The sequence below is a fragment of the Balaenoptera borealis genome, assembly GCF_965194805.1.
Source record: "Balaenoptera borealis genome assembly, chromosome: 20".
Classification (NCBI taxonomy): domain Eukaryota; kingdom Metazoa; phylum Chordata; class Mammalia; order Artiodactyla; family Balaenopteridae; genus Balaenoptera; species Balaenoptera borealis.
Genome location: NC_138879.1, coordinates 39,683,204 through 39,965,121, shown reverse-complemented (window position 1 = coordinate 39,965,121; position 281,918 = coordinate 39,683,204). Strand labels below are relative to the sequence as shown.

General features: G+C 40.8%; 6 protein-coding genes and 1 pseudogene across 49 annotated transcripts in view; 4 read left to right on the top strand and 3 right to left on the bottom strand.

Moving 5' to 3' along the window:
• The first annotated feature begins 25,410 nt into the window (after positions 1–25,410).
• LOC309619117 (tumor-associated calcium signal transducer 2 pseudogene) lies at positions 25,411–36,710 on the top strand (annotated as a pseudogene). The gene has a single exon. The product of its transcript is annotated as a tumor-associated calcium signal transducer 2 pseudogene (transcript).
• Positions 36,711–38,571: 1,861 nt separating this feature from the next.
• DDX52 (DExD-box helicase 52) lies at positions 38,572–61,116 on the top strand. Of its 2 annotated transcripts, XM_082373949.1 has the most exons (15): positions 38,572–38,726; positions 39,796–39,994; positions 44,096–44,223; positions 45,216–45,401; positions 47,073–47,216; positions 47,894–48,005; positions 48,825–48,897; positions 49,393–49,596; positions 51,834–51,924; positions 54,240–54,362; positions 54,496–54,646; positions 54,821–54,896; positions 57,071–57,142; positions 57,797–57,889; positions 60,562–61,116. In XM_082373949.1, the coding sequence occupies exons 1-15, from the start codon at positions 38,640–38,642 to the stop codon at positions 60,617–60,619; spliced, it is 1,797 nt and encodes a 598-aa protein (XP_082230075.1). In that variant the 5' UTR covers positions 38,572–38,639; the 3' UTR covers positions 60,620–61,116. The 2 variants fall into 2 exon arrangements, with proteins under 2 accessions (XP_082230075.1, XP_082230076.1); XM_082373950.1 differs by lacking the exon at positions 57,071–57,142.
• Positions 61,117–63,525: 2,409 nt separating this feature from the next.
• SYNRG (synergin gamma) lies at positions 63,526–156,293 on the top strand. 27 transcript variants are annotated; one of them, XM_082373905.1, is made up of 24 exons: positions 63,526–63,675; positions 70,114–70,154; positions 74,205–74,323; positions 91,037–91,167; positions 91,846–91,951; positions 92,463–92,574; positions 96,102–96,311; positions 97,272–97,505; positions 98,457–98,534; positions 100,682–100,878; positions 101,506–101,754; positions 103,045–103,175; positions 115,332–115,450; positions 115,586–115,648; positions 120,774–121,721; positions 130,292–130,885; positions 132,227–132,390; positions 133,184–133,237; positions 133,733–133,829; positions 138,097–138,245; positions 153,669–153,752; positions 154,089–154,199; positions 154,557–154,592; positions 155,608–156,293. In XM_082373905.1, exons 1-24 carry the CDS (start codon positions 63,599–63,601, stop codon positions 155,737–155,739), a joined length of 4,236 nt encoding a protein of 1,411 aa, XP_082230031.1. In that variant the 5' UTR covers positions 63,526–63,598; the 3' UTR covers positions 155,740–156,293. The 27 variants fall into 27 exon arrangements, with proteins under 27 accessions (XP_082230031.1, XP_082230046.1, XP_082230045.1 ...); XM_082373920.1 differs by having other exon boundaries at positions 74,202–74,323; positions 130,430–130,885; XM_082373919.1 differs by having other exon boundaries at positions 74,202–74,323; positions 130,427–130,885.
• Positions 156,294–160,199: 3,906 nt separating this feature from the next.
• DUSP14 (dual specificity phosphatase 14) lies at positions 160,200–187,694 on the bottom strand. 7 transcript variants are annotated; one of them, XM_082373997.1, is made up of 3 exons: positions 187,539–187,694; positions 162,590–162,672; positions 160,200–161,576 (listed from the first exon to the last, which is right to left on the bottom strand). In XM_082373997.1, the coding sequence occupies exon 3, from the start codon at positions 161,422–161,424 to the stop codon at positions 160,828–160,830; it is 597 nt and encodes a 198-aa protein (XP_082230123.1). In that variant the 5' UTR covers positions 161,425–161,576; positions 162,590–162,672; positions 187,539–187,694; the 3' UTR covers positions 160,200–160,827. The 7 variants fall into 7 exon arrangements, with proteins under 7 accessions (XP_082230123.1, XP_082230119.1, XP_082230120.1 ...); XM_082373993.1 differs by having other exon boundaries at positions 160,200–161,520; XM_082373994.1 differs by lacking the exon at positions 187,539–187,694 and adding an exon at positions 186,983–187,486 and having other exon boundaries at positions 160,200–161,520.
• A 10,472-nt stretch (positions 187,695–198,166) lies between these two features.
• On the bottom strand, positions 198,167–243,389 carry TADA2A (transcriptional adaptor 2A). 7 transcript variants are annotated; one of them, XM_082373979.1, is made up of 16 exons: positions 243,269–243,389; positions 241,524–241,651; positions 232,824–232,930; positions 231,379–231,438; positions 222,570–222,661; positions 220,255–220,412; positions 219,202–219,290; positions 217,549–217,621; positions 211,627–211,690; positions 210,243–210,286; positions 207,109–207,219; positions 205,526–205,597; positions 203,364–203,496; positions 202,747–202,790; positions 200,535–200,608; positions 198,167–199,009 (listed from the first exon to the last, which is right to left on the bottom strand). In XM_082373979.1, exons 2-16 carry the CDS (start codon positions 241,546–241,548, stop codon positions 198,824–198,826), a joined length of 1,332 nt encoding a protein of 443 aa, XP_082230105.1. In that variant the 5' UTR covers positions 241,549–241,651; positions 243,269–243,389; the 3' UTR covers positions 198,167–198,823. The 7 variants fall into 7 exon arrangements, with proteins under 7 accessions (XP_082230105.1, XP_082230106.1, XP_082230108.1 ...); XM_082373980.1 differs by having other exon boundaries at positions 219,202–219,284; XM_082373982.1 differs by lacking the exon at positions 243,269–243,389 and adding an exon at positions 233,754–233,862.
• A 76-nt stretch (positions 243,390–243,465) lies between these two features.
• Positions 243,466–281,918, top strand: part of ACACA (acetyl-CoA carboxylase alpha) — a 203,418-nt gene continuing 164,965 nt past the window's right edge. The window contains exons 1-3 of one of the 4 annotated variants that reach the window (XM_082373893.1): positions 266,802–266,824; positions 278,723–278,761; positions 278,811–278,931. Coding sequence is in view for 2 of the 4 variants with exons in the window: in XM_082373891.1 (XP_082230017.1) it covers positions 243,940–243,977 (38 nt within the window). In the remaining 2 variants the exon portion in view is untranslated. Of the gene's footprint in view, positions 243,978–266,801; positions 266,825–278,722; positions 278,932–281,918 lie in introns of those variants that run through there. The other 3 variants (XM_082373891.1, XM_082373890.1, XM_082373892.1) reach the window with 3 other exon arrangements.
• LOC309619139 (uncharacterized protein C17orf78 homolog) lies at positions 255,649–278,421 on the bottom strand. Its single transcript, XM_082374020.1, is given in 13 exon segments — positions 255,649–255,857; positions 258,534–258,648; positions 259,248–259,372; positions 260,331–260,339; positions 260,342–260,497; positions 263,542–263,631; positions 263,634–263,660; positions 263,663–263,749; positions 263,752–263,798; positions 265,560–265,651; positions 265,653–265,690; positions 266,618–266,824; positions 278,289–278,421. Coding segments are annotated over 12 exon segments (924 nt in total). The 5' UTR covers positions 266,676–266,824; positions 278,289–278,421; the 3' UTR covers positions 255,649–255,777.

Sequence of the window (281,918 nt, the reverse complement as noted above, 5' to 3'; positions counted from 1 at the left end):
GTGCTGGGAGGTGATGACAGATGACAAGGACCTTGTCACCATCGTAAGGGCTGCTATAAGCTACTGGAAGGACTTTTATTCTGAGGGAGCTAGGGGCCATCAGAAAGTTGTGAGCAGAGCAGGGGCAAGATCTGGCTTACGCTTTAACAGAATCCCTCTGACTGCTGAGTTGTAGGGAGGCGCCAAAAGTGACGGCAAAGAGACCATCAGGAAGCCGTTGCATCATCAGAGCCTGAGACCAGGGGGTGGTGGTGGTGGTGAGGAGAGGCTGTCTGATCGTGGATGTGGTTTTAAAGGGAGAGGATTTGAAGGCACCAGGGTTTCCTGATAGTTTAGATGCGACATCAAAGAGGATTCCAAGGTCTGAGGCCTGCACAAATCAGGAAATAGAAATTGATGTTATAGAAAATGGAAAACAATATTACCTGGGCAAAGACTCTATCTCAGGCATCTTGTAAAGTGGTACTTTAGGAAGCATCTGGGTAGTATGTCATGCTGCGATGTCTGCTGTTATCATGTCCCTGATATGATGTCAGGACTCTCCAGGTGGCAGTAACCTGACGTTTGATCATTCATCCAACAAATGTTTATTGAGTGCTTACTATGTGCTACATACACTTCCAGGTATGGAAAGAAAAGCAGTTTAAAAAATGTTACTCTTCCCATGGAGCTTACATTCAGCTGGGAGGGAGCCAACAATAATGAAATAAACAAATATACAGTATGCCAGGTACTGATTGACAGGTAATGGAAAGAAACACAAAGCCAAGAGAGGGGATGGGAGCTGGGAAGGAGGGGGATTCATTTTTGTAGGGGGATCCCCTTGCTTTCCAAGGTGGGATTTCTTGGGGGCATCCTGACTAAAAAGAGAATGCATTTCCTTTTTTTTTTTAAATTGAAGTATAGTTGACTTACAATGTTGTGTTAATTTCTACTGTACAGTGAAGTGATTCAGTTATACTTATGTATACATTCTTTTTTTGTATTCTTTTCCATTACGGTTTATCATCAGATACTGAGTATTGTTCTCTGTGCTATGCAGTCGGGCCTTGTTGTTTATCCGTTCTATATATAAAAGCTTACATCTGCTAACCCCAATCTCCTACTCCATCCCTCCCCCAGCCCCCTCCCCCTTGACAACCAGAAGTCTATTCTCTATGTCCGTGAGTCTGTTTCTGTTTCGTAGATAGGTTCATTTGTGTCATATTTTAGATTCCACATATAAGTGTACCATATGGTATTTGTCTTTCTCTTTCTGACTTACTTCACTTAGTATGATAATCTCTAGTTGCATCCATGTTGCTGCAAATGGCATTATTTCATTCTTTTTATGGCTGAGTAGTATTCCATTGTATATATGTACCACATCTTCTTTATCCATTTGTCTGTCAATGGACATTTAGGTTGTTTCCATGTCTTGGCTACTGTGAATAGTGCTGCTATGAACATAGGGGTGCATGTATCTTTTTGGATTAGAGTTTTGTCTGGATATATGCTCCGGAGTGGGATTGCTGGATCATATGGTAATTCTATTTTTAATTTTAAAAGAGAGTGTATTTCTGAATCACCTACACTCGTGGTCAAAGACTTGTTCTCCCTGCTGCCTCCTTCTGTAGAAGACTGTATTAGTTTCCCATGGCTGCTATAACAAATTTCCACAAGCTCAGTGGCTTAAAACACCAGAAATATATACTCTCACAGTTCTGGGGGCCAGAAGTCCAAAGTCAGTATCACTGAGCCCAAGCCAGGGGTCAGCAGGGCCACACTCCCTCCGCAGGTTATAGGGGAGAATCTGTTCCTTGCATCCTCCAGCTCCTGGTGGCTTCCAGGTTCCCTAGCTTGTGGCCACATCACTCCAATCCCTGCCTCCCTGGTGTCATTGCCTTCTCTCCTGTGTCAAATCTCCCTCTTCTTCCTCCTCATAAGGATCCATGTCATTGCATTTAGGGCCCACCCAGATTATCCAGGATATTCTTCCTTCATCACATCTGCAAAGTCTCTTTCCTTTTAACGTAATGGTTGACAGCTTCCAAGGATTCAGACCTGCTATCTTTGGGGGTCGTTATGCAGCCTAATACAGACTTTACCACAAACCCAGAAAAGAGAACTGAAGGTGATAGTTTCTTTGGCGTAACTTTTTCAATGATAATTCATGATTATTTTTGTAAAATAGGTTGTCTTGCCCAGGAAACACAGATGATAATGAGAAAGATGCTTGTTTCTTCATCTTTATGAAATCTACTTTCTATGGGAGCCACACTTTGGAAAAGCTTGAATCAATAAGTAAATGGAAAACTTAAACGTGGTGCTCACGTTTGTATCATGGAAGCAAAACAACAGGCTGCCACTGTAGTGACGGTTAACCATTCATCCACCCCTTTGTTCACCTGGTAAATATTTACTGCTGCCATACAGAGTCATGGTGAGGAGCTCAGGCTGGGGGAGTCAGGCAAATCGAAGTTCAAATCCTGGCTCTACCACTTACTAGCTGTGTGATCTTGGGAAGGCTACTTAACCTCTCTGAGCCTGTTTCCTTCTCTGAAAATGGGGCTGTTGTAGGGATTAAATGAGATACAAGGTGGATCAAGTCCTTCACCAGGTACATGAGAAAGTGTGCACTAAATATTAGTTATTTGCATCCAGTTTTTTCGTACTATGTGAGAGAGAACATGATGGCCCCCATCCCCGCCATCACTGAGTGCCTGCCCTCAACTGGAGTGTAAGTTCTATGAGAGCAGGGACCTGGGAGTTTTATTCACTGTTTTGTCCCCAGCATCTAGTACCTGGTACATATTAGGCACTCAGTAAATATTTTTTGAGTGAATGCATATGTGTATGTGTGTCATGGAGTTTACTAGTTTTACATCTGGAAAATGACCCCAGTGTGCACCTGCTACCACCACCCTCAGCATCTCTGTCTGGGGCCTCCCAAGCTTCAAAGGAAGGAGCAAGTCACTGTTACATCTGCTATAAATGGGGATAAGGAGAAAGGAAAGAGATGAAAATGGAGGTCCTAGGTATCGCCTTATGGCTAGTGCAGTACTAGGGTTAGTTAGACCAGCTTGGAACCCATTCTGGCTTCTGAGCTGGCACTCAGAAAGGAAAACCAACAACAAAAAACAAACTGCTTCTGTCTATCTGTGAATCTGATCTTTATACCCTGTCTGCAAATATTCCTATCACCCATAGAAACATAACCAGATTGCAGACTTCTCCAGGACAGGAGCCCTGGGTTATGTCTGTCTTTACTGGCCTAACCTAGAGCTTCATCCCTTTGACTATATCCATTGTGCATTTTCCATATGCAAAGCATCTAGGTGTGGTAGAGAGACACATAATAGATGCCCATTCACTCATTTATTCAACAAACCTCTTTTGCACACTGACTTGAGCCAGGCACAGGGGTGGGTGCTGGGGATTCCAAGATGCCTTGAAGGAGTTCCCAGCCTGGCCGGGGAGACAGAAAATTTTGCAAGTTATTGCAATGAATGTGCTGTGTTGGTGTTAGAAGGTAGAGTGGTAGGCCAGTGGAGGGAATTCTGTCTTGGTGGAAATCAGAGAAGTTTCCTCAGAGGACACTTGAACTGCATCACAAAGAATGAATGTCAGGGGACTTCTCTGGTGGCGCAGTGGTTAAGAATCCACCTACCAATGCAGGGGACACGGGTTCGAGCCCTGGTCCGGGAAGATCCCACATGCCGTGGAGCAACTAAGCCCGTGCGCCACAACTACTGAGCCTGCGCTCTAGAGCCCGCGAGCCACAACTACTGAGCCCACATGCCACAACTACTAAAGCCCGCGTGCCTAGAGCCCGTGCTCCACAACAAGAGAAGCCACTGCAAGGAGAAGCCCGCGCACCGCAATGAAGAGTAGCTCCCGCTCGACACAACTAGAGAAAGCCCGCACGCAGCAGCGAAGACCCAACGCAGCCAAAAAAAAAATAAAATAATATAAATTAAAGAGAAAAAAAAGAATGAATGTCAGTTCACCAGGCAGATGGGGGAGGGGTGGGGAGAAGACATGCCAGGCTGAGGACCCACAAAATGCAAAGTGAATGTTCAAAGCAGTTCCAATGTAGTTTCAGCCCAAATCCTCTGTCTTCTGCATCCCTGAGACCCCCTGCCTGACCTTCTCTTGCCCTGGCTCTGCAAATCGTGATCTGACACAGTGAAATATGTTCTCCAGGCTGCAGGGTCCTCAGGTCAAGGTAATGGGTCACTAGCCAGCCAGTGCCTCTGAGGAGTGAACCAGGGCCTGAGAATCAAATAGGTGAGCCCCCCATTTCAGGTGAGCAGAGGTAAGGCATGGCGTAAGGCATGTGATGTTTACGTTCAGAAACTGCAAAGCCACTAGCTTGCAGAGTGTCATTACGTCCGCAGGTGGAGGGTAATTTTCCTGTTACTCAAGGACTCCTGATCAGGCTCTGATTGGTCTCTGGGGAATTGTTTTATGACCCAGAGCCAGGCAGCAGATAGATAGGAGATGTGGTTTGCTGGGCAGAAATTTACAAGGCAGGAAATTGCTTCACTGGACACAACCATTCATAAGAAACACCTCTGGGAAAAGGAGCCCAGGCTCCCGGCAGGTCTGCCCCCTGGCCGATGTTTACATCAGCAACAACCCGTGTTCCTGGTTACACAATGTGGCAGCGTCACTTTGAGTGGGGGAATCTTTGCCCCTTGGAAGAATAAACACATTCCTCACTCGCAGGGGAATTAGCAGACCTCACAAGACTTTTCAGTGGCTCTCCTGGAGGTCTTAATGTCATAAGAAGGTGACTCTACACATGATTAGCTCTACAACCTAACTTACTCCAGATTCGGTTGCGGTTTCTTTTACATGGCAGTACAGGCTAAGATGAAGATACTCCAGCACTGAAGGATGGAAATGGTGATAATCCAGGCAGTTGCCAAAGCCACGCTAGGTTTCTTAGGAACAATCCAGGGGTTTAGGGGTCATTGGTCAGTCTTTGGGGAGGAGGGGACAGGGCTGTGGGTTGTTTAGATACATTCCAAAGCCCACGTTTCCATTGTCCCTCCAGCTCTTAGCTGAGTTCTAGAGTCCAGATCTTTCAGAACGACAGCTATCAGATCTGCACAGGTCATGGGGAGAAAAGATAAAGGGCTGTGGCCAGAGTCTCCAGAACCATGGGGGTCTGTCTGGCAAGTTACTAGAGGCTCCAGCCCAGCACTGTTCAGTAGAATCAAGAGCCACGCCTGGGCCCTACGCCCCCGGACCCCGCCGCCCCCCGTAAACCCCATCACAGTCCTGGCCCGGCCAGGGGACCTTCCACAGGCTGCTTCCCCTCTCCAAGGTCTCGGGTTCTGCATCTGTGACCTGGGGGAGAGCCTGGTGCCACTTCACGTTGCTGCTCGAATGTGAGGATTATATGAAACCATGAATTTCCTCACTCTCAGGCATGTTTGCACACTTAGGTTTTGGTGCATTGTCTCTGGGGCAGTTGGGCAGGTCGGGGGACTCGGAGGGGAATTTCATTCTATGTGTTTTTAACCTTCCTATGAGGAGTTGCAGGCAATTCGCCATGACCCCGACTTAGTTCCGGACCTACTCACTGTGTCCTTGTGCTATTGGGCATGACATCCAAGGCAGGAGGGGTCAATGGCCGAAGGCCCTGGGCTTGCCCCATCTGAGCTCGTTCTATTTGCTTCCTGGAGACCATTTCTTTAATTTTGTCTCCCCCTAGCAAGTTCTAAGGCGGCCCAGACCATGTTACTCTTGTTCACCACTGTACCTCCAGTACCTCGTGTAGTGCCTGGTGCACAGTAGATTCTCTATAAAGACTCGTTGAATGAATAAGCAAGTGCATGAGTGAATAACTCAATTGGTGGCACTTCTTTTAAAAGTTGGAATCCATTGATAGAGTGAATCCATAACAAACCTACTATGGACTTCAGATCACCTAACTTCTGCGTCATCACGTAAGCAGGCAGCCTTAATTCCTAGTTTCCTTGTACAGGTTGGAGCAGTTGTGTCAGGGAAAGCAAAGCCTACCAAGGCCATTGCAAGGACAATCCCTAGCCGAGGACCCTTTAGATAATTGATTCATTAAGTATCCATTTTAGTAGTTATTTTCAACCCACCTCAGGATCTCATACTTATTGCCCTGCTCATTCTCTGTGAAAGAGGCTGCAAAAAGATTTAGAGCCATTGGCCCTAGACATTTGAAGAAGAGGGTTACTGGCCACCTGATCTCCAAATTCTGCTAGAGGCACCAGGATGAACCCAGAGGTGAAGGGATGATCCCACAGGGTCAGACTGGAGGAACGTGTGGACAGGGCAGCATAGGACAGACCTAGAGGAGTGTTTGGGGATCAAGGTCATGGGCCATGCAAGCATGTTATAGGCCCACTTTGGGTTGGAACATGTGTATGGGCCTGATGTCCTAAAAGGCATGCTTCTTCTCAAAGCGGGGCATAGGGCAATGAGTCAGGGGGTCCAAGAAGCCACAGGAAAGATAGTTCATCTTCCTGGAGCATCCATTTTATTCAGAGACAAGTAATTTTAACTGCATTTTTATATCAAAGCAAATTGATAGGTCGTGGTAGAAAATACAAATTTTACATGCATTTTTAAGATCAAATATGGGTCTTCAAAGAAATGTCCTGTTTGCAGTGATCTAAAACCCCAGACTCCTTGAGAAATGTGAAATTCACTCTTCTCTGCCACTAACGGTACTTGAGTAGAACAGTTTCAGAAGCACTGGCTTAAAAGAGTCAAGCAGAAAATGCCACCCACTGGCGGTGCCTCTACTGTCCAAGCACGCTGCTAGACCCCAGTCCATGCAATGAAGGTCCCCTTGATGAGACAATGGCATTGGTACAGCAATGGCCCCTCACATTATCTGGACCCCCTGGGACCCCAAGAGATCAACTTGCTGTCCTTCTTCTCCCAGGTTCTCGGAGATATAAGAGGAGGAGTTACAACCCTGCTGTTATTTTCTCTGTTCCTGGTGGCCAGCACAGATGTGCTGAGCTGTGTTGGGATGGCCTGAACTCCAGACAGGTGCCTCCATCTCCTTCCTTCCTTCCTCCTGAGGGCGGTGGCAGCTCTGGCCTCAAATCCCTGGGGAGCCCAAACCAAACAGCACGGGCACAGCTAACAAGTGTGGCTCCGCTTGGAGTCCCCATGGGGACACGTTTCACTTCCGTGGTTCCCAGGACTAAATGGTTGAGAAATCCTTCCCAAGTAGAGACACTACTTTTTTATTCACATTTTTGAGACAAAGTCACGGAAATCACATAGGGAAAAGCTAGACGTGCAGATAATTGGTAAGTGGTTAGCTCCACTCTGGAACATACAGAGGTCCACAGTGAATGGGTATCTGGGTCTGGGGGTATCCACAGTAAGTTTACTTTTTGGGAAACTTTGGTTGCCAGATTCCATGGGGTCTCCAGCCCCAGCTCCTTCCTCTGACCTCCTGGCAAGTGAAGCTTCTCTGGGTCTCTCTGACTCTAGCATAAACCCCTGTGAGTGGGAATGGTGTCTCATTCATCTTTGTACCCACTACTGCTTAGCGGAGTCGCTGCACAGAAGACGCCCTCAATAGATAGATATTTGCTGGTGATGAGTATGACAGCATTAGGCTAAGTCATTTACCAAATATTTATGTTCTGTGCAGTCTGCTGGGCATAGGGATTCAACGATGAATAAGAAAAAATCTCTTCCCTCAAGGGGCTCATGGCTTAGCAGGGAAGGCTAATAGGGACCATGACCAGTGCACGACAGAGTAGCGAGCAAACTGAGTGGCATCAGCCTGCGCCCACACACACACCGCATCCCCAGACAATGGGGGTGCTGCCTGCGCTCTAGCCAGTGGCCTCAGCAGCTAGAGGACTTCTTTTTTTTAATATACATTTATTTATTTTTATTTATTTTTGGCTGCGTTGGGTCTTCGTTGCTGCGCGCAGGCTTTCTCTAGTTGCGGCGAGCGGGGGCTACTATTCGTTGCGATGCGCGGGCTTCTCGTTGCGGTGGCTTCTCTTGTTGCGGAGCACAGGCTCTAGCTGTGTGAGCTTCAGTAGTTGGGGTGCACGGGCTTCAGTAGTTGTGGCTCGCGGGCTCTAGAGCGCAGGCTCAGTAGTTGTGGCACACGGGCTTAGTTGCTCCGCGGCATGTGGGACCTTCCCAGGCCAGGGCTCGAACCCGTGTCCCCTGCAGTGGCAGGCAGATTCCCAACCACGGCACCACCAGGGAAGTCCCTGAAGTGAGGACTTCTAAATCCACTGAGGTGGGCTCGGCCTCCTGCAGCTAAAGTCGTGGGGGACCAGAAGGAAGGTCACATCCGAAGGTGGGCTTTTACAATCACAAGAATGCCCAGAGAGGGCTGGGCTAGAGGTGACCTCTCCATCACCCTGTAGGAAAGTGAGGCCAGGCTAACACCTGTTGAGACAGGTAACTCCCATTTGCCCATTGTCCCATGTTTGCAGAGGAGGAGCAGGGGGCTCCGGGGAGTGAGAGGGGATGGGTCACAATCAGGTGAGCCTCCTTTGGATGGCACCACAAGCATTAGCACGGAGATAGGGTGGCCGTCCTGGAAGGATTTATAACTCCAGATTTCAAGGTCTTATCGTAAACAAGCTCTTTCTCAATCTCAACATGTGTGTGGGGGGGGGGGGTTGGGGGGGAGGCGGGTAGGGACGGACCAGATGGAGCGGTGTTGGAGGTGAGACTCTAGCAGAAATGTGTTCCTTTGCTTGTAGCAGAAGAGGGACATTTAGGAGGGACAGAAGGAGACAGAAATGGAGCTGTTCGTGGCTAATCGTATATAGGACCTTGAACTGGTTAATAATAATGGTTACTTCCTTGTCTCATTCCCTGTGGCCCAGGCCTGAAAGGTTACAAACATGCTTTGGGAACCCTAAGGCAAGCCCTGAGAGCCAGCCCAGTGGGAGCATTGTGTTACCCAGGTTTCTAGAGACTTCTCCCCCCGACCTCCCACCAGGGTTGTCACCCAGTGCATTTTATTGCTTGCAGGAGGGGCTGGGGGGCAGAGCTTCTGAGGCAGGAACACAGCAGCGCTGCCCGTGGGGGAAGGCAAACTGCCCCCTGCGCTGCTTTGGGGATGGGGGAGAAAGGGTGAGGCACCATGCGGAGACCCAGGGAAGCAGTTGATGGAGGATGAGAAGGGAGGAGGAGATTGATCCTCAGGTGGGACCCTCAGGCCTGTGGCTACTGAAGGCACCAGGGCTGCCTTTGTCACCTCTTTCTTCCTGTCTCCCCTTGCCTTTCATTCTTACCTGATGCCACCTGAAAAGAAACAGCGCCCGAGGGAAAAAGCACACTCTGCCAGCCGCCCTGGGCCACACCCCCGTGGCCCACCCTGAATGGAGGGGGCTAGGTGTTTCCTTCCGTCACAGGCTCAGCAGGAGTTGAAAGCTGTCCCTGGGAGGACCCCCGGGGAATGCCTCCCTCCTCCTGCTTCTCCCGAGAGACATCAAACACCCCAGGCCTGGGTGGCCGGGCGGAGTTAACAAACACAGCCAGGCTCGGGGGCGGCTCGCAGCCCTCTCCTTCAGGCTCCCCACTCCAGCCTGAGCAAATCCCCCCCTGGGACTTCAAAGCCAGCTGCTTGTTTGCCCGGCCACAGGGCAGCAACAATGCTTTCCCTTTTGACCTACGAAAGCATCGCTGCTGAAGGACGGCTGGCCTGGGTGCCGACCTGGAACACGGAACCCTGCTTAGAGGCTGTGAGGTGGGCACTCCTGCCAGTCCGAGACCAGGGAATAGGAACTGTGTCCCCAGGCCCCTGGGCGAACCTCTGGAAAGACTGCCCCAGCCGGGACTCAGTTCAGAGAAGGCAGGCTCCACCCTCCCACAGCAGGGCGTAACTGGTCACATCAATGCACCGGGGGATGGAGACCACAAGCCCGTGAACTTGCTGCTCCCCCGAAGGACACCCTTGTTTCCAGGGCCTGCTCATCACGAATGTGGTGGTGTGGTGTGTGTGCTTGTCTGGGCCAGGTGTGTGTGTGTGCCCACACGCAAGCGTGTGCACAGGAATGTACATGTCTCAGTGATCCCAGACGCCACCCACGGTTTTCTAGGAACCATGCCCTTGACTCATATTCTGAAAACAAATTCTTTTTTTTTTTTAAGATTTTTTAAATTATTTATTTATTTATTTATTTAATTTATTTCTTTTTGGCTGCGTTTTGTCTTCATTGCTACGCGGGCTTTCTCTAGTTAGGGCGAGCGGGGGCTTCTCTTCGTTGTGGTGTGTGGGCTTCTCATTGCGGTGGCTTCTCTTCTTGCGGAGCATGGGCTCTAGGCATGCGGGCTTCAGTAGTTGTGGCTCGCGGGCTCAGTAGTTGTGGCTCACGGGCCCTAGAGCGCAGGCTCAGTAGTTGTGGCGCATGGGCTTAGTTGCTCCGCAGCATGTGGGATCTTCCCAGACCAGGGATCAAACCCGTGTCCCCTGAATTAACAGGCAGATTCTTAACCACTGTGCCACCAGGGAAGCCCTGAAAACAAATTCTTATGCTTGATCTAAAAGCAAGAGCAGAAATGGTGTATGAGAAGCAGTAAATTTTTAATAGCAAAAATTATAAAACTTTATTCAAAAATATATTTTATTGAAGTATAGTTGATTTACAATGTTGTACAGAATTGTGATTCAATGAAAGGTATACAGCAAAGTGAATCAGTTATACATATCTATATATATTTATATCTATATCTATATATATATATATATTCTTTCTCAGATTCTTGTCCCTTATAGATTTTTACAAAATACTGAGTATAGTTCCCTGTACTATACAGTAGGTCCTTGTTGTTTATCTATCTTATACATAGTAGTGTGTGTATGTTAATCCCAACCTCCTAATTTATCCCTCCCCCGCCCTTTCCTTATGGTAACCATGAGTTTGTCTTCTATGTCTGTGGGTCTATGAGAAGCAGTAAATTGATTCAACCCATCAGCTCCAAAGGTGGAGAAACCTATCTTAGGACTTATTTACTTACTTAGGCTTTATTTACCCTTCGGCTTACTTCCACCAGGTCAATGGTGAAACACTCCCATTTTCCAGGGACCCTCACTTTGAGGCCTGAAAAGTGATCCCAGATTGTAGCATCCAGCACCCAGCTGGACCTTTAACAGGATTTTTTTGGTAATAATTATGATGATGATGACTTTTCCCTGAAGAATGGTCCCCACATATTGTCCATCCCAGGCACAAGAGCGTATTGAGAGTGTGCAGGCTCTTTCTGAAGATACGGCCCCATGATAGAGGCGGTATAGGGTTGGGGGACATGTGTGGACACTAAACACACCCAGAGGGAATTCCCTGACAGTCCAGTGGTTAGGACTCTGCACTTCCATTGCAGGGGGCATGGGTTCGATCCCCGATCAGGCAACTAAGATCCTGCAAGCTGCACATCACGGCCTAAATAAAATAAATAGATAGATAGATAGATAGATAGATAGATAGAGGCACCCAGAGCAGGGCTCACATCCTAATGCTGCCACTTACTCCCTATGTGAACATTATTTAACACTCTGAACCTATGTTTCTTTGTCTGTAAAGGGGCTAAAGCCTACTGGAAGATTCTACCCTAAGAACCTTCTTAGTGATTATAATAAGAGGAAATCGTTTGCCAAAGAATAGCTTTGGGGCAGAAACGCAGGCTTGGGGCTGCAGATCTCACACACATGATATCCACTGCAGCTCCCTTCACGGTTTAGAGGAGCAGCATCCATGGTGGTTTAGAGCCCAGACACTAGGGTTTGACCGCCTGGAGTCTGATCCCACCTGCCACTTTTAGCTGTGTGACCTTGAGCAAGCACATCTCTGTGCCTCAGTGTCCTCATCTGTAAAACAAGGATAACAGTCTCTACCACAAAGAACCGTTGTTAAGGCAAAATGAGTTAACATATAGAAAGTGCTTAGAAGAATGGGTGGCATATAGTAAGTGCCATTGAATGTTTTCAGTTTTTATTATTGCACTGTCAATGCTGCAGTCACACAACGCTGCCCTTGTAAATACAGTCCAGGCAAAATTACAAATATTTGGTGAAGATGAGGGATATGTATTGGGGTGGGAGAAGGTTTACTAGTTTCTAAGTATGGATTTGTGAGCAGAAGAAGGGCAAGGGAGATTTGTATAGCTAGGATTTCAGTCTCAAAGACATACCCTGAGATTCTTTTTTGATAGTCACATAGAGGGGTAGATGGTAACCCCACTAAACCAGGTGATATAAAGCTGAGCAGAGCACTCTAACTCCTGCTTCCCCTTCCCTTCCTGTGGTTCTTCCATCATTTCTTAAGAAGGTTTTAAAAAAATCATGAGATTTCTGGTTTTGTGTAAGAAATTGAATTGTAACTCTATAATCAAAAATGTCAAAGTACCAATGCTCTGAAATTTGAATTTTATCCTGTCCTGGGACAGCAGTCCCAAGTGACTTCACCCACCCCTGACCAACCAGGTGTTTCCTGGTAGTCTGTTGGCAGACTCCAAGCTGCAGGTGATGCCTTATTTGTCTCCATAACAGAGTAGATTTCTGTCCTGGTTGCCTCCCCACAGACTTGGCTCTGACCTAGACCTAGAGAGCTCCAAAGTGCTCAGGAGAGGGTATAGGAGATGGAAGGAAAAAAAAAACCTAGCATGGCTGCTAGCCTAAATGATTAGTAATTCAGGACAACTGCTCCTTGCATTTTCCAAGTCCAGACCTCACACTATACGGAGAGCAAGGTTTAGCACGTTTATAGATGGTTGATTATGAAGTAGGAACACAAATGTTTAAATTTAGTGATATATATATAAATTTAGTGAGATATATAATATATTATATATATATATATATATATATATAAATTCCTGCCTTCAAGACTCTTTTCTTCTCTTTTTTTTTTAAATTTATTTATTTATTTATTTATTTTTGGCTGTGTTGGGTCTTCGTTGCTGTGCACAGGCTTTCTCTAGTTGCGGCGAGCGGGGGCTATTCTTTGTTGAGGTGAGTGGGCTTGTCATTGCAGTGGCTTCTCTTGTTGCAGAGCACGACCTCTAGGCACGCAGTCTTCAGTAGCTGTGGCACGCAGGTTCAGCAGTTGTGGCTCACGGGCTCTAGAACACAGGCTCAGTAGTTGTGGCGCATGGGCTTAGTTGCTCCGTGGCATGTGGGATCTTCCCGGACCAGGGCTCGAACCTGTGTCCCCTGCATTGGCAGGCAGATTCTTAACCACTGCACCACCAGGGAAGTCCCTTTTCTCTCTTTTAACATACAAATAACACATTTTCAGTAATGTAGTTCAGATGAAAAATGTGTGGGCTTAGCTAACCCTAAACTTAAGTCAGCCATGTGCCATAGTTGCTAAAAAGACAAAATTCTAGACTGCATCAGTGGTGTGTCTGATAACTGTCCAGATCATGGAACATGAGAGTCCCACTTTGTTTGCAGTCAGACCCCACCCTAAAGTCTGAGCATCGCTTTTCAAAAGGGACGTGGATCAATTAGAAAGCATTGAGAGGAGAATAATCAGGATAGTGAAAAGTCTGGAAACTATCTCATTCAGACAATAGCAAATATCCTAGAAATGAATAGTCTCAAAGGGAAGACCTAAGGAGAACAGATACATGGACAGGTGTTATGGACAGAAGAAAACACACTGCTCTCTGGACCAGTGGGCAGATTGTGGATCCATGTGAGAATTATTCAACTGTTTGACAGTGAGGTGAACCCACCCTGGCAGTTGGTAAAGGCTGGAGGATGATCTCTCAGGGATGTAGTATAGGCATGACTCATTAAAGAGGGGATTGGATAAGACAAGAAACCATTCAACTCTAAAAATCTATGAATCTGTAAAAACTGTAAGTAGGCCAAGTCTTCTGTTTAGGCAAAACAGAATATCTGCTTAAAACTCCCACTATTAGAGTCATTTAATTGAATAAAGGCATTGTTTGCTCTGGAATATCTCTTTTTAAATGCAATATATTATCTGAGAAAGGTGACACATTAGCACAAATAGATAGCTAGAAGGAAAATCATGGAAATAGCATTCAACTGGGAATCAGATTTGGTGTTGAATCTCCCACTCATTAACTGTGTGGTCTTAAGCAAGTTATTTACCTCATTGAGTTGCTGTTTCTTCATCTATTAAAAGAGAATAAAAATACCTATTCTCAAACACCAAAGACATTTTGCTGGTACAGATCTAGTAGGTACAACATAGCTCTAGAGCCAATAGTTCTGGTGACATATCACAGTTCAGGTGGTATGTTACTTTGACTAACAGCTATCAGTTTTTACCACTTTCATTCAGTATTTTACTGGATATCCCAGACAAAACATTAAGGCAAAAACAAACAAACAAAAAGTATAAGGATTGGAAGGGAAAAAAATTAATTTGCTGCTATTTGTTGACAATATGATTGTCTTCATAGAGAATCCAAGAGAATTTGTAGATAAATTATCAGAATTATTAAAAGAATTGTGCAAGGTTGCTGAATTCAGGATCAGCATACCAAAAAAATCAAAAGCATTCCTATATACCTGAAAAAACTAATCAAAAAATGTAATCTTTAGGAGTTTCTGTCACCATATCCACAAAAACTAAAAGGTATTAGTAGCGGATCTAATAAAAGAAGTGTTGATCCATATGGAGAAAAATAAAACCTTATTGACTGACAGAAGGCCTAAATAAATAGAGCAATATACCATATTCATGGATGGGAAAAACCCAATATTATTTATTTATTTAGAAGAGACACTCTCTCTCTCTTTATTAAAAAAAATATTTATTTATTTATTTATTTAATTTATTTATTTGGTTACACCAGGTCTTAGTTGCAGCAGGCAGGCTCCTTAGTTGCGGCTTGCTGGCTCCTCAGTTGCAGCACGTGGGCTCCTTCATTGCGGCTTGTGGGTTCCTTAGCTGTGGCTTGCCAGCTCCTTAGTTGCTGCAGGCTCCTTAGTTGTGGCATGCTAACTCTTAGTTGCAGCATGCATGTGGGATCTAGTTCCCTGACCAGGGATCGAAGCCAGGCCCCCTGTATTGGGAGCACAGAGTCTTAACCACTGTGCCACCAGGGAAGTCCCCCAATATTATTTTTTGATCCCAAATTACTCTATAGATTCAATGCAATTCCAATAAAAATACCAACTTGGCTGTATCTGTGTATAGGAAACTTACAAAGCTAATCTTAAAATATGAGAGACAAGAGGCAAGAATAGTTAAGTCAATCTGGAAGAAGAAGGAGGAGGCATTTGCTTTACCACATGTAAAAAACTTTTAATAAAGCTATAATAACTTAAATGGTATGATTTTGACACACAGAGAGATAAATAGCTCCAATGGAATGGAATAGAGAGCTCAGAAATAGATCCATGAATATGAGAATTTGCTATATTATAGAAATGGCATCACAGGTCACTGGGAAAAGGATGGACAATTCAATAAATGGTGCCAGAGCAATTGATTATCAAAATGGAAAAATAAAATAAAATTAGCTTCCTACCTCACACTATGTATAAAGAGCAACTTAAAGCCTTTGATGTAAAAAGACAAAATTTTAAAGCTTTTAGAAGAAAATATTGGAGAATAGTTTTGTGCCCTTGGGGTAGGGCAGGATTTCTTAGGTAAGACCCCCAAAGCACAATACTATAAAGGATAAATTTGACTATATTAAAATGAAGATTTAATACATTAAATAGGTTTAATGTATTAATTATATTGAAATGGAAAAAACACTACAAACAAAGAAGTCAAACCACAGAGGGGAAGAAAATCTTTACAATGAATGCTACTAACAAAGGATGAGTTCCAGATTATATAAGGAATTCTAACAAATCAATAAGAAAGAGACCAAAAACCTAAGAGAAAAATGTTCAAAGAATATGAACAGGTCACAGAAATGGAAACCCAATGGGTAAAAAATATATGCAAAGGTACTAGACCTCACTAATATTTTGAGAAATGTAACTTAAAATCACAACAAGAGAGACTTTTGTCATCACTAAGATGATAGTAAAGATTCTTTTTACAAAAGGCATAAACTCACAAGGATAAAGAGAAAGGAAAAGGAGACTACAACAAATTTTGGAAATTTTGGAAGCTGGAAAACAAATAATTGAGACATAACTGACTCAGTAAACCTAAGAAAGCTGAATCCCAATCCAGAAGTGGAGAAAGCTGGGAAGTTACCCATGTTATTCTACCAAGTACTTCAAACAATGAGGATGAGTGAAGATGGAGTGAAATATATCTAGATCAGATGGAAATCTTTAAAAAGCCAATAGGTTCCCAGATTTTTTCCCCTTGCTTGATGCAGCCAGGACTTTGAAGAGAATAAAAGAGAGAGTCTCTGGAAAAGAAAACAACAGACAAAGCTGAGGGCAGATTATTATATGGAGAACAAGAGGATTAAGTGCATGTTCATATACCAAATGCTGATGAAGTGAAGGAAGCATTTACCCTCCAGGAAGGAGATTGGGCAATGCTTCCCTAGGGATTCTGACTAGCCCAAGAGAAAAAGCTTAACACTTCTGACATCAGGGGTTCACCCAAGGAAATGGCACAGCCAGGTAAATCTACAGTGAGCCCCATAACTGGCAAGCCCTACTCTCAAGTTCAGAGCTTTCAATCAGTTTTTAAGTTGCCCATGTTTCAACATTAGAGAGCATCCAAGAATCACCAGACTCCTAAGGAAGACCTCTAACATGTACAATAGAGACCAAAACTAACAGGAAAAAGCAACCTGGAGAAAACAGATTCTATTCAGGAAAAGGAAGCTAAAAGCAAATAAACAAACAAAATATAAACAAATGAAAAAGACTGTAATGATTATTCTTAAGAGGTAAGTGTAGATAGTACATCCATAAAACAAGAGCAGGAAACTGTAAAAGGAACATTCAGACAATTTAAAAAAACAAAAAATTAGAAATTTAAAATATATACAATAACATCAGTGGAAAACTTAATGAATGAGTTGGAAAATAAAGTTGAGAAAATTCCCAGAAAGTTGACTAAAAAGACAAGAAAAAAAAACATAGAAGAGAAAATAAAATAAGAGGACCAATCCAGGAGGTCTAATATCTGAGTAACAGGAGTTCCAGAAAGAGAGAACAGAGAAAACAAAAAAGAGGAAATTCTCAGATAAACAATCCAAGAAAAATTTCTTAGAAGTAAAACATGACTTTCCAGATGGAAAGGGCCCACCAAGTATCTAGCATATTAATGAAAACAGATCCATCCACACAGACATATTATCAAACACATAAAAACACAGAATGGATTCAAACTTCAGAAAAGTGGTTACTTCTGAAGGATGAGAGGTGAAGAATAGGAGTGGGGAGGGATGCAGAGTGGGTTGCAACCAAATCTGTAAACTTTATTCAAAAAAAACACCTGAATATGGCAAAATGTTAACATTTATTAAATATAAGTGGTGATATATGAATATCTGTAATAATCTCTGGACTGTTCTGTATATATTTTATAATTAAAATATAAATGCAATGGGGCTCAGGAAAATATATAAGAATAATCATAAAGGCCTTATTCACAACAGCTAAAAACTGGAAAAAAAATCAAATGTCCATCACAGGAAAATGGATAAGTCATGGTATATTCGTACAATGGAGTGGTATTCAATAAAAAAAAGGAATGAATTACTGATACATGAACAATGTGAATGAATCTCAAAAACATGTTTAACAAAAGGAGGCAGATACAAAAATGTGTGGCATCTGGAAACAGGCAAAATGAAACTAGGGTGATAGAAGGCACAATTGCCTAGCAAGGAGAAGAGGAAGACTGGGGGGTTGAATGGAAAGGAGCAAGAGGGAACTTTCTAGGGTGATATAACTGTTCCTTACCTAGTTTTGAGTGGAGGTTACATAAGTATATACAATTATCAAAACTCACTGAACTGAACATTAAGATCTGCATTTTATTGTCTGTAAATTATACTTCAATAATGAATCAGTTAATCAATCAATCAATCAATCAATTGGAAAGAACAGGTGGCAAAAGGGAACTTCAAAATTATGTTTTGGATAGAAGCTCATATCACTCTGTGACCCCGTGGCATCCATAATGTAAATCCCCACTCTGGGGTGGGAGAGCCAATGTTCATAGATGATCTAGGTCTCTTTCGTATTTTCATCTTTTTATCTGCTCCAGAGTCCACGTGCAGTGGTACCAGAGTGATGGTCTGCTTCAGAACTCTGGGCAGAGCTAGGCAAACTGATTCTATTAAACTACACAAAAGTTAGAAAGAAAATTCACAGAATTCAGACCTCATCTTGGCCGACCTCCATCTGATCCATGAATGTCCCTCCCAACATCCCTGACAAAGGGTAAGCCAGTCTAATGCTTGACCCTCTGCAGAGACAAAGAGCTCCCTCCTTCCCAATAATAATAATAATAACAAAACTGACCTTTACTGAGTGCTAACTGCACTGCACTGTTCTAAGGCCTTTGCATGTATTGACCCAAATCAGCTCCTTCCAAATTTGGCCAGCCCTTCAGAAGAAGGTTCAGACAGGACTCCAAAATGTCCCTCCGGTCCTCACAGGTCTCTTAACTAAGGGGGAATGAGAATTTTCATCTTGGAACGGGTTGCCCATGGAGATTATAAGAGAAGAAAGAGTCAGTATTCATTGTGTTATGTGTTTATCACCATAAACACAGTCTATGCTGGGCTCTGAAGAAATAGCAATAGTAATAGTTAACATTTATTGAAGCATATGCTCACTTTACATGCATTTACCTCACTTAATCCACATAACAACCCTGTTTTTCTACAGATGAGCAACTTGCTGCTTTGAAAGATTAAGTAATAATCCTAAGGTCCCAGAGCTAGTAGCCAGCGTTCTAGCTCAGGCTGTCTGACCCAGAGGCTGAGCTGTTAACCAGTCTGCACAAGTTTTCAAAGTTAATACGTTTCTGAGAAGAGTGTCATGGAAAAATCTCTGGACCAGGAGGGAGAAGACCTGAGCTCTACTCCCTCCTCTACTCCTTTCCCTGTGAGTTTGAGCAAATTGCTTTCCTCATTTCCATAAGTCTGAAACAAGATGAAGCTAGATGATCCCTAAAGCCCAGGCCTAACTCTAATCATTTATGATCCGAGCTAAAGGTGTCTATAATCCTTTCCCATCTTATGAATGTGCCCAGCATAACATTTCCTGGGGCATCCAATTAACATACGGAGATAGTGATGATGGAGAAGAAGAAGAAGAAGAAGGAGGAGGAGGAGAAGGAGAAGGAGGAGAAGGAGAAGAAAAGAAGAAGAAGGAAGAGGAGAAGAAGAAGGAGAAAAGGAAGAATGAGAATGAGAAGGAAAAGAAGAATGAGAAGGTAAAGGAAGGAGAAGAAGAAGAAAAAGAAGAAGAGGAGGAAGAAGAAATGCATGAATGAATGAATGAGTGAAGTGGAATCTTCAGCATTTTCCTTTGCAGAAGGCTGTCCCTGGTCAGCTATTCCTAGAAAAGGAAAGAAGGTTCTTGTCTCACTTGCTTTTCACCAGTTGGCCTCAAATCTCGGGGCATAACAAAATAAAGCCAGCTCCAACCCCAGCGCTTTCCCTCAAGGCCCAGCTGTAGGCTAGAAGCAGAAAGTGAATATGTGAAGAGTGGCCAATTAGTTCCCTGAGTGCCCTCCTGACCTCTGACCCCTGCTGGGCCACCCCATCCATTAGCTGTCCTCTTCCCCCTCCACCCTCCTCTCTCTCAGTTTGAATCGCTGTCCCGCCATTCTCTTTCAGCAAAGAAACATGCTCAGGCATTCAGCCAGCCGCTGCCACTTTCTGTTCTTTTGTCTCCTCCCTCTGTTGCCCTTGTTGCTAACCTGGTCACCACTACTTGACCCTACAGCTGGGCTCTCTCCCCTTCCTGGGGTGGGGAGGGGCAGTAACCGGAGGCAGGGCTTGCCGGGGAAGAGGAAGGGGAGCTCTTGCTTTTCCTTTCACTTGGGTTTCATTCCACAAACTTGAATTTTAGTCCTACTCCTCAACGCAAGAAAGTCCCTGTAATGCTTTCTCTGGGCTGATGATTTCTTTCAAAGGCAAGAATTTTGAAAAGTCCATGTGGGCGAAGGCAGTAGTATGTTCCTTTGAGATGCTGGCTATTCCTCTATGAGGTTGGAAAATGTATATATATATATATTCCATTGATGGGGAGGGGAAAGGCTAGTTCAAGATTATGGATGTGTGAGTACATATCTGTGAAAAAATACAAACCAATCATCAAAAGAGGAAAACAAACTACTTTATTGCACTTGGAAAAAATCTGCCAAGTGTTGATTACATCCGCTAACTCTTTAGAATTCTAGCTCAGAGAGCAAAGGAGCTGGTGAGTGAGTTTATTAGAAAAAGGTAAGCACTTGGGATTCAGAGCCATTAAATCCAGGTCCTGCCACTTGCCAGTTGCACACATCATCTCATTTAATCTTCATAATAAGCGTGAAGTAGGTATTATTAGCAATTATCATCTCCATTTTACAAATAGAGAAATGAAGGCTAAGAGAAATCAAATTATTTGTTCAGGATTGTATACATGATAAATGGCAGAAAAGGAATGTGAATGAGGTCTATATGACTCCAGAGTTTTTAAAAGCTGTGCCGTATTTCCTCCAAGTTATAATGTACCTAAGTTATTAAATCTTAATGAGCTTCGGTTTCCTCACCTGTAAAACAATCATCTGTAAAGCACCTAATAGTAATGACTAACAACTCCTGAATGCTTTCTATATGCCAGGCATTTTCTAAATGCCAACATACCTTATCTCACTTAATTCTCACAAAGTCCTAATGAATAGCAACTATTTTTATCCCCATTTTACAAGAGAAACTGAGGCTTAGCGGTGTGAAGAGACTAACCCAGATCACACACGGCTATTAAGTAGAGGAGCTAGGATTCTGATTTGAGCCTGTTCAGCTCCAGAGCCCACGTTCTTTCCACTTTCCACTCTGGGACAGCTGCTTCAAAAGGGCCTACTGAGAAAGATACGGTGTATACACAAGAGGGCTCCAGGAATGTAGGGAAAGCTGAGGGTGACAGGGACAGCTTTATGGAGAATGTACAGGAGATTCACTCGATGGAAATTCACTTTAATGGCAGAAAGGCTCAGAAATACACCTGTTTCGTAAAGTGAAGTACATACCTAATTATGTACCAGTGTTTATGCTGAAGAAGAGAGCAGAGTCCTTGTCATAACCATGTCCAATAAATAGTAAGGCAGGTGCTGTGTCTTACTCATCTTGGTCCTACTTCCCCCCTCCCGCCCCCTCCCACTTCAACAGCATCTAGAATGGTGCCTTGCACCTAGTAGGCACTCACTTGATAGATATTTACTAAATGAATAAGTGAATGATACCTCAGGAAGGATTTGGTTAGGGGTAAACAGCTTTCCTGGTCTGGGGCTGCTGCAGCCCTGCAGCTGGAAGACCCTATTCTCTCTCATCTTTCTCCCTGTAGCTCCCTGGCAAGCCCAAAGGCTGCATGATAGGGGGCCCACTGTACCAGAGATGATTTATGGTTCTTTGTTATACAGACCCTTTCACATTCCTCCCCCATCTTCTTTTTGCAGTCAATTAATCATGATATTTAAATCAAACTTTGGGTAGTGAACTATGGCTCACAGTCTTGAAGACAATTGTTCAGGACACGCAGACAACAGACCTAGTATTGAGATCTATAAAAAAGACCACCTCTCCACTGGGATTATCTTAGAGTCCCCTGCTTTTCCCCAGGACCCAAGGAAATGCCTTTATTTCTACCTTAAAGAATGCCAGGTACTCAGCCTGAATAGTGAAAAGGAAGGGAGCGACAGGCAGCTAACTGGCTATGGGAGGCATTGCTTGGGAATTTCTCCATAATTAAAATAGTAGAGTCCCCAGGAAAGGTATTTCAGTCTGGGCTGCAGGATACCTTTGCAGAGATAGCTAAGGTATCTTCCTCAGTGCTCCGGGAACCCCAGCTTTGTTGAGTCAATCTGCCGTTAAAATGATGATGGCAAAGTGAAGTGAAACTTTCTTGGTTCTTCATGCTATTACTATAAGCTGAAGTTACACTAATCAAAATAAACCCTTTATCGTGGCCATTAGAGTAAAACAGGAGTAAGCATTTCCTTCCATCTGTCATTAAGTCTATTTTCATCACATCACTCGGGATACTCTGGCATTATCTTGACTATGTCAATATAGTCAATAGAATTGAGACAAATTCTTGGGCAACAATCACATACACTCTCATACAAAATCTTGTACAAATGGGCACTTTTGATTTTATTTATTGATTGTTATATATCATCACCTTATTGTGAACAGAACTATGGCCGTTAGGTACTAACATGCCATACATGATTTTTTAACATGATTTTTTACAACCCAGATGAGTAGGTGATGCCTTCTCATTTCTTACTGCATGATGCTAAATAAACTCACTGCTTCTCTCTGTGCTTCATTTTCCCTCTGTTGACAATTAGGAGATGAATATTTTGCTGCCTATCCTCCTAAAAGACAGAAAACTCAAAATGCAATGTAAACAACAGAGAGATATTTCATAAACTAATGTGTTCCAAAACAGTTTGGCATACGTTTTAATTTCAGTGAACCACATCATACTTTAGATGTACCAAGGAATCTTGAATAATACTCTTTTGTAAAATAATCAAGCCCCTTGTACACTGGTTTAAAACATTCAAGTTTTCAAGTAATACATTTGCTTAAAAGAGAGGTTCAATTAAACTTGCCAAGTTCCTTGAGTTCACTCTATGCACTTGGTGGTATAAAATATTTTTATTACATATATTATCAGCCGAAACATTTATTGTGTACTGTCCTTGCTTCCCACTCCTTAAATGCCAGCATTTACCTTTGACCTATATGATGTGAACATTTTATTGTTCATTCCAGATGATTCTGTTTCTGTTTTGTTATCTGCAAAATAGAAGTCTATGCTGTATAATCTATAAAAATATTGAATCACTATGTTGTACACCTGAAACTACTAAAATATTGTAAGTCAACTATACTTGAATAAAATTTTTAAAAAAGTAATCTATCCCAAAGCAATCCGGTAAAACAAAAGACATGCATTGAAAAGATACATGGAGAACAAGATTTTTTAATATTAACTCTTTCTACACTTTGTTAATGTTCACACTATTCTGATTTTGATTCTGCCCTGAGAATTTTGTCCCCCAGACTGGATAATAATTCTGTATTAGCTCTACAGTTCTCAAAGTGTGCCCCAAGGCACCACAAGGTGCCACAGCAGCAAGCCTATGAGGGAACACAGACTATTTTTTAAAGTTTCAAGAGCAACACAGTGACACTCAACATCTGTCAGAATTCATGTGAACTTCTAGTACACAGTAGATCATGGTTTCAGCATTAGACCATCATCCTTTTGATGTTATGTCTTTGAGAAGCTGGGTTTTCTGCAGTTGTGATGAAAAGCAAGTACTGCATGAATATTGGTGTGGAACAGAAAATGAGTGTGGCCGTGTCTGATCTGAGCTCATGGTTTGAGAAGTACAGACTTCAATAGGTTCATCCATCCCATTAGCAAGGAATCGTGATTATTTAACAATAAAATAAGAATATATTTTCTCTTTCAATTCATATGTATTCTTCAATGGCTACTAAATTGTGAAATCATAAATAGATGTTAAGAGATTTGGCTCGGGGCTTCCCTGGTGGCACAGTGGTTGAGAATCTGCCTGCCAATTCAGGGGACACGGGTTCGAGCCCTGGTCTGGGAAGATCCCACATGCCGCGGAGCAAGTAGGCCCGTGAGCCACAACTACTGAGCCTGCGCGTCTGGAGCCTGTGCTCCGCAACAAGAGAGGCCGCGACAGTGAGAGGCCCGCGCACCGCGATGAAGAGTGGCCCCCGCTTGCCGCAACTAGAGAAAGCCCTCGCACAGAAACGAAGACCCAACACAGCCAAAAATAAATAAATTAATTAATTAAAAAAAAAAAACTTAACTGTAGTAACATTTTTTTAAAAAAAGAGATTTGGCTCTAACAACTCAGTAAATTGAATTATTACGTATTTCTTTTGGCCTGAGTTGCCATGAAAAAACTACTGAGACACTAAGAGCACAGTTAATCAAGAAAGTTTGAGAACCTTGGTTTTTTCAATTGTAAACTGAGTCTAATAATAGCATCTACTGCCCAGGGTTGCAGTGAGATTAAATGGGTTAATATATGAACGATATTTAGAATAGTATCTGGCAAGTCATTGCAGTAGTAGTATTTGTTACCTAGGGACAGTTTTCAATCTTTCTATGTGATAGAAAAAACAAAACAGTTTTGGAGTATGTCTCTGTATCAGTAACATCAAAGATTTATAACTGCCGTCATAATCAGAAATTTCTATTAAATTTACTATCTGGGAAGAGAACAGAAATTACTCCATTTAAAAGTTTTTTAATTTCTTTGATTTTTAGGTCTCCTGGCATTTAAATTTTCATCCAATTATGTTTTTTTACCAACTAGAAACAGAATTTGTCTCTGCTACATACTAGAGAGCCTTTTATTTTATTTATTTATTCTTTTGAATGTCACATTGATTTTCATTTCAGTTAATTACCTATGTTTTAGTGTGCTTTTCTTTTTATATATAGAGTATTTTGAGTGAGTAATAGTCTTTAAATGGTTATAGAACTCTCTTGCTTAGTTTTAAGTACAGAAAAGCTTCATTTTTAATGCTATATATTTTTTATTTTATTTTATTTTTATTGAAGCATAGTTGATTTCCAGTGCTGTGTTAGCTTCAGGTATACAACAAAATGATTCAGTTATACATGCATAGTTTAATTGCTATCAAAAACCTTTTTTCAACAGGTTTACATCTTTTCAAAAAGAATTTTTGAAAAAATTTTGTTCAAGGAAACATCTAATAAGGTTTTTGCCCTCCTGCCACCTCCTACTCCCCAACAATGACTTTCCATAAACCATTTTGCCAAGGAGGCCGGCAGAATTAACTTGCTATACATTGATTACAGCCTTTGTTTTGCTATAGCCTAGCAAACTCCTCAGAAATGCTTTAATACGCTTTTCTTTTTAACTTTTTATTTTTATGTAATCTCAGACTTACAGAAAAGTTGTAAAAATAGTACCAAACATTCCTGTATACATCTCACCAAGATTTCCCAAATATCAATATTTTACCACATTTGCTTTATCATTTACTTTGATCATTTTGTTAACATGGCGCCTGCCAATTTCTCCACTATAAATTTACTACTTTTCTCTTTGTAATTAGTAATATCTTGTGAGAGGACTTCCCTGGTGGTCCAGTGGTTAAGACTCCACGCTCCCAATGTACGGGGCACGGGTTCGATCCCTGACTCGGGAACTAAGATCCCACACACCGTGGAGCAACTGAGCCCGCGCGCCTCAACAAAGAGCCCGCACGCTGCTACGAAAGATTAAGACCTGATGCAGCCATAAATAAATAAATAATTGATTAAAATAATAATAATAATATCTTGTGAGAACATACTTTGCAGCTATGTAAATATCCTGTTCCTCATCCAAATTTCACCTACTCATTCTACCATCCATTGATGATTCAATTATTACTATGATGGTTGCCAAATAGTGATTTTTCTAATTCCATCATTCCTTCCAAATTTATTAGCTGACATTCTACTGAGACTCACTTTCCCTTCCCCCACATTATTTACTCTTTCTTTTATTTATATGCCTATGTGTTCTTATTTTATTCAGTGGGTTGTAATACATGACTATCAGTATTTATTTTTATGTTTAATTGTCCCAGATTTGGCTGGCACTAGTCCCTTCAATACAGCTCTTTTTGTCATTCTGACCTGTCCTACCATTCTTTGAGCATTTCCTAATTTACTAACTTAATACGATGTTCAAGGTTCATCTTGTTCTTTCCCAGCTCTAGCTCTAGAATCCGCCAATCCTCCAAGGGGCCCTGGTTCCATTTAGCAGCAAACAGAGTTTAGAAACCAAATTGCTCCTGGGGTGTCATTGCTTCTGGGCTTTCTCAGTGGACAGGGCTGTCATGTCCAATTCTAATCCAATACTATAGAATTCATTCTACTCTTCTCTCTTTCCATATTTGTAACTCTCTTTTCTCTCAGTGAGAAAATTGAATCTCATTGTTTATATTTATACATTTACTTCTTCACCCAATCTCAGATTACACAGAAAGTCGTTTTAGAATTGCTACCAAAACAAAATGAAACCCAACCACTGCAAAAAACCAAACCAATTTCATTTTAACATTCATTTACAGTTCAGTTTTTCTTTAGTCTGAGAGTATATAGCAAAAAATATTGTATTCTAAAGTTACTTGATTTGAGTTAGTCTTCCCTCCCACACAAAAACATGTGCTTTTCAATGTGTTTATATTATTCATTTAAAACCATTAGGTTCACTTGTTTGTGTTCCATTTTTAGGCTTTCCCCCTATGTGTGTGTGTGTGTGTGTGTGTGTGTGTGTGTGTGTGTGTGTGTGTTTTACTTAATATATGAATTATTAACATGGATCCAAAAGACAGAACTATATAAAAAGGAGAATTCAAGAGAAATGTCACTTTCCACCTTCTACTTACCCTTTCAACTCATCCCCAACTACCTCCTGTAAGTAACAGTAATCTCATTAATTTCTGGTTTATCCTTCCTGGTTTGCTTTTTGGTCAAAATGCAGGCACTTGTGTATTTTCTCACTTCCCTTTTTTTCTTACACAAAAAGTAGCATACTATAGACACTCTTTTGTACTTTGCTTTTTTTCACTAAACAGTATATCCTAGAAATTATTCTTTATCAGTTTGCAAACATCTTCTTCGTTCTTTTTTACAGATGTGTAGTGCTCGATTATGTGCTTGTACCATAGTTTATTCAACCTCTCTCCTCTACATGGGCATTTAGGTTGTGTCCCTTATTTTGCAAATACAAACAGTGCTGCAATAATTAACCTCGTGCATATGTACTTTCATATTGTTGGAGGTGTATATTTAGGGTAACTTCTTAGAAGTAGAATTACTGGGCCCAAAGTAGACACTTTTGAAGTTTTTTAGATGCCTAATAAGGTTTTAATATAGAGATTTAAAATAGATCTGTGATAATATTTATTACATATTTGTTTACATAGGTGTTTTGTTTTAGATTTTGAGTTACCAGACTTTCATATCTTAACAAATGTGTTCTGGTAATTATAAGCAATTGAATAACAAAATTCTTCCTAAATAGTTTTAGATTTTGCATGTATTTATTTAATTAGATTTTAGCTCTGAGAGTAATGATGTGCAAAAATAATGGGGTGGGGGAGGAATCCCTTAGATCTGAAAAACAATACTTATATAAGGATGGATCACATTCTGCCTGTGGGAATGATCAGGGACATAATATTTTTACATCTCTAAGGAGGAGGTATTTCCTCCCAGCAGAGTTGATGATCTGAAGTCACTGGAAACATGATGAATAGTAAAAGGAGCTGGTCTGCTGGTGCTACAGGGCTGGTTAATTATACTGTAAATCATGCAAACACCGACATGTTGAACAAAAAAGCTTCTCTAGACATCTTTTCCTTCTCACTAAAAGAACAGTTCTTTAAAGAAATAGACAGATTGGTAATTCTCTTAGACTGAGGATGTACAAAAATGCTGACATTTAGCCCTAGAGAGACAGAGAAGCTATTTATGGCTTTGAAGTCTGTAAGGCATTTAAAAAATGCTTTGTAAATATGCTTTGACACTCTTGATTAAGCATTGGAGGAGTAAGGACAACTAACTCCCATCTCTACCGTCTATGATCAGTATAATAACATTATTCTGGAGTTTTATTATTTGTGTCTTTCATTTGGGAGTCTTCCTTTATATAGAGTCCAGGATTCATCAATAATTCTCTACCCCTTAGAAAGGTAACTATTTCATTTGGAAACCTTTGTGGGATTTGGGCTTTCACAGATGGAGATCAAAGATAGAAATTAGTCCTCTGCTCCACTGCTGACCAATCCTGCCAACAGATCCTCCCTGGCCCCTTGTTTTTTCCACTGTAAAAGGAAAAGAATCTCTCTGTGGCACAGATATTGATATTTTACCACATTTGCTTTCTCATTTATACTTTACTGTATTAACATAGCATCTGCAAGATTCCTCCACTGGAAATTTGCTATTTTTCTCTTTGTAATTAATAAATACCTTGTGGGACATACTTTGTGAATATGTAAATATCCTGTTTCTTATAGGTGGTGAAGAGTTTCAGGAAGAGGCCTCAAATTCACAATAGGGGTCCTCACTAGATCTCCCTAAATACAGTATTATTTAAACCACCTCAATCCAAACAGCCTATACCCAAAGAAAACCACAAAGTTTCATTTGTTACTGCTTTAATTTTGGCATCAATAATACGAGGCCATGCAGCCTTGCTTAAAGACCTCAAATTTTGGAATCATACGGATTGAGTTCAAAATACAGCATGGATACTTACCACCTGGATGACTTGAGAGGCAAGTGACTGAATGTCTTTGGCTTCAGTTTCTTCCTCAGAAAAACGAGAATAATTATCAATTGCACGGAGTTGGTATGAGAGTTCAGTGAGCTCATATAATATGAAAGGCATCCTGAACTGTATGTGGCACACGGTAGGTACCAATAAATGGTAGCTATTAATAAATAATAATGAGGATATTATTTTGGTTAGTTTTGAACCCCGGTGAAATTTCTTTTTTTGGATGGAGACCTGCTGCCATATTATATACCCTATACTGTTGATCCAGCCTTAGGTCAGAGCGGATTTAAAAACAAAAAGGACATCCTTCCCTGTAAATTCTCCCCAGGTAGTTTAATTGTGTGGTCTATGGACCCAGAGTTTATGCCAACTCTTTACTTCAGAGTGGACTGTCCACTTAAGAGTTTAGTAAGATGATTCCAGAGCCTTTTATTCCGACAAGACTGGAGTGCCACCCTGAGGTCAGCTTTGGTCCTGGCGATGTTTACTTGAATTCTGTCCTGATTACAAGCATATTTGAGTGGTTACATTTATATTGCATTAAACTTCCATTAAAGCCTGAAAAGAACATGTTATACTTTGGACTCTTAACATTTTGTACATTGGACTCTTGATGGCAAAACAGAAATATACAAAAAGTGTAAGAATCTGGATTTCTTAAGTACTTGATTTGGATTTCTAAAGTACAAGAGTATGGGTAAGGCTTGAGAATTTGATATTGAAAACTTAGCCCCAGGGAAAGTGAGATTTCTGTCTGCGTGAATGGCTGCTGTGTTTGTTATCTATAGCCAATCACTCTCTCAGCTTACTTTTAATTAAGACCCTGAAGCTGTGATCTAGAAGTTTCTAGCTCCTTTTGCAAAGAAATAATTCCTATTTCCAAATGACCATTAGAAACTCCACTCAGGTGTTCCACAGAAATCTCAAACTCAGACCCTCTCAAAATTAAACTTTATTATGTTGTTCTCACACTATCCTAGCCCTCCAATATTCCCCATCCCCATAAACAGAGCCCCCCTCACCCAGTCACCAAAGTTTGAGACCTGGGAGCTACCTCAGGCTTCTCTCTCTCCGTCTTCCTACATCTAATCACTAAGGGAGTGCTATCAATGTCACCACCTTAATGTCCTTTAGATCTGCTCCTTTCTCCTCTTCCCTTTTGCTACTGCCTTCTTCCCTCACTAAACTACTACCGTGATATTCTTCTGGTTTCCCTGACTCCAGGCTTCCCTCCCTTCCATGTTGCTGCTAGAGTGATCTTTTAAAATTAAAAAGCTGTTTATATCACTAACTTGGCATCCTTTAATGGCTCTCAGTGCCTACAAGATCAAGTCCAAGCTCTTTGGCGTACCCATAAGGTGTACAGGAGCTAGTCCTTACCCACCTGATTCCACCTCTTGCTGCATCATCCACTTCAGGTTTTGTTGAACCACTAGTAGATCCCCAAACACAACAGGCATTTTCTTTTTTTTTTTTTTTCTTTATTTTTTGGCTGTGCTGGGTCTTCGTTGCTATGGGTGGGTTTTCTCTAGTTGAGGTGAGCGGGGGCTACTCTTTGTTGAGGTGCACAGACTTCTCATTGCAGTGGCTTCTCTTGTTGCGGAGCACGGGCTCTAGGCGTGCAGGCTTCAGTAGTTGTGGCATGTGGGCTCAGTAGTTGTGGCTCGCAGGCTCTAGAGCACAGGCTCAGTAGTTGTGGCACACGGGTTTAGTTGCACCGTGGCATGTGGGATCTTCCCAGTGGACCAGGGCTCGAACCCATGTCCCCTGCATTGGCTGGCAGATTCTTAACCACTGCGCCACCAGGAAGTCCCACAACAGGCATTTTCATACCCTCTTACATTTGTTGCTGTTCCCTTTATTTAAAAGAGCCTTGCCCGTCTTGTCTAATTTGCCAACATCTTTTTTTAAGGGTTTGCAAGCTTTATTTCCTCTACAAACCTTTCCTAACTTCCTACAAAGCCCATCCCATCCTGCCACCATTGAGCAAACACTCCCTTACCTCCTATAACTTATACAGTGCTTAGGGAATTTTCTTGCTCTGTTTGAAAACAGAATCTAACAGACTTTAGTCACTATCCTTAGCAGACTTTAAGCTACTTGAGAGCAAGGACTGTATCTATCTCTGCATCTCTAGGTCCAAGTCCATGCCGATCACACTGTGAAAACAATGCCAAAGTTTGTTGAATGAGAAGCAGGGAGTGGAGGAGAAAAAGATTTTCAAAAACATACTTTTAGGGCATGAAGTGATCACTTATGGATCCATAACAAGATATCCCAACCAGCTCCCACTGCAGCGTTATACAAAATGTGTGTTCTCACTTGCTACAGTTGAGAAACCATGTGTGTCTACCAGTCAGACCATACTGGTTTTTGGAGAAATTCCACTTATACAAAATCATGATTCAATTTCCTCACCACTTTTATTGATGATGGTTTTTAATTGTTTTGCTTTGTTTTTTTTCCCAAGAGGAAATGGTCTCTTAATGAGTCAGCTGGACATTGTCAAGGTAGAAAATGATATCAGTCTGACAGTTTCATTTGACTTTATTCACTCATTCAGCCAAAATTTATTACAAAGCACCAAGCAAAAGATATAGGTCCTTTCCTAAATCCACAAGGTTGGCAGTTTCAGGAATCTTTGTCTATTTTATTTCACTTCATTAATTCAACAAGATTTATTGACCACTTAACTATGAAACAGTATCCATGCTAGGCCAACATAATATGAAATAAATGAGATACAGGCCCAGCCCTCAAAAAGCTTAAAGTCTGGTATGTGACAGATGTGGAAAACAAAATTACAATGCAACAGGAAAAGAGCTAAAATAGAGGCATTTACAAAGTGGCATGAAAACTCAAAGAAAGAAGAGGGACTATGTCAAGGAGGGGACATTCAGGGTAAGCTTAGAGGAGAGAACATATAAACTGAATTTTTTAAAAAAATAAATTTATTTATTTTTGGCTGCATTGGGTCTTCGTTGCTGCACGCGGCTTTCTTTAGTTGCGTCGAGCAAGGACTGCTCTTCCTTGCGGTGCACGGGCTTCTCATTGCAGTGGCTTCTCTTGTTGCGGAGCACAGGCTCTAGGCACGCGGGCTTCAGTAGTTGTGGCACGCAGGCTCAGTAGTTGTGGCTCGCGGGCTCTAGAGCACAGGCTCAGTAGTTGTGGCTCACGGGCTTAGTTGCTCCGTGGCATGTGGGATCTTCCCAGACCAGGGCTCGAACCCGTGTCCCCTGCATTGGCAGGCGGGTTCTCAACCACTGCGCCACCAGAGAAGCCCCTGAATTTTTTTTTTTTTATTGAGGTATAGTTGATTTACAATGTTTCAGGTGTACAGTAAAGTGATTCAGTTATACATATATATATTCTCTTTCAGATTCATTTCCTTTATAAGTTATTACAAGATATCAAATATAGTTCCCTGTGCTCTACAGTAGGTCCTTGTTGTTTACCTATTTTATATATAGTACTGTGTATCTGTTAATCCCAAATTCCCAATTTATCCCTGCCCCCCCTTACCCTTTTGGTAACCATAAGTCATATAAACTGAATTTCAAAGAATATACGGCATTTGCTAGAGAGGAAAAAGAGAGAGGACATTCCAAGAAGAAAGAAAAACATGTACAAAGGTTCAGCGTTAGAAGAAGCAAAGGCAAAATCAGATGATAAAATTAAAGCTTACAGAGGATAAGTAACTTGCCTAAGATCACACAACTGGTAAGTAAAAGGGTTGGGGGCAGTTGAACTCAAGCTGGAGTTATTTACGGGAGCGTGTCATGTGTCCTGAGAGAGTTGAGAATCACTGCTAAGGGTCTGGCGTAAAAGTCACAGGAGCTCGGACTACACTCAGTAGACAGTGGAAAATCATGAGAAATTTTAAAGCAGAGAAGCAACGTAGTCTCATTTGGGCTTCAGAAAGATAATTCTAGCAGTGATTCTTAATCCTGAGTGCAATCAGATTCACTTGAGAAGCTTTCAAAAATTACAGGCCAGAGAGCTCCTGCAGAACAATGAAACCAGGATTTCTGGGGGTTGGACCAAGTTTTCTTTTGTTTTCTAAGATTCTCAGAGGATTCTAAAGTGCTGTTAAGGTCAAGAACTATTGCTCTAGGAGAATGGACTGCAAGAAAGAAAAGGACTAATATTTATTAAGCACCTACTGTGTTTGAGATTTTGTTCCAAAAGCTTTATACAGTAACACACACATATATATAATACATATTTCTAATATGGATAAATGTAGATAGATAGATAGATAGATAGAATCCTAAGCCAATTCCCACCATTTTGATCTCTGTGTGGGGAACCAGTGTTACTCCTAGCCTTCAAAGTAGGATTATAGGATATTATAATCCTATAATCCCCATTTTTCCAGTGAGGAAATTGAGGCACATAACAGTGAAATAACCTGCCTACGATGGTCAAATTATTAAATGATACAACTGGATTCACACATAAGTCTTTCTGACACCCAAAACCCATGCTTTTTCCATTATACACCATTGCCCTATGAGCCCAGCTTAATGCTGATAGCAGTCCTGCTGTAGGTATCATGATCCTCATTTTACAAATGAGGAAATTAGACCAAGAGAGGTTAATCTGACCAGGTCACGGCTGACAGGTGGAGAGGCTGGGAGGAATTTAAACTCAGACTTGTTTTACTCTAACTATATGCTTATGAAAGTAAAATATAGCACATATTCAACACTCCATACAATTCTTTCCTCTGAAAGAGGGGAAGCAAGTTGGATTATTAATCTAACCCAGAGTATTATTCTGAATAAGACAGCCATTCCAAGGGATTTTCCCTTTCCTTCTTGGGTTTCAGGAGGTCAAATCTCTGTTGAACTATCAATCCCAGGGGACCTTTTTGAGGCGGGAGAGGGAACACAAGGAGTTCTGCCATAATCCTCTATCATATTTACCTGAAGATACTTTAACCCCGGCTAAATGCAGCAATACAACTTCTTCACACCCTTATCTAAGCAGCTGAATCATGCTGATTAGTCTCTTTTTTAATTCATTGTTTCCAACTCAAATGAGCATTCACTGCCCATCGGTATTATTGCTTTTTCCCAGTAAGTTCATTTTCCCACTCTTTGAGGATATTTCATATAATTTCTTCCCTCCTCAGCCCTCCAATACTCCCTGACAAAATCTCATCCCACGCCCATCCCATTATTCTCCCTTCTCTGTTACATCAACAATTTCCATCTTTTCACTGGACCATTCCTGGCAATTTACAAATATCCCCTAGCACCCATCCTTAAAAACATCAAAAACAAAAAGCAAAACCCCAGGCGCCTGGAGACCTTCTCAGACAGCGGAGCCCGAGCTCGGCGGAGTCCCCAGCGCTCGCCAACCCGCGCCCCGTCCGCACTCCTCCGCCCCACCATGGCCCGGGGTCCGGGCCTCGCTCTGCTTTCGCCGTCGCTGCTGCCGCCGCTCCTGCTACTGGCGGCGGTGATCGGCCACGCGGCTGTGCAGGACAACTGCACGTGCCCCACCAGCAAGATGACCGTGTGCGACCGGAGCGGCCCCGGTGGCCGCTGCCAGTGCCGCGTGCTCGGCTCGGGCCTGGAGGTCGACTGCTCCACGCTCACATCCAAGTGCCTGCTGCTCAAGGCGCGCGTGAGCGCCCGGAAAAGCGTCCGCGCCCCGGTGCGGCCGAGCGAGCACGCGCTCCTGGACAACGACGGCCTGTACGACCCGGAGTGCGACCAGCAGAGCCGCTTCAAGGCGCGCTAGTGCAACCAGACGTCCGTGCGTGGTGTGTGAACTCGGTGGGCATGCACCGACAAGGGCGACCTGAGCCTGCGCTGCGACGAGCTGGTGCGCACCCACCCCATCCTCATAGACCTGCGCCACCGCCCGGCCGCCCGCGCCTTCAACCCCTCGGACCTGGAGGCCGAGCTGCGGCGGCTTTTCCGGGAGCGCGAGCCGCTGCACCCCAAGTTCGTGGCGGCCGTGCACTACGAGCACCCCACCATCCAGATCGAGCTGCAGCAGAACACGTCGCAGAAGGTCGCCGGCGACGTGGACATCGCCGACGCCGCCTACTACTTCGAGAGGGACGTCAAGAGCCAGTCGCTCTTCACCGGCCACCGCGGCCTCGACGTGCGCGTGCGCGGAGAGCCCCTGCTGCTGGAGCGGACGCTCATCTACTACCTGGATGAGAAGTCCCCCCAGTTCTCCATGAAGCGCCTCACCAGCGGCCTCATCGCCGTCATCGTGGTGGTCGTGGTGGCCCTGGTCGCCGGCGTGACCGTCCTGGTGATCACCAACCGGAGGAAGTTGGGGAAGTACAAGAAGGTGGAGATGAGGAACTGGGGGAGATGAGAAAGGAACAGAGCTTGTAGATACCCGCGGGGCTGGGGTGGGGTGGGGATCAGCTTTCAGCAAGGTCCCAGACCCAAGTGAGTCACGCTTCTTGATTCTTGGCCCCAACGAGGCATTCCTCCTCCCAAATTCCTGCCTCCCCCCCCCCCCCCCCCGCCGCCACCAAATTTAATAGATCCTGTTCTCAGGGTCACCTCTCTTTCTGACTTCTGTCCTGAAGGAAGCATTTCTAAAATTCCTCCCCTTTCGGTCCAACCAGAAACCTGACTCGAGAGTTAAGGGAAGTTTGGCATAGGGTTATGTATAAGAATCAAGTGTCTGTATGACAACCCAGCATCGTTTACAAGTGCCGCAATCATTGCTGAAGGCTTAAATGCGTTTAGATGGGAAACAGCGCTTTTACTGTCTTCAGTTTAGGTTATGGATTAGCTCCACTTGTATCGTGGCCTTCCTGATGAGGAGTTCGCTACTTGGGCCCGGTAGTATCCTCATTTACCATCGTTTGTATTGATATTACCGACCACACATGCTTGTCATCGGGAAAGAAGCCTGTTTCAGCTGCCTGAACACATTTTAGATGTCTTTGTTTGAGGGCAGACTTTGGCCCAGAAACTCAGCATCTATTCTTCAACTTGCCCTTATTACAGCTGATACTAGCAATATTTCTTTTGTAAAATGTTTGTACATAGGTTGTCTTTGATACTGCTGTTGTGATTTTAAAAAAACAGAATGTAATAAAATATGAAAAAGGCACAAACCAAAAGATGGAGTTTGTGAAAACTTGCTCCAGGTTTATATCAAAAAAAAAAAAACACAAAACCCACCTTTGAACCCACATCTGCCTGTAGTTACTACTCTACTTCTCTGCTTTCCTTCTCAGTTAAACCTTTGGAAAGAGTTGGATTCAGGGACTTCCCTGGTGGCACAGTGGTTGAGAATCCGCCTGCCAATGCAGGGGACACGGGTTTGAGCCCTGGTCCGGGAAGATCCCACATGCCGTGGAGTGGAGCAACTAAGCCCGTGCGCCACAACTACTGAGCCTGCACTCTAGAGCCCACGAGCCGCAACTACTGAAGCCCGCGCGCCTAGAGCCCAAGCTCTGCAACAAGAGAAGCCACCGCAATGAGAAGCACGTGCACCACAACAAAGAGCGTGCAGCAACAAAGACCCAACACAGCCAAAAATAAATAAATTTATTAAAAAAAAAAAAAAGAGTTGGCTTCATCACAGTCTCCCTTTCTCCACCTCTACCACTCAATCATCTCCAGCCACCATGCCACTGAAACTGATATTAGGTCACTAGTGACCTCCATGTTGCCAAATTCAGTGATCTTTTTTCTTCGTGCTCAGCCTCTCAACAGCCTTTGAAACATCTGATCACTACCTTCTTTTTGAAACTTTCCTCTGGCTGCCAGGACACCACATTCCTCATCTTCCTACCTCACTGATTGCTTCTTCTCAAACCTTTGTTTTATAGTTATATCCTCCTCTACCCAATCTCTAAATGCCAGTGTACTCTAAAGGTGAGTTCTGGGTCCCCTTCTCTTCCCTAGTCACACAATGTCTCTAAGTGATCACATTTATGACCGTGCTTTTAGATATGGGTTTGTCACCACTTACATAGGGATTGGGTTCTAAAGTCAGCTCATAAAGAAAAAAAAAACTCATGAAGTGTAATTACTCTTGGAAACTCCTTAAATCACCTATAAACTACAGAAGTTGTGGTTTCATACATGTTGATTTTACACATGATTGTGGCCGTATTTATGTGCCAAACTGAAGACCAACACTCCATTTCCTAAAAAACTCAGTTGATTTTTTTCCCTTGCCATGTTGAGATAAATTGTTTTTATTGAGCAATAGATGAAAAAGTACTTGGGGCTTTCATTTAGGAGCCACATTTCATGAAAACTACTTGTTTTTAAAGAGCAGACACAATTGGAACAGCAAGCTGCTCCCACAATGAGAGAATTGGGGACTGACTCCATCTGAGGGTACAGCAGACTCACATCTCTCATCTCATCCTCACTCCACACTTGCTTTACTTGAGTGTAAAGGAATCACACAGTTTAAAGTACTTCTCACACTCTCTGGCTGAATATGTATAACTCAATTTTAATAAGTTAAATGCTTGTTTGGTATGATTCCATTGTACCATTTATATGTTGATGACTCCTAAATTTATTTTTCTAGCCCTGACCTTTTCCCCTGAGCTTCAGATTCATGGAATCAACTACCCACCTCAACATCTCCACTTAAGGTCAACGAGGCATCTTAACATGCCCAAAACATAAAAACTGATTCCACCCCCCATGCCTCATCCTCACACACAAAAAAGCTGTTCTCCTTTCAGTCTTTCCTAGCTCAGTAAATGGCATGCCACCTACCCCAGATTTCAAACAAAAAACCTAGGAGTATTTCCTCCCTTTCCTTCACCTCCACATGAAATTCATCAGGTGAATTTAGACCTACCTCCAAAATATACCCCAAATCTATCCATTTAACTCCATCAGCACAGATACCACCCTAATCCCAGCCACTATCATCATTTCTACTTTGACTGACCTGTTTCCACTCTTACCCTTTCTATGGTCCAACCTCCAAATAGCCAGAGTAATCTTTTACAAAGCATTCACTCATTCATTCATCAAATATTTACTGAGAGCACACAGGAACTGGGGATACAGCAGTGAAGCAAATTAGATCTCTGTGCTCCTGGACTTCATTCTAGAAGGGGGAGGCAACTCATAAGTAAATAATTTTGTACAGTACAAATACAATGAAGAAAATAAATACAAAATGTAATTAACTAAGTCATGTTGCACTCTCAGTAAAAAAATTTGAATAGCTTCCTAGCATGCTTAGATTAAAATCCAAGTTCCTTACCATGACCTTGTTATAAAAGTCTATGAGATCGGGGCTTCCCTGGTGGCGCAGTGGTTGAGAATCTGCCTGCCAATGCAGGGGACCCGGGTTCAAGCCCTGGTCTGGGAAGATCCCACATGCCGCGGAGCAACTCGGCCCGTGAGCCACAATTACTGAGCCTGCGCGTCTGGAGCCTGTGCTCCGCAACAAGAGAGGCCATGATAGTGAAAGGCCCGCGCACCGTGATGAAGAGTGGCCCCCACTTGCCACAACTAGAGAAAGCCATCGCACAGAAACGAAGACCCAACACAGCCAAAAATAAATAAATAAATAAATAATTAAAAAAAAAAAAAAAGTCTATGAGATCTGATTTTCATTTGTCCCTTCAACCCAATCTGTACCACTCTTCCTCACTGCAACTTGGCTCCAGTCACCCTGGCCTTCTTTCTATTTTCTCAATGTTCCAAACCTTTTTCCTTCTTCAGGCCATGTTTCCTGTGTCTGGAATGCTGTTTCCCATATCTGGGAAAGGCTGCCTCCTCTTAGATCAAATATCACTTCATCAGAATGAACCTGACTAATCTACCTAAAAGTGGCTCCTCTCCCCTTTCTCTATCAATTACACTGTTTCGTTTCATAGCACTTTTCTCTTTCAGGAATTATTCTGCTTATTTATTTGTTAACATCTTCCATCTCCACTAAAATATAAGTTTCCCGAGGTGAGATTCCTGGGGTGTTGTTTACCAAACTATCCCTAAAAGTGTAGAACAGTGCCCGGCTTAAGAGGATCTTGATAAATACTTTTTTAAAGAACAAATAAAAAACAACGGACTGTACGACGATAAAAACTCCCAAACTCTCACAGCCGCCAGGCTCCGCCCCCCGGAGCCACTTCCGCTCAAGGTCCAGCCCCAGACCTTCCGGGGGGGGGGGGAGTCCTCTGCGCAGGCGCCATGCGACCGCGGAGCTTTCTGGGAAAAGATGGATGCTCATGACCTGTTTCGCCGGCTCGGCGCGGGGGCCAAATTCGACGTGAGACGCTTCTCGGCGGACGCTGCCCGATTCAAGGTACTGTGTGCAAGGCGTCAAAAGCCCGAGTAACTGAAAAGGGGCAGGTGCCGGAGAAGGAACTGGCTGCTGGGGGAGCCGGCACTCGGAGACCCCGTGGCCTGGCTGTGGGGCATTTTCCCTCCCTTGGCGTTCAGCTTACTGCAGCTTTCTGAATGAACTCTTTTTCCCATCGTTCTGTAGACTTTGTTGGGTCTAGCAAGGAAACGTTTCCTCCCGGCCTCCTGAGTTTATTCAAAGCACAGTTAGAATCCTACTTTCAGAAGTTATCTTTTCTCCGAAACTGTTGGAGAAGAATTTGAAAAACAGTAACAACCCCAAACGGAGAGAACAGATGATTTCACTGTAGTCTCTCCAGGTTTGTCCTGGCATGCGTGTGCCTTTAGTGGGCATGTTTTTTTTTTATTCCCGCAACTTCATGGCGTGTTAAGTAACCAATGAGAAGAGCGATTTAGAAATGGGAGATCTTACATAGGGAAGTAGTGAGTGGTAAATCGGGAGTAGTTAGGGCCCAATTGTGGAAAATCTTGAATATCAAAATTTCTTGGTTATTGGGACTAGGGACATTTGGGTGTGTGTGCAACACGTGTGTTTCTTCTTTCTCTGTCTGACGGCATAGCGTAGTTGTTAAGTGTTTGAACTCTGGAACCAGATTATTCAGGTTCAAATCCTGGGTCTGCCAGTTACTAGTTTTGAGACCTTGGTCAAGTTACTTAACCTCTTAATGCCTCGATTTTCTCATCTGTGATATTGCTATTTACCTCGTTAGGGTTGTTGAAGGAAGAAGGAATTTAATGTATCTAAACATGCTTAGAAATCTGCCTGACAGCATGTAAGTATTATGCTTATAAGTGTTAGTTGCTATTATGATTATTATTATTTTATAAGGTCAGAAAAGGTATCATCTTGGATTCCATTTGCCCAAACACACACTTAGCTCAAACAAATATTTGGTGAAAGATAAAAAAGATGGGGAGTCATTGTACCCACACCCTTACTGCCAACACTGCTAGGGTGAAAACAGTGCCAGTCTGTCTATAGATTTCATTTGAAATTTTCTGGGTTTTAGATAGGAAAAAGGAAATATGACTTTGATTCTTCGGAGGTGCTACAGGGACTGGACTTTTTTGGAAACAAGAAGTCTGTTCCAGGTGAGTGTGAAGCATCAAGAACTCATCAGGAGCTACAAGATGAAGAGAAAAATGAAGAGAGCCTAACTGAAAGGAAGAGGGAGCAGAACAAGAAAAAGAGGAAGAAGATGACTTCAGGTTAGTGCTTGATGTATGTTTTTTTTCTTTTTTTTGTCAATTACAAAAATTATGCAAGCTTATGATTATACCTCAGACAGTATACAGCTATTTGTCAGTTGATGGCATTCAGGTTGTTTCCAGGTATTTGTGATTACAAATATTGCTACAATAAGATACCTGTACATATATCTTTTTGTACAGGTGCTGTATTTCTGTAATTAGCATCCTAAACGTGAATTCACTAGGTGAAAGGGCATGCACACTTCTTTCTTTGAACAGATGCAAAATGACTTCCCACAGCCATGTCAATGCTGGATACTGTTGGTCTTAACTTTTTTAGCCAATCTCACGAGTGAAACTTTTTTAATTTGTATTTTCTTTTTTTTTTTTTTAATTTATTTAATTTATTTATTTTTGACTGCATTGAATCTTTGTTGCTGAGCACAGGCTTTCTCTAGTTGCGGCGAGCAGGGGCTGCTCTTCGTTGCAGTGCGTAAGCTTCTCATTGGGTAGCTTCTCTTGTTGCAGAGCACGGACTCTAGGCTCGTGGGCTTCAGTAGTTGTGGCTCGCAGGCTCTAGAGCGCAGGCTCAGTAGTTGTGGTGCATGAGCATGAGTTGCTCCACAGCATGTGGGATCTTCCCAGACCAGGGCTCGAACTTGTGTCCCCTGCATTGGCAGGCGGATTCTTAACCGTTGCGCCACCAGGGAAGCCCTGTATTTTCTGTATTTTCTTGATAACTGGTGAGGTTGAACATCTTTTCATAGGCTTTGTTGGATATTTACATTTCAAGTTTTGTGACTTTTTTGTTTTTACACTTTGCCTGTTTTTCACAAGGTTTTTTTCTGTACTCAACAATAGGGGTATTTACCTTTTTTCTTTGTCTATTACATCTATTAAGTTTCCTAGCCATTTTACCTTTTTAATAAACTAAATACACATGGTTTTAAAAAGTTATACAATGGTGAAAAGTAAATTTTCTTTCCACTATTTTGTCTCTAGTCCCCTATTTCTCCAGAGGCAACCACTGTTAATCAGTTTCTTAGGTATTTTCCTAGAGATATTCTATTCACATGTATTTATACCTCGCTTAAAAAACGTGAATGATAGTGTGCTCTGTATGCTGTTCTGTTCTGAACCTTCCCTACCCCTACTCCTTTTATAAAAAACAATATATCTTGGAGATTGTTTGGAATGAGTAGGAAGTGCACTGCCTTGTTCATTTTAACATAGCATAGAATCCCATTGTACATTCTGTAACTGATTTAACAAGTTCCTATGTGATGGGCATTTAGTTTGTTTCCTCACTTTTGCTGTTACAGTTTGCAATAAATGTTTTACTTTGTGTGTATGTGTGGGTATATCTGTCTGATAAATTCTTAGAAGTGGAATTTCATAGTTAACAAGTCATGTTACTTTCCTGGCTACAAGGAAGTTTAATAAAGCCTTACACCGAGATGAATTGAAAAAAGACCTGACACCAGCTTAGGTTGCCCTGTTTTCCTGGGCAACCAGAAACACCCAGATCTATGTCCTATAACCATTTAGCAACAGGTGTGGATAGACATATATATAGTTTTAATTGGAAAATTCAAGATCTTGTGGATGAGTAATGATTCAGATCTATTAATGCCAACTGTCTCATAAAAGGGAGCAAAATTTTATTTTTTTAAAAAGTCTTTCCAAAAAAAGAAGTCATTCCAATTGGTGATGCCCACCAGCGATGTACGAGAGTTTTCTTTTTATATTAATTTGCCTCCTCATGCAGTATTGCACCTTTTTCCTGTTAATATTGTTCATCTGTGTCTCTTTTTAATTTGTTAGGCCTTATATATATTAAGGAAATTAGCTCTATTCTAGCATACTATGTATACAGATATGTTTTCTAGTTTGTTCCTTGTCACTTATCATCTTTATTTATTTATTGCCATTTTATGTGTTAAATTTATCTTTTCCTTTATGGTTTTTTGGTTTTGTTTTTGCATTCTAAGCATTAAGCTTATTTTAAAAAAATTCTCCCATGTTTACTTATTTGTGGTTTCATTTTGTTATATTGAAATCTTTGACACTCTGGGATTTTATTTGGTATAAGGAATGAATGAGGAACTAATTAATTTTTTTCCAGATGGCTAGCTAATTGTCCTAATATATTGATATTACATCTTCTCCCCGTTGGATTTAAATACAACTTTTATTGTAACTTATTTCCCATATATATTTGGGTCTTTTGACTCTATTCTATTTCATTGATTTCTAATTCTGTATTCCTACACCAGTACCAGCTTGTGTTAATTAATGTGGCCTTACTTTATAAATTCCAATAGAGTGGTATGGCATACTCTTTTTATTGATTGGGCAACTGGATATTTTCTCCCTAAAGTGATCTATAGAGTCAGTGCAAACCCAGTTAAAACTCTAGTAGGCTTTTTTGGTAGAAATTGAAAAGGATTTTTTTTTTAAATAAACATGCAGTTACCACGTGACCCACCTATTCCACTCCTAGAATTTACCCAAGAGAAAGGAAAATGTATGTCCTCACAAAGACTTGTACACAGGTGTTCATAGTGGCTTTATATGTAATAGCCAAAAACTGGAAATGACTCAAATGTCCTTCAACAAGTGGAGGATAGACAAATTGTATATCCATACAATGGAATACTACTTGTAAATAAAAAGTTAAAATTATTGATACATGCTCCAACATGGATGAATCTCAAAATAACTATCCTGAGTGAAAGAAACCATACTAAATTTATTAAATACTATATGATTCCATTCATATAAAATTCCAGGGAAAAAAAAGCTAATTAATCAACAGTGACAGAAAACAGGGGACTTCCCTGGTGGTCCAGTGGTTAAGACTGTGCTTCCACTGCAGGGAGCACGGGTTCAATCCCTGGTCAGGGAACTAAGATCCCACATGCTGTGCAGCACGGCCAAAAAAAAAAAAGAAAGAAAGAATACAGGTTTTTACCTAGGGTTGGACAGATGCATTATAAGGGGCCACAAGGAAATTTTGGGAAGTGATGGAAATAGTCTTAAATGTGGTGATGGTTTAACAGGTGTATACATAATGTCAAAATGCCTCAAATTGTATACTTTAAATATATGCAGTTTATTGTGTTGGTTGTACATCGGTGAAGTTGAAAAAATTTAAAAGAAATTCCAGAAGTAGTCTTTGCTCATTACTCTTCTTAGAATTTTTTAGATATTCGTACATATTTATTTTCCCATGTAAACTTTAAAGTCAGCTCCTCCAGTTACCAAAACAATCCTATTATTACTTTTCATTGAACTAGTGTTATTTATAGATTTAGTGAGAATTGCTCTCTTTATAATATTGAGTAGTCCTTAAGTATTGTGTTTATTGCTATTATAAGTGAAATCTTTTCTTGCATCATATTTATTTTCTAGCTGGTTGTGGATATAGAAAAGCTGGCTGCCTCATTGACATCTCTTATTGTTTAAATAGTTTTTGAATTAATCCCTTATTGTTTTCAAGTGTACGTTTAGGTACATATTACAAAGCTGAAATAACTAAAAAGAAAAAAAAGGGAAGAGAGTGAGCTTCAGAGCTCTGATTTTACCAACACACAACTTGCTTCTCCTTTCCCATTTTATTTATTTATTTATTTTTATTTTTGGCTGCCTCGGGTCTTTGTTGCTGCGCGCGGGCTTTTCTCTAGTTGCGGTGAGCAGGGGCTACTCTTCGTTGCAGTTTGCGGGCTTCTCATTGGGTGGCTTCTCTTGTTGCAGAGCACAGGCTCTAGGCGCGCGGGCTTCAGTAGTTGTGGCTCTCAGGCTCAGTAGTTGTGGCTCGCGGGCTCTAGAGCACAGGCTCAGTAGTTGTGGCGCATGGGCTTAGTTGCTCTGCGGCATGTGGGATCTTTCCGGACCAGGGCTCGAACCCATGTCCCCTGCCCTGGCAGGCGGATTCTTAACCACTGCACCACCAGGGAAGTCCCTCTCCTTTCCCAATTTTTATACCTCCTATTACTTTCTTTCATCCAGTTACAACTACTAGTACTTTTTCTTTTGTTTAGTGGAAGGTATGGCCTGTTTGTGCCACCTAAGAATGTTGCACTTAAAATCTTTTAATTTTTAAAAAATATATTTTAGAAATTACTTCTCAAGAAGTTTCTACTATACAGTGGATATCATCTGTGGAAGCAAAGATTGAAGATAAAAAAGTTAAAAGAGAAAATAAACTAACGTCAGGAAAGTTGGAGCAGCTCAGAAAAGAAAAGGTTAGAAAAATGTCTTCATCCAATTGTTTTTCTGGCCTAATGACTTTTTCGCTATCCTTGGGTTATTCTGTTGGTAAAAGCGAGTATGGTTTTGTTAAGATAGAAGATTACTTACATTAGGTTAGATTTTACTTTAATGGAAACTTCAAGCAAAGTAGTATTTGTGCTGTGGCTAAAATTTTTAAAGTTTGAAATTCTTGAAAGTATCTTGAAATCTTGAAACTTAGGTCAAAATTGATGATGTGTTTAGAATTAAATTTTTAAAATTTCTTATTCCCTTTTGATAAACATAAAATTGGCCCCCTTTCTCCTTTATGTTAAGCTCACACTGGTTTAGAAGGATTTCCTCTGACAGGGATTTGAGAGTTAGAATTCTTAAGAAACCTATTTTATAACTTGAGACTAGGAGGAGTAGAATTCAGAAGAAACAACAAATATGCCATTGTCGCGTTTGCTGCGCTCCTGTCATATTGCAGATGGAGAGTATTGTTCAGCTCATTTAGTAATCCCAAATCTAGAATTTCGCTGTCTGGATCAGAGAATGGGAAAACAAAAAAAAATCAACATCACTGGATTCTGCTTTTGGCACTCAGTCTTAATAAGTAGAGTTTAGGGTAGATCATTAAAAAGCATTGGCACTTGTATGCTAAGTGCCATATAAAGACAATAGATTGATTCAGTGCCTGCCTTCTAGAAGTTTACATAAGATTGTGACTGTGACAGTAGCACATTAATATGAATAACACATTATTCATGGCATTGACACATTAATATGAGGAAAGTGTGGATAGATAGGTTTCATTGTTATGAAGGTCTTCCTTCTATGAAAGGGCACAAATTATACCTAATATCTGTATCTTGTAGGGATTGGAATTTAACCAGAAAGTTTCATATGCTACTAAAGCTTATCCCAGAAACTGTTACTGTTGCTTTACAACATCTGACAATGTATTTGACCACATTCATGGCGACTCCTTTATTTCACTTTTCAGATAAACTTCTTCCGGAATAAACATAAAATTCATGTCCAAGGAACTGATCTTCCTGACCCAATTGCTACATTTCAGCAACTTGACCAGGAATTTAAAATCAATTCTCGACTGCTTCAGAACATTCTAGATGCAGGCTTCCAGATACCTACACCAATCCAAATGCAAGCCATTCCAGTTATGCTGCATGTGAGTATGAAGGCCTATAAGTGAGTATGCGTGCGTGTGTATGTGTGTGTGTGTTCATTCTCTTTCCTCTGTCTTTGAAATGTGTATGTGTGTTCATTCTCTTTCCTGTGTCTTTGAAATCTTCCTTTCTGCCTTATCTCCCCTTGTTGAAATCCTACCCTTGCTTTCAAGGTCCATCTCTAATACCTGTGCCTCCATAAGATTTGTCTTGATCACTACTGCTAGATGTGATCTTTTTCCTTTACCAACAGTTTCCCCTACCACCCAGTTCTCCATGTGTTTTCTTTTTCTTGCAACATTTGTCTTACACTTTACACTACTATGTATTTGCACTAATTATATTCATCTTTTCCATTTAACTAAGAGTGTTAATCTTCTGAGGATAGGGACTGTGTTCTGTTTTTTCATCCGTGGTTTAGTTTATAATATTCGAGAACTATTTCAGAAATACAGAATTCTTGTACACAACCTGACTTTGTTTTTATCCCAGTACTTTTTATTATTGAAGTCTATTTAAGTGCCCAAAAAATGCATAGATTTCAAGTACACAGTTCAGTGAGTTTCAACAGTGCATACCCTATGTAACCATCAACTCAGTGAAGATGCGTAACATTTCTGTCACTCCAAACAGTTCTCTCATACCCCTTCCATTCAGTCCTCACCTGACCCCCGCCCAGAGGTAAGCACTTTTCTGGTTTCTATTGCCATGTTTTAGTTTTGCCTCTTATAGAATCATATAAGTGGAATCATTCATTATTTACTCTTTTTGGTTTCTTTCACTCTAATACTGTTTTTGAGATTCCTCCATGTTGCATATATCAGTAGTTTGTTACTGAGTAGTATTCTGTTGTATGACTATACCATAATTTGTTTATGTGTTGTTGATAGAGGTATGAGTTAACTTAGATTTTTGGAAATTAAGTTTTTCTGAGGTTTCTTTTTATAGTGGTGAGAGCTGACTTTTTTCCCCAACATAACCAAGATGGCCTTCAGTTCTAGTAACCAGAGGATATGAGTTCCCTCTCTCCTCATCCATACTAATCCTTTTCATTTTCTTTGGGAACTGAAATAAGAATATGTTTGAATGATGTTGTTGACTGACATTATAGTAAATTTGCTTTTAGTTTTCATTTAAGGTTGTTTCTGTAGTGACCTTAACTTAAAGCTTTAAAAATCACAGTGACCAAAAAAAAAAATCACAGTGACTTTTTGAAGATTGTCACCTATAAATGACTCTGTCACTCAGGTTTTCACCACTTTTTATTTCTTACTTTTAGCCATTCTGTTACTTATTAAAACCTTCCTTAAGGATGGAGCAATGCAGATATCAGGTCAAAAAGTTGGTTTTGTAATTTTGCTTTGATAAAGAGATTTAGGGGAAAGAAAAATTGAAATAATGGAAATAAGGTTGTGATCATCTTTGGGTTTTAGTTATCTACTTTCTTCACCCAGTTCAAATGAACCTTAGTAATAATGCTCAGAAACTACTGGGGCAGTTGTAGCAGGGGTGGGTAGAAAAGCAAATATGGGAGAAGTTAGAAGAGTGATGGGAATGTGAGTGTTTGGATTTATTATGTATAATTTTGTTATTTTTATCGCTGGTAGCATTATTTGACTGGGCTCTGAAAAATTTATGTACTCTTCCTTGTACTTAATATACTCTGTTTTTAGGGTCGAGAACTTCTGGCTTCTGCTCCTACTGGATCTGGAAAGACTTTGGCTTTTAGCATTCCTGTTTTAATGCAGCTGAAACAACCCACAAACAAAGGCTTCAGAGCCCTGATTATATCACCAACACGAGAACTTGCCAGCCAGGTATGACTTGTAGTTTCTGAAGAGGTTGTGTTTGTGTTTGTCAGTCATCTTTCTTATTTGAGGGTAATAGAAAGGTCCAAAATAGTAAGGCCTGTGTCTTTCTCATCACGTATTCTGTTCAAAGCACACTTCTCTGTATCTTACTGCATATGGGCAAGTCTTTTAAGTCTTTTCAGTTTTATAAAATATGTTGTTCTTAACATTTATACTTTGGTATATGCTCTAAGATCCTTGAAGTTGGAAGGCTACTATAATATATAGTTCCCCACTAAAACTTTTTTTCCTCACCTAGAAAAATGAAACCTCATCTCAGTTTTTCAGAAAGTAAAACTATACGATGATCCACTCCACCCTCCCAATGTGCTTAATATAAAATACATGCCAAGTATGAAATAGTTTTATAACAGTACTGTATTGTACAAACAAATGTAACAGAATGGAAGAGTTTTGGTTTTATCTCTTGGAACTAGTTTACTAGACCGGAAGAAACTACTGCATCTTACTTGGTATTGACGTTCCAAAATGCTGAGATTCCAGGTTAATGTACAGATTACTATGGGCTTAATTTCAGATATTCATGGGTTGATACTAGATTTATTTTGTTAATAATGAAAAAGAGACTATACATCTTATCCAAGTATTTTAGCAGCTAATGTTTTTATCATTTTCTGATTTAGATTCACCGAGAGTTAGTAAAAATATCTGAGGGAACAGGATTCAGGATACACATGATCCACAAAGCAGCAGTTGCAGCCAAGAAATTTGGACCTAAATCATCTAAGAAATTTGGTAAGGGGTTCATGCTTGAGATATAAGGGATTTGGAAATTACAAGTATCCTAATTGCTACCTAGAAGTTCTTAAAGTGTAGTTAGTTTGATTTTTAGAAAAGCTAAAAGAGATCTCCTCCTTATCCCCACCCAGTAGTTATATAAATATATACCAGTGGTTCTCAACCAGAGGTGATTCTGCCCTTCACCCCCACCTCACCCTCTACCCCAGGGATACTTGGCAATATCTGAAGACATTTTAAGTCATCACAGCTGGGGAGAGGTGCTACTAGTATAGGGACAGAGCCAGGGATGCTGTTAAACATCCTACAACGCACAGGTCAGCCTCCTACAACAAGGAGTTGTCTGAACCAAAATGTCAGTAGTGCTGAGGTTGAGAATCCCTGCTTATTCTATTGATTTTTAATCTGCCATGGAAATATTCTGCAGGTAAGATTGGTTTACATCCCTACTCTTAGATCAGCCAGAGAATCTGTTTTACTTGTCTTTTATCTTGAGCTTCTGAGTAAAATTGCATTTAAGGAAAAGTATTTTCCTGAAAAACAAACAAATGTTTGATAAGCAAACTGGTAGATTATAGTATTCTTGCCTCTTAGAAGCTGAGAAGGCAGATCAAATAAAAGGAGGGTAAGGATGTAGTAGTTTGTGCTATGATGGATTAAAAAAATATGTATATTAGCTTATTGTGTTGTTGGTGTAGTGCATATAACCACTTCTCCCCACCTGAGGTTATTAACAGAAATTCAGGAGACTTAATCCCTAATTCAAGAGGGATGAATGTTGTTTTTGCAATTTGTACCATTTATTTTTCCTTATAGATATTCTTGTGACTACTCCAAATCGACTAATCTATTTATTAAAGCAAGATCCTCCAGGAATAGACTTAACAAGGTACGTTACTTTAATAATGTCTTTTATGTGTGTTTTTCATTAAATGGGTTATATTTTGTCCTCAACTACTTGTATTATTGCTCTTTGGAGCTTGCTATGTTGGTGCTGAGGAAAATGGTTTTCATTAAACTCATAGAAAAGTAACTATCCTGGTCTGGAAGAAAGTTAACAGATTCCGATAAGCAGTTAGTACAGAATTCCCCTAGAAATTTTCACATCTTTCAGCAATGGTGATGGTGTTCATAAGGTTTATCTGAGCTGCTGTCATGGCCAATGGAACCTCATATCTTTGGGGCTAATGGAATAGGTTCATTAATTTATGTTTATCTTGTTTTTACCTTTTTCTTGCTTATTTTTCTTATACCTTTTTCTGGTATGATACATAGATCTGAGAAGCATCATTGTGGTTTGACTTCTTCATGTGTTCCCACAGGTAGTGAAGCATCTTGGATATTTCAGTTCAATACCCACAAGTTTTTTTTTTTTATTTCTTAGTGTTGAATGGCTGGTAGTTGATGAATCAGATAAACTGTTTGAAGATGGCAAAACTGGGTTCAGAGACCAGCTGGCTTCCATTTTCTTGGCCTGCACATCCCACAAGGTCAAAAGAGCTATGTTCAGTGCAACTTTTGCCTATGATGTTGAGCAGTGGTGCAGACTCAACTTGGATAATGTCATTACTGTTTCCATTGGAGCAAGGTAATTGTTCTTCCACATTATCCCACTCATTTTTAAAAAAAAAAAGTCATTATTTTAGACTAAAAGAGATAGGTTGTGTGGCCTAAGATTGATAAAAAGAGTTTGACTGAAAGAAATATATTCTTTAAAGTCAAGATTGATTAAGGATTTTCTATTTTAGAATAATCCAAAGGGAGATTCTCATATTGTCATTTTAATATTCCTATCCTCATGCGTTTAGTTGGTTTTTCCAATCCACAAAGTATGACACGAGCTCTGTGGCCGCCCAAAGGATTTAATCTCATTGATGGCTTAACAAAGTAGGGCCACAGAGAAGGAAGCTGATGTTACTGAGCCACTTGATTTATAATTGCTTTTTAAAAATATTTTGGGGAGCATTTATGCTAAATGGTAGAGAAAAGTCTTATGAAATTATGATACTGCCACTTGATATACTATAATGCAACGTGTGAAATGGTCAGAGTGAAGACTGTAGCTATATGAAAAAGTGCTTGCAATACCATGTTAAGTAAAAAAGAAGCCAAATGAAACAGTAAAGAATATCCTCTCTACTTTCAACAAAAAACTCCTGTGTATAAAAAGAAAAATAGAACAAATTAACCATAAACATAATGATAAAGGCAGATAACAGAATGGAAAAAGTATTTATACATGGTATAGAGTGTTAATAAAACCTAAAGATACCTCACCCCAACTGTTTGTCAATAAGTAAACCTTTGCTAACCATTAAGAAAAAAATTTAGGCATATGTAACAACCCCCTTTAAAATGTTCTCATTTTACCCAATAATTTTACTTTTAGAAAGATTTTGTAAGTAATTAGACACATGAAAATTTATGACTAGAACACAACAAAATGTCAAAGTTTATTCTAAAATGGTAGAATTGTGGGTAATTTATTTGTTTTTGTCTTTATTTTTTTTAATTTTCTTGAGATAACATTTTTATAATCATAACAAAACATTCAAAGACCTAAATAGAAATTTCTCCAAAGACATCTAGATGGCCAATAGGCACATGAAAAGATGCTCAACGTCACTAATTATTAGAGAAATGCAAATCAAAAGTACAATGAGGTATCACCTCACACCAGTCAGAATGGCCATCATCAAAAAGTCTACAAAGAATAAATGCTAAGAGAAACTAACACAACATTGTAAATCAACTATACACCAATAAAAATTTTTAAAAGAAAAAAGAATAAATGCTGGAGAGGGTGTGGAGAAAGGGAACCCTCTTACATTGTTGGTGGGAATGTAAATTCGTGCAGCCACTATGGAAAATAGTATGGAGGTTCCTTGAAAAACTAAAAACAGAATTACCATATGATCCAGCAATCTCAACTCCTGGGCATATATGCAGAGAAAACTATAATTCGAAAAGATACATGCACCCCAGTGTTCGTAGCAGCACTATTTACAATAGCCAAGACATGGAGGCAACCTAAATGTCCATTGAGAGATGATGGGTAAAGAAGATGTGGTGTACACACACACTCAAACACACACACACACAGGAGTATTACTCAGTCATAAAAAAGAATGAAATAATGCCATTTGCAGCAACATGGATGGACCCAGAGATTATCATACTAAGTGAAGTAAGTCAGACAGAGAAAGACAAATATCATATGATATCACTTATATGTGGAATCTAAAAAATGATACAAATGAACCTATTTACAATGCAGAAACAGACTTACAGACATAGAAAACAAAGTTACGATTACCAAAGGGGAAAGGCAGAGGTGGGGATAAATTAGGAGTTTGGGATTAGCAGATACAAACTACTGTATATAAAATAGATAAACAACAAGGTCCTACTCTATAGCACATGGAACTATATTCAGTATCTTGTAATAAACTATAATGGAAAAGAATCTGAAAAATAATATATACACACACACACACACACACACACACACACACACACACACACACACACACACACACACACACACACACACACATATAACTGAATCACTTTGCCGTACACCTGAAACTAATATAACATTGTAAATCAACTATACTTGGATTGAAAAATTTAAAAAAAGAATGAACAAAACATTTAAAAATAACAACTGTCTTTAAGTTAAAATATAAATAATTAGGTACTTATATTGACAGTGGAAAAAGGTCATTCTGTTGGAGTTGTGTGTAAATTTTTTCATTTATTTAGAATTAAAGGGGGGAAACAAAAATCAGCTCTTGCAAACTACAAGGGATGTTTTCTTCTTAGGAATTCTGCAGTAGAGACTGTAGAACAAGAGCTTCTCTTCGTTGGGTCTGAGACTGGAAAACTTCTGGCCATGAGAGAACTTGTTAAAAAGGTATATTTGGACTACATTCTTGAGCTTTGTTAATGTTCACCAAGCCTCGTATTACTAGGTGTAATATTACTAGCAATTACTTGTATTACTAGCCTTGGAAGACGGATTTATTATGAACACTTAACTTCCTGGCAGACCCTTGACTGGGGCTCTGCTGGGTCTCCCGCCTCCTGCTGGCAGTTTTGGGGGTCTCTCTGTCCCAGCTTCTCCCTGCCCACATCCTAACTCCCATCCAGAACTGGCTGCAGGGCCCCCAGCTCTCCTCCCTGTCCCCAGGTAGGGTGGTCAGTGCTGTGGCCTGGGTCCCTGAGCTGTATGCTATTGAGGGGGTCCTGCCGCAGGATTTCTGGGTGGGCCCCCCTCCGTGCCCTGGCTGTTTCCATATTTCAGCTGAAATAAAAGGTTTTAGAAAGTTTTAAACAAAAATAAAAGGGAGGCTGAGCGCTATTCCTGCGTCATATTTAGTAATCCAGTGGTAAATCGGTAAGAAGCACATTGGAGCAACTCTTGTCTCGAAGGGGAGAGGCTCTCCTCTCAGAATATATTAAGATTTCTGTTCCCAGCTCTGGGTAGGCCAAGAAAAGACCTACCTGCTGCCCTGAATGCCTCCTTTTTCCACACCAGCCAGCACACTGCTGGTTCTGTTCCAGACCACCACAGTAAAGCCAATGTCACAATAAAGTGAGTCACAGGAATTTTCTGGTTTCCCAGTGTATAGAAAAGTTATGTTTACACTATATTGTAGTCTGTTAAGTGTGCAATAGCATTATGTCTAAAAAACAATGTACCTACCTTAACTTAAAAATACTTTATTGCTGGGGCTTCCCTGGTGGCACAGTGGTTAAGAACCTGCCTGCCAATGCAGGGGACACGGGTTCGAGCCCTGGTCCAGGAAGATGCCACATGCCGCGGAGCAAATAAGCCTGTGCGCCACAACTACTGAGCCTGCGCTCTAGAGCCTGCGAGCCACAACTACTGAAGCTCGCACGCCTAGAGCCCGTGCTCTGCCACAAGAGAAGCCACCGCAATGAGAAGCCCGCACACCACAACCAAGAGTAGCCCCCGCTCGCAGCAACTAGAGGAAGCCTGTACACAGCAACGAAGACCCAATGCAGCCAAAGATAAATGAATAAAATAAATAAATCTATTAAAAAAACATAAAAGGTTACTGTTAAATGTCCTCCATTTATAAAAAAGAAAAAAATACTTTATTGCTGAAAATGCTAACCATCACCTGAGCCTTCACTGAGTCATAGCAGTAACATTAAAGATCACTCACTGATCATAGATCACAACAGCAAATATAATAATAATGAAGAAGTTTGAAATATTGCAAGAATTACCAAAATGTGATACAGAGACGTGAAGTGAGCAAATGCTGTTGGAAAAATATGGTGCCGATAGACTTGCTTGAGCATTGAGTCGCCACAAACCTTCAATTCGTAAAAAACACAGTATCTGCAAAGTGCAGTTAAACAAAGTATGCCTGTATATATCTGCCCCTGAATCTCCCCCCATCACTCTGCTGGTTTCTTAGAGAACTGGGGCATTAATGAATAGGACACTAGAGTGGGGTTTTTTGTTTTATTAATGAGTTAATAGAAATGTAGTACTTACAATAGTGCTTGGCACATAATAAATGCTATTATGTGCATGTTTTACTAATGTTCTTAAGGATATCATTTGGCAATAGGAAATTTAAGGTTTTCACAGATACTCAAATGGAATTATACACCAGAGATTTTTAGCCATGTATAAACTTCAGGAGTTCTGTGAACCTTCTGAAATTATATATAATTTATATGTAAATTAAATTACATACACGGAGCCCGTGCTCTACAACAGGAGAAGCCACCACAATGAGAAGACCACGCACCGCAATGAAGAGTAGCCCCCTCTCACTGCAACTAGAGAAAGCCTGCACGCAGCAACGAAGACCCAACGCAGACAAAAATAAATAAATAAATTAAATAAATTTATTTTTTAAAAAATGACAGCTATTACATTTTAAGAAGAAACAAAAATGTTCTGAAGCACAAGCAATCAGATGATTATTTCAAAGAGTGGGCATCCACTGCTGTAGAAAGATGAAGGGGAATTAATTAGACAAGATTATTGGAATTAGCAAGATGGAGAGCCTGTACTCCACAACAAGAGAAAGAACCCATTGTAGAGAATGGATGGTGAGGAAGACAAGAGGCAGACTTGGACCTCTGGTCTAAGAAATTTGTCAATTTCTAAATTAAAATGAACCAAAATCATATGAAATACTGCAGTTATATTCTTGATTATGGATTATGTATGCTTTCTTTTAGGGTTTCAATCCACCTGTTCTTGTTTTTGTTCAGTCCATTGAAAGGGCTAAAGAACTTTTTCATGAGCTCATATATGAAGGTATTAATGTGGATGTTATTCATGCAGACAGAACTCAGCAACAGGTAAAGTCAAATGCATACTTTCAAAGCAATAAAGAACAACTAAATTTTTTTTAATTGGCATTCAATTTATGAAGTACTTGTTTTCCATTCCTAGCGTGGTACTAAAACATTTAATGTATGTTCTGTTAACCAGAGAGATAACACAGTCCATAGCTTCAGAGCAGGAAAAATCTGGGTTCTTATTTGTACAGCCTTGCTAGCCAGAGGGATCGATTTTAAAGGTGTGAACTTGGTCATCAACTATGACTTTCCAACCAGCTCAGTGGAATATATCCACAGGATAGGTGAGTCGTGTGCCCCACCCCTCTCTCTACTCACCTCTCTTAGCACCACTACCAGTCCCTTCAACATGCTCAAGTTTTTAGTGCTGTGAAAATCCAGTGACTTGTATATGTGATTCTTGAATGTCCCATTCCGCCCAAAAGTAGGGGTTTTTTTAATGGTCTGATTTCTCTTAGGTCGAACTGGAAGAGCCGGGCATAAAGGAAAAGCTGTTACATTTTTCACTGAAGATGATAAACCATTATTAAGAAGGTAAATTAGGAGAAAAAACTTAGCATTAAGTTGGCAAAATTGATTCATTATTCTCATACACAGTTAACGGATAATTACAAAATGGCTGTGTCCCAAATTCTGTTACGATACTAGTCAAACAAATCTTAGCCATGAAAAAAAGAAAAATGATCAGAGGGCCTCGTTTTTGCCCTTCCATTGTTAGATTTTGGAAATATTCACAATGGAATATTCATTAAGTTTCAGACTCACGGGCTTCCCTGGTGGCACAGTGGTTATCTGTGCCAATCTGCCTGCCAATGCAGGGGACACGGGTTCGAGCCCTGGTCCAGGAAGATCCCACATGCCACGGAGCAACTAAGCCTGTGTGCCACAACTACTGAGCCTGTGCTCTAGAGCCTGCGCACCACAACTACTGAGCCCACGTGCCACAACTACTGAAGCCTGCGCACCTAGAGCCTGTACTCCACAAGAGAAGCCACCTTAATGAGAGGCCTGTGCACAACGAAGAGTAGCCCCCACTCGCTGCAACTAAAAAGAGCCCGCGCGCAGCAACGAAGACCCAATGCAGGCAAAAAATAATTCATTAATTAAAAAAAAAAAGTTTCAGGCTCACAGAATTCTCCCAATAGCCATCACTTGATATTACTCAAAATGTAATATTAAGGTTTTTGGATTAGTGAATAGTTTAAAGTTAACCCCTGAGTCTCTTATAGCCCAGTCAAAATGATCTCTTAGCATGGGTGCATTCTTCCCATTACTCTTAGGGGCAGCTGGAGTTTTATGTTTAGTCCCAGGATCACCTGTCATAGAGGAAAAACTGTTTTAGTAACACACTCTAATATTCAGTTGTAGCCCCTTGAAGCCTGGGTAACCTATGATAGATACACTTTTAGAATCTTATCTTAATTTAGCCCATCGTCATAGATTTTAATATAGAAGCTGAGTTTCCTACATTTGGGCTGCCTACAGAAATTTTAGGCTGATGATAATTGGCAACAGTTCATATTTCTAACAAATGGAGTTGAGTTGTGGATGTAGACGGTTTGTACTTTATTCTGTTTATCAGTTTTGGTGAAGATTTTGCTTCATGCCTTCTGAGCCTTGGCTCTGTCAGCCTTGATTTTGCTGTGATCAGACTTTCACGTGTGGTGTGTAGGGGAGTACATTCCAACAGCCTAGATTCACCTGAGTTCTCAGCGACTCCAAGCATATGCATCTGATGACCCCCATATCAGTGCAACTGTGTACCTCAGTTTTCCATCTGGGAAATGGGGATAATAATAGTATTTACTACAAAGGGTTGTAAGGATTGATAAGTTACTACAGTAAGTCCCCTACATACAAACAAGTTCCGTTCTGAGAGTGTGTTCATTAAGTCCAATTTGTTCCTAAGTCCAACAAAGTTAGCCTAGGTACCCAACTAACACAACCGGCTATATAGTACATACTGTAATAGGTTTATAATAGTTTTCACACAAATAATACATAAAAAACAAACCCCAAAATAAAACATTTTTAATCTTACAGTACAGTACCTTGAAAAGTATAGTAGTACAGTACAACAGCTGGCGCTTCTTAGCAGTACCAGCTACATCACCGCTGCTTTTATGCTTGCTTCCGGACATCCTGGGCTTGAAACAAAGATACTGTACTACCGTATACAGTACTGTACAGTAAAGTACACAAAAGCACAACCACTTGTAGAGGATGTATGCATATGACAATGTACGCCAGACGTGAACTAATTTACATGATTGGGCATGCGAACGCATGTTTACATCTTTGAAAGTTCAAAACTTGAAGGTTCATGTGTAGGGGACTTACTGTATACATGAGAAGCTTGAGACCATGTCAAGCTTTATCATTTAATAAATTTAAGTGTGACTCTGACTTTAGTCAGTGTCTCATCCAAGACTGGGCTTAGTAGCTTTTTAGGGCTTGTTAAATATTCAGTAGAAACAGCTGCTATCTAAAATTTTCATCAAGACATTGATTTCAGTCCAGCAGACCGTTCTCTCAGTAATCCAGTATGACTGCATCTGGTAATAATTGGTAATAATTTATCAGAACACTTTACTGGATTACTTTTTTGTTTGTGTAGTTTTAGTTCCTCTTGTGTTGTGCAGAGGGTTTATGTACATAAACATCAGTTTGACAAGATACAAATTTACGTTTATGGGTACCTTTTTCAGTGTTGCCAATGTTATCCAGCAGGCCGGATGTCCTGTCCCAGAATACATAAAAGGTTTCCAAAAACTACTAAGGTACAATCTTGAATTTACCTGGAGCTTCTCTCTCTCTCTCTCTTTGCATATATATTCTTGATTTCACACTCTTATACATTATAGTTCTAATAATACTACTATTTTTAGAACATTTTAAGATTAAAAATTTTCCTTTTAAATATTTGTGAATACTGTCTGTTCTTTCCCTGCCAGTTTTTCATCCTTGAAATTTTAAGTATTCAGATTTTTAAAGTATTATTCAACGTGAGTGAAATATGCTGAGATTTTGTTCTAATTCATTAAACTGGTAAAAAGCAGTTAATTGGCCAAAATCAAACCCTGTTTGATTTTGTTAGCACAAGATGTAAGAGTGACACACGACATATTTTAATCATAATCAGTGCCTTTTTAAAAAGGCACTGTTAGTTTGTTAGCACAAGATATAAGAGTGACACACGACATATTTTAATCATAATCAGTGCCTTTTAAAAAACTGGTTGAATTTATCATCCCTTTGGGTTACCTCTCTAGATGCTGTTAGGTAACCTAGTATATTAAAGTGGATACAGTGGTGTCACTGTAAACCTGTAAGTGGATGAAGGAAACGAATTTTTTGAACCAAAGAACCAAAACTAGTTTTAGCTCTTTTAAATTAAGTTGCACTTAATTCAGTTCTTTCTTTGTAACTTTCAGTAAACAAAAGAAAAAGATGATTAAGAAGCCTTTGGAAAGGGAGAGCATTAGTACAACTCCAAAATATTTCTTAGAAAAAGCTAAGGATAAACGGTAAGTATATGGTAAAAGTTACTGTTTGATTCTAGCATATTCTTATAACGTAAGCATTATTTTTCCTTAGGATAGATTTTTAGAAGTAGAATTTGATAGGTCTACAGTCCATTATAGAATGTAATAAAAGTAATATATCGTAGGTTGCCTGTGATTTGGAAACTTGGATAATTCAATCTTGGAATTTTTCTTTATCTGTATATTAATGATCTGTTTTTCTCCATCCTTGAAAATATGATGTCAATTCAGTATGAATTAGAATTGCACTGTCCACCATCTCCACACAGCCTGCATCTGGGCACACTACTGAGGCCAGTAGCTAGGACTGCTGACTCACATTGATGGAGTCTTCCTTCAAGCTCCATATTCTGGGCAGGATTTCAGTAGGATCTTGGGCTTATGCTGAAGCACATTGTAACACCTCTGAACAGTATGACTTGGGTAAATTTGTAGTCATTTAGCTGAGTTTCTGAGAATTTTAAAGCATAGATTTTTTTTTTTTTAGCATACACACAGGACTACCTTTTTTGCCTATTACTGCCAGGAAACTGCATGGTTTCATAGGGGTGGGCTAAAATATTCTGCACAGTACTATTCTTTCCACTATTTAAGGAAAAATGACACTCTTCAAAGTCTATCAGTACCAATTAATATATAACATATATAAAATGTAGGCATTTACCAAGTACTTACTGTCCACCTTCAGTCTTACTACATATATAATATGTAGTAAGGTGTATGAATGGATGTAAAATGAGACCCCTTTCCTGAAGTTAGGGAAAGGAGATTAATATACATGAAAAAAATTAGAGAATAATTTTTAAATAAAACAAGTTTAGAGAAGGGAAAAAATCATTATGGATTGGTGTAGTTACAGAAAGTTTCAAGGAAGTAGAATTATGTTCAAGGATAGGTAAAATTTAGGCATGTAGAAGGAACAAGGTGAACCCAGGCGAGAAAACTGGCCTGCACTTTCCTTCTGAGTGAAAGAGTCTGCCTGACATTTTGTATTGATTGTGGGAAATAATGTTCAGCCCCAGTACATAGACTGTACAGAGTGTCCCAAAGGGTTTGGTGGTTTTAAGCTTTAATAACTTGGGAAGAATAAATGTTGCAACCTTACAAAACTACATCATTTGAAAGATTATTTTAATTTAACTTGTACTTATTCAGTTTTGTGCGTTCTTAATACTTTTTTTTTTTTTTTCTTAATACATTTTAATTTTTATTCTTTGTGGCAACAGTTCCTGGGTGACAGACCAGTGGATTGGTAGAGAAGGTTGCCCTGCTTGGTCACCTTATCTGTCTCATTAGACTTTTTCTTGTGGTGGGCTGCTGCAGAATTGTTGCGTACACATCAGAACCTCATTCTTTGGGTGATCTTAAAGCTAGGATTGGAAATGCAATCCTTTCAGGCACTGAGCAGCAGCTGATAAAAGTTTTTACAAAGGTCGAAAATTGACTAGAGCATAAGATCATGGCTGTGTTGAACAGTAATAATAAAATCGATATTTTAAATGATGACACTTTAATTGCTGATTTTTGTAAGTTTGTAGCTTTTATGATCTGAGGTTATTAAAACTTAAAGCTGCGCTAAGACTTTGAGGACACCTGGTATAAACCTTGTCACTAGCCCTCTGCTTAAGATGCTTTGGTTCTCTCTCTATTTTCTTCACATTTAAAGGCCATACTTCTTAACATAGCATACAAACAAGACCTGATCTGAATCTAGCTTACCTTTCCACTGTAGATGTTGCTTTAATGATCCTACCCACACCTGTGGCCTCAGCTCTATGCTGATAAATCTTAAGTCCATATCTTCAAGCCCAGCTTCCCAACTGAGCTATAAACCTGAAGCCTGTTGCCTAGTGGATGTCACTTCAGGCACTGCAAACTCAAACTGGTGTAGTAGGGCGTAGGGGAGATTGGATTTGGAGCCAGAATAACTGGCTCTAAGAACACCTTTTCCTGTGTGATTTTGGACAGGTCACTTCACCTCTCTAAGCCTCTTTCCCCCTATATATAATGGAAATAGTTATATAAATAATACCAGCTCTGCCACTCAGGGTTGGTGGAGGATTAAATGAATTGATATACATCTAAGAACTTTGCATTACTATACTGTAGTATGTAAATATTGATTATTTTCTCAAAACTTTTTTTCCTTTTCCTGTTAACAGTTAGTTGATGGCATTCACCATTCACCAAATTCTAAAATCAGACTGTCATGTCTAAAATTTTTACCAGTGTCACGTCTAATATTTATTACCAGTGTGTGATGATCAGCAAGTTACTTAACCACTCTACCTCATTTTCCACATCTGTAAAATGAGGATAATAATAGAATCTTCTTCGTAAGTTAGGAAGACTTTCTGAGTTGATACATATAAATGACTTATAAATAGTATCTGGCATTTAATCAGTGTGAACTCTTATTAATTCAGGATCAGAATCTGTCTTTTATACCATGTTGTAGTGTAGTTTACTGTGGTGTTTCTGTCTTACTTAGGTGGATGTGGTTTTCTAAAGGGCAAAGACACATCTTTGTATTCCTAGTGCCTCATATACTTGATTATACAGGAGGTTTCAGTAAATGTTTATTAAACTGGTAGAGTTTTGGAAAGTACATATATCTAAAATTTCTAATTTTAACTTTCCTTTCATTGTCACAGGAAAAAGGTCACTGGTCAGAACAGCAAAAAGAAAGTAACTCCTGAGGACAAAAGTTAAAAACAGACTTCTAAAAAGACTATATCACAAATGTGATTTTATGATTCCAGCATGAATGTTGTTTTCATGGAACACATTGTCTTATAATCACCTGTACCAAACATTTGAAATCAACCACAAGAACATGGGACTAGTGAAAAATGATCCTGAACTATCTGTGCATCATGTCAAGTTTCAATTCATAGGTGATTTTTTAAATGATCATATAATGGAAGAAACATTCATTGACATTCATGTGGTTTGAATCCAGAGCGATGCTTCTTACAGAAGAACAAAAGTTTATGCTAAAAATGACAACACCCAAATGTGGTGAACTGGATTTTTCCCTTCAAGTGTGAAGGAGGGTGTCACGTATGCTGTGGAGAGGCATTTGGAACCACATTGCGAAGTAAAGTCTTGAGATTGAATGCCCCTTCCCACCCTCTTTTTTTTTTTTTTTTGGGTGGACAAGAAGCAGCACGGGCTGTCTACCAAGAATAAACCTCCTGCTCTCTTTATTTCACTGTTTCTTCATTTGTTGATGGCCTTTTGTGATACGAGCCACAACAAGATGCCTTTTATATGGCTGGTTATTCAAGTTCACTAGGATTTTAAATTCTTTGATCTATACATAAATATCTTTTACCTCATCCCTATCGTAGCTCAGACCTTATCTTCATAATGTTGCAGCTGTAAGATTATGGTCAGCTTCTCCCTTTCTTACTTCTTTTCCATCATTTAACCATGTTCTTTCCTGTCTCTTTCCATCTGAGATGACTTTGCTCGAAAAGTGAAAAACATTTTATCCTGATAAGGAAGAATGTTCCTTTTACTTGATCCACCTCTGGCTTCGTTCTCTTACAGCTTATCTTTCCTAAGGCTTTATGGCCCTTCATCCAGATAGTATGCAGGTCTCTGCCAAAGGTAAAGGATTATGATTATACAGTGATAGAGACTATTCACTCTTAGCAGATTTTCCTCAGTTGCTAGTTTTGTACAGTGGAATAAAAAATCGACTTCATACATGTAAGGTACTTGGAATGGTGCCTGACATGAATGTTAGTTATCAGTACTGTAATACTATAATATAGATAACCTTTTCTCAGCAACATTTGACTTAAACTTATTTATTTCCTGTATTCTCAGTCTTTTATTCTAGAGTCAGGATGGGTAGACTGCAACTTAAATATTTTAGATGAGACAAAAATTGTTCATCTTCAGAATTTATGTAAATGGAGACCTGTTGCTACAAGGTGCAAGAAATACTTACAAGCCTGTGATTTTTTTGTTCTTGCAAACAGAGCCTTGACTCAAAATGTATTCTGGAAGTGGGTATACTGGTGCCACCCATTTGCCAGTTGTTTTAAGTTCTTTAATTTCTCAGAGGTTCAGTTTGTTTGTGAAATTGAGGGTAACACCGACTATGTCTCAAGATTAGAAGTACCTAGCACTGTGCCTGACGCATCATAACTTCACAAAATATATTCCTTAACCAAATGTTATATATTTGGTTAGGAATACAAGTCTTGGTAACACAGTCCCTGCCCTTACAGTGTAGTGGGCACAAAGTAAAGGAACAAATAGTGCGGTAGATGCCGTGTTAGACATAAGGCCACAATGCTGAATCATCACAGGACAGCGTCTAACCTGGACTGGAAATATTGTGGAACGCTGACATCCTGAGTCATGTGGTCTATGATCTTTGAAATACTCCCTTCATTTGACTTTATTTCCTCTTTTTTTTTTTTTTAAGTATTTTCTCCTGTGCAATCACCCATCCTTAAAAGTGGCTACATAAGCCTGTATCATCTTGATTTGTCAATGGATTAATACTGAATTTAGTTACATATCAGTTTATGTCCATTGGAACATCTGCTACACAGTTCCATCTAAAGAAGGGGAGGAATGAAGTTAGTGGACAATTATGGGGGAAAAAAGCATAATTAAATAGCTGGCTCTAGCTGAAATGAGCAAAGACTTTGAAGTCAAACACCTTGGATTTTGATCCTGGTCCTGCTGTTTTGCAGCTGTTTGTTCTGGGTAAATTACTACTTCTTTTAACCTTGATTTTCTTATCTGTGAAATGCCAATACTAGCTCTTAGGGACACAGGATTTGAAAAAATACAGTAAATTTCTTGACCAGTGATTGTGCCCAATAAACAATAACTATTATTACAAATTGTTTCCCAGTAAAAGCCCTGAGGCAAGAGTAAAAGATAAAGCTAATTATAATCCGTTACTTGCTAGTAAGGAAACTCCACTTGAGGGCTTGAGAAAGTTTACATTCAACTTTTATATTTACCTACAGTAGTTTGATTAGGAAAAAAAAAATCACGGTGAAAATATGCCCAGGAAGGTTCGGAGCAATGAACTTTTCCAAGCACCACTGTTTTGGCCCTGATTGTAAGTATAGGGAAAACGGGGATTACCAGGCGGCTAAACACCGGCTTTTAGGGTGGGTACCAAAAGGAAGTTGCCGAGTTCCTGGGAAAAAGTAGAGCTCATCACTAATCGGCGCTGTGAAGCTATCAAAGGGGCATTCAAGATCCATCTATTCTTTGTGTAAAGAGTAACAATAAAAGAACACCCGTGTACCCACCATCCAGGTTAAAAAACAGGACTCGGTGTACTCTTTTCACTAAGCAAGACGATGGTTTTTCAAACGGAGGAACGATGACGCCTTGCCGCTCGGCGGCCAGCTGGGTTCTCCACAGAGCCTTGCCTGAGAATGAATCAACTCCCCTGGAGCCGGGCCCAGACCACCCCACCAGCACCTGAACTAGAATTGCACCCGTAGGGCCCTCAGCTGTGGCCGGGTCACGTGACGAGGGAGCGCAGCTCCTCCCCCGGACGCGAAGGGTCACGTGGGCGCGCGGCCCCGCCCCGTCGCCCAGGCCGCGGCGAGGTGGGGTCCTGCGTTTGCCCCGGAAGTGGCTGTCGGGAGCTGACAGCTGCTGGGAAGGTGGCGGCGGAGGCGGCGGCGGCGGGCCCGGAGCAAGATGGCGCTGCGGCCGGGAACGGGAGCTGGCGGCGGCGGGGCCGCGGGACCTGGCGCGGGGGCTGCCGGGGGAGGCAGGTGGGTGTGAAGACCTGGGCCGGGACGCGCCTCGCAGACGCAGAGCAGACCCGGCACCGGCGACGGGTGGTCGGCCGTTATGGCGGTTTTCGCCCGCGCCGACCCCTTTTCCCTCGGAACTGCGCTGCGGGAGGAGGGTCGTCCTCCGGGAACCTAGGCCGAAGGGGTGGATGGAGCCCGGGCGCTCGACTCTTGTCCTGCAGGCTCGGGGGCACTGGCTGCTGAGGCTGAGCGGGGAGGAGAGGGGGAGGAGGTGAGTGTCCCATCAGTGCGGCTGCCACCCGGCTGGGTGGATAAAGGAGGAACCCCGACGCCTCGCTTCTAGCCCGACTGGATCTGAAGCGACCGGAGACTTCCTTTTCCCAGGGCTTGACCAGGGAGGGGTCTGAAAAATCTGTTCACAGAGCTGCACAAGTGTTTCCAAGGTGTGTGTGTGTGTGTGCACTCTTTTTTTCAGTGTTGTGTCCTTTTTATTTTTTCCTTAACACACCAGAAACAGCAGGAAAATCTGAAGACCTTTGAATTAGTATATAGAGCTCTTGTAGAGGTAGTTTTAACACCTGTCTTCTTACTAAAAAACAATTCACTGTTAAACAGCACGTACGCAGTTATCAAAACAAAGCTTCCAGACTTTTACTTAGTCCTTAAACAAATTTGCTCTCTGTCAATTCCAGCTACTAATCGCCAGTGGCTCTCATATCTAGAACAATAAAAGAGATGAATTTGCAACCTGACAAGTTCATCATTTGAGGAAATATTTGATTCTGGGAAGTTTTCATCCCACTTCTGTAATGACCTAGTCTGACTTTGTTTTGCTAGCCAACCCAAGGTTCATACACATTTGGAGATAATTTAGCTTTTTATCTTCAGCATCCTAAATTATTTTTGGAAAACAAAGTGTTAGTTTTTTTTTTTAATGCAGTGTTTTATTTTGGAGTCATGAACGCCACAGTGTGAAGCCTTTAAAATCCTCACGTCCTGCAGGTGCTTGTATATGCGCGAGGAAAATAGAGCAGTCACTGTTCGCCTGTGTGCAACTGCATTTTTCACTTTCTCTTTTTCACATCTTTCTCTCTAGATTTAAAACTGTTTTCTTTCTCTTTTGTTTTCTGATTTCCACTGTTTCATTAGAGTTTTTCATGAATACTTGATATAAGTCAGTTTCTGGCTAGAGAAGACAAATATGTAATAATCTCTCTTTTCTGAATGTGACAACAGTTTCTAAAATGTTCTTGAGTGGCATTAATTTGACCAAGCTTATGATGAATTATGGCACCAAGTTCTGGGGAAATATAAACTTAAAAGAATTTGGCATTCTAGGTACGGGTTTTGGGGGGTTTTGCTGTTGTTTTGGTTTGGGGTTTTTTTGTTTTTTTCAGGTGGAGAGGAGTTTGGGTGTAGAAAGTTAAGTGGATCATTCCCCTTAGTTTGTAGTAGTTTAACATCATTGGTCCATGAACATAATTTTTTTTCTAAATATGGCCTGAATTGTAATAGAAATTAGAATGATTGACTTTAAAATTTCTTTCCTATTTCAAATTTGGTGGTAGTAACATTACATTCTTAAGCTCTAGAGGATATGTGGGAGAGCAAATCAGCCTTATCTTGTAAAATGTGTGGTAAATATTATATTGGAGATTTTCTGAGGCTGAGAAGCTGTATGCTTAATAAAGAAAGAATATGGTTTTTAGAGAGCAGTGGTGAGGGCTGAGGTTGTTTTTTTATAAGGAAGCTAACGTTATGGTTGGTACCCTAAGTATATTTTAGGGAAAAGAAAAAGAACCAGGCAACCTTTCTCAGCTTTTAATGGAGGAAATCCGTGAACTATAATTTACTGTATTTCTTAGGTACTTGTCTGTGTCCTTCCTAAGAGGCTAAGCAAAAAGCACAGGCATTTTCCAACTTTATTAATGTTAGCCTACTTTTGATTGGTATCCTGAATGGGCTACTTTAGAATAAATAGTAGAGTTGTATAAAGGGCAAAATTTACACAAGAGATGAGAAGTATAACTTTTTTTCTTTTTTAAAGTATGGCAGGAAAAAAACAGTTGAAAGATCTTGATTAGACTGTGTCCTTCTGGGATAGTATCATTTGTGAGCTTGTCTATTTCCTGCTTTTATAAGCTCCTTAAGGGCCTCGTCATCTTTTTATCTTCCACTGCTTCTAGCACATTCTACACATAGAAAACATTCTGTAAATATTTGTAGATTCAAGCAACGTTGTAGGCAAAGAAGAGGTATTTCAATTGGGCCTCATTTCAAGGAAGAGGAAGGGGTCAAGAGATTGTCATGGAGATGGGAAGGCCCAGTGAACGTTAGGGGACAGCAGGTAGGCCAGATGGACTGTGGCCCTGAGTGGGAGAAACGAGTTTTGTGAGATAAAACTGAAAAAGTTGTGTTCAAACTGGAGAGGGCCTTGAATATAAACTAAAAAAATTCAATTTAAGGGGGAATCATTACATTGTTTTAATCCCAAGAGTAGCTTTATCAAATGGCCCCTTAGCTAGATGCGCCTCACCTGTGCTACGTGAGCTGCGTTAGAAGCCACAGAGTCTGCAGGTGGGGAGATCCATTAGGAAGTCTTGCTGAGTCCAGGCCTCAGAAGTGAAGGCTGATCTGGGTTAGTAGCAGAGGTAACTGAAAGGGGAGGATGAATGAGATAGGCATTTGACAAGCAGGGCTCACAGTTATGCTTCACATTGTTTGTCATCTTGTTGCCCATTTTTTTGCCAAACTTTTGCTGTCTTATCAGTCTTACTTAGCTGTTTGTCTAACCAGTCTTTAAGCATGTTGCTGTTAGTAGTCTAAACATTTCAGAGAGTCCTATGAATGGTACATAGGCCAGTAGGTAGTTTGGGTTGTATAATTACTGGAGTAAGTCATGTTTGTCAGTAATGTTCTTAATTTAGTTTTTGTTTATGTTTTCAAAGTAGCCTTTATACATCTGTACATTATTTGGTTGTCTTAGCTAGGACCTTGGCAAACTTGTGGTTCTGTGTCCTCGTTTGACAAAGGGCAAACAGGACAGGGTGGTGAAAGGGATTGCATAGAGCTTCACGGTTACTTTGTGGCGGAGCTGGAGAGAAGAAAATGTCACTCGAGTGTCCAGTTTTTACTTAGCCACTAAGCCCTATTGGTGATTGTAATCTTTAAGACTGATTTGGAAAGTCTCAATAGGTTGACTACTTAAGTCTTAGTGTATGAGTAACTTTTTAAAAAATTGAGTCCTACTAAATTTCAACTTGCAGTTTAAACACTTTATCCAGTTAACACATTACTTAGCTGATACGTCTTGTGTGCAGTTTGGAAAAGCTGTTCACTGTTCAGACCTCTCTTTGGTGCGGGCTCGCTTGTCAGCAGAATTTGCGAATGGTTCAGATCCTCTACAAGGCTGTAATCAGGTAGATGTCCAACTAGAAATTTGTGAACCACCTTACAGAAAAATCTTGTTGATTAAAATATTTTAGAGCTAAAAGACTCTAAAGTTTGATTTTTAGCCCTTTTCCTGGGAAGGGGGAGTGTTGTGCAATAGAAAAATGCAAGGACACATAAATTTGGCATACCGTTCCTGATCTCACTATATCTTTAAAGACTATCCAGAAACCCACTTCAGATCCTTGACTCCCAGATTAAGGGCTTTTCCCACTCAGATTTTTTCTTCCTTAATCTGTCCCATTTCCTTTCCCTCCGGTCTCAGAGAAAGAAGTCCCTCTTCCTTTTGCTACGTTAATGCCATCGTCTCAAAAACCTTGTTTTAGCTATCACTAAGTATATCTTTTGTATCCTAAATCTTTGTCTATGAAGGTCCCTTCCTCTTCCTCTGTTGAAACCGTTCACTCAAAGATCACCATTTTCGCAAACAGCGATCTTTATTTAGTAATCCTCATTCTTCTCAGCTTCTCTACAGCGTTAGACACTTTTTCCTTAAATGCAGTCCTTCCTCAGTTATAACTCTCAGTTATAAGCAACTTCTTTGGTTCTCAGTGACCCTTCCGTACTCAGTTTTCACTAAGAATTCTCCAAGGTTTTCCTTTGTTGTCTTCTCACTATGTACACATTCCTTTGGCTCTTTCATCCACAACCAGACTTTAATTTTTTTCTTTTTTTACCTTTATTTAAAAGAGCCTAGGTAGATTGATGCAGACCCTTCCCTTGAGCTGGAGTTACTTTTCTGGTTGCCTATTAGATTGCTCCTCGTGGACACCCTCCTAACACCTTTCTCCCCAGACCTGCTCACACTGGGTTCCTGTCAGCAGGTAAACAGTGTCACCATCCTTACAGTTGCTCAGGCCCAAAATCTCGGCAGCATCTTCAGCCCTTTCTGCTTTTTCAGTGCTGTTCTCCATCCTGGTAGTTGCTAAGTCCTGTTGATTCTTCCTTTTAAATAGATTTCATTCACCTCTTCTTTTCTATTCCCACTACTCTGGTTATGACCCTTTTCATTTCTTTTTAAGATTATTGTAGTAGTTTCTTAGCTAATTCTTGTTATTTCAAGTCTTCTCTGTCATACCCCATTACCAGAGAAACCTACAGCACATTTCTTTTTTTTTTTTTATAAATCTAGATTGTTTTTAGTAAGTATATTTCTTTTATTTATTTACTTATTTATTTGGCTGTGTTGTGTCTTCGTTGCTGCTCAGTCTTTCTCTAGTTGCGGCGAGCAGGAGCTACTCTTCGTTGTGGTGCACGGGCTTCTCACTGCGGTGGCTTCTCTAGTTGCAGAGCTCGGGCTCTAGGCGCGCGGGCTTCAGTAGTTGTGGCGCATGGGCTCAGTAGTTGTGGCTCGCGGGCTCTAGAGCGCAGGCTCAGTAGTTGTGGTGCATGGGCTTAGTTGCTCTGCAGCATGTGGGATCTTCCTGGACCAGGGCTTGAACCCATGTCCCCTACATTGGCAGGCGGAGTCTTAACTACTCCGCCACCAGGGAAGCCTTACAGCACATTTCTGATCATTTCATTAGAGAAAAATGTATGACATCAGGGAAATGTAGATCTAAATCACAATGAGATACCCCCTCATACCCATTAGGATAACTATCATTATAAACAAACAAACAAAAATTCAGAAAATAACAAGTGTTGGTGAGGATGTGGAGAAATTAGAACCCTGGTGCATTGCTAGTGGGAATGTAAAATGGTGTAGCTGCTGTTGAAAACAGTTTGGCAGTTTTTCAAAAAGTAAACATAGACGTACTCTATGACCCAGCAATTCCACTCCTAGGTGGAGACCCAGAAGAATTGAAAGAGGGACGCAAACAAATACTTGTACACCAGTGTTCATAGCAGTATTATTCACAACACCCAACCCAGCTGTCCATCAACAGATGAATGGATAAGCAAAATGTGGTACATACGTACAATGGAGTACTATTCAGCCATAAAAAGGAATGAAATTCTCACGTGTGCTACAACATGATGAACCTTGAAAACGTTATGCTAAGTGAAATAAGCCAGATACAAAAGGACAAGTATTGTATGATTCCACTTAATATAAGGTAGCTAGAATAGACAAGTTCATCAAGCCAGAAAGTAGAATAGTGGTTACCAGGGGTTGGGGGGAAAAAGTAATGGGAAGTTATTTTTTAATGGGTACAGAGTTTCTGTTTGTGATGATGAAAACGTTCTGGAAATGGATCATGGTGATAGTTGTACAACATTGTAATGCCACTGAACTGTACACTTAAAAATGGTTAAAATGGTAAAATTTTATATTGTGTATATTTTACCACAGTTTTTAAAAAATCTCTGACTTTATACAATACTCAAAATAAAATCAAACATTTTAAAGGCCCTCTACATTTTGCTTCCTTTTCCAGTCCTGTGTCTTATATTCAACCTTAAATCATTTCTCTGAACACACTACAGCTTCGGCCTCTGAGATTTTGCTCAAGCTATATAGTGTGCCTCTCTTTAAGATTTAGCTCAAGAGATACCTCCAAAAAACTTCCCAAGATATAACCCATAAAATTAGTCTTTTTCTTCTCATTTCTGTTAGTATTCTGGCCCTCTCACAGCCCTTAGCACATTCTGTCCTATGTTAAAGTTATTTGCCTGCATCTGTGTCTTCAGCGAGACTGAGCTCATTCAGGCCTTTCATGTAGTAGACACCCAATAAATGTTCAGTGAATTGAATCTAATCCAGCCCTCTCATTTTATGGATGGGGAGATTGGAATCCAGGGGAGTCACACAGTGACAGAACCAGGACCAGTTTCAAGGTCTTTTGTCTTCTGGCTCAAAAATTTTCACCCTACACTAACATGCTGACTGTCATGTGTCTTGTGGATGGTCAATCTGTATTGATGGTGGATAATTCAATATTGTACTATGGAACAGATGCCAGGGCCCAGGCTATAATTTTTTTATTTATGTGAAATGTTACATGTTTTATCTGAAATCTTTGCACATAGGAAGATCCTGATATATTTTTGTTCTGTTTTCAGCTTCATGTTTCCAGTTGCAGGTGGAATAAGACCCCCTCAAGGTATGTGAAAGCTTAAGTTTTCAACTTTCATTTTTCACTATTATGTTTCTGAACTTGGAGATTAAGTGGGTAAAAAAGTCGTATTGCTGCCAAATAGAGTAAAATTTTCTTATAGTCTCGAACCTCTGTGACAGCTTACTCTTAAAATTTCTCAAAAATTGTTTAATTTGGCGAATAAGAAGGATCGTTCCTCATTTCTCCAAACTTATTTAAGCATTATATTGACAGGTTATTATTTAACCTCAGAGGTGAAGGAGACTCTCAAGACAAAAGTATTAAAGAAACAGGTGACAAAGATGAAATGAGTTGTAGTTCTCTGAATGCCATCTTTCTCCTGTCTGTCTTCTAGATTGTTAGCTCCATGGGGCAGGGGCTATGTCTGCCTTATGCTCGTCAGTATCTCCAGCACCCAGCATGCTGATAGAAAATAATAGGGTCTTCATAGATGCTTGTTGAATGAATAAATGAACCCCTTTAGTTATTTTATACTTAGGTTTTCTCTATATGAATTTGGTCTTCTTTTAATCATGTACATAAGAGATCACATATTCTGATTCTGTTTAAACTATTTTAAGTTTCAGTTTTATTCCTAGCAGTTTCTCCACTAGGTATATCCCTTCTCTCTTGGTTTCAGACAAGGGCCCACCAATACTGCTTCTAGCTTTGTCTTCAAGGAAACAGTAGTGAAGGGGTATAATCTTGACTCATGCTTCTGTGTCACTGGAACACAAAACTGATCAAAGAATATGTCTGCCCTTCTTTCTGCTCACTTCTCCCACTCCAGTGTGCCCCGCTCCTCTCCACAGGCCAGGCTGCTCTGAAAACTGGCCCTTCTCACAAAGCCAGTGTTAACTGGTTATGGTAGGCTTGCTAGAGAAACAGAGACTCCTAGGTCACCAGTAGAGATGAATGATAAAGAGCAGCTCAGTAGCAGGTGGTCAGTGTCTCCATTTATAATCAGTGATGGAGGTTGAGTTTCAGGTAAATTTTTCCAAGGGTCAGTTGTATTCTTTTCATTGTGCTCACATTTATGCATTATTTAAGCTATCTGTAATTAGATGTGTCCCAGATTTAGATCAAATGGTTTGAGATCTTTTGTTCTTTAGGAGGGCATTAGAGAGTTGTGTGTTCATTATTGTGGCTCGTCATTTTGCATTTTTATAAACTTTCAAGTAAAAATCTACATATGGAGCAAAGGAACAGGACAAGAAGAGAGCCCAGAAGGTTGCCTGATTTTTTTTCTTCTGGAATTTGGAATTGTTTTCAAGATTTTTTTACAAAGTATGTTAGAGTGGACTTTTTGATCTTTTGAAGGCATTAAATTGTGCATGGGTTATTTCTGAAAGCATATACAAGGAACAGACAAAAAGAGTAGCTACAAGATCATTGAGTAGGTGAATAGGAGACAGGAGAGAAACAAGACTTGTTTTTCACTGTGTATACTTCTGTGCCGTTGAATGTTGTACCAAATCCTTGAGTTACCTGTTCGACTTAAATACACTTATGAAAATAAATAAAACTGTAGGTCCAAAGGCATAAGAGGGAAAACATCTTACTATGCTATATTCAGTCTGTGCGTTCTTTTTTTTTTTTTGGGTAAATTTATTTATTTATTTATTTTGGCTGTGTTGGGTCTTTGTTATTGCATGTGGGCTTTCTCTGGTTGCGGCGAGCAGGGGCTCCTCTTCCTTGCGGCGTGTGGGCTTCTCATTGCCGTGGTTTCTCTTGTTATGGAGCACAGGCTCTAGGCACGTGGACTTCAGTAGTTGTGGCACGCGGGCTCAGTAGTTGTGGCTCGCAGGCTCTAGAGGCGCACGGGCTTAGTTGCTCCGCGGCATGTGGGATCTTCCCAGACCAGGGCTCGAACCCGTGTCCCCTGCATTGGCAGGCGGATTCTTAACCACTGCGCCACCAAGGAAGTTCCCAGTCTGTGCATTCTAATTCTCCATGACACCTCAAGGCCTTCGCATTTGGTGTTCCTTTGTCTAGAATACTCTAACCAAATATCCGCATGGCTCCCTCCCTTCAAGTCCTTGCTTCAGTGCCACCCGTTGGGGAAACCTTTTCTGACTGTGAAACAGCAACCACTCCTTTCCCTGGCTCTCCCTTTCCCCCATCCCCACCTGATATCCACTTATTTTTTTCTTTTTTTATTATCTCCCCCAATTACAGTGTAAGTTCCATGAGAGCAAAGACCTGGCTTTGTTCAATGTTGTGTCCCTAGAATGGTGCCTGACATGGAGTAGACCCTCAAATATTTGAAAAAATGATTAATATAAATGAATAGTTTGCCACTAATAAATGTTACCTACAAATGTGGTGTCCATGCTTCTGAAATTAAACTCTGTATGAATAACCTTGAAGGTACACAGAATCCACGAGATCAATATGGTATACTTTAGCAGACCTTTAATTTTTTTAAAATCAAAATTTGATTTTACAAAGTTCCTTATACTAGAACCAACATGGATGTAATATGTTGTACAGTGCAAAATTAGGATGAAATTTGTGTTCAGGCTATGTAGGGATTTTGTCTTATTCACTGTTGCATACCAGGTATCTAGAACTGTGCCTAAAATGTGGTAGGCATTTTGTATTTATTAAATCCCTGAAGGGATGTAATCTTTCTTCTCCTGTACTCTTGGGAATACTTCATTGGAAAAGTTTGGGAGGTACTATACTATAAAACATACTTTCATGATGGTTTTCCTGCCATTGCATTATATACTTTGCATGCTGATAGCTGTTTTGTGGTGTTATATTAATTATTCATGTAAGGAAAGAGAAGAGGAGTATCATTTCTTCGAGCATATTAGGTATTAAACAGTTTCACAGATGTGAAACCGAGGCACAGAAAGAAGTTAAGCAAGTTGCTTAAGGTCCCAAACCTAGCAAGTGACATTTTTAGTTGGCTTCCAGAGTTCATGCTCTTAACTACTTTTGTATTAAAAGTAACTTAATTAGTATTAGTATTAACTCTTAACTACTAGTAATCTGCTGCAGTATAAAAAATTACCCCAAAACTTAAAGAAAATAAACATTTTACTGTTTTACACTTTGTGGGGGTTAGGTATCTGGGAGTGGCCTCACTGGGTGATTTTGGCTTAAGGCGAAGAGATTGCCTTAAAGATGTCAACTAGGACTGTAGTCATCGGAAAGGTTGATGGGTTTGGTAGATCTGTTTCCCAGATGGCTCACTCACATAGATGGCAAATTCGTGCTGCCTTTTGGCAAGAGATTTCAGTTCCTTGCCACATGGATTCTCCATTCCCCCTAGGACTGCTTGAGTATTCTCATGATGTGGCAGTGGCTTTCCCCAACAGGTGATCCAGGAGAGCAAGAAGGAAGCTGCAGTGGTTATTAGGAACCTTGGGGGACTTCGCTGGTGGTCCAGTGGTTAAGACTCTGCGCTCCCAATGCAGGGGGCCTGGGTTCAATCCCTGGTCGGGAAACTAGATCCCACGTGCCGTAACTTAAGAGCCCGCACGCCGCAACAAAGATCCCGCACCCGCATGCCGCAACTGAGACCTGGCGCAGCGCAGCCAAAGAAATAAATAAATATAATAAAGAGAGGGAGGAAGGGAGTGAGAAAGAAAAGAAAAAAGAAAGGGAAAGGGAAAGGAAGAAGAACCAGCCTTGGAAGTTACACACCGTCATTTCCACAATATCCTATTGGTTATTCTGGTCCGCCCTATTCAGTATGGGAGGGAAGGACAAGGATATGAATGCCAAGAGGCAGAGATTGCTGGGGGCCATCTTGAAGGCCAGTTAGGCCATATTGTGTATTTTTTAAGTGTGCACAAAAATTCTGTGGAATAGGTATTATTATCTTCATTTTACAGATGAAGTTTTGTAACTTGCCCAAGATCACATAGCTAAGTAAATGATGGAATTGGAATTCATACTCAAGTCTGTCTCACTCCAGAGCCTGTGCCTTTTCCTCTATACTGTGCCACCTCCCAAGTAACAAGTCCTTTAGGTGCTTATGGTTTTAAGAAAATAAACTGTAAAACACATTGACCTTAGTGATATCTTTATGTTTTTCAGCAGGTCTGATGCCGATGCAGCAACAAGGATTTCCTATGGTCTCCGTCATGCAGCCTAATATGCAAGGCATGATAGGAATGAATTACAGCTCTCAGATGTCCCAGGGACCTATTGCTATGCAGGTACTTGCCTCTTTAGCCAGTGTTTACAGAGTTATCGTTTGCTGTTAATTGTCTATGTTCTAAGAGCTACATACTAGGAGCTTAATGTTATATTTAGAAATAAGTGTAGTCTGCATCTTAGGTGGCTTCCTTCAAAATAAAATGAATATATGTTAGTAAGAGTGAAAAAAAAAGATAAATCATCTAAGAAAAATCTGGTGACCTCTATATTTGACTGCTGACTTAGAAGAATTATAGAATGGCATCTTGGAAAGCTTAGGGACCTGAGGCCATGAAATCACATTGTTAGAAGAACTCTACTGTTCTCATGAAAGGAGCAGTATTGTCGTTTGCAAGGCTTAGATACTGCTTTGTATTGAATTGTCTCATCTAATCCCCATAACAATTTTTTAAAGAGGTGGTATCTCCATTTTTCTGATGAGGAAACGGAAGTGTTGTGAGGATGCTCACAGAGCATAGGCAGCCACGATTTGAACCTGTGTCTTCAGTAGGTCTGTACTTGACTGTTTATACATTGAATTCTCTCTTGAGAGCATCAGGGAGCCATTGACTGGTATAAAGCGTGGAATGATGCAATCAGAATTGTGTTTCAAAAAGATCATTCTGACTGCTGATTGGAGAATGATTGGAAGGAGAGGGGAGAGTGAAAGTGGATGTAAGGAGAATCATTAAGAGGCTGATGTAGTGAGAGCAGGCGAGATGTTGGCTTAACTTAGGGTGGTAGCAGGCAGGTGCAGAGATGGATGTTTTTGAGAACTTCTTAGGAAATAAAATGAAGAGAACTTGATGAAGGATTGGATGTTGAAAATAAAGGAGAAGGTGGTATCACACTTGATTCCCCGTTTTCTGCATGAGCCACTGACTGGTCATTTATTAATAAAAGAAACACCAGAAGAGATTGTTTACTGGAACATAATTGTTGACTTTCAAGGACCCATGAAATATTCAAGTGGGGCTGTCCAGAGACAATTATCAGTTGACCTGGCACTCAAGATTTTTCACTCTGGGTTGAAAATTATAGATTTGGGAATCATCCACACATAGAAGGTAATTGATGCCATAGGGGTGAACTAGAACATCCAAGAACCCTATAGATGGAGAAAATAGTCCAGGATAGAGCCTTCAGAATTTCAGTGTTTAAATCTAAGGGAGTGAGTTGCAAACAGAGGAGATTGAAGAGGAACAACCACAGAAGGTGGTGGGGTTGGGGGGTGGGGGGATTAAAGAAAAAAAACATGGGTGTCAGACAGACCTAAGTTCAAAGCCCAGCTTTGCCACTTACCTGTAAAACGGGGATTTAATAATAACTTGCCTGTACGGTTATAGAAAGAATTGAAAAAGGAATTATATAAAGCACTTGGAATTGTACCTGGCGCACAGTGAGCAGGAAGTGGCAAGAAATTTTTATTTCTTATATTGTTAATATCAGGAATGATCTTTCCAGTGGCATGGCACTATTTCATGTTCTGTTTTTAATATTTGTCTATGTTTCCATGCTTTCATTGGCTCACAACCCCCATTTCTGTCTAAAACTTTCTTTCTTGAATAATGGTAATAAACAGTAATAATAATAATGACCACCATTTGTTGTTTACCTGTGCTATATTCATTGTGTGTATTATATATTCAGTCCTCATAACAACTCCATAAGTAATATTTTTATTCCCATTTTATAGATAAGGAAACTGCAGTCAGAGAGATTCAGTGCCCTGTTCAGTGTCGTACAGCTTGTTTCAGAACAGAGACTGAAACCAAAGCTATCTTACATTTTGGAGCCTGAGTTCTTAATTACCAGTGTTTCCCAGCCTTTAGTCATTTGAGTATCACCTTCATGATTTTTGCCATGTATTATTTAATTAACATTTTTAATTGGTTAGGTTTGCAGCAAATTCTTAAAGGTATCTTTTCTTGTTAAGTAAATAGAAAACCTCATTTGTTATAAGCAGAGGGTAACCAAAAAATAAATATGATGAATCAAAACAATATTACCAAATTCTAGCTAGGTACTGTTACTTATTGAAGTTTATAAACCTCATGTTTACTTTCTCTTTGTTTAAAAAAAAAAAAAGTAAATTATGTCTACAGTTTACCCACAAATGGTTCAGCAGAAGCAAAAAAGAGTGTATGTATGTGTAGAAACAGAGAGCAGGGACTTCCCTGGTGGTCCAGTGGATAAGACTCCACGCTCCCTATGCAGGGGGCCTGAGTTCAATCGCTGGTCGGGGAACTAGATCCCACATCCCGCAACTAAAGATCCCACGTGCTGCAACTAAGATCTGACACAGCCAAATAAATAAATATTAAAACAAACAAATATTTAAAAAAAAAAACCAGAACAAATAGGGCAAAATGTTAACATTATACTGTTCTTCCAGGAATTCCCTGATGGTCCAGTGGTTAAGAGTCCATGTTTTCATTGCCGAGGGTGCGGGTTCAATCCCTGGTCAGGGAACTAAGATCCTGCAAGCCCCTAGGCACAGCCAAAAAATTTAAAAATAAAACAAAAAAATATATATTATACTGTTCTTCCAAATTTTCTGTAAATTTTATATTTAAAAAAAGGGAGAGTTTAGGTAAAAATTAATAACACTTAAAATGAGACATAAATGGGAATCTGAATGAGAGTCGCAGGGGAATTGTAGAGAATTTTCCTGCTAGCGTGCCGAGCGTGTGTCCCTGCGTAACTGGTCGTGATCGTAGATAGTGTAGATTAAAGCAAATAAGGTTGTTTTGTTTTGCTTTTGTTTTGGTTTTAGAATTGGTGAGTGAAATTGATGGTATCATGATTTAATTAACAAGTACAGCCTAAGGAATGGGCTTTATCCACGTTGGTAAATTATCTTCTTCAGCCACGATACCTATTTAAACCAAGTAAACTGAATCCAGGGGTCAGATCTTTGGCTGAATCCAAAGTGTTATATTATTGAAAAAGAAAAAAATCATTCACAAATAAACCAGAACAAAAGGATTTTGTACTATTAATATTTTAAGTGCCATATATTTCATTTTTACCTAATTATTTAATATTTTCTATTCCTGCATGTTTTATGTATGTATTAGTATAATAGCACATGTATATAACTTATAAATAATATTGGGAGTTAGCAATCAGAATTTAAGCTTAAACCATTGTCATGTCAAAGTCATTTAAGCAAATAAAGCTTCTATGTTGTATGTAAAGATTTAGGAAAACTTCCAAATCATTCTTTATTCACCTCCAGTAAGAAGAAAATAGGAATAAATTGAGCTTTTGTAGGTTTTAAGTCCCAAGTTATTACTCAGCTTTCACTAGGTTATGCTACAGAAACAAAAATCCCCAAGTCTCAGTGACTTACAGAAACAGATTTATTTCTCATTTATGATACGTGTCCTTTATGAGTTAGCGGATTCAGCTCCATGTTCTCTTTATTGTGAGACCCTTAACCAAGGACATCCCAGAGATGGCCAAACCCTGTGATGACTTTTAAAGCTTTCTCTCAAAGGTAGGATTTATCAGTCACTTCTCACAAAGTAATATGACCCAAAAGCATCATTAGGAGAGTATACCAGGAGGAATGCACACCACATAGGGATGTGTCATCTTATAGTAAGGGCAGCAAGTAATTGGAAACAATCTACCAAAGAATACCATGTGTTTCTAATTAAGATTTAGTAAACTTACCACTGAATCTTAACAACTGATACAATTTTTTTTTTTGGCCACCCCCGGCAGCTTGTGGGATCTTAGTTCCCTGACCAGGGATTGAACCCGTGCCCTCAGCAATGAAAGCGCAGAGTCCTAACCACTGGACCTCCAGGGAATGCCCACAATTTTAAAATCATTAATTTTCACACTAAACATTGTTTTATAACTTGCGTAATTATCTAAAAAAATTTTTTAAAGAGTTTGAAACAACCAAAAACATTAAGGATCTCTAACATGCAGAAAACAATAAGAAAGTGAACTACCAGATTTGATATCACCCAAATAATTTCCCTGAATATCAGGAGTTTAGGATTAATGGTTCTAAAGTAAAGAAGCCAAAATCTTTTTGTTTAACCTTTTTTCTTGCTGACAGGCATTATACTGCTTGGAAGCTGCTCACTGTTCTTAAAGGAGAAACTCATTCAGATCTTATTTTTTTCCCTCAAACTTAATAACCTTAACCAACCACAGACATGTATGAGGAATACCCATTATTCTTTAGTCACCCCTTAAATGTTTGAGGGGTGCACTTTCAGATAAAAGTCAAAGATGAAAATTAGTCTTGGTTGCCGAATAGCCCTCCACTCCCCAAAACTCATAAAAAGAACACACTTCACAAGATTTAGAATAAATTTTAAAGTCATTATTCAAAATATTTCAAGTATATAGGGAAGAATAGACTATATGATGAACATGTGTGAGCCAATTGCACAGCTTTATCAAAACATTTTTCGTTAAACTTTTAATTTTGAGGTAAATGTCTGTACACATGTACGTAAGAAATAATACAAAGAGATCTTTCCCTGTTTCCCCCCGTGGTAACAAGTTGCAGAACTACAGTATAATATCACAGCCGGGATGTTGGCATTGATACAGTCAAGATACAGAGCATTCCCATCACCCCAGGGATCTCCTCATGTTGACATTTTACAACAAAATTCATCTCCCTCCCACTTCATACCCCCCCCAACCCTTCATACCCCCCCCAACTAATATGTTTCCCATTTCTATAATTATGTGATTTCAACAGTGTTACCTAAATTGAATCACTAGCCTTTTGAGATTGGCTTTTTTTTTTGTTCTGCATAATTCCCTTGAAATTCATCCAAGTTGTTGCATGTACTTCATTTTTATTGCTGAATAATATTCCATTATTGTATATACTACTGTCTGTTTAACCATTTACCCATTGAAGGACGTCTGGGCTGTTTTTAGTTTTTAGCTATGACAAATAGAGGTTTTTGTGTGAACATAAGGCTTCATTTCTCTGGGATTAACGCCCAGGAGTGTGGGGTGGCATGGTATTTGGATGTTTAGTTTTTACAGAAACTGTTTTCTGGAGTGGTTGAACCCTTTTACATTCTCACCAGCGATATATGAGTGATCCAGTTTCTCTGCATCCTTGTTAGCATTTGGTGGTGTTATTTTTTATTTTAGCCATTCTTATAGGTGTGTTGTGATATTTCATGATTTTAATTTGCATTTCCCCAATGACTAATGTCAAAAGAAAATTCAAGGAGCTTTACTTGATATGGGTATTTTATTGGGCAAGAAACAAACTATTCCCCAACAGGGAGACCTCAAGCCGCAAGTGCTCTCAGCAGTTACAGTTAATTAGAAACATGAATGAGTACATTGTCTTCTACTGTGATGACTTTCTAGAAACTTACTTTCCTTTTCATTGCTAAGCTTACTTGTTTGTAGCTGATTAGCTAGGAAACTGTAAGGTCATACTGACATGAAGAACGCTTAGGTTTTGTTTAAAGTCAGAGTCAGCATTTGGGGGAACTCAGGACAGTGTTACATTTTGGTTACTGTGAGCCTTTGGTCTAGGCGTATATTCAAAGTGCAGCCTCCATATTGGTTTCTCTTTAACACTAATGATGCTGGACATCTTTTCATGTGCTTATTTGCCATCATTACATTCTCTTCAGCGAAATGTCCCTTCCTGTCTTCTGTTCATTTCCTAGTTGGATTTTTTTGTTATTTTACTGTTGAGTTGCACATATTTTCTTCCAGTCTGTAGCTTGTTGTCTTAGTCTGTTCAGGCTGCTATAACAAAATGCCAGAGATTGGGTAGCTTATAAACAACAGAAGTTTATTTTTCACAGTTCTAGAGGCTGGAAGTCCAAGATCAGAGTGCCAGCATAGTCGGGTGAGGACCCTCTTCCAGGTCACAGACTTTTAGTTGTATCCTCCCAGGGGGGAAGGGACTAGGGAGCTCTGTGGGATCTGTTTTTGTTTTTGTTTTTGTTTTGTTTTTGGTTTTTTTTTGGGGGGGGGAATCTGTTTTTAAGAGCACTAATCCCATTCATGAGGCTTCGTCTCTCACGACCTAATCACTTCCCAAAGGCCCTATCTACTAATACCATCACCTTTGGGGGTTAGAATTTCAGCATATGAGTTAGGGGGAGACACAAACATTCAGACCATAGCACTTGTCTTTTCATCCTCTTAACAAGGTCCTTCTCAGAGAAAAAATTTTTAATTTTGATGAAATCCAATTTATCAGTTTTTCACTTTATAAAACATGCATTGGTATAAGTCTGAGAATTCTTCACCTTGCCCTAGATCCTGAAGATTTTTCTGATTTTTTTTTTATTTTTTCTAAAAGTTTTACATTTTACATTTAAGTCCATGATCCATTCTGAGTTAGTTTTTGTACAAGGTATGAAACTTTGGTTGGGGTTTATTTTTTTGCCAATGGATGTCCAATTGCTCCAGTACCATTTGTTGAAAAGGCTGTCCTTCCTCCATCAGAGTGCTTTTGTATTTTTGTCAAAATCAGTTGGGCATGTTTATGTGAGTGTTTTTCTAGGTTCTCTGTTCTGTTCCATTGACTTACGTGTCTACTAGTCTTGATTACAGTAGCTATGTAAGACTGATTCCTCCCATGTTTTCTCCAACTTTATTGCAGTAAAATACACATAACATAAAGTTTACCACCTTAACCATTTTTAAGTATACAGTTCAGTGGTATTAAATACAGTCACATTGTTGTGCAGCCATTACCACCATCCATCCGCATAACTCTTTTCATCTTGTAAATCTGAAACTCTGTACCTATTGTACAGTAACTCCCCATTTTTCCCTCCTTTCAGCCCTATGCAGCCACCATTATATACTTTAGGTCTTTATGTCTTTTGGGTTTTGGGGGGTTTTTTTGGCCGCACTGCACGGCATGTGGGATCCTAGTTCCCTGACCAGGGATCAAACCTGCGCTCCCTGCACTGGAAGCGCTTTGTCTTAATCACTGAACTGTCAGGGAAGTCCCTAGGTCTTTATAATTTTGATTACTCTAAGTATATCATGTAAGTAGAATCATACAGTATCTGTCTTTTTGTGACTGGTTTATTTCACTTAGCATAATGTGCTCAAGGTTTATCCATGTTGTAGCATATTGCAGAATTTCCTTCCTTTTTAAGACTAACATTCCATTGTATGTATATATGACACTTTGCTTATCCATTCATTGGTCTTTGGACACTTGGGTTGAGTCCATGTTTTAGCTATTGTGAATAATACTGCTATGAACACGGGTGTAAAAATATCTCTTTTAGACTCTGCTCTCAATTCTTTTGGGTATATACTCAGAAATGGAATTGCTGGGTCATATGGTAATTCTATTTTAATTTTTTGAGGAACCTCCATACTGTTTTCCACAGCAACTGTACCATTTTATTCCCACCAATAATATAAAAGAGTTCCAATTTTTCCACATCCTCGCCAACACTTATTTTCTGTTCTTTTGATAGGATCCATACTAATGGTTGTGAGGTGGTATCTCATTCTAGTTTTGATTTGCATTTCCCTAATGATTAGTGATGTTAAGTATCTTTTCATGTGCTTATTGGCCATTTGTATATTTTTGGAGAAATGTCTGTTCAGTTCCTTTGCCCTTTTTTTAAAAAAATTTATTTTATTTATTTATTTTTGGCTGTGTTGGGTCTTCCGTTGCTGCACGCGGGCTTTCTCTAGTTGTGGCGCGCAGGGGCTACTCCTCATTGAGGTGCACAGGCTTCTCATCGCGGCGGCTTCTCTTGTTGTGGAGCACAGGCTCTAGGTGCGCAAGCTTCAGTAGTTGTGGCACACGGGCTTAGTTGCTCTGCGGCATGTGGGATCTTCCTGGATTAGGGCTCGAACCCGTGTCCCCTGCATTGGCAGGCGGATTCTTAACCACTGCACCACGAGGGAACCCCCTTTGCCCATTTTTGAACTGAATTTTTTGTTGTTGAGTTTTAGGAGATTCCTATATATTTTGGATATTAACTCCTTATCATATATGTAATGTGTAAATATTATCTCCCATTCTGTGGGCTGCCTTTTTACTCTGTGTATTGTGCCTCTTAATATACAGACTTTTTAAATTTTCATGAAGTCCAACTTGTCTATTTTTTCTTTTGTTGCCTGTGCCTTTGGTGTCATATTCAAGAAAGCATTGCCAAATCCAGTATTATGAAGTTTCTGTTCTATGTTTTCTACTGAGAGTTTTATTATTTTAGGTCTTACATTTAGGTTCTTGATACATTTGGAGTTAATTTTTGTATATGGTGTTGGGTAAGGGTCCAATTTTGTTGAAAACCGCCATTTGTTGAAAAGACTGTCGTTTACCCATAGAATGGTCTTGGTACATTTGTCAAAAATCATTTTGACCCATATATGCAAGGGTTTATTTCAGGGCTTTCTATTCTTTTCCATTGGTCTATATGCCTTTATGCAAGTACCATTACTGTTTTGATCACTGTAGTTTTGTAGCAGGAAATCAGGAAGCCTGAGTCCTCCAGTTTTCTTCTTTTTCAAGATTGTTTTGGCTATTCAGGGTCCCTTGAGTATGAATTTTATTTTATTTTATTTTTTAAATTTTTTTTGAGGACTTGGTATACTGTTTTCTTTCTTTTTTTAATTTATTTTTTTAATATTTTGTTTATTTATTTTTGGCTGTGTTGGGTCTTCATTGCTGCACGTGGGCTTTCTCTAGTTGCAGAGAGCAAGGACTACTCTTTGTTGCGGTACGCGGGCTTCTTATTGCGGTGGCTTCTCTTGTTGTGGAACACGGGCTCTAGGCACACAGGCTCAGTAGTTGTGGCGCGCAGGCTCAGTAGTTGTGGTGCACGGGCTTCGTTGCTCCGCGGCATGTGGGATCTTCCCGAACCAGGGCTTGAACCCATGTCCCCTCCATTGGCAGGTGGATTCTTAACCACTCTGCCACCAGGGAAGTCCCATTGAGTATGGATTTTAGGATGGGTTTTTCTATTTCTGCAAAAATGTCATCAGGATTTTCATAGGGATTGCTTTTGTAGTTTGCTTTGGGTAATATTGACATTTTAACAATGTTAAGTCTTCCAATCCATGAAGCATGCATTGTGTTTCTATTTATTTATGACTTCTTTCATTTCTGTCAGCAGTTTTTGGTAGTTTTCATTGGATAAATCTTTCACCTCCTTGGTTAAGTTAGTTCCTAAGTTTTTGTTGTTTCGTTTTTTTTTTTTTTTTTTTTGATGCTATTGTAAATGGAATTGTTTTTGTAATTTCCTTTTTGGATGTTCATTTTTTGTGTATGGAAATGCACGTGATTTAAAAACATTATTTTAATGTCAAGTTTTTTCTAGTGGTACATACCTCACTTTCTTAGTGCTTAGGGAGCAATACAATCTGAAAGCTTTATTTTGTTTCAACTTAATATTTGAACAATATTATTTCTCTAAGTTCTAGAACAGTCCATTTTTCATTTAATTTTGAGCATTTTATGCCTTTTCTTTTTGGTGGGAAGAGTAATTGTTTCTGCTGACATTCCTTCACCTCTTTTGGCTCCCACACCCCTATAGCGAGGTTGGCTCATGATTTTTGTGTGTTGACTTTGTATCCTGCCCCTTGCTGAATTCATTTATTAGTTCTAACAGCTTTTTTGTGGAGTCTTTATGATTTTCTACAAATAAGATCATATCATCTGCAAACAGAGATCATTTTACTTCTTCCTTTATAACTTGGATGCCTTTTATTCCTTTTTTTCCCTAATTGCTCTGGTTAGAACTTCCACTACTATTTTGAATAGAAGTGGTAAAAGTGGGCATCCCTGCCCTATTTCGTTTTTTTCCTTTTGCCACACCGTGCAGCATGCAGGATCTTAGTTCCCCAACCAGTGATTGAACCCGTGCCCCCTGCAGTGGAAGCATGTAGTCTTAACCACTGAACCACCAGGGAAGTCCCCCCCTGCCCTATTTCTGATCTTAGAGAAAAAGCTTTCTGTCTTTCACCTTTGAGTATGATGTTCACAGTGGGTTTTTCATATATAACCTGTATTGTGTTGAGGTAATTTTTTTCTGTTCCTAGTTAGTTGAGTGTTTTTTGTCATGAAATGCGATTGTATTTCGTCAAATGCTTTTTCTGCATCCATTGAAATGAATATGTGGTATTTACATGGATCATTTTTCATATATTGAACCAGCCTTGCACTACAAGAATAAATCCCAATTGGTCATGGTTTATAGTCCTTTTACTATGCTGCTGAATTCTGATGGCTGGTGTTTTGTTGAGGATTTTTACATTAGTGTTCATAAGGGATATTGATCTGTAGTTTCTTTTCTTGTAGTGTCTGTCTGGCTTTGGTACCAGGGTTATGCTGGCCTTAGCGTAACCTCTCTCCTCTTCAATGTTTTGGAAAAGTTTGAGAAGAACTGCTATTATTTCTTCTTTAAATGTTTGGTATAATTCACCAGCAAAACCATCAGGACAGGGCTTTTCTTTGTTGGGAGATTTTCATTACTGGTTCAATCTCATTAGCTGTAGAAGCCTGATTCCTCTCACGTTGTTATTATTTTCAAAATTGTTATAACTTTTCTAAGTTCCTTTGCCTTTCCATACAATTTTAGAATAATGTTGTCTAGATCTACAAAAGCTCTTGCTGGAGTTTTGGTAGGAATTATATTAAACCTTTGTATCAACTTGGGGGAAATTGACATCTTTAATATGAAGATTCTTTCAATATATGAACATGGTATGTCTCTCCATTTTTTTAGGTCTTCTTTGGTTTCTTCATCAGCATTGTATAGTTTTCAGCATACAAGTCTTGTAAACGTTTTGTTAGATTTACATCTAAGTATTTCATTCTTTTGAGTAATTGTAAATGGCATTATATTGTTAATTTCTGTGTTAATGTGTTCATTGCTAGTATATAGAAATACAAATTGATTTCTGTATATTTGTCTTGTAAACTGAAACCTTGCTGAACTCACTTATTCTAGGAATTTTTGTGTAGATTCTTTTCGATTTTCTACTTAAACAGTCATGTCATCCTTTTATCAAGTTTTAACCCGCCATATTTGCTTCACATTTTTTAAAAGACTTTAACAATATAGGTATAATTTTTTCCTCTACTTCCCCAGAGATAGTTATCACTATCATGAATTCACTTTTTATTGTTTCCGTATGTATTTTATACTTTTTTAAATGTTTGTATATTCATGAATGTTATATAATATTTTCTAGGTTTTAAAATTTTACATAAGTGTGTTCCCTTTTGCATTTGATTTCTTCTTTTAACATCGTTTTTCTCCAAGATTTATCCCAGTTGTGGAATAATGCCAAGTTTGTTCATATAGCTGCTAGTAGTATTCCATTGCATGAATATATATTCTTCTATTGATGGACATTTAAGTTGCTTTCAATTCTTTGCTCTTTGTTTTGGTTTTATTGATGTCTAAGTGTTCATTATATATTCTGGATTCTAACCTTCGTGGTTATTTGTGCTGTCAATATCTCCTTCTAGACTTTGGCTTGCCTTTTAATTTTGTTTATGGTGTCATGTTTTGTAGAAGTTAAGTCAGATGGATAAATCATTTCTTTTATGGTTTGAGCTTTTCCTGTCTCATCTAAGACATAATCCTACCCTGAGGTAATAATGATATTCTACTGTATTTTCTTATTAAAAATTTAAAGTTTCTTTTTATATATAGGTTCTTAACCTACCTGGAATTGTTCTTTAGTATCAGTGTGAGGCTGAAGGGTCTAATTTTATTATTTTCCATTTGAGTAGACAGTTGTCCCCCAAACCATTTATCAATAGCCCATTCTTTTTTGTGCAGCATGTGGGATCTTAGTTCCCCGACAAGGGATCGAACCCATGCCCGCTGCAGTGGAAGTGTGGAGTCCTAACCACTGGACTGTCAGGGAATTCCTCTCAGCAGCCCATTCTTTTTTTTTTTTTTTAATTTATTTATTCACTGTGGTGGCTTCTCTTGTGTGGAGCACAGGCTCTAGGCATGGGCTTCAGTAGTTGTGGCTTGCGGGCTCTAGGCACGGGCTTCAGTAGTTGTGGCTCGCGGGCTCTAGAGCGCAGGCTCAGTAGTTGTGGCACAGGGGCTTAGTTGCTCTGCGGCATGTGGGATCTTCCCGGACCAGGGCTCGAACCTGTGTTCCCTGCATTGGCAGGCGGATTCTTAACCACTGCGCCACCAGGAAAACCCAGCAGCCCATTCTTTACCTGTTGATTTCGAAGATTACTCCTGTAATGTCAAATTTCTTTATATGCTTTGGATTAGTTTTTGAGCTCTTCTGTTTGTCCCATTGCTATTCTGTCTATCTCTACATCAGTAAACATCTTACTGTCTTAATTGTTCTAGCCCAAGATAAGCCTTGATATCTGGTGGTGTGGATCCTCCTTTTTCTTTTAAAGAATTATAGCTATTCATGGTCACGTCCCCTTCAGTATAAATTTTGAGATAAGCTTGTCAAATTCCATATAAAACCTGTCGTGATTTTGATTGAAATTGACATTTTGGGGACTTCCCTGGTGGCACAGTGGTTAAGAATCCGCCTGCCAGTGCGTAGGACACGGGTTCGAGCCCTGGTCCGGGAAGATCCCACATGTTGCAGAGCAACTAAGCCCATGCACCACAACTACTGAGCCTGCGCTCTAGAGCCCGTGAGCCACAACTACTGAGCCCGAATGCCACAACTACTGAAGCCCATGCGCCTAGAGCCCATGCTCTGCAACAAGAGAAGCCACCCAATGAGAAGCCTGGGAACCGCAACGAAGAGTAGCCCCCGCTCACCACAACTAGAGAAAAGCCTGCGCACAGCAACAAAGACCCAAGGCAGCCAAAAATAAAAATAAATAAAAATTAAAAAAAAAAAAGAAATTGACATTTTTACTCTTTTAGTCTTACTGTCGTACCTCTCCACTTACTCAAATCTTCAGTAGCCTTCAGTATCCTTCAACTTGGGGTGAACTTCTTTATCTTTTAGTCTTCTTAGTAGTTTATTGGATGTATCTCAGATTTCTGAGTTATTTCTTTTGCTGTGTTATTCACTCACTGTATAGCTAAGGATTCGTGTCTCTTAACCTTTTGGTTTATCTAGATTTCAAAAGAATGTATAAAATTAGACTCTATGAAATGTATAAAGTTACTTTTCAGGAGAAGGAGAAATACAAAATGCCATTTAGCAAGTTTGAATCTTCTTGAAGAACAGAATTGTGTAAATAGAAAGGTAATATGCATAATAACACCTTCTTTCATTCTTTATTATTTTTGTGGAATGTCTCATTTTGTCTTTTAGCCTATATGATTTGGGTGGTTTCTTTTGTGTTTTGTGTGCCTTGAGTAAACTGAGTCAAAATTTAAAAAGAAATTTTAATCCCGTACCACAAAAAAGAAATGGTAATTATGTGACATGGCAGAGGTGTTAGCTAATGCTATGGTGTTAATCATTTTGCAGTATATAAGTGGATCAAATCAACATGTTGCACACCTTAAACTCATACAATATTATGTGTCAGTTACATCTCAATAAAACTGGAAAAAATAAGGAACTGATTAAATTATAGATTGGGGAAAAAAAAAGAAATGTAATACTAGGACTCTGGCACTAATTTTTAGCAGCAAGAGAACCACAGTGTGATTAAAAATAAGTATACATAGCCATTACTACCCAAGATTTAGAATAGGGAGTGTTAGTAATTAAGCAATATTACTTGTAATTCCAGTTGTAAAGTACTAGAAACCATTCATAAGCCTTACAGGCTGCTAGTATTTATTGAGCAGGTATGTGTCTGAGCACATGAATAGAAACAGAAAAAAAAATTTTTTTTTAATTTTAATTTTGAATTTTATGGTGGTTGTTGGTAGCTGGAGAGGGAGCATAGCATAATGATGGAAAACATGGATTTGGGGACCAGAAGCTGCCTGGGTCTAATCCTGGCTCTGACACTTGCCAGTAATGAGTGAGATACTTAACTATTTTCTGCTTCAATTTCCTCATCTGTAAAATGAGAATAATGGTAGCACCTACTGCATAGATTTGTTGTAAGGATTAAATTAATTAATACATGTAAAGCACTTAGAAAAGTCCCTGGAACATAGTACAGGCTTCATAAGTGTTATTACTAAGGTCTTCTTATTGATCATTATCGGAAATATCCCTAATTCTGATGATCTCACACATATATTGAGAATAATGTATGTAAATGCCTACCTAGTTCTATAGCTGACATATGGCAGGAACACAGTAAAATGATACCTATAACTATTGTGTTCTTTTTTCTTATCTAGTTGCTTAATTCTGTATTTGCTTGAGGAATCTTATTTTGTTTCAGAAAAAAGTTGAATCTTTACTGTTTTGAAAGTGTTCTGTTCTGTCATTAATATTGTTTCTAATGTATAAAGTATATTTCTAATGTATAAAGATAATTATTTCTATCGTAGCTGTTATTTACTCATATGTACTAGACAGTGTTGTAGGTGCTTTACACATATTATATTACTTCTAGACCTTAAAACAATCTTCCACTGTCTCAGTAAAGGTTCAGAACAAGAAGGTATTTTGGATAAGTTCAAAAGAAATACTTTTTTTATTTGAGGGAAACAGTAACATGATTTCTGTTAAAGAAAAATCAGACAAAATATACTTTAAGGCAAAAAGCCTTAAAAGCCTGGAGGTAAAGAGGATATTTCATTTTGATGAGAGATTAAATTCACCAGAAAGATTAACAGTTTGTATGCACCTAATAACCTGGCCTCAAAATGTGTAAGACAGAAACTGACACAAAAACAAGGTGAAATAGACAAATCCACAATCAGTAAAGATACAGGTTTAAAGAACCTTCTTAACAAGCTTGACTAGTGGATAAATAGGACACTGTTTCCAACAATTGCAAAATACACTTTCTTTTTAAGCAAACATGGAATATTTATTAAAATTGAAATATGCTGGGCCATAGCAAATCTCAAGAAATGTCAAAGGGTTGAAATCTTACATAGTAGGAGTCCTCATAAGACTCCTGTGTTGGGGATCCATTTGAGATCTGTAGTCAGGAATTTAAGGTGAGTCATCAAGGTTTTGTTCTCCAGCAAGGTTAAATGGTTTGGTTGTAAGGATAAGAGAAGGTGATTAGTTGACTAACCAGGAATGAGGTTTCCCAGGAGACCATACCAAGGAAGCCAGAGGTAAGGGAGCTAAGGATGTTTACAGAGGCATTTAATATTGAATCCTGGAGTCTAAGCTGAGCAGGAAGAGAAGTGAGGACGTGATGAGGATGATGGACAGTGGGAAAGTGGTAAGATTAATGGATGGGAGGGAGGTATTAATGAAATAAGAGAATTGCTGGAGTACATGAGCTGGAAGGCTGGAAGGACAGAAGGTGGTGGTCAAGTGTTGGGATGTTTAAAATCAAGATTTTGGAGATGATGCAGTTACTGGGGCGGATGATCAGGGGAGATGGCCGTGGAATGGGAAACTGGAATGGTATGTTGGACATGATTGTGATGAGGAGACCTGAAAGGCCACAGTGTTAGATGAGTCATCCATATGATTATTGACGTCACCAAGAGCAGTTTAGGAGTAGAATGGACCATAGCAAGGTTCTGAAGCCTTCAGTTGAAGAGTGAGGGAGTTAAGGGTCAGTAGATGACATAAACAAGTTAGGATAGTAAATGATGAAGTCTGATGGCAAGAAATTAAAATGTGTTCAGGTTTTTGAAGGAAAAGAGAAGAAAAAGGGTTTAGAAGAAGCAAGGAGGAATATTGCCCGTCTACAGGAAATGTTGGAAGAAAAGCAGCAATCTCCAAATGAGAGGGCTTCCAGGGACAGCCAAGTTTCAAGTTAGGGAACTGAAGGGGAACTTTTCAGGGAGAAGGTTGAATAACAGAGGAATTTTCACTCAGTAAAAATTATCCATTGCTATCATTTTCATCATCATCATCATCATTATTCATATTAGATTTTGTGGTTAGCTGTTGTGTAATACCATTCTTACTTCTGGACACTTCAGTGAACTGTATACTGTTGTATTGATATGTCATTTACTATTGATTTTTTTTATTATTGATATTTTCTGTAAAAGTTTGGATAGCCAAGCCTATGATAATGAATATCAAAATAATCATTATCCTATCATACATATTGGAAAATCGTGTTTAATCTCACTTGTGGAATAACTACCATATGCCAGGCGCTTATCTATTGCTGGAAATACAGAGACGTGTGAGATATGATACCTCTTCTCAAAGAGTATGGATCAGTGAGCTCACCAGATATAACTTTTGAGTTGTACACACACACAGCCTTACACACACAGACTGGAAGATTTTACACACACACCCTCAGACTATTCTAGCAGTGGTGGTCCCCTCGAAGACATGAAGGAAATGGAAGGGGCAAGATATTAAGGGGAGCTTTTCATTTTTAGCCTGTGTTCTTTGAATCTTGTATTAAAGTGCATTTATATAGTTCGTTAATAAATAATATTAAATATTCTATTAAAATGCCTTTATATAGTTCATTAATTAAAAATAAGAAAATTTATGGAAGTTACAGTTTTTCTTTGTAGTAATTAAAAGGAGAAATTGTGGGGACTTCCCTGGAGGTCCAGTGGTTAAGACTCCGTGCTTCCACTGCAGGGGGCGCGGGTTCAATCCCTGGTCGGGGAAATGATCCCGCATGCTGTGCAGCGCAGCCAAAGGGGAAAAAAAAAAAAGGAAAAAAGACGAAATTGTGTTTTTTTAAGCTTAAGTCTTTGTCGGTTTTTTTCTAGGCAGGGATACCAATGGGACCAATACCAGCAGGAGGAATGCCTTACCTGGGACAAGCACCTTTCCTAGGAATGCGTCCTCCAGGCCCACAGTACACTCCAGACATGCAGAAACAGTTCGCCGAGGAGCAGCAGTAAGAGACCTCAGGATGCAAGGATAAAGATACATGATAGCAGTCAATTTGAAAATTGTCAGATGATCTGTAGTGCAGATTTGAAGCTGAAACATTTACGGTGCCTTTAAATCTCTTTAATATACTCTTATTATTTAAAAGTTTAAAACCAGAAGGGACCTTAGAGATCCTGTAATTCAATCCTCTGACTTTACATCTGGGGAAAGTGAGGTCCAAAGGAGTAAGCCACGTGTCAGCCTGGGTTACACAGTTACCAGTAAGACCTGGACCCGAGTGCGGGCCTCCTGAGTCCCAGAACCACTGCTCTTTCTCATGTATGTTACTGCCTCCTCAAGTAGAAGTTTCTTTTTTGTATGCAGAGCAAAGAGTGTTTTTATTTCGTCTACCTCCCTCTCTGTTTTTTGTAATTACTTTGAATGTAAAATGTTGTCTCCTTCCCTTGCAAATTAGACAGGAAATAAATTCACGTCTATAATTTAGGTAAATCACTTTTTAGACTTATTTCATATATTTGGAAATTAATATAGTGGTGAAATAGGATTGTCTTCAGAAAATTAGATATAATTATCAGTGAAGTTTTTAGTTCTAGAAATGCTAGATGACTTAGAAAGAAGAAATATGAATATAACAGTTGATAATCCCTGAAGCTGGCTCTTTACTAGATTGTTTTTCCTTCAGAAAACGATTTGAACAGCAGCAAAAGCTCTTAGAAGAAGAAAGAAAAAGACGCCAGTTTGAAGAGCAGAAGCAAAAGCTCAGACTTCTGAGTAGTGTGAAACCCAAGGTAACGTATTCCAGCACACAGCATACTCCCCCGAATGTGCCTCTTCTCAGTCATTTAGTGGATTTTGTTACATGGGCACCAGCGCAAGCTGAGGCTGTGGTTGATTCGTTTTGGTTTTGTCTAAGTCCGAAAGCAAAGGACTTTTCTTTTTCTTTAAAGATACTTTATTGTTGAAGGGAATGGCATAGCAGCATTATCTTCTCAACTCTTGTTTTCTACCTTTGGAATGCTTGTAATCTTTTCTTGGGAAGCATTAATACTGGATACTTAATGTCTAACAGCTGTAGCCTAAAGTATTTCTAAATGGGCCTTTTAATAATCTTCTTTAGAGTGTTGTTTTACGCCTTCGCTTTATGTCAATGTTTTTCTGACTTGGAAAATTCACTATCCGAAGTATGTGGTAAAAATATTGTAAATTGACGAATATCTGCACTTTTCTTTCAACTTGTGTGGATTAGGACGTAGTGTGAGAGACAAGTGAAGAAATATATATACATTTATTGTCTCCCAGACAGGAGAGAAGAGTAGAGATGATGCTTTGGAAGCCATAAAAGGAAACTTAGATGGGTTTTCCAGAGATGCTAAGATGCACCCTACCCCAGCATCACACCCTAAGAAACCAGGTAGTTTTAATTTAAAAATTTTCTTTTGTTGGAAGGTGACTTATAGTCCCTGTGTGTTTAATTGACCATTGTGTGTGTGTGCGGAGAGTGAATGTTGAACTCCTCCTTCAAGCTAAGTACAGATTTGGATGTTTTAAAATTTACAGTGGGTTAAGAGCTCTGGTCTAGACAATCTTGGGAGGAAGAAACCTCTTTGTCTTCTAGTAAATGTCAGCATGACAACTTTACTTGTAAATCTTCTGTATAAATGAGTATGTTAACGTTAGTAAAATCCATTCACTAAAAGCAAATGTAATAAAGGAGTTTACCATTTCATTCTCATTATTTTAAAGTAGTTTTACTTTTGATGTACTAGTTCAGATTTTATTCAATGTGATGAAACTTACAAATTTTCTAAATGACTCCTTTAAAAAGTCATGGATTTATATGTATAAAATAGATAACTAATGAGAACCTACTGTATAGCATAGGGAACTCTACTCAGTGCTCTGTGGTGACCTAAATGAGAAGGAAATCCAAAAAATAGAGGATCTGTGTTTATGTATAGCTGATTCACTTTGCTGTACAATATAAAATAACACAATATTGTAAAGCAACTACACTCCAATTTAAAAAATGTCATGTATTAAATAATATTTCTCGTAAAATTTTAGTTTTTAAAATACATTCCTTTGTAGTTTTTATTTTCATTTACCATCAAATAAGCAAAAGAAAAGTACCTAATAGAGCAGGGTAAAGAGATATTTTTGGGGGGTTTTTTGCATGTGTTTTAAACATTTAGCAGTTGAAATGAGTTTTAACTTCACATAACTGTTACCATATCCTTTTTTAAAATTTGATATTTTGACATTTTATTCTCAGCTAATTTCAAGAATAACATACCATTAATAGGTGAATAGTTTTCATAAATCATTCAGCCAAGTGCTATTTTCTGCAGGCATGTAGTACATTGACGGTCTTTATAGGTACCTTTTATAGGTGATATCAGGAGGGCATAATCTAATATTGGCAGAGTAACGAGTTCTTGACTTTCTGGGACAGCTTTGCCTCTGTGCTATTAATTTCACTTGCTAGATTATATACTCAGATTATCGTTACAAAAATATGCCCCAAAGTAAAATATATACTGATATTGAAAAGGGAATGGATATTAGCAATCAGAATGAGTTCAGAAAGGAAAAACATACCTAAAAATGAAAATTACAAGCTGAATAAGCTAGTCAGTAAGTCATTTAAGTATAGTCATTGGAATGGTAAAACTGGACCCAGCATGGAACTTAGATAAAGGAGAAGAAGGCAGAGAGGAATGGTCATTGTTAGGTCACATACTGTTCTATCCATATAGAATGCCCCCTTTGGACAACGGTATGGTTTAACAACTTCATTGTAAGTAATAAATTGGTGTTTTGATGTTCAAGTAATCTCTTGAGTTCAGTCAACATGCGTGCAGTTAGCTGTTCCTAGTTAACTGCTTCATGCTTCGCTAGAAAAATATTTTTTTGGAGCAAGCACAAGGAATTTCCAGAGCTTCTCCAGCTAGGGTCTTAAACCTAGGCCTAAAGTATGTAAAAAGTTTCCAGCCTTTTTACCACCAGAGGCATAAACGCCCATAGACTGTTTATCTTAAAATATTGACTATACAAACTGTATCACATAATTTTTATACTTCTTATTAATCATATATATATATAGCTACAAGAGTTTCTAAGCCAAAATATATACCACATAGAATTAACATAATTCCAGTCAAATGCAAAGAAATTTTTAGCCTAAAAAAAAAGAAAGAAAAGGAAAAAAGTTGGTTTAGCCTAAACAGTCAGCTACTATATCCATAGTAGCTGTCAGTTTTGCATTGTTACTATTTTCTACCAGTACTGATCTGAGAACCCAAATTGAGAGCTTAAATACACACTCTCAGTAACCATTATTGGGAGGGTTGGGATTCATTATGACATGGCTTTTTTTAAACAAAATTCATTAAGGCAGTAATTTTGCATATTCATTTTGCATCTTTCATAGAACTTTAATGCTTCCAGCCTTTATTTCATGGATCCAAAAGAGAAGGGTCCAAAAGAGAAAAACATAGTGTCCCCATTTTTCAAATGAGAGCCTTTTTTAAAAAAAACTGCTCCTTGTGACATTAGACTTTAGTAAATGTTAAAGCAATTCAGAGAAGTTAAAAATGTGAAGAAGCAACAATAATAGTATTGTTAATGAGCCTAGTATTAAGCATAATCCCTGTAGAGAAGGTTTTACATAAGTGAATCTCATATTTAACAGTAAAAAGCCACAGTGATGTTTATATCTTTTAGAGGCAAAGATCTTTTAAACATAGCTCTTAGGGTTTACTTTCTTAAATTGGCTGTTGAGTTATTTGACTTAGCACTTTATGATGTCCTAATTTTGATGCTTTTCACAAGAAAATATCACTTTGGTAATATGTTTGATGTTCTTGTTGCCTTTGTAATTTTCATTCCCCACACAGTAAGTTTCATCCTCATATGAAATATGAACTATGCTAAGTGTATGGCTTAGGCATGATTTATCAAAAATTACAAGTGTGCGTCATGCACTGTTTTTTACTGGCATAATGAAATGTAATCATCAGTATATATCTGTCTAAAATGTATTCAGCAGCATATAGGTAGGTTCTCTTATTTATATTGGTTTGAGAAAATATTATCCAGATAAATAGATCAGTTGAATTCCAAAAATAATCACCACTTTGATGTAAATTATTAGTGGTCTCAAGGAAAAAAAATAAGTGCTAACTTAATGAAAGAAGGAAAGAAATTTTGAGTTTTACATTTTTCTGTTTTTGAGCAAAATAGCTATAAAACCTCTTTTTAAAAAAGACTAAAAATGAAATTGAGTTATTTGTAGTGAGGTGGATGGACCTAGAGTCTGTCATACAGAGTGAAGTAAGTCAGAAAAGCAAATACTGTATGCTAGCACATATACATGGAATCTAAAAAAAAAAAATGGTTCTGATGAACCTAGGGGCAGGATAGGAATAAAGACGCAGATGTAGAGAATGGACTTGAGGACACAAGGAGGGGAAAGGGTAAGCTGGGACGAACTGAGAGGGTAGCATTGACATATATACACTACCAAATGTAAAATAGATAGCTAGTGGGAAGCAGCTGCATAGCACAGGAGATCAGCTCGGTGCTTTGTGACCACCTAGAGGGGTGGGATAGGGAGGCGCAAGAGGGAGGGGATATGGGGATGTATGTATGCGTATAGCTGATTCACTGTTATACACAACAGAAACGTAACACAACATTGTAAAGCAATTACACTCCAATAAAGATGTTTAAAAAAAAAAGACTAAAAAATTGTTTGTAAATAGACATCAAAGTGTTTTGCATTCATTGTATGATTCTGTTTGTTGTTACATGTTATTTCTTATTCACCTCCACTATTCATGTTTCAGTATATTCTTTTGGGGTTATACTACATCTTAATTTCTTTTCCCCTGTTGATTTTCATTTCTGTGTGTTTCATTGCCATTTTCCATTTTGCAGATTATCCCACATCATCTCATTCTGCTAAAACTGTCTCCCCATCACCAGCCTTTCTTGATGAAGAAGAATTCAGTGACTTTATGCAGGGGCCTGTTGAAGCTCCCACATGTGGTCCTTCTTCCACTTCCCAGCCTTTTCAGTCTTTCCACCCCACCGCCCCACTTGGCCAGTTGCATGCTCAGAAGGCTGGAGCACAGTATATCCCTCCAGGTCAGAGTCCAGTGTCTGTTGCCTTATGTGGTGTCCCTGGGCAAACTCCTTATTTCTCTACTGTTTCAGCCTCATACAATGTGCAGAAAGCAGGTAACTACTAGACTATTAATGAAAGTATTTTTAAAATAATCTAGGATAATTTATTTCACTTATATAAGTAGAATAATACAGTGATGTTGGCACAGAAACATGTGCCTGAATATATGAGTACTATTGAAATTCACCAAAGTAAGAATATAGATTTTTTTAATTCTGGGGGCTTCACATTCTGGAAAAGTGATTGGAAACATCTGCTCCTAAATTAGGACCTATTTAAACCAGCTTAGAACTTTAAGAACACACTGATTTCTTCAGGAGATGACTCTTGTTTGAGGGAATCACCACCATCATTTTCTTAAGAGTAATGAGCCAGGGAAAGCTGCTTTAGAAAGTGCTCTCTGTGATAAAGCACGTTGGGGTCAGAAGCCCAGGTTCTCCATTTACTATCAGTTTGTCCCTGGACAATCTTTAAACATTTCTATACCTCAGTTTTATCACTTGTGGGGGCGGGAGGTAGTTACTGTGTCTTGAGGCACAGAACAGTGCTGAGAGGGATCCTAGCAGACATGTACTCATCTACACGTTCTCGGTTGACAGATGAAGAAATAGGCGATAGCTAGTAGAAGTGTCTGTATCTTGTATAGGTCACCAGATTTCTAAGGTAGAACACCTTCCACTATACCATTCTACCTACTGTCTCACAGAATTCCTGAGAATCAAAGTAGATAATGATGTTTAAGTTCTCTAAAATCGCTAAAGTGTCTCAAGCCCTAGACAAATGTGTGGACTTGAATTATTTCAAAATTTATATTATATGTGGCAGGGCCTTCCCTTTAGAATTGGGGGGGTGGAGATGGATGGTTGAAAAATTAGAAGCTTGCAGTTATATACAAATAATCCTTCATGCTGTTTGTTTAGGCCCTTCCTTGGAGGAGAAGCTCCTAGTATCTTGTGATATAAGTACATCTGGGCAGGAACAAATTAAATTAAATACTTCTGAAGTTGGGCACAAAGCCATAGGCCCAGGTTCCAGTAAGAACCATCCCAGTTTAACGGCCAATAACGGGGGTGCTGTAGATGGACGTGTAAGTGGTACCACTACCGCAGAGGCAGAAAAGACTTCAGACCAAAACCTGTCCATTGAAGAGAGTGGTGAGCTCGTGAAATATTCAGCAAAAAGTTCATTTAACCAAATGTTGCTCAAATGCTAACACCTTAGGCATTAATCTTAAAATGAATGCTGCTTGATTTTGCTAATCGAAATTTTGCTTAAAATATATTTAATGCATTCCTTTCTCTAATTAACCCCTACAATTTTGCTCTGAATTCTTTCAACACACTGTTATTCCTTTTAAAAAAATTTCGATAACCAGTTTTTTTAATCGGAATCATTCCTGATTTAAAATTTCTTCGCCTTTTATTTTATAAAAAACTTTTTCCCCCTCTTAAACTTTCTGTTCTTCTATAAGGTTGAAAAGTTAAAATTTAACTGGAAAAGTCACCAATGAGAATATAGTTTTGCTTCTCTGAAATTAATTGTACACACCGCTGCCTAAATTAGATCCACATTTTTATAAACTCAACTTGCAGAGATGAATTACAATGTGGGCAGCCCAGGAGGCAAACTTTTGGAGGCTATTTTACAGGACAAAGTGAAAAACAAAAATTTTAAACAAAAATGCTATACATCTAAGGCAGCAGTGTCATATTCAGGATTTTAAAGAATCAGACTTTGCAAAGAAGTGTTATTAAAAGCTGCAAGTGAAGCTTGGACTTTTTTTTTTTTTTGCGTATATAATCTTTAAACCGGCATCTCTCATGTTTTTGTCTATAATTTGTAACATATGTGACTGGCACAAGCCTCATATGATCCAGAATATTGATTTTGTACATCTTAGGGATATTTTTTTGTTTATTTTTAGTTTACACCTTAGGACATAGGTGTTCAAGAGTTGCTTAGAAACCAAATTTTAGTTGTATTGGTGACTTTTGTTTTTTAGTGTCTCCAGTGCTCTTCTTATAAAAAAACCATGACACAGTGTGATTTCCCCATCTGCTACATGGACCAGTATATACATTAGATAATGTTCTTTAACTTCTTAGGTGTGGGAGTATTTCCCTCACAGGATCCTGTTCAGCCCAGAATGCCTCCTTGGATATACAATGAAAGTTTGGTTCCAGGTAAAAAGAGCTTTTTTGTCCAAGATTCCTATCTGGATACTTTACTTTAAATGTTGTAAATGTAGTTATAAATATTTACTATTGTGGTTACAGAATATGCAGAAGGAATTGTAACTTTTTCTTATTTATTTTTTCTAAAAGAGTACAGAAAATTAAATACATCTAGTGTTTAAGACTGCCTTATAGGGACTTCCCTCGTGGTCCAGTGGTTAAGACTCCGTGCTTCCAATGTAGGGGGCCAGGGTTCAATCCCTGGTCAGGGAACTAGATCCCACAAGCTGCAGCTTAAAAAAAAAAAAGATCCCACATGCAGCAACTAAGACACGGCACAGCGAAATAAATAAATAAATAAATATTTAAAAAAAAAAAAAAGACTGTCTCATGTATGAAATAACTATATAAATGAAGGAAAAGTATTTTGCTTTAATGTTTTATTGACCATCATATACTTTTATATCTAAAAGCTTTTCTTAGATTTATTATGCTTTAAAAGACACTATCAAATATTTATTTCACAGATTATTAATAACATCAAGAATAGTACTAATATGTTTACTATAATTTTCTGAACTCTTGGTGATTCGTTTATATATTTAAAAAATATTCTTTGACTTTGTCAATATAATACTATATGAAGTAAAACACCAAGTGGCATCTTTTCCTACTTTGGAAGGTGTTGTTTACTTTTTTCCTTATGTATGTTATTAACTGCTGAGCCAAAAAATTACTGAAGTACACATTTTGTGATGTAGTATTCAATTGGTACAAGGGAATAGTGTGTTTAAGCCATGGTTGATGTGCATAGAATAATGACTATTACAATGGCATTATGTTAATCACTCTTAGTGTATTGTAACTTGTTCAATTTGCTTTGCAAACCCCTTAAAAACTAAAGGTAACTTTGATCTTTAGCTCTCTATGTTGGTCATAGACTTGATCTAGGTTGGTTCTACACTTGATTTAAATAAAACTCATGCAAGATCCCTGTAGCTCAACTTTTTTGGGGAAGAAATTAGTAATGTCTGCTTTTCCTCAGAATCACATAATCACAAATTGAAAGGCTCATTTCCCAAAACCACAGGGGACTTCAGTTGTACATAAAGATAATTGATTTCCTCCCAACTGCCCGTTAGACAGATTGCATCTTTTCTTCTTCCTCTCTGTCTACAAGCCAAACAAACAAAATCTAGATCTTCGTACATTTTGGGATTCTGTCCCTTTTCTGCCAGCTTGTATTTCTTTCTCCCTTCTCCCTCCAAACATACACGTACACATAATTTCCTAGCCAAAATATGTGTTCTTATGGTCAGCCTACTAACCTGTAATCCATATCTAAATGCTAGATGTAAAATTTTTGCTTTAAGTATTTTTCTCAGTCTGCCTTAGCCCTACTTTCATCCCCCAAACTCCTCTAACTAGGCTTGCCAGATTTAGCAAATAAGCATACAGAGCATCCAGTTAAATTTGAATTTCAGAGAAACAGCAAATAGTTGTTTAGTATAAATATACCCCATGCAATAATTGGCGTCCTGTATTTTATGTGGCAACCCTATCCCTAACAGCCTTTCCCACTTTGTCCTTTGGAAAGGCCATTTTATAGTGAAAAACTCCCCAACAGTCCCTTCCTTTATTCAGACACTTATTCCGCTCTCTAAAACCGTGTCTTTCTCTAAAGGCTGTGTTCCCAAAGCACCTTACCCAATGATGTTTCCTCTAATAACCTCTAATTCACTGGGACAAGAGAAAGGTGATATTAGTATAATTCTTGCTTCCCACTGCTATTTTCAAATTAGTCCCACCATCATTACTCTACAACTTCTTTTTTAAAGTCCAAAATATCTGCTTATACCACCTCCATCTTATTGTTGTTACTATCTACTAATGAATTATAAGACTTTCTCTTACCTTTAACCCCAAATCTTTGTCTGTAGGGCCAAGCTCCAACTTCTCTTCTAAGCTCCAGACCCTAATTGTCTGCTGGATATTTGCACTTGAATATCTTTACAGCAGTTTAAACCCTTGATGTGGCTTCAGTTCTCTTAAAGCAGTTTGATTTAAGATTATTCTTGTATAAGCAGCAATGACAACAAAAAAGGTGAATCACTTGTAATATGTTTACATTTGTAATCTGGTCTTTCCTTTAATAGATGCGTATAAGAAAATTTTAGAAACCACAATGACTCCGACTGGAATAGATACTGCTAAACTTTATCCCATCCTGATGTCATCCGGACTTCCCAGGGAAACTCTTGGACAGATATGGGCCTTAGCTAATCGAACCACACCTGGCAAACTTACTAAAGAAGAACTTTATACTGTTCTCGCCATGATAGCAGTAACACAGGTAGACATTGTTTCTAAGGTTAGGTCAAATGACTTTCCAATATAAACTGAAAGAATATGAATCCTTTTTTTCTACAACCTTGCAGAACTCCTTGGACATTAAAATTTAGATTATTTTCAGGATACAGTTCTTCAAAAATGTACAGTTTATATGATGTGCATACTAGCAAAATATTCCTTTGTTTAAAGACTTTAATATATTAACATTCTCTGACCTAACTGTAACCCTTCTGAACTTAAAAGTTAGTTAGTAATAGGTGAAATTACTCTCTGTCCTTTGAAGTCCTTGTCTAAAATTCCTTAGATACAGATAAAGTATACTCGGTCTGGCAGCAGTTTTTCTCATATTACAAAATCATTGTAAATGATTTGATTGTAGTGAATTAACCAAACTTGTCAGAGTGAAAATGTCAGAATTGGTATGTGTTGGCCATTTCTTTGCTAAATATTAGATTCACATTAACCTCATAACTTATCTTCTTGTGTCAAATTCCTGAGTTCTGGGAGAGTCAGAGTGGAAACATACCAGGGCTGCAGATTTTACAGTTAGGTCTCTCTTTGCCAGATTTGGGTTGTATGTGGTTTGCAATTTCCTAAAATGTTTCCATTTTCCTCCTGTTCTATGTAGAGGGGTGTTCCTGCCATGAGTCCCGATGCTTTAAATCAGTTTCCAGCGGCTCCTGTTCCAACTTTAAGTGGCTTTCCTATGACTTTGCCTACTGCTGTGAGTCAGCCAACTGGGATGCCTTCAGGCCCTGCAGGCTCCATGCCCCTCACCCTCGGACAGCCAGTCATGGGCATTAATCTTGTTGGACCAGTCGGGGGAGCTGCAGCCCAGACTTCCAGTGGCTTCATGTCAACTTACCCTGCAAATCAGGTAAATGGAGAGGCTGTGCAAAATGGAGAGGCTGTGCCTATTCTAAGTTATCCCTGAAAATGAATCCAGGCAACTTTTTTTTTCCAGGAATGCAGAAAAGATTGCTGGATTATGATGGACACTGGACGTGAAAATTAAGCAGTATTAAAACAATACAACATTTAATTTGTCATTATTTAAAAAAAAATTTCTTAAGCCTTAAGATACTTGAATTTTGGCTAAAAGTTTATAGTTCTTTATCATATATGTCTTAAACACCAAGCTTAATAAAGCTAATTAAATCCTTAGGCTGTGTCTTTTGAGGAAGCTGCTAAACTTGAAATTAAGATGCTTCAGTTTATTTTTCACTTCTCAGATTAGCAAAAAAAGTTTTAAACATATATTCAGTGTCATTAAAAATGTAGGGACAAGGGTTTTTTGGTACAGCCTTTTTAGAAGGCACGTTTGGCAATAGCTATCAAAATTCTAAATGTTTGTATCTTCTGACCCAGCAGTCACTCTATTAGGAGTCTCACAGAACTTAGTAACTCAAATTAGCAAAAATATACAAGGATATTTGTTGTAGCATTGTTTGTTAAAGTAAAAAATTAGGAGTAGCTGCATATCCATCAGAAGAAGAAAGGTTAAATAAATTTTGGTTTATCTCTACAGTGGTAAACTATTAGATTATTAAAATGAATGCCGGTAGATGTTCATGTAAACTATTAGATTATTAAAATGAATGCCAGTAGATGTACATGTACTGCATGGAAAAGATGTCCATGTTCTGTAATTACATTTTTTTTTAAGTGCAGAACAATATAATATAAGCTCGTTTTTCTATAAAACAGATGAACTGTGAACAGTGCTCACTTCCTAAGCATGGGATTAGGAGTCCGTGTCACGGTTTCCTTTATACATGTATGTGATGAGTTAAAACAAACTTGTATCACTTCTTTAATTTACAAACATGATTGAAATGTTTTGTAAAGATGGCAGTTTCTCAGTAATCTATTAAATGTGATTCAGCTATTTAAAAATTATATAAATTAACTGTTTAAACCAGTCTTTTACCATTTGTACAAGAGAGCATTTAAAAATATTAGGCAGCATTCCTGCCTTAAGCACTTGAGTTGATGTTTATGTCTAAAGGGTGTTCTTCTAAAATTAGGTGTTTGTACTTAAATGGGAAGAGTTAAAAAGTAGTCTTTGAAAAAAAAAAAAGTAGTGTTTGAGGTTGACAGTTGAAGATTTGTTATTTACCTTTTTATCATAAGACGTTTTCTATTTCAACGTCCTCTGTAAACCTAGGTGGTCAAACCAGAAGAAGATGACTTCCAGGATTTTCAAGATGCTTCCAAGTCAGGATCACTTGATGACTCATTCAGTGATTTCCAAGAGTTGCCTGCTTCTTCAAAATCAAATTCTCAGCACGGAAACAGGTAGAAAAGAGTTGAATATAGTTAACACTGTATTTAATAATTGAGAAAGAGACCATCCACAATGAGAAGCCTAAGTATAAATAAGAGAATTAGGACTCCTTACTCTCATGCTTTCTTGGTTATTCCTAGTGTATTCATACTTTCACTCTTCAAACTTCCTTCCCCTTTGTCCACCTTAAACTTCAGCTTCTACCATTTCCTCCCAGTACACACCTGCTTAACAATATTTCTTTTTGCTTGTGCTAAACCTGATTTATTACAACTGAGTGCACCTGTGCCAGGCATGACTTCATGTTCTTATATTAGATCCAGGTCTTCAACTGCTGAAAAGCTTTTTAGGAAGGGGCACATAATTTGACATTTTGCAATATAACATACTATTGCTTTTCCACAGAAATCATCATTTAGAGATCTAAATATGATTATTTATCCATGTCGCTCTTCTGTTTGAGATCAGTGGCTTTTAGGCCTTCAGGTTTCTGTTTGTTTGCATAGACAGTTGCGTAAACATTTTTCTAATGTTTTCTAATGTTTTAACTTTTAGGTACAGTAAGTGATTCAGTATGTTGTCAACACCTTTCCATTATTTTTTTTTTTAACATTTTTATTGGAGTATAATTGCTTTACAATGGTGTGTTAGTTTCTGCTTTATAACAAAGTGTATCAGTTATACATATACATATATCCCCATATCTCTTCCCTCTTGCGTCTCCCTCCCTCCCACCCTCCCTATCCCACCCTTCTAGCTGGTCACAAAGCACCGAACTGATCTCCCTGTGCTATGCGACTGCTTCCCACTAGCTATCTATTTTACATTTGGTAGTGTATATATGTCCATATATACACTACCACTTTCTCACGTTGTCCCAGCTTACCCTTCCCCCTCCCTGTGTCCTCAAGTCCATTCTCTAGTACGTCTGCATCTTTATTCCCACCTTGCCCCTAGGTTCTTCATGACTTTTTTTTTTTTTTTTTTTTAGATTCCATATATATGCATTAGCATACGGTATTTGTTTTTCTCTTTCTGACTTACTTCACTCTGTATGACAGACTCTAGGTCCATCCACCTCACTGCAAATAACTCAATTTTGTTTCTTTTTATAGCTGAGTAATATTCCATTGTATATATGTGCCACATCTTCTTTATCCGTTCAACTGTCGATGGACACTTAGGTTGCTTCCATGTCCTGGCTATTGTAAATAGAGCTGCAGTGAACATTGTGGTACATGACTCTTGTTGAATTATGGTTTTCTCAGGGTATATGCCCGGTAGTGGGATTGCTGGGTCATATGGTAGTTCTATTTTTAGTTTTTTAAGGAACCTCCATACTGTTCACCATAGTGGCTGTATCAATTTACATTCCCACCAACAGTGTATGAGGGTTCCCTTTTCTCCACACCCTCTCCAGCATTTATTGTTTGTAGATTTTTTGATGATGGCCATTCTGACCAATATGAGATGATATCGCATTGTAGTTTTGATTTGCATTTCTCTAATGATTAATGATGTTGAGCATCCTTTCATGTGTTTGTTGGCAATCTGTGTATCTTCTTTGGAGAAATGTCTGTTTAGGTCTTCTGCCCATTTTTGGATTGGGTTGTTTGTTTTTTGATATTGAGCTGCTTGTAAATTTTGGAGATTAATCCTTTGTCAGTTGCTTCATTTGCAAATATTCTCTCCCATTCTAAGGGTTGTCTTTTGGTCTTGTTTATGGTTTCCTTTGCTGTGCAAAAGATTTTAAGTTTCATTAGGTCCCATTTGTTTATTTTTGTTTTTATTTCCATTTCTCTAGGAGCTGGGTCAAAAAGGATCTTGCTGTGATTTATGTCATAGAGTGTTCTGCCTATGTTTTCCTCTGAGTTTGATAGTGTCTGGCCTTACATTTAGGTCTTTAATCCATTTTGAGTTTATTTTTGTGTATGGTGTTAGGGACTGTTCTAATTTCATTTTTTTACATGTAGCTGTCCAGTTTTCCCAGCACCACTTATTGAAGAGGCTGTCTTTTCTCCATTGTATATTCTTGCCTCCTTTATCAAAGATAAGGTGACCATATGTGTGTGGGTTTATCTCTGGGCTTTCTATCCTGTTCCATTGATCTATATTTCTGTTTTTGTGCCAGTACCATACTGTCTTGATTACTGTAGCTTTGTAGTATAGTCTGAAGTCCAGGAGCCTGATTCCTCCAGCTCCGTTTTTCTTTCTCAAGATTGCTTTGGCTCTTCGGGGTCTTTTGTGTTTCCATACAAATTGTGAAATATTTTGTTCTAGTTCTGTGAAAAATGCCAGTGGTAGTTTGATAGGGATTGCATTGAATCTGTAGATTGCTTTGGGTAGTAGAGTCATTTTCACAGTGTTGATTCTTCCAATCCGAGAACATGGTATATCTCTCCATCTATTTGTATCATCTTTAATGTCTTTCATCAGTGTCTTATAATTTTCTGCATACAGGTCTTTTGTCTCCTTAGGTAGGTTTATTCCTAGATATTTTATTCTTTTTGTTGCAATGGTAAATGGGAGTGTTTTCTTAATTTCACTTTCATATTTTTCATCATTAGTGTATAGGAATGCAAGAGATTTCTGTGCATTAATTTTGTCTCCTGCTACTTTACCAAATTCATTGATTAGCTCTAGTAGTTTTCTTCTAGCATCTTTAGTGTTCTCTATGTATAGTATCATGTCATCTGCAAACAGTGACAACTTTACTTCTTCTTTTCCGATTTGGATTCCTTTTATTTCTTTGTCTTCTCTGATTGCTGTGGCTAAAACTTCCAAAACTATGTTGAATAATAGTGGTGAGAGTGGGCAACCTTGTCTTGTTCCTGATCTTAGTGGAAATGCTTTCAGTTTTTCACCATTGAGGACGATGTTGGCTGTGGGTTTCTCATATATGGCCTTTGTTATGTTGAGGAAAGTTCCCTCTATGCCTACTTTCTGCAGGGCTTTTATCATAAATGGGTGTTGAATTTTGTTGAAAGCTTTCTCTGCATTGATTGAGATGATCATATGGTTTTTCTCCTTCAATTTGTTAATATGGTGTATCACATTGATTGATTTGCGTATATTGAAGAATCCTTGCATTCCTGGGATAAACCCCACTTGATCATGGTGTATGATCCTTTTAATGTGCTTTTGGATTCTGTTTGCTAGTATTTTGTTGAGGATTTTTGCATCTATGTTCACCAGTGATATTGGCCTGTAGTTTTCTTTCTTTGTGACCTCTTTGTCTGGTTTTGGTATCAGGGTGATGGTGGCCTCGTAGAATGAGTTTGGGAGTGTTCCTCCCTCTGCTATATTTTGGAAGAGTTTGAGAAGGATAGGTGTTAGCTCTTGTCTAAGTGTTTGATAAAATTTGCCTGTGAAGCCATCTGGTCCTGAACTTTTGTTTGTTGGAAGATTTTTAATCACAGTTTCAATTTCAGTGCTTGTGATTGGTCTGTTCATATTTTCTATTTCTTCTTGGTTCAGTCTCGGAAGGTTGTGCATTTCTAAGAATTTGTCCATTTCTTCCAGGTTGTGCATTTTATTGGCATATAGTTGCTTGTAGTAATCTCTCATGATCCTTTGTATTTCTACAGTGTCAGTTGTTACTTCTCCTTTTTCATTTCTAATTCTATTGATTTGAGTCTTCTCCCTTTTTTTCTTCATGAGTCTGGCTAATGGTTTATCAATTTTGTTTATCTTCTCAAAGAACCAGCTTTTAGTTTTATTGATCTTTGCTATAGTTTCCTTCATTTCTTTTTCATTTATTTCTGATCTGATCTTTATGATTTCTTTTCTTCTGCTAACTTTGGGGGTTTTTTGTTCTTCTTTCTCTAATTGCTTTAGCTGTAAGGTTAGGTTGTTTATTTGAGGTGCTTCTTGTTTCTTAAGGTAGGATTGTATTGCTATAAACTTCCCTCTTAGAAGTGCTTTTGCTGCATCCCATAGGTTTTGGGTCGTCGTGTTTTCATTTTCATTTGTTTCTAGGTATTTTTTGATTTCCTCTCTGATTTCTTCAGTGATCTCTTGGTTATTAAGTAGTGTATTGTTTAGCCTCCATGTGTTTGTATTTTTTTACAGATTTTTTCCTGTAATTGATATCTAGTCTCATAGCGTTGTGGTCAGAAAAGATAATTGATACGATTTCAATTTTCTTAAATTTACCAAGGCTTGATTTGTGACCCAAGATATGGTCTATCCTAGAGAATGTTCCATGAGCACTTGAGAAGAAAGTGTATTCTGTTGTTTTTGGATGGAATGTCCTATAAATATCAATTAAGTCCATCTTGTTTAATGTATCATTTAAAGCTGTGTTTCCTTATTTATTTTCATTTTGGATGATCTGTCCATTGGTGAAAGTGGCATGTTAAAGTCCCCTACTATGGTTGTGTTACTGTCAATTTCCCCTTTTATGGCTGTTAGTACTTGCCTTATGTATTGAGGTGCTCCTGTGTTGGGTGCATAAATATTTACAATTGTTATATCTTCTTCTTGGATTGATCCCTTGATCATTATGTAGTGTCCTTCTTTGTCTCTTGTAATAGTCTTTGTTTTAAAGTCTATTTTGTCTGATATGAGAATTGCTACTCCAGCTTTCTTTTGATCTCCATTCGCATGGAGTATCTTTTTCCATCCCCTCACTTTGAGTCTGTATGTGTCCCTAGGTCTGAAGTGGATCTCTTGTAGACAGCATATATATGGGTCTTGTTTTTGTATCCATTCTGCCAGTCTGTGTCTTTTGGTTGGAGCATTTAATCCATTTACATTTAAGGTAATTATCGATATGTATGTTCCTATTACCATTTTCTTAATTGTTTTGGGTTTGTTATTGTAGGTCTTTTCCTTCTCTTGTGTTTCCTGCCTAGAGAAGTTCCTTTAGCATTTGTTGTAAAGCTGGTTTGGTGATGCTGAATTCTCTTAGCTTTTGCTTGTCTGTAAAGGTTTTAATTTCTCCTTCGAATCTGAATGAGATCCTTGCTGGGTAGAGTAATCTTGGTTGTAGGTTTTTCCCTTTCATCACTTTAAATATGTCCTGCCACTCCCTTCTGGCTTGGAGAGTTTCTGCTGAAAGATCAGCTGTTAACCTTATGGGGATTCCCTTGTATGTTATTTGTTGTTTTTCCCTTGCTGCTTTTAATATTTTTTCTTTGTATTTAATTTTTGATAGTTTAATATGTGTCTTGGCGTGTTTCTCCTTGGATTAGTTTAATATGTGTCTTGGCGTGTTTCTCCTTGGATTTATGCTGTATGGGACTCTCTGTGCTTCCTGGACTTGATTAACTATTTCCTTTCCCATGTTAGGGAAGTTTTCAGGTATAATCTCTTCAAATACTTTCTCGGTCCCTTTCTTTTTCTCTTCTTCTTCTGGGACCCCTCTAATTTGCATGTTGGTGCATTTAATATTGTCCCAGAGATCTCTGAGACTGTCCTCAATTCTTTTCATTCTTTTTTCTTTATTCTGCTCTGCAGTGGTTATTTCTACTATTTTATCTGCCAGGTCACTTATCCGTTCTTCTGCCTCAGTAATTCTGCTATTGATCCCATCTAGAGATTTTTTTTTTTTTTTAATGGTATTGTGGTATGTAGGAGAATGACTTTTTTTTTAAAAATTATTTATTTATTTTTGGCTGTGTTGGGTCTTCATTTCTGTGCAAGGGCTTTCTCCAGTTGTGGCGAGCGGGGGCCTCTTACTATCGCGGCCTCTCTTGTTGCAGAGCACAGGCTCCAGACACGCAGGCTCAGTAGTTGTGGCTCACGGGCCTAGTTGCTGCGCGGCATGTGGGATCTTCCCAGACCAGGGCTCAAACCCGTGTCCCTTGCATTGGCAGGCAGATTCTCAACCACTGCGCCATCAGGGAAGCCCTAGAGTATTTTTAATTTCATTTATTGTGTTGTTCATGATTGTTTGTTTGCTCTTTAGTTCTTCTAGGTCCTTGTTAAATGTTTCTTGTATTTTCTCCATTCTATTTCCAAGATTTTGGATCATCTTTACTATCATTCTGAATTCTTTTTCAGGTAGACTGCCTATTTCCTCTTCATTTCTTAGGTCTGGTGGGTTTTTACCTTGCTCCTTCATCTGCTGCGTGTTTCTTTGTCTTCTCATTTTGCTTAACTTACTGTGTTTGGGGTCTCCTTTTCGCAGGCTGCAGGTTCATAGTTCGCATTGTTTTTGGTGTCTGCCCCCCAGTGGCTAAGGTTGTTTCAGTGGGTTGTGTAGGCTTCCTGGTGGAGGGGACTAGTGCCTGTGTTCTGGTGGATGAGGCTGGATCTTGTCTTTCTGGTGGGCAGGTCCACGTCTGGTGGTGTGTTTTGGGGTATCTGTGACCTTATTATGATTTTAGGCAGCCTCTCTGCCAATGGATGGGGTTGTGTTCCTGTCTTGCTAGTTGTTTGGCATAGGGTGTCCAGCACTGTAGCTTGCTGGTTGTTGAGTGGAGCTGGGTCTTGGCGTTGAGATGGAAATCTCTGGGAGATTTTCGCCGTTTGATATTATGTGGAGCTGGGAGGTCTCTTGTGGACCAATGTCCTGAACTTGGCTCTCCCACCTCAGAGGCACAGCCCTGACACCTGGCTGGAGCACCAAGAGCCTGTCATCCACATGGCTCAGAATAAAAGGGAGAAAAAAAGAAAGAAAGAAAAAGATAAAATAAAGTTATTAAAATAAAAAAAAATTATTATTAAAAAAATTTTTTTAAGTAATTAAGAGAGAAAGAACAACCAAACCAAAAAACAAATCCACCAGTGATAACAAGCACTGGAAACTATACTAAAAAAAAAAACAAAAAAACCGGACAGACAGAACCCTAGGACAAATGGTAAAAGCAAAGCTATACAGACAAAATCACACACAGAAGCATACGCATACACACTGACAAAAAGAGAAAAAGGGAAAAAAATATATATATCGTTGCTCCCAAAGTCCACCTCCGCAATTTGGGATGATTCCTTGTCTATTCAGGTATTCCACAGATGCAGGGTACATCAAGTTGATTGTGGAGATTTAATCCGCTGCTCCTGAGGCTGCTGGGAGATATTTCCCTTTCTCTTCTTTGTTCACACAGCTCCTGGGGTTCAGCTTTGGATTTGGCCCTGCCTCTGCATGTAGGTCGCCTGAGGGCGTCTGTTCTTTGCTCAGACAGGACGGGTTTAAAGGAGCAGCTGATTCGGGGGCTCTGGCTCACTCAGGCCGGGGGGAGGGAGGGGTACGGAATGCAGGGTGAGCCTGTGGCGGCAGAGGCCAGCGTGATGTTGCACCAGCCTGAGGCGCACTGTGTGTTCTCCTGGAGAAGTTGTCCCTGGATCACGGGACCCTGGCAGTGGTGGGCTGCACAGGCTCCCAGGAGGGGAGGTGTGGAGAGTGACCTGTGCTCGCACACAGGCTTCTTGGTGGCGGCAGCAGCAGCCTTAGCATCTCATGCCCATCTCTGGGGTCCGCACTGATAGCCGCGGCTCGCGCCCGTCTCTGGAGCTCATTTAGGTGGTGCTCTGAATCCCCTCTCCTTGCACACCCCAAATCAGTGGTCTCTTGCCTCTTCGGCAGTTCCAGACCTTTTCCCGGACTCCCTCCCGGCTAGCTGTGGCACACTAGCCCCCTTCAGGCTGTGTTCACGCCGCCAACCCCAGTCCTCTCCCTGCGATCCATCCGAAGCCAGAGCCTCAGCTCCCAGCCCCTGCCCGCCCCAGCGGGTGAGCAGGCAAGCCTCTCAGGCTGGTGAGTGCTGGTCGGCACCGACCCTCTGTGCGGGAATCTCTCCACTTTGCCCTCCGCACCCCTGTGGCTGCGCTCTCCTCCGTGGCTCTGAAGCTTCCCCCCTCCGCCACCCCCCTTCTCCACCAGTGAAGGGGCTTCCTAGTGTGTGGAAACCTTTCCTCCTTCACAGCTCCCTCCCACTGGTGCAGGTCCTGTCTGTATTCTTTTGTCTCTGTTTTTTCTTCTTTCTTTTGCCCTACCCAGGTACGTGGGGAGTTTCTTGCCTTTTGGGAGGTCTGAGGTCTTCTGCCAGCGTTCAGTAGGTGTTCTGTAGGGGTTGTTCCACGTGTAGATGTATTTCTGATGTATTTGTGGGGTGTGGGGAGGAAGGGGATCTCCACATCTTACTCTTCCGCCATCTTGAAGCTCCTGTCTCCATCATTTTTTAAAAGTACTTAGTAGATACTTCTTCCACCGAGTAGAGCACATGAGGCTTTGAGTAGGCAATGTGAATGTCTTTGGTTGTTTTTGGAACTTGTTTTTGTCAGGGTACATATTCCATTTCTCTTATGTTCCTATTTGTGCAGTTTCATTCATCTTTTCTATTTTAACCAATTGATTATTTCTTAGTCAACACTTCCTGCAGACACTGTAAGAAAAACTAAGGGATAGGCATTATAGAGAATTAGAAATTAGGGAAAGAATTATTCTCCTGATTTTAAGAATACATCAGACACTTGTAAATGACACATAGAAGAAACATACGTGGGGTGTGACTGTAAAGTACTGGGAGTTCCAAGCCCGCTATACTAGCACACACACGTATTAACCTGATAGACACATAACACTTCTTTCTCAGGTCTCTTCCTCTGCACAAATTGATATGTTCTACTGCTATCTAGAAGATATCTGAATGACCCAAGACATCTCAAATTACCTCCATAAAATGATTCATTGTTTTCCTGCTCAAAGCTAAATAAAAATTTGTTAGATCACCATATCCAGTCACCTAATCAGAAACATGCTGTTTTTGTCTCCCTTCTCTCTCCTTTACCGCCATTAACTCTTGTCAGCTCTGCTTGGCGTGGGAAAAGGCCGTGTGTGATCTGGCTCCTGCCAGCACTCTTGACTGTTGCCATTTCTCCACAGCTTACCTCCAGCCACACGTAAACCACCAAACTGACCATGCTCTTTCAAGCTTCTGGCCTTTTCCATTCTGTTTTCTTCAATCTGAAATTCTCTCTATAGTTAATTCTAGTTCCATGTCGAAAATCGGTTCATTATAGGAAGTATTTACTAACTCCACTCCATCAGTCCCCACCTCTAAGATGAGTTAAGGGCTTCTCCTTCTCTACTGCCATGGTAGCCTGTGAATATCTGTGTCGTAATTGCCATTACTGGTTTACCTGACTGTTCCCCTCACTAGGCTGTAAGTACCTGAAGACAGTATTTCATGTCTCGGTATGTAATACTTAGCCTGTGATATGTAATTAATAAAGGTTTGTTGGATGAATATATTGTAGTATGAAAGTTACAAACCGAATTTAACAAATTGATGGTTCATTCCTCAGGGAGAAAACTTTCAGCAGATGAAATTAAAATTTGGGCATAGAAAGTTTTAAGATGGTGGCCAGACCTGAGATATATGGGGTATTAGCGATTTTGTGTGGCATTATCTCCACACAGTAGTTTACTTTCATATACAGCCATACTTTGCAGATTTTTCTTCTTCAGTTCTGGCTTGACTACATCTGTGCTTTCCTTGCATGAAAACATTTCATTCATGTCTAAGAATCCATACTCATTGTTTCTTTATTCATTCAGAAACATTTACATAGCATCTCCTGTGTGCCAGACATTGGGGTAGGCACTAGAAATACAGAAGCAAAAAGCACAGTTTCTGCTCTAAAGATAGTTAGTTTTATCTGGATATTTATATTATCTAATAAAACTCTCTTAGAATTGCTCCTTCAGTGGTGTGTTTGTGTGTTCATGTATGAATTCCCTAGTTTATGATGATCTGTATTCCATATTGTGAGTTATTTTACAAGGGTATTTGTTAAATCATGATATAAATAGGTAAGACCACTTTGAGCAGTATTTTTAAGCAAAAATGGACATTATTTGTTCGAGAAGATGAAAAGGCAGGTAAGGTGTTAAAATAGGCTGGAGCGGAGAGTATTGTTAGTCTGAAAAAATGACACTAGTTAAGGGCAGGCACCAGTTATGGGATGCCTTATGATTTGTGACATAATCTGTAAAGCATTTTAGAAATAAGTGGCATGGTGAAAGTGATTTTTGCTACTAGGTATGGGATAAATGCAGCTTCCATGGTAATCCTGTTGTGAGGTTATGAGAGTTACCCTGGGTTTAGAGTTACAGATACCAAAAAGTATGTATCTGAGAAATTGGTTGGACTCGGTGTTGAACTGAATGTCAAAGTCAAAAGAGGAATAGCACTTGAGCTGGCATGAAAGGGCATCTGGAAGGGAGCAACATCATTCATTTATCCATTCGGAAAATACCTCCCGTGTGCTGGGCACTGGGGAGCCTCGTATGATAAACAAAGCGGTCATGGGGCGCTGGCGATAGAATAGTTCAAAAAGGATTAAGGCGTAGGAGTTTTGAGTTGGTTTATTTTCTTTGCTTTTTAAATGGGTGTATTTAGCAGGTTGAGCAACTAAGTCAAGTCACCTACCACAGCCACGTGAAGTAACTGTAAAACACAAATGATACACTAGAGAAAAAGCAAAGCACTTTTTTGTGGCCAAATTCTCTAAAGTCTCATCTTTCAATAGAATGCAGGTTCTTAAATTTTGAAACAGTATGCCTCTCTCACTGAGTACCTTTCGTTAGTATTAAACAGTAGAAATAACCATTTGCATGTTTGGAACAGATAACTACTTTATATAACTGGCATAAAAACTTTCATGGTGATTACGGTTTTTTTTAATTTAATAAAAACTTTAAGGAAAGAACTGGAATGAATTCTTCCTTTGTAATATGCATAAAATTATAGTCTGAGTCATAGCGTTTTTTGAATGGAATTTTATTTTGTTGACTTCACTCAGCAGTACTAACATTACTCTGAAGATCCTCTGGTTTTTTCCTAATTCTGAAAATAATTTTTAAATTAATAACATTCAAATAAATGTCATATTTAGTAGAAGATTTTACCATGGACTTTAAAGGGCTATAGCTAACGTTGGCGATCATGAAAAAACAAATAGATCATTCAACTTTGTGGTTTTTTCCTAAGACATTAATTACCTTTATTCCTATATAACATTCTGTTCAGTGTGTTATAGTTTAATTACTTATGGAACTTTTAGAAATCCACCTATACTGTATAAACAGTGACCTATTTGTCCAGATCAAATATGTAGCAGCTGTTTGGTATTGGTGTGAAATTATAACATTTGATAGCACTAAGTCCTCCAGGCACTGCAGATGCCCATTAGCATGCATGTGCAAGAGCAGGGTTTTTACCTTGCTTGTAGGCCACTGATAAGAAGATTTAAATGACTGTAGAAAATTTTTGCTCCAGGGCAAAGAACTCAATGGAAATCCATTTATATAACTTGTGTGTGTGGTATTGAATGACACAAACTAGTAGTGGAATGTAGTCATTCATATGTAAAGGTGGTTCTTCCAGGGAGCTGCCTGGGTCTGATAAGGGAAAAAAAAAAAAGGCAGTGCTTTTATAGTCTGTGTTTAAGCCGCCCAAGAATTACCCACACAGATACTACTCATTACACTATTTTTCCATCCAGCAGGGAAATGTGACCACAGGCAAAAGTATCTTTATCTAATTTTGAAGTGATTGTTGTTCTGCTGCAAAGATAGCTTCTGGAACTGCTGATGTGATCCTTGTAAAAATGCGAATTATATTAACTCTACTCCTGCTTATCAGATGTGGGAACTTCTGCCAGTAAGCAATGCAGTGTGATCAAAAGAAGGACAATTTACATCTTGGCTTGAACAGCATTTCATAAATAGATTTTTATCTTAACTATTCCACCTCTGCATTCTGAACCCATTTTAGAGAATAATTATATTAAGGTTAACATAATTTACTTTAAAATATTGGGTATACGTGCTTGGAGCAGTTCACTTTCACAGTTTTATGGACCTAAATTTAAAATTACAGGACGTCATCATTCTGTAATAATCTATTTCTAATGCCATTCCAGTGGTTCTTATGGCTTAAAGATGATTAGATGGTCAGCATGGATCTGACTCCTCTTCACATAATCAAGAAAAGAATTATTGCTTGAGTGTTGTTTCAATATATTTTTCTTCAAGGAAAAGGATGTTGTTTTTTTTGTCATTTGTGGTGTACATATATAGTTTCTAACTTTTAAAGCATGGAGCCATGAGTTTTAACTAGGTATCTGTGCGCCATTTTAATTCTAAGTTCTTCCTTGATGACAAAGTAAGGAGACAATGTTCTAGTCATTAAGAAGTATTTCTTTTTCCCTTTTAGTGCCCCTTCTTTGTTGATGCCACTTCCTGGAACTAAAGGATCAGCTTCAGTGGATAAATATGCTGTGTTTAAAGGAATTGCAGCTGACAAGTCCTCTGAAAATACTGTTCCATTTGGAGGTAAAAACAGTTCATAAATTCATGAACCTATGAATGTAAATTTTTGTCTTTAGTGGTGACCTTTTATGGTGAATGTCCTTGAGCTGTGATCTTAAGGTTCCTAACCTTAATTGGGCTTCTGTCTTTTCATCATAGAGCCTGGTGATAAATATAGTGCTTTCAGAGAACTTGAACAGACAGCAGAGAGTAAATCTTTAGGTAAGTTTTTGTTTCCTTAAATGGATAAATTATTTCAATTTTTAATAAGAGATTTTTATGGTTCTTTCAGTAGCATCCCAAACGTTCTTTTATTTTACTGTGTGTGGTTGTTTTTGTTTTGTTTTGTAGCTCTGGAAATTACAAGAAAGAAAAATGTGGTTCAGTTATTAGATAATAAAATAACAGATAATTTAGAAAAATTATTTTCTAAAATTTAGGGCAAACCCCACATCAATGCAATTTCCTTTGAAGATAGTGCATTCCCTTTCACTGGAAGCCTTCAAGCCAGGTTAGACTCCTGTGACGACTTTCGGTTATTTTAACGCTCAAAACAAGACTTGAGCTGTTGGCAGTGCAGCAATCTGTGGACTGCGCGCAAGGCAGCAGCCAGTCTTCTACGTCTCAAGATTTTCAAAATTGGCTGTAATTTAATGAGAAGAAGTGAGAGGGCTTTGTGTGCCTGTGTGGTTCCTACCTCTGATAGAAGGGCTTAAATAGAGTAGAAAGGAATGTAGAATGATAATTTGAGAGCCATATATGTAAAGTCATATTTGTGGCTAAATCCTACTAGAAACCTGATGTGTAGGATTTAGATAATCCATAGGTCAAATGATGTCCTTCAAAGCTTAACCGCGCATGCTGTGAAATTTGTATCCTCTACTGAGGAGTTCTTCCTGGGAACAGTACCACACTCTACCTCTCTGTATTGGACAATCAAATTTGGAACATCTTTCCACAGTCATTTGTTCTAACCCTTTTCTCCGAGCAATGGGGAGGGCGTGGGGAGGTGGGGGGAAATTACAGGAAAGGTAAGGTGTATGTGTGAAAGTTAAAGTAGAAAGTGTACTGCTTAAATATCTCTAGAAATATTCAATCTTTTACAGCTCTTAGGTTCTAGAAATGTTTCCTTGTGTTTCATTCAAGCCTTTAGGATGTAATAACTTTCTTCCTCAGTGCCTGTATTAGGTACTAGGAGTACAAAAATAAACCCCAGAGGAACTTCTGGTTTGTTAATTTGGCATTTACTCCTAGCAATGCTTTTATCAACTCTTGGGCCAAGGCAAGTTTGGAGTAAAGAGCATGGTTTAATATCAGGGTTCTTTATATACTCTGGTATTAGTGATCGTATGATATGTATGTTATTCCTGGGAAACACCATGATGCCACCAAAATGTAAGCAGCACATCTTAGCCCTGCTTTTGCAGTACTTTACGAACAGAATCCCAGATGGTTGTTGCCATTGTGTGTGCTTGCTTTCATTCCTGTCTTACCTTTACGGCTTTCCAGGGAGAGATGCCAACTTTGTTCATTTTAGGAGAATATATTTTTTTCTACTCTCATTGAAAATACAGGTCTTCCCTGGTGGCACAGTGGTTAAGAATCCGCCTGCCAATGCAGGGGACACGGGTTCGAGCCCTGGTCTGGGAAGATCCCACATGCCGCAGAGCAACTAAGCCCATGCACCACAACTACTGAGCCTGTGAGCCACAACTACTGAGGCTGCATGCCACAACTACAGAAGCCCACATGCCTAGAGCCCATGCTCCACAACAAGAGAAGCCACCGCAGTGAGAAGCCCGCACACCACTACGAAGAGTAGCCCCCGCTCGCCGCAACTAGAGAAAGCCCACGCAGCAACGAAGACCCAACGCAGCCAAAAATAAATAAATAAATTAATTAATTAATTTTAAAACTTAAAAAAAAAAAAAATGGACTGAAAAGCTACCCATGAAGTCATAGGCTTAATGTACCTCCTGATAAGCAAGCTTCCAGTGTCTGCAACTAATTTATTTGCCCAAAAAGCCCCTGTGTTTTTGAACATGTAAACCCACCCATTTTTATTTCTTTTTAACCCTTTCACCCAGCTTACATTTCTAATGGAAACGTTTACAATTCATCAGTAAGTTTAGTTTGCTGTGGTGATTTCCTTTACAAAATAACCAAGCAAAACTTGTCAGTTTCACAGACATTTTAAAGCAGCACATCAAAAATTTAGGCTGTGACAAAATTGGCTGCTTATTACCTTTTTATTTACACAAATAATACAAATATTATCAGTGATGTACTTGCCTAAAATTCTAGGGCGATTTTTAAAGTTTTACATCTGTTTCTCCTGTCAATTTGTGAAATTGACTTTAGTTTTATTAGTGGTATGTATAAAAACATAAAATACAGAAATTCTGAATGCTGTTCTTCTCTTTCTAAAATTTCCCTAATATTAAATAGATTTCTCTGCGTTGATAAATTATGCTGGTGAATTTGTTAAGTAGCTCAAATTAGGGGGAAAATAAGCTTCCATTACTTTCCATGCTTTTTTCTTTCTTTTTTTTTTTGTAGATTTATTTTTAATTTTATTTATTTTTGGCTGTGTTGGGTCTTCATTGCTTCAGGCGGGCTTTATCTAGTTCCGGCGAGCGGGAGCTACTCGTTGCCGTGCACTGACTTCTCATTGTGGTGGCTTCTCTTGTTGCAGAGCATGGGCTCTAGGCATGCAGGCTTCAGTAGTTGTGGCACGCAGGCTCAGTAGTTGTGGTTCGCGAGCTCTAGAGCGCAGGCTCAGTAGTTGTGGTACACGGGCCCAGTTGCTCTGCGGCATCTTCCCAGACCAGGGCTCAAACCTGTGTCCCCTGCACTGACAGGCAGATTCTTAACCACTGTGCCACCAAGGAAGCCCCATGCTTTTTTCTTATGATGTATCAAAGTATATATCATGTTATAAGCACAATATATTTAAAGCCTGTATTATTTTAGTGACAATTTGCAGAATTATATTTTGGTTTTACACACATTTTTATAGTTCATATGCTTCTGTATCTCATTTTTAGGGAAAAATAGAATTTTTAAAAATGGATGAAGAAATTAAAGCTTGTGTTTTAATTTATAACTCTCCAGAAATGGCATTCATATTTTTAAATAATAAGTGATGTTAGTATAGCTATATTTATTTATTTTTTATTTTTTATTTTTTTATTTATTTATTTTGGCTGCATTGGGTCTTCGTTGCTGCACACAGGCTTTCTCTAGTTGCGGCGAGTGGGGGCTACTCTTCGTTGCGCTGCATGGGCTTCTCATTGCGGTGGCTTCTCTTGTGGCAGAGCACGGGCTGTAGGTGCGCCGGCTCAGTAGTTGTGGCTCGCAGGCTCAGTAGTTGTGGCTCGCGGGCTCTAGAGCTCAGGCTCAGTAGTTGTGGCACACGGGCTTAGCTGCTCCGTGGCATGTGGGATCCTCCCAGACCAGGGCTCGAACCCGTGTCCCCTGCATTGGCAGGCGGATTCTTAATCACTGAGCCACCAGGGAAGTCCCAGTATAGCTATATTTATATTTGGTTTATCTCTGGTTTTCATTATCTGGTATAACCTAGTGGATTTTATGGAAGACCTTCAGGCACTATTCGAAAACTGAGATCATCTGTGTCCTAACCTCATGCCTATGAGTGATAACATTATTGTGATAATAAAGAATAGAAACCCTATTAAGAACCATGGGCCCAGATTTTTATCAGTATCTTAACTGCGTCTATTTAATTATTTATGAGAAATACCTTAGTACCTATTTTCTCTAACTAAAAAAATAATTTAAAAAATGCTGCCAGTAACCCCATCCTCAGAGTAGCACAATATAAACTAAAGTTTAAATCCGACCCTCAAAAATTTTTTTTAAATTTACTATTTATTTATTTTTGGCTGTGTTGGGTCTTCATTGCTGTGCGTGGGTTTTCTCTAGTTGCGGCGAGCAGGGGCTACTCTTTGTTGCGGTGCGCGGGCTTCTCATTGCGGTGGCTTCTGTTGTTGCGGAGCACGGGCTCTAGGTGTGCGGGCTTCAGTAGTTGTGGCGCACGGGCTTAGTTGCTCCACGGCATGTGGGATCTTCCTGGACCAGGGCTCGAACCTGTGTCCCTGCATTAGCAGGCGGATTCTTAACCACTGCAACACCAGGGAAGTCCCCTCAAAATTTTTAATAATGGAATTGGTATTCAAATCCCTTTGAATTGTAATAAATAAGAATAAGTGCTGATTGGTACAGTGAGATTGCTGATTTCAAGAAGAGCCCAACTACTCATGGATTTTTTTTGTAAGATTCAGCTTATTTGTTGGAAAGTGTGGAGGGAACTACTTTATAATGTGCCCTTAGCAAGAATGCGTTGCAAATAAGCAGATGCCTTTTCAGAATTTTTCATCAAATCCCTTCAAGTTAATGCCTCAATATACTTGAGCAAAACCACATAGTATCTAACCATAAGCTTAAGTGCCTAGTTGAGCAGAGTCTTGTACATCCTAAGTATTAGATGCAGCATTTTTCATAATACTTCATTGGTACCTGTGATATTTTTTTTCTGATTGATCACCATGTAACACATTTTATCTTTAAAGGGCCACTATGTATTTTAATATGCCTCTCTTCAGGAACCTCCAGCGCCTATTTCCTTTTTTTTTTTTTTTTAATTTATTTATTTTTGGCTGTGTTGGGTCTTCGTTGCTGAGCACAGGCTTTCCCTAGTTGCGGCGAGCGGGGGCTACTCTTCGTTGCGGTGCAAGTGCTTCTCATTGTGGTGGCTTCTCTTGTTGCAGAGCACAGGCTGTAGGTGCACGGGCTTCAGTAGTTGTGGCATGCAGGCTCAGTAGTTGTGGCTCATGGCCTTAGAGCGCAGGCTCAGTAGTTGTGGCAAACGGGCTTAGTTGCTCCCCAGCATGTGGGATCTTCCCGGACCAGGGCTCGAACCCGTGTCCCCTGCACTGGCAGGCGGATTCTCAACCACTGTCCGGCGCCTATTTCTTATTCTCTTGTATGCTTGGCTGGCTAGAAAGAGTGAGAAAACATCCTTAGAGCAATGCTTTTGGACAACTGAAGGCTCTGGCACAGACATATCATGTCACATATCATATCACACTGAAATGAACAAATGAAAATTGTGTGATACATGTGCTCAGTTTGATTTTTATTTATTTCCCTATCACTAGCCTTCAGTGTGGAAACAAAAGGGATATTTGGTAGGGATATTATTAAACTATGGTTAAATAACATGAAGCCAGTGAGGGAAAAGTCTGTAATATGCTTGTACTTTAATATGGATCATGGGATTTTCAGCTCAGCATTCTTTTGTATTTGGTTGTGTTTTTTGTTTCAGGAGAAAACTTTGCAGAATTCAGATCTGCGGGAAATGATGATGGTTTCACCGATTTTAAAACCGCCGATAGTATCTCACCACTAGAGCCACCAGCAAAAGACAAACCTTTTCCGGCAGGCTTCCCCTCAGGAGCTATCCAACAGAAACCACAAACACAAGTGAAAAATCCTCTGAACTTAGCAGACCTAGATATGTTTTCCTCAGTTACTTGCAGCAGCGAGAAACCATTGTCCTTTTCAGCTGCATTTAGTGCATCAAAATCTGTTTCCTCACGACCCCAGCTAGCGGGATCTGCGGCACCCATGACGACATTGGCGTCAACTAAAACTTCTAGTTTGGCTGATGATTTTGGAGAATTCAACCTTTTTGGGGAATATTCTAGTCCAGCATCTGTTGGGGAGCAGGATGACTTTGCAGATTTTATGGCTTTCAGTAATAGTTCTATTTCATCTGAGCAAAAGGCAGATGACAAATATGAGGCCCTTAAAGAGGAAAGTAGTCCTGTTCCTCTAAGCAGCAGCGCGAGCAGCACAGTGAAGAACGGACAGAGCTCTGCCGCTGCGTCTACCAAGTACGATGTCTTCAGACAACTCTCTCTGGAAGGATCGGGACTAGGTGTTGAAGAGCTGAAAGATAACACTCCCTCGGGAAAGAGTGATGATGATTTTGCTGACTTCCACTCCAGTAAATTTTCTTCCATGAACTCGGACAGATCCCTGGGAGAGAAAGCAGCGGCTTTCAGACACACCAAAGAAGACTCTGCTTCGGTGAAGTCCTTGGATCTCCCTTCCATTGGTGGCAGCAGTGTTGGCAAGGAGGACTCTGAAGACGCACTCTCTGTTCAGTTTGACATGAAACTGGCTGATGTGGGAGGAGATCTTAAGCATGGCATGTCTGATAGCTCTTTGGATTTACCCACAGTTAGTGGCCAGCATCCTCCTGCTGCAGGTGAGGAATTGGTGAGATTGCTCTGGTGATGGTGATGTAGATTTCAAAGATGGTTCTGTGGGTGTTGATTTACAGAAGAGGAAGGCTCTGGCTCTTAACCCTTATGAATGTCTAATAATTAACCTCTTCATTGCCAGTCCCCTTAAAGCAGTGTTGAATTGGATTCTATGGTTGCTTGGATATGTGGATACCATGAATACAATGAAACTTAGATTGGATAACTAAAATATTTTTGCGTTTGAAATCTAACACCAACTTGGTGTCTGAGGCACATCAAAATCCACTGCTGAATGAGCCACACATTGCCAGAAATTTTATAAGACTTTTGCAGTGTCAGTAACGTTCCTCCATTTCTGTGAGTGAAGTCAATGTTTCCTTCTCCTTTTTTCTTCTCTTGGGTATATTTGGCAGCTGCCAATAGAGTATTCTGTTTGGTTTATAGAAACCGACTCTTGTTGGGCCAAGGAAGTAAAAATGTCTAGCCAGTTGTACTGCAGTTTTGCCACATCCCTACAAGAGAAGAAGAGGGCAAGAGCTTGTATCTGGATGCCCTGTGTGCCAGGGTCTGGCAAGGAGGAGGGCAGGAGTTGTTAGTGGAATTGAGGTACGGTTTTCAGTGTTAACGCTATTACTGGAAGTAGTAAATTGTAACACAACTGTAGACGGTAGATAGGGTAACTACTAACTTTCTCGTAAAATGTTTGAAAACATCTTAGAAGAGAGCCCTCTTTAAATTCCATATGGATTTACGTGTAGTAGTTGATTCTCTAGTCCAACTTCCTGTCAGAAAAACTAGATTCCCAAGTGTCCTAGTTTTTATTTTGTTTTGTTCTTTGATATGTATATAGAAAGATAAACCTATTTTGTGGCCTTTAATAATGAGAAATATCTCAGCATTACTGTATTATTCCAGAAAATGCATTATGCGTACGAAGGGTTCATTGTCGTTTAACTAGAGAGACACACATAAGACACTCCCAAGTTTACAGATTCAGGAAGAAATAGTAAAGTATGGCGGCTTTTGCATATATCAATTTGGTAAGTCAGAAAACAAAATTGCATTCGTCCTTTGGCTATTGAGATGTTAGAGGTCTTCTTAAACAGGGTGCTGAATTGGGAGCAAGGTATCGCAGGAGTGACGTGTTCCACGGGCTACTTGCCAAGTACAGTGGGCTGTCTGCAGGGCTCCTTGTGCCCCTGACTGTCTACTTCTTTTTTTAATGTACCCTTCTTCAAATGTTTTCCTTTTTTTTTTTTTTTTTTGCCGCTGTTTGTTTGCTAGAGTGATTTTGTTTCTTTTTTGTATGAGCTGCTTGAGCTACAGCAGTTGGTTGCAAAGTGCTCCATTTTCTGAACAATAATATTGGCTTTTTATTTTTAAAATCTCATAACATGTATACTAGCCTTTTGGACTCTGAAGTTATTAATTAGAAGCTATTTTTCTGAAAGTGAATCTATATTCTTTCACAGTGCCAAACTAGATTTCTTTGTGAGACAAGTCTAATCTGCCTTTGGGAGGGTGTCTTTTCTTTTTTTTTTTTTTTCCATTTGGGGAGGGGAGATTGGTTTCGTGACTGAGCTTGTTCTCATTGACCTGTTAAAATAATCTGTGCTCATGTCCTTTTATGTATGTTTGGAACATTCCCAGCTTGGAACCTGTAATGTTCAAGCCAAGTTTCTTCAGTTTGAGGATATTCTTAAAAGAGGATTGTTCCCTCCTTTTGATCTGTAAACCTCCTGTCCGAAAGGAGCAGTATCCCTTTAGAGTGGTTGTTAAAAGGGGTTGATGTCTGACCAATGAGCTATATCGTTCTTGAGCAAAACTGCTGCGTGAATGTATTGGAGAGGGTAAATGGCAGGGACTTCTCCAGTGCAACTTGGTTTTTCTTTATCCTCATGTTGACGCACAGTATCTCTTGCTCTCTTAGTTTGAGGGTTAAAGGTACTTTTTGTTGGAGAAGTAAGAAGTGGGCTGATGAAGAGAGAATAAAACGTAGTAGATTATCATCTCTGGACCTTAATCCTGTTTAGAAACCCTAACTTGACTCTGAAGGGGATACTGTCTCTTTTAACTCTTGCTATAATTCTTTGTATGGAAGGTAGATAATACTAATAACATTGCCTGATTTTTCTGCGTATTATTACATTTAACCCTTTGAGCCCTTGCTGCATATAATTTCAACTAGGCTGCTTTTGTCCCCCCTCTAAATTGAACCTCTCAGCACTAAAGCATCTTGATGTGCAGTCATTAAGATCATCTGGTTTCGTTGGCAGCAAGAGCTGACTGACCCTCATTTGTGACACTCTCAAAGGGTTAGCAAGGCTTTTGTAGCTACCTACCTACCTACCTACCTACCTGTAAAGTAGCTCTTCTTTGACATTGAAAATCTTTGTATTTTAATCAGCGCTTTATTATTATTTTTTTGGCTGCTTTTCTGATGTCTTTTTTTTCAATTTAGACATTTTCTGTGTGAATGTGCCTTTTCAAACTTGCTTTGGTATATTCCTCTGCAAATACCGATCTGCATGCTTATTCTGATGACTTTTTTCCCAGCTCTTCTGTACCACTCTCTTTTGTGATCTGTAAGTCTTAACATTAATAAATAATTCTTTCACACATTTTGAAAGTGTGGGGATGTGTGTAATTTGTACTTTTCCAGGGTTAGACCAAAGAAATACCTGGTCAGTATCAAGTTTAAACCCTCCTGTGGTTAGAGGGCTTTTTCCCTTTTGTTTATTTTGTTTCTTCAAATACCTTTCTCCTAAGAAAGTATTGGTACATTTTAGCCTTTTCCCCTTACAATTCCACTGTTATAAATTTTTAACATGGCACTGGATTAAAATATAAGTTAAAACATTTTAAAAGATAAGTGTAAACCTTACATTACTTTATGTAATAGAGAGAAATTTTATTCCTTACTTCTAGTGAAGATTTTATTACTTAGTAAACATCACAGAGCCTGTCTCCACTAGGACTTATACTGTGAAGAGAAGGGGAAGACCTAAGAGCTTAGTGTTGGGGAAAGGGCCATGTCTATTAATAACTAGGTATATATAAATTTAATTTAAAATAAATTATCGAATGGTATTGAGATGAACTTCTGAGCAGAGTAAATGTAAACTGAATTTAGATTGATAATCTCTGTAATGAAAAGTGTTCATTGTTAATACCAGGGAGTCTCCAGGACTGAATCTGATTTGCGTTTGAAGTCGGGCACTTCATCCACTAATTGTAGAGCATGTTATCTTTCCAACTTGTTATCTTTCCAACTTCAGAATGTAGTACGAAGCCACCCTTGGTCTTTTTTAACTTAGTCCGTAAAGCAAGTTCTTAACTCTTTTCATTTTTAAGAAAACAATTTTTAGAAAGACCCACAAAAGTTAGCTGCAAGAGTAGGCCAAATTTGGACATTTCTTTCCATTTTAGAGTATAATAATAATGAAAAACCTTGGGAAAAGGGAGTTGTTTCCATGGTTTAAATTTTTTTCCTTATATTTTGATGCTTTGGTTCTTTGTTCTTTTTAAAAGTTTGAGTCAGAAAGGAAATTAAACCATTGAAGGTGAGGATTTTGAATAGGATTCCTGAGAGATTACTTACAGTATCTGAACTATGCCATTTGAGAAAAAGAAAAGTTGCATATTGGGATTTAGATTAACACTAAGAAAAGCTGGGTCTGCCATTCAAAATACCGTGTTTTCCAGAGCATATTGCTTTAGAAAGTGAATAATACTTGGTTTGCGAAACCTTGTATAATCATACTATGTTTTAATTATGATGTGTATTAACTAATTTGGAAGAAAGAGATTTTGGTGTAGCCTCCATCTAGTGATAATATCAGTTGCCCTTTTAGAATGTTCTGGTGCCAGTCTCGTGGTGGCTTTGGCTAAGGAATTCCTCTGTCAGTGGAATTGTTTAGTGCTATATTGGTAAATCTGGGACTGCTTTATTTTAACTCCTTTCTGTATTTAAGCAGGCTCCAGAAAATGAATATACCTGTGCATAAAACATAATCACATTCACAAATTGAGCAATTAATGTTTCCAGAGTAATATTACTTTTTAGGGAGGAAGTTTTGATAATACGTGTAACAATATAAACTTTCAGTAAAGACTTGAAGGCTGTATTCTATAAGTTCCAACAAATCAAAAACACCATTTTGTTTATCCCAATGCCAAGTAAAGTAAGATGTGGTTAGTGCCTGACTTCACACATCAGTGCCTGAGAAATTATACAAATGTATTTATATTTTACAATCACTGTATTTCTCACATTAAAATCCCTGCTGATTTTTAAAAGTAGCTAATGAACATGAAGGGGATTCTGGCAATATCAAAGAAGCTGGGCTAAATCCTAAAATAACTCAAAGAATCAAACCAATTTAATATTTAAAGAGCTGCTTCCAGCTTTGTTTTTCCATCAATTGAATGCTTTTCATAGGTTGTTTTGGAAAATGTTGGCCCATTAGCTATATAGGGTCATATGCATAGGATGGTCTTCTGGGTGCTCCCCTCTCCCTTGCATGGTCACAAGGCCCTAGTTGTAATTGCCATCTTTTGTGCTCATTTGATTTTTTTCTGTGGGATTTTTAATGATGACCATGTCCCACTGTATGTCTTGGCACCATTCTGTGGCCTTCCAGCCTCCTCTGGACTGAAAATATCCACAAGATTGCCACTTTTCTTTATTGAACTTAAAGCACTGACCCAGAAACCTGCAGGTGCTTACTGATAGCCTGACAACATTTAAACTATAGATTTATATGAGTAAGTACACATGAAGAATGGGAGGTTTCTATGCAGATTAGAAAACACTGGAAGGCGATTATACAGCAACATTTTATGGCCTGTCATTCTTACACTATGATCACTTTCATTCCTGTTTTCTTCAGCAACACCTGTCAGGGTGTTTGATACTTAGAGGACACAGTCAGGCCAGGTTCTGTAGTTAACAGAGAATGTAAATATGACTGATTTCAGAAGTAGAATAAGGCCAGGAATGGAAAGAAGTTTAAGTTTATAAATATTTCATGATTTGCTTTGGTAAAATGGAATTTGGATTAAATCAGTATTGGAAATTAAAAGCTGTTTATTCCTTAGGCCAATGAACAATTTAATTGCTATATAAAACACTAGGGAACAGTGGAATTTGCACATGTATCTCTTTTCTTTTTCTAAACCCCTTTCTCAAAAGCCAGTAACTCTTAATCACCTGGGCACATATGCTTACAGCTTTAGAAAAGATCTGTGGGAATCGGTATGGCCTTCTGTGTCCTGTAGCAGCAGCTGACATTCTTTGTTCCAAGAAATACCTTGTTTTCATGTACAACATCCATGCACAAGGGATGTGAATAGAGGTTATGGAAGAGACTGATAGGGTTACTTGCCAGTGTAAGCAAGAAATCTATGTCTTAATTTGAGACCCATGATGGAAAGCAGATTGCATAGTTTATTCCTTTGGCCTTAGTAACAGGACATTCCTGGTTGCAAACAAATACATATATTAAGGCACACAATTTGGCACATTATCTGTGTGCAATTGCACTTCAACTGAGCACAGCCTAAGAGTTTTCCAGTAGAATCAGAAATACAGCAGTGATTCTCTGTTCCTTTTATTGCATTCATTCTGTTTTCTTTTCCTTTTTCTCTTGCAATTTTCAGAATTCAGCTATCAAACTGAAAACCCACCTACAGTAATTTCAGTGATTGCGAAATAAAATGTGGGTTATTCCGTATTATTTTTTCCATCACTCATGTTGTGGCTCTTATAGAATCTTTACTATTTTTAAGACCATCGTACAATAATACATATCGTTTGACTGCTTAGAAAACATAGAACTGTTAACATGGGAAATAAGGAATTTTCTTGGTTTAACCTACCCCAGTGAACTGATTTACCACGTTTTTCTAAAAAAAAGGTTTACTTAAAAAAAAAAAAAAAAAACAGTTAACTAATATTCACCATGCTAGGAAATACAACTGTATTTTTATATTGCTTATAAATGCTAAGGTTTAGGAATACAGTGTTCTCATGTTCCTTATGTAATAGCAGTACTTCCTTATGTGTTCAAATGAATTGCACTTTAGTAAATTGTTTTTTTACACTGTATAGCTAGTAAATAAGCAAAAGTAAAATTTGAAAAATCAGCCTTGAGGCTTGACTTTCATATATCCGGTATCATTACTCTTCATTATCTTTTAAAATATAAAATATTTCTTTTTTAGTCTTTCATTTGGTCATTTCTTTGAGTTGTTCCAAAAGGCAAAATGTTATGTTTATCATTCTTAATAAAAGTAACATCTTGAAGACCTATAGTGTTATAAAAAACACTTAAAAGGTCTTCAACTAAGGTATTCCCTTATTGCTTATAATGCCTTTTGCCTGATTATATTACAATCATTTCTGGTTTAAAAAAAAAAAGAAAACTTGTTTCTTCTTGCTGCATAATTGCACAAAAGGGTCTTTTTTATTACCATAGCAACTTAGTTGTAATGTTTGAACAAGAGCTTAACTTTTTATTAAATTTATCTTTGGTCTCTAGGAAAATTGCTACCCTTTTTAGTAGATGAGATTCTGGGAGTAGTTCACAATACAGCTTCTTCAGAGAGCTTTCTGGTAGGATGTAATAATAAAAAATTCATGTTCTGACACATTCTTCTGAATGTACCCCTTGAAGACTCACTCATCTTGTGTTTAACTGCATCTGCCTCCTGATTGAATTTCACTTCATTTGAGTCAGGGCACCTTCTGATCCCTTTAAATAGTGGGGAAAATAAACACTACAGCCAGAGACTAAGAGGGTGTTCTGCCTAAAGTCTTGTTTCATTCATTCTAAACTGTACCTTTTTCACCTGAATCTTTTTTTCCCTCCTGTTTAATAAGCTAAATTTGAAGGGTACCATTTGCACTACAGAGTTTTAAAATATACTACTGTTCTGTGGCAGTTATCTGCTTTTCACTGGTTGGCCTTTCTGTAAATCTCGGGTTTTCCATTTTTACTATTAAGTTAGTGCCCTTTTCCTAATAGGGTTGAGAGACAGAGAGCTATTTGGGGTGCACTGTTAGAGGAGCAATGTCAGGAATCCCTTCCTTCTCATAAACTATGCAACATTGCTGTGTAAGAGAGATGAAGAAGCCCAGTGTTGTTTTACCTGTTGACTGAGTTATGAAAATCTGGGTCACAGAACTTTTGAGCATTTTCCTTTAAGCCATGTTTGTGGTTGTCAGAGAGGGAGTCTTGCATTTGGCCTTCTTACCTGGTATACAGTGACCAAAATGAGACCAAACACTTCTCAGCCAGACTGAACGGACAGCACTGCTGGAAAGTTGCTTCTCCACACCAGTGTTACTCAGCGTCAGCTGGTTTTGCTTTATGAAAATGAGCAAGAAATTTTCCCTACTAAGACCACTAAAGTGATGGGTTGACTTTTCATTTTTTCTTTGAAACAATTCTATTTTAGGCCCTAAGGCAGGCAACTAAATATCACATTGAGGCTGGTGGCAACTGTGCTGTATAGTAATTGCTGTGTTGCTCACCAGGCACTGGGCTGGGCCCTTCACACATGTTATTAATGTCATAACACAGCCCTTCCAAGTGCATGGTCTTCTCTTTTTACAGATAAGCAAACCGAGGTTAAGAGATGTTAAATAGCTTGCCTAGTGTCACACAAGTGGTAGGTGGCAGAGCTGGGAGTTGAACCCAGGTCTGTCTGAATCAAAAACCTACGTTCTTTCTGCTGTTTTGTGCCATCTCTTAAATTATTTAAAGATATATTAAGCATGTAAAATGAGTCTTCTGCCCCAGCATTTCTTTTCTTTTCCTTTTTTTTTTTTTTTAAATGAGGGGGTTACACATAGTTGAAGGAGAAACAGGAGCCCAAGAGGACCCAGACCTTTGATTCTATTTTTTTAGGGATTTAAGTAGTTTAGACTGATTTTTCTTTCCTCATACTCCATCACAGCAATATGACGTCCATATTGACCAAAATGACAACTAGGTAAGTAACTGCTTAATTAAAGTCTCATATTTGGCCTTGCCTAGACAGAAACTCCTGATAACTGATTAAAAGTTAAATAACATTATTTTTACTTTAGTTTCGGGATATTGTCAATTTTTAATTAGTTTGTCATGTACATTTCATATGACCATGTTATAAAGGAACATTTTCCAACAAAGTCAGAACGAAAGAGACTTGTTTTAGGCAGGGAATATTGTAAATACATTTTAAAGTTCATAAGTGAACGGACATTTTATTAAATGACCCTATTCTTACATCAAACTGTATATACATTGGTGGATGACCCTCCTATCTTTTTTTAGGAATTGTACTATCCAAAGAAGGTGGCTCTTTGTTACTAAATATAAATGCCGACTCAAGGCTAATGTGGGTTTTTCAAGATCAGATTTTACAGCCCAGCTTCTTTAATTTTAGTACAAGCTCTAAATTTAGTTAACTCCAGCATCGCGTAAAACGAATCAAAAGTGCGAGACATTTTGCTTCTGCAGAGCTTAGGGCATTTTGCCTAAATGGTGAGCTTGCCTCTAATTGTGGGGTCTTATTTCCCTTTCAGATATAGAGGACTTAAAATGTGCTGCTTTTGGAACCTACAGTAGCAGTTTTGCAGTGAGCACACTCACGAGCTATGACTGTTCAGACAGGGATGATGCCTCTCAGGGCAGAAAACTCTCTCCATTTGTCCTCTCAGCAGGAAGCGGAGCCTCCGCAGCTGCCTCGGCCCTTCAAAAGAAAGACACTTCATTCGGCAGTACCGAAAACCTCCCCATGACATCTCTCTCCAAAGTCACAGCCTTCACAAGCGAGGATGCTCCTCCAGAGGTGACCTTTCCAGCTTTTGCCAGTTTTAAAGATGTGATGCCACAGGCCAGCGAGCAAAAGGAGTATAAAAGCGGGGACTACAGGGATTTCTCCAGACAGGACCTGCCTGCGGCTGAACGGAGCCAAGAGGCCACGTGCCCAAGCCCAGCCTCCAGCAGCGCTTCTCACGACACCCCCAAAGAATGTGCAGATGACTTTGGAGAGTTTCAAAGCGAAAAGCCCAAAATCAGCAAATTTGACTTTTTAGTGGCCAATTCACAAGGCAAAATGAAATCCAGTGAAGAGATGATCAAAAGTGAGCTGGCAACCTTTGACCTTTCCGTTCAAGGTGAGTGGCTTCCAACATAGATTTTACGTCATGGTTTCTTCCGCTGCAGTGTTAGATGTTCTTTCTTAGAATAAGAAGTTGGTCCCTGGGATAGCAGGAAATAGATTTTCCAGTGTTTAAAATCAGAGTCTATGACAGATAGCTATAAAAGAAGGTTTCCCTGAGACTGAAATTAAACCAGTATCCCTCAGATAACTGTTTTTGGGGCTAAAAATAAGCATAGCACCCAGTCTGTTGTTCATTTGCTTGTTTGAGGTAGAGGTGTACCGTGTTAAAAGGCAGAGAAATGGTTTGATCCCCTTGTGGGCAAGTTAGTTCTGCTCTTGTTCGCTGGCTATGGACTTTATCTTTTCATCCAGAGGCTGCAACATGGTAGCTGTGGATCTGGATCCAGCCTGCAGACCTGTTTTGATTGACCCACATGGAAGGTTTTCTAATATGTGAAGCAATTGCAGATACATAGAAATCATGACACTTCATAACCTGGATTTCTAGCTTTTCTTTCTTTTTTTTTTTGTAAGCTTATTTTTTTTTAATTTATTTATTTCTGGCTGCGCTGGGTCTTCATTGTGGCTCTCTAGTTGCCGTGCGCAGGCCCTACAGTGCGCGGGCTTAGTTGCGGCATGTGGCATCTTAGTTCCCTGACCAGGGATCGAACCCGAGCCCCCTGCATTGGGAGCGTGGAGTCTTAAGCACTGGACCACCAGGGAAGTCCCTCTAGCTTTTCTTGAAAAGTTGCAGTATCTGGCAGTGCTAGGCCTACATTCCCACCTCTTGACAGTCAGCTGGAGCTGAGTAGCAACATCCCCCTCTGACAGCTGAGGTGTGCTCTCCCCAGTGTCACAGTCCCCACTGCTTCCATCTCCAGCTGACCTTCTTCAGTCATTTACTTTGCTTGCCTGTCCTCTGAAGGCATTTAAGTTTGCCCCTTTTGCTTTAATCGCATCCTGACAGAAGGGCTCATTGATTTCCATTAGACTGGGAGAGATGGAGGAAGTCGGTACAAATCCCTAACTGATGACTGGAGAAGCAACACACCTCTTATGCTCTGACACTTAGAAAGACCCTTTAGCCCTCCAGACTCCAGTGATTCCGCACTTAGAATTATGGAAGAACTATGATAGATCAGAGAAGCGTAATGGAGAAAATTAAAGGCAAGGAACTCAAGCAAGAGAGAACAAATGAAAGCGTTCAACATGTAGCTTGCCAGACAGGCTGAATGAGGGGTGTGAACACCTCCTGACACAAACGTCTAAGAGAAGAGGGTCGTGTTAGCAAGGAAGAGCCTCCGCTTGGACTAAGCTGAGTAATCAGAACCTTTGTGCCCTCCACTTCCCCCAGGATCGCACAAGAGGAGTCTGAGCCTTGGTGATAAAGAAATAAGCCGTTCTTCTCCTTCTCCGGCCCCGGAGCAGCCTTTCAGAGACCGCTCCAACACACTGAGCGAGAAGCCCGCCCTGCCCGTCATCCGCGACAAGTACAAAGACCTGACCGGAGAGGTGGAGGTGAGCGGGCTCCTCGTCCACAGGGGGCTGAGCCCCCGAGGGCCCTGAGCAAAAGCGCTTGCAGCTTTCACTCGGGGAACCAGGGGCAGCGCGTCACAAAGCACCAGACGTAAGATACGTAATTACAGTGAGAGAATGGCGACATTAGCCCCAGATGAAAATACCTCCCAGACATGGCATCACTGAAAGTAGTTAGTGACCTCAAAACTGGAATTATTCCTGGGACCTCACAGGCAGGCAGGTGTTTCAGGGAGTTCTTTTTGAGCACACAGACTTTATCATCTTAATGAATGGTAAAGCATCAAAATAGAGGAGAAAGGGCAGATGTCCTGGGTCCTCTCACTGTTCATGTTCACAGCATCTTAGTCCCATGCTGCCTTCCTCCTCCAGCCAATACTCTTAGCGCTCCTCCCCCCCCTCCCTGTCACACACGCGCACACGCACACACAGGAAGCCATGGCGCAGGAGGCCGTGGTTTGATATTGGCCCTTGTACTAGACACCTACATGGTGAGTGCCTTTGAAGAAGCTTCCGCTGTTAGTGGAACAAATGAGGCAACATTTACAAAGGGAATCAACGAAGGAACATTTCCCTCAGATTTACAAGTCGTGTGCTTGGAAGTTACACTTATCAGGAATTAAAAATTGTCACTAGTGGGTTCAAAAGATAAGTTGCGTGTGGACTAGAGTGATTTTCATAGACAGGAAAGTCTTCAGTACTCTGAATTGACAGAAGTCACAAATAGGATTCCAGGCTTGCTGGTTTGACCCAGTTCTTTTTATAAAATTCACAGGAGAATGAGAGATATGCATATGAATGGCAGCGGTGCCTGGGGAGTGCCCTAGAGGTGAGTCTGTCACTTTTGTGATGTTCACACGTACGGAAATGCCCCTTGTGTACATATCTTGCCTTCTGGGTTCATTTGGATAGACTCGGAGAGCTCTGCCTCGATGGCCTTGCGCAAAGAGCTTTGTGGAAAGTCACACATCTTAAGCGAGGCTTCTTTCCCATCTATGATAGTAGACGCAGCTTACTTAACTACTGTGCCCTCTTCTGTCACTGTGTTTAAGACATAACAAAATGATATCATTATCTCTGCCCAAGTTAAAATAATATTTAAGCTAAAGAACCTCTATTTTTCCTCTTCCAAAAAAAATGAAGGATTGGTTCTTCAGTGTCAAAATTAAATTCTCAGATTTGTTTCAGCATAGTCATCTACATACATCAATCAGTCATGTGTTTTCACACCTCCTGGCTTTCTGTTAGGTTTTCTACTAATAGTAAATTGATTTGTAATGACTTTTCCTGATTACATAAGGTATGTGATTTCATTTCTTTGTAGGTCATTAAGAAGGCCAATGATACCTTAAATGGAATCAGTAGTAGTTCTGTGTGCACAGAAGTAATTCAGTCAGCTCAAGGCATGGAATACTTATTAGGTATGTGCTTTTATATTTTACTTATCCAAAATCATGACACTTTGCAGTCTTTTCAGTTGTCCCTATGTTACGTAGCTTAATCTAGATCTCTCAAGCCACATATGACTTCACTAAGTAGCATCTGCATTTGTAGAGAAGACACTTAAGTCCCAGACAGGAACAACTATTTGACTTCGGGTCTCTTTGGCCAGGTTTCCCAGTCTTTGTTATACAAAATTACTGGTGTAAAATTACTGGTTTATCAAAGAGTCCGAACTACATGAGGCATTAAAATTAAATGATTGGTTTAAAAAAGAAAATTAAATCACTGGGTCTCCAATCAATTCTTACCATGCTGTGTTGAATTCTTCCTTTCTACTCCTTACTGACGTCACAGATTCCTGAACTTCCTGGCCGCCTTCAGCTGTCAGACATGCCAGTCCAACATGAAGTCTCAATCCCTGTCCGTTTCCGTGGTCCTCTCCTCCCCAAGCTCAGGCTTGTCCTGTGGCCAGAGCCACACGCACTGGACCCTAGTCTTTTTCAGATCTTTACTCAAATGTCACCTTCTAAGTGACGTCTTCCTGGCCTGTCTTACTCAAAACCGTGTCGCCTCTCCCCACCCTGGCACTTCCCGTCTCTTTCCCTGCTTGATTTTCTCCCTAGCCCTGTCACCTTTAATATCTTAAATCCTTTACTTACTGTTCTTATTATCTGTCTCCCTCCACTAGAACGAACCTCCAAGAAGGAAAGGATTTGGGTCCGTTTTGCTCACTGCTGGGTCTTCAGCACCTAAACTAGGGCCAGGCACATAGTGGTCACTCGCAAATACTTGCTGCATGAGTGGCTACGAAGGGATGTGAGCTCTCCTTACTCCTGCCACCTTGCTGTGGTTCCGCTGTCCTGCCCAGACAGGCACAATTCTGCTGCATAAACAGATGTTCACCGGGTAATGGGGTGCCTATCTTTCCTTCTACTAGTTTTCTAGTGTGGAAGATAACCCTACAATGGTGCCCATCTCAGAAGCCCATCTGAGTGGTGCCCATCTCAGAAGCCCCCTCACTTGGCTTAGAGTGGGCAGTGATTCCTGCCCTTCCCCTGGAGGAGGAAGGACAAGCTGTGGTGCTGTACAGAGGCTGAGCATGTACCACTGAAGACCCCCTGGGATTCTTCCAGTCCTCTCTTACAGCAGCTGGTGGAGGGGTTGGGGGTATGTCTGGCAGCTGTCCTTAGGATGTGGAGACCTTGGCACCCTCATCCTTGCTGGAAGAATTCAGCCATAATTCAGCGACCACAGGAAAAGAACCATTCTGTGTCCTGTTAAGTGTATAAAAGATACATGAAGCCACAGACTTTGTAGATCTTTGGGCATTCAGAGGAGTGAGATATTTATTAATTACAGGCAGACCTCAGAGATATCATGGGTTTGGTTCCAGACCACCGCAATAAAGCATATATCTCAAAAAGCATATATCCCAATAAAGCGAGTCACATGAATTTTTTGGTTTCCCAGTGCATAGAAAAATTATATTTACACTGTTACTGTAATCTGTTAAGTGTGCAATAGCATCATATCTAAAAAAACAATGTACATAACCTTAATTTAAAAATACTTTATTGCTAAAAAATGCTAACCATCATCTGAGTCTTCCGTGAGTCATAATCTTTGTGCTGGTGGGGAGGCTCTTGCCTCCATGTTGATGGCTGCTCGCTGATCAGGGTGGTCGCTGAAGGCTCGGGGGGCCGTGGCAATTTCTTAAAATAAGACGACAGTGAGGTTTGCTGCACCGATAGACTCTTCCTCTCGTGAACCATTTCCGTATACTATAAAACGCTGTTTGAAAGCATTTTACCCACCAGAGAACTTCGTTCAGAATTGGAGTCAGTCTTCTCAAAACCTGCTGCTGCTTTATCAACTAAGTTTATGTAATATCCTAAATTCTTTGTTGTCATTTTAACAGTCTTCACCAGGAGTAGATTCCACCACAAGAAACCACTTTCTTTGTTAACGCATAAGAAGCAATACCTCGTTGTTAAGGTTTATCATGAGATTGCAGCAATTCAGTCACATCTTCAGGCTCCACTTCTAATTCTAATTCCCTTGCTATTCCTACCACATCTGCAGTTACTTCCTCCACTGACGTCACCCCTGAGGGTTGGAATCAACTTCTTCCAAATTCCTGTTAATGTTGATATTGTGACCTCTTCCTGTGAATCACACATGTTCTTAATGGCATCTAGAACGGTGAATCCTTTCCAGAAGGTTTTCAATCGACTTTGCCCAGATCCATCAGAGGAATTACCATCTGTGGCAGCTACAGCCTCACAAAATGTATTTCCTAAAGACTAAGACTTGAAAGTTGAAATTATTCCTTGATCCATGGGCTGCAGAATGGATGTTCTGTGTTTAGCAGGCATGAAAACATGAATCTTGTTGTATATCTTTATCAGAGTTCTTGGGTGACCAGGTGCAATGTCACTGAGCAGTCATATTTTGAAAGGAATCTTTTTTTCTGAGCAGTAGGCCTCCACAGTGGGCTTAAAATATTCAGTAAACCGTGTTGTAAACAGATGGGTGTCATCCAGGCTTTATTGTACCATTTATAGAGAGAGCACAGGCAAAGTAGATGTAGCATAATTCTTAACGGCCCTAGGATTTCTGGAATAGTAAATGAGCACTGGCTTCAACTTAAAGTCACCAGCTGCATTAGCTCCTAATAAGAAAGTCAGCCTGTCCTTGGAGGCTTTGAAGCCAGGTGTCGACGTCTCCTCACTAGCTATGAAAGTCCTAGATGGCATCTTCTTCCAATAGAAAGTGGTTTCATCTACACTGAAAATCTGTTGTTTAGTGTAGCCACCTTTGTTAATTATCTGAGCTAGATCTTCTGGATGACTTGCGGCAGCTTCTACATCAGCCCTTGCTGCTTCACCTTGCACTTTGATGTTATGGAGACGGCTTCTTTCCTTAACCTTCATGAACCAACCTCTGCTGGCTTCACACTTTTCTTCTGCAGGTTCCTCACCTCTCTCAGCCTTCACAGAATTGAAGAGAGTTAGCGCCTTGCTCTGGATTAGGCTTTGGCTTAAGGGAATGTTGTGGCTGCTTTGATCTTCTATCCAGACCACTAAAACTTTCTCCATATCAGCAATAAGGCTGTTTTGCTTTCTTATCATTCTTATTTTCACTAGAGTAGCCCTTTTGATTTCTTTCAAGAACTTTTCCTTTGCATTCGAAAGTTGGCTAACTGTCTGGCACAAGAGGCCTAACTTTTGGGCTATCTTGGCTTTCGACATGCCTTCCTCACTAGCTTAATCATTTACAGTTTCTGATTTGAAGTGAGAGATGTGAGACTCTTCTTTTCATTGAACACTTAGAGGCCATTGTAGGGTTATTAATTGGCCTAATTTCAATATTGTTGTGTCTCAGGGAATAGGGAGGCCTGTGGAGGAGATGGATGGGAACAGCAGGTCAGTGAAGCAGTCAGAACACATGCTACGTGGTTCGTGGTGCCCTAAAACAACTACAATAGTAACATCAAAGATCACTGATCACAGATCATAGCAAATATGATAATAATGGAAACGTTAGAAATATTGTGAGATTACCAAAATGTGACAGAGATGCAAAGTGAGCAAATGCTGTCAGGAAAATGGTGCTTATAGACTTGCTTGATGCACAGTTGCCACAAACCTTCAATTTGTAAAAAAACGTATATCTAGAAAGCATAACAAAGTGAAGTGCAATAAAGCGAGGTGTGCCTGTGTAGTGATACTGACATTCCGATTCTTTTAAACTGTTAATATTCCTATTTTCAGTGAGTTTAATGGTATTTCCCAAATTCAAACAAATGGACTCATAAAGAAGCCAGAAAAAAAATAGCTAATACTTGGTTAATGCCTACTGTTCTCAGCCTTTTACAGTATTAACCCTTTTAATCCCTTAATTCAACCATCCTTTGAGGAGGTACTACTATTATCCCAATTTTACAGATGAGGAAACTGAAGCACAGAGAGGTTATGCAACCTGCCTGAGGTTACACAGCTAGTTAAGTGGCAGAGTTGGGACTTAAATCCAAGCAGTGTAGCTCTAGAGTCTGTGCTCTTACCAGTGAGTTTATATACTGCAGCATTAAGAGTTGATTGGTCCCAAGGAATAGTAAGTTCACGTCTGTCCAGATAGAGTCCCAGTTTCCACCTAGAATATCAGCCAGCAGTAAGGCTGTCGTGTCTTGCTCAACTCTTTCTGTACGCTTCCAGCACCTAACTCTGTCCTCTCTCACCCTGTCAGGTGTTGTTGAGGTGTACAGGGTAACCAAACGTGTGGAGCTGGGGATAAAAGCCACTGCAGTGTGCAGTGAGAAACTCCAGCAGTTGCTAAAGGACATCGATAAAGTATGGAATAACCTAATTGGCTTCATGTCACTCGCCACACTCACGGTAAGCCCACTAGACAATTTAGCAGTTGCCTTCCTTCTAGAAACCTAAGCTGTAAAGCTGAGTGTATGTTCCTATGATGGCACTTACTGGAGGATGAAGGTGCCTACTGTATCAAGTTACGTTAAAGGAAGGAGATAACATTTGTTCCATTAGTTGAATAGTACCAGGTTGGCTTCTGGGTAGCTCCCAGGACCGTTGTACCTAAGTAAAATGAGAGTGTAGGAAAATGTTCTCTATCTATATTCTTCTTAAGTCACATATGTATATGCATGTTTTGCAAAGCACTCGTTTGAGTTTCTCCCTTTGCATTTCTAGTTATTTCTGTCCCCATTTGTGTCCTTTTAAAAAACCGTACGATGAAAACACTAATTCAGAAAGATACGTGCATCCCAATGTTCATAGCAGCACTATTTACAATAGCGAAGACATGGAAGCAACCTAAATGTCCATCGACAGATGAATGGATAAAGAAGATGGAATACTACTCAGCAATAAAACAGAATGAAATTTTGCCCTTTCCAACAACATGGATGGACTTCAAGGGCATTATGCTCAGTGAAATAAGTCAGACAGAGAAAGACAAATGCTGTATGATATCATTTATATGTGGAATCCAAAACATAATACAACAAACTAGTGAATATAACAGAAAAGAAGCAGACTCGGGACTTCCCTGGTGGCGCAGTGTTTAAGACTCCACACTCCCAATGCAGGAGGCCTGGGGTTCGATCCCTGGTCAGGGAACTAGATCCCACACGCATGCTGCAACTAAGGAGCCCGCCTGCTGCAACTAAGACCTGGCACAACCAAATAAATAAATATTTTTAAAAGAAGAAGAAGCAGACTCACAGATACAGCGAACAAACTAAACTAGTGGTTACCAGTGGGGTAACCAACCACTAGTAGTTAGAGGGAAGTGGGGAGGGGCGAAGTAGGGGTAGGGGAGTAAAAGGTACAGATTACTATGTATAAAATAAATAAGCTACAAAGATATATTGTACAACACGGGTAATATAACCAATATTTTATAATAACTATAAATGGAGTATAACCTTTTGAAATTGTGAATCACAGTTACATACCTGAAACTAATATATTCTACATCAACTATACCTCAAAAAAAATTGTTTTTTAAACCTAAGTGAAACAAACAAAAGACTGTATGATACATCTTGTTGCTATCCTGTGGTTCATTTAGCCTGTTTACTTTCTTAGGGTCTTGGATTGTTTTCATTGTTTTCCTGTTATGAATAGTTTTACTCTGAATACCATTAAACAAATGACTGTTTCCCCTTTTGGGGATATAGTTTCTCCAAGCGGACTTACGAGGTCAGAGTGCATGGCTGCCCGTGTACACGCACGCCTGCATGTAGCTGCTGTTATGTGTGTTACATGGATTTACGGGGAGCTTAGGGGCTAGCTGACAGTGCTGTCAGCAGTGTATAAGTATACATTTCTTTACAGAGTATTCTAGCTTTGTCCGTTTCTTACTTTAGCAAGTGTGTAAACGATTTCATAAAAGTGTTTTTTAATTTCTTTCATTTCCTGAGGGGCTAGCCAGTGTCTCAAATGATAATTTACTATTTTTATTTCCTTTGTGTATGAACCGATCATCTATCTCTTTTGACCATTTGACCATATATTCAATGAAATATTGTATTGACCATACATATTTCATACTTGTAATAGACTTATTCACACACGTGCATGTGCTCATAAGATTACATCAGTTATTTTTTTCCTCTTCTATTTCTTCCCCTTTTTTTTTTTTTAATTTTTTACTATTTATTTATTTATTTATTTTTGACTATTTTGGATCTTCGTTGCTGTGCGTGGGCTTTCTCTAGTTGCGGCAAGCGGGGGCTACTCTTTGTTGCGGTGCACGGGCTTCTCATTGCGGTGGCTTCTCTTGTTGCGGAGCACAGGCTCTGTGCGCGCAGGCTTCAGTATTTGTGGCTCATGGGCTTCAGTAGTTGTGGCTGGCGGGCTCTAGAGCGCAGCCTCAGTAGTTGTGGTGCACGGGCTTAGTTGCTTCGCTGCATGTGGGATCTTCCTGGACCAGGGATAGAACCCATGTCCCCTGCATTGGCAGGCAGATTCTTAACCACTGCGCCACCAGTGAAGTCCTCGTCCCCTTTTTAAAATATTTCATGGGGCAAAACTATTTCAGTTTTATATATTCATACTTATTCAGTTTGTCTGTGATAATATCCTTTATTTCACAATTTATCTTCCTTCCACAGCTGGAATAAATATGCTGTTCCATTTTCTTTCTTCTTTTCCTTACACTTTACCATGTGCCCCATCTGAAAGAGCAGCCAGTTCTCATTGCACTGCACTGATGGTCAGGAGGACTCCGGCTCTCCCAGCAACCTGTCTTCAACGGCAAGCACATCCTCTCTCCATTGTTGTGTTGCTTCTGGCTTGTACTATTAAGTTCTTAAAGCATTTGAATCATTTCCCAAATCTCTTATTTTGTTCCCTTTGGCCATTTTTCAATTATAACCTAATTATTTTAAAAAAATACTGTGTGGCCAATACAATAAGAAATGAAGTATAAATATTTGAAAAGAAGAGATAAAATTATCCTTATTGGGTGATAAGAAATACTTCTAGAAAACTGAATTCAAGAGGTTAAATTTAACAAGTTTGGCAAAAATTCATAGCATTCTTTTTATTTTTAAAGACTTTTTGATGCGGACTGTTTTTAAAGTCTTTATTGAATTTGTTACAATATTGCTTCTGTTTTATGTTTTGGTTTTTTTGGCCGCGAGGCATGTGGGATCTTAGTTCCCCAACCAGGGATCGAACCTGCGCCCTCTGCATTGGTAGCACAGAGTCTTAACCACTGGACTGCCAGTGAAGCCCCCTACTGGTTCATTTTTTTATCCACTATCAATTTGTTCTGCACACCACTCTCAGATGTCTCTTTCTAAAATGCTAATCTGATTGTGTCATTTATATCCCATTTAAAATCCTGCAGTGACTCTGTGGTCTTCAGGGTCAAGTTTAAACTCCTTAGCTCAGTGAGTAAGGTCTTTTCCATCACTTGGGCTGCCCTGGCCTCTCTTTCTCTGTTAGACTGCTTTCCCCTCTGGACTTTGCGTCATTTGTCCCAGAATTCATTCCAGGAGGACCTCAGTCTGCATTAGATGCCCTTCCTGTTCCTGTGTGTGTCCATAGCACATTCTGTCAGGGCACTTACCACACTTCTTGGTAGTTGTGTTTGCTTGTTTCTTGCCCACTAGCTTCTCAGCTCCTTAAAAGCAGGACTGTGTCCTTTATTTCTTTTTGTTTGTTTTTTTAATTGAAGTAGAGTTGATTTACAATATTGTGTTAGTTTCAGGTGTATAGCATAGTGATCTGGTTTTTTTTGTTTTTTGCAGATTATATTCCACTATAGGTTATTACAAGATATTGAATATAGTTCCCTGTGCTATACAGTAAATCCTTGTTGCTTATCTATTTTATGTGTAGTAGTTTGTATCTGTTAGTCTCATACTCCTAATTTGTCCCTCCCCCTTCCCCCTTCCTTTTGGTGGCCATAAGTTAGTTTTCTATGTCTGTGAGTCTTTTTTTTATATACATTCATTTGTATTTTTTAGATTCCACATGTAAGTGATATCATATAGTGTATGTCCTTTTTTCCTTTGTGTTCTAACACAGTGTTTGGTGGGACTTTGTACCTTCTGTTTTATACTTTTTTGAACTTTCCAGTTTTTTTCAAGCAAGATAAGCATTTTTGTACCTCATTATTTTAATAACTGGTTTAAATTTTTTTAATAAATGGATAAGGAAAATAAAACAAAGGGAAAATGAAACTAGGGAAATAAGTTAAAGCCAGGTATGAAGTGTACAGAAATATGTGCTTTTTTTTTTTTGGCCTTGAGACATGCAGGATCTTAGCTCCTGATCAGAGATTGAACTCTCCCTTGGCAGTGAAAGCCCAGGGTCCTAACCACTGGACCACCAGGGAATTCCCCAAAAATGTGTGCTTTTAAAGTGCTGGCATTTGCTAGTGGTGAGCTGTATAGTTGACCCTTTATAGGCACTGATGTAAAGAAGACGTGATCAGTTCCACGATTCACTGTGTTCATAACATAAAAATAAACCCTCTACTCAGGAAGCATAATTATTCCTGGTACTCAGAAAGAAACTTCTTTTGTGGGTTCTCATAAAGAGGAAACTAACATAATCTACATTATCTTCAAAAATATCCTTTCAGTAAAGAAAGCAGCAGGTTTCATGGAGTAGTTTCTTAGGAAATCTCTCCATAGAGATCGAATGGCATAGCTCCAAGTACAAATTAGTGGAAGTCCTTCCAAGTGGGAAAAAAATAGATGAAATGGTAAACGAGAAAAAACGTGTGGCAGCGCATACTGACAGTGACCGCAAGTCTTTGCTCTGTAAGGAAAACATGTAAATTAGTGAGAACTATACCAGCTTCCAGTAAAATCGGAACAAAAACATGAAGTGATTCATAGAGGAGGCACAGCTAAGCAGTAAACATTAATTCAAATTAAAACAAGATCTCAGTTTTTACCTTCTAATAAACACAGTGTGGGGTTTGGTTTATTTATTTGAACCCTGATCGTGTTGATGTAAAATTGGTAAAATTGGACTACTTCTTAGGGAATTTATTAGGAATTCATTGATTAGGAAATTGGTACCACCCTATGGGAAAGGTGTCTGGCAACATGCTTTCCCCCTCCACCTGTGAACTCGTTGAGAACAAGGACCAAGACCACATTTTGTTCATTTTCTGTCTGGCCAGACACTGTGTAAATACCCGGTAAGTGCTGAATGAATGAAAGGACTTGAAAACATTCAGAGCGGTTGACTTGGTAATTCCACTTCTCGGAAAACTGCCTAAGGCAAGAGTTCTACATACAAACTCACAAAAAGAAGCAAGTTAAATGCACAAGTTGTTCTCTGTAAAAGTGAAAAATTGAAAATAACCTAAAAGTCCAAATCTGGAGAATTAGTTGTGTGACTCTTCATACTAGGATGTTAGGCCGCCATTTTTTTTTTTAATTTTATTTATTCATTTATTTGTTTATGGCTGTGTTGGGTCTTCGTTTCTGTGCGAGGGCTTTCTCCAGTTGCAGCAAGCGGGGGCCACTCTTCATCGCGGTGTGCGGGCCTCTCACTATCGTGGCCTCTCTTGTTGCGGAGCACAGGTTCCAGACGTGCAGGCTCAGTAGTTGTGGCACACGGGCTTAGTTGCTCCGCGGCATGTGGGATCTTCCCAGACCAGGGCTCGAACCCATGTCCCCTGCATTGGCAGGCAGATTCTCAACCACTGCGCCACCAGGGAAGCCCCGCCATTTTTTAAAGAAGCACAAAGTTTGAAATAACACAGAACTATTACTACAGGGCTAGAAGGAAATATGCCAGAATAGTGATAGAGTTGTGTTTGGGTGATAAAACCCTGGTGTTTTTAAAAAATACTTCTAAACTCCAGCTGCGCATAAAGTTGGTTGGCTAGTAATGTACGTGGCGTGCCTGTGAGGCTGTGGGATGGAGAGGGACGTGTTAGCAGGTGGGTCCCCTTTGCATCACTAGCATCGCAGTTCATCAGAGCCTCTCTACTCGGTCTCACAAAGGTCTCACCTTTAGGAGGAAATCTAGAGATTCTCTCACCTTTAGGAATCTAGAGATCAGTGTGGGTCTGGGTCTCTCCTAATTCACCCACCTTCTGCTCCTAACCCTGTGCTGATAGGACCACATTAAGCCTAAATGTCGTCATCATCAATTAGCCAACTTTTACTGGGTGATTACTGTGTGCTAGACCCTATTCATAACTCTTTACATAGATATAATTAATACAACAGTCTTGAGGGTAGATACTATTATTCTCACCCTTTCTTACAGATGAAGAAACTCAAGCACAGAGATATTGGTGAGACCTGGACTCAGTCTGAAAGTCCCAAGTCTGCTTTTTCAACCACTATATTCTGCTGCCTCCTTGAAATGGGCAAGTTGCATGGGTAAAAGCAGAAAGGCAAAAGCCTTTTGGGGAAGAGTGGGTTGTTATTTAGCATCGAGGTTAATGAGATGAAACATCAGGAGTCTATCTTGGCAGCGACTTGATATAAACAGGCAAGTTCTTTTCTGTACACTTTTTCCCCTGTTTATATCCCAGGACTATAGAGTAGCTTAAAAGAGTCCCCCTTGCCACTTAGATTTTAAGTTTCTTTGTTCTGGTGACAGGCAGTTTCTTCTTGTAATTAACATTTTGAAAACTAGACTTCTAGACAAACCCATCTCTTCTGGTGCTATTAGAAAAAGATGGCTGTGGGAATTCCCTGGCGGTCCAGTGGTTAGGACTCGGCGCTTTCACTGCCGAGGGCCCGGGTTCAGTCCCTGGTCGGGGAACTAAGGTGTCACAAGCTGCCTGGCAGGGCCAGAAAAAAAAAGAAAAAGAAAAAGAAAAAGATGGCTGTGATTGCAAAGCATCTTTCTTTGCCGTGAACTCTTTAAAGAAAAGGTATCACAAAAGACCAAGTGTGTTAACCAGGTTCATTATGTATTAGTCCTTTTCAGTTTGGAGCAAAGGATATTTGGGGAGAGTCTTGGCCTGGATTACTGCTTTAAGGGAGCTGCTGTCAGTGGGTGAGATGGAAGTCAGTTTCATCCTGGTACATCTTGCTCATGAGAAAGGCTTGCCTTCTTGACTCTGATTGCCCCTCCAGACCTTTCTTTTCTTTTTTGATTGCTCCTCCAGACCTTTCTTTTCTTTTTTCTTTTTTCTTTTTCTGTAAAATACATATGCAGTAAAATGCAAAAATCTTCGTTATACCGCTCAATGGTTTTTACATATGCATACCCCATATAACCCATACCCCTGTCAAGATACAGAATAGCCCATCATCCCAGAAGCTTTCCTTATGCTCCTCTGTTGTCATCACCCCACTCAGAGATAAGTCATGTTCTGGTTTTTTACACTAAGGATTAGTTTTGTTCAGACCTTTTTAAAGAAGCCATAGAATTTGGTTTTGTGATTTCAAAGGAAGCCTGTTGGGTTTGGTCACACATCTAACTTAGGAGTGTTGCCCTCTCGCTTACGGTGGTTCTAAATCCGTCCACATGGCAAAATAGGAGGTAAGTGGGAAGAGTGGCCAGGCATTCTTGCCCTCTCCTTCAAACTCCCATTAGGAACATCCATTTCTAGCATCCATGTCTAGATGCTAGAGTGATTTTTACCTGACATTTTTTAGGCACCAGGGAAGGGTAGGTATCTGCCGCTAGACAACACAGGAATGCATTGCACGTTGTACATGACCGCCACTGAGTGTTTGTTTACCCAGTTACTCATGCTATTCCAGTTATAGTTGATTTTTTCACCAGGTTAGCTGTGACAGAAAAATAATCATTCTTTACTCAGGTATTTTTCCTGATTATACCATGGCATTTCCTCTTGATAACTGGTAGGTCCTCGGTCTATAAAACTTACTTGAACTGCCCACTGCATGAATAGCATACATTCTACAGAGGAAGTATAAGGTTAAACTTGTCATGAAGAAGACAAGATACTTTAAAAATAGATGCGTAAATGTGAATGACAAAAAAAACCAACATCTGTGTAATTTAATTCAGTTGCAACAAAACTATACAAACGCCAAGGGCTCAGTATTAGAGGCTCAAAGCAGAGAAATCATCACTAGAGAGAGGCATAATTGAGGTTGTATAGGCAGCTTTTAACTTTTTACATCATTACTTCGTTTTAAGTAGAATTTAAAGTTATTTATTGAACTTAATTGCCACAGTCAGGGTCTTTAATTCCAGTAACACTGATGTAATAGTTACTGTTTCTTTTGCACCTAAAACCTGCTTGGCATTGTGCTGTATGCTTTCCATTCCTTCTCATTTAATCCTGGTAACAATCCCACAAGGTCAATAGTGTAATCCCCATTTTTACAAGGGCAGAAATTGGGGCTCAGAAAAGATGAAACTTGCCTGAAACTTACAAATCTGGGATTTGAATGCAGATCATTGTCTAAAAATCCATTCTTCTTCCTTCTGTGTTGGTCCCAGCTTCCAAGGTATTAAAAAACGACTTGTTTCTTCCCACAAAGACTCCATGAAACTATTCCCATCAAAAGGAGGCTGCATTACTTTTCTCCAGTGAAAAGGTTCCAGGATGCAGCTTGGGCTAAGGAAAGCTGAGTACACAGTCTTAACCTCCAAATTGTGGCTCCTTAATATTTCTTTAAGCTGGAGGTGATACTAGCAAAGTTTTACATTTCCCTTTCCCTTTCATGCTCCCTTTATCCATGGACTAAAACTCCCTCTTGTGGCAAAAGCCTATCTCCTCTGGACACAGGTTGAAGGAACTTTTTTCTCAAGAGATAAAAAGCCCCTATTTTAGTGAGATGAGTGAATTGTTATCTTGAAGTTTTATTTCATGGTTGTGGATTGAATTGAAGTTCAGTAGGTTTGTAACCAAGACTCAGTCCTGGAAGACAATACTAATCCATTTTTGCCGTATAAAATCTACGAGAAGAGACAGGACTGTTATTCTCCTGACCTGTGGTCAACTGAAAATCACCCTGGCTCTGTGATTCCACTATTACCCTCAGTATAATAAAATTCTTCTGTACTTCCTTCTGATGTAAAATAAGCAGTGAATTTCAGAGTACTTACTTCCCATTGCTGTGGCATGTCAGGAGAACAGTTTTTTTGTTTTGCTTTGTTTTTTAATTAATTTATTTATTTTATTTTTGGCTGCATTGGGTCTTTGTTGCTGCACACGGGCTTTCTCTAGTTGCAGCGAGCGGGGGCTACTCTTTGTTGCGGTGCGTGGGCGTCTCATTGCAGTGGCTTCTCTTGTTGCGGAGCACGGGCTCTAGGCGCGTGGGCTTCAGTAGTTGTGGCATGAGAGCTCAGTAGTTGCGGCTCGCGGGCTCTAGAGCACAAGCTCAGTAGTTGTGGCGCACGGGCTTAGTTGCTCCACGGCACTGGGGATCTTCCTGGACCAGGGCTCGAACCCGTGTCCCCTGCATTGGCAGGTTGACTCTTAACCACTGCGCCACCAGGGAAGCCCCAGAACAGTTTATTTTTTTTAGTAATGATAGCATTTTTGTCATCTTGCCAGTCTGCACAGTGTTTTAGAGACAGTCTTCATCATGTCTCTGCATGGCTGTCTTCAGTTGGCAGAAGGTGGATCTGGTAGACAGAATAACGCCTCCCCGCCCCCCTAAAATGTCCACGTCCTAATCCCTAGAACCTGTGAATGTTTTACCTTATGTGGTAAAAGGGACTTTGCAGATGTGATTAAGTTAAGGGTCTTTGGATGGGAAACTTATCCTGAATTATCTGGGTGGGCCCAGAGGCATGACAAGAATCCTTGTAAGAGGATGGCAGGAGAATAAGAATGAGAAAAAGCAATGTGACAGTCGAAGCAGAGAGAGAGATTGTCAGATGCTACACTATTGCTTTTGAAGATGGAACCGCGATCCACAGAGTGTGCAGGCAGTCTCTAGAAACTAGAAAAGGCAAAGAGGCAGATTCTCCCCTAGAGCTTGCATAAGGAGGAATGCAGTGTTGCCAGCCCACTTTAGACTTCTGACCTCCAGAAGTGGAAGAGGATAAATTTATGTTGTTTTAAGTCACTAAGTTTATGCTAATTTGTTATAGTAGCAGTAGGAAAAATAACCAGAAAAAAAAAAATTGTAACCAAGAATGGTTACATTGTAACCAAAATCAAAGGTGTGGAATTGCTTGTGGAACCTGTGTCTAGATCACTCTTTGTATCAGTCAAATTAAGTTCTGCAGCGGTAACAAACAACACCTCCCAGCCCCAGTTCTTAGCAATGTGAAACAACAGAGCTTTATTCCTAGCTCTTGTTCCAGATCCATCTCAAGTTGGAGGGTCTCTATGCCATGTCCTCCTTACTCAGGGATCTGGGTTGATAGAGCCAACACCGAGTGAAACATAGTTGGTCACCATGGGAGTATCAAGGGAACATGACAAATAGCACATTGGTCTGGCTTCCTTCCAGAAGTGACCATATTACTTATACTCACAGTCTGTTAACACCATGGCAAGTTACACGACTGTGCCTAATTTAGAGGGACAGGGAAGGCCCATCCTACATTTGTCCGGAAGGAGGAGAATAAGTCTACTGGTAAAGAACACTAAAATACTACCAAACTCTTCTTCCTTAATAATGATTTTCTTGGATGCCATTTTAGTAGTTTATTACTGGCTAAAGATTCAGGATTATATATCCCAGTCTGACTCTGGGACTTGTCAGTGTATGCAGGTCATGTCTAATATAGCTGGGTTTTTAATCTTTACTAAATGCATGACATACTTGCCAGTTAAAGTAGGTGATACGCAATTTAAGGTGCCTGTAGAGGGCATACCTCCTTATAGAATTAGGGCCATTTGATTGGTGTCACACTGTGTACTACAATAATCTCCCTGCTAATAGATGTGTATTTATAAAGGTTAATTTTATCATTTGAAAGATTAATATGACTACAGGGTAATTTATGCAGAGCCTTATGATTTGCACTGGAGATTACGATATGACCTTTTCATTGGCTTCTTTTATTCCTTTGGTAAACAGGTATTAAAAGGGCTTTTATTAACTTGGATTTGATTTCAAGATTCTGAGAGTTTCCCTGGGTTCTAATTATTTCTCAAATAGTCCTCATTCAGTAACATGATAAATGTCTATAATGTAGATTATAGACATGCTACTATGTTTTTAACCTCTTCAAAAAGCTTGTTAGATTTTGTCAAAGTGAATAATTGTGATGATCATTTAGAGTATTTTATCCTTTCCAGAGCCCTTTTTATGTATCTGTGAGAGTCCTAACACTAATTGAAGGGGGGAGGGAGGTAGGGCAAGTGAAATTGTTACTATTTTACAAAGGACAGGATTGGACAGCAGACAGATGATAATTCCGCCTGCTTCTAGGTTTGACCAAATTGGCCGTGATTACACTAAAAAACAAACAAAAAATTATTCTCTGGCTTGGCTAAGGCCATGTAGGTTCACACAGTTGAAACTTCCACCTCCCTTTTTCTTCTCTGAGAACTGTGTATCCTTCCTTCCTTAAGTGTGATCCAAATGGATTCAGCTCAGGTTTAAGAGAGGTTTATGGAACCTAGCACATGGTTTACTATTTCAAATTAGAAATGGATGGGGAGGGACTTCCCTGGTGGTCCAGTGGCTGAGGCTCCACGCTCCCAATGTAGGGGGCCCGGGTTCAATCCCTGGTGAGGGAACTAGATCCCATATGCATGCTGCAACTAAGAGTTCGCATGCCGCAACAACGATCCTGAGTGCTGCAACTAAGACCCAACGCAGCCAAATACATAAATAAATATTTTTTAAAAAGATACTTATTTCATATTAGAAAGAAATGATTGGGGAAATATCATATATAATCTACACATTTTTCTAGGGAGAAACCTTTTTTTTCTGGGGAAGAATAATACAGTTTTGCAAATACAAAGACAGTATAGTAACTCCTCAGTGGTTCAGCCTAAAGTAACTATAGAACATGTAGCTATTATTTTATTGTCAAATTGCCATCATCCTGGTCACCTCAGTATTCATGAGGAAAAACCAGCCAACATGCCAGGCTCCCAGATCCTTGACTCTCTGGACTACAAGCCCCTTGTCTCTGTTTCACTTAAGCCACCCACCTGCATGATCACACTGGACTGTGTTATCACATCACCCTGCAGAGCCTGGGCAATCTTAAACTCAGACATCTTTCTGAGCCCAGCTGGGTAACTCTAGAACTTTCTCACACTTGACTTGCTCTGCTCTTGTTTTTGGTTCTCAAGACAGGACAATGGACCCTTTTACTTTGTTCCTATCAACTCCCTTCCATCTTCACTTCCTTTCCCACCTGCTTTGTCCTTAGTGTTTGAGGTTATTGATGTCTGTCATAGGACAACCAGCTGTCCCGGTTTGCTCAGAACCGAGGGGTGTCCTCAGAGCTAAAATGGCAACAGTCTGGCACAGACCAGGAAGGTGGTCACCCTAGTCCATTGTATCCATATGTGGACATACTATATGGCGGTGCTGCATGCATCTCTTCCCATGCCCATGTTCAGTGACATCACATTGGTAGCTCGAAATCGACCATAGGGGGAGCATTTATACCATGGAAATCAGCAAATGCTTCAAATCAGGGCTTGACTTGTTTTGTTGATTGTCTAGACTTCAGGTGATAGAGAAAGTGTTAATAATGTAGATTAAACTTAAAAGTATGCTGTGTCTGTAGCCATTATGTTGTGAGTAGAACCAAAAGTTGAGGAAAGATTCTCCAGTATTCAAGAACTATTATCTGATTCAGCAAAGAAGTCACTCATGTATTTGACAGACAAGTGAAGTTCTGAAGTACGTCTGAGTCATTTCACTCTAGCCCTAGTCCTTCACATGAAAACATCAGCCTTCGCATCAGAACTAACACTCTTTCAGGAAAGCAGGCAAAGGTTGTTGATCTAAGAGTTGGGCAAAAATCCAAGAAAGCATTTTGTGAGAACAAGATACTATGTGGGATTTACAATAAAGATGATGGTATATTTTATTATTTGTAAATTGTGTGCTACACATTCTTTATATCAGTAAAATTTATAATCAACTTACATACGTGTGTGGGTTTATGTGTATATATGTATTTATATGCGTGCACACATACATCTTCCTCTTTGGAAAGTCAGTTCTTAATAGTCGGGGAGGGGAGCAGTTTTGCCCCAAATTAGCCAGGGATCCTACATGCAGAGGACATGTCTTACAGGTCTTTTAAGCTCGTCTTACAATTATCCAGCTTAAAATGTCAATGGTGCCAAGTTTGAGAAACTCTGCTCTAGGGCATATATAAGAAAAATAAATTAGTTCATGTATACTTAACTTTTACACACTAAGAATCCAAAATCTTTTTTTCTTAATTGTTTTAATTGAAGTATAATTGATTTACAGTGTTGTGTTAATTTCTGCTATACAGCAAAGTGATTCAGTTATACATAATACACATTCTTTTTTTTACATTCTTTTCCATTATGGTTTATCATAGGATATTAATATAGTTCCCTGTGCTATACAGTAGGGCCTTGTTGTTTATCCATCCTATATATACTAGTTTGCATCTGCTAACCCCAGCCTCCCACTCCATCCCTCCCCCAACCCCTGCCCCCTGTGCAGCCACCAGTCTGTTCTCTATGTCTGTGAGTCTGTTTCTGTTTCATAGATAGGTTCATTTGTGTCATATTTTAGATTCCACATATAAGTGATATCATATGGTATTTGTCTTTCTCTTTCTGGCTTAATTCACTTAGTATGATAATCTCTAGTTGCATCCATGTTGCTGCAAAGGGCATTATTTCGTTCTTTTTTACAGCTGAGTACTATTCCATTGTATATATGTGCCACATCTTTACCCATTCATCTGTTGATGGACATTTAGGTTGTTTCCATGTCTTGGCTATTGTAAATAGTGCTGCTGTGAACATAGGGGTGCGTGTATATCTTTTTTGAATTATAGTTTTGTCTGAATATATGCCCAGGAGTGGGATTGCTGGATCCTATGGTAATTCTATTTTTAGTTTTCTGAGGAACCTCCATACTGTTTTCCATAGTGACTGCACCAACTTACATTCCCACCAACAGTGTAGGAGGGTTCCCTTTTCTCCACACCCTCTCCAGCATTTGTTACTTGTAGACTTTTTAATGATGGCCATTCTGACCAGCGTGAGGTGGTACCTCATTGTAGTTTTGATGTGCATTTCTCTAATAATTAGCGACGTTGGGCATCTTTTCATGTGCCTCTTGGCCATCTGTATGTCTTCTTTGAAGAAATGTCTATTTAGGTCCTCTGCCCATTTTTCGATTGGGTTGTTTTTTTGCTGTTGAGTTATATGAGCTGTTTGTATATTTTGGAAATTAAGCCCTTGTCGGTTGCATCATTTGCAAGTATTTTCTACCATTCTGGTTTTTTGCTTTGTCTTTCTGGGTTTTTTTGGCTGTTTTTGTCTTGTTTTATTATTCAAGTGTTTTTCGTAGTTGAGGAATCACGTACATACAGTGAAGTGCCCAGATCTTAAATGTATAGTTGGACCAGTTTTGACAAATGCACACACCATGTAGTACACACCCCATCGGTATATGGAGTGTTTTCATCACCCCCTAAAGTTCCCTTCTGCCCCTTCCCAGTCAGTCCCCTGATCTGATTCCAAAAACAACCAGTGATCCATTTTCTGTAGATTTCCATCACCATAGATTTGCCTGTTCTAGAACTTAATATAAATGAAATTATGTAGTGTATATATTCTTGTGTCAGCTTCTTTTACATAGCATTTCATAAAAATTCATCTGTGTTGTGTGTATCAGTCTGATCCCTTTTATTACTGAGTAATATTCCACTGTATTAATATACTATGGTTTTTTCAATCCATTTTCTTGTTTAAAGATACATGCTATTTCCAGTTTTGGCTAATATGAATAGAGCTGCTATGAACACTTCTTGTACAAGACTTTTGTTAACATGTTTTCATTTCTCTTGGATAAAAATATCTAGGAATTGCAAGCTCATATAATAGGTGTGCATTTTAACTTTTAAGAAATTAACAGCTTTCAATCATTGGGCTTTTCATCATTGGGCGACACACTCCCTATTTCATAGATTTTTTTGTAAGGAATAAATTAAATAATGTATGTAAAGAGCCTAGTGTACTGCTTAGCACAGGTAAAGACTTGTTAGCTGTTAATATATTTATTCTCCCTAGCCGATAACATCCAGATCGCTCGTTCTTGAGTGCTAGGCCTGTATATCCATCTGCCTGCTCGTATAGCATCAGAACTCAGCTGTCCCACAGGCAGCTTCGACTCGGCTTGTACCAAATTGAACTCTTCTCCCCAGTCTCCATCCCCAAACTGGTTCTCCTCTCACACGCCCCGTTAGGGTGAATCCTCTCAGTTGCCCAGTCCCCTCCCCTCCTCACACATCTAACAGATCCCCCAGGCCTGTTGATTCTGCAGCCTTAATAGCTCTTCATGTGTCCATTTCTCTCCATTCCGCACTGTTGCTCCCTCAGTTCTGACCTTCAGGACCCGTCTCCCGGCTCGCTACTGCAGCCTTGTAACAGAGGCCCAGACCCCCAGTTCAGTGCCTGCATTGCAACCAGAGGGGTCTGTCCACAGTACAAACATGATCCTGTCACCATCTAGTTACAACCATAGGGCTTCCCAAGATAAAGTCTCAACTCCTTATATTCCTTTCAAGGCCTTCGTGCTCCAGTTTCATCTCCTCCCTCCTTCCGTAAGCTTGGCCCCCGCTCCCTAGATTTCTTCTCATACCTGATCTTTTGCTTAGAGGCCTTTGCCCAGGCTGCTTATTCTACATAGAGTAGATACCCTTCCCTCCCCTACCTCATCCTACCCCACCCCTTTCACCTAGCAAACACCCATCAGGACTCAGCCACCGTGTTTCGAAGTTCTCAGAAGCATTCTCTGCCACCACGCTCCTTTCCCCTTGAGTCGGGTAAGTGCCCCACCCCTTCCCCCTTGTGCTCCGGCGCTCGGTCCTTACCCCTACTGTGGGTCTCGTGGCACAGTGTGGCCTGATACCCACCTCGCCCTGACCCTAAACTGAGCTCTCAGAGGACAGGGACCACTTTGTGCTCATCCTAACGTCCCTAGCAACTAGAACACAGCAGGGCAGGTACTCGGAAAACGTCTGGGAAATGGAATAATTGTACTGGTGGTGGTAGAGAGTGGACTGAATTTGCTGCTGGACCTGCTGGGATGTGTGATCAGGGAGCGAAACCAGCAGCGTGTGGAATTGCTGGCTTCTTACCCGTTTGTCTTGTCCTCACAGCCTGATGAAAATTCACTGGATTTTTCCTCTTGTATGCTACGGCCCGGGATTAAAAACGCTCAGGAGCTTGCTTGTGGGGTGTGCCTTTTAAACGTGGACTCCAGGAGCCGGGTAAGTCGCCCGCCTTCCCCCCTCCCCTGCACGGTCTGCTTCCCTGACCGATGACCCAGGAGGCAGCCCCATCTGGCCCTTCTCGGCAAGGTCTGTGACCGGAGGCGGGGAGTTTATCAAGCCCTGAAATGTGACCACAGAAGCAGACACGTTCTTTCAAAGGGGCAGCGGGGGGAGCTGTCGAGGGGTGGAGGCAGCTCCTGCCTTTCTAAGGAGCGGGCTTGTTGGCACGTGCCTGCCCACCCTCTGCACAGTGGGGTGGCAAGGAGAAAAGGTTAAACCTGTAAGGACTCGTTTGGAGGCCAGAGGCCCTGTTCTGGGAATTTTGTTGACCTTATGGTTTCAACGTTATTTCAGAAAGAAGAGAAGCCTGCCGAAGAACATCCTAAAAAAGTATGAACCAGTTACGCGTTATCTTAGCGTCTCCATCTTAATTTTGAGTGTGGAAGGCAAATTCGATGATTCCACTGCCATCCTGAGCTGTTCCAATCATGGATCCTTTGCTGAGTCCTTTTCGTTCCCATAGTGTTTGATTTGGTCAACTAACATGTCCGTGCGGGTCCACTTCTGTCTCGTGTGCATGCTTGTGGCTCATAGTTGGCTTCTGGTGTTGCGGTTATTTTTCTCTGGGATGAACAGGGTAACAGAAAGAGCAGCTTCTGGAAGACGAAGTGGTAGTGACACACAGAATGAGATCAGAGAGCTTCAGGACTTGGCCGTTAGCAGACAAAAACAAATTGTTTGGGTTTTAGAGCTTTATTTATTTGTTTACTTGCTGAGCTTTACAAAACACCCCAGGAAGTGATTGAGGTTAGGGCTGGCTGACTGTAACTTACCGGTAAGCAGTATTCATCTGGAAATCATTCTGCTGTGTTTAACATCTTTATTTTTTACAAATCCTATACCTATTTGGACTTTTTAATGATGTCAGTTTGGTTATCAGCTCCGAATGGCATTAGGCCCTAAGAGTCTTTAATGTTTCATTTGCTTTCATGATAGGACTGTAATCAGCCTCAGAAACTTAAGGGATGGCGTGTTATAGCCAAATGCCAGCCTCAGGGAAGGGCTGCTTTCTTCACAGAGAGATCAAAATGATCCCCAGCCTGTGGCTGTTTTCGTCCTGTGGCTGTCAGGACCCCTGCCAACCCCCACAGCCTGTCTGCCTTTTCTAGGAACGATTTGGCCTCCTTTTGCTGAAACTGGGTTTAACAGTAAAGATTTTTTTATACCTTTAATTAGCGGCGAAAAACTTTCTCGCTTGAATTCCTGTAGCCACCTGCTCAGCCTTTGTGTGTGCGCCGGTTTGGCCTCAGCCTGTGAGCTGGAGAGGGGTCCGCGCCAGCTGCTGGGCAGTGCCCAGGTGTGGAGGGAGCCTGACTGGCCCCCCATGTCTGTTTCCTCCCGGCAGGCGTTCAACTCGGACACGGACAGCTTCAAGCTGGCGTATGGGGGACACCAGTATCATGCCAGCTGTGCCAACTTCTGGATCAACTGTGTCGAACCGAAACCTCCCGGCCTCGTCCTGCCTGATTTGCTCTGAAGTCTCCTGAGAGCTCCTCTGGGAAGTACTGGCTGGGTTTGTTTGTTTTCCATCACACCCCTTGGGGTGACAGGGACCAATAAACAGAATGCGAACGCTGCAGAGCTCCCCCCGCCGCCATCAGTCTACGTGAAGAAATCCTCAGGAGGTGGCGCGGGAGGAAGAAATCGTCAGGAGGTGGCGCGGGAGGAGGTGCTGCAGAAGTTCCCAGTCTTTCCCACCGACCACCTTTGCCCCCAGGTTCCCTCGGCCAGTCTTTGGGATTCGGGGTAAAACTGCTCTACCCAAACTGCACTGGAAGTTTGCTAACTTATCTCTAGTTCTCTTAAGATGTTTTAAAACATGGACCACAATTTTCTTTATCTAAGGAATATTTGCTGCTGCAGTATTGAAACTGTGAAGAATTGACATTTGAAGAAAACTGGAGTTGGAAGGATGTTTTGAGCCAGTGTTTTGTGTGTATCTAGAACACCTACTGTTCTGTGAAGTAGAATGCATTTATCCGTATTTAGTTAATATCTGACATGAATAAAAAGGGGAAAATTGTGATTAAACTGATATTCTTTTTATAGAAAAAATGCTGCTTCTCTCCATTGGACAATGGCAGGTGGGTGAGGGCAGATTTACCAGCTTTACTGTCGCAACCGAACCAATTCTCTACTCTTTTCGTTCATTTCTAAGACTGTCAACTTTTAAGAAAACTTTCTCAAAACATGCCTGGGAACTTTGCAGTGAGAAGAACATTCATTTTGATAGAGGCCTGAATCTCGGGTATCGGGGTGAGTATTGTTGCCCTTAGGCGCCGTCACTGAAAGCCTTGTTTTACCTCACACACAGACTGTGAACGTGATATTTTTTTCAGATGAGATTTGCAAAGCCAGCTGAATGAAATCTCTTTGCAGAGGCCTCTAGCCAAACTTCCAGAAATGACGGCACAGGGACCAATACCGCAGTATCTGTGAGAGACCGGGAAATTAATTCAGGGTTAGAAGGTGGAGCTCCTGGTCTAGCGAGGAGAAAAGTAAGGTGTGTATTTGTGGTTAGAGGCACGTGACTTAGAAGTAAAGGCAGGAAATTGTTCAAAAACAGCACTGAGTTTTAGAAGGAAAAGGCTCATGCTCTCTGGTATAGGGAATTTTCTTTGCCACTTAAACTGAATGCATAAAATCCGGGGGAAAAAAACCAAGTGGTTAAAGACTGTTATTCCTGGGAAGAACCCGCCAAACTAGGACACACGTTTCTCTCAATTGTTAATTACGTGCTTTGTGAAGAGATTTTGAATCTTGTGTGTTTCACTTTGTATGGCTTAAGCTCTCTGACCTAGACTTAGTTTTTATTTGTAAACTGGAACAGTTGGTTTCGTCTGTGTAATTGCTGCTTTACATAATTAATTAGATCATTTTCCCTCCTGAGGACAAAACTTGAGGAAATTGTTTTGTTCCACCTTACTACCTTTTACTTCCATCCGCTCCAAGAAAGGTAGACAACGTTTTCATTCCCGAGCTGTTGATGAGGCTTCGGCTTTACCTGGCTGCGCGCCAGAGGGCACAGAGAACTGTTGATGAGGTAAATCCGTTTTTCTCATTTGCTCCAGATGATACCATCTCCAGCTACTAATGACTGGGACTGCTGTCTCTGAACTGTTACCTTTGCCCTCCACAGAGCCAGTGGGTGTTAGTGACAACAAAAGTGGGCTGGTTTCTAGCAGGTTTTGCCTGAGGCCTCTGGGTTCCACTTTAGCCTGTGCAGCACCTAGGGTTTCAACATGGCACCAAAATTCAAGCAGCCTTCTAATTGGTCTTATACATTCCATGATAGACCATGATAACAAAATCTACCTTTGCGACAAGAAATGTCTCCCAGTTTGACAAAATTTACATTGCAGAGACATTTTTTGGAAATGCTATGTGGACTATTATTCTGTCACAGTGGTCCATACTGATGACATTTTAGAAAGTATGCTCACCTGTTAACTAGATTGGCTTCCATTTCTAGATATATTCCAGAATGCCTCAGATATAATTCGTAAGTGTAATTACTGCTGACCTTACCAAGTATCATAGGTTTAGTCACTCCATGGGAGGTGCCAGGGGAAAACACAGCAGACATCAATAAAAAGCCTTTGCTATGAAGAGTATTCACTACTTTCAGTATCTGTTTAGTACTGGAAATGTTTTATTAGATCCACCAATAACGATCTGGGGAGTGTGGAATACCGTTGCATTGATTTTCTTTATGCAGGTTTATTAAAATGAGTCAGCACTGCATTCAGCTTCACCTCAGCGCTTGCTAGCCAAGAGCCCAGTGTCCTTGGAAACAGTAACCAAGGTTACTTACTTCCATACAGTGCATTGTGCAAGCTGCTTCACCCCCTTCTTGAGTGGCAGTTAGTAAGCACTGTTTTGGTGTTGTATTTTGCCTTTAAATTTTTTATGGCTTAGTGTGTAATTTTTGTCTGGACATGCTTGAGGTAGAAGCAGCACAGGGTGTATTAGGATATTATCCATGCTTTATTTTTCCTGTGGGTACTAGTTAGTTCATATAGGTTGCATATTTTAAATTATTTGAATATCTTTTGTGTGCATATGCATAATTCACTAATTTACAGATGCCTTCTACTTGCCTTTTCTTTAATGACTAGCATGTTCTTAAGCTTTGAAAAGATTATAGGGCCTTTATGTTATAGAAATCTGAAATGTTTGCTCTGCACTGGGGATCACTACAAAATATCCCGTCACACCTTGGAGGTCATGTACCTTCCTTCGTGACCTTTAGCTAATAAACTCCAACATTTAGATTGGAAAGGTGTTAGGCTTCCCAAGTGCTAAGTTACATCCCAGTAGTGGCATTTGCCAGGATTTCTGCAGGAAATTTTTCTTAATTACCAAGAACATCTGTCACCAGGTGTTTTCTTACTATATACAATTTGATTTTTGCATGTTTATCCAGTGACTACCAGACTTACTAGAGTTTGCCTTCATACTGTAGAAGCCGTAGCCTCCAGCGAGTTTGTTTTTTCTGATTTTTTTTTTTTAGTGGCTTTAGCTGTTTTTTTTTTTTTTTAACATGTTTTATTTTGTTTGCTTCTTTGACCATGAAGCTTTAATTTTATTTATTTATTTATTTATTTATTTTTGGCTGTGTTGGGTCTTTGTTTCTGTGCGAGGGCTCTCTCCAGTTGGTGGCGACCGGGGGCCACTCTTCATCGTGGTGCGCGGACCTCTCACTGTCGCGGCCTCTCTTGTTGCGGAGCACAGGCTCCAGACGCGCAGGCTCAGTAGTTGTGGCTCACGGGCCCAGCCGCTCCGCGGCATGTGGGATCCTCCCAGACCAGGGCCCGAACCCATATCCCCTGCATTGGCAGGCAGACTCCCAACCACTGCGCCATCAGGGAAGCCCCTGATTGATTTTTGATCATGTGCTGCTGAGGCATTTATGGGTTGCTCTGATTTCCCATAGAAACTATTAATTTCAATTTTCCCTTCTAGACAGTAATGGTGCATGTTTATAAAAGTGGGCAAATTGTGTAAGATAAGAAAAGGTGGAATTTAGAGGGAAACCGTTGCCACAAACCAGGTAAAATCTGGAGGATATAATGTATATAAATATGCGGCCGCTGGCATTATATGTAGGGCTTCTTGCCAAACAAACAGACTGAAAATCTAGGAAATTTTTCTACAGATAAGCAAGGAAATGAAGTAAAACAAAGCCGTTGCTGGGACAAGCAGCTCCCCTATAAAAGTAAGGAGCAACCTGGTAACGCCCAGTGGTTTCCCAGGAGCATGGAATAGATAAGAGCTAATATAAACTTCTACCAAGTCCCAACCAGTTTCTGGGGGCTTCCCTGGTGGCGCAGTGGTTAAGAATCCGCCTGCCAATGCAGGGGACGTGGGTTCGAGCCTTCGTCCGGGAAGGTCCCACATGCCGCGGAGCAACTAAGCCCGTGCACCACAACTACTGAGCCTGCGCTCCAGAGCCCACGTGCCTAGAGCCGGTGCGCCGCAACAAGAGAAGCCCGCCCACCGCAACGAAGAGCAGCCCCCACTGGCCACAACTAGAGAAAGCCCACGAGCAGCAACAAGACCCAACGCAGCCAAAAATAAATGTTTTTAAAAAGTTTATAAAAAAAAAAAAAAAAAAAAAGTTTCTTTGATGGAGGACTCACTGCTTTGGTGCCCTCCAGTTCCCAAGAGACAACTGAAAACTGTACCCTTTATTAGAGTGTATACTGTGCTGTTTTCTACTATTCCAACACTGTGAATTATGTTTGTTAATATCTGCCCATCTGCAAGGATGGGCAACACTGACATGATTCAAGTGGGATGTCTGGTTTAAAGAGCATTCATAATTATCACAGGAGCCATATTTTAATAATAGTTAGTTATTGGAGAGCATCTTTTTTCCCTCAGCCACACACATACACACACCCTGAAATTCTTATTAGTAAAAATTCCAATATGTTAAGCAGATATATTTATTAAAAATAATGCTAATGTAGTCCTGGGGCACATTGATTCCAACAGGGTGTTTGTAGCAGATTTCAATATAATTACTTAACAGCTAAATAATAAAGGCTTGTTTTTTTAACTTACAGAGTCACTAAATAATAGGGGGAAAGGAAAGAGGGCTGATCCAGTAGAGATTGACACCGGTATCAATGTTCCCTAAGCATGTGTTTGGTCGGCAGCCTTGGGCAAAGCTTGTATCTATCTAAAGGGTTAATCAGGGCCCAAAGTGATTTTTGCACTGAGCTCCTCCCATGATGCCAAAAGGCATGGGATTGAGAATAGAGCAGAACCAGTTTATTAAACTGTTCAAATTGTTAAAAATGATTAAAAGCCAGTTAAAGATTTTCATAAACACTATTCCAAAATGTTAGTTTTAAAAATGTCAGTAGCTGTGTAAGCATTCCCCTTACGTTCCTCCCCTCCCTCTCTCTCTCTTAAGATAGACATGAACACCCAGTGTAAAAAACACTTCAGGGAGAACCAAAAGTCAACCATTTGGAAAGAAAGGTGAAGAGGGGAGCAGACGCGTGCAGCAGATGCTGGTACTGCTCGAGGGGCTGCTGATGCAGGCTTTGGTGACTTATATCCCCCAGTAAGGCATCAGGTGTCGGGACTCCTTCTCGTAAACGTCTGGAACTACGCCATAAGGTGTCTGTACCATTTTAACTGTCGACTTCCCAAAGAGCTGGCGCTCGTAGTCTATCAGCTGCCTCCAGAAGCCCACGTTGGGCCTGATGATGGGCCTCCGGGCTTTCACCCAGGTGTACGCCTCCAGCAGGCACACGTTGTGGTATTTCATCAGGTACGCGATGCAGAGCGTGGCCGAGCGGCTGACCCCTGCAGCACAGTGCACCAAGGTGGCCCCGTGTTTCCTGCTCACGCTGTGGATCTTGTCGGCCACGGTGTCAAAGTATAGTCCAATGGGGGCATGAGGCATGTCAGCCAGAGGCACTTTAACATATTCAAACTGGGGCCAGTTGAAATTGGGGATCTCGATGGTAGCATTAACAATGCAGGTGATGCCACGAGCCTGGAGGAGGTGCCGGTTGGAGGCTACACTGCCTCTGCCCAGGAAGAGCGAGGAAGTGATTTGAGCGATGCCTCCTATGTCTCCCTCAGAAATCATCCGAGGGGCCATGAGAGTCCGTGGTAGCGTGCTGTGACCTCTGGAGCTCATGAAGACGCCAGCAATCACACTTGCATCATTGGAAGCAAGACCAGAGTGTTTGTTTTGTTTTCCTCCACCAAGGAACTGGAAATTACAGTCACTTTCCTGCAAAATACAGGTATATGTCAGTACATTAAATGCTACTGATTCATCACAGCCTTCTGCAGTGTTTGTGGAATGGGAAGGTGAAAGTATTAGAAATGCTTATTGTCTATAATAGTGTGTTCTTTCCAGGACATAGACAAATCATTTTCATCGATTAACAAACAGGAAAAGTAGTCTAAGATGCCAATATGCAAAACCAATGTAAAAGCACTCTGGTGATTTTTTTTTTTTTTTAAAGGCACTAAATAGAAAGTCAACCTATTTTAGGAAAAGTTAAAGACAAAAGGAAGCCCAGCTAATCCCTGAACAACAACCTTGCAGGGTCTTGCTCTTATTGAAGGGAGTGGTATTCCCTGGTAATCAGGAAGAAATCAGAACTTGTGATCCTTTCTGTGGCCATGTTCTTTCATATACTTCTTGCCTACCTCCACAGCTATATGATGGCCATATTTTCCTAAACCTAAATCTAGACATAGAGATCGTACATAGATTATACTTACAAAGTATAAAAACGATATCGCTTTAGGTAATACATCCAGTACATGGCCTTTGTGGACTAAAGAGATACTGAATTGGATCAGTTACAGAAAAGCCAGGATATATGGTCACCTTAGCCCTTTATAATTTAAAAAATAGCTAACTCTATCATATTTGTGACATTTGAATACCTGTGCTATGTCATTTCCATGGAAACAATCCTAGGCAATTTGAAGGCCATGGTCTCAAAAATTCATTCGTCTAAGTTAATGAGCATTTTAGCTGACCTGACCCTGGGTGTGGCTAAATAACTTCACCTTCCTCAGCCAATTCTAAACTCCAAGATGTATCCCACTGGCTTAAGAGGTGTTGGAATTAAAATTTAACATTTGAACATCTATATTCTTTCATTAGTACAGTGGTTATTATAAAAGACATTCAATATTATATAGTCTTTCATACCACTTTATAGACTGTGCCCTCTGAGAAGTGTGCCTATCCCCACCCAGGGTACTGTAGGGATGCCCACAGTGATTTCAGTTAGACAAGACCATCCCCGGTTCCACAGACTGGTGGTGCTGGGGCTACTCACTTGAGGAGTCTGATTACTCTGGAGTCCTGCGTCTGGAAAGTCCTAAGTGAGTGAGTGGTGATCAGAGTGGATGCAACTCAGATCTGCAGAAAGACAAAGAGGCAAGAATATGGTCACTCAGGAAGTTCAAAAGAATTCCTCCTGAGTTTTTACTACGAAATTGGGTTTGACTGGAATAAATCTAGGAAGTGGAAAGCATGTTAAATATAGCTCCATGTGCCTTTAAAGAATGTGCCAGTAAGAAGTATCAACCCAAGTCTCAGATTTTTGTTAATGACACATAACCCATGGTGTGAAAAATATTAAGTGCCGTTTTGGCCACAACCAAGATGAATTTGAGAGGAGATTCAGAGACTACAACATACTGAAATGTAAGGCTCTGCTCACGGGGCCAGCAAGAGATGCAGAGCAAGCTGGAATCTCTTCCCTGTGCCCACAGTCCACCTGGCAGTGTGGGACTGTGTGCAGCGTGCTAGATGCTACAGTGGGTGCAGCAGCCGGGCCAGGTGTCCGCAGCCAGCCAGCTGCGAAGAGCCGTGCTGCAGAGGTGGCTGCAGCTATGAACGTCAACTACAGGAGGTGCTGGTGGTGGAGAGCAATTTGAAATTGCTTTCATTTTGTATTCTCTTCCAGGTTGGCCCTCTTATTTACTCATTTATGTAACAATATGAGCACCAATCAGTATCATTAAAAATGTGTTCCTTCCCCAGTGGCATGCAAATCAATGAAGTCAGAACACACCCTCACAAAATATAACTCAAAATGGCTTAAAGACTTAAATATAAGACATGACACCATAAAACTCCTAGAAGAGAACACAGACAAAAACATTCTCTGACATAAATTGTACCACTGTTCTCTTAGGTCAGTCTCCCAAGGCAACAGAAATCAAATGAAACCATAAACAAAACGACAGCCTACAGACTGGGAGAAAATAGTGGCCAATGATGCCACTGACAAGGGCTTAATTTCCAGTATATACAAACGGCTTATACAACTCAACAACAAAAAAAAACACAATTGAAAAATGGGCAGAAGACCTAAACAGACTGCTCCAAAGAAATACAGACGGCCCATAAGCACATGAAAAGATGCTCATCACTGCTAATTATTAGAGAAATGCGAGTCAAAACTACAACAAGGTACGACCTCACATCAGTCAGAATGGCCATCATCAAAAAGTCTACAAATAACAAATGCTGGAGAGGGTGTGGAGAAAAGGGAACCCTCCTACACTGTTGGTGGGAATGTAAACTGGTGCAGCCACTATGGAGAACAGTGTGGAGGTTCCTCAAAAAACTGGAAATAGAGTTGCCATATGATCCAGCAATCCCACTCCTGGGCATATATCCAGACAAAACTATAATTTGAAAAGATACACACACCCTTATGTTCATAGCAGCACTATTTACAATAGCCAAGACATGGAAACAATCTAAATGTCTATCAACAGATGAATGCATAAAGATGTGGTACATATATACAGTGGAATACTACTCAGCCATAAAAAAAGAATGAAATAATGCTATTTGCAGCAACATGGCTGGACCTAGAGATTCTCATTCTAAGCGAAGTCAGAAAGAGAGAGACAAATACCATATGATAACACTTATATGTGGGATCTAAAATACAACACACATGAGCATTATCTCTGAAACAGACTTACAGACCTAAAGAACAGACTTGTGGTTGCCAAAGGTGGGTGGAGGGGAAGGATTGGGAGTTGGGGATTAGCAGATGAAAAGTATTATATACAGGATGGATAAACAATGAGGTCCTACTGTATAGCACAGGGAACTATATTCAATATCCTGTGATAAACCATAATGGAAAAGAATATAAATAACTGGAAAAAAAAGTGTTCCTCCCCCGTATGTCCCTCGGCCTTTCCCACATAACCACTGCACTTAAATTTTCATTTGTTTACAGCTCTGTTGAGACATAGCTGACATACAATTTGATGTACAACTTGATGAGGTTTGACACATGTGTACACTCAAGACACCGTGACCTCAAAATGATAAACATATCCGTCACCCCCAGAATTTCCTCATGCTCCTTTATAATTCATCCCTCCCTCACCCTCTAGCCCCATTCCCAAGCAACCACTGATCTGCTTTCTGTCACTACAGTTTACATTTTCTAGACTTTTATAAAATGGAATCATACAATGTAGGGTTTTTCTGTTTGGTCTGGCTTTTCACTCAGCATAATTATTTTCACATTCATCCATGAAGCTGTGTCTATCAACAGGTCATTCCTTTTTATTGCTGACTAGTATTCCATTGTGCAGATACAACATGGTTTATCTCTTCACCTACTGATGGAAATGGGTTGTTTCTAGTTTTAGATTAGTACAAGTAAAGTTGATGTAAACACTCATGGGTAAGTGTGTGGATATATGCCTTCCTTTCTCTTGGTTAAATACCTAGGAGTGGAAGGGCTGAGCCCTATGACGTGCATATTTAACATTTTTAAATAGTTTTTAAAAAAATAGTTACAGCTTGCAACCTAAGAGGCAGGCTTCTAATTAAACACACATATAAGGGTCTACTGTAAGCCTCTCCAAAGACCTCACAGGGCAGGCACTGTCTTTGCGCTGTCCCTCTGCTGTGTTCCAGAGCACCAGTTTCTCGGAGAGTAGCTTCTATGTGTGTCTGGCGCCCTGGCTTCTGTGGCTGCCACCCAGGGGACACCTTTTGATCACCTAGCTCTGGGGACAAACACAGTTCTTGGCTGGCTACTAACCCTGGGGCACAACACAGACAGCCAACTGAAACACACCCTCAGTCTTTCTGTGAAAGAGGCCTATTTGCTTTTCCCGGAGCTTCAGCCTAAGGGGCCAGCTTCTGCTTTGGCACACTCTGGGGACAGAGGCCAGTGGACGCCATCTATGTGTTCACCCTCTGCCTCATTCCAAGTCTCTGGTATCTTCCAGAAAGGAACTTGTATACTCATCTGGTATCCTGATTTTTGTCACTGCTGCCCAAGGGACACTTCTAGATCACCTCTGCTCTGTTAGACAGTAGGACTTAACTGCTAGTCATCCCACAAGACTGTATATTTACATACTTTAAAAGCTGGTGACTGAGACCCTTCCCTATAGAATACTGACAGGTCTGGGCCCACCTGCAACTACTGGAAGCCACTAAAAATAAAATAGTCTGTTTGGACAATCACAAAGGTTTGAGAGACAACCAAGATTAAGGCAGGGTTGAATGGTAAGATTCATCTCCTACACAAGGTCACTCCTCCAAGACTGGGAGAGGTGGCTTTTTTATCTAATGCACAGAAACCAACAGGGAGAGTCTAAAATTAAGATGAAAAAGTAGAGGAACATGCTCCAAATGAAAGAACAAGATAAAACCTCAGAAAAAGTCATTAATGAATGGAGATAAGTGATTTACCTGTTAAAAAGAGTTCAAAATCATGGTGATAAAGATGCTCACTTAACTCGAGAAAAGAATGAACACAGAACTTCAACAAAGAGACAGAAACTATAAGGAAGTATGAAAAAGAAGTCACAGAGCTGAAAAATACAATAACTTAACTGAAAAATACACTAGAGGGGTTCAACAGCAGACTAGATGACAGCATAAAAAGGATCAGTGAACTTGAACACAGAGCAGTAAAACTCAAACCACTGGAGCAGTAAAAAGAAAAAAGAATGAAAAAAAGTGAAGATTGGTTAAGGGACTTATGGGATAACATCAAGCAGACCAACATTTACATTATAGGGGTCCGAGAGAAAAGGGATAAAAACGTCCCTGACCTAAGGAAGGAAACAGACATCCAGATCCAGAGAGTTCCAAATAAACCAAACCCCAAAGATACCCACACCAAGACACATTATAATTAAATTGTTAAAAGTAAAAACACAAGAGAATTTTAAAAGCCAGAAGAATACAACTAGTTATGTACAAGGGAACCCCCCATAAGACTATCAGCAAGTTTTTCAGCAGAAACTTTCCAGGTCAGAAGGGAGTGGCATGATATATTCAAGGTGTTGAAAGAAAAAACTTCCAGACAAGAATACCAGCAAAGCTGTCATTCAGAATTTAAAGAGTTTTCCAGACAAGCAAAAGTTAAACTGGCCTTACAAGAATGAACGCAACTTATTAAACCTGAAAATAAAGGCCACTAATTAGTAACAGGAAAACATATGGAAGTATAAATCTCACTGGTAGAGGTAACTACAGTATACTTTAGAAAAATATAATGCAAAGGTGGTATGGATTAATTACTCATACAACTAGTATGGAGATTAAAAGATATAGTAGTAAAAATATAATAATTAAGGGATATACAAGATAAAATGGTGTAATTAAGGGATATACAAGATAAAATGGTATAAAATGTGACATAAACAAAAATGTGGGGGATGGAGGAGTAAAAATGTGCTTTAGAATGAGTTTAAACTTAGACTGTTATAAGTTGTTACGTGTGAGCCTCATGGTAATCACAAAGTAAAAACCTATAGCAAATTCACAAAAGATCTAAGAAGAAAAGAATCTAAGCATACCACAAAGAAAATCATCAAACCACAAAGTAGCAGAGCAAGAGAAGAAAGGGACAGAGGAATTACAAAACAGCCAGAAAACAATTAACCAAATGGCAGTAAGTACATACTTATCAATAATTACTTTAAATGTAAATGGACTAAATTCTGCAATCAGAAGACAGAAAGGGGCTGAATGGATTTAAAAAAAAAAAGACATGCTGCCTACCTCAGATATAAGGATACACACACTCACTTCAGATGTAAGGACACACACAGACTGAAAATGAAAGGATGGAAAAAGATATTCCATGCAAATGGAAGCCAAAAGAAAGCTGGGGTAGCTACACTTAGACAAAATAGACTTTAAAATAGAGACAAAGAAGGGCATTACATAATGATAAATGGGGTCAATCCAACAAAAGGATAAAATAGTTGTAAATATTTATGCACCCAACATCAGAGCATCTAAATATATAAAGCAATATTGGGACTTTCCTGGTGGTCCAGTGGTTAAGACTCTGTGCTCCCACTGCAGGGGGCACGGGTTTGATCCCTGGTCAGGGAACTAGGTTCCCACATGCTAAGATCCTGCATGCTGCACCACACAGCCAAAATTTTTTAAAAGTAAATTAATTAAAGCAATATTAACAGACCTCAAGGGAGAAACAGACAACAATACAATAATATGGGACTTTAATACCCCATTTTCATCAATGCATAGACCATCCAGACAGAATATCAGTAAGGACACATCAGCTTTAAACTACACATTAGACCGGGTAGACTTAACACATATATAGAGAACACTTCATCCAAAAGCAAGAAAATACACATTCTTCTCAAGTGCACATGGAACAATCTCTAGGACATATATTAGGCCACAAAACAAGCCTTAATAAACTTAAGATTGAAATCACATCAAGCATCTTTTCGAACCACAACGGTCTGAAGCTAGAAATCATTACAAGAAGAAAACTGGAAAATTCACAAATAAGTGTAGATTAAACAACATGTTACTGAACAACCAATGGGTCAGAAAAGAAATCAAAAGAGAAATCAAAAAAATACCTGAGACAAATGAAATTGGAAATACAGCATACCAAAACTTACGGGATGCAGGAAAAGCACTTCTAAGAGGAAAGTTCATAATGATAAATGCCTACACATCAAGAAACAAGGAAGATCTCAAATAAAGAACCTAACTTTAGGGACTTCCCTGGTAGCACAGTGGTTAAGAATCTGCCTGCCAATGCAGGGGATATGGGTTCGATCCCTGGTCCGAGAAGATCCCACATGCCGCGGAGCAACTAAGCCCATGCACCACAACTACTGAGCCTGCGCTCTAGAGCCCTCGAGCCACAACTACTGAGCCCACGCTCCACAACTACTGAAGCCTGCGCACCTAGAGCCCGTGCTCTGCAACGAGAAGCCACCACAATGAGAAGCCCACACACCACAACGAAGAGTAGCCCCCGCTCACTGCAACTAGAGAAAGCCTACACACAGCAATGAAGACCCAACGCAGCCAAAAATAAAATAAATGAATTATTTTTTTAAAAAAAGAACGTAACTTTACACTTCAAGGAACTAGAAAAAGAACGAATACCCAAGTCAGTAAAAGGAAGGAAATAACAAAGATCAGAATGAAAATAAATAGAAACTAAAAAGACAACACTGTAGAAAAGATGAATGAAACTAAGAGAAACTCTTTGAAAAGATAAAATTGGCAAACCTTTAGCTAGACTCACAAAAAAAAAAAAAAGACAAGGACTCAAAATCAGAAGTGAAGGAAGAAATTTTACAACTGATACCACAGAAATACGAAAGATCATAAGAGACTACTATTAACAATTATACACCAAGGCTGAATCATGAAGAAAAAGAAAATCTGAACAGACCAATAACTAGGAAGAAGATTGAATCCATAATCAAAAACCCCTCAACAAACAAAAGTACGGGACAGTCAGCTTTTCTGGTGAATTCAACCAAACATTTAAAGAATACATACTAGGGACTTCCCTGGTGGTCCAGTGGTTAAGACTCTGTGCTCCCAAGGCAGGGGGCCTGGGTTCGACCCCTGGTCAGAGAACTAGATCCCGTATGCCGCAACTAAGAGCCTGCACAACGAAGATCCCATGTGCTGCAACTAAGACCCAGCACAGCCAAATAAATTTTTTTTAAAAAGAAAAAGAATACATACTGGGCTTCCCTGGTGGCGCAGCGGTTGAGAATCTGCCTGCCAATTCAGGGGACACGGGTTCGAGCCCTGGTCTGGGAAGATCCCACATGCTGCGGAGCAGCTGGGCCCGTGAGCCACAACTACTGAGCCTGCGCGTCTGGAGCCTGTGCTCCGCAACAAAAGAGGCCGCGATAGTGAGAGGCCCGCGCACCACGATGAAGAGTGGCCCCCGCTCGCTGCAACTAGAGAAAGCCCTCGCACAGAAACGAAGACCCAACACAGCCATAAATAAATAAAAATTAAAAAAAAATAAAAGAAAAAAAGAAACTCAGCTCCTGCTCATGAACCTCACAGAGATCTTCTACTCTGATATTAGCTGTCTCCGGAAAAAAAAAAAAAAAAAAGAATACATTCCAATCCTCAAACTCTTCCAAAACACAGAAGAGGAGCAAACACTTCCAAACTCATCCTACAAGGCCAGAGTTACATTACTACCAAAACCAGACAAGGGCACCACAAGAAAAAAAAAAATTACAGGCCAATATCTCTGATAAACATAATGGGAAAATCCTTAACAAAATAGCAGCAAACTAAATTCAACAATATACTAAAAGGATCATACACCATGATCTGGTGGAATTTATCCCATGGATGCAAGGATGGTACAACATCCACAAATCAATCAATGTGATACACCACATTAAGAAAAGGATAAAAATCACATGATCATCTCAATAGGTACAGAAAAAGCATCTGACAAAATGCAACATCCATTTATGATAAAAACTCTTAACAAAGCAGGTATAGAGGGAACATACCTCAACATAATAAAGGCCATATATAACAAGTCCACAGCTAACATCATACTCAGTGATGAAAAGCTGAAAGCTTTTCCTCTAAGATCAGGAAAGAGACTGGGATGCCCATTCCTGCCACTTTTATTCAACATGGTATTAGAAGTCCTAGCCAGAACAATTAGTCAAGAAAAAGAAATAAAAAGCATTCAGATCAGAAAGGAAGAAGTAAAACTGTCACTATTTGCAGATGACATATTATATATAGAAAATCCTAAAGACTGGACACACACAAAAAAAGAACTAATCAATGAATTCAGTAAAGTAGTATACAAACTCAGTATACAGAAATCTGTTGCATTTCTATAGGCTAATAATGAACTATCAGAAAGAGAAATTAAGAAAACAATTCCATTTAAAACTGCATCAGGAAAAATAAAATATTTAAGGAATAAATTTGACCAAGGAAGTGAAAGACCTGTATACTGAAAACTGTAAGACATTTATAAAAGAAACTGAAGAACACACAAATAAATAGAAAGATATATTTGGTGCTCATGAACTGGATTAATATTGTTACAACAATATCCATACTACCCAAAGCAATCTACAGATTCTGTGCAATCCCTATCAACTTTCTATCAAAATTATCAAATGCCTAACAAATGGCATTTTCACAGAAATAAACAATCATAAAATTTGTATGGAAACAAAAAGTCCCTGAATAGCCAAAGCAATCTTGAGAAAAAAGAACAAAGCTGGGAGGCATCACACGCCCTGATTTCAAACTATATTACAAAGCTATAGTAATCAAAACAGTATGCCATCAGCATAAAAACACATAGATCAATGAAACGGAATAGAACCCAGAAATAAACCCATGTGTATATGGTCAATTAATTTACAACAAAGGAACCAAGAATATACAATGGGGAAAAGGACAGCTTCTTCAATAAATGGTGTTGGGAAAACTGAACACCACAAAAGAATGAAACTGGACCATTATCTTATACCATACAAAAAAAAAATAACTCAAAGTGTATTAAAGAGTTAAATGTTAAGACCTGAAACCATAAAACTCCTAGAATAAAACATAGGATGTGATTGGGGCTTCCCTGGTGGCACAGTGGTTGAGAATCTGCCTGCCAATGCAGGGGACATGGGTTCAAGCCCTGGTCTGGGAAGATCTCACATGCCGCGGAGCAACTAGGCCCATGAGCCACAACTACTGAGCCTGCGCGTCTGGAGCCTGTGCTCCGCAACAAGAGAGGCCGCAATAGTGAGAGGCCCGTGCACCACGATGAAGAGTGGCCCCCGCTTGCCACAACCAGAGAAAGCCCTCGTACAGAAACAAAGACCCAACACAGGCAAAAATAAATAAATAAAAGAGAGAAACAAAGAAAAAAAAAAAACCACTCCATAAAAAACATAGGAGGTGATAAGCTCCTTGACACTGGTCTTGGCAATGATTTTTTGGATTCGGCAACAAAAGCAAAAATAAAAAAGTAGAACTAAATCAAACTAAAAAGCTTTTGCTTTTGTTTAGGAAACTAAACAAATGAAAAGACAACGTATGGAACGGGAGAAAATATTTGCAAATGATATGAACAATAGGGGTTAATATCCAAAATACATAAACAGTGTGTATAATTCAAAAGCAAAAAAAAACCCCAAACAATCTGATTTAAAAATGGGCAGAGGGGGGGCTTCCCTGGTGGCGCAGTGGTTGAGAACCTGCCTGCCAATGCAGGGGACACGGGTTCGAGCCCTGGTCTGGGAAGATCCCACATGCCGCGGAGCAACTAGGCCCGTGAGCCACAATTACTGAGCCTGCGCATCTGGAGCCTGTGCTCCGCAACAAGAGAGGCCGCAATAGTGAGAGGCCCGTGCACCGCGATGAAGAGTGGCCCCCGCTTGCCGCAACTGGAGAAAGCCCTCGCACAGAAACGAAGACCCAACACAGCCATAAGTACATACATACATACATACATACATACATAAATAAAATTAAAAAAAAAAATGCACAGAGGATCTGAATAGACATTTTCCCAAAGAAGAAATACAGATGGTCAACAGGTACATGAAAAGGTATTCAACATCACTAATCATCAGGGAAATGCAAATCAAAACCACGATGAGATATCACTTCACACCTGTTATAATGGCTATTATCGAAAAGACAAGAAATAACAAGTGTTAGCAAGGATGTGGAGAAAAAGGAACCCTTGTGCACTGTTTATGGGAATGTAAGTTGGTGCAGCCACTACAGAAAACAGTATGGAGAGTCCTTGAAAAGTTAAAAATAGAATTACCATATGATCTAGCAATTCCATTTCTGGGTATTTATCCAACAAAAATGAAAACACTAAGTCAAGAAGACATATGCACCCCCATGTTCACTGCCAAGACATGGAAACAACCTAAGTGTCCATGGATGGATGAACGGATAAAGAAAATGTGGTATATATATATATACACACACCATGGAATATTAATCAGCCATAAAAAAGAAGGAAATCTTGCCATTTACAACAACACAGATAGATCTTGAGAGCATTATGCTAAGTGAAGTAAGTCAGAGAAAGACAAAGAGTGTATAGCATCAGTTATACATGGAATCTTTAAAAAAAAAAAGAGCTCATAGATACAGAGAACAGATTGTTGGCTGTCAGAGGTGGGGGCTAAATGGGTGAAGGAGGTTAAAAGATACAAACTTCCAGTTATAAAGTAAGTCATGAGGATGTGATGTACAGCATGGTGACTATAGTTAATACTGTACTGCACATTTGAAAGTTGCTAAGAGAGCAACTTAATCTTAAAAGTTCTCATCACAGGAAAAAAAATTTTGTTAACTATGTATGGTGACAGATGTTAACTAAACTTACCATGGTGATCATTTTGCAATATACACAAATATCGAATCATGTTGTACGCCTGAAACTGACACAACGTTCTGTATCAATTATACCTCAATTTAAAAAATTAAAATAATTCCAGCTTTATACTGCCGTGGTTCTCACACTTGGCATGCATCAGAATCACCTGGAGGGCTTGTTAAAACAGAGTGCTGAGCCCCGCCCCCAGAGTTTCTGATTTAGTAGTTCTGGAGAGGGGCTCTAGAGGCGGCACTGATCTCCCAGCTGACGCTGACGCTGACGCTGACGCTGCCGGCCAGAGGACACACTTTGAGAACCGCTGCAGAGGTGGACGCTGTGGTGTGCCACCCAGATTCCCCTTCAAGACTGAGGCTCTCAGAGTGCAGGTGCCGACGGATCACAAGTCTCTCCCCAGAAACCGCCCTCGCCTGAAGGGAGCTGCCTCTCCCAAGCTTACCACCCCTCGTTTGGGGACCACATCTGCTGACCAATGATACAGAGGTACACAGACATATACAGGTGAAATTGCATCACGAAGACGAACAAGGAAGTAGCCGCATAAGGAAATGTGTGCGGATGTGAGGGTCAGATATGCATGGAAACGGGCAGAACTTTATAAGAACAGCCTGGGGCTTCCCTGGTGGCGCAGTGGTTGAGAATCCGCCTGCCGATGCAGGGGACACGGGTTCGAGCCCTGGTCTGGGAAGATCCCACATGCCGCGGAGCAAGTAGGCCCGTGAGCCACAACTACTGAGCCTGCGCGTCTGGAGCCTGTGCTCCGCAACAAGAGAGGCCGCGACAGTGAGAGGCCCGCGCACCGCGATGAAGAGTGGCCCCCGCTTGCCGCAACTAGAGAAAGCCCTCGCACAGAAACGAAGACCCAACACAGCCATAAATTAATTAATTAATTAATTAAAAAAAAAAAAAAAAGAACAGCCTGTCCTGCAGCACAGCGCAGTCTCATGCCACTTCCAAGTCTTTCCCTGGCAGAATCCTAATAGTTTAAAAAGCAAAGTCACCGTGGTAATAAACACACAAAGTTAGGCTTTTGAACTGCTGGTGAAAACTCCATCCTCAGTGTGGAAGATGCTAATCAAATTTCCAACCAGGTTATCTAGTTACTGTCTAACTAAGAGAGACTCAGTCTTGTGGTCTCCCAAATAATTATCATTTTGGGAAAGCCACTTGCCCTCCTGAGGCCTGTGTCCCAGGCTCACTGGCCTTTTCAGCAGAAAGGTCTTCATCAAGGGTCATGGGTAAGTGATGGGTGGGCTGAAAGCCTAGCTTACTCAGTTAACTCCCATTCGTCGGGCAGTGATAGGGTGCTTGGCGCTGCAGGGAAAAGAACGCAGATTGTGAGTCCTCAGGGCAGAATCCAAGTGAGACAGACATGATGCTCCCTCCCTGCTGCTGCTAGCCGGTCTCGTGCCAAAAACCTGCTTAAAATGCCAAAGCTGAGTCCAAGGTTTAGAAAAACAACTTCTGCCAGAGAACACTCAGAGGGCACAGATATACAGATGCTCCTCTGACCAACACTCCCGACCCCTTTTACAGATCGAAAAATACAAGGTTCAGAAAGAGTGAGATGATTTCAACTTGGAGAAGACAAGTCACAGAGCCAAGAAAAGATCCAAGGTGTCTGGATCCCTTGCTCAAGCCCACACAGCGCTTCTCTGTGCCTGTGCGGGGGTGGCTGCAGCCTCACTACCTGCCCTACAGGACTCCCACACCACCAGCACCTTCAGTGCATGAGGGGCCTTAGATCTGCCTAAGCAGGACATGTTCAAATGCTACACACAGAGAAGACTGACCCCAAATGGGCTGCTCCGGTTTCTCCTATTGACCAGAAGAGGGAAATACTGCCACAGACAGGTACACCTTTCAGGACCCAGAACGCTCTCCTGATAGCAGAGGGACCTCAGCAAGGAGCAGTCCCAGAGTAGCCACAACAAGAAGCCCTAGTTTGCTTCATTTCTAAGATTAGCAGATTCTGATCATAATGAATAAAAGAAAACATGCATATTACATCACATGTGTGTCAAAATCAACTTAGTGAATGTGTACAGGAAAACAGAGAAGGATATCTATTAGGAGAGTAAAAGACTGACCATGGGCTTCCTTGGTGGTGCAGTGGTTAAGAATCTGCCTGCCAACGCAAGGGACACAGGTTCGAGCCCTGGCCCGGGAAGATCCCACATGCCGCGGAACAACTAAGCCCGTGCGCCATAACTACTGAGCCTGAGCTCTAGAGCCCGCAAGCCACAACTACTGAGCCCACGTGCCACAACTACTGAAGCCTGCGCGACTAGAGCCCGTGCTCCACAACAAGAGAAGCCACGACAATGAGAAGCCCGCACACCGCAACGAAGAGTAGCCCCCGCTCGCCGCAACTAGAGAAAGCCCACACACAGCAATGAAGACCCAATGCAGCCAAAAATAAATGAATTTATTTATTTATTTATTAAAAAAAAAAAAAAAAAAAGACTGACCATGTTTGAGGGATCAATGATTGCAAGATGCCCTCTGAGTGACAGCACCACTCCCACTGCAGCACACTGGTCTCTGGGACAAGGATGACCAGAGAGAACACCAAGGAATGTCCATGTCGCTGTCCATGGTGTTCAACTCAGCCCTCCCAAGTTGCTCTGGCAGCTGCATTTACTTCTTGGAGGGAAAAATGCTTTCCTGGCCAGGGGAATGGGGGTGGTGTGAGGTGAAAGACAAAAAAGAGGAGGTGTCCTAAACCAACCCCAGAGAGGTGTTTTTTGTTTTTTGGGTTTTTTTTTAACAAGTTATAAGAAATGTCAGGGATGATGCTGGTCTCTTTGAATAACGAACATCAAAGTGCTAAGTGCTAAATAAAATGCAGAATTAGTGTCTACCCAGTGGGCCTGTAATCTCAATAATGCATAAACTATTAACAACTGCCTGCTCCCTGCACTGGAGAGCTCCTGGAATGTGGCACCTGCGTCTACACCGGCAGCAGGTGCAGAATTGCTACCTGGAGTCACAGTCTATTCAGAGCACCCATCCCACTGCCACAGAAGCTACTTTTTTTTTTTTTTTTTTTAATAACAAAAATCACTAGAATCAGGAGTTAAAGAACTGAAATTCTATCTACTGCTTTTTCTCCTCATGTTGAATAAGCAGAAAAATGGCCACAGTGGTGCTAGAGATGACCATGTAAAATGATCTAAGATATTTTCAGCTTTAGGGATTTCAGAGGTTCGCAGTATATACTGGAGGCCTACGTTGTTTTTATTTTTTAATACATGAAAAGCCTACACAATCACATTTTCTTCTTCCATTAAAGTAAATGTTTATCTAGTTCTTTAAAAAAAAAAAAAAAACTCTTAAAGTCACCCTTTTTAAAAGAGAGGTGGGCTTCCCTGGTGGTGCAGTGGTTAAGAATCTGCCTGCCAATGCAGAGGACACGGGTTCGGCCCTGGTCCACAACTATTGAGCCTGCACTCTGGAGCCTGCGAGCCACAACTACTGAGCCCGCATGCCACAACTACTGAAGCTCGCACGCCTAGAGCCCATGCTCCACAAGAGAAGACACTGCAATGAGAAGCCCGCGCACCACAACGAAGAGTAGCCCCCGCTTGCTGCAACTAGAGAAAGCCCACGCGCAGCAACAAAGACCCAATGCACCCAAAAATAAATAAAATAAATTCATTAAAAAAATAATAAATAAAAATCAGTGTGGCAAAATTCAAGGGAAAAAACTTTCTGATAAAACATTAAGAATAGGGACGTCCCTGGTGGTGCAGTGGTTAAGAATCTGCCTGCCAATGCAGGGGACATGGGTTCGAGCCCTGGTCCAAGAAGATCCCACATACCGCGGAGCAACTAAGCCCATGTGCCACAATTACTGAGCCTGCACTCTAGAGCCCGCGAGCCACAACTACTGAGCCCATGTGCCACAAATACTGAAGCCCGCGCACCTAGAGCCCTTGCTCCACAACAAGAGAAGCCACCGCAATGAGAAGCCCACGCATTGCAACGAAGAGTAGCCCCCCTCCCCACAACTAGAGAAAGCCTGCACGCAGCAACGAAGACCCAATGCAGCCAAAAATAAATAAAATAAAATAAATTTATTTTAAAAAAAATTAAGAATAGAATTTAAGTATTGAGTTATATTCATGTTAAAATAAAATGAAATAAAAGATATTAACAAATTGTTCTCAGTTATCTGAAAAGCTTTAGTAATTTGCTGAAACACCTCAACATCTTACATTTGGAGGAGGGGTTGTTTTGCTTTTCCCACCATATAATTTCACTGATAAGATGGTTGGAAAGAGGATAAATACACATAATACACATAGAACTAAAGAATCTGAGAATCACCATTTTAGTTTGGCCACATATATTCCCCCAGTGTGTAGCTGTAGAGCAACTGCCTGTGTAGTCGTGACCTGGCTGACATCTCAGTATCCTCATGTGGACCACCAGCCCATGAACTGAGCCTAACAAAGGCTGATCATTTTAAGACACTAGCCAGCTGCTGGATGGAGAATATACCACAGTCCAAAGGAGGACACAGAGAGTCCACTTGATGAGAGCAAGGAAAAAAAGCATGCTAATAGTGACAGAGATGCACATTCTTTAGAAGTTTAGTTCCATATGATAAATTCATAGATTCTCATGTTGGAAACAGAATAAGTAGAGAGAAGAGCCTATGAATAACTAGCTATAAAAGGTGAACGTATGTATTTATTTGGGTATCAGGGGGCAATCTGTTTACATTTAGAACTGAGTTTTTTAATCTGGTCCTCATCCATCTTGGTGTTTAAGTTACTTGTCACTCATTCACACAACGGCATTTACTGAGTTCATGCCATGTGTTCAACATTATTCTAAGTGCTGTTGGGGACTGTGGCAGAATGTACTGGCAAAAAATGGCCATAACAATACCCTGCATCCCCCATGACCTTCTTACAACGTGACCAACTCAACCAAAAGAGAACAGGAGAAATGACGCTTCAGAGGCTAGATCATAAACATGTCAAACGCCTCTCCCTAGTCTCTTGAGACTTGCTCTTGGAACCCAGCTGCCATGCTGTGAGGCAGCCCAAAGAAGCCGGGCAGAGTCACCATGTGGAGAGGTCATATGTGGGTGTTACAGCCAGCAGCCCACCGGAGATCCCAGCTGATAGCCAGGATCAACTACTAAATATGTGAGTCAAGACACTTCAGTGTTTCTAGCTCCCAGCCATTAAGTCACCCCCAGACACTGTGGAGCAAAGACAGGTTGTCCCCACTACATGAGGTCCAAATTCTTGACCTACGGGAATCTCTGAGCAAACACACAGATTCCTGTAGGTCAAGAATAAAAATGATTTTTATACCACTGAGTTTTGGAATGGTGTGCTATGCAGCAATAGTCACTAGAACAGGGATATAAAGTAACAGAAGACATCACCCTGTGCTAGGATTTTATCATCTTCAAGAAACGACACAAGATACACATATAAAACAGATGAGGACTTCCCTGGTGGCGCAGTGGTTAAGAATCTGCCTGCCAATGCAGGGGACACGGGTTCAAGCCCTGGTCTGGGAAGATCCCACATGCCGTGGAGCAACTAAGCCCGTGCATCACAACTGCTGAGCCTGTGCTCTAGAGCACACAAGCCACAACTACTGAGCCTGCGTGCCACAACTACTGAAGCCCGCACACCACAACTACTGAAGCCCGCATGCCTAGAGCCTGTGCTCTTCAACAAAGAGAAGCCACCGCAATGAGAAGCCCGTGCACCACAACAGAGTAGCCCCTGCTCACTGCAACTAGAGAAAGCCCGTGCACAGCAACGAAGACCCAACGCAGCCAAAAATAAATAAATATTTTAAAAAATGAATAAAACAGATGAATAACAATTATAGACAAACTAACAATAAGTGAATCAAATGAGTGGTGCAAACAGCAGGTGCTGCAGTAATGCAGAGAAGGCACAGGGTCAAGACAAAGTAAAACAGTCAGTGGCATGGAAGCAACCTAAGTGTCCATCATGGGATGAACGGATAAAGAAGATGTGGCACATATATACAATGGAATATTACTCAGCCATAAAAAGAAACGAAATGGAGGTATTTGTAGTGAGGTGGATGGAGTTAGAGTCTGTCATACAGAGTGAAGTAAGTCAGAAAGAGAAAAACAAATACAGTATGCTAACACATATATATGGAATCTAAGGAGAAAAAAAAAAAAAGGTCATGAAGAACCTAGTGGCAAGACGGGAATAAAGACACAGACCTACTAGAGAATGGACTTGAGGATATGGGGAGGGGGAAGGGTAAGATGTGACAGGGTGAGAGAGTGGCATGGACATATATACACTACCAAATGTAAAATAGATAGCTAGTGGGAAGCAGCCGCATAGCACAGGCAGATCAGCTCGGTGCTTTGTGACCACCTAGAGGGGTGGGATAGGGAGGGTGGGAGGGAGGGAGATGCAAGAGGGAAGAGATATGGAAACATATGTATAACTGATTCACTTTGTTATAAAGCAGAAACTAACACACCATTGTAAAACAATTATACTCCAATAAAGATGTTTAAAAAAAAAAAAAAAAACAGTGGTGCTGAAAACCTGAGTTGTTTGTTTCTTGGGGAAGTGTCTCATAGATTACACTATCATGCTTTTTCTCCAATCCATTTAAAACATGCTGCCATTCTTGCCTTGCAAGAGCCTCCTTATTTTTGAGATTCCAAATGAAGAACACTAGCCCTTTTCTATAGCCCCTCACTATTCACAAAGTGTGGTCCAAGGCCCAGCAGCATCAACCTGGAGCTTGAATGAAATGCAGAATCTCAGGCCCCATCCCAGACCTACAGAATCAGACACCACAGCTTAACAAGATCCCAGGTGATCTGTATACACATTAAAGGGTGAGAAGCACAGCTCGCATTAATCCGCCTCGGTCTGTCCCACTGGACTTGCTGAAGCAAACTCGAGCGCTTGTTTTGTTTAAGCCACACGAGCATGTTCAGCCTCTCACAGATTAGCATCATTCTGCTGTCATGGTTCCCAGATGAGGAATCAGAGGTAAATGGAGGTTAAGAGGTTTTTCCAGACTCTACACAGAAAATGAGTAACCCCAATGGGACCAGAACCCCTTCTCCATGAGTTGTCCATTTGTTGATTAGTCATACAATCTGACCACAACAGATCAACTGATCTAAAGACTACCAAAAAGTACACTTCACTGGGGAAGAAAATAAAAACTGAAGAGAAAGAAATTAAGGAACATAAATTTAGTCTGACTATACTTTATCTATAATCTGGATATTCATCTAAAAAATCCTAAACTGCTAAGTCGTATGAGATGGTCTTTGGGTGTGAAAAATCTGATCATCCTGAACCCAGAAAATGCTTGCAAAATTCCACAATCACATTTAAGCTTGTTTGGTGATAAGTGGAAACCAATTTGTGCCACAGCCTATACAAATAATACTTTTAAATCTTCAAAGAGTAAGTGGTAAAAATTAAACATGAATCATAGACTCCTGGTTAAGTGGTGAACTTTGATTTGTATAAGTCAGAACATCTAGACCCAGAGTACTTAAAAAAATCACGTCAGCAATTAAACCCAAGGCACGTATAAGTTTGCCTCAAAATTGCGGAAGTCACTACTGCCCTCTGAAAAGCAGAATTCATGAAATCTCAGGTCCTTTCATAAATAAGATCTCAGTCCTTAGAAGTTCATTATTACTTTAAGGGAGACAAAAACGAATTTATAAATTAGAATAAAGTTCACAGGACTAAGAGCTCAATGGTGAACAGCTGAACACTCTTTGATCATCTAACCATTTGATGTCTCACTAGATATATCAACATTTTTAAAAGTCAAGCAGTGAGCCTCAACTTTCTCCCTGCAGGGACTTCTATATCATACCTCTGGTCCGCTTCCACATTTTTGGTGCTTTTATACCAAATTAACTTCATTTGTAAGCTGCTGATGAATTAACTTCACATTTTTCTTTATAAACCAAAGGCATCTGTAATTATCTATGAGAGTGTCTGAGCAGAATAAGATAACCAGGTAAGTCTCTTGCATTAGCTAGATGCTCCATACCCTTATCCTTGCTGAGGGACAGCAGGCCTCCCGAATTCTGAGGGCAACTGGGTGTATTTGAGCCTCCCTGGAGCAAAGGAAGGAACCAAGTTTTTAGCTAAATAGGAGTCAAGGAACATAGGATCCTGAAGTTATTCCCTTGGCTTTAATTGTCTCCTAAAGAAATAGTCTTATACAAAAAGATAATATACATAGTTCTTTGTAGATTATACTACTAATTACTAGTCTTACACTAAATGAGAATGCAGTGGTCTCTGAACCTCATTCTACTCTTGTTCAAATCAGGGGCCGACAAACTATGGCAGGCGGGCCATGTCTGCTCGGCCACCTGTTTCTGTACAGCCCATGAGGTAAGAATGGTTTATACATTTTTAAATGGTTAAAAGAGAATTCAAAAGAAGAACACTATTTCATGGCACATAAAAACTGTATGAGATTAAAATTTCAGTGTTCATAAATGAAGTTTTACTGGAGCACAGCCATGCTCATTTGTTACATATTAACTGTGGCATTTTCATGCTACAAAGGCAAGCTTAAAAAGGCAAGTTAAATAGCTGCAACAGAAACTGTGAACTTCCCTGGTGGCACAGTGGTTAAGAATCCGCCTGCCGATGCAGGAGACATGGGTTCGAGCCCTGGTCCGGGAAGATCCCACCTGCCGTGGAGCGACTAAGCCCGTGTGCCACAACTACTGAGCCTGTGCTCTAGAGCCCGCGAGCCACAACTACTGAGCCCGCGTGCCACAACTACTGAAGCCTGCGCGCCTAGAGCCCGTGCTCCCAACAAGAAGCCACCACAATGAAAAGTCCACGCACCACAACGAAGAGTAGCCCCCACTCACCGCAACCAGAGAAAAGCCTGCGTGCAGCAATGAAGACCCAATGCAGCCAAAAATAAAATAAGTTAAAAAAAAAAAAAAAAAAACGGTATGGCCCACAAGCCTAAAATATTTACTACCTGACCCTTCAAAGAAAAACATTTGCCAACCCCTAGTTGAAATTATGTTATAAAGCCATCTTAGTATATGGCAAAGGAATATTTTTCCAAGTGGTTCTAAGGACCCTGCATGAGAATCCTGCATGAGAATCACTACGCTGCTGGTCAGAAGGCTCTGGTGGTGCTCTATCTGCCACATCACTGTTTACTAGTTAACAGAAGCAACACCCTCTTGTTGAAGAGTTTTCTCCTGTGGCTCTACAAACTCAAAGACCTAAGGAGTCACAAAGGTCTGCCATGCTCCACTGATGCTGAAACTGTTCTGGGACAAGGCACCAGTAAGCCCAGCAGTTGCATATAAATTTCAGAAGGGCCTTTTTGTCCACTGAGACCTCCAGATGGCAGGGGAAAGCTGACCAAACTGGATAGGAGGTTACTCTCTGTCAGGGTAAAAGCAAGAATGGGAAGTGCTGAGGTGAGCGGGGAGGGCCATGGGCTGCACGGAACAGGACACGGCCCTCGGCACCAGGGCTCCCCGCTCTTCCCTGCAACAGCTGGAAAACAAAGCTCCTCCGTAAATTACAGCCTTTGGAAAAGGATATCACGAAACACAAAATTTCTCCCCCCATCACTCAGATTACGAGGTTCTGACACTACTTTTCATCCTCCCACTATGGGTATCTTTTCTTAAAAACTTCTAATTTATACATATGTAGTTTTTAAAATTATGGTTATTTTAGAGAATCTGAAAAAAAACCCTTTAGTATATGAATAAAAAAGTACTCATGATTTGTAAAGACTGAAAATAGAGCAATTTAGCCATTTTCCAAGATGCCTTACAGAAGAAATTTAAAGGAATTACAAATCTCACATTCTTTGGACTACTGTTCTACCAACCCTCCAACTAAGAAAAAGATCTACTTAGGGGTGTTTTTTTTTTTCCAGATGCTAGTTTATCTTATTATTCAGAGATAATTTCATGATGACAGTTGAAAGGTGTTTTCTAAACGTACAGAATTGTATTTCTGCCCTTAGGATAGAAAGAGACTGTCAGCAGATAACACCAGGCACAGTAGATGCTCAACAAACACCTGAACTTAATAATTTAATAACTGTCCTGACGTGACCTTCCCATCCCTATCCTCTCTCCCTTCCTCTTTCTCTTTCCCTCTCCTTCCCTCCCTCCCTCCCTCTCTCTCACACACACCCCAGCTTTAAATCCAGCTAGCAACACCAAACACAGGCAATTAAAGTTAACCTGGCAACTGTCTACTCAGAAAGCAGGAACTCTCTATCAAACCCGGTACTACTTCTACTGTCGAGTATAAAGGAAGACTTGGAGAAAAGGACACTTCAAAGATTGTAAAAGAAGCATTTATTCCTGTAGCAAAGAAGCTGTGGTTCCTTTGGAATTGCCAAGGAATTCCTGTACTGGTGCCTCTAGGGGATCTGCACGTGTACACAAGCATGTGAGTACTGGTCCTTAAGAGGGTATTTTCACAAGTACTGGCCTGGGTTCCTGCACACATCACACACTAAAGCCAGCACTGCTGGCCTGCACATTCAGAGCTGGGCGCAAGGCAAGTATTCTCCAGCACAATGCAAATCACCACATCAAGGCATCTGGTGGCCCAAGAGGTAAAATTCTTCCAAAACCTTTAAAACTTCTAGGTACTAGACATTTTAATTTTTAATACTTCATTTTGCATATTTAAATTTCCCTATAACTACACATCTGTTTAAAAAAATAAAATCAATGGAAGGATTCTATTGGGTACCTGTCAGCCACATAGAGTGGAAAACCATCTCTGGCTTTGGGTGGTATGTAGTCCAAACCATACAAACTTAAATGTATAAAAATACAGTGGCACATGAAGGGCCAGGGATCAAGCCACCTAGGTGAAATTTATTCATTCATTCAAGAAACAGCCAGACATGTTGTGGTTAAACAGCAAGTACAGTGGATTATAAGTTCAAGGCTGACACCACTGGAGGAATTGGTACAACCACTTTGGAAAACAGGCATCAGCTAGTAAAGCTGAGGATATGCACATCTATGACCAGCAGTATTCATAACTGCCCTGGGCCAGAAACAACCCAGATGTCCATCAACAGTGGAAGACAAATAGATAACCTGTGGTATATTCATAAAAATATGAACTAATTACAGTCACAGGTAACAACATGGATGAATCTTAAAAACTATAATGCTGCAAGAATTTGAACCAAAAAATTATATATGTGTGTATATACATATATGTATATATACACACACTTACATACATATACATATATATGATGTTGACCCCCCGCCCAAAAAATGCATTTACAAGAATACCTACATTAATTCCATTTGCATAAAAGTGAAAAACAGGCAAAATGAAACTATATTGTTTAGGGTTAGTATTTAGGTGATAAAACCTGTAGAAAAGAAAGGAAATGACTTCCACAAAAATGACGCTAGTTACTGGCTGGGTTACCTCTGGGGTAAGGAGAGAGGTGGTCACTGGGAAAGAGTGAGAAGAGGGTACTTCTTGACCTGCAAGATGGTTACAGCTGTTTTCTTTAAAATAATTAAGTTATCCATTTATGTTTTATACCCTTTTCTGTGTGTTATAATTCACAATAAAAAACAGTTAAATAAATACAATGTTGGTTTCCAGTAATTCAGAACCCTTACAATTCTGGCCTATCTGGGGAAAGAACACTTCCTCTCTGAATATCATTACTGGCCTGTCAGCTTCATGAGGCAGGGACCTTATTTGCCTTCTACCCCAATAGTCAGCATTGAACCTTTCGCATGGCAAAAGTCTCAATAAATGTCTAAACTATAAACCTATAAACACTTTTTTTTTTTGGCCGGGCTGCGCGGCTTGTGGGATCTTAGTTTCCCAACCAGGGATCGAACCCGAGCCCTCGGCAGCGCAGAGTCCTAACCACTGGACCACCAGAAACCCATACACTCTTGACGTGAATTTTGTTTTAACTCACCTATCTTCTGAAATTACTGATTTGAACTGTGCCCACATTAACATTTCCCTTTCTCTGTCTTCACCCCAGTCAGGCTTTCATAAATAACTAAAGCTACCATCTTAAATATTCGCTCTGTAAGTTTATACTTAGGTGCTGTTGCTTTAGCAACTCTCTCTGCTTTCCACTCCCTTTTATGCCTCCTCACAAGCAAAGAAAAGACGAACACAGTAGATTTTTTTTTTTTAATGGGGAAGTTTTCATTTGCAACCAAGAGTAACGCCAAGGATCTTAATGATTAACTGTTTTGAAGTTAAAAAGGGGTCATTTCTCCATTGTCTGGAGAAATACTACCATGCTATCAGGGTTAATAAAACTTTACGACCAGATGTACTTAAAACACATGCTACCTGTTCTAGACAGAAACCCAGTCTCTATAAACAGGATTGGTTAATTTTATAATAATTTATTTCAATTTAAAAAGTCACTCGGAAAAAAGAAAAAAGCTAGAAGTTTTCAGACTATGCAAACCAGAAAAAAAAATCACTTTGTGCAAACAGACATTTATGAAAATGCTTAGCAAAGTCTAAAAGAATACACATAGACCAATAAAGATATACGCAGCAGTTACTTTTGGGACAGATGCTCAAAAGAAGGCTTTAATCTTATCTGTAAAGTTTTAATTTTTTTCCAGAGAATGATTAATTCTTGGTATTGGGAAAAAGTATTTGTAATCCACCTCGCCTTAAAATAAAATCCCAATTGCTAAAGAATCTACCAAACACAGTTCCTTCCCTAAGGAGCAACATTTTAAAATGCTAAAGTTTTAAAGCATTTCCTGTACTTACCCACCTGGCCAATTTTTTTATGGTAAGAATATACATTTATACCACTGCATTAAAGAATATTACACAAATCATACCTGCATTCAACCAATGTGAGAGATTTCAGCTAAGAACTCAGCATAGACACGTTGGACACTGACGTTAAAAAGTCTTCGAATGAAGTAAACTGTCTCCCATTTTATGGGGGAAAGCCAAAAATATCAAGCATCTACCTCTCCTCCCCCAAGCGTCAGAAGATGAGTCAGAGCTGGAGGCAGGAGTAGGGCCCATGTGTCAAGCCGCCTGTGCAGGGCTCCTTCCTTCCTCCACCAGGCAACCCTCTGCTCCCACCCACGTCGGGGTCCCTGCCTCAGCCTGTCCCTGATGTGAATTCTCAGGTGCCTCTGGTGAAGACGAGGCGGTTATTCATTCTGGGGGCTCCTCCTTCCCTGCATTTCTAAAGGGAACCTGAGAATGGGGGCCTTTAAGAGTCCACAACAAGTTAACAGTCACCAAATGCAGCTCAAGGAAGTGGAGCTTCCAGACACACTCACACAACTTTGCAAAGAATACAGCACCTTTGTTCCCCTCATTTTAAAGACTAGGAAACACGCAGAGAGCAGCTGTGACTTGTCCAGTATCACTTAACTTTGTGACAGAGCTGAGTCCCAAGCGTGGAGCTGCTGGCAGCCCCACCCTGTGACTTTCAACTGATCTGTACAATCGCAGGGAGTATATTTCAATATTCCATGACTTTTCTGAGTGGCCTCATGGACTAGGAATTCCAGGAACTCTGGTCCATATTCCTTTCAGGTGAGTAAACAATCAGGACTTGGCGTTTTGCTTCCGTTTTCAAATCCGTAAAATGGGACGTAATGCTTTCTACTTACCGCTCTCATAAAACTACACTGAACAGCTAGTTAACATGTGCTAAACGCCCTGAGGTCTTGCTGGATGAAAAGCACAAGGCACTTAAAAAAAAAAAAAAAAAAAATCCCTGCACAGTAGAACTGCATTTTTAAGTCACTCCTCCTTCCCTTGCCTCTGGGATGCCCAGTTACCATAACACTGGCTGGCACCATTGGAAACATCCACCTAAATAAAATATAGTTATACAATCCACTTAAGGCAGCTACATACAGCATGCAACTCCTCTTGCACACAGACAACTACTCAACTTCGCTTTGGAGCAAGGGTACTTAGGAGAAACAAAAAGACATGTTAGCGCTGTGCTCACCAACCCACCACCGCAGAGAAACACTCAAGTTGAATACTTGGCATTGCTGAAAGTCAAGTTGCTTCTACCAACGCACCAGAAACCTTTGGAAGATGCAAAAAGCCGCCGACGCTCCCGTGGCTCGGAGCGGGCGAATGGTGGCGACGGGGTGAGAAGGCAGAGAGGCCATGGCTGGACCGCAGAGCAGAGGGGTCAGGGAGGGGGAGGGGAACAGAAAGGATGCTCGCGAAGGAACCAGAGGGCTGGGACCCCGGCCCAGGCGTCGCCGCAGTGGGGGAGCAGCCGGGGTGGCGGGGGGGGATGCGCGCCGAGAGCCCGCGAGGCGGGGTCGGGCGGTGAGGAGGGGGCGCTGCGTTGGGCGCCGGGCCTCTCCTCTCCCCGCCGCCCAGAGGATGCGAGAACCGCCGGGGAGCAGATGGGGGACGCCGGCACAAAGTTTCCAGAGACCACGTTCGCGCAGGCCCTCGGCCAACCGGTCCGGCCAGGGCCCCGGGGCCCAGTCAGTGCCAAGTCCCGCCCGCCCGCTGCCCCCCGCCCGAGCCCGCGGGCCCCATACCGGCTCGCCCGGGCTCGCGGCTGACGCTCTTCCCTCCTGCGCTGCTCCCGGCTTCTGCGGGCTGGCCGCCGCGCGCGCGCCCCTCCTTCTCCCCTCCGCCCGCGCCCGGGGCGGGCCGCGCGCACGCTCCCTGCGCCCCACCGCCCTCTCCCCAGGCGGGGCGGGCGCTCGGGGCGGGGGCGGGGCCTCGGCGCTAGAGGCACGCCGCGCGTAGCGGGGCAAGCCGGGGGGGGGGAAGCGCGGAGCTGCGGGCGGCGCGCGTGCGCACTGTGCCCTCCGCCGCCGAGTGGGGCATCCGGAGCGCGCCCCCGGCTCGCACCCCCACAGCTGCCGCGGCAGACCTCTGCTCAGGGGGCCTTTGTTGTGTCCTCATCTGTGTCTCAACATACGCCTCCGCTCCTTCCCCACTTCAGCGTCTACCTACAAACTGGGTTTGGGCGTGGGTGCAGGGATGGTGAACTAGGGTACTTTCTGGATGTGAGAGGATTAAAGGCAAGAAAACAATACAAATGTAAAAGGTGTGAAGACTGCAATTAGTGACTCATCTCCGCCTCTCCCCCCACCACCACCTTCGGTCCTGCAAGGGAGAGCCCAGGAGCTGGGACCAAAGAGTGAAGGGGAAATAAATCTCATGGCAACTGTTGGATGAATTTTGCTTGGGCAGGTATGGGCAGTTTCTAAGGACTGTGGGAAGCTGTGTTGTCTGAGACTCAGAAGTAGCTATAGATACGGCCATCTTCTGCCTGCCCCGAGACCGCCAACGCACCATCATAAACCACACGTGCCACCTGAGTTTCAAAACACCAGGTCCACAGCCTGTGCCTCCAAGGCAGAACTGTAGGGTCTCCGGAGCCCAGGCTGAACGCATGGATTCGTGAAAGGCTTATTTGCTGTGTCACTCTGAGGGTCTTTTTTTAAATGTAGGTTTGTCCATCTATAACATGAGTAGATGCAAAGCGGACTTTTTTCAGCACAATCTTGCCCTGTAAACAACTTCCCTGAGGCTCTGCAGTGAGTCAGACACCTAAGAGTCCCGACTCCACGCCCAACCCTTTGCTCACCAGCCCCAGCTACTCACCGTTGTAAATCATTGGCATCAGAACTGCTGAACACTCAAACGAGTAATCATAGTTTTAGGGGGAAGGATTGGTGAGAGAAGTAAAAACAGCGCTTTGGGTTTATATCCCACCCCCCCACCCCCCCCACCCCCACCCCCCCGCATCTTCAACCACAAGCTTTGGGGATTTTTCATGCTCTTTCTGGTCTCCAACCGGATTCCGAGTCATCCCGTGGGTGCAGGAATATCTAAAAGTTCTGTCTGCTTCCCAGACAAAAATATAACATCAAAGCCATTTTAGTGATAATCCTAAGGGAGCTGAAAAGGCCTAGAATGGAGAGATTTGTTTATTTTTCCCTTCATAAAGAAAGAATCAAAGCTTTAAAATTAAGCAAAATTAATCTTTCTGCAAGAGAACAACGCAGAATCTGATTCAGGATAACACATTAGAAGTTCAAATCTTGCCTGGGAAAGGCATCTTCCCAGCACCAAATTGCTCCACCATCAATTCATCTAGTGACTTATTTTTGACATGCCAATACCAAAATAGCAAAATCTCTAATAGAAACGATTGTATGACGCTTTCTTTTCTGTTTCTCCCCGCCCCCCCCCCCCCAGTCTTCCTTCAGTCAATTCAATGACTCAGCAGCACAAATAGATACATCTCTCTTCAGATTCAAGCTTATTTGTTACACAGAAGGCAGGTTTCCAGAACAGCACTTGTTAGTGACAAGGAACTGGGCATTTTCACGCATTCTAGAACTAAGCCTACCATGAAGAGTCAAATCCTCATCAGTGAAGAGGAGGGAGGAGGACTAAAATAGAGTTTGTATTGAGTGTGATGTATGTGTGAAGATCTAGAGATTAAGGAAAGTAGGAAGAAGTGCTAAACTCAGTAAGATCATATAGTGACTGTACATATATGCCTGTGGGTAGGGAGGTGCTTTATGCCTTTACAGAATGTGGAAGTGTGGGCTTATAGATATCTCTCCAAAAAAAAAAAAAAAAAAGGAAATGCAATTTGAAGGTGTTATCTTCTAAACCAGCACTGTCTGATAGAACTTTGGGGGCTGGAAATGATCCATACGTGCACTTCCCAATACAGTAGCCACTAGTCTCACGTGACTTTTGAGCTCTTGAAATGTGGTTTGTGTGACGGAGGAACTGAATTTTAAATCGTAATTAATTTTAATCAATTTAAATGTAAATAGCCACATGAGGCTAGTGGCTACCTTACTGGGCAGCACATTACTAGACTGTAAATAGGTACCTTTAAAGGTGTCGGCTACTTTAGATGTAGAAACGTCTTAGAGACCGTCTGTTACAAAAGTCTGACTTGTCTATGCCCAGAGAAGGTGTGGGTGCTCCTGACTACCTCTAAATAAGCCGTGCTTTAGAGCAGTGCAGCTTCTGTGCAGAATAAGAGCTGATCTGATTAGACACAGTAAATAGAGGGTGGAAACTTCTACTCTGCTTAACTTCTGATGTCTGCCTTTCCAAAAATATTCTCCTTAATTGCTTGGGCAATGACTTCTCCTGAGACTAATCAGACCTTGATGAGCCCCTCAAAGAATAGCTGCATCTTCCATTTGCATCATTTCTTCTGCTTAACAAATTGGCAACAGATTTGATATATCTGTTAGAATTGGGAGACAGCTGTGATCAGGGCTCCCGGGTCTACAGAAGTTAGATTTCAGGGTGCCATCACGTCCCATGGCTCTGGAACGCCTGCTTGCTAATGCCTGTAATTCCAGAGTGTATGCCATTAGTAGCTACAAAAATGCAAATCCCCCAGAGAAGTAAATCTTTAAGCTATCTTAAACTTTCACACGTTTGAGAGGGACAGTGGACACCAGGTATCTGGGAGAAAACTCTACAAATGTGGAAAAGATAAAAGAAGTAGGGGGATAGAAGTCCAAAAACATATTTCATCTACTATACAAACTTGCCTAATGTTTGCACTATTTTATAAGACGTAAGATAACACCTTATATAGCTATCATAAGGATTAACTAGATATTAACTGTAAAATATTTTAAACTTTTATTTGTAGAGTTTTATTTTATTTTATTTATTTACTTATTTACTTTTTGGCTGCATTGGATCTCTGTTGCTGCTTGAGGGCTTTCTCTAGTTGTGGCGAGCGGGGGCGACTCTTCATTGTGGTGTGCCGGCTTCTCATTGCGGTGGCTTCTCTTTGTTGTGGAGCACGGGCTCTAGGTGCACAGGCTTCAGTAGTTGTGGCTCGCAGGCTCTAGAGCACAGGCTCAGTAGTTGTGGCACACGGGCTTAGTTGCTCTGTGGCATGTGGGATCTCCTCGGACCAGGGCTCAAACCCATGTCCCCTGCATTGACAGGCGGATTCTTAACCACTGTGCCACCAGGGAAGTCCTATTTGTAGAGTTTTAATAGTTCTCATGTAATTTATTTTTCCATTAATAAAAAAAGTCACATTACAAAACAAAACAGAAGAAAGCATCACCCCTAATTTTACTACTTAACGAAACAAAAATTAGCATCTTTTTCTGTTTTTATTTTTCTATGCATGATTTTTTTTAGTTTTCTTTACACAATTACAATCCTAGTGTGTCTACAGTTTTGTAACCTGAGTTCAAGCTTCTTGAGCTAGGCTTATATAAGGGAATATTACAACATATCTAGGATGACTAGGTCATTTAATATCTGTCTGAAATTTTCTGCCTTTAATTCAACCCTGGGGCTGTGGCAATGATGCACAGTGATGAAGATTCCAATATAAACAACAACATCCATGAAAAATGCACCTGTGCCTATCTTAACATTTGCTCTGTGTCCTTCAGAACTTAGTGTCCCTCTGTGAGACTTTATCATGGTGTGACTTTACCATTTACCATGGAAAATCAAGGGCTTGTTCATACCTGGCTGGAGTTAAATGAAAATATCGAAGGCTCAATGGGAAGGGAAGGGAAGGGAAGGGAGGTGTCAGGTGTAATATATACCTTATCCCATTTATCTTCATCAAACCCAGTCAGGTAGGTTTTATCAACCACAGTTCAGATATGAGGGGTTAAAAAACTTGCCCAAGGCTGTATCATTATTAAGTAGCAGAACAAGGATTAGCACTTAGGTCTTTCCAGTACACCAGGCAGGTAAACAAGAAAGCATATACACCCTTTATTTAAAAAGGAAAAGAGAGGGGTTTAAATTTTTTTTTTAACTAGAATATATTCACGTATTTCTTGAGGAAAAACATGTTTTAAAAGAAACCTTTAAAGAAAGGGGAAATGAAAAATTAAAATATTTCCCCCCAAGAGTTAAGTAACCTCTGGTAATAAACAATAATGAAATGGTAAGAGACGTAACTTTAAGGACTTGCCTAGGTAATTAATGCCATTTTGCATAATCTCCTACAACACCAAAGAGAAAAACCTGGTCCCACTAAAAGGGAGTAAATATCCATATCAGCCCAAGAGCGTGAAGACCGGCCCTGTAGTTATAAATTGTTATAATATTCTTATGTCAAGCCTCTGACTATGCAAATGAAAGAATGGAAGGTGAGGAGTAGGGCTCGTAGCAGAGGTTCCCAGATTGGTTAGGAGGCAACATCTAACCTACAGTGTTGTTCATCTGCTCTCTGCTTTGCCAAATAGTAGCAAATCTGTGTTACAGGAAGTTGTAAGCCTCAAATAAGTCTTCACCCACCCAAAATGTACACATTGTTGCCAACATATCCCCTGCCGCGTGTCTCCAGAGCCCTGGAAAATGTCTGGCTACATCCTGGATGCTAATCAGGGGTACCTCCTCTCAACAGAGGGCCTCTAAGCTCCCAGCCCCTACATCCGCCCCCTCTTGCCGCATCTGCTGGAAATCCATGGCTTGCCTTCCCCCGCCCCCAGTTTCCATGGAGATGAAACAGTTTACTGTTTTCCCCCAACTCTAAGCCACGGTTATTTTTAACTGTAAAACTCTGAGCCAGGTCACAGCTGGGATCTGGAAGATGCAATGACGTCTATAGCCACCCTTCTCCCCCAACCAACGCCTTCTTTTCTGCAGTTGCTGGGGGCGGAGGCACTCCTGGGAGATTTTGCTCTCAAAAGCGTTTTGCTTTGCATCATTGAAGTTAAACCTGTGCTCACTTAGATCTGACAGGTGTCTTGAATCTGAAACTATGCACACCCCAAACAAGGCAAAGATCTTCTTGTTGGGGCAGGAGCAGCCAGGTAAGGTTGACATTGCTGTCACCTCCCTGTGGCTAGAGCTTAGATAAGTGCCCTTTGGTAAAAAATATATATCAAGGTGTCATCCTCTAGGCAAAAAATAAGGGCTCTGGCTCCTGCCCCCAGTAGAGTGGCTTTTTCTGCTGCAGCTTGACTTTACTTAAAAAGAGGCTCCAGACAAGATACTGTGTGGGAAAACTGTTCCACCTCTCCAAAGCAAAGCAAATTCCCATGGGGTAAGGGCTGGGACACTGCTGCCCTCTCTTCCTTTAGTGAAAGTTCCTATCAGTCCCCCCCATCTCTGAGGCCCCTGGTACTTGGGAGCTCGTGTCTTCATGGCACTTTGGAACTTTTCACCCTTTTTCAATAATTTTGGCGGAAAAGCTATTAAATTACCCTGAAAATTGCCTTTTTCTTCTTAGACAACATCCTAAGATTGGAAACCGAAGTAAAAAAACATCAGACACTTAGCCTCAACTCAAAGTCAGTTTTCTGATAGGGTATATTGTATGGGAACATTAAAATTAAGCTCCACAGTGCAGGTCCCATTATTGTTTTTATTTCTTAAAATAATATATATTTTATGTCATGATAATGGGGAGGGTAGGGACGGGGGATCCAAATCGTTAGCTATCTATCGTTTAATGGGAGAAAAGAGGTTAGGTCACTGCCAACAATTCAGATAAAGGAAGTGTACTTGGCAGAGAGCTCTCTGGGGAGGAGAGGTGCTGTGGAAGTGTCATGAGTTGGCACTTGGCCGTCAGTTCACTGAAGTGTGATTTCAGCGTTTTTGCTTTGATTAATAAAGTGTTGGTTTCTTAAAACAATTGTGAGGTCTTTTCCTTTCCACACTTCCTAAGATGCTACTCCTGTTCCATGTAACTCTGGACCAAGGCAAGATTATTAGCAAGCTACCTGGAAGCTTTCTGCCACATAAGACCTCTGGGGAGACCAGAGAAAGCTGAAAAAAAAACTGTGGCTTGGTTAAGAACATGAGATTAATTCAACCAAATGATTAGTTTGGTGCCATAGAAATCCATCCCCTGTGCTCCAAAGTAGAAAATAAGTGCATCAGACTTAATTCTCCAGCCCTGAAAGACACAAAACAAATCTGGGCTGGCAAAGGTTAACTACGGCTTTCAAAGTCAAGGGGAGGTATGGTGATATTCAGGGCTGCAGCTATCAAATCAAATTTTTTGTAGCTTTCAATTTGGGGTTTTAAACCTTTTAATGGTCCCTTTCTGCATTCTTCTCTCAATTTCCTTATTCTTACCCTTAACTGGGAAGGGGGCCCAGCACACAACACATACCAAGCAAGTAACTCCTGGTGACAAAGGAATTTTAATGTCAGATGCAAGACATTCCTCCTTCCTTTAAATACCTATGTCTCTTGACTTGTAAGCCTGGTCAGTCAAATCAAAGGGCAGTTAATCTCAGTGCATCTCTACTGGTAGAAGCCAAGGCAGCAGGCAAACAATGAACAGAAAAAGAACTCCCTCCCATTAGATAAACTGGTTTTCCAAGCTTCTCAGAAATGATTCACCTGTCCCCACCCCCCAGCCCTCAAAAGCAGCATACAAATGAACACTCAGTGCCAACGCGTATTTTGTGGATACTTAGGTTCCAAACTATTCCCTAGTTAAGTGCTATTCACTATTGTTCTCTCTCCCAAAGCAAGTATTTGTCAGCACGACCATTACTGTTCTAAGCAGGTTGCTCTGACTCTCCTTGCACCCTGAGATTCTGCTCAATATCACTTACACTTCACTAAGAGGGCTGGTTATTGTGCCTGATTGAAGGGAAATTCTTTATCTTAGCTGGACTACCTCTTCTACACAGGGCCACAGACATAGCAGTGTCCCATTGTACCAGAGGTGGTTCTTTCTGACAGATCGGAGAGAGGTTACCCACATTTGGCTAAACACATTGGAAAGGAAAGCAAAGCTTCCAGATCAGTACCTCTGGAATAGAAATTAAAACAAATAAAAAGCCAGGTACATGTAAGTTGTGGAAAAGCTTTTTGTGTTAACAACAGCAGTGTATATCTAGACGGTATCTATAAAGACATCCTTAAAAATGAATGGGCAAGTCATCAAAAAATCTACAAACAATAAATGCTGGAGAGGGTGTGGAGAAAAGGGAACCCTCTTGCACTGTCAGTGGGAATGTAAATTGATACAGCCACTACGGAGAACAGTATGGAGGTTCCTTAAAAAACTAAAAATAGAACTACCATACGACCCAGCAATCCCACTACTGGGCATATACCCTGAGAAAACCATAATTCAAAAAGAGTCATGTACCACAATGTTCACTGCAGCTCTCCTTACAATAGCCAGGACGTGGAAGCAACCTAAGTGTCCATCGACAGATGAATGGATAAAGAAGATGTGGCACATATATACAATGGAATATTACTCAGCCATAAGAAGAAAACGAAATTGAGTTATTTGTAGTGAGGTGGATGGACCTAGAGTCTGTCATACAGAGTGAACTAAGTCAGAAAGAGAAAAACAAATACCGTATGCTAACACATATATATGGAATCTAAAAAAAAAAAAAAAGGTTCTGAAGAACCTAGGGGCAGGACAGGAATAAAGACCCAGACGTAGAGAATGGACTTGAGGACACGGGGAGGGGGAAGGGTAAGCTGGGATGAAGTGAGAGAATGGCATGGACATATATACACTACCAAATGTAAAATAGATAGCTAGTGGGAAGCAGCCGCATAGCACAGGGAGATCAGCTCGGTGCTTTGTGACCACCTAGAGGGGTGGGATAGGGAGGGTGGGAGGGACACGCACGAGGGAGAAGTTATGGGGATATACGTATATGTATAGCTGATTCTCTTTGTTATAAAGCAGAAACTAACACACCATTGTAAAGCAATTATACTCCAATAAAGATGTTAAAAAAAAAAAAGAATGGGCGACATTCCAGAATGCTGTTTAGAACACAGTACTGCTCTCCTGGCTGGAGACCCGTCGAAGTGTTTTGGAGTAAATATGAATGAGTTAGTTTTTCCAAGCTTCTCTTTGTAGTTTGGGCCTCTGACTCATCACACTGGAAATTTTAGTTCTTATCACATACCTACATATTTCCTAAAGCTGGAATGACTTCCCAACTAGAACTTTGTTATTGATGAATGTCATTGGTCTTCTCCCCTTTCCTGCTAACTACAAGCTGAGGATCTCAATACTCAAAACTGGGAAACTTGTTATCACTCAGCAGCGACTGGTTAATTAACTAAGCTCAGATTTAAAAAGGGGGGTTGGGGTGGGGGGAGTTGTAAACAATAAAAGGATGAAAACTGGAACCCAAGAAGAGAGAAATCATAAATAGTTGGTCTCAATAGAGACAGTTGAGGTCTCTGAGCACAAGAAAGGATCATTATAAATTTATTTATTTATTTGTTTATGGCTGCATTGGGTCTTCATTGCTGCGCGTGGGCTTTTCTCTAGTTGTGGTGAGCAGGGGCTACTTTGTTGTGGTGCGCTGGCTTCTCACTGCAGTGGCTTCTCTTGTTGCAGAGCACGGGTTCTAGGCGTGCGGGCTTCAGTAGTTGTGGCTCGTGGGTCTAGGGCTCAGCCTCAGTAGTTGTGGCGCACGGGCTTAGCTGCTCCGCAGCACGTGGGATCTTCCTGGACCACGGCTCGAACCTGTGTCCCCTGCATCAGTAGGCAGATTCTTAACCACTGCACCACCAGGGTAGCCCAAGAAAGGGTCATTACACGGAAAGAAATTTGTTCTCTATTTCCCACCAGGACAGAGGAGAACGATATGCATAAAATTCCAGCAGAAATCTTTAATGTTAAATTGTAATAAAGTTCCTAACAGTTAAAGGTCTTTATTCATTGTTCATTGTTGCTGAGTTTCAGAGTAAACTCTCTTTCTTCTGAGATGATCTGCACCAAGGACCTAAATTCGTGTAGTTGGTTTATGGCTAATCCCATCTAGCAGAAAAGGGGAAGGATGGAATATTCTTTGGCAAGTCCTTGCTAGCTCTGGATTTTTAGTAACAAGAAGGGCCTTCCTTTGGTGACAAGAAGATGGAAGGAAATAATGTACTAAGCTAGTGACCGACATCAAACGTCAGCAAGTGCTTTTCTAATGACTCAAGAGTACTCCTCACCCAAAATTATGGCTTGATCTTTGAGAAACCCACTAGGATTCTAGGTCTTAAATTTTGCAAAGTTGGGCTTACCAAAACCATAATAATCCTACTTTCTAAAATCCAGTCATTTGAAGTTACAGCCTTATTTTTCTGTCACTCTTTTCAACAATGCCACTTTCTTCATCCAATCTACTGATTCGCCAGTTTTTCAGACTTCAACTGGTTCCAGGGTTTCTATCAGACTGTCCTGCCATCCTCCCAGCCCTGAGTACCGCAGCTGCTCCTTGTGTCCTAGCCAGCTAAATCTCTTGGCACTGTTTTCCTCACTCATCACCCTCCACCTACTACGTCTGGAGCAGTCTCCCACTTCCATCTGCCATTTTATTTCTCTCATCTCCATCTTATCATTGCCTCAAAAGCGCACCTCTCCCAGGAAGCCTTCCTTAATCAAGATCAAGGACTCTTCAGACTACAGCAGACATCACCTGACATAGATGTCTAATGCACTTTTAGAACAGGACTTACCTTCCAAGGATAAGAGGCAACCCCTTTATAAGCAACTCAGGGTGATGCTGGTGGTAGAATACGTTTTCTAAGAGACAGGACTACATCAAGAAAACCACAAGCCGCCCTTTTGAAACACTGAAGTCCTTTATTCTATTTCCCTCAGATCCTAAGAGTTTCCTTTTCATTTGTTACCCCTATTAGCAAACTGCATGCATATTTACAGCAGTCAAGAACTTTGAGCAGATACTTCCAACAAAGCATATAATATTTGAATCAGATATTTTGAATGTTGAAAGAATTAAAGAATCAGTCAGCTACTGGAGGTAATTTGTGCAGATTCTGAAGTATTTCTATACAACTTTGCTTCTAACAGAAAAGGGAAAACCCTGACTCTGAGTTTGGCTTTTTACTGTGCAGAAAGATTTGAGGACCAAGTTTCAGATGTGGTGGGGTCACTCACCCTCATATCTAGTGAGTTCCATATATGAAAAGGCTTTCCTTTTGTTTTACAAGTAGCTCTTATTGTAGGCTAGCCTTTCACCATTAAGAAATTAGGGTTCAGGTCTTAATCTAAGCAACACTGAGGTTAATTGCATCACCTCCATCCTCAGGGGTCTGGTATCCAGGGAAGCCAAGGGTGAGAATAGGGTGAGCCCAGGACACACATGTTAGCAGAGACAGTGCAGCGTGATGAGGCATGCACCCAACCCCCTAAGCGTGCTTTAGTGACCAGAATATTTGACACACCCACAAATTAAGTAGCAAAACATTTTAATCCATTAATTCTAAAAATAACAGAGACATTTTATATCCAGTGCCACCTCCTCAAAAGTCTACTGCAGACTAGACAGCCAGACTGCAACTTACAAAGCCAGACATTAAAGTTGAAGATGCAGTTTGGGACAAGACCATCACGGGGAGATTTTCCTCCTCTTTGCTAATAAACATAAGTTGTCAGCTTAAAAGAATCCTCAGACAGAAAGAGAAAGCTTTCTCTCTCTATAACCTCTTTATTTTAAATCTGTCTCTAATGTTTGAAGGCAAAACAGATAATCAGAAAACCAACCTCCCAAGCAAGTACAAGGATCTGCGCTGGACTCCTGGGACTAAAGACTGGTTCAGTTCTATTTCTACCAACACTGTGATGTGAGGTACTATGGTTCTTGTTTTAGTTACAAGAGGTGTTAGGAATGAATGCCCACACACAATTAATAATAGCTTATCTAGCACATAACTCTGCAGCACAATACCAACAACAGGAGTATTTTAAAGCAGGGTGGAGAAGAAAGTAGACATTAATACGACTTAAGGTTTCCTTTGTTCTTCCCCTCTTTTTACAAGGAGAATTCAGCTCAAAAACAAAACTCCAGAATGCCCGTACTGTCCTTTGGTCCACCAGACCCGGAGAGCCTCAGGCTTTAGTGATGTATCCTTCTCGGATGAGGAAATCATAGATTTTCCGGGTTTTGTTCACGTCTATCTTGATGAGTGCTCTTGCCTGTGCCAGTCTCAAGCCTCCTTGCTTGTTACATTCGTTCAATAGAGCAGATTTGTATTCTAAATAGGCTCCTGGGACCAACCTCACCATCTGACAGAGCTGCAAGACATGGCAAATTTAATAAACATTAACATCTGTCATTCTCATAATTTAATCCAGCAGGTATAGCCAAAATAAAATGTAAAGAGTGACATCAACCTCCAACTATTTATAGGAGCTGCTGGTGGCTAGATCACATTCCAGTTTGTCTTTTCTTTGGAGAGAATACTCTCTAAAGACAGATAGAAAAAGGCAGAGTGTGATGCTGGGAGAGCTCCAGCACCTGTCGGCTGGCTCACCTGGATTTGTCAGGGATACAGGTCTGTGTCCTGAGGAGCGGTGTGGGGTAGAGGTCCGGCACCTTCCAGCTCAGCCAGTCAGGGAAGAGCCACAGGGCACCGTGCGGGTGGGGCTGCTGATACTTGGGTTCCCAAGTATCAATCGCATTATTTTTAGTATCGGCGTAAATCTTTAGTCCCTGACTTTGTGATTACATTTCCTACTTTGGAGGGAGAAGAGATACAGAGACCTTGCTAAGAGGTCACTTTCACTGCTAAAAATCTAGAAAGCTGGCTCGATTCCAGTTCACCTGCTATTATCCAGAAATGAACAGCCTGAGGTTACCACTTTGTGGGTAAGGATAAAAACTGCTTGAAACTCCAGGCCATTCCACCCTTGATTCAGAATGGCAATACTTCTTCAGCAATACTTGGATATAACATACACCCCCTTCTACTCCCAAACTAATCTCTACTGTTCCTACTGGGTAAAATAAAAGACTAATACTAGCGCCTACTCCATGACTTTTCCTTACTGTCTGACCTGAATTACTGATACGGAGTGGCAGATGAAGACACTGATCTTGGGAACCGTAAAAGGAGCACACGAGGAACAAAAGAGGATCCTCCCTTGGAATGGACTTGAGAGCTGCGGCACATTCTTTTGACAACGCTTGATGATGACCCTTTTGAGGCTGGATTTAAAGTTTAGAAACGGCCAAAAGTAATATGAAGAAGACACATCCGGTGATTATAATGTAAAAGAAAAGTAGGTCATGGCTTTTTTAATCAAAATTAATGTGTGACTATATATGATGATGAATTCCTCTTTTATGCTTATACACATACTATGGAGACAATTCAACAATCTTTTAAGTGATGGTCATATTGTTGGAATAACAGTAGAACTTCTGAAAATGCCCACTCTAATAGGAAATAGTCATTTTCATATACCAGTTATTTTAAGTTTGAAAAAAATTAAATTCATTGACATAAAGCACAGTACAGTATCTAGTACATGGTAAATGCTCAATAAATGATAGTTGCTATTATTTAGATTTACATCTCATATGTTCTTCTCTCAGGAGGTGAATGGTGGCTGGGTGATCAGGAAAGGAGCCCTTGAGACCTGCTGAGGGCAGCTCTTCAGCACTCAGACCTCTGGGATGGACCAGAGCTGTACATGCACGGGTGTGACGTGAACAGAGCAAAACAGGTTTGATCCTCTAACATGTTTTTAATGACAACTCAATGAATAACCAGCCCCTACTCTCTTTCTTCTAACCAGCTCCCCTTCTTTTTGTTACCTCCTTTTCTTTTTCATTCAACTTCTCTGTACCAGGGAGGCCAGTGAGGTTCAAGGGCGGTGCACTTCGTCTACCTACAGGTACAGACAGAAAAAGGCATGTATTTCATAAGAGTGACAATCCCTCAGGTGTAAAGTGTATAACGAAGTTCACCACAGTCAGGCCAGTTAGGTACAAGATTACTATACATAGCTGTATATATACACCTCAGGCCTCAGTTTATCTGGCAACACAGGTACCCCAATGTTCACTTGAAAATAAAAACGGTAAGCCATGTGCCCTCTGCTCTGATAAAATACACATATAATCACACATACCTCAGTGTCAAATATGGCTATTCTTCCTAAACCAGTGGGAGATTCTAAAATCTACAGCCCAGATGTCGTCCCGTTAAGACAGGTCATACGCTGCCTGCCCTGACAGCTGATGAATGGAAATAACAACTCTGCGGGAGAGACATTTCCTAACCCTTGCCACTCTGCCAGCAGTGCAAGGCAAACATGGTGATTAACCACGTACCGTTCGCCTTGAGATCAAAGGCAGAGTGTTAGGCCAGCAAAAGGCCCTTATTTATTACGTGAGGGAGTATCTGTTCCTTCCAAAGTAGCCCTGTTTACCTGAAAGATCTGCACAGAGGAATGAGCCACTATATGGCAAAGCAGAGGCTGAGGTGAACTCACACACCTGAGAAAGGAACCCAAGCATGAGGTCACTGCCCAGGATAGGAAGCCTGATGTGCAAAACCTTTTGGTTTTCTTCTGAATGTATACTTGAATGAATGGAGTGCGTTAAACAAAAGAAAATGCAGAATAATACGTTACATTTCATGGGGTTTGCCGTTTAGGTGGTGGAGAGAAAGGGGAGGGACTGTTGCAGCCTGCTGTACTACAAAACAGACTTCTCTGTAATATCAACAAAGGGGATGAGGACTCCTCCATAACCGACAGGCCTAGCCGTACCCTAAATGCTCAAAAAGGGAGACTACAATCATTCGGTGCCTCACCAAAGTTCCCAGGGGCTGGGTTACGATCAGGGATCCAGGCTTCCAACTCTGCACTACCTTAGGAGCTACTCAGAGCATGAAGAGGAGTAAGGGGTCGCCTCAACCTAAACACAGGGGGTGAGGAAGGCAAATGCCCGCCTAGGACGCAGCAAAGCACATTCGCAAGTGCGAATGGTTCAGAAAACACAAATACCAAAGGAGCTCGGTCACGTCCATTCATTCCTTTTAATTAGCCAATATTAAGTTATTTGTATTTCTGTATTTAGATTGGGGAGGGGTTGTATGTAAGAAACTTAAAAATTTGGATTTAACTGTCTTGGCTATTCCCTGAAAGACACTCTTTTCTCCTTTAAATATTAAGAAATTATTACTTGAAACAAAGGAATAAATGAAAAAAAAAATTATCATCCATAAAGTCGCCTTTTCTGAGCCCTGTCTAGATCCTGAATCTGAGAGATTGTGAATGGGATCACAAGGTCTGTTGTTCCAAGCTTCCAAAAAATGGTAAAACTGCAAGTGGGTCATCTTTTTGCCAAGTCCAATCTGTAATCAGTGGAGCAGTCTGTATGTTCTGACCAGGGGAAGTGGCTAATCTACCATATGGAGCAGGGGTGAATGATAACCAAGAAAACAGGCAAAGAAACACCATGATCTTGGACCAGAGTTCCACAACTAATACCACCCCAAACTACCATTCATTGATTACCAAGAACCAAGGATTACCAGATAGCATATGGCTTAATCTTGCTCTGTAAACTAACCTCAAAAGACGAAATACCCAAAGAGATAAGAAATAGAAATACCTTAAGTCTCCAACTTATAAAGAAAGTCTTGCTTTTCTGGCAAGTAACATGCTTCTTTGCTCATATAGGATACAAAGCCTCTAATTATCCCCTGAGACAAATCTCAAAGTTTGTGGTGGACAGCATCATAGTAAACTAACTGCCCATGAACGTTGGTAAAATAGAGAAAACACCTGTCTGGAGTTCTTTCTTCCCCTGTCTTTGTACTCCAAACCTGAGGAAAGTCCTGTTTGGCCATGAATATTCTAAAAACTTGCTTATGTTCATAAATTGGGATAACACTTAATTACCATTCCTCTGCCTAAGCACCCAGCTCCCACACAGGCTGAAGGGATTGCTGGGTTACCATAATTCCTAGAATGAAAACTTCACAATCAAGACCTGCTCCAGCCCAAAAAATAATTACCTGAATTCGAAGCCATTGGTACGGAAGGACTCAGGCCAGAATCACTACAAAGAAGAAGAGGAATTTAAACTTGTATCACATCAAAGAAAGCCATTTCCAAAAGCCCATGTGAGACCGGGTGACACTTATCAGGTCAGTTACTTTGAAGAGAAGTAATGAGACAGACTGTATTATGTTTTACAGGATATCCCAACTGTACTACCTAGGAAAAGAAATCTGTTCCAGAGAAGGAAATTGCTTGGATTTGTTAAGAAGAGTTCTTGGCCTGGCACATCACAGAGACCATTCATGGGGAAAGGATAGGAACATGATTCTTCAATGAAAATCATACCAATAGATACAGAGGGAGAAAGAAAGCATGGGGAGGGAATTTACTAATTAAAAAAAATAAGGTCAAAGTAGCAAAGTAGGATTCTAGGAGGCCAGTTATGTTTCTCAAAACTGTCAGTATGGTACTGTTTCTGGGACAGCCTGCTAAAATTTTCTGAATTCTTCTAGTCACCCAATTTATTACTGCCCTGCCATGTAGGATAGGGTGCCCACAGAATTCTCTGAAAATACAGGTAAAGGCCAAATCCTCCAAGAGGTTGCTCCTTCCCCCTGGACTAATTCCTCACATGTCAGCCTGCCGGCGAAGCCACTGCTGGCAGGCGCTACTGTCCTGGATGTACTGGAGAACCTCCGAGAGCATGGTGCGTTTGAGGCGTTCCTCTTCTCGAGTCTTCTTGAGGTGATCATAGGTTCTGGCACCTGGAGGTATTAAAAAACACTGCAGCTACAATGACAACGCAGCAGAACTAACCGAAGGGCTTCCTAACTCATCAGCAAACTTCATCTTTTTTTGTCTTTAATTTAAAAATTTTTTTGGCCGTGCCGCGAGGCTTGTGGGATCTCAGTTCCCCAGCCAGGGACTGAACCCCAGGCCCACGCGGTGAAAGCGCCGAGTCCTAACCACTGGACCACCAGGGAATTCCCAGTCATTTTAAAATTTCCTTTGCAAAACTGCTTCCACAATTATTTTTCTAAGAGCAAAGTCATTTCCCCTAGTTTGAAATCCCTTGTTTGACAAGAAATAAAAATATTTTTATTCCTTTTCTACCTTTAAGAAATTTGGGGAAAAAATCCCCAAAACAGAAAATTACAAGGAGTCCCTCATATTTCCATCCCCTAAAAGTAACTTTTAATATTGTCATATTTACTTCCTGTTCTATGTTTTTCTATCCATATATTTTTCCAAGTCACACAAGTGCTATACACATACACTCTTCCTTAAAAAACCAGTTAGAATTACAAATAAAAATAAATCCTTATTGACCAGTACTATTCCTTTCCCCTCTTTCCCAGAGGCAACCAATATCAGGTAACCCAAACCTGGTATCAGAGTCTTTATACGCATCTTGCTAAACAGTTGCATAGTGTTTTCTACATGTTACAAATGTATACAGGATCCAAAATATCACACCAGTGGGTTTCAAACCGTGTTCCACAGAGGCCCAGGATACCATGAAACTATCTCAGGGATTACGGGGAAGAGCGAGGGCACCAGCACATACCAGTGGTCCCGTGCTCCACACATGACCTGAACCATCAGACTTCAACCAAAGTAGTTCTACTTTTATCTTATTTATGGATTAGTGCCCCACATAAAATTTCATTTTGTAAACTGTTTCCATTGTTAGAAATAAAGAGCCATTACAGTAGGCTGAACTTATACCCACAGGGCTACATCTTGTGAGCAGTGGGTGATAGCTTTCAAACAACAGGAAGAAGGAGGAAATGCCGAAGATCATTCCAACAATAACAACAAAATGACAGAAACTGCCATTTACTGAGGATTTACTGTGTGCCAGGTATTGTGCTATGTTTTCATGCATTATCTCTAACTTAATCTTTTTTTTAAAAAAAATATTTATTTTATTTATTTATTTGGCTGCACCGGGTCTTAGTTGCGGCACGCGGGATCTTTAGTTGTGGCATGCGGGATCTAGTTCCCTGACCTGGGATCGAACCCGGGTGCCCTGCACTGGGAGCGTGGAGTCTTAACTGCTGGACAACCAGGGAAGTCCCTCTAATTTAATCTTCATACTAACTCTAAGAGACTTGGAAAATTGAAATGAACAGAATTATAGATCTGGTGAAAGAACAGCCAGAATTCAAACTCAAGCTGTCCAAGTCTAGACCTCAGCTCTTAACTACTAACACAGACTACCTTCCCTTATGACCTGGCTCTACTACAACTAGCTCCTTAATCACTTTAAACTTTAATCTCTCCATTAAATGAAAATAACAATAAGTTTGTTACAAGAATTAAATGACACGATCCAGGTGAAGTGCACAGGGTAGGGCCTGGTGCATGGTAAACTGTTAGCTGCTATGAATATAATTATCACTACCTCAAGTAACTGGGATGCAAGCGCCTAGAACCAGTTGAAGCTCCCTTAATAAGAATGATCAGACTATGCATCACTAAATTTAAAAAGGCTGAGGCTAAAAATTGGAATACAAAATCCTTTTTTTTAGAGACCGCAACAGAATCCTAAACCTAAAACGGCATCTCTCTTTTCTCTGTGTCATAACTTTTATTTCACCTCAGATAATCCATATCATGGTATTTTATAAGGATTAAATAGGTGAAACTTTATGGGAAAGATTGAAAACTCATTCTGAAATGTGAAAGCTTGTTTAAAAAAAACAAATCCATGGCACCTCAAACAGAGACACCCTCTATGTATTTGGAAGACCTGCCCTCTGATTTAGTGTGTAGCTTAAGCATACTTACTACAAAAATTGGTAATGCCTGCTGTCCTGTATTCCTGGAGCCTCTTGATTTCCCTTCGGAGTTCGAATTCCACTGTTTATCCCCCCGAAAACAACAAAGAAGAAAAATTGGAAGAACAAAATCAACATTAATGAGCACTTTAACTGTTGAATATTTTCAGTAATTCTGCCTTCTATAAAAGACTGGGCAATTCCATTTGGGGAATCCTAACTGTTGCTAATATCTCATTAGAAATTTTACCCAAGAGCTGACAAAAATGTACTCCAGCTGTCTTTTGGCTTCTGTCTCCAGCTGTTTCCTAGAAAACTTATAGTGAACTGGTTGAATTCATTTAGCTACAGAAGTAATGAATATAATTTTTTAAATCACCAAGTTTCCCTGCTCTATTTATTCTCTGTTAAAAGTTCTAGTCACAAAACCAAATTCTTTTATGAGACCTGTCTCTGGTATTACTTGATGTGGCCCTTTTGCAAGGGAAGGACAAAAGCTCTGTGCTTCAAGTCCCGGATAGTTTCTTTACAGCTTTTCTCCTATAGGAACAAAAGAGCATTGTGTTTTCCATAAACCAAAGATTTCTGCCTCCTCTGAGCACACAGATCACGTTGCACTGCTTGGGTTATTATGTGATAGAACGTTCAAATTTGGGTGCTTTGAAACAGAGGATGAAGGAAGCACCTGGACAATCCATGGGGTGTTGTTCTTTGGAGTGACACATAAACCAGGGATGGCACAAACTGGGACAGGAAGTGAAGGATAAATCACCCAGGATAAATCACACAAAGAATGCCAACCAAACAGGGTGTCTGGGGAGGACAACCAACCTGGCTCAGATACATGCCTACAATGTCATGCAAGAAATGTCTGCACGATGAGTACAGGATACGAGCCTTCATGAAGCACCTTCCCAGAACTCAACTTGGGGGTCAAACACCTGACTCTCATGAGTAAAGGTATAGACTTAGCCCCGCAGTCCAGATTGTTTTATAGTCTTACTGCCTTACTGCCTTAACAACTTCAATTTTTTACAGTGAGAAATCAAATGGGAACTAGATAGAGCTCTCTCAGGGAAAAAGGCAAGAAAATGATGGAAGTACTATATACTATCTCGATGAGTCATCCAACTCTGTCCCCACTTAAAAAACTAGTTTTAATACTAGAATAATTATGAAGAAAATAATATGATTTGCTTCAAAACAATCCAGTTGAGGATGGGAGGGGAGTGGGTGGTAAAGATGAAACTGGATTGGCCACGTGTTGATAATTGCTGAAGTTGGGTGATGGACAGATGGGGGTTCATTATACTATGATCTCTATTTTTGCATGTATTTGAAAACTCCCATAATAAAAAGGGGGGAAAACTACTAAACTATTGTTTATCTGAGAGGAAAACAAGCCACTAGGCTTTTTAAGCTCTCTTCTCCCACCCCCAAAGTCCCAAATTAATCTCATAGTAATAAAGTGGAAGAAATACAAAAAAATCCACTTACTTATTTACAGAACTCCACATAAAACACACCAATATCTCTCCTATTTACATAAAAACACACACACAAATATTTGCTCAAGGTTAAAAAACCACCTACATGCATGGCTTTCAATGAACTTGTCATGTTCCACCGGCCCCACTATCCTTGCAAATCGCCTCATTGTTTCATAAAGGTCTTGGACTTCCTTGGGATACCGCCGTTCCATTACTACAGAGAAAGTAAAGAATATAAAGATCTCTAAGTTTTCTGCATTTTTTTTTTTTACAAGAAGTAAAATGGAAGAACATTATTCCTAACCTCATATGACTAACTTACCGATGACAGGAAGCAAACTGGAAAGCTAAGAATGCAGCACACTAATCATAATGATAAGAGAATCAGGGTGACTATGACACAGAGAGGTTGTTATCACTGGAGAGCATCTGCACTGCTGAGCACCCTGGAGACCTCCACACCTTGCTGTCTCTTAATCTATACAAGGGCAGGAAGTACTGGCAGTAACGGGAAAGATGATTAGATCATGTGTTCTCAGAAACAATGTGGGGCAAAATCTCTGGTATTAACTTCTGCAGAGGGCTTCCCTGGTGGTGCAGTGGTTAAGAATCCGCCTGCCAACGCAGGGGACACGGGTTCGAGCCCTGGTCTGGGAAGATCCCACATGCTGCAGAGCAACTAAGCCCGTGCGCCACAACTACTGAGCCTGTGCGCTAGAGCCTGCGAGCCACAACTACTGAGCTCACATGCCACAACTACCGAAGCCCACGCGCCTAGAGCCTGTGCTCCGCAACAAGAGAAGCCACCGCAATGAGAAGCCTGCGCACCGCAACGAAGAGCAGCCCCCGCTCGCCGCAGCTAGAGAAAAGCCTGCGTGCGGCAACAAAGACCCAACGCAGCCAAAAGTAATAAACAAATAAAATAAATTTAAAAAAATAAAAAATAAAAAATAACTTCTGCAGAACAAGGGAAGTGCAGACATACTAATTCATCTAGAAGAGGTAGATTAGCCTGGAAAAAGTGTGATCTCTTGCACGCTCCACCAAAAATAAAAATCTCTCTAACTACATATCCTCAAATGAGGCATTTATTTCTTCACTTTCTACATGGGTCATTTTGCCTTTCTTTAAACTTAGTTAGGTACCACAACTTAATGTACTACTAATGAAGTTATATTTTGATCACTATGATGGAAGCGAATGGTCCAATATGCCATTTGGAATACCCATGTGGGTCAGCAACTTTGAGGATCGCTACTGACCAAATTTCTAATAACAAGAGCTATCAGCCAAAAGATGGGTAGTAAAACCCACCAACAGTAACTGATAGGCTGGAGCGGCCAGGAACTCTCGAACTGCTACTCAGTCATTTCAATAAGAGTAACTAGGCTAGTTTAGTCCACTCTCAGGCTAAAGATACAGGCTATCACTTATGACAGTTACTTAAATAAGTCCTCTTTTCAGATGAATCTCTTTCTTTGCAGGAGAAATTCTTGCCCACAAATTCTAGGAGCTGATTTGATGGGCAGCCACAAATTGATTATTTTCACCACCAAACCCCCCGCCCCCCTCTACAGGGATAATACAGAAACATTTGGAGTAAAATTTTTTAATTTGATGAAAAAAACTCCTGTGCCTACATATTAAGGTCACATGCACATTCAGTATAATGGCAATTGAAGACCTCTCAAACCACAACGCACATACCACTTCTTTCTCGGAAGCAACAGAGCTTCCCCTCAGCTCTGTATGTAAGAAATACAGTTAAAAGAATAAAGAGGCTAAACTGACCTCTGTCCACCAGCTGAGAACAGAATTTATACAAGAGTCAAGGTCTACTATGTAAAGGTTAAAATCAACTGACCTATCGTGGAAAGCCCAGGAATTCAGACAAAGGAACCCACTACTGTGGCTATCAGAACATGACCAATTATTGTCTACAGAAAGGGCAAGGGAGATCTGACCTTGGGTTATTTTTGCAAACCCACAGCTCTCGATGAGGACATGGTTAAATAGGCAATACTGTATACTGCTAGAAGGAATATAAATTGATAAAACCATCTTTTAGGAGACAATCTGGCAGCATGTGTTAAGCATTTTTAATAACCATATTCTTTGACCTATTTAATTCCACTTCTGGGAATCTATCTTAAAAAAACAATTTTAAATACAGACAAAGCTTTATTCACAAACAAGTTTACCTTAGCTTTATTTATAATGATTAGAAAAACACTGAAAATAAGCTAAAGATCTAATAATAAAAGACAGGTTAAGCACATCATTATATATTTATGTATCTATACAACATATTATGTAACTATTAGAAGTGACATCATCAAAACACCATAATGTGTGTAATGGAAAGTGAAAAAATAAAGGACATAAAATGTAACCTACTTATAACCATGACTCTATTAACTGATACTTAACCCAAGACTGGCTGACCTGAACCCTCCTGGCACAGAGTGTCAAACCCTATAAGATTCTATCAATTAGCGTATGAAGCACAATCATTAGGTACTTTTACAAAAAAAAAGTCTTGTGACATACAACTATTATAAACATATATAAATATTGCAATTATTATGATATCATCGTTCTTATGTTCTGAACAAACTCTACAGTGTAGAAGAAGAAAAAGTACAGAGACTCTTTCCGCCCAGCATAGGTTATCGCCAAATATTTAAAAGTAAGGTCAAAGTTAGCAATCATTTAAAAATCATAGGTTTATTTCATCATCATACAATGCTAATGTCTTTTCTTGTTTGTTTGCCCCGACCATGCAAAATAAAGCTATCATTTTCTGTTAATTTTTTTCCATAAAAATATTTTCACAACCTGATGGTCAAAGTTATTTTATATTTAACATATAATTCCAAAACACAACCCTATCCAGTTCCAGAAAATGATCCATTAATATTCATGCTTTAATTACTATACTAATTTAAAAAAAAAGTATTCTCATGCTAGTGTTATTGACCATATATTAATGGTTTGTAACTCTTACGATGCAACAGAATTGCCTTGAAGACTTTAAAAAAATACAGATGCTGTAGCTCTACCTCCAGAGATTCTGACTTAATTAGTCTGAGGTGACTGTCAGGCATCAGAATTTCTAAAGCTTCCTAGGTGATGCTAATATGCAATTTTGATTAAGAACTACTGTCATAAATGATTTGTTTAAAACTATTCAATAATGTTGGGAGAAATTTTAAAATAAGGAAAACTATTACTTACACTGAAACTTTCTAAGGTTGATTAATCCATGGTCTCTTATAATTCTAGAATGAAAAACATATATATGATAATCAGTTTCACATCTAACAATGTTTTCCACACACAGCTTTCATTAGATATCCTGAACACTGCAAGGGGGAATACTGAGGTCCAGAGAAGTCACTCCCCACAAAGTTCTGCAGGTCAGTAAGTCTCTAGCACAATTTTAGGCTCTCAAGCATCATATATTTTTCCTCTCCTTGGGCACTGTAGATTCTCAGTAACTATCTGCTGGATGAATGAACAGATCAATAAGCACTCACAAATACTGAAAAACACATGTCTGTAACTTAAGATGAAACAGAAGGGAATCTGTGTCCATATCATCTATTCAGCTTAGGGAAATGATAATTGAGAACAGCTGTTTAAGGAAAATCTGTGATCACACACTCAACATTTACAACTGTACATTCACAGAATGCCTTGAAGCTGTTTGAAATAAATCTTGTGCATGTTTAATGGAAGGTCATCATAAAACATAAGATCTAATAGCGACCTCAACTACTGAGCTCTACCACACTGTCTAGCTCTAATTCCGTGTTTTAAGCAAAACAGAATTTAGGTAAACCATGCAGTGTTACGTGTCTGGAACCTCTGATTTATACCGGAGGTATTCACGACTAGCAATGAAGCTTCTCACAAGAACAGCTGGGTAATCTTCTTCAGCGCTTCTTAGAAGCTAACTCCAGACACGCAGAGAGTAAGCTTTACTTTAGATCATGTCTTGGTCCCTCCAGAGTGCCTCCCAAGTCCCATTCCTTTTTCTTGTTGTGATGCCACTGTATCTCTAGTTATTAACACCATGGTAACATGCCTACACATACATACACACACACCCTCCGCATACCCTTCTCTGAACTGTTAAAGTCTCTGTAATCCAATAGGGGTTTGGGATCCATAATTTCTCAGTCTCAATGTATGTTTTTTGTTCTGTTGCAAAGAGAAGGAATAACCAAGAGTGACTGAAACTTGTTCATAATTTCTTTGAAATCCTTGTATATAAAAGACTTCTCATAAAAACTGAGCAGTTAGAATAGAGCATTATTAAGCGTAACAACTTAATAATATCTTGTATTTTTCTTGTTTCTTTTTTCCTTAAAACAGTGTATCCATATTATTCATTGGTCACCAAAACATCAAGAAAGGGTAAGGAAGGAGGAGGTTAAAAAGCAAGAAAAGGAGAGGTATTATTATCTCTCTTAACAGATGGAAAAATTGAGATCCAAGGAGGTTAAGTGTATTCCTCAAGGTCCTAAGATAAGCCCCAAGTGGAACTTGTTCTTATGGGCTATATGTGGTCAATAGTCCAAAGCCAAAAGAAGGCAGGATGGTTTTCTAGACTTACTTTTTTCGCCTTTGTCTCTCCTTTAACCTGGAATGATAGATATCTACTACAGCCATCTTCAGAGCTATAAACAAACAAACAAATAAACAAACAAACCCTTACATATAAATAAAGCCAAGACAAGAAGAAATCTTTTGCCCAAGCTGTCCTAAACTTTCAACCTCATACTGCTAACTATTCCATACTCACTGGTCTAGGAAATCTGCCTCTTGGAAACAAAAATACCCTAGGATAGTGAATTTCTATATCAGTAAATTACAGTAAAGTTCTTTTTTCCTAAGTATATGTTTATATGGGATTACGCTATAGATAACAATTTCTGCTTTTTCCTGAACATCTCTTTTGACCATGTTTTGCTATGTATATTATTAGCTTTCACATAACAGTTCAACAAGGAATCTGAACTTTAGTAACACATGGACTAGAAATTACATCTGTTAGAGTTTCAGATTAGAAGAAAGAAATACCAAAATCTAACATGCTGAGCTATGAGCAGATGTACTACATCTGTATATAACTTCAATCACTGGAAAATGACCAGGAATACTTTATCCAGGCCATTCTCCCTTGGGTCTGAGGTAAAAATAACATAAATTCTAGCTGGATGACCTGAAGAGATGAATGACTGTAATACTTTTTAAACTTTAAGTATTAAAAAAAAAGTATTAACTATCATGGATCTTTTGCTCATTTCTAACAAGTTTAAAAATTTAAACAACATTGCTTCATTTTTCCTCATAACTGCCCACAAACTAAAAATAATTCAATAATATCAGGTCCAAGATTTAAGGCAATGGTTTTCAAACATTTTTTTCAGGTTGCAGAACTCTTTCTATAAATGAACTCTTTCTTGATTTACATGTGTTCCGTATAGAAGCATAGGTACCACAGAATGCCCCATACCCTGCCAGTGTTTCCTAATACAACCGCTGGGGAATGATAGGCTCTAGAATGCTGTGCCGGTGGAGATGCACTTTACGTAACTGTGTGGTGGGAGAGGAAGGAGGAATGGGGAGAAGAGGAACTGTCTCTGACATGCAGTACAACCAAGTACAAGTTTTATAGTGGACTCTACCTTTACTTCTTATGAGAAAGAGAAATTAGGACGTCAACAGTTCAAGGCAGAAAGAGAAGCAAATAAAATAGCTAAGTAAATAGTTAACATCTACTGAGTACTTATCATGTTCCAGGCTCTTTAGGTGCCTTATCTCGTTTATCTACTCAATAATAAGATGAATTCAATAGGAAAGAAACTACCTGAAGATCCTGTGGAAGTTAGTGCTAATTTTGACAAAATATTTCTGTAATTTTTCTAAGACACTAACTTATCATGTTGTTTCTTGAGATTTGTGTGGGAATGACTTAATTAAACAGAAAAAAACTGAAGAGACTGTGTTACAAAAAAACTCTATAAATAAATCCTGCTGATAAATGGCTTTGGTCCTTGATCATTTCAGTAGTTTAAACTTGTACAACTGGCTCTGGAGAACAAAGGGAAGGAAGGGAACACAGAGAAACAAATGGGAGGAGAACTGGAATTCTCCCAGAGAAAAATTCATAGTTGAAGCTCTCCCTTGTCTTTATGAAGCACACTCAGATAGCAGCAACTGATTATAAGATCTTAACTGCATGAATAACCCAGGGAGGACCACAGCACAGCAGGCAGAACAGAAATGAGAGGCAGACACTGAAAGAATGAGAGTCACAGGTTCATATTCTACTTAAAGTGACTGGAGGGTCTAGTAAAGCAGGCAAAGACCCAGAGCTCCTTAAAAACAAACAAACCCAAAGCACCCATAACCTCTCCACCGATGCCAGGCCTCTGAAATCTCAGTTTTGGGGGATGACTAGTCTCCCTGTGACCACATTGGGGACTGATAACAAAGTTTCCAAACGGCTGGCCTTAAAATATTTCAAGAAGTGGGCAGAAGTCAGAGGCAGCTCCTTCCCACTGCAGTGTATTTCTAACATTGTTCAAAATAGCTGGCAACATGTTTCTGTTTTCCTGACAGAAGGCACTTACTGCTTGCTTGGCAAGAAAACCTACTCAGAGGCCTTAACTGCAGGGAAGCCAATCAAAATCTCTACTGCAAGCACACAAGCACAAACCTGTGACTCAGGTATTCCCCAGAAGCAAAGCTTTTTAAAAGTCATTTCCCCCCAAAGATTTTGGCCGAAATGTACACAAGTAGTGCTACGAAGGAAAGACAACCATGTGACCTAATGGTTAAAGTCAGCAACTAGGAAGCCTTAGCCAAGTCACTTCACTCCTTTGTGCATTTCTCTGAAAGTAGAATGGGAAAATATCTATTTCCACTTCTCAGGAATGTGGTTAAGCTATAGAAGATAAAAAATGTGAAATCTAAAAAGAAAAAAAAAAGGTTCAAGGTTGTAGAGACATTAAGTATAGCACAGTATTAAAAGCATAGACTCAAGATGGCCCTGCCACTTTCAGGTTACCTCTTGACCTCAGGCAAGTTACTTGAGATTTCTACTCTTCTACTCCTCAATTCTCCCATCTATAAAATGGAGGTAATAGTAATAACACCTAACCCAAAGAGTTTTGTGAGGATTAAATGAATTCATATGTGTCAAGGACTTAAATGGTACCTGGCAAACAGTAAGTGCTATATGTATTAGCTATTATTATTAATAGCATTTATGTCTAAAAAGTCCTAAACATAAAGCAGCTAAATCACCATCAAGGGAAGGGCACTGCCAATAGGTAGGTAATGGGCACAGTGACCAGGCTGGACCTCTGATCGACTAATTGTTAAAGGCTCTAAAGGCTGACAATACGGACCAAAGAAAGAAAATTTGGGGGGAAAAAGTGGGGGAGTATCCACATCTGGCCAAGGAATTTTGCTGAAATTGGCTTTCCAAATAGAAGGAGAGTAAACTGCTCTAATGTGCAACCCTGAGAAGTGCTAAAAACACAGGCCCAGTGCAGAGGAAGGAGCTCATGATGCCTCTTGCTTGCCTGGGTTATGGGCCAGCAATGATTAGAAGATGCTGCACCCAGGGCTTAGCACCTGTGGAACTCTGAGAAAGAAGAGTCCACAAATTTAGGAGAGATTTTCCCAAATGAAAGCAGATGGAGAGCGATGTCCCCTAAGGAAAAGGAAACTATGCTGTGTGTCTGCACTGACATCCCACAACATGCCACATGGAGCGCCGAGTTATGTCTTTTGCATCTCTCCGTCTGGACCAATAATTTCTGCTTATTTCAATAAAATACGAGGAGGTGTCATTTAGGGATCTCAGAACCTCCTTATTTTCTTCCTTAGACACTACTTCACATGCAATATCTTTTGGGGGCCCATTCTGAAAGACTTCTGGTATGGTGGAATGTAATTACATGTCCCTCCATTGTGTCCCAGGCCTCTATCATGGACCATTTAAACCCCCTTTATTAGACAAATCCCATGAATCACAGCAAAAGTCTTGGGTGAGGAAAAGAGCTTCATGGCATCACCCAATCTTCTAGATGCAATCTCTCTAGGGGATGGGATACAAAGCCCAGGCAAACAGTTTACTTCCTTCCAGTAGTTGTAAGTGAGGAAACATAAAAGGAATGTTATTAATGCTCAGTGATATTAAGAGTATAATGGTACAATGGAATGGCAATAACACCAATCTGAATTATGTACCACCTTTCATTGGAGACATTCACCCTGACTAATCAGCATCATCCGTTCTTTGTTGGCCAGGGACACAAAGAAACAGCATGCAAAATTCCAAGGACTTGCCCAAGACCACAGTGACTCAGAAGCAAGCCTGAGGTTGAATCACTGTCCTGATGTGCACAAAATATGTGTCCCTCTTTCTGTTCTAGGTGTGCATAAAAAGCTCCTTCTCATTCCCTCCTAGTTTCCTTGGGCTCCTAGTCCCCTTCACTGAGAGTTCCAGGAGAAACTGCTGGAACAAAATGTGCCCAACTGGACAGTGGGTCATACTGCCAAAGGAGCTAATATGAGAACTTAGAGCCATAAACAAAGCATCCCTTTGTGGCACCAGCAAGTCATCCCTTTGATCTCCAGTCCTGCCAAACCTCTTTATGACGCTATCACCTTTTAAAAAGCACCCATCTAAACATCTTACAGTTCACTACTAGACAGGGAGGGAAAGGAGACGCAGGGATTATTATATAAGCGCTGTTAAAACTACTTATGTATAACAATCAATAACTGATTCTTAGTTCAAATGAATTAGAATCAAATAACTTAAAAGGCTGTAGAAACTGTAGAAAGAACACAAACAACTAAAGTATGTTATAGGTTTGAAATGCTAAGTGAAATAAAACTTGCTAATCAATTGCTTCTTTTTGATATTTTTTCCTTTGGCCCCCACTTAATTACAGAAAGGACCATAGGTGCACCAGCAGAAATTGCAAATCATGCTTCCACAAAGGATGAAGAGTGAAATTAAATACCAACCATTACTACAGTTTTCTTAATAATGTTGAGGCTTAAGAATGAAGACCTTGGATTAGGGCCTGGAGAAGTGATTCAGCAAGTCCCTTACATAGTTGAGCCATGACTGACATTAGAGATTTTGACTTTCAAAAGTTCAGTACTTTTGAATAGTATCTAAAAGAATGATATTTATGAAACTGCTTTTTTGCATTCTGGATAAGAAAGATACAAGCCAGGAAACAATACCATTTTAATTAAAGCTGGTGTGTATGACGAGAAATACTGAATGGCAACCTGCACACTGCCTTCAAGAGAATGACACACGAGGTGAGAATAGACAATAACATGAATTATCAGGGTTGAAAAGCAGAGATTGACATGGAAGACTGAACAAACACAATGGCTCTAGTGAATGCTAAAGCAGTTTGCCTTAAAGCTTTCCTCCTTTAGTTCAATCTACGTCACTTTGACTTTCCTTAAAGTTGTGTGGGAGAAGAGAAATGAAATTTTGCAAAGAAAACTGCTCAAGAAATATGTAGAGAAAAAACTCTAAAGGTAAAATTTTTATGAGGACTCTTTCTTAGTCCCAGATCTGATGTAACAAATATCTATTCAGCTCTTCTACGGAGAGAAGAATAAAACTCCCCTTCAAGTGACAGAGGACCAGTTAATGCAACATGAAAACTTGATTTAAAATTCAACAAGGATTCTAACTTGCCTTTCCTACCTGGGATATACATTTAAGAAAAGCAATGAAGATGTTGTTTAGGAAATACAGAATCCAAAGGAGCATTATTCACCTACTGCATCACCCTCAATTCTGGGCTGAAATGAAACAGAAGATTGGGGATTATTTTAAATTGTAGTTCACTGAAAATGGAAAGAAGGAAAAAAAGACATTCACTGAAAGTCTAACCATCCACTTTTAAAAGGCTTGTTGGCATTAGCCATTTACGTTATAACAAAAGAGTTGACATAAATCCTTAGAGGGTTAATCTTAGATGAGAATTCAGAAGTGCTAAAAATTCAACAGTTCTGAGAAACAAGAGATTTCCAATCTTGGTCTAAAAACTCTTGAACTTCCATTCTTTTCCCCTGTTATGGGAAATTTTGGGTAACAAATTATAGTGAACATCTAGTATCAGCAGTTGTTACTGAAGTCCCAAGGTCTTCACCCTGATTCCCTTTCTTTTAAGGAGGCAGTGAGGGCCATTTAACCAATTACCTCAGTGTAGGCTTATCTCAGCCAAAAGAAAGCTCACACAGTCCAAGGGATGGGATATTCCCAACTACCCTTATATGATCAACATTCTCACCATCATCACAAAGGATCTGTCTCATTATGGTCAAATCCCAGCAACAGGGGAAGTTCAGCAACTTAACCACTGTAATTTGAGTCCCATAAGGGGCAGGAGACATGTTTAATTCATTCTTATATTTCTAGCACCCAATACAGTGTCATCACAGTTTGCAATCAATAAAAACACTGGCTGTAATAAAATGTTACCGTGTAAAATGTCCGAGTCATCTTCAACAAAATCAATGTCTCTCAAGTCCCATTCTGCATAATTGTCAAACTCCTGTTTGGGGAAAAAAAATTCCCATCTAAAATCCATCAGCTTTGAGTAATGCCTTTACAGGAGCCATGCTTTAGAAGCAAATGGCAAATATATAAACAAACACTTGTTAAAAAGTACTGAACGGGGTACAAGGCCAGGACAACTGCCATAAGTAAATAAGTCATGGGAAAAAACTGAGAGGCTTTCAGGCAGCAGTGACAGCAAAAAATGAGAAAGTTATGAGTCCGGGAATAAAGCCAAACGTATTGTTCTAAAAACTAAAAGTAGTCTGTTCATGAAATCTAACTCAAGAAAATCTAACTCCTACTAGCCCTTCAACTATTGGGCTGGCCAAAAAATTCGTTCCGGTTTTTCGTAACATCTTACAGAAAAACCCGAATGAACTTTTTGGCCTAACCAATATTTAGGTAAGAAAACTGTTGGTATTAATTCATCTACCTTTTTACCACCATCTAGGGCTCTATTTATCCCATAATATTGCTTACATAGCTCAATGGGTAGATTTGTTCATGTTCTATTCAATGACTACAATCTGTAGGGGTAGTGTCTCTGAGGTAGCTCTACAATAGCAGCTGCCATGAACAAAATGCTGACCTGGGTGTGGCTAGCAAAATTGTTTGTAGTTTGCTAAACTTTAATTACCTCCAAGAGTACTATAATTGCGGATTAGGTGATAAATCAAGAGACTTGTGACTACATTCACATGGCTTTTAACTCCATGGCTGAATGAAGAACATGTAGTTTTTATACACATTCATCATTCTTTATAAACTTGTGAATATAGTACAGAGGTCAGCAAACTATAGCCTATAGACCAAATTCAGCCCACTGCCTATTTTTGTAAATAGTTTTACTGGAGCACAGGCATGCTCATTTGTTTACTATTATCTATGCTGCTTTTGTATAATAATGGCAAAGTTTAGTTCCAAAGGAGACCTTATGGTCTACAAAATCTAAAATATTTACTATCTGGACCTTAATAGAAAGTTTGCCAACCCCCTGATATAGTACAACCTCAAAACCCCCTAGATGTGGAATGAAACTTAAGAAATAGGTTTTTGGGGCTTCCCTGGTGGCGCAGTGATTAAGAATCTGTCTGCCAATGCAGGGGACACAGGTTCGAGCCCTGGTCCGGGAAGATCCCACATGCTGCGGAGCAACTAGGCCCATGCACCACAACTACTGAGCCCGTGTGCCACAACTACTGAAGCCCAGGCGCCTAGAGCCCGTGCTCCGCAACAGGAGAAGCCACTGCAATGAGAAGCCCGCGCACCGCAACGAAGAGTAGCCCCCGCTCCCTGCAACTAGAGAAAGCCCGGGCGCAGCAACGAAGACCCAACGCAGCTAAAAATAAAAATAAACAAAATAAAATAAATAAATTAAAAAAAAAAAAGAAATAAGTTTTTGCTCTGAAGAACTTTTACCTTTCTAAAAGAAATATTTACAAATGAGAAAAAGGCACTCAAATGGAGAAAATGTGGCTCGACAAGTTACAGTGCTATGAAAATCTCTTTTTAGTGGTATGGAACCTATAGGTAAGAGATATAGCCTCATCCTAAACAAAAACAAGTTTCCCTTACCTCAATGAAATCTGCTCGAGCTGGCATGTATCCTGCCATGTCCCGAGAAAGCAAGGAGTCAAAGGTAGGTCTGGGAGGGTCATCTGTAGCTGAAAGAATTTAGTTTTTCTTAGTTACTTAATAAAATACTGGCATAAAAAAAGTGACACAAAGAAAGTCCTCATTTAGACTCTGAAATATTTTTGTTTGGAGAAAGACAGCGTCTGAGAGGATAAATAAAATGCAAGAGATTTTTATAAAGAAAAAGTAAAAAAAGATAAAGTATTAATGGAAACAAACTGATTTCTTGAAAAGGAAACTAAGACTTAGGGAATCCTCTAAGTAAATACAGAAATTCCCTCTTATTTTTGCTTTCCTAATATGAAAGAAAATCAAGGATCTTTTCTTCAGTATTACAGAACTTAAGTATTTACCCTGTCTGCTTCAGCTCCCTTACCCCTTAGGACCAATCTCAATTTACAAATCCCATCCAACGACAGGCAAAAAACCCCACTGGATTTGGAATAAGCCAGAATTTGAGTCCAGGCTCTACTGTAACATCCACTAGTCCCATGACCTTGTACAAATTATTTAACCTTTCTGAATCTCAGTTTCTTTTTGTGCAAAAGAAAAGCACTTGCTCTGCCTGTCTCACTGGGTTGCCATGAGGAAGAAATGGTCTAAGGCATTTGAGAACAAAGTGCTAACATCCAAAGGGCTATCCAAATAGGAGGTATCATCAGGTTTTGAGTTAGTCACCTATGAAACTGTTTCCAGAGAGTAGGAGGAAAGAGGCGGGGAAAGAAAAACATTCATATTTCATTACTCGTGCTCTGGGAGTCATTCAGAAAAGATGTCCATTTATAATTCATCATGGGTTTGGTTATGTTTTGTTAGAAGACCCATGACTCCCTAAGTCACATGAGATTTAAAAAAAAGAAAACGAAAAGTTCGCTATTATTACCACAACCAAGTGAACAAAAATAACAAATTGCTTCTTGGACTTAACACTGAGATGATTAATTATAATGAGCTGAATACTGGGCTCTCTTACTGATACAGGGAGGTACTTACAGTGAAATGGAATGGCTGTGTCAGCAGTCTTTGCCTCCTCTGCTTGCTTCAGGTTTAGCAGGGTAGATGCAAACAGAGGGTTATTGATGAAATGCTTCATGTAGTGCTTCTCACACTCCTCCTTGGTCTTGGTGCACATTTGATTGGCTACATCCTGCCTAGAGTGTGGAAAAGGAGAGGAGGAAATAGCGCTTTCATTTATACATAATGGTCAAAGCATGGTTTGTTCTTTCCATATTTTAAGTTCTACCTATATAATGTCTGGAACTTGACACCTCCAAACTGGTATCATGGAGCTATCAGCAGAACATTGAGACAAATATAAACATAGTACTGGTGCAATCTGATGTCCCAAATCCTGCTATTCTGAGATACAGAAACAATATTTAAAAAGCCCTTTCCTGGACTTCCCTGGCAGTCCAGTGGTTAAGACTCCGCCCTTCCAATGCAGGGGGTGCGGGTTCGATCCCTGATTGGGAAACGGAGATCCTACATGCCGTACGGCATGGCCAAAAAAATATAAAAATAAAAAGCCCTTTCCTTTCTACCAAAAGAAAGGAAGACCACTAGAAAATATGTAAGCTAGGCTCCACCGAAAGAATTGCTATAAATAATAATAAGCCACTTCAGAACATTGAAAATGTACATAAGAGTAGTTTTATATTCACGTTTTATAGTTTACAAAACACTTCACACGGGCTTCCCTGGTGGCGCAGTGGTTGAGAGTCTGCCTGCCAATGCAGGGGACACGGGTTCGAGCCCTGGTCTGGGAAGATCCCACATGCCGCGGAGCGACTAGGCCCGTGAGCCACAATTGCTGAGCCTGCGCGTCTGGAGCCTGTGCTCCGCAACAGAGAGGCCGCGATGGTGAGAGGCCCGCGCACCGCGATGAAGAGTGTCCCCCACTTGCTGCAACCAGAGAAAGTCCTTGCACAGAAACGAAGACCCAACACAGCCATAAATAAATAAATAAATAAATTTATTAAAAAAAAAAACAAAAAACACTTCACATGAACAAACATTTCTTTACTAGAGCTCTCACGACAGACCAAGCTCTCAGCTAGAAATATTCACAACATAATTTAAATAAATCCTAGTATTAACTGTGTAGTGTATTTACTATCTCAATTTCACAGATGAAAAAATGAGGCCCAAAGAGATTAAGAAACTTGCTTAAGAACACAAAGCACCTAAGTGACAAAGCCACTTAATTTTTACTTAAGACCTCCGACTCCTGGCCCAGATGATGGAAAGATAGAGGTGAAATCTCTCCAAGTCTGCTCTCAGCTTCTCTCTTCCACAGTACTTCACTTGTCTTTCTCCTAAGGCATTACTATGCTCTGCTTTGTGTACTTCAATCATCTGCACATATATTTTGCTTCCCCTACTAGACTATAAGCTTCTTGACTAGCAAGCGAATGATCACTTTTTCTATCTTTTTTTGTATTCCCATAGTGAACAGTATTTTATGATACTTAATAAATGTTGAATGAATGGATACAAGCAAAATGTGAACTGATCTCAACTCTCCTTCTTCAAGGCCCTGGACGTAAGGGAGGCAGCACAGTATATTCTATTAACATCAGGATAGATTATATACACTAGGAAGTCAGGACAGGGAAGAGCTAGTTAAGGGCCCTTCACTAATAAACTATGTGGTCATAAGAAGTCATTTTAACTCCCTAAGCTTCAGATTCTTCATGAACAAAATATATTTAAAAATGCCTCTGCTATCTAGTTCACAAAATGAAATCATCGGTGTGAAAGTACTCCCAAAAGGTAAAAATGAAAGTGGTGGTATTATTAGTAAGCAGTGTCGCCTCACATGGCAACAGCCATGAGTGCTATTCAGTTCTTGCAGGTATCTACAAGCTAAAAACAGGGAGTGAGGACAGGCAGTCTGTCAAACTTGAATCTCAGGTAAGCCACGGCTGTCTAAAGTCTGACTCACTTAAATGACGAGGGCATCTACAGCCAAGAAAAATTCAGAATTCAGAAAGGAGCAATAACTAATAAGTCTACACTTCCCCACTATTCAGAAAGGAATAACCAACCTTCCTTGTGTGGATATGTCCAAAGCAGCCCTTTAGAGCTGTCAGTCATGGACCACTGAACATCTCATAGCCCTGTGAGGCATTTAGGCCTTGGAAAATAATGTGCAGAGGGGAAGAGGACTTGTCTCTAAGTCACGGGTCAATAGAAAAGCAACACATGGCCCCCAAACTCCTTTTTCTGAGGCTCTTCCTTTTACCTTCAACAGCACCTTCTTTTTGGAGCCCACTAGCGCAGGAGAACCCTTACTCCCAAGCTCTTACCAATTTCCAAAGCCACAGTCCATCACAGCTTCTAAAAGGGCCATTTCTTCTTGAGCAGTCCAGCTGGGGTCAAGAACAGGAAAATCTGAGGTCTAAGGAAGAAAAAGTTTGGCCTAAGAACAGACACAGAAATGGAACCCAGCAACCCCAAATATAATCCTAATTATAGTCAAATGGCTGTCATTCTCATGGTATTGAGAGGTGCCTAAAGTACATTCTTATTAGCTGTCCACACCCCGCCACCTCTATTTCCACCATTAGCTACAAGAGTCTACAAAAAATATTATCAACCATAAATGCCACTGTAACTCAGGCAGAAATATATGTTTTTTAAACTTAGCAAAAAGGTAGAGATAAGTATTATAGTATGTTCCCATTTAGCTAAGAAAGATAGGAATACAAATATGTATATTTCTATCATTTAAAATGCAAGAATAAACCATATATTAAAACCAAGGTTACCTATGGGGGAGGGAGGGAGGAAATAGGGTGGAAAGGACAAGGATAGAAGCTGGACCTCTCTGAATATTCCTTGTTTGTAGACTTGACTTTGAAAACATAAATACTGTACATTAACTATTAAATTTTAAAATCAAAAGAATCAAAAGCACAATGTAACAAATAAACCCATGAATTAATTTTAAGGCATAATCACACAGGAAGAAACAATCCCAAGTGACTTTAAAACACAGTAACTTGACTATATATTTCTAGTAGAATATACCTTAAAAGTAAAAGGAACTGCCAAAAAAATCTTAAACTGTTTTCAAGTACTGTTGATACCGTTATTCTGAGATTATTATATGTTGATATGCTGTGGGGTAAAGCAAATAAGTAACTGTATTGGTGTCACTGCACAGTGGGACTTGGAGCTTGGGGAAAAAAAAGAGATGTAAGATCTATGAGGCTATGTAAAACCATGTAGTCTTGTTATTTGAATTGAAAGTTTTAGTATGGGGACTTCCCTGGTGGCGCAGTGGTTAAGAATCCACCTGCCAATGCAGGGGACATGGGTTCAAGCCCTGGTCCAGGAAGATCCCACATGCTGCGGAGCAACTAAGCCCGTGCGTCACAACTACTGAGCCTGCGTTCTAGAGCCCGCAAGCCACAACTACTGAGTCCGCGTGCCACAACTACTGAAGCCCGCATGCCTAGAGCCCATGCTCCGCAACAAGAGAAGCCACTGCAATGAGAAGCCCGGGAACCGCAACGAAGAATAGCCTCACTCGCTGTACCTAGAGAAAGCCCACGCGCAGCAATGAAGACCCAACGCGGCCAAAAAATATATATATAAATTAATTAATAAATAAATTTTAAACAAAAGGAAGTTTTAGTATGAACTCATGATGTATTTGTCTTAAAACAATAATTTCCTATATAGAGAACTAGTGATTACCGGTGGGGGAGAGGGGGGCACAATACAGGGGTGGAGGAGTGGGAGGTACAAACTACTGGGTGTAAGAGAGGCTACAAGGATGTATTGTACAACATAGGAAACATAGCCAATATTTTGTAATAACTGTAAATGATGTGTAACCTTTAAAAATTGTACAAGAAATTTAAAAAATTCCTATCACTGTTCAATGAAAAGGTCTAGAAAAAATGACTAACCCAGTAGCAATTAACACTTCTAGTACCCAGTATGTGGTCTCTAAATACAATTTCCCATTAAAGGAACCAGGGCTCCTTGAAGAAAAAGGCAATTCCAGGTTTGGGTAGGAAATGTACAAGATGAGACTGGAACATTTTGTTACACTGGAAAGCAAAGAACTCTCAAAGACTAAAAGAGTCCTGTCAAAAGGATTCAGAGGTCAACTTGTAGAGGCTCCCACTGACCAAAAATGGAACATCTGAGCATTAAAAATAACTGCAAAGGATTAAAACACATTAAACATTCTAAATACCTAGAGGATGCCAGGGAACCAACTCATACTTTCAAAACTAGTAAATAATGGAAATAATTTATCCTGCCCTTCTGTACAAACTTTACCTCAGGGTGACCACATAGATAATGAAATTTCTTTTTATAGAATTATTTAATCTCATAAATTAAAAGGAGTGATAGAATTGAAAGATAACTATGTATTTTGCAATCCCAGAAGAAAAGATCTAAACAATGATCATGAATGAATCTGATATAGCCAGTATATATTAACTACTAATTTGTAGGAAACACAGAAGTCAGAGGAACACGTTAATCAGCAAAATCTAGACTGCACTAACATCTATAAGATAAACCCAGGTTTTTAAACAATCAAACTATATGAAACAAGAGAAAGAGTGAGGGAAGGAGGGGAGGGAGAGGGAGAACCCACAGGATAAATATATGAGGCAATCAATTGGAATGTATGGACCATATCTGAATTCCAAATAGCACTGTAAAAGGTAAAAGAAAAATGATGATACCACTACACATTCATGAAACCCACTAGAATACTAGGATGAAGAAAATGACAATAACAAAACTTGGCAAGCATGTGGAGCAATCAGAACTCTCATACACTGATGGCTGAGGTGTGAAGTGATACAACCATTTAAGGGAACTTTTTGACAGTTTCTTAAAAGTTAAATAATCATTTATTTTATGACCCAGCAATTCCACTCCTAAGTGTTTACCCAAGAAAAATGAAAATATATGTCCATAGAAAGCCTTATACAAAAATGTTCAAAGCAGCTTTATTCTTTTTTAAAGTATTTTTAAAAAATTTATTTATTTATGTATTTATTTTTTGGCTGCATTGGGTCTTCGTTGCTGTGCGGGCTTTCTCTAGTTGCGGCGAGCGGGGGCTACTCTTCGTTGCAGTGCGTGGGCTTCTCATCACAGTGGCTTCTCTTGTTGCAGAGCACAGGCTCTAGACACGCAGGCTTCAGTAGCTGTGGCATGTGGGATTAGTAGTTGTGGCTCGCGGGCTCTAGAGCGCGGGCTCAGCAGTTGTGGTGCACAGGCTTAGTTGCTCTGCGGCATGTGGGATCTTCCCGGACCAGGGCTCAAACCCGTGTACCCTGCACTGGCAGGCGGATTCTTAACCACTGCACCACCAAGGAAGTCCCTTTTTTTTTTTTTGATGTGGACCATTTTTAAAGTCTTTATTGAATTTGTTACAATATTGCTTCTGTTTTATGTTTTGGTTTTTTTTGGCCATGAGGCATATGGGATCTTAGCTCCCTAAGGGGATCAAACCCACACCCCCTGCATTGGAGGGTGAAGCCTTAACCATTGGACCGCCAGGGAAGTCCCGATGTGGACCATTTTTAAAGTCTTCATTGAATTTGGTACAATATGGCCTCTGTTTTATGTTTTGGTTTTTTGACCCTGAAGCATGTTGGATCTTAGCTCTCCGAAGAGACCCCCTGTGTTGGAAGGTGAAATCTCAACCACTGGACCACCAGGTAAGTCCCTCACAGCAGCTTTATTCTTAATAGCCCCAAACTAGGCAAAGCCCAGTCTCTATCAACAGGAGAATGGATAAACAAACTGTGCTATATTCATACCATGAAATATTATTCAGTAACAAAAAAGAATGAACTATTATTATATACAACTTGAATAAATCTCAAAAACATGCTGAATGAAAGAAACCAGAAACAAGAGTACATACAGAATGAATCCATTTATATGCAGTTCTAGAATATGCAAAACTGATCTATGGTGATAAAAATCAGAATAGTGATTGTTTCAGGTGTGGAGAAGAGAGCAGAGATTTTTTTTAAAAAGCTTTTTTGAGATGATTGGAGAAATGTGAAAAGTGACCTGAGTTACTTTAAAATTTTAGAGTGACCTAATGAGACATTTACAGATGAAATGATACGATATCTAGGGGATTTGTTTCAAAATAAGCTGGAGGGGTACAGGTTTAGATGAAACAAGATAGGGTATGAGTTGGTAATTTTAAGAACTAGTGACAGGTATATGGGAATTTATTACACTATATGTGGTAGCGATTACAATGGTGTCTCCCAATGAACTTCTAGAATTCACATCTTCATGTGGTCCCTTCCCATTTAATATGGGCTGAACCTGTGACTTGCTTAAGAAGGCCTGGCAGCTTCTACTTTTTCGCCTTTGGGAGCCCTGAACCACCACATAAGAATTCTAGCCTCCTTTCTGGAAAGACCACGTGGAGAGGCCACATGGAGAGGGAGAGGCCCTAAGGCTACCTGGAGAAGAACCAAAGGCCTCAGGCAGTTAAGATGTTCCAGTTCAACCAATTCAAGCCATTCTGAGGTGCTAAAAGTGAAAAAAACCCCTTGGACTTCCATTCCCAGCACCCCATGTGGAACCAATGAAAGCTACTCTCATGGTGCCAATCTGAATTCCTGACCCACAAAACTGTGAGAGATAATAAAATGGTTGTTATTTTAAACCACGAAGCTTTTTTGTTTGTTTGTTTGTTAATTAATTTATCTTTGGCTGTGTTGGGTCTTCGTTGCTGCGTGTGGGCTTTCTCTAGTTGTGGCGAGCGGGGGCTACTCTTCCTTGCGGTGCGCGGGCTTCTCATTGCGGTGGCTTCTCTTTGTTGTGGAGCACGGGCTCTAGATGCGCGGGCTTCAATAGTTGCGGTACGTGGGCTCAGCAGTTATGGCTCGTGGGCTCTAGAGCACGGGCTCAGTAGTTGTGGCGCACGGGCTTAGTTGCTCCACGGCATGTGGGATCTTCCTGGACCAGAGCTCGAACCCGTGTCCCCTGCACTGGCAGGCAGATTCTTAACCACTGTGTCACCAGGGAAGTCCCTAAACCATGAAGTTTTGAGGCAGCTGTTAGGGGGCAACAGATAACTGAAACACCATTTTTTGTATTTTAGTATATGCTTGAAATTTACTATAAGTTTAAAAAAAAAAAAGTGACACAAGACATTCTCAGATCACACAGGCCTTTAGAAATTGTTCTATCTTTTGTTAATGGCAAAAAAAATCTGTGAGCTGTGAAATTACATTACTAATAAGCAATACATTTTATCTGAGCACGTACTAGGAATATGCCTCACATGAGATATTTCGGATACGAGATCCGAAAGAGAAATTTCAGAGTCTACGTCTGTATTAAATTCAAAATAATCATTCAATCTGGAAAGTACCATAAATACAGGTAAATATGACAACTCATAGTTGAAAAGCCTGTTATTTCTAAAAGTGTATTTTAGAATATTAATTAGCCCTCACCAACTTTACTGTGAGATAAATCAGAAAGACTTTCTACACCAAAAAATAAATGGGCATAAGTCAGTTTTTCTTAAAGTTGAATCAATATTATTCAATTTCTGGACCCAATCTTGGCCCTACCGAACCAGAATTTCTAACAGTGAGGCCTAGGAATCTATAATTTTAAGAATCTCCCAGGTGATTCTTATGCACTAAAGTTTAAGAATCACTGGTATAAAGGGTGTGGCTGAAAGAGGTGCCTTGACTTGTTCAAGGTTCTAAGAATTATAAGACAAAAATAGGCAAAGAACTCAGAAATCTTGATTAATGCACCACCCACTACAGCATGAGTAACTTCCAAAAATACAGCACTGTGAGATGGCAAAAGTACTGAAAACCATTTAAAGTTTTCTGAGGCTTCATATGCAAAAAGAAAAAAAGAGAAAAAATCAAGTTTTTAGTGGCTTCATGTGTAGAAAAGCAAAATTTGGTCATCATGCCTACGGAAGGAAAGATTCTTCTTTTCCTTATCTGGGAATAGATAAAGACTAGCAGAAAAAAAGAGAGTATTAGTAACCTCTAAAAGCTCTACAAAATAAAGGACAGAATTCTGAAATGTGTCTGTATGGGTGTAGAATATGTGAGAAAAGGATGATGTAATCTGAAGAGTTAGGTGGACTTGGAGTGAAACTTTGTGCCGTCAGCATTATGCAGAAGGGATGGTGCCCAGAACAGCTGAAGAGAGTTCGTGGTCAGCTTTCCGGCAGTGGATAACTTCAATCTACCCAAACTATACTGAATTATCCTTTAAGGAATTATTTTCACAATTCAAATGAATAAATTTGTATTCTGGTTCTAGGCATTCTTATGTGAATTTGGGAAGAATAAGCCAACTTTCTGAAGATCTGATAACCGTGGTGAAATGAACTCAAAGCCACAGCTACTTTGACCATACTCTCCCCCAGCCCTTCACTCATTTTGCAATTAACAAAAGGGAAAAAAAATTATTCATATGAAAAGATGTTCCACATCATATGTTGTCAGAGAAATGCAAGTTAAAACAACAAGATCATGCTATATACCTATCAGAATGGCCAAAATCCAGAACACTGACAACACCAAATGCTGATGAGGATGTGGAGCAACAGGAACTCTCTTTCATTGCTGGTGGGAATGCAAAATGGTACAGCCACTCTGGGCAGTTTGACAGTTTCTTACAAAACTAAACATACTCTTACCATGTGATCCAGCAGCCATGTTCCTAGGTATTTACCCAAAGGAGTTGAAAACTTATGTCCATAGAAAAACCTGCACATGGATATTTACAGCTGTTTTATTCTTAATTGTCAAAACTTGGAAGCAACCAAGATGTCCTTCAGTAGGTGGATGAATAAATAAACTGTGGTACATCCAGACAACAGAATATTATTCAGTGTTAAAAAAGAAATGACCTATTAAGCCATGAAAAGACATGGAAGAAACATAAATACATATTACTTCGTGAAAGAAGCCAATCTGAAAAGGCTACACGCTGTATGATTCCAACTATATGACATTTTGGACAAGGCAAAACCATGGAGATTGTAAGAAGATCAGTAGTTACCAGAGCCGGGGGGAGGGACGGATGAACAGGCAGAACACAGAAGATTTTTAGGACCATGAAACTACTCTGTATGATACTATAATGGTGGGTACACGTCATTATATATTTCTACAAACCCATAGAATGTATATCACCAAGAGTGAACCCTAATGTAAACTATGGACTTTGGGTGATAACGAGGTGTCAATGTAGGTTCGTCAATGATAACGTATGTACAATTCTGGTGGGGGATGTTGATAATGGGGGAGGTTATGCATTTGCAGGGGCAGAGAAATTTCTGTACTTTCCACTCAGTTTTGCTGTGAAACTGTAACTGCTCTAAAAAACAAAGTCTGATATTAAAAAATGTATTTCAAATCTTATAATTAGTGAAGAAACTACTTAGAAGACTGAGGGTGTTTAGAAAGAGGCAGGGGAAAGCTAGACAGCTGGCTGCGAAGAACTCTTACTAAGGAGCATTTCTTTGACTAATTCATTATGGACCAGGATCTGACTCTCAGCATTACAGGCCCAGAAACTCACTTAAATAAGACTTCATAAATAATCAGACTTGGAGATGCTGAGTTACCCTTTCTAAACTTTTAAGAGACTGAAGTAGATATACTACAGCGCTGCGGTAGACAGAATTCCAAAGATGTCCCCCAGTGCCCCCAAGATTCCTGTCCCCTGATTATTCAGTCAAACACTAACTAGATATTACTGTGAAGGGACTATGCTAATGGGATTAAGGTACTAATCAACTGACTGTAAAATAAGGAGATTATGCTGGTGGGCCCGATATAATCACACAGCCCTTAAAAGTAGAAGAGAGAGGCAGAAGAGTCAGAGAGATTCAGCACAGGAGAGATGAACCAGGAGAGGTCAGAGAGACGCCAAGCATTTCATCAGTAACCCTCAAGGACTCCCTGCCATTGCTGGCTTTGAATATTGAGAATGGAGGCCAGGAACCTCTAGAGACTAAGAGTAAGCCCTGGCCAACAAGTAATAAGGAAACAGTAGCATCAGTCCTACAACCTCCCGGCAGTGAATTCTGTCAACAACTTGAATGAGAATGGAAGTAGACTGGAAGTGGATTCTCCCGCAGGGTCTCCAGATAAAAACCCAGACAGGTCAACACTTTCATTTCAGCCTTACAGAATCTGGAGCAAACCACTGAGCTTAATGGTCTTCTGACCAACAGAATTGTGAGATGATAAATTTGTGTTGTCTTAAGCTCCTTCATTTTTGGTTAAGTTGTTACGGCAGCAAGAGAAAACTAACACAGGTATCAATGGATTAACCCATGATGTGACATTACTGTTAAGTAGATGCCCAACCGGCATTCCTTCCTGTAAGAAAAACAACATGGGAGGCCAAATGTAAGAAAACTACTTGGTGAACTAGGAGTTAGGCTCTGATAACTGACAAAGGTACTGTATATACACCTGTCAAGCATACCAGATATTCACTTTGGCTTATTAAAGTGCCCATTCCTCTGGCCAGATATTGGAAGGACACTACCAACATCTGCCTCTCATTCCTTCTTTAGAGGTGGCAAACATCAAATTACAGCCAAGTCTTATTCTGGCCTAAAAGTCAGTCTACCTCTTCAAAGTGATTTTGTATATTACTATGTTATTCACCCTACATCCATTTTACAACTTAACTCTCCGAGGGTAACTAATTTCCCCAAGGCTGGGGAGGTGGAGTGCCAGATATAAATATCACCACTGCCCACACAAACCACATAAAAATACCATTAGCCAAACACAGCGACAACACATTTACTACATGTTTATCAATGAACTTAGAAAACCACAAACCTCTGATCCTTATATTAGTAAATCTCAAAAAGCACTTCCTTTAAATTCCTTCTCATTTAAACCAAAAATCTGAGTATATAAAATGATTTTTTGGACTTAAATGCCTTAGAAGATCCATAAAATCCTAAAAAGCTTATTGCGCAATGATTACCTAATCCAGAAGTGGGCGAAAGAAAAGTGAGATATTTGCAGATGAAGAAAAAAAAGACTAATTCCCAGTATAATAGTTGAAAATGAAGGGAAATTCCTACAACTTCATCATTACCATTATTTCGTAAGTATGATCACTTTGATGTTTCTTGTACTCAAATCCTCGAGTGAAACACTGCAAAAGAAAGGAAAATTAAGTTACCAAAAAGCTACGTTTTGAAATGCTTTCTTAAAGGATAGAAGATGGCTTGTGGGTATTTTACTCTTGTGATGAGTTTTTAAGAATTCATTTAGTCTTGTCTGCAGCCACAACAGGAAGGTTAAGTTCATGATCACAGCCTTTCAATGGCCCTCATAGAGAAAAACAATGATCTGAAAAAAAGACTTTTTCCTAGGACAACTCCTCCTTTTATAAAAGCATAAGCCCTGGAAGCAGACTGCCTAAATTTGAATCCTGGCTCTTAGCTTATTTCAGCAATTCTAAGACATGTATTATTTCATATTTTAAAACACTGAAATGTGGATTCATCTTATAATAAAAAGTATATTACAACTTCCATCAGCCATTTTTACACTTTAACATTTCTGAAATTGGGATGTTTCTTTTAATCAATAGCATCTTGGATCTGATAAAATATGGTATTTGCTGTGGGACCCTGAGCCAATTATTTAACCTCTCTTTGCCTGAGTTTCCTTTATGATATAGGGATACTAATCATAGTTACTTCCTAGGGTTGCAGTTATGATTTAAAGGTTAATTCATGCAAAGTACTCAAGATAGTGCCTGGCACAGAGTAAGCACTTATCATTAGTATTTTTTTTTAACAATTTTTTAAAAATTTATTTTTGGCTGCATTGGGTCTTCGTTGCTGCACGCTGGCTTTCTCTAGTTGCGGTGAGCGGGGGCTACTCTTCGTTGCGGTGCGGGCTTCTCATTGCGGTGGCTTCTCTTGTTGCGGAGCACGGGCTCTAGGTGCATGGGCTTCAGTAGTTGTGGCACGCGGGCTCAGCAGTTGTGGCTAGCGGGCTCTAGAGCGCGGGCCCAGTAGTTGTGGCGCACGGGCTTAGTTGCTCTGTGGCATGTGGGATCTTCCAGAACCAGGGCCCAAATCCATGTTCCCTGCATTGGCAGGCGGATTCTTAACCACTGCGCCACCAGGGAAGCCCAGCACTTATCATTAGTATTGCTACTACTACCATCATCGACGGAATAGTTTGTTCCCTGGTTTGTCACCTGCCCAAACATCACTCTTCAGTAAGACAAAAAACAGTGTCATAGGTGCTATCAAAAGGAATAATCCTCCAATTCTATATCCTGTAGTCCCAATACTTGAAATTTACTGGTAAAAACAGCATTAGGTTGATACAGGGAAGTGGAATATTCAACAGTCTATCTCATCCATCCTGCTCTGTTCCCCAATTTTTCACTGGTAAAATGTGTAACTGAATATTGACTGGAAAAAATAGACTTAATAAGGTATGGTCCTTCTGAGCAATTGATAGTCATCTCTGAATTTATTATATCCATAAAACTAGGCAAGCCTCCCCTTAAAGAGTTACCTGTAAGCACAGGAAAAAAGGAGGTGGCCCACATTCAGCACACTTGATATAAGGCTCCATGAGGTAGGAGGAGCAGCCTCGGCAAGGTGGCTTATCAGAGGGATCATCTATAACAAAAAGAAAAATATACTAGCTTCAAAACACCTTATGATTATCTTAAATGCGAGAAGGTGAAAATCTGCAAATGATTACACAAGGTAGTAAGCTGTGCTGAAAAGTTCATGGAGACAAGATGAGCTCATTCCAAATAAGAAAAAACAAAAATTATGTTCCTTTTTATTTCAGGGCAGCTTTGTTCCTACCTACAGTATATCTACTATTTTAAATAGCATTTAAGTAGATATTGCCCCTGCAGAGAAATTTACAAACACAAGTTTTAACTGGAAGTTTCATAATGCCCACAATTTATTTTCCCAGGGGAAAATAATGTCACATATCTACATAACACATATATAGTTATAGATAAAGCCAATCTGACAAAACGTTAATAACTGCTGGGTCTGGGTAATGGGCAATAATTGCCGTACTGTTCTTTCAACTTTCTATAAGTTTGAAATTTTTCATAATAAAAAGTTGGTAAAGAAAAACCCTTTAAACATGTCTTGGGATGTACTACTTTATATTTGGGTTGGGAGTTAAACCCAGGACAGCTCCCTCCCTTTCTCCCACGGTAAGCAGAGAACAGAGCAGACCTTCCTCCAGTTCCAATGACAGTACTGTCTCTGCAATATTAAGGCAAGGAGTACAATCCAAACTCTCTAAAGTCATAAAAATGCAGATATGTGTGTCCTTGGCTGCCCCAAACTCTGCCACTCTTGAGTCAGGGCAACCTAGCAGAGCTGTTCTCTGCGATCAACAGAAGTCTAAGAAAACAGGCTCTGAAGGCAGAGAAGGGATTTAATCTGTTTGGCCTGGAGCAGAATTTCTCACATTCTGCAATAGCATTTTCCTTCCTAAAGTCCAAGAAACACTCTTCAAGGCACCTTTCCCTCCTGTAAGTGGTGATTATTGTTCTTTTCTTTTGCTTCTAAATGAAGACCTGGAGAAAAAAATGACAGAGGAAAGAAAGGTAATCTTTCTGGCAGTAGCTTCAAAATAAACATGTGGAACAGCAACTACCCCACTTCTCCCATTTAAAATTTTGACATGGAAGAACAAAAATTATTTTATATTAAATGTCAATTTTTACCGAATTACCTTCTTCCTCACATCCTTTTCTTTTAATGATGTGAGCTTGCTTTTCTTTCCTCAAACTTTCTTCAACAACAATAACAACAAAAAATTGGCCAATGACTGACCTAAAGAGTTTTTAAACCCTCATGTCAAGAAGTAATTGTTTTTTAGAGAAATGCAAATCAAAACTACAATGAGGTATCACCTCACACCAGTCAGAATGGCCATCATCAAAAAATCTACAAACAATAAATGCTGGATAGGGTGTGTAGAAAAGGGAACCCTCCTGCACTGTTGGTGACAATGTAAATTGATACAGCCACTATGGGGAACACTACGGAGGTTCCTTAAAAAACTAAAAATAGAACTACCATACGACCCAGCAATCCCACTACTGGGCATATACTCTGAGAAAACCATAATTCAAAAAGAGTCATGTACCACAATGTTCACTGCAGCTCTGTTTACAATAGCCAGGGCATGGAAGCAACCTAAGTGTCCATCGACAGTTGAATGGATAAAGAAGATGTGGCACATATATACAATGGAATATTACTCAGCCATAAAAAGAAACGAAAGTGAGTTATTTGTAGTGAGGTGGATGGACCTAGAGTCTGTCATACAGAGTGAACTAAGTCAGAAAGAGAAAAATACCGTATGCTAACACATATAGAATCTAAAAAAAAAAAAAAAAAAAAGGTTCTGAAGAACCTAGGGGCAGGACAGGAATAAAGACGCAGATGTAGAGGATGGACTTGAGGACACAGGGAGGGGAAAGGGTAAGGTGGGACGAAGTGAGAGAGTAATATGGACATATATACACTACCAAATGTAAAATAGCTAGCTACTGGGAAGCAGCTGCTTAGCACAGGGAGATCAGCTTGGTGCTTTGTGACCACCTAGAGGGGTGGGATAGGGAGGATGGGAGGGAGACACAAGAAGGAGGAGATATGGGGATATATGTGTATGTATAGCTGATTCACTTTGTTATAAAGCAGAAACTAACACACCACTGTAAAGCAATTATACTCCAATAAAGATGTTAAAAAAAAAAGATATATTTTGTAAAAATCCAATTTATAGTTTCAAAAATTTTAGACAATAAAAAGTATAAAGTATAAGTCATCCTCTACTAACATTCTGATTTCCAGCCCTTCTTCTATGTACGTGTGTATATTTTAACAAAAGTGGGATACCACACATTTTATAGTCTGTTTTTTCACTTGATAATATATTGTCAACATCTTTCATGATGGTACACATAGATCTTCCTCACTCTTTTTAATGGATGAATAATAGTCCATTATATCTATTTAATCGAACCCAATGGTTTTCAACTGCCTCTTAGGAAGGCATTATGGAAATCTGAGGAGATGCTTTTTTGTTGCCACAGTGACTAGGGAGCACTACTGGCACTTAGCAGGCTGGGATCAGGGGTGCTAGATATCCTTCAACACTCAAGATATTCCTACACAACAAAGAATTGGCCAGTCTCCTGCACAACTTTCAAATGTCCCACCAGACGTTCAAGTAGGTGAAAACTTGCTCATAATTACATGACCTGGAACATAATTCCATACTAAAGAAAACAAAATGTTTTTGACAGTTTTAATATGTATTGAATTTTCCAGGAAGGAAACTGCATTACGTCAAGAGGAGATTTTACCTTGTTTTGTTCAGAACTTTACTAAGAGCTATTCAAGCTTGTGGTATTTGAGTCACCAATACAACACACATGAATCACTGTGCATTTGTAGTCGTAATATGCTCAGTGATTTGACTTATGGGTACAAGCATCTGACTAAAGGCATTATGTTTTCCACTGTAATGTCTAAACATATTGATACATATTATTATAAATTACATTCTTTATTACAAATTACTTCTCTTTTATTTATCTTCTATAGTATAGTTAGGGCATTATTATTTTTTTAAATTAATTAATTAATTAATTTATTTAGTTTTGGCTGTGTTGGGTCTTCGTTGCTGTGCACAGGCTTTATCTCGTTGTGGCGAGTGGGGGCTACTCTTCGTTGTGGTGCGTGGGCTTCTCATTGAGATGGCTTCTCTTGTTGCGGAGCACAGGCTCTAGGCGCTCGGGCTTCAGTGGTTGTGGCTCGCGGGCTTACAGCACAGGTTCAGTAGTTGTGGCGCATGGGCTTAGCTGCTCCGTGGCATGTGAGATCTTCCCGGACCAGGGATTGAACCCGTGTCTCCTGCATTTGCAGGCAGATTTCTTAACCACTGTGCCACCTGGGAAGTCCTAGGGCATTATTTTTATCTCTTTGAAATCATGGGCATAGATATGTTATATTATCTATGTATTTCATTTCCAAATAGTAAAAGGGGCTTTAAAAACATTATAAAAAGAAATCACTGGGTCTCATAAGATTGAGAACCACTAATCTAACCAGTTTCCTATTGGTGGATATTTAAGTTGTTTCCAATTTTTCACTATTATAACAAATGCTGAGATCAACGTTCCTGTACACGTAACAGTTCACATTTTGTTCCTCAGGATTTCTATTTTCCTAGAACTAGAACTGTTGAGTGTACAGAGGGTTTCTGATACACATAGCGAAACTGTCCTTCACAAAGGATTCCAGAACTTTTCTGTAACCTAGGAGGGAAAGACTTTTTACCATCATTCAAACTTCAGAGGCAATAAAAGAGTAATAAATTTGACTAAACAAGACAAACAAAAAGCTCTTTTTTGGCAAAAAACACCATAAGCAAAGTTAAAAAGCAAATAAACTAGAAGAAAATACTTGTAAACATGTCACAGATAAAGGGCTAACATCTTTAATATAGAAAGAACTTTTAAAAATTGAGAGGAAAAAAAAAGACCAAAAATCCTACCATGAAAGTCACGAAGAGATAATTAGGAAAAAAAGAGAGAGATAAAATGGACCTTAAACATGAAAAGACATTCAACTTCACTCATAATAAGAGAAATCTACACTGAGATATAAGTTCTTACCCATCAGATTGGCAAAACTTCAAAAGCTTGATAATATACTTTCTTAAGAAGACTGTGGGGAAATAGGCATCCTCATATATTGCTGGTGGGAATGCAAAATGGCACAACTTCTATAGAAGGGAATTTAGCAGTATCTAAATAAATGCATCCATTTATCTTTGGACCTAGAAATCCCACTTCTAGGAATTTACCCTGAATATACACCTCCAACAATATAAGGTTATGCATCAGAACATTGTTTATAACTGCAAAATACTACTTTGATGTCCAAGCACTGGACAGTAGTTGAACAAACTATGGTACATTCACATAATGGAGTACTATGCAACTATAAAAAAATAACAATCTCTATAAAGTAGCATTGTATTTCCAGGAGATACTATTAAGTGAAAAAAACAAGGTGCAAAAGAGCATACATAGTATGCTACCTTTTCAGGAAAAAATTAGGGAAAACAAAAGCAAAAGCATATACACGTCTGTTTGTCTTTGCAAAAAGAAATAAAGGACAGATAAACTAGAAAACAATGAAGCTGGACACCTACGAAGGGTTGGAGGAGGGGGAACGGAACGGAGTGGAAGAGACCTAGGAAGGAGCAACAATTCTCCAAATATACCTTTTTGCATAGCTTTGACTTTTGGAAGCATACTTATGTTCTACAAATTAGAAAATTAAACCACTAAATATGGGAAGGGAAAACTGAAAGCAGAACGAACAGATGAACCCAAAAGTATTTCAAAGGAATACCACAGCCACAATGAGGAAGGGGAAAAAAAGAACCAATCCAAGTAACTTATGAACATTTAACAACAGACCTTCAGTCTTGGGTGATGCAGAGAATTGCAAACAAATCCTGAACTTGTTGAAGTGGGTCTGTGTTATGTAGTGGTATGCACAGAGCAATTCTGAAATAATTCTGGATGTATTAAGACTGAGCAAATGAATAATCATGCTAATGCTGGGAGCCAGGGTTTTCACTGAGGAAAGGACACACAAACAAGGAATGTGGTGGCGGTGGGGGGACAAGAAAACAGCCTAGGAAGGTGAACTGGAGGTTATCAGTGTGAACTCACGATTTCTAAGAAAGTGCATCTATGGATATATGCATGTATATGCGACTATGTACATATACTGGTATATATGTACGTAGCGTATACCTACCATGTATTTCCCAGCGCTGTGGGCCAAAAAGGCCCAGATGCCAAGATACTCTAGTAGCAATAAGCAATGGCCATATCTTGGTCTCTAATGTCATTCCTTTCTAAAAGGACCAAGGGCTCCTCAGAGAAGTGGCTGATTCTAGGGCTGGGGCATGGGAGGTAGAAGATGCACCTCGAACATGCAGCCATGCCAGAAAGTAAGGAGATGCTCAAAAAAGCGATGGGGGTGGGGGGAGGGGCATGTCACAAGGTTGCAAGAGCCAGCTTGAAGGGGCTCACAGTGGTCAAATTAGGACAATCTGAGAACCAAAGTAAGTATGATAATGAATTATAAACCATTGAAAATAAAGGAATTCATGCGGGCATACTTATAATAAATAAGTGAAACAGGAGGTCTCTTGATTATAGTAGAATGCTAAGTGCTAACTAGTAAATACGGAGAGAGTGCTGGATGCGGGGGAAAAAATCATTTTGCGACCATCGTAGTAAAGACTGGATCAGGCAAAAATCATCAATGGATGTTAACTAGGGAGAACTTCTGATGAGGAACAGGATATTTTATGGCCTGGAACTGTCTCCTTATGGGTTGCTTATTAGATGCAAGAGAAAAAATAGACATTAAACAGTGAAGAACTCAAACGCACACCTTGACTGGGTTTTCAAAATTAACATCGCTAATGAGGAACAGAGCAAGACCAGACAAACCCAAATGAGACACCTCTAGTTTTAAAAAGGGGAGAAACAGGCTGTATTCTTCAAAAGTGTCAATCACTAAAGACAAAGGCTGTGGACATGTTTCAGTTTAAAGGAGGCTAAAGAGACACAGCAACTTAATGCAAGACCTGACCCTTGACTGTATCCTGTATGGGAAAGAAAAAAGACATCGTCAAGGACATTATTGAGTCAGCTGACAAAACTGGAATACAGACGGCAGGTTAGATAAAAGTATTTTATCAGTGTTATACTTACTAAAGTTGGCAACTCTACTGAGGCTAGAATGTACTGAAGTTAGAAGAGAATAGCCCTAGTCTCAGGAAATAAACACTAAAGTACTTAGGGGCCATGATGTATGTCCCTAAGCCTCAAATGATTCTGAAAAAAAAATATGGGGTATGTATATCTACTTATAAATACATATATATATAAATAAATATGTATATTTATAGATAGAGAACTATGCAAATAGAGTAAAAGGTTTACAAAAGGTGTATGGATATTCTTTGTACTATTCTTTTTTTTTTTTTTTTAATACATTTATTTATTTATTTTTTAGCACCTTTAATTATTATTTATTTATTTTTTGGGCTGTGTTGGGACTTCGTTTCTGTGCGAGGGCTTCCTCTAGCTGCAGCAAGTGGGGGCCACTCTTCATCGCGGTGCGTGGGCCTCTCACTATCGCGGCCTCTCTTGTTGCGGAGCACAGGCTCCAGACGCACAGGCTCAGCAGTTGTGGCTCACGGGCCCAGTTGCTCCGCGGCATGTGGGATCTTCCCAGACCAGGGCTCGAACCCATGTCCCCTGCATTAGCAGGCAGACTCTCAACCACTGCGCCACCAGGGAAGCCCCTTTGTACTATTCTTATTCTTCCAACTTTCCTGTAAGTTTGAAATTATTTCCAAATAAAATTTTTTAAGTTTAGCTTAAAAATATTTAAAAAATGGGCTTCCCTGGTGGCGCAGTGGTTGAGAATCTACCTGCCAATGCAGGGGACACAGGTTCGATCCCTGGTCTGGGAAGATCCCACATGCCGCGGAGCAACTCGGCCCGTGAGCCACAACTACTGAGCCTGCGCGTCTGGAGCCTGTGCTCCGCAACAAGAGAGGCCGCGATAGTGAGAGGCCCACGCACCGCGATGAAGAGTGGCCCCTGCTTGCCGCAACTAGAGAAAGCCCTCGCACAGAAACGAAGACCCAACACAGCCATACATACATACATACATTAAAAAAAGAATGTAAGCAGACAAGAATAGCATTAAAAAAATAAAAAAATATTAAAAAAAAATTTTTTTTTTAAATTTTTAATTATTTTGAAAAGGGGAAGAGAGTGGTTTCAGTTTATACTCCCAGCATGGGGACAATTCATTTAAGCTCTTTCTCTGCGTGAAAAATGAAAGATCTGAACTAGATGTATTGGAAGACTCCATTCTGTCCTAAATATATATAGGGAGTCTGATGAGAGAGTAAATTAGAGCCCCTTTAAGAAACTGCTGAGGGGGGCTTCCCTGGTGGCGCAGTGGTTGAGAGTCTGCCTGCCAATGCAGGGGACACGGGTTCGAGCCCTGGTCTGGGAAGATCCCACATGCCGCGGAGCAACTGGGCCCGTGAGCCACAATTACTGAGCCTGCGCGTCTGGAGCCTGTGCTCCGCAACAAGAGAGGCCGCGATAGTGAGAGGCCCGCGCACCGCGATGAAGAGTGGCCCCCGCTTGCCGCAACTAGAGAAAGCCCTCGCACAGAAACGAAGACTCAACACAGCCATAAATAAATAAATAAATAAATAAATAATTAAAAAAAAAAGAAACAGATGAAATTAATTAAAAAAAAAAAAAAAAAAAAAAGAAACTGCTGAGGGACTTCCCTGGTGGTCCAGTGGGTAAGACTCGGCGCTCCCAATGCAGGGGGCCCGGGTTCAATCCCTGGTCCGCATGCATGCCACAACTAAGAGTCTGCGTCCCACAACTAAAAGGTCCCGCGTGCTGCAACTAAGACCTGGCGCAGCCAAAAGCAAAATAAGTAAATGGAAGGAAGGAAGGAAGGGAGGGAGGGAGGGAGGAAGAAAGAAAGAAACTGCTGAGGAGGATACACCCCAAAAGTGACTTTCTGATTCTTCTCATTGGGACACTACTAACATCTAACAGTGGATTTCTATTTCTGCCAAATCTCTTATCTTCAGAAGAAAAGAAAAAGTGTATTTTTTCCTCCATAGTTGTGGCTGCCTGGATTTACTTCACATGTACGCCATAAATCTCTGCACTATTACTGTGCTATAATTTACTCTTAGAACACAAGTGCCAAAAAAGCAGGGGCAGGAGCATTTCCTTTATTCTACCACTGACATTATTTCTTACCAAGGCACCTGAAATATGTTACTGATTCTAAAGAGAAATTCAACTGCTTTTTTAAGTCGAACTACGGGTTAATCATATTATGCACGGCCCACCTGAGCTTAATTGTCTTATAAGACCTTGAGTGTCATGTGTTTGTGGTCATGTGTTCAGTTTTCTATCATGTGTTCAGTAGTAGTGGTTGATTTTATTTTGATTTGATACTCATTCCTTTAGGATCAGATTCACGTGGCTTCATCTTCAAAGTGTTTATTTTTCTTCTTTGATCAATTTCCACTTCAGTTTGCTATTAATATTCACCTGGGACTTGTTCCCATGGTACTTACTGCTAAAGGAACTCAAACGGTCCATTCCCCAGTTGGCAAAGACTGCTGCTTTGATCTTCCTCAATGTAGGGCTCCTTCAAGGAGATTTCAGAACTGGCCAACACAGACACCAAAGCTGACGACCCCCCCTATAAACAAACAAAAGTGGCACGTGGATGAGGAAATACTGTAAAGGGACAAGATAAAGAGAACATAATGCAACTTACTCAACTGTACCACATCCTAGCTTTGTAAGGCTAAGCAAATTAGTTTATCTCTACAAGCTTGTTCCCTTCTCTGTAAAATGGATATGATACAATCATATCCACCTTCTAGAGTTGTCGAAGATTAAATATCAAAATCCACACAGATAATGTACCATAGTGCCTGGCCCATAGTAAGCCCTCTACAAAGGCTACGTATCTCTAATAAACAACATCTGATTTTCTCTGCCCGGCCTCACTTTTCTCCTTAGCCCTTTCATAAATGAAAGCAGGGACTACATCAAATACAAATTTGTATGTCTTAAAGTACCAAGCACAGTGCCAAGAAGAAAGAACTCAATAAACACAAATGTAGTGGACAAATGTTAATTCTACAAAAAGGTTAGTTCATCTTTAGTTCTCCTGCAGTGACTTCTTTCACCTGATAGTTTTTGTTTGGGGAATAATTCATCATTAACTGTATGGGACACCCACATAAAACTGTCAATGAACTTGTCTTTTCCAGGATGAACTTGAGTGGTTATCCCTCTGCTCTGGTCCCAGGAAAATGAGTTTGAAGAAAAGTGTGCTTAGTAAGGGGTATTATGCACTCAATAATGAAATAATGGCCATTTACTGAATATTTCTCATATGCCAGGTACTGTGGTATCACTGTATGTGGATTGTCTCTGAATCCTTACAACCTTCTGAGGCATGCTGCTTTTTCAAGAAGGGAAAGGAACCTCTGAAAGACTGTCACTTCCACAATGTCTTACAGTTAGTGAACAGCAGCGTCACTTCAACAGAGGTTAGTAGAGATGGTCAAGTAAAGGATGTATACAGTCTCATAAACACTCCACGTTGTAAGCGCAATATTGCAATAAGCGGAATCTTCTTTTTTCCTCTTTCTTCACACAAGAGACATTTCTGACGCTAACATCCATGAAAGGATGGATGCTAGTTCCACATTAACATTTGCCAAATTCCAAGAAGTTACTGGGAGGCGGAGGGAAGGAACGTGAAGAGCATTCGATGTGGTGCAGAGGACAGGCACACGCTTGGGAGTTTTGCGGACAAGATTCGAAGCCTCACTTCGTTCCTTATTAACCGTGTGATCTCGGGCAAGTCATTCTACTGGAGCCTCAGACCACCTCACCTCTAAAACAGACCCGAAATATCTACTTGGAAGGCCTACTTGAAAACAAGGGGTAACGTCAACCAGGGTCTGCTAAGAGCGGGATTTCGTGTTCACCTGCAGCAGAGACAGGAATACCCAGGCTGGGACCCAGCGGGGCCGCCCAGGGGGCGGGGCGCGTCAGACCGCGAAGGGGCGGGGCCCCAGGGCTCAGGCCCGCCCCACGCCGCCCTCCCCCACTGCGCGGCGTGGCCCGCGCCTCGCGCCCGCCCGCCCCCTCGCCCCCCTCGCCCCCCTCGCCGCCGACGCCCCCGGGGCCCGCAGTCCGCCCCCAACCCCGCCGCACCTCACGATCCCCGCCTCGCCCTTGTCCCGAGACAGGGGCTCGCGCCCCGCCGCCGCCCGCCCTGCAGCGCCTCGTGCCTCACCTTATTTCCTTCCCCTCCTCCGCGCCGAGGAAACGCCAGCTGCGCGCGCGCCCTAGGCTTGCGTGCTCGCTCCCGCGCGGCGCAGGCGAGAGCGGGCCGCGCGCTCGCCGCCTCCGCCCAGTCCCCGCCCCGGCCGTCGCGGCCTCGCCGCGTGCCGCGCATCCGCGGCCGCCCCTCCCTCGGTCCCCGACCCGGCCATAGCAGCGCTCTAGCGTCTGGCTTCTGGCGGAGGTCTTGGAGGTTGGGCCTTTGAGCAGCTTGTCTGAGTTTTGAGTCGGACCAGTAATCATTTTTCCCTGGGGGCGCGTTGCTGGTTGCCGCAGGCTTGCCGGTTCGTGGTGCCGTTTGAACCGCTCCAGAGTGCGGTGAGCTGGAGCGGGCCGGTACTGCCCCGCTTTTGTGTTTTCTGACATTCCCGCCCCTCACCTCTGTTGCAGCCTCGAACAAAATCGAGGCTAAGGGACTGGGCCCAAGGACGGCGAGCGGTGGTCGCCTCTCGAAGCCGGGTCCTGCAGTGCTGCTCATGGATTAACCAGGCTGCCTGAATGGTTTAAGGGTTCACAGGGTACGTTTGATTCAGATGCTTCTGGAACGTCGAAATTACCTTCTTTGGAGAGAACCATCCCCTCTTTGGGCTTCAGGGGCCCAGATTGAGGCGCAATGATGAGAGGATGTGGTGGTCCACTCTGATGTCAATCTTGAGGGCTAGGTATGTCCCAACATCTCTTGTTACTACTAATTATTATAATAGCTGCCGTTTGTCGAGTATTTTCTGCATGCCAGGCATTGTACGAAGGAGGTTACATACATGGTCCCGTTTCATCTTCAAAAACAACCTTATGGGGTAGACACTAATTATTATCGTCCCCATTTTCCAGGTGAAAACCTTTAGACTCTGCCTTGTGAACAACTTGGGATCACACTGCTAGACCGTGTTGGGGAAGGGGATTCAAACAGTAGTTTAGCTTAACCATCATGCTAATACATCTATTTAGAAGTCTTTCTTTCATAAATTTGCCCAACCTCTTATAGAATTCATTTACACTTTATGCATGTGTGGCCTCTTTACTCATTTTTTAGTATCTGAGTCATACAAGTTCATACTAAAAAAAAAAAAAAGTCAGCATATTTGCATGAGCAAAAATAATGTGAAAAACAGCTCCCACCATGATAATTAACATTTTGCTATACATTCTTCTAGATATTTTTCTATGCTTCATGTCAATAAATTTAGAGGAGTTTTACATTTGATGTATTCTGAAAATCTGTTCATTTATCAAATATTTGATGAGAAGAGTGTTCTAGGTGCTGGGAATTCAGCTGTGAATAAAACAAAGTTTCTGTCTCATAATAAGGGAGCAGATTGACATTAAGCAATACACATAATATATTACTAAATAATAGCTAATGCCCAGTAATGTGGCAAGTTTTAAAAAAAATTAGGAGAAAGGGGATGCTTTATTAGATGGGGTAGACAAGGATGTCCTCTTAATTGTAAGCAGAAATCTAATCATTAAATGAGAGAGGCAGCTGTGTGGATTTCTAGAGAGAAACTGTTCCAGGAGAAAAGAAATGGCAATTAAAATAGCCCGACTGCTTGGCATGTTGGAGAAGAAGCAAGGAGAGCAGTGAGGCTGTAGCACAGCAAATTAAAGCAATAAGTTGGGTAACAGGCAGAAGCCAGATTGTGTATCTGGTAAGCCATGTGGGACTTTAGATTTTATTAGAATGTGATAGAATACCATGGAAGGGTTGAGAGCAAAGGAATAATCAGATTTGTTTTAAAAGGATCACTCTGGCAGTTGTGTGGAGAATAGATAGTAGAAACATAAAAATTGCCCTTTAAATCATTAATCGTCCAGCAGTTGTTCAACAGGTAGTTTATGAACATTGATGTTTCAGCTACACCTGTACAATACCTTCACCTCCACAAACAGAAAATGGGGTCAAACCTTTAGGACTTATTTTCATGTCTTTCTCATCTAAACTGAAAGTTTTTGAGTCTGGCTAGGGCGTATATCCAGATCTGGACGTCACGATTGTCAACAAACTGAACATGAGTCATCAGTGTTGTACTGTTGTGGAAAAACAGTCCCACATAATACTGGGATCTATTCATTAAAAACACAGCATTCAAGCACCTGGAAATTTCCCTTCCTCTTCAATTGATGTTAGGCCCTCATTAGAATTCTAAGCCCCAATTTAGTCATTCATTGTGCTTAAGAAAGATGTGGAGAAATGAAAATGCACAGTGAGGGTAAGGGTAACAGTGATTAGGCAGTGCTTTTCTGGGTTTTTGCCTTCAGCAATGTGGTGGCATCAGGCAAATCTGGAGGAGAAATTAAAGGTCTGTCTCAGATACCTGTTTTGCAATCTGAGTGGAAATGACATAAATGAATTTAGAGCTCAGAGGAGAGGAGAGGTCAGGGCTAAAATGTTATAACCATATTAGAATTGTTTCTTTGGATGTGTGTCTTCTTTGTAACCTCAGTGCCCAGAAGTGCATCCTGGACAGATATTTGCAAAATGAGCAGGTAAAGGCAAAGGTATGGATGAAGTCACTCAGGCAAGGAAAAGAGAAGATGTCCAGGCTCTATAATGTGGCTGCCATTGATTGTGTCCAAATATCCCCACAGGCTCCCCTTCAGCTGCTTAGCTGCTGTGGTTAGAACCAGAAGTGCAGTTTCTGAGCCTTCCTCCCAGTGGAAATGACTATCTGCCATTTCTAGTTACTTACTATGTCCTGAGTACTGAAAGACTTTATAAACTTTACCTCGTCTAATATTTATTTTTCCTGTATCTGAAGTGGTTCTTTGTAGTTTGGTATACAAATATTTTTACATTTAAAAAATTTTTTTAAATTAATTTGTTTTTAAAATTTATTTATTTATTTTTGGCTGCGTTGGGTCTTCGTTGCTGAGCGCGGGCTTTCTCTAGTTGCGGCGAGCGGAGGCTACTCTTCCTTTTGGTGTGCGAGCTTCTCATTGCAGTGGCTTATCTTGTTGCAGAGCACGGGCTCTAGGCATGTGGGCTTCAGTAGTTGTGGCACATGGGCTCAGTAGTTGTGGCTCGCGGGCTCTAGAGTGCAGGCTCAGTAGTTGTGGCGCACGGGCTTAGTTGCTCCGCGACATGTGGGATCTTCCCGGACCGGGGAATCGAACCCATGTCCCCTGCATTGGCAGGCGGATTCTTAACCACTGCGCCACCAGGGAAGCCCCTTGGTATACAAATAGATAAAAACAAAAAGTCTAAAAGTCTAGCCATGCCTTCTAGGTTTCAACTTCCTCCCCTTTAAACTCTAAGGTAACCCCAGTCAATGTAAATTAGCCAGAGATTTATGTCTGGGAGCAGAGCCCTTTGCTTTGCCAATTACAGGGTCTCTTAAAGGCAAGGAGTTTCCTGTGATGCACTCAGTAGAGAGGGCTTCATGCCACAAAAGGCCTGAGCCTCAAGGATTGCAGCTCTTAGGGCTCAGCCCCTTGAGTTCACACACTAAGGCACTTTCACAGAAGCCCAGGGTCCACCATGGCCCAGCTCAGGACTGGTTCCAGCCTCCTCAGCCTCTGTTGCTGTCTCTTGCATTCAGAAACATTGCCATCCTCTTGTCCCCATTCACTCCCCCCCCCTCCATATCTTTCTCCTTTTGTGGCCACCCTAGTCAAAGGAGATAGGAAATCAATTCTTTTCTTTCCAGAAGTTTCCTAGATTGCTCTTTTAACTTGATCAACCTCAACCATGACCAGTCTGCAGAGGAAGGGTTGAAGTACTCTTGCTAAGCTACTTAAAGAAATGTAAGGTCTACATATAGCTATTTCTCCACACAGTGGCTTGACTGGAGTGCTTCTGCATAAGTAAGAGGGCCCTAAACATCTCAAAGATGAACAAGAGGGGGAAAAATTCTGCTAAAGGACCTTACTGCATCCCATTTTACAGATAAGGAAAAACGAGGCTCCGAGAGGTAAAACCACTTGCCCTAAGTCATTCAGTTACTAGGTAGTACAGCCAGAATTAAAATCAGGTCTGTCCAAATGTAACTAATAAACTCCCTCTGGCTATTCAAAGTGAAAAGTTAGCAAGTATTAGGATTTTCATAATGCCATGGCCATTATGCCAAATTTTCATGAATCCAGCCCTTTGCTACCCATCTCCTCTGCCTCTTCCTCACCTTACTGACTTTTCTCTTTTTGGCCGCACCGCGCGGCTTGTGGGATCTTAGTTCCCCGACCGGGGATCGAACCCGGGCCCCGGCAGTGAGAGTGCTGAGTCCTAACCACTGGACTGCCAGAGAATTCCCTCACTGACTTCTTTTTGATCTCCACAAAGCGCAGGATGTCTTTCTGTTGAAACAGCAGGCTTGGGGTAGAATCTAAGAGTGAGGTGAACCAGGAATGTGTTGTTGCTGAGTGACTCCTGTTTATCAGGAAAATTTTAAATGCCGCATGCCTTTCAGCCGGATGAACGAGGCCTCCACCTTTTGACCTTCAAAACAGGCTCCTAAAGTATTTTGCATCATTTGATGACAGGCAGTCTATACTCTTTTGCAACCAACAAGTGCCTAGTAAGTGTTTGAAATATGAATTGTAAGAAACCTGGCCCAGTTTAATATAATTGAAAAAGTATGTACTTTGAAGCCTTTCCCGAATTTGAATCCTAACTACCTTCAAGAATTTAGCAAACTATTATCTTTCTGTGTCTCTTTTCTCCTCATACGTAAAATGAAAACAATAATACCTAATTTATAAGAGCTTTATAAGGATATGATGATGTATGTGTAGTACCTAGTTCATGGTGGGAGTCAAATAAATTATAATGTAGTTTTAATTTTAATTCTAGAAGTGCTTCACAGTATGACCTTGGGGCTTGCTTAGAAGTGTTCTAGGCTAGGTTGGCCAGTGCTCAGCATTGGAATATTTTCATTATTTTAACCAAGAACTACCTACTGGAAACCTGTAGGCTTCCAAAACACCAAATTAAACAGAATTTTCTTTTGCTACCTGCTTCTTTAGCACCTTCCTCACTATAAAAAACTAAAGAGAGTGTACATTATCTCACAGGTCATAGGGCAAATGCATAGTTGCAATCAAGGATGAATAATCCAGGCTTACGTCAAATAAATGCAGGACACGCTCAGGAGCGCTGTCTCATTTAATTGATGTAAATAGTGAACAGACTTATGCATTATGAGCAATTAACTGTAAGACTGTTCTACAGAGTGCTATTGTAATCAAATAAAACTTACAAGGTTAATCTGATGCATATTTAATGATATATGTAATTGTTATTGTGCTGCATGATAATCAGGCCTTAAATGTTAAGCTGTTTACATAAATGGCTGTTAACTGGTTATTTTTACACAGCCAAACACATTTTTTAGTGTTTACTCACTTTACTAATTTTCTGGAATCTATAATCATGCCAAGGACAGCAGTTTTCTCTGAAGCCCTTTACTATTTAATCATGCGCTCACACACACATGAGCACACTCTTCAAAATGACACAGCAGTGTTGTCTCCCAACTTGGCACTAAAAACAGCTACTGTGCAAGGCTCTACTGTGCAAGGCTACTGTGCAAGACAGATTCAGGGGCTGTGGTAGTTCAGACCCGTGAGATGCTCCCTGGCCTACCTGTTTCCCAGAGTTACTTTAGCAGGAGACAAAACTTTTATTATTGTACATGGTAGATGTGCTTTATGTGTTAGCTCTTATTATTATCTACAGTTAGAGATAAAAGGCTTAAAATTAATCCACCAGGAAGAACAAGTATGTTGGAGTGAAAGGATTTCATGGAAAGTATAGATATGGGAATCAGATGATTTCCTTTAGATGGGAAGGAGGGAGCTAAAAGGGTAAACAATGATACCACAGCAGAAAGGAGAGGAGGCCAGACAGAAATCTCTAATGCGATGCTGCTCTGGCACATGGGCTGTCTATTCTGCCAAAGTTCATCTTCCCTGTGCTTAGACAAATAAATATGTTAGGCAAAGGTACTTTATGGCTTACTCTGGAGAGCTGGAAAATAGGCCCAGGAGTTTAGATATTGCTACAGGTTGCACTTCTTTTCAACACCATGGAGTCATTATAAATGCTTAGGAAAGCAATATCTGAATAAATCACTCTGAAATTGAACCTGTGCATTACTTCGCTGGTTTAATTTCAGAATAAGACAATAACAGATACTAGCAGTTTTTTGAGAGCTGCTCATTTCTCTTCCTGCCATAAAGAATTGAATAGGGTTGGAACAGGCTGAAAACCCAGCTACCTTATTTTGTCACGTATGTGTTGACAAAGCAGAGTCCTTCAAGGTGGGAGTCCTTGAAGTCCTTCTAAGGAATATGTTCAGTTTCCTGGGACTTTGAAACATAAGTCCAATAGCTTTTTAGCCATAGAAGTCAAAATAAAAACAGAATCTTGGAGCCAAAAGGCACTCCCAGAGCTTCAGAGCCTGGCAGGTGTTTATGTGTAAATCAGCTTTGAGGAATACGTTTTATGTGAGAAATATACTTCTGATTGTAAATGTGTCAAAGACAGAGGATTAGTATTCAGGAATGTCACCAGGAATACAGGACTTCTACAACTCAATAAAAAAGGCTAACAACACAATAGAAAAAAAGGGAGCGGTTATAAGCAAGCAAGAGAAAACCTGAAGGCAAATAAATATATAGAAAGATGCTCAACCTCACCATTAAGCAGGAAAATGCACATAGGAACAACAATGACGTACTGCTTCATAGCCATCAGACTGGCAAAAATTTTAAAGTCTGAGATTTCCAAGTTAGGGAGGAGGTGGAACTACAGGGACTCTCTTTACTGCTGGTGAGAATGTATTTGCGACAACCAGTTTGGAGGACTCTATGCAGTCTAGCAAAGTTGATGGTGTATGTACCCTCCAACCCATGAATGCTACTCCTTGGCATATGTCCTAGACATAGACATGTCCAAAAAAGTTCATTGTAGAAGAAATAAATTAAACTGCTGGTATTATCGCATGTATGGTTTATAAGTCTTCAAAATAGTGTCTCTCACGTTGGATGTTTGATTCCTCAAGAGAGCAATCAAGACTTTACCCTATAACCTGTGCTGTTTATTCTTCTTTTCCAGTACATTAGGGAGCAGAAGTGACCTGAATAAATCCTTGTCGAATCTTGTGGGCATCATCTTATTCTGTGGAGACCATGACAGTGTACCCCTAAACATGTTCTTTGCCACCCTATTTCAAGTATTAGAAAATAGACTTTAAAATAGGACAAAATTTGGCTGCTATGAATTATTTTTTTTCCTTTGGGGCAGTATTACAGGCTTCACATTTGTTTATATTTAATTATTTATATGCACTGCTTTTTTCAGAGGATGACTTCAGCAACTTTAGCCACTGGGTGGCGCAAATTCATAAGAGTCTGGTGAAAGTTTTTGTACTACAGACCGAGGTGCACCAAGTAAAGGAGGGTCAGCCTGTGAAAAGCCTTCTGGAGATTGAAATTTATGTCCTATAGACATGGATTCAAGGAGTGCAGATTAAGAGAAATTTTTTGTATTGGATCACTGGCAAGTCGGGTCAGTGAAAAAGGGAAAGAAAAAGAAGGAAAGGAAAAAAGTGTTGGAAAAAGAAAAGCATTGGAATAAGGAGCAGGAAGAGAAAGATGAAGCGACAAAGAAACATGAGAGAAAAGAATATACGTCTAGAGAGATGAATTCAAGTGTTACCAACAGTTGCAGGTTGGGCCCTCATTGGTTTGCATGCCCCCGGTAACCAATAGCAACTTTGATGTAAAAGTAAAGGTTACCTCATTTTCTTCTAGAAAGTCAGTTATGCTACCCTCAGCTATCCATTTAGTGGTGTGACATCATCAGTAATTTCTTTGAATGTCTACTATGAGCATGGTGCTCTGTTGAATACAAAGTAATGTAGAGAAATAAAAGTTAACACAGACGGGACAGGCTTCAAGCAGAAGAACTAGGAAGTATACATAAAAGGAGCAACTTGAGGCAGCATGAGGGCCAGGTGTCAACTCTGGGAAAGGAATCCTTTCTGAGAATGCAGGGGAAGAGTGGAGGCAGGAGGGGAGGATCAGGGTGTAAGGGGAGGAAGGCCCATAAGACCATCAGCCTGAACAGGGCAAAACAAAGGAGGGCTCCTGACTGCTAGTCCGAAGTACACATAGCAACTCTTCCTTGGAAGACGGCTAGTTTGGGACATAATGTAGAAAAAGTGCTCTAGGTCAGAATCTACTGGACTGTGCTTAAAGAGTCTCCAAAATAAGAGGGAGGGAGGGAGGGGTGGGGAGAAAAACGTGTAGGGCTAGAACCACCTTAGGTCCCTCTCTGGTTAGTAACCCCTTGCACTAGCCTGGGTGTGCAGAGAAAGAGGGATGCTAGCAGCCTGCTCAGGCCTGTCAGAGACCCAGAGAGGCCTAGGTCACTTTGATTTTTTTTTTTTTAATTCTATTTATTTATTTTTGGCCGTGTTGGGTCTTCGTTGCTGCGTGCGGGCTTTCTCTAGTTGTGGCGAGCGGGGGCTACTCTTCATTGCGGTGCGCGGGCTTCTCACTGCGGTGCTTCTCTTGTTGCGGAGCATGGGCTCTAGGCACGCGGGCTCAGTAGTTGTGGCATGTGGGCTCAGTAGTTGTGGCTCGCGGGCTTAGTTGCTCCACGGCATGTGGGATCTTCCTAGACCAGGGCTCGAACCCGTGTCCCCTGCATTGGCAGGTGGATTCCTAACCACTGCGCCACCAGGGAAGCCCGGTCACTTTGATTGTTGAAATCACAGGTAGATCTTAAAAAATGAAGAAATGGCAAAACAGAAGTATAAAATTGTGTAATTTAAGTGCTTCCTTTGAATAAAGTCATGCATTTAACACATGCACAAATACAACTATTTACTGAATGTCATTTTGCAATACCATCAGAAGTTTAAATTGCAGGTGTCTGTGAATGTGCTTTCTCTGCCTTAAGCAACTACCTCCTTTAATCTTTGGGCCTATCAAAAAGTATTGGGGTGACTCAGACTCTTAAAAAAGGTAGAATGACTTTCAGTCCTCTCCAGCCTAAGACTTGAAAAAAACACAACTTCATACTTGTGCTAACTGGAAATATGGTCGTAATATATTAGCCAAAAGAGGGAGACAGGTTTAAAATGGTATGAAGAGTATGGTGGTGTTTGTGTAACATATGTATCTTTTTAATGTATATGTGTATATATTTATAATCTGTAAAGAGATACATCAAAGTGTTAATAGTGGTTATCTCTGGGAAGAAGGATTAGCTATAATTTTTTTCTTTTATTCTTTTTACTTTCCAGTATTTTCTAAACATTTTGATAATGAGGATGTACTTTAATAATCAGAAAAACAAGGTGTGGTAACTTAATGAGAAAGAATTTACAGTTAAAAACCTTGCTGACTAGTCACTTCCCAAAGGAATAATTGGCTCCCCATAGAAATGGCGTTTTATCAAGTTGAGTCTATAGCTCAGTCTATAGTGGTGACAGGGAATATTGTGCCCTGCTGTGAAGTGATCTGCAGAGAACAGACTTGAGGACACAGGGCAGGGCAAGCTGGGACAAAGTGAGAGAGTAGCATTGTCATATATACACTACCAAATGTAAAGTGGATGACTAGTGGGAAGCAGCCGCATAGCACAGGGAGATCAGCTCGGTGCTTTGTGACCACCTAGAGGGGTGGGATAGGGAGGGTGGGAGGGAGACACAAGAGGGAGGAGGTATGGGGATATATGTATACATGTAGCTGATTCACTTTGTTGTACAGCAGAAACTAACAACATTGTAAAGCATTTATACTCCAATAAAGATGAATGAATAAATAAATAAAGAGGATGCCTGTAGGGAAAAAAACAATAAAGGTCACTTCCCAAGGTCCACGTGGGAGTTCTCCCTTCCCTTCCGCGCTCTCTCTTATCTTTTAGTTTTCAAAGATCTCCACTGGTAAGAGAATACGGTATTCAAAATTGTTAACTGATTAGGGAGTCAGAAAATCCTCAAAGGCACCTCGCTTTGGCTGGGGAAACAAGTCCCCAAAGCAAAATAAACAATTTCCATTCCATCGGTGAATCTCTATAAAGAAAAGTCACTGTACATGGTTACCCAAATTATATTCTTGCAGTAGAGCTAGTGAGTGTAGACTCTGCCACAGGTTTTATCTCCTGTTTCTGGATTAAAGGAAAGGACATTCTCTGGTGGATAAAGCCTGAGAAGGTGGGGATGAATGTAGGTACCAGTCCTAGACCAAGAGCTTTAAGTATGGAATGTTTTTAATCATCCTCCCTAGTGGTCTTGAGAAGGAGCGGGGTTTTTTCCCCCTATTTCATGGTTAGACTGAGCCACAGATGGCAGGATAAACTGGAGGCGATGCTGTGAATCAGTGGAGGGTGATACTTATTTATTCAAATGCCAGCCTCAGTGGTCTTTCCTCTCCGCCTAGCATATTTTCAAAGCGTGCTCTGTGGAACTTTAGGACACCTAGAGGATCTCTAGGGCTTCCTTGAAAACTATCATCATCCATGCTTGGTTCCATCTCTTCTAGGGTCAGCTTGAATATCAAATCAGGGCTTAAGGCTAGATGTTGTACCTTTTTTGGACAGTACTTAAAGTGAAAGAAAAGAGGATATGATTTGTATATGTTGTTGTTGTTACCAGAGAATTAAGAAAACAATTACTTAGGAACAGGCACATTTCACCAAAATGAAATGGAATGGTTTCAGACGCATGAAAAGAATCAGGACAACACCCTTTGTATCCCTCATGCCAGTCCCTTTTTCACTGAAGCTCTGTTTTAAGGTCAGCTGTTTCATGCCACCATCATAATAAAAACATTTCCAAAATGCAGTTTTTAGAACACAGGTTTGAGTAGTAATTTTGAATTTGTAAGATTAGTTGGGGACTTCCCTGGTGGCGCAGTGGTTAAGAATCCGCCTGCCAATGCAGGAAACATGGGTTCAAGCCCTGGTCTGGGAAGATCCCACATGCCGCGGAGCAACTAAGCCCGTGTGCCACAGCTACCGAGCCTGCGCTCTAGAGCCCACGAGCCACAACTAGTGATCTCGTGTGCCTAGAGCCCATGCTTTGCAACAAGAGAAGCCACCACGGTGAGAAGCCTGTGCACCGCAATGAAGACCCAATGCAGCTGAAAATAAAATATAAATAAATAAATAATTAAAAAAAAAGATTAGTTGTTGCAAAAATTCGTTGTTAGGTAATACTCAATTAGCTTAACATTGAAACTATTGATATATTGACAGTTTTTTTCTTAACATGTTTAGAAAATTTCTCAAATAAGACAATTTATAATGGTAAAACAAGTAGAATATTCTTTAATACACAAAATAGATTGTAGATGTCTCGTTTCGTTGTCAAAAGTCATATGCATTGTAATCCATAGTTTTGAGTTTTATGAAAAATTACAATGTATAAATGAAAATCTAATTTCATAATAAATTCTATAAACTGAGCCTTTCTTAAACTATCTCTTAGCTGAGGTAAGGGAAAGGAAGAAACCACAGCTAAGAAGTACAATAAAATATTGCATTGAGTATTAAAATAAAAACCAGCTGTTTCACTTTCTCACCAAACTCTTATTTAAGTAAGTCAGACTTGACTTATAGCCGTGCCTCTGTGAGAAAGAGCACATAATCATGTTGCTCTGCAATCCTTGTTCAGAATGTCTGCAGCTCACCGTGATGGTAAGGTATAATGTCAGACCAACTTTAGGAATTCTCGATTATCCGCAGACCTTGTCTGGATCCTGTTTGGTTTTGTTTGTTTGTTTTTGTCTTTTGGCTGCGTTGCACAGCTTGCAGGATCTCAGTTCCCCGACCAGGGATTGAACCCAGGCCACAGCAGTGAAAGTGCCGAGTCCTAACTACTAGACCACCAGGGAATTCCCAGTCTGGATCCTATTTGTATGCAGTCCCTAAGCACTTTGGGGATGAGTCACGACGAGGACTTTTGGAACGCTTAGGGTCACGTTCCCTTCCCCAGTGTGTGGAGAGCTGTATGTAGTGACAGAGGCTAAGTCATAAAGCCCTATGAATGCCAGCCTGGGAAAACAGGAGCCCCATCCTCAGCCGGCTGAGAGCCAGTGCGTGTGAGGTCAGCAGAGAGGACAATAGAGGACTTGGCGAATGTGCCACACCAAGGGCTGCTTTGCTCAGTTCCTTGGAGGCTGTGTTTAAACCTTTTGTCAAAGAGAGTAATGGGTCCATTCATAGTGCTTAGAGGGAAGACTTTTTGTTTTCATTTGATGGGATGAAAAAAATATCCATTTTTTGTGGGATTACCAAGTGAATTTCAGAGGCTTGTGGCTAAGTCAGTAGCAAAGGCATGAGAGTAACTCTGGAGCCCAGGCTTCCCCCTCATTGGCCTGGCATTACTGTCTGATCGTAATGTCCCTGCTGAAGATACGAGGGTAAAATTGGCAAGAATCTGCCCATACTGATTAATAGTAGGGAGAAGACAATGTAGTATCTTTCATTCAGTGTGTGAGGCGGAGCAGAACTTTTCAGAAGTATGTCTCGTGGACCACAGTGATCTCTGCAGCTTTCTTGGGGCTTGATGATTTGGGAGCATCTTGTCCAACCTAGAGATTGAAAGGAAATATGAAAGATAAAGAAGGATGCAAATGGGTATTTCTTAATGTACCAACAAAGAGACAGCTTAGTACAAAACCCCGTGTAACGCCAAGTTCACATCATTTCGCCTTTGTTACCCATCAATTCTAGGAAAAGTTATTGTGCTTTACACTGAGAAAGTATCAGCAAGGTGCACTTATGTATGAGAACCTACAGTTTGTTGGAACCAATAACCTCCTAGTAAACAGCCCAGCCATCCCTTTTTGACCGATTTGCCTTGAACGGAAAGGGCCCTGGATGTGCAGCTACTTTGGATCCCAGATGCACAGGGATTCTACTTCATTCCTGGAATCAGGCCCAAACAATCTCACTCTGTTTGAGAAGGGGCAAAGATCTGGGTCAATGTGGACCAAATATTTTTTACTAATCCCATTCCACTCTCATTATACCATGTCCCATCTGATTTTGTATGTACTTTCTAAATGCTTAACTGTTATGAACATAGACTCTAAGACTCTTGAAGGCAGGGAACTTGGCACATAGAAGGCTTTCAGTAAAATTTTGTGGAAGAGATGAATAAGCCGATAAATCCAGTATAGGAATTAAAAGACCTGAATTTTAGTTCTGTTTCCACTAGCTGTGTGACCATGGGAAAGTCAATAACCTTTCTAAGCCTTAGTTTAAGTATCAGTAAGATGTAGATACCTGCCCTAGCTACTTCCCAGGATTTTTATGAGGCTCAAATGAGGCAGTGTGTATAAAATTTCTTTTTTAAAATTAATTCCTTTATCATTTAGTAGCTTATTTTGTTCATGGGAGAAATTCAATCAGAGTTGCTGTTAACATGGCTTCTTCTAATTCTGGACTAGACTTTTTAGTCCCCTTCAGGCCTATTTCTTTCAATGTTCAGTAGAAATGATAATGTTGATTGGATTAAAGAACTATAAATACACCAAATTATAGAATTATACTAATTTACATGCGCTCATCATCTAACATTGGCAGAAACAGGATTATAGAAAATATTAACCTAGACCAGAGATGACAAATAAGTTGGCATTGGATACCTAAAGCACTGTAATAAAAAAGATTGATGCCGTGCCTGGGTGGAAAGAGTGCCATGCTTGATTTTTTAAAATTGAGATTTAATTTTCATATAACATTGTGTAAGTTTAAGGTGTCCAATGTGTTGATTTGATGCATTTATGAATTGCATTGTGATTACCACGGTAGCTTTAGCTAACATCCCATCACGTCACATAATTATCATTGCTTTTTTGTGGTGAGAATGTAAAAGATCTAGTCTCTTAGCAGTTTTGAAGTATACAATATGGTGACTATAATCGCTATGCTGTGCATTAGACCTCTTGAATGTATTCATCTTCTAGTTGCACTCTGCTTGATTATTATTATTATCATTATTATTATTTGGCTGCATTGGGCCTTCGTTGCTGCACACGGGCTTTCTCTAGTTGCGACGAGCGGGGGCTACTCTTAGTTGTGGTGCGCGGGCTTCTCATTGTGGTCGCTTCTCTTGTTGCGGAGCATGGCTCTAGGTGTGTAGGCTTCAGTAGTTGCAGCACATGGGCTCAGTAGTTGTGGCTCACGGGCTCTAGAGCGCAGGCTCAGTAGTTGTGGCGCACAGGCTTAGTTGCTCCGCGGCATGTGGGATCTTCCCAGACCAGGGATCGAACCCGTGTCCCCTGCATTGGCAGGTGGATTCTTAACCAGAGCGCCACCAGGGAAGTCCTCTGCTTGATTATTGATATGTGCGGTTGACATGGAACTAAAGAGTGTGTCCCATCTTGGACTATAAAATCTTTGAGACCCATTCTCAGTGCTCTAATTCTACAAAAGTGGCCACCTTCTTTAATTTAAAAAAGTATTGGAGACCTCATCTCTTTGCTTCAGTGGGTTTTTAGATGTAGAGAAGGCACCCATCACTTTCTTGTATTCAAAGGCTGCGTCCGTTCCTGGTGGGAAAACTATTTAAAGCAGCCATGCTAAGCCAGTGGTGTGGTGTCTGACTTACACACTAAAGTGCAATATGGATTTATAATCCTGCCAGGAAACCCCAGGGCAGGGAAGAAAGAAGGTGCTTTGCCAAGTATTCAGGCTGTGTTCAACTGTGGTGGTTCCTGAACTGTGTTGTATGTCAGAGTTACCCAGGGGCAGGGATGGAGACGTAGGTTGTGGGCTCTGAAGCTCTTACAGTTTCAGAGACCCTTTTTAAAGAAAAAGAATACAAATTTTAAAAATACAAAATTGGATACAAAGCCTTTGTGCAGGTCCCCTGGGTCCTGAGTTTAAGCTTCATTAATTTCACAGTAAATCCACCTCTACTTAGGGAGCTTGTTAAAAAATCTTAAAAAAAAAAAAAAAAGGGACTTCTCTGGTGGTCCAGTGAAAAAAAAATCTTAAAAATAAGATTCCTGGTCCCACTCTAGCCATTCTGATTTATTATATCTGATGCCCAGAAATAGCTATTTTCAATAAGTACCCTATTGTATTATGACCCTGCAGATGTTAAGAAAACAGTAGTACAAATACTTGCCCATTTCTTGACACATAAAAGAATTACCCACATTTGCTGCATAATTAAAGCAGCTTCCTGTCCCCCAGGATTTATATATTAACCCCATTTTCTCTAGGCAAATGACAATAGCCATACAGAGAACACTTTCCTTTTTGGGCTGAGAGTCAGTCTGGGATTCAGCTACACCAGGTTGCTGGCCTTCCTTTCTTTGCCTTCTCCACGACCTCTGGCATTGGCATAGCTCTCTGGCTCCTAGGCATTGACTCTGAAGGGAGAAAATGACTGGTATTAACTTCAGGTGGCTGCTGTGCATCTGATTATCTTCCAAGCCTCACATCAGGCCATTTAAAGAAAATCATCTCTCTTGTTTTTTTTGGCTGTGCCACACGGCTTATGGGATCTTAGTTCCCCAGCCAGGGATCGAACCTGGGCCTGGCAGTGAAAGCATGGAGTCCTAAGCACTGGACCGCCAGGGAACTCCTGAAAATCATCTCTTCTAAGGAAAAAGAAAATATTCATTCCTATTGGCTCTATCCTCCCTAGAGAATATTACAAGTACAGCAGAGGAAAGGAACTTGCATTTAGCAAGCACCTCTACGTGCCAGGAGCCTTTCCCACAGAATCTCCATTAAACTTCCTAACCATCATGAGAGGCAAATATCATTAGTCCCATTTTAAAGATGAGGCAGCTGCGGTTGGAGAAGGCAAACAACTTTCTCAGAGCCACTCAGCTAGTGAGTGTAGAGTGGCAGGTGTGTCCAAACTCCAAAGTCTGTGCTTTTCTCATTATGCCAGCCTGCCTCTGGGACAGAAGGAGGTCTTTATAGATCAAGTCCAAGGACCCAGTACATCAGCAAACTTAACAGGGCATGGGACTTCAAAAATGACGAACACTCTAATGGCAATTCCACTGAACAACAAGGTGACTGCAATCAGAAATTTGACCACGATGCTCCATTTCTGCCTCTTCTCTAGGTCCTCATCTGTGTCTAAAAGGAGAGAGAGGAATAGAAAAAGGAGAAAAGAGAACTTGAGAGAAGGAAGAGATTGACCTTTTGACTTGAAATTCTCCTGGCTCACAAGACGAATAGGGGCCCAGCCTGATTCAGAGACAGAGGCTGAATTTCCAGTCCAGAGTCAGGAGTGGGGTAGGCATCATGGGCTCTGCTCTAACCTCCTTTGCAGTCTCTTCCCAGAGTCACCTTTACGAGGATTTGGAATTTTTCCATGATCAAGTAGGATTGATTCTTGCACTGCTTTCATGGAAAGATAAGTTACGCAAGGGAGTCTGTCACCAGCAGCCCTCTCAGGGTCTCTGTCCTTGTGCCCCGACACACATACTGTATGGGCTTAGCAAATCACCTTTCCTATGCTCTTCTCTATTTAATGGGGCATAGGAGGGACAGAGGTAAATTGCCATTGTTTTTGGGTCATAAGCCAAATTTGGGGACAAATGGCTCATATGCATCTTGTTATTACTAATCTCGTATTTATGTTTCTCCTGTTGGAACTGGGATGTAACCCAAACTGAAATCTTATAGAATTTGAGTCCTGGCCAATTTAGGGAGGGCTCTTTGTAAAAACAACGCAGATGAAAACATGCTTCTTGGTTGTTGTCATCACTGTAACGAGTGCTTAGAGTTTAAATGTCGCCTCTCTATTCACACAATGGCTGGAATTACCCACCACACCAATACCCTTTATGCTGTCCCCAAATCTGGCTACAAGGTGAGCTCACTTGTGTGGAGGTGAAGGATTATTAATAGTGTCAAGCTACAAACATTTCTGGGACCTTCTTTATAGAGAAACTGATTTTTTTTCCATAAGAAATGGAGTGATTTTCTAATGCAAACTGTGTGTAACTTCTCAACCTCCAGGAAAATACTAGGAGACCCAGGCAGGTGTTGGGACTGAAAATGTTTCTTTTTCTTTCCGTTCTTGTCTCACCTCTACTTATTCTGTACCTTGTTTCAGAGGACTAGAAAAATCGTCAATCCTTGGAGTTTTCTCTCCTTTTTTCCCAGGAGTTACGAAGGTGGTAGTGGTGGGGAAAGTCTCTGATGAAGCCCCCATCACTGGATAGACCTTACACTGGGAGATCCCTGGTAAAAAAGCTATAAAACAAGAAAGAAACAATGAAAGGACAACTGAGAAAACTTTATCCTGCCTTTGATTTCACCTGACAAAACCCTAGCTCTAGCCAGCTGATATAAACTCCTAACTGTAGCCCCATCGATCTGTCCATAGGTTTAAAGTGTGGGCCTTAATAATGCCAAAGAATAAATGAGGATAGAGATACTAATAAGGTATGGATTAAATTCCCATGGCGCCTTTGACTAATGTAGGTTCAGAGTGAAGGAGTATGGCCATACTCGTAAGGCCATAATGATAATAAGGATGGAGGGTGTAGCACCACTGAACGTTTCCTTCTTTAAAAAAGATGGCTCCAGGGGCTTCCCTGGTGGCACAGTGGTTGCGAATCTGCCTGCTAATGCAGGGGACACAGGTTTGAGCCCTGGTCTGGGAAGATCCCACATGCCACGGAGCAACTAGGCCCGTGAGCCACAGCTACTGAGCCTGCGCGTCTGGAGGCTGTGCTCCGCAGCAAGGGAGGCCGCGACAGTGAGAGGCCCGTGCACCGCGATGAAGAGTGGCCCCCACTTGCCACAACTAGAGAAAGCCCTCGCACAGCAACGAAGACCCAACACAGCCAAAAATAAATAAATACATAAATTAATAAAAAAAAAAAAAGATGGCTCCAAAGTCCAAGGAAGAACATGAAGTAGCATAATTTGCCTTAATGACTGCAGCAGGTCTGTCTAGTGGAGTCTAAGTCAACGACTTTGAGAGAGGTTTGGGGAAAGGGGGAGCTGGAAGAAGGGGAGACCTCCCAGCTTCATGTACCCCTCAATTTCATTCTTTCAGCAAATATTTAAAAATGAATATCTAGTATGTGCCAGGGACTGCTTCTGTACTTTGGATATATCAGCTGGGTACATTCTGCCATGGGAACAAGCAAGGGGGAAAGAGGGCTGAGGGGGGACGGGGGGAAGCAGACAATAAGTACAGTAAGTTTTACGGTTTGTTAGAAGGGGATAAGTGCTATGAAAAGAAACTAAAAGTAGAGAAAGGTGAGGGAGCAGTCTGAGGGGTGCGGGTGGGCAGTGGTTGGGCGACCTACAGGATAGGCTGGTTTCATTGAGAAGATGAGAATTGAGCTGAGACTTGAAGGAGGGGAGGGGATTAGCCAAGCAGATGCTGGGGAACTAGGCAGAGGGAACAGTTAGTGTAAAAGCCCTGGGGCAGAGTGTGTCTGGCATGTTTTAGTTTTAGAGGAAGAGCACAGAGGCCAGAGAGATTGCAGTGGAGTGAGCAAGGCGACAGTCATAGGCGATGAGGGAGTTTCTGAAGGAAATGGGTCCATATCACTTAGGGCCTTGTAGGCCAGTTTGAGGACTTTGGTTTTTGTTCTGCTTGACGTGGGGATCCGTTGCAAGTTTTTGCACAGAGAGTGACTGGATGGCTTTGTTTTTAAAGGATCAGTGGACTGCTGAGTTGGAAACAGACTGTAGGGGGCGCCTGGGAGAAGCAGAGTAACCTGTTAGCAGGCTCTTGCAGAATCCAAATGAGAGATGATGGTGACTCAGACAGCTGTGGAAAAGATGGGGTGCGGATGGATGCTGGCTGTGGTCTGGAACCACCTTCACGTGCCTCCAAAATCGATCTAATCCAGTTCCGACAGTTGTTCCTATTCTATTTTTAATGGCCTCCTGTCATTGCTTATTAAATTGAGATCTGTACGTCCTACTTGACTTTTCTGAATTATTCTCCCAGGTCTTAAGTCCATGTGAAAATGACAGTTCTTTACTTCAGAGGCCAGTGGGCACAGTACCAGGTGCTGTACACAAATTATAGGGGAAGTAGCCCTTGATTTGTTTAATCAGGAAGACAGTGTTGGCAAAGATAAGCAGAGACAAAGAGCCAACAGGCTCAAAAGGAAAAACAAGAGAATTATGTGGAATTTTTTTCAGCATAGTGCCAATCAGTTCTCTGAAGTGATAGCATATGTGTTTCTGGGTCAGATGAGATGAAGATAAATAAATCTCACTTTGGAAAAGTAACATATAAGTTCTCTGAGTTTTGGTTTCCTTATCTGCAGGATGGTTATAATAAAATAATTCTTGGTCTACCTATTTCACAGGAGTGATGTGAAGATCGGAAACAAAAATGAGAAAGCAGGTGTGAAAAACACTTTGCAAACTGAGTGATATTATGATTGAAAGAGAAGGCAAAACCTAGAGATCCTGTCTCTGCATAGAAGAACTGTGCCCTCTAGCCACAGGGATAATGGGATTTCAGTGTGGCATGTCTTCCCACCTCCTGGGAGCCACTGTTTCAAAATCTACTTAATAGGCTTTTCATCCGTCAGTGTAGTTCCAGTTCTGCCCAGCTTCTAAATTAATGTCCATCACTGTTGGCAGCTCATCTCTTAGGTCTCATCTGCTAGGTAACTGAGTATTAAGGTGGAGCAAGTTTGTAAATACAAGCAGTCTATTCCCAGTGCTGATGGAATTGCAATATTAGCTTTTCTTTGGCTAAGAATCTTTGAGCAAGAATTCCCCCACTTTAAGAAGATCTACAAAAAATGCAAAGTTATGAAATGGATAATTTAGGAGATGATGCTTTATTACAAAATAATTCATTTTAAATAGGGAACATTAGGTACATTATATTTAAGTGGAAATCTCCTTTAGAGATTATTCTGTAATAATACTAGCAGGTTGAAAGGGCTATTTGAGAGGCCTTACATATTGCTGTTGGGCTTACACATCTAGAAATTAGATCATCTTGTCAAATCTCTCATTTGTAGCTATGGAAACTGAGCATTGGAGAAATAAACACTTGTTTGACGTTATTTCTCTTGTATCCCACAGTTTCTCGTGGGATAAACAGACCATAGGAATCAGTTCATACTAATCAAATTCCAAAGAGCCTAATCCATGCACTAAAATGACATTTTAAAAATTTACATAGATTTGCCTAAAGAGAGAGAGGCTAATCCATTTCCTTGAGGCTTTAGCTGCTACTAAGCTCTACTTGCCTCCAAGGATGTCAGCCAGAAGGCAGTGCCTACCTCCATCTCATTTTCCAATCTCACCTTTGCCTGTCACAAGGGATCCAATTTGAACCTTGGATGTGAGGGTTAGGTGACAGCTTGGGGGGGCAGTGCTGTTTCTGCGGGGAACAGCATGACTCTCAGGTTCTTCAGAGTGTGACCTTTCGCCTTTTTTCCAAATATACAAGGTTGACTTTCACTTTGCTCCTAGAACCAAGACACTGCAAGGTAGCCCCAGTCTGATTTTGATGAATGTGGGCCATTTGGCTTCTGTCTGAGCTTCTGGAAGGAGAAAAGCCAGATAGGAAAATGAAGCCAGTTCTTAATCTGAATGGTGCCCAGCCAACCCACTTCCATTCATGGCCCACTGCTGTACTTTCTTCTCTTTTTCCTTCAGTTCTTCCTCAGCATGTATCTATGGTACTAAATATACAAGCCCTGCCCTTCCCCCTTCCCGCCATGGGTCCTGTGAAGATCGGTGACTGCAGTAAATGCAGCCCAGAGAGATGCTCCTAGGTTTTTTTTTCTAACGCAGAGCTGCTTGAGTGCCGCCTCCTTCTCTTTCCTCACCCTGTCTCTTTGATTTGTGCAGCCACGGCTTAGGTAACAACAGTTAATTAATTAATTTATTTATATTGTATAAGTGAACATTTTATTTTTTAATTTATTTTTTGTTACATGTATCTATTCTTTTTCAAATTCTTTTCCCATTTAGATTGTTACAGAATACTGAGCAGAGTTCCCTGTGCTATACAGTAGGTCCTTTTGGTTATCCATTCTTTTTTTTTTTTTTGAAGAACTTTTTGTTTTAATTAATCAATTTATTTATTTTATTTATTTTTGTCTACATTGGGTCTTCGCAGCTGCACGCGGGCTTTCTCTAGTTGCACCGAGTGGGGTCTACTGTTTGTTGCAGTGTGAGGGCTTCTCATTGTCGTGGCTTTGGCTTCTCTTGTTGTGGAGCATGGGCTCTTCAGTAGTTGAAGCATGCGGGCTCAGTAGCTGTGGCTCGTGGGCTCTAGAGTGCAGGCTCAGTAGTTGTGGCACACGGGCTGAGTTGCTCTGTGGCATGTGGGATCTTCCTGGACCAGGGCTCGAACCCGTGTCCCCTGCATTGGCAGGTGGATTCTTAACCACTGCGCCACCAGGGAAGCCTGGTTATCCATTTTAAATCTAGTAGTGTGTACATGTCAGCCCCAAACTCCCTAACTATCCCTCCCCCCACACACACACACCCTTCCTCCCTGGTAACCATAAGTTCGTTCTCTAAGTCTGTGAGTCAATAGCAGTTCATTTAAAAATGGGTTTCCAAGGACTTCCCTGGTGGCGTAGTGGATAAGACTCTGTGCTCCCAATGCAGGGGGCCCGGGTTCGATCCCTGGTCAGGGAACTAGATCCCACATGCATGACACAACTAAGAGTTCACATGCCACAACCAAGGAGCCTGCGAGCCGCAACTAAGGAGCCCACCTGCCACAACTAAGACCCGGCACAACCAAATAAATAAATTAATTAAAAAAAAAATAAAAGATAAAAATGGGTTTCCAGAAAGCCTCTCAGGGGGATACATAGCTTTTAAATTTTTTTTTTAATTTTTTTTTATTTTTTATTTTTTTAATGCTATTCTTGTCTGCTTACATTCTTTTTATGTATGTATGTATGTATGTATGTATGTATGGCTGTGTTGGGTCCCCGTTTCTGTGCGAGGGCTTTCTCCAGCCGTGGCAAGCGGGGCCACCCCCCATTGCGGTGCGCGGGCCCCTCACCATCGCGGCCCCTCCCGCCGCGGAGCACAGGCTCCAGGCGCAGGCTCAGCAACTGTGGCCCACGGGCCGAGTTGCTCCGCGGCATGTGGGATCCTCCCAGACCAGGGCCCGAACCCGCGTCCCCCGCATTGGCAGGGAGATTCCCAACCACTGCGCCACCAGGGAAGCCCAGATACATAGCTTTTAAACAGGATATTTGAGATCTGGTCTCGGATTGGGGAAGACAAGCATCTTTTAAAGGTAAAAATGTTCAGGAATGGCAAAACGATTTTTCAGGAAGGGCCCATTCCCTACCTCACATTAGCATAGCCCTTTGAGAGGAAGAGACCAGGCAGCGGTTCCACTTGGCAGCTGCTGTCTCTGAGTTCTGGGGGAAAAAAAAAGGTCAGGGTTGACTGGGTACTTCTTCTTGAGAAGTCTGGGCACTGGAGAGGGAGATACAGAAGAATGCAGTTCCTTCTCATAAAACTTGCACTTGGGGAGATCAGACATTCCCTCAAAAGGACTTCAAGATTTATGCAAGTGGGAGTTAGCCTAGTATAAAGAAAACTGGGTACCAGTCTATTATCCTTAGGGAAAAAGAAGGTAAAAGAGTTAACTAAGTTAATGAAAGATTAACCAACCCATTCCTTCAAACACTGCCTATTATCTCTTCTCCTTCCTGTTTTATCTACCTTCTTGTATTAAAACTTTGGAAGTTTAATAAGTGTATCGTTGGACAAGATATCTCTCCAGGTTCCCATAGAATGATAGGTCATAGTTATTTATGCTTTTTGGCACATAACTCACAGGGTGTTGTGAGTTTTCTTCATTTGTTAAATTTGTTACTGCTGCACCTTATGCTGTTTGGCCTTAACTTTGGTCAGCTAATTTTAGAGATGAACTGTTCAGGACACTTTGAAAAATCATGTTTTAAATAAACAGTTATCAAAGAGCAGCAAGAGGTGCCATTCCACCCTCACACTACCCTTTCTCAGCTCTTCCCACTCAACAGCATCCCCATCTATTTGGATGTAATGCCATTAAAAAGGAAGACAACATCTTATGAGGGGTTATGACTTTAGGAGTCTTAGGTGATGACAGTACTGAAACTCTGACAGTACTTTCCAGGAAAGAAAGCCATCTAACAGTGAAAGGAATTTTAATGTTAGTTACATGAACAAAATGGAAGAATGCATCACACTCTCTGAAGACTTCTCACCATGAAACAGCTGTCTCTCTGGGTTGAATAACATGGGGAAAGCATCATCTGCTGAGTATTGGCTGTATCTCTATCTGGCGGAATAGACCCCCAAACACTTTCTAGGCTTCTCTTTGGATTTCCCAGAATACTAGGCTAGAGAAGTACTTACCTTTCCTGTTAACATCATAGGATGTAATGATGAGGCTGAAAACCAAGATGGTATCCATGTTAGCTTGGGCACATTCTCCTTGCAGAGACAGTATGCTGCTGGTCTGTCACAGCCACTTATAGCCTCGTCTCTAAATTCTTTCACTGCCTGGAACCAAGTTTGACCCTGGGAGAGTCTGGTTCCACCCTAATTATTTTGCCACATTTCCTGATGGGAGAGAGGACCAAGTTTGTTTGTTAATGATTGATTCAGAAGATCTTCACCTGACTTCACCGCTGGTGCCGACATAAGGAGCTGTAATTACCTAGAGCTTTCCCCGGGAGAAAGGGCATAAACACCCAGTGATATGCTTTACAAATACTCGCAGAGAGACACGTAGACATTCGCATACATGTTCACTGACACAGGCACGGCTATTCACACACCGACATAAAGAGATGGAGAGATTCTATTAAGGAAAGTGATTTCTAGAATGGAGCAGGAAACTAGGACTGAGTTAGTCAGTGAGTTACACTGGCGAGGGCACTGGACTAGGAATCAACAGAACTGGGTTCCAGTTCAGCCCGTGTGGTTAAGTGTGGCACAGTGAGAAAAATTTCTTGACTCCTATGGATCGCAATTTTCCCCTCTGTAAATGGAGCGTTCCAACCCAGTGATCTCTAGAATTCTTTCACAGTTATACACATAAACTTACCTTAGTACAGACATACCTGTCTAGTTTTGCACATTTTCACACTCCCGAATAGTGAAGTGAGTGTAGGTGGACCACATTCTTATGACTGCTGGGCTGAGAGGTTGTGAGGAAGAGCTAAGTACACTAGGTGAGTGGTACTGCCTGCAGTTTGGGAAGGCTTTCCTACACAGATAACTGTTGTAGAAGACTTTTCTAAAATTGTATCCTTTAGATTTTTCTAAAATTGTAGACTTTGTGATAGCATAGCTAGGGGGATCATAGCAATAATGAAGATCTACTCAGACCCTCTGAAGTCTCTTTACCCACTGTGAATGTACTTACTCCATTGGAGCCATTATAGGTTTGATTATGGGTAAGAAGGTTGTAGAGGCTCTGATAATGATGTAAAGGGAGCTTGATTCAAGGGACTTTCCATAAGGGATTTCATGAGGTCTGAGTCAAAGCATAATTTAAATACTACCCTGTTTCCTGACATTTTAATTCAGGTTGAAATCTGGCTAAATTGAGCATGAAGGGAAATCTTGGGAAAACAGAAAGGACAGAGGTGTCACTGAAGGACATGTTTCCTGAAATGTGGACGGAGGGGAGGAACTGCTGAACATGCAGCCACAGTGCCTTTCATTCCTTCCTGCCACAAGTCTTTATAATGCACCTACTGTGTGCCAGCCACTGTTCTAGCAGTGAGCAAGGCCAAGTGTGAGTTCATGTGAAACAATGGGAAGCAGACAATAAACATGTTGAAAATAAAGTAGTGCAGAGGGCTAACAATAAATAATATGCAAATACACATACAAGATAATTAAAGATTGTGATAATCATCATGAAGCAACAAACAGGGTGATGAGGTGAAGGAGGAATGACAGAGGCCACTTTATTTATTATTATTATTATTATTATTATTATTATTATTATTATCTTGGCAGTTTGCAGGATCTTAGTTCCCCAACCAGGGATTGAACCCGGGCCCTCGGCAGTGAAAGCGCGGACTAACCACTGAACTACCAGGGAATTCCCAGAGGCCACTTTAAGTAGCGTGGTCAGGGAAGACTTCTGTCAGGAGGTGGCATCTGAGCTAAGAAAACCAGGAGAGTGGATGTCCTAGAAGCCAAGAAAGGAGGGTATTTCAAGGGAGGAATGGATTTGTCCACTGGACAAACTGTCCACTGGATTTGACAATTCTGTAAGAGCAGTTCCAGCGGCATGGTGGAAGTAGGAGGCGGCTGACTGAGAGGGAATTGGAGGTGAAGAAGTGTAGATCATCTTTGAAAGACATTTGGCTATGGAACGGAGGATAGAAGTGAAGCCAGCCGAATAGAGGGAACATCAGTGCCTCAAACCTTGATTGGTTCAGACCAGCACTGTCTCAGTTGCCTGATTGTCCTAGCAGGGCTGGTGGGCAGAGAATAAAGGGGCTCCATTGCCTTTCCTGGGCTCCATTGTTTTTGCTTACTATTTCCTTAACATGATTGCATTGTTCTCTGCTCCCTTATGGTGTCAGACACTTTCCCCTGCTGTCACTCTGTCTGAAATTTTCTGTAAATTAGTTCCTGGATGCCCCGTTACAGTGCTGCCACCTTGGAGCAGGGGTAGGAAAGGCTCTGAGGGCTATTCTCATTCTCTGTCACAAGGTGGCAGAAGAGCTCACTCTTCCCAAAAGAGACCTTGTGCTCGTACAAAAAAGCAGAAAAGTTTTCTTTTACCGACTCTCACACCCTTCCCAAAAGTCAGCCTGCAGGTTGGAGCAGCCATACTGTGGGGTACAGAGAAGTGGGAGAGCTTCATTAACGAGTCAAAATATCCAGTAGTAGAAAAAAAACAGACCCAGAACTGTTTCTCTACTACTAGACATTTTTTTCTTTCCTATTACAGACATTTTGACTGGTTTTCTAAGTGTTTGCAGTATCTGTGGAGGAGAGGATTTCTCTCCTGATCTCATTTCCCCACAACAAAAATTTCAAATTTAGGAGGAAAAAAAGCTATAACATAGGTGAGTTTTATGTTGTGTGCAGGTGAGAGATGTAACTCTGGAAGATAGTAGGAAACAGGGTGGGTCTATGGGATGAGTACTTAGGCTCTGTAATTGACTGAATCACTTTGAGGAAGTCACTTACCTTCTCTGGCCTCTGTTTCAGTTCCTTTAATGAAATGGTTGGACAAGATTGTTTCGAAGGCCTCTTCCAGCTCTAAAATTATCATCTCAATGCCACACTCTGCTACTCTGTCTTTTAAGGGTGTATGTTTTTTATTTGTTTGTTTGGGTTTATTTTAAATTCTTTTATTGTGGAATATAGCATACATATAGAAGAGTATATAGAACATAAGCATATTTTTAATAATAATAATAATGTGAACATTATGTAATCATCACCCAAAGTAAGAAATTGAACATTGCCAGTAGCTTAGAAGCTCCTTATGTGTCTATCCCTCTGGTCACACTCCTTTCCCTTCTCCCAGTCATTACTTTCCCATGCTTTTTAAAAATAGTGAACTATCGGGGCTTCCCTCATGGCGCAGTGGTTAAGAATCCGTCTGCCAATGCAGGGGACTAGGGTTTGAGCCCTGGCTGCGGAGCAACTAAGCCCGTGCCCCACAACTACTGAGTCTCACTCTAGACCCCGCGAGCCACAACTACTGAGCCCACATGCCACAACTACTGAAGCCCGCGTTCCTAGAGCCTGTGCTCTGCAACAAGAGAAGCCACTGCAACGAGAAGCCCGCGCACTGCAACGAAGAGTAGCCCCCGCTCGCCGCAACTAGAGAAAGCCCACACGCAGCAACGAAGACCCAACGCAACCAAAAAATAAATAAATAAATAAAATATATAAAAATAGTGAACTATCTACATATGTATCATTAAAAATATTTAAAAATTTTTTTACCTGCTCTTGCACTTATATAAATGGATAGATCATACCCTATGTATTTTAAAGTAAACTTTTTATTATGTATAACACAAAGTGAATACACCTCTCTTTATGTTGTCTCCCAGTCACTACACACCATCAGGAGTAACCATTATCCAGATTTTTTACCACCACAGATGAGTTTTGCCTATTTTTGAACTATGTATAACAGGAAACACTTTTGTGTCTGACTTTCTTTGCTCAACATTATGTCTGTAAAACTCATCCATATTGTTTCGTGTACCAATAATGTGTTCATTCTCATTGCTTTATAATATTTCACTGTATGAATGTACCATAACTTATTTATCTGTTCTACTGCTGAGAGACATTGGGTTGCTTCCAGTTTGGGGCCATAAGGAACAGTGTTCCTGGGGCACATTTGAAAGTTTCTCCAGAGTATAAATCCAGAAATGGACGCTGGGTTATAACATATGCAGGGTTCAGCCTCACTAATTAATGCCAACCTGTTTTCTAAGATGTTGTCCCCATTTACTCTCCCATCTGCAGTATATGAAAGTTCCTGTTGTCCCAAAGGGGCCAAGTTGCCTTTTCAGTGTGGTACAACCATGGGACCTAGCAGGGCCAGGCATACCCTCACAGTGCCAACCCTTTGATTGATGCTTCGGCCACAGCCAGTTCTCCTGTTTACTTGTTCCCTCCAAGTAAGGGTAAAGGATTCAGATTAACCCTAGGTCCCTGATCACATGCTCTATTACCCTGGGAATATTGGCTTGGGGTGGGGTGGGGTAGTGAATTTAATAACATAATCATTGCTGAATTCATTAAGCGTCCACAGGATATTTTGTTCTTGTATTGAACCCTAGTGGAAATGGAGAGGGGCCCAGAGAGAAAGGGGGAAGTAATATTTTCAGCATGCCTACTATGTTCCAAGTTTTGTATTAGAAACTTTACATTTTGGTTATAACATTTAATCCAAAACACAACCTTACAAGGTATGTGTTCTACCTCAGTTTTATAGACAAGGAAACTGAGGCTCAGAAAGGGAGTCATTTGCTCAAAGTCACGGAGCTAATTAGTGACAGAGTCAGGATTTAAAGCCTGGTTTACTTGATTAAAGAACTCAGCTCTTTACAGTACAGAACACAGAGAAGGCTGTGTCCCTGCTGCTCTGTTGGCTAAGATTGCCAATACCAAGAACCAGTTCTTCTCAGGTCTGCTTGCCTGTATTCACTCCCAGAACTATGCTAGTCAATTGATATGGCCATGTCATTCATTGATTGAAACTACATTTTATTTTCATTCATTTTTGGTTTCCTTTATCCTCTTTCTTCCTTTTCGTTTTCAGTAAGAAATTTGGGCACATCAGTGCAGTAGTTCCACTGATAAACAAAACTTGTGTTGCTCGTTCTACTTGCTGGTCTAGTATGTTAACCAGAGGTGAGATTTAGAAAGACAGGGATGGGGCTTCCCTGGTGGCGCAGTGATTAAGAGTCCGTCTTCCAATGCAGGGGACATGGGTTTGAGCCCTCGTCTGGGAGGATCCCACATGCTGCGGAGCAGCTAAGCCAGTGGGCCACAACTACTGAGCCTGCGAGCCACAACTACTGAGCCCACATGCCACAACTGCTGAGGCCTGTGCGGCTGGAGCCTGTGCTCTGCAGCGGGAGAGGCCACCGTGGTGAGAGACCCGTGCACCGTGGCGAGGAGTGGCCCCCGCTCGCCGCAACTGGAGGGAGCCCGTGCATAGAAATGAAGACCCAATGCAGCCAAGAATAAAAACAAATAAATACGTAAATTTATTTAAAAAAATAATAAAAATAAAAATAAAAAGACAGGGATGGGGACTTCCTTGGCGGTCCAGTAGTTAAGACTCTGCGACCCCTGGTTGGGGAGCTAAGATCCCCCATGCTGCGCAGCCAAAAATAAATAAATAATAAATAATATAAAAACCCGTCTTTACCAAACATGAAACACACTCATACTATGTCATAATATTGACATTCAGTCCAGTAATCCTCCACTGTAACTGTGTGTTTCGTGTTTGGTAATTGCAATCATTGTTGCTTTTGTTGTGGTCATCCATGTACAATGCTTGGTGTCAGTCTATTTATCTCTTGTAAAAATAAAATACAGTGTGTGTGTGTGAAAAAAAAAAAACATTACTAGAGGTAAAGTGCCTTACACATGGTAAGTGCCAAATGTGGTATTAGTGTTGTAACACTAAAGCTACAATTAATAGTACTATCATAATCATTGAAAAAAACAAAAAAACAAAACAAAACAAAAAAACCCGTCTTTAAAAAAAAAAAAGACACTGAAATCTTATGGCACAAGTTATGATACAGGGAAACTTTACGACTGAAGGGATGAAAAGGATAAAAGGAAGTTGAGCAATGGCTCAGTTTTCCTTTAAAGGCGCTAAAAAATTATTAGTGTTGTATTTTATTATTTACTGTGTTTCATATATAATAATAGCAGTGGAGAGTGAGGGTGTTTGTTTGGGGTAGACAGGTGAGAAAGGAGGAGGGGAGGTAGCAGGAGAAATGCAGCAGGAGAAAGCTGGGTTGGACATGGGAGAAATGGAGACGCTGGGGAAGCTGAAGAGAAGGTGAGGCAGGAGCAGGGAGTAAGCTCACCGGGAGCGCTCTCACGGGCCTGCGGGAGAGTGAGGTCAGAGATGAGAAGGTTTAAAGCTGATCAATATGAAATGTCAGAATCCCAGGATCGGGCAGGACCTCAACAAGTGATTTTCCCTGCCTTCAGATAAAGGTCCCCTTACACTTTCTTTAGGTATTTAGTTATGAAGTGTATAGGACTTAGAAAGGGCTTTTTAAAAAAAAAAAGATGCTGGAGGTGTCATGCAAGAGGCACCTAGGCTTTGGTGACTGCCAATTATAGACAGCACAGATAGGGGCCGGAAGTGTCTGGGATTGGGTAATAAGGAGGGAGGGAGAGCTGACATGCCTTGTGAAAACCCAAGTGTCCATGTGAAAACATCGTGGGGAGTCTCCACTGGGAACACTGTCCTTTGTTGTGTAATCCTACCTTTCATCATCAGGACCAGACTTACAAGGTGGCCTTGCTGAGGACATTTTCTGACCTTATGGTGTGAAGTTCCCTCGGGCTTTTAACCCTGGACAAACCTGAACGGTTGACTAGAGAAAGGAACATAGTGTTCTGATAAGGCCTAGTGTCTTCTTTTTCTTCTATCTCACAACTGGAGCCTCAATTCTGCTCAAGGCACTGACTTTCTTTTTTTTTTTTTTTTTTTTTTAAATTATTTATTTATTTATTTTTGACTGTATGGGGCTTCGTTTCTGTGAGGGCTTTCTCTAGTTGTGGCGAGCGGGGGCCACTCTTCATCGCGGTGCACGGGCCTCTCACTATTGCGGCCTCTTTTGTTGCGGAGCACAGGCTCCAGACGCGCAGGCTCAGTAGTTGTGGCTCATGGGCCTAGTTGCTCCGCAGCATGTGGGATCTTCCCAGATCAGGGCTCGAACCTGTGTTCCCTGCATTAGCAGGCAGATTCTCAACCACTGTGCCACCAGGGAAGCCCGGCACTGACTTTCTTGATGAAGTCTGTCCATCTGTAAAGCAGCTAAGTATCCTACTGGAGGTTTTGCCTCCCAGAAGTGACCTGAAGACGGACAAGCAGACATCAGGAGCAGAGTGGCCCCTCAGGTACAGAGCCAGCCTTTATTTCAGTCAGTGAAGCCCGTACGAATATCTCTACCTAGCTATGGAGGGGAAGTACCAAACTATAAGACATGATCTCTGCCTTTAAGATTAAAATTCAGCTGGAGAGCTAAAACCAACATAGACACAAAAAATTTTAGTCTAATGCTAAACCATGTGGTGGTGACCAGATTGCTAGAGGAATTCAGAGGAAGGATAAATCAGTAGGAGCTGGACATGTAAAAGAGATCTTCTTAGAGAAAATGGGCTCCCAAGGACTAGAAAAATTCACAAAATTAGGAAGGGGGAAGGACAAGTTTGCCAGCATAAGCAAAGGTAGGAGTAAGCATGGCAAGAGCTGGAAGCCAGATAAGAGTATATGTTCTATATTGGGGACCAGTGGGAAATAACATCCCAGTGTATCCCCTATCCTCTGTCCTAAAGGTCCATCACTGACATTGCCACTTAAGGAATTTGGAACCGTGGCCAGATAGCCACCAGGACAGGGTGCTCTTCATGGGTCCATTTTCTATTCAGGCACTTTCTTTCCTCCCTTGGTTCAACTTTGGCCTGACCTGACAGACTTTCCTGTCTAGGAAGTACAGGTGTAGGACACATTGCTGTTAATCAGAGACATGTGGTAGCAAAGAGGGGGACAATAATGATAAATCCTAAATTGTTGTTCTTAACTCCAGGGTGAATAATTACTGCTTTAAAAAAAAGTCTACAGGGCTTCCCTGGTGGCACAGTGGTTGAGAATCTGCCTGCCAATGCAGGGGACACGGGTTCGAGCCCTGGTCTGAGAAGATCCCACATGCCACGGAGCAACTAGACCCGTGTGCCACAACTACTGGGCCTGCGTGTCTGGAGCCTGTGCTCCGCAACAAGAGAGGCCGCGATAGTGAGAGGCCCGCGCACCGCAATGAGGAGTAGCCCCCGCTTGCCGCAACTAGAGAAAGCCCTCGCACAGAAACGAAGACCCAACACAGCCAAAAAGAAAGAAATAAACAAAAGAGTAAAAAAAAAAAAAAAGTCTACAGTGGGGCTGGGAATCTGTATTTTTTTAAAAAATAAATTTATTTATTTATTTATTTTTGGCTGTGTTGGGTCTTCGTTTCTGTGCGAGAGCTTTCTCCAGTTGCGGTGAGCGGGGGCCACTCTTCACCGCAGTGCGCGGGCCTCTCACTGTCGTGGCCTCTCTTGTTGCGGAGCACAGGCTCCAGACGCGCAGGCTCAGTAGTTGTGGCTCACGGGCCTAGTTGCTCCGCGGCATGTGGGATCTTCCCAGACCAGGGCTCGAACCCGTGTCCCCTGCATTGGCAGGCAGATTCTCACCCACTGCGCCACCAGGGAAGCCCGGGAATCTGTACTGTTCACAAGCACCTACTGATTCTGTTTCAAGGTGGTCTGTGGAACATAGTTTGAGAAACACTACCATAAACTAAAGTAGAATTGACAATGAAGTGCTAAAATGTCCCAGACAGTGACACACATACTGTTATGTATTTCTGGGCTTACTCAGATTTGAGAATTTATCCTCTCCTATCTATAGCTCTTATAAAACTTACATGGTTATCATTTAAGGAGTAAGATCTAGACACTCTGTTTTGGTGTTTAGTTTTGTCTTCCCAACTAGATTGGGATCATCTTAAAGACAGGGATGCCCTCAGGCTTTTCTTATTTTCCCTGTAGTAGCGTGAGAGACCATCTTTTTTTTTTTTTAATTAATTAATTAATTAATTAATTAATTTTGGGTGTGCCGGGTCTTAGTTTCGGCATGCGGGATCTTTTAGTTGTGGCATGCGGACTCTTAGTTGTGGCATGCATGTGGGATCTAGTTCCCCGACCAGGGATAGAACCCGGGCCCCCTGCATTGGGAATGCCGAGTCTTACCCACTGGACCACCAGGGAAGTCCCGAGAGACCATCTTTAAGGTTGGAAGGTAGCTAGAATGCTTAGGAAAAAAATCCCTGATAACTTTATCTAACCTTCTTGAAAAACCTGAAGGCCATTTGATATTTGGGAACTTGTATTAGTTTTCTAGGGCTGCCATAATAGAGTATTACAGACTGGGTGGCTTAAACAATAGAAGTTTATTTCTTCACAATTCTAGAGGCTGTAAGTTCAAGATTGTGTCAGCAGAGTTGGTTTCTTCTCAGGCTTCTCTCTTTGGCTTGTAGATGGCCATCTTCTCCAGCAAAACAGCCACATTCTGGTAAGTGCTTCATCAACTGTGATTCACAGATGGTCTTCCCTGTATGTGTGTCTGTGTCCTACTCTCCTCTTCTTATAAGGACACCGGTCATTTGGAATTAGGGCCCACCTAATGACCTCATTTTAATTCAATTTCCTCTTTAAAGAAAGAGCCTATCTCCAAATATACTCACATTCTGAGGTGCTGGGGGTTGGGACTTGGACATAGAAATTTTAGAACACAATTCAGCCTATTACAGCCTCTAGTTTCAGCATCTAGAAATGTGCCACTCACTCCCTTCTGTTACACCTGTTAGTCTTGTATAGTAAGTTCTCTCCACCCTTTAGCTTTCCTCCTCCACTTTTTACAGACATAAGCTTGTGTGGCAAGTACCCATGGAACAGCTCTAAAGAGCCTGTAGTAGAGATAGGCAGGTTGTGGCATGCACCAAACAGCACAAAACTTAGGAGTTGTTGAAATTCCAGGTGTACTGTCTTAGAGACACAGCTCTCTGCCCAGTTGTCTTACCGTTTGATAACAATAATTAGATTATTATATCATATGTAAGTGGTCTTGGTGTATCCTAACTCATTCTTCATTTTCTTTCACGGCAGCTCATTCATTAGGCCTTTCCTTGGCTAGTTCTTTAGAGAGCTCAGTTACTTCAAAAGTTCAGTGAGGTCAAAAAGCAGGCCATGTAAGGGCTTGCTGAAGTTTCCCATAAGGACAGTTTTTTTTTTTTAAATTAATTAATTAATTTTTGGCTGTGTTGGGTCTTCGTTTCTGTGCAAGGGCTTTCTCTAGTTGTGGCAAGCGGGGGCCACTCTTCATCGTGGTGCGCGGGCCTCTCATTGTCGCGGCCTCTCGTTGCGGAGCACAGGCTCCAGACACGCAGGCTCAGTAGTTGTGGCTCACGGGCCTAGTTGCTCTGCGGCATGTGGGATCTTCCTGGACCAGGGCTCGAACCCGTGTCCCCTGCATTGGCAGGCAGATTCTCAACCACTGCACCATCAGGGAAGCCCCAGGACAGTTTTTGAGCACCACTCCCTGGTTTTGCAGTGCTCCTAAGGCTGATAAACAGCAACATCGCTAAGAAAGAACCTATTATAAGTAATAGGAACTAGGAAAGGTAGATGAAAAATAAAACAGGCCACCTCAAGATTTCTGGTTCTTTACAAAGTCACTTCTTTCATAGAGCACTATTAGGGAGAGGCAAAGCTTCCCTCTTCCCAGGCTTTTTTTTTTTTTTTTTTTTTTTCTCCCCCTGAGTCAGTCAAGTCAAACATCTTGTTAAACCTTGAGGTTTTGCTCAGTTATCTTTACATCCTGATTTTCTGCTCTTTGTTCAACTGACAGATGTACCTAATGACAGTTATTGTGAAACATGGGTCACTTTTCTGTAAAGTTCACATTTTCTTTCTAAATTTGTTTCCAGTCTCTATTATTTTAAAGTAGGTTGGTAAACTCTTGGAGAAGCCAGCACCTAGTGGTATGATGAGGGCTCCTAGATGAATACTCTTCCCTGTTGACCAACCTTTCCATCTTCCTGCTTCTGCTTCCACCCAAGAACTTCTGACCTCAGGTCGTGTATCTATACCCTATTCACTTTTTAGCCTCTGGCACAGAACTTCTTCTGGCACCAAACTGTCATCCTCTGTGCCTCTCGACCTTTAGCACAAGCTTGTGTTAAGGATCAGAAAAGTACTCTAGGCAGGGCTGGAAGGAGTTAAACTCACCCATTCTTCTGAAGTGCAATTTTCACCCATTCTTCTGAAGTGCAATTTTCTCTATAATTTTCTTTCTCTCCTGCCCTATAGTTGTATTATATGTTGGGACTCTTTCCAGTTACTATTAATTTTCAACACACAGCCGCCATGAAAGTCTTGCTATAAAATAACTGGCAAAACTAGAAAAATTGGTTGGCTTCTTCTCAAAGGCCTGGTGTAACCACCGTGGAGGTGGGGAGGCACGCTCCTTTCGGAGAAGTCAGGAGTTGACTGCCATCATTTTCCGGGCTCGGGGCAGGCACAGGAGCCTGTCCTTTGGCACCCTGCCCTTCCTACAGAGCTTCCTTCATCGCGGCTTCCCCTCAATGCTTCAGGATCCAGCCCCTCAGACTCCTTTGGGGCGGACAAGCCCAGCGAGGCCGGTTATGTTGTCTCAGAATAGGGGTTAGTTTGCCTGCACTAACTTGGAAACCACGCTGCGTGATCCCGGGCAATTCACGGATGCGATACCCACCTCTTCGGGGCGCTGGGATTGAACACGGTGAGGTGTTCACGTGTTCTGAGTCCTGATCCCTTCCGGGCTCCCTTCCCGCGCAGCGAGCCGGCGGGCCCCCGCCCCTCTCTCTGGGATGGGAGGGGCGTGTGGGGCCAGTCCCCCATTCCCCCAGCTGCCGGGAGCGGGAGACGCCCGGCCGGCCCTGCACCGCCCCCGGAGAAAGAGCCCGCGGCCGCCCGGGACCCGCCCGCCCCCTAGCCGCTGGGCCCCGAATGGCAGAGCGGCGCTCGGACCATCTGCATCGCCTCACGTCGCCCCGCCCCGCGCCGCTCTCCCATTGGCTGTCGCCGGGCCCTCCCGGCCCGCGCCTCTCCTGGCTGCCACCCTGACCGCGCCGCCGCCGGGAGCGGGGTCGGAGGTGAACGGCCTCGAGAAACCCCGGACGTAGTCACCTCACGGGGTTCGCCGGCTGAGGTGGGAGCGGGGGCGGGGCGGGGCCGGCGCCGTGAAGCCCCGCCCCTCCCCCGTGTGTCGGGCCGGCCTGGTGCTGCGCGCCTGTCAGCCATCGCTGGAGCTGCCGGCGTCTCCTGCCGCCCAGCATCGCCTCCGCGCAGGGGCTCCGGTACCGCCGGACCTCGGACGCCGCCGCCGCCGCCTTGAGGTGAGGGGAGGGCCGCCCCGGAGCCTGCGATCCGGGACCGGGAGAGGCTGGGCCCCGGGGAGGGGCGGCGGCTGCGAGGGGCCGCCTCCCATCTTCCGCCGCACGCGGCCCGGGCTCCATCCCGTCCGGACCCGGTGCTTGGCAGCCCAGCCCTCCCCGCAGCTCTGGGGCCTCGAGTTCCACTCTGGGGAGACCTGGAGGGGCCTGGGGTCTCCGGGCGTGGGAGCTCAGACCCCGGAACTGGGAGACGTACAGCCCAGGGCCTCTAGGAAGGGGCTGGTGAGACTGCCTGGAGCGGGTCCCCTCATCCTCCCTCCCCAGCCCCGGCGTGGTCTGATCCCTTCCAGACCCCTGTCTCTAATGGGACCCTGCGCTCGGGAAAGGGAGAGGACCCACGTGGGAGGGGGATGTTGAGGGTTGGGTTCAGTTGCGCTGGAACTCTGCCTCTTTTGCAGAGTGAGGTGTGGGGTGCAGAGACCCGGGCTTCTGTTGCTCTCGCTGTGTCTTTGTATCGCGGTGGGAGCCAGGGCCGGGCGAGGTGTCCCTTGCCAGTTCCTGCTCCCAGGGTTTTTATTATGTTTTCTGTGTGGGACGTAGTAAAGGTACCTGCCTGCTCTTAACTCTCTCCCTCACGTCTGCCATGCTTACCAAGGGAAGCTCTCGGAGATAGGACGTCGCAAGGTGGTGTGAGGCTAATGATTCCAGAGGAAAACGTGCCTGAAGGTCTTGCCCGGGTCAGCGCCAACATTATTTTTGGATTTGGACGCGGGAAAGTGGCCACTAGCCGACACTTGGAATCAGCTCTAAATATCAGGGACTCCAAGTAGGCCTTGTGGGTTTTATAGAAACAAGTAAGAATAAGCTAAAACCCGCTTAGGTTGCCGAAATACTTTAACTTTAGGTGTTTTTGTTTTGGGGTTTAAGATTGAAATCAAAAGACCCCAGGAATTCCTGATTCCATTTCTCCTTAAGCAGTGTTTCAGTAATTTCCCAATGTGTGGAACAAACCTAATAGCCTAGTCTTGAGTCTCAGAAGTTGATCCCCCTTGACTCTCTGTTTTCATTCTTTTTTTTTTCCCAGTCCACAGTGCAGATTGAGAAGCATGCTTTGGTTACCTGCTTGCTTCTTCCTGGGGGGTGGGGGTGGGTGGTAGGAATTCTCTGCTTTGTCTCTTGCTTCTTGGTGGGGATGCCTTGGATGTCTGTGAGGAGAAGGCTTTCTGTGCTGCCTATTTGATAGGCACTTTTAAAAAAGCACTGTGGTCTAATAGAGCAGGACAGCAGCTGCACTGTCCAGAGAGATGCCTGCTTACTACAAAGTAGCAGCTCTCTTCTCTTGCCTCAGTTTCCTCATTTCCAATAACAGGAGGACTCTTGTGACTCCAGAAAAATTAGCAAACATTGTAAAATGGCATATGAAAGATGTCAAAGGCAAAGAATTTATGAAGTCTCCTGTGTTTACGTGTTGTAGAAGTTTTGTTTTGAATTACCAGTGCAGAATAGAAATACATCTAGCATAAGATTTAATTATTTTTAAAGTTTGAAGAAATACTGAGAAATTGTGACATTTGGCCTAATGATCTTATAGTTCAGATGACTAGGTTATGTCAAAGAACTGGCATTGCGAAAGCCAGACTTAAAACTCTCTCGTCAGATCCTTACCTTTTCAAAGTGCTGTGGACATGGTTCAGGTGTAGATCACTACGTAACATTCTATTTCCTTTTCAGTCAATGACTAGGAAACCTTTTTTAAAAATATTTATTTATTTATTTTTGGCTACGTTGGGTCTTCCTTGCTGCACGCGGGCTTTCTCTAGTTGCGGCGAGCGGGGGCTACTCTTTGTTGCAGTGTGCGGGCTTCTCATTGCAGTGGCTTCTCTTGTTGCAGAGCACGGGCTCTAGGCGCGCGGGCTTCAGTAGTTGCAGCACACGGGTTCAGTAGTTGTGGCTCGCGGGCTGTAGAGCACAGGCTTGGTAGTTGTGGCGCACGGGCTTAGCTGCTCTGCGGCATGTGGGATCCTCCCGGACCAGAGCTCGAACCCTTGTCTCCTGCATTGGCAGGTGGATTCTTAACCACTGTGCCACCAGGGAAGCTCTAGGAAACTTTTTTACCTGTCACACAGACTGGTTTAACAGGTCTGGGGCTAGTGGTTTTTTTTCTTAAAAAAAAATTTTTTTTTTGATAGTTAATATCCTAAAAGTCTTGGTTGAAAAAAGAAGTAAATTAAAATAAAAATTATTGGAATAATGCATTGGAATTTAGTATTTCTAGTTGAAGGAGTCTTTTTACAATTCAGAAAAAGGTTTTTATATCATTATCTAACATGTTCTTAAAGATTAGTAATAATAGCAGATACGCATCAAGCGTCTTTCCAAGCCCTTAAAACAATAAGATTGTGATGAAGTAAATGAACACCAAACACTCACTGGCCAAAAAAAATTTAACTATTGAGGTGAGTAACATTTTTAAAGGAAGCCTTCATTGATCTTCCACTTTAACAGATTATTGCTTAACTCGTTTTTTGTTTGTCTCACTAATTTTAAAATTTAGTGAGTATTCACTACTTTACTTGGATCTAATGGACTATGTGAGATGATATTAAATAGAGGAAACTATGACAAGTAGTGTCATAAGGCCACTTCACTTACACAAAGAGTATGAATCTGATTGATAGGGCATAGGTTTTTATGAGTTCAACAAGTCAGTCTTACTGTGTGTACTCTAATGATACCCAGTTCTCTTACCAACTTGTTATGTTCTCACGCTACCATAAAGCCATTTAGCCTCTAGTCTCAGGATGTTTAAGGAAGCAAGTGAAAAGAGACTTCAACAACAAGGGATGTTAATTCCTTACCCAAAGGTTGGTGGTCCCAATTGGTTCGGCCTTCCAATGATGTTATTTGGGACTTAGGCCTATTCCATCCTTTCAGCATGCTGCACTCACCCTCCTTTATATAAGGAACCACAGTAGTGTTTACCATCACAT

Bases quoted from the DNA above. Each gene is read 5' to 3' on its own strand.
- DDX52 (XM_082373949.1), top strand. From the start codon at position 38,640: ATGGATGCTCATGACCTGTTTCGCCGGCTCGGCGCGGGGGCCAAATTC. The intron at 44,224-45,215 runs GTTAGAAAAATG...TTCACTTTTCAG, and splicing joins AGCAGCTCAGAAAAGAAAAG to ATAAACTTCTTCCGGAATAA. The intron at 48,006-48,824 runs GTAAGGGGTTCA...TTTTCCTTATAG, and splicing joins TAAATCATCTAAGAAATTTG to ATATTCTTGTGACTACTCCA.
- SYNRG (XM_082373894.1), top strand. From the start codon at position 63,599: ATGGCGCTGCGGCCGGGAACGGGAGCTGGCGGCGGCGGGGCCGCGGGA. The intron at 98,535-100,681 runs GTAAAAAGAGCT...TTCCTTTAATAG, and splicing joins CAATGAAAGTTTGGTTCCAG to ATGCGTATAAGAAAATTTTA. The intron at 101,755-103,044 runs GTAAATGGAGAG...CTGTAAACCTAG, and splicing joins CAACTTACCCTGCAAATCAG to GTGGTCAAACCAGAAGAAGA.
- DUSP14 (XM_082373997.1), bottom strand. From the start codon at position 161,424: ATGAGCTCCAGAGGTCACAGCACGCTACCACGGACTCTCATGGCCCCT.
- TADA2A (XM_082373979.1), bottom strand. From the start codon at position 241,548: ATGGACCGTTTGAGTTCCTTTAGCA. The intron at 211,691-217,548 runs GTAACATTTTAT...GTTTGTTTATAG, and splicing joins TGACTCGGACATTTTACACG to CTCTGAAGATGGCTGTAGTA. The intron at 207,220-210,242 runs GTAAGTAATAGT...CTTTCTCTGTAG, and splicing joins CAACCTTAGAAAGTTTCAGT to TAATGGAACGGCGGTATCCC.